General features: G+C 42.8%; 6 protein-coding genes and 1 pseudogene across 18 annotated transcripts; 3 read left to right on the top strand and 4 right to left on the bottom strand.

The window, feature by feature from the left end:
• Window positions 1-19,571: 19,571 nt before the first annotated feature.
• LOC106583149 (methyltransferase-like protein 7A) lies at window positions 19,572-21,918 on the top strand. The gene is made up of 2 exons (XM_014167004.2): window positions 19,572-20,094; window positions 20,663-21,918. Exons 1-2 carry the CDS (start codon window positions 19,585-19,587, stop codon window positions 20,897-20,899), a joined length of 747 nt encoding a protein of 248 aa, XP_014022479.1. The 5' UTR covers window positions 19,572-19,584; the 3' UTR covers window positions 20,900-21,918.
• Window positions 21,919-25,063: 3,145 nt separating this feature from the next.
• On the bottom strand, window positions 25,064-51,323 carry LOC106583172 (cyclic AMP-dependent transcription factor ATF-1). Of its 3 annotated transcripts, none has more exons than XM_045705566.1 (7): window positions 51,169-51,323; window positions 36,380-36,493; window positions 33,249-33,346; window positions 32,716-32,855; window positions 28,195-28,374; window positions 27,845-27,989; window positions 25,064-27,410 (listed from the first exon to the last, which is right to left on the bottom strand). In XM_045705566.1, exons 2-7 carry the CDS (start codon window positions 36,491-36,493, stop codon window positions 27,266-27,268), a joined length of 822 nt encoding a protein of 273 aa, XP_045561522.1. In that variant the 5' UTR covers window positions 51,169-51,323; the 3' UTR covers window positions 25,064-27,265. The 3 variants fall into 3 exon arrangements, with proteins under 3 accessions (XP_045561522.1, XP_045561523.1, XP_014022528.1); XM_045705567.1 differs by having other exon boundaries at window positions 36,395-36,493; XM_014167053.2 differs by lacking the exon at window positions 36,380-36,493 and having other exon boundaries at window positions 51,169-51,231.
• Window positions 51,324-53,946: 2,623 nt separating this feature from the next.
• On the bottom strand, window positions 53,947-127,191 carry LOC106583173 (disco-interacting protein 2 homolog B-A). Of its 3 annotated transcripts, none has more exons than XM_045705286.1 (39): window positions 126,935-127,191; window positions 95,583-95,654; window positions 90,576-90,755; window positions 87,583-87,708; window positions 87,065-87,424; window positions 86,814-86,966; window positions 85,962-86,081; window positions 85,556-85,753; window positions 84,678-84,769; window positions 82,645-82,755; window positions 80,351-80,474; window positions 77,281-77,390; window positions 77,103-77,205; window positions 76,903-76,967; window positions 76,726-76,819; window positions 76,515-76,634; window positions 76,162-76,276; window positions 75,790-75,929; window positions 75,326-75,462; window positions 75,118-75,198; window positions 74,744-74,871; window positions 72,643-72,757; window positions 72,189-72,390; window positions 71,925-72,037; window positions 71,520-71,543; window positions 69,444-69,524; window positions 69,205-69,328; window positions 68,945-69,066; window positions 68,663-68,774; window positions 65,692-65,801; window positions 65,215-65,345; window positions 64,961-65,129; window positions 64,712-64,882; window positions 64,407-64,468; window positions 64,230-64,287; window positions 64,052-64,126; window positions 63,690-63,864; window positions 59,019-59,142; window positions 53,947-58,858 (listed from the first exon to the last, which is right to left on the bottom strand). In XM_045705286.1, the coding sequence occupies exons 1-39, from the start codon at window positions 127,017-127,019 to the stop codon at window positions 58,606-58,608; spliced, it is 4,935 nt and encodes a 1,644-aa protein (XP_045561242.1). In that variant the 5' UTR covers window positions 127,020-127,191; the 3' UTR covers window positions 53,947-58,605. The 3 variants fall into 3 exon arrangements, with proteins under 3 accessions (XP_045561242.1, XP_045561243.1, XP_045561244.1); XM_045705287.1 differs by having other exon boundaries at window positions 90,576-90,752; XM_045705288.1 differs by lacking the exon at window positions 71,520-71,543.
• A 4,054-nt stretch (window positions 127,192-131,245) lies between these two features.
• Window positions 131,246-137,225, bottom strand: LOC106583174 (cyclic AMP-dependent transcription factor ATF-7). 5 transcript variants are annotated; one of them, XM_014167063.2, is made up of 13 exons: window positions 136,953-137,147; window positions 136,148-136,209; window positions 135,916-136,012; window positions 135,374-135,501; window positions 135,116-135,274; window positions 134,522-134,682; window positions 134,345-134,438; window positions 134,075-134,194; window positions 133,662-133,832; window positions 132,955-133,014; window positions 132,596-132,784; window positions 132,235-132,340; window positions 131,246-131,998 (listed from the first exon to the last, which is right to left on the bottom strand). In XM_014167063.2, the coding sequence occupies exons 2-13, from the start codon at window positions 136,193-136,195 to the stop codon at window positions 131,766-131,768; spliced, it is 1,566 nt and encodes a 521-aa protein (XP_014022538.1). In that variant the 5' UTR covers window positions 136,196-136,209; window positions 136,953-137,147; the 3' UTR covers window positions 131,246-131,765. The 5 variants fall into 5 exon arrangements, with proteins under 5 accessions (XP_014022538.1, XP_014022540.1, XP_014022537.1 ...); XM_014167062.2 differs by having other exon boundaries at window positions 131,247-131,998; window positions 137,140-137,225; XM_014167064.2 differs by having other exon boundaries at window positions 131,249-131,998; window positions 135,128-135,274; window positions 137,140-137,225.
• Window positions 137,226-140,993: 3,768 nt separating this feature from the next.
• Window positions 140,994-182,995, bottom strand: LOC106583176 (la-related protein 4). Of its 4 annotated transcripts, none has more exons than XM_014167067.2 (17): window positions 182,414-182,995; window positions 162,478-162,619; window positions 161,952-162,107; window positions 158,440-158,515; window positions 156,696-156,832; window positions 153,037-153,140; window positions 152,620-152,730; window positions 151,359-151,412; window positions 149,150-149,362; window positions 148,378-148,484; window positions 147,829-147,870; window positions 146,968-147,207; window positions 146,539-146,590; window positions 146,268-146,432; window positions 145,935-146,062; window positions 145,628-145,814; window positions 140,994-145,439 (listed from the first exon to the last, which is right to left on the bottom strand). In XM_014167067.2, the coding sequence occupies exons 1-17, from the start codon at window positions 182,528-182,530 to the stop codon at window positions 145,056-145,058; spliced, it is 2,415 nt and encodes an 804-aa protein (XP_014022542.1). In that variant the 5' UTR covers window positions 182,531-182,995; the 3' UTR covers window positions 140,994-145,055. The 4 variants fall into 4 exon arrangements, with proteins under 4 accessions (XP_014022542.1, XP_045561304.1, XP_014022545.1 ...); XM_045705348.1 differs by lacking the exon at window positions 182,414-182,995 and adding an exon at window positions 180,401-180,817; XM_014167070.2 differs by lacking the exon at window positions 182,414-182,995 and adding an exon at window positions 163,855-164,045.
• Window positions 182,996-183,543: 548 nt separating this feature from the next.
• LOC106583143 (protein polybromo-1-like) lies at window positions 183,544-207,503 on the top strand (annotated as a pseudogene).
• A 494-nt stretch (window positions 207,504-207,997) lies between these two features.
• LOC106583177 (exportin-2) lies at window positions 207,998-222,963 on the top strand. Of its 2 annotated transcripts, none has more exons than XM_014167071.2 (25): window positions 207,998-208,189; window positions 209,301-209,391; window positions 209,535-209,677; window positions 209,792-209,893; window positions 210,103-210,248; window positions 210,359-210,449; window positions 210,613-210,720; window positions 210,851-210,943; window positions 211,029-211,196; window positions 211,284-211,413; window positions 211,545-211,610; window positions 211,712-211,914; window positions 212,022-212,106; window positions 212,216-212,277; window positions 212,411-212,547; window positions 212,624-212,727; window positions 212,967-213,064; window positions 213,172-213,322; window positions 219,780-219,988; window positions 220,130-220,227; window positions 220,327-220,412; window positions 220,521-220,602; window positions 220,858-221,004; window positions 221,086-221,317; window positions 222,125-222,963. In XM_014167071.2, exons 2-25 carry the CDS (start codon window positions 209,307-209,309, stop codon window positions 222,212-222,214), a joined length of 2,916 nt encoding a protein of 971 aa, XP_014022546.1. In that variant the 5' UTR covers window positions 207,998-208,189; window positions 209,301-209,306; the 3' UTR covers window positions 222,215-222,963. The 2 variants fall into 2 exon arrangements, with proteins under 2 accessions (XP_014022546.1, XP_045561219.1); XM_045705263.1 differs by lacking the exon at window positions 207,998-208,189 and adding an exon at window positions 209,144-209,162.
• The last annotated feature ends 651 nt before the right edge of the window (window positions 222,964-223,614 follow it).

The following is a 223,614-nucleotide window of genomic DNA, read 5'->3' as shown; positions in this document are numbered from 1 at the left end:
ATCAGCCTGCATACATCGATATTCTATAGGCCTACACATATTCAAAATACAATTGATAAATTCAAACATGATTACATTACATTACCTCATAAGCTTTTGACCTTTTCGACTGCTCCATTGAATGTATCTAATGTTGTTTCCTTTGTGTTCACACCAGCTATGGAGAGCTCTAGTGAAAGAACTTCAAGGAAGTTTTGTTGCCATCGAGTTATACTGAGCTTATGTGGAGGCTTCCATCTGGTCACTAACATTATTATTGCCGCAGTCAGTCCAGACAACCATACTCGTTCCTGGGGTACTGGGAGACTCAGTGAAAAGTCATCGTTCAACAATAATATATTGGGGAGATAGGGAATGGCAGCAACAACTATGTCCTTTAACTCAAGGTAGTGAAGTTACCATGGTTTTATCCTGAGAAACATAAAATGATATAATTTGTTAGCCTACCTTTGGTGAACAGTGTCCAGTTTCATAACCAGATGCCTATACTGTCATATGGCTGAAATGGTGGCAACTGCCCAACTTTCCTTAGTCTATAATAACTAGCCATTCTGTTATCAACAGAGCAAATGTTATTAAATGAAACAATGAGAGTGAGGTGCTGTTGTATGTTAACTAATTGGAAGGACAGGTAAAGCAGATGTCATATCTAAACCCAAGTTGTGCCAGTAAACAGTCGCACAGGAAACAACAATTCAGCACCATGGGCAGCTACCCGCACCTCAACACTCAACAAATATCTACTCGATGATGTCAAAATGACAGAAGCCATCCTTTTCAATGGAAGGAAAGCGGCTCGCAGTGAAATAAGCAAGGCAGATGAGCTCTGTGGTTGAGCTCAGTGAACAGAGTGGCGAACAGAGCATAGCAAACAATTCGAGAGAGCTGAAATTTTTGGCAATATGGCAGTACATTGACCAATTAAGGCTTGCTATAGCTTCCAGACTGTGCTGGATTGGCTGTTGATAAATTCCCTACTTAGCATGCTGTGGGCTTCCTGCTCAAATAAAAACACGCCCATGGCAATGGCTGGCAAGTCACCGGTTGAGTTCCTGCCTGACTACATTGCAGACACATGCCAGATCTTACAACGTCTGGATAGGTATTTAACACATCTGTAACCACATCATATGCTATAGCAATCTGATGCTCTACTGCACAGTCGATGACATGGCACGCAACCATTGATTGATGCAATGCATCACCTGCAGAGTAGTCGGGAAGGAACTCGACCAAGCTTTCATCCCTTCAATGGCTTTTGGTGAATTCCTGCCTGACTACATTGCAGAGTAGATGCATGCCAGATCTAACAACGCCTGGATAGATATTTAACATATTCTGTAAGCTAAACACATGGTATGACATAACAATCTGATGCCCGACTGCACAGATATGACATAGCAATCTGATGCCCGACTGCACAGTCAATGATGTGGCATGCAATCATTGGTTCATGCAATACAACTGGCAATAGCGACAGTCAATGTTCGAGTTCCAGCCTGGGAGAGAGAGAGATGATGTGATCAAAATACACCATATGACTGTCGAGTTCCAGCCTGGGAGAGAGAGAGATGGTGTGATCAAAATACACCATATAAGTAGCCTGCTAATGTACCTTTCTGGACCTTGTGAACTGTCAAGAATAAACCCATAACTGATCCAAATGGGTGCATAATCAGGCCAAGGCTGTATGGTTATCCTTGTATATAGCTCCATTCTTGTGCATTTCATTTTAATCCTCTTGTGTTAGTCATTTATTCTTATTTTTAAACTCTGCATTGTTGGGAAGGGTTCATAAGCAAGCATTTCACGGTAAAGTCTACATGTGATAACCACAATTTGATTCGACTTTATGTAGTTATTTCTGCATGAAGCATTCAAAACAGGACGTTTAATCGGTTATTGTCTTGTTATTTACTGTAATCAGATGGCTAATATCAATAGCCTACTATGCATGCCAGTCTCTCTTGGCGGAAAGTAAAGAAGAGACTGACTGCATCACTTTTTGTTTTTAGAAGAAACATTAATGTGATGTAAATTCAATTGTTTGCATAGTCAAACCCCACCAGCTGTGTGCAGTTTTAAATGCATGTAGTTCTGTCCTTAAGCTGTTCTTGTCTATTAATGTTCTGTATTATGTAATGTTTCATGTTTTCTGTGGACTCCAGGAAGAGTAGCTGCTGCAATTGCCACAGCTAATGGGGATCCTAATAAAATACAAGAACAGACATATGTTTTTTGCCTACAGCCCGACTTTTGCAGAGTGCAGCATGCAGGAACCCACAGTTCTGCCATTTCATAATCTGTAAACTTTTTTCTTGCACTTTGACAGGTAAATATTTATAGCCCTAATATTTAGCTAATGAGTGGCCTAATATCTAGCTAATATTTAGCTTCGTAAGCTACACAACTAGCCCCTCTCTTCCAGCTATTCTTGTGATACGGACACAAGCTTCTCTGTTCCTCTTCTTGTGAAATCCCAGGAAAGGCTATAAGCTACAAAAGCTATAGGATATTTATTTTTATTATTTATACTTGGCCTAGTAGGCTTTTCATGGAGAGAAGCAGGCTTGCTATTGCTAATGAAAAATAGGCCTAGGCCAAATTAACTGTTGGGGAAAGTTGCGGAGAGAGTGCATCACTGGCAAGTGATGATAACATTGTTGCACTGATGTAGCCTATTAAATGGTTACACATGACAGAGGGTGATGAGCACAGTGAAAAAGAAGATTGCTTTACAGTTAGCACTATGCATTCGGGCAGGTAGCGTTCTCCTGGCATCCGCCAAACCCAGATTCGTCCTTTGGACTACCAGATGGGGAAGTTTGATTCATCACTCCAGAGAAGGCGTTTCCACTGCTCCAGAATCCAATGGTGGAAAACGTTACACCACTCCAGCCGATGCTTGGCATTGCACATGGTGATCTTAGGCTTGTGTGCGGTTGCTCGGCCATGGAAACCAATTTTATGAAGCTCCTGACAGATGCTGAAGTTGCTTCCAGAGACAGTTTGGAACTCTGTAGTGAGAATTGCAACCGAGGACAGATGATTTTTACCTGCTATGTGCTTCAGTACTCGACAGTCCCGTTCTGTGAGCTTATTGGGCCTACCACTTTGCGGCTGAGCCGTTGTTTCTCCTAGACGTTTCCACTTCACAATAGCAGCACTTACAGTTGACCGGCGCAGCTCTAGCAGGGCAGAAATTTGACAAATTGACTTGTTGTAAAGGTGGTATCCTATGACCATGCCACGTTGAAAGTCACTGAACTTCAGTAAGGCCATTCTTCTGCCAATGTTTGTCTATGGAGATTGCATGGCTCTATTTGATACACCTGTCTGCAAAGGGTGTTGCTGAAATAGCCAAATCCACTAATTTGAAGGGGTGTCCACATACTTGTGTATAGTGTAAATGGGCTGCATGATGTGACTATTGATGATTGAGAAAGTTGAAAAAAAAAGCTTGCGCTCTGTTCCTTACCTCAGGCTGTACACGCTGTTCTCTCTTCTATTGATCATACTGTATTTTCACCCTCAGACTATTCTCAATTGAATCTTGTCTTTACTAATATGTCAAATTAGGGGCAAGACAAAAAATACATCGTCCATATACATTGGAATAGGGAATGGAGGCCACTTTCCTGCTGGTAGGGTATCATGGGGAAAGACGCCCCTCCTAAGATCAATGTCTCATTGCATACACAAAAAATATCATTTTGGAGAGAAAATATTGTATGTGGATGATGGCCATGCTTAGAGAAACAAACTATAAAGGAAAATAAATGGCCAAGGTTGACAGATTTTTAGGAAAGTGACACAATTTGCCAAGCTATCGGGGTCTCGTCATCATAATAAAAAAATAAAAAAAATAATGTTATTTTTGGTCACCTGTGAGAGTGAATATTATCCCAGGTAATGTCTTCTGTTATTTAATTTTTTATAAATGAGAGCCAGAACTGAATCTTAATAAGTTCTGTGGTACTATAGAGCCTGGATTCCATTGATGGTCACCATTTAGTTTTTTAATTTAACTAGGTAAGTCAGTTAAGAACAAATTCTTATTTTTAAATGACATCCTAGAAACAGTGGGTTAACTGCCTTGATCAGCAGCAGAACAACATATTTTTACATTGTCAGCTCGGGGATTTGCTCTTGCAACCTCTTGGTTACAAGTCCAACACTCTAACCACTAGGCTATCTGCCACCCCATTACACACACCTGGTCCCAATCCCCACTCTATCACTGTATATATACTCCCTCTGTCATTTGTCTTTGTTGGTCATTGTAAATGTTGCTTGTTTTCCTGAGAGGAATCTGTCCGACTATTTCTTGAGTACTTTATTATTTTGCACATATGGTGCTTTAATAAATGCAGTAGTTCTAAACCTGCAACTGCCTCCTGTCTACTCCTCTCTACACTTGTGACAGAATGACCGACCCAAGAGAACAGGAAGCAGTAGAATATCCACAACTCGTGCCTGGAGCACCTCGGGAATGCCATGGACGAGGTGCTCCGAAACGTACGCCAGCTGCAGGCTACACCACCACCTTCCCAGCTTCCCGCAGTCATTCCAGCCACCCCACCACCATCTACATCACCCGGTCCAATCAGCAACGTCCACCTGCCCCTTTAGGAGAAGTTTGATTGCACCCCAGCTCACTGTAGGTTTTTTTTCCTGCAGTGTGACCTCCACCTTGCCCGTCATGCCGGGACGGCCTCCGAGAGGGACAAGGTGGCCTTGGTGATCTCGAAGCTGACAGGCCGGGCTCTGGAGGGGGTGCACGCTGTCTGGGAAAGGGACGGTCCAGAAGTGCAATCCTATGAGCGCTTCACCCAACTCTTCCGTGCCATTTTCGACCACCCTACAGAGGGCCGAGAGGGATGTGAGCGTCTCCTCCGTCTACGTCAGGGGTCCAGGACAGTGTCTGAGTACACTCTGGATTTCTGGACGGTGGCTGTGTCCACTGGCTGGAACGACCAGGCCCTGTTGACGGTTTTTGGCAGCTGGCTACAGGTGGCCGTCCAGACCGAGCTGGCCTGTCGCGATGAGGACCTCACGCTGCACCAGCTCATTGCCACGGCCATCCGCCTGGATAATCTCCTGCGTGCCCCTCATCGCCCATCCCGGGGGTTCGGGTCTCTCCCAGGAACCTGCAGCGAGACTGAGCCCATGGAGGTGGGCACGACGCACCTTCCTCCAGAGGAACGTCAACGTCGCCGTCAACAGGGTCTCTGCTTCTACTGCGGGGAGTCGGACAACCCCTGGAACACCTGTCACAGAAGGAGAACCAGGCGAGGAAGGGACAGGCAGAGGAGCGCTCCTGCACCTTCCCAGATAGGCATGGATGTGCCTTGCTCCTCCCTGCCACCTCCGTGGAAAATCCGGACCAGGCTACCCACGTCCCTATCCCGGAGGAATACAGGGACCAACAGGTGTTTTTTTCTAAGACTTGTGCCATGTGCCTGCCCCCTCATTGCCCATGGGACTGCACTATCGACCTACTGCCTGGTTCTACCCTCTAGCGGGGGCACATCTACCCTCTTTCGCATGCAGAGACCGAAGCCATGGAGGTCTATGTCCAAGAGGCGCTGGCCCAAGGATTTCTCTGTCCGTCCACCTCTCCGGCCTCATCCAGGTTATTTTTCATGAAGAAGAAAGACAGAGGTCTGCGTCCATGTATCGATTACCGGACACTGAAAAAGGCAATTGATAAATTAAGATATCCACTGCCTATCATACCCACTGTGATCGAACAGATGCACAGTGCTCAGTACTTTACCAAATTGGATTTACGCAGTGCCTACAACCTGGTGCGCATCAGAGAAGGGGATGAATGGACGACCACCTTCAGCACCGGGCACTACGATTAATGCACTAAGGCCTGACAACTGCACCCTATGTGTTTCAATCCTTCATTAACGAAGTGTTTAGAGATATGTTGGGTCGCTGTGTAGTGGTGTACATAGACGACATCTTGGTGTACTCCACTACAAGCGAGCAACGTGTCTCATGTCAGATCCGTTTTGGAGAGGCTATGTGGGACCACTCCTTGTCTGGGCACACATAGCACCCGTGTCAGGGCACTCGGGTATAGCCCATACTATCGATTGTCTCTCCGCCAAGTACTGGTGGCCCACCTTGGCCCAGAACGTCCAGGTTTACGTCTCTTCCTGCTCCACCTGCGCACAGAGCAAGACTTCGGGACACCTCCCCTATGGCAAACTCCACCCACTGCCGGTTCCACAATTACCCTGGTCCCATCTCTCTGTGGACTTTGTCACAGACCTTCCCCCCTCAGAGGGGCACACCACCATCCTGGCTGTTGTGGACCGGTTTTCCAAAGCCTGTCATTTGATTCCTCTGCCTGGTCTCCCTACGGCCATGCAGACTCTCTTCTCTCACATCTTCCGGCACTACAGGATCCGGAGGACGTCGTATCTGACCGTGGTCCTCAGTTCACCTCCCATGTCTGGAAGGCCTTCATGGAACGACTGGGGGTCCCGGTCAGCCTCACCTCCGGGTACCATCTCCAATCAAATGGGCAGGTGGAATGGGTAAAACAGGAACTGGGTAGGTACCTTCGTACTTACTGTCAGGACCGGCCGGGGGAGTGGGCTGCGTTTCCGTCACTCCTCCACTAACCTCACACCCTTTCAGTGTGTTCTAGGCTATCAGCCGGCCCTGGCACGCTGGCACCAGAGTCGGATCAAGGCTCCTGCGGTGGACGATTGGTTCCGGCGTGCTGAGGAGGTATGGAGCACAGCACACATACATCTCCAGCGCGTCGTCCTCCGGCAGAAGGCGCAGGCCGATCGTCACCGCAGTGTGGCCCCGGTCTTTCACCCCGGTGACAGGGTCTGGCTTTCTATGAAGGACCTGCCCCTCCGCCTGCCCTGCCCGGAAGTTGAGCCCACGGTTTGTTGGGCCGTTCAAAGCCCCGAGGAGAGCGAATGAGGTGAAGTACAGATTATAGCTCCCTGTCAATTAATGTATCTCACCCTCATTTCATGCATCTCTCCTCAGACTGGGGGCAGCTGGTCCCTTGGCTAGTGCTGGACCACACGACGCACCTCCCACTCCCTTGGATGATGAGGGGGCTCTGGCGTACTCCATCCACAGTCTGTTGGACTCACAGCGTTGTTGGGGGTCTCTCCAGTCAACTGGGAGGGGTACGGTCCCGAAGAGCGATGGTGGGTTCTGGTGCGGGACGTCCTGGACCGTTCTCTCATTCGGGACTTCCACAGGCGTCGTCCCATTGACCCACACCGCGTCTCTGGGGTCGTCCCCAAGGTCGGCGGTCTCCTCGGGGGGGTGGGGGTGGGTGGGGGGGTTACTGTCACACCAGCCTTCGCTTTGGCTACCCCTCCTGTCCAGCTCAGTCGTTCGGCGTCGCCGGCCTTCTAGCTGCTGCTGAACCTGCTGCTGGCAAGTGCCCTTCACTCATTAACCCCGGACTTGTCTTGTCATCATTACACACATCGGTTCCAATTCCCACTCTATCACTGTATATATATATACTCCCTCTGTCATTTGTCTTTGTCGGTCATTGTAAATGTTCCTTGTTTTCCTGAGAGGAATCTCTCCTACTATTTCCTGAGAATGTTATTATTTTGCACTTTGGGTTTCGTCCCGCTTTTATATATGGTGCTTTAATAAATTCAGTAGTTCTAAACCTGTAACTGCCTAACCCTATGTTTTACCTCACCTGCACTTATTCTCTTCTTTTAACTTCTCCTTACACTCCATGATGTGTAGTTAAACTAAACTCATTATCATTTGAATAAGGCAAGACTTTAAATCCCAGCAGTCTTTAAAATGAAATTCAAGAGCAAACAGTTTTCAATAGTGTGTAATATTTATGATTTTTTTTAACAAATTCATTGGAATGTAACTGATTAAATATTGATTAAACACACACACACACACACACACACACACACACACACACACACACACACACACACACACACACACACACACACACACACACACACACACACACACACACACACACACACACACACACACACACGCCAGACTGTTTGCTTGTGGGATACGGATGGATAATTCTGGGTGCCGCTTTGTAAAACTAGTCTACGCCTGCCAACCGCCTTTCTTTTTTTAATGTGTTTTGGATTCCCATCCTCTCCGTCAAGTCAAAGGCAAGTTTTTGGACATCCCATGATGTACAGTAAGTCCAAAAAGGTCTCTTTCCCTTTTTGGGAGATATGACTCACCAGTCACATTCGAAAGAGCCAGTGAAGATTGGCCAAATGGCTGTCGCCTGGGGTTTTGACCTGCTTGTCTTGGTGGCGCCTCAGGGTTTTGAGTGTGGCACATTAAAGGCACGGGCAACTTCCTTAAAACCTGTTGGGGCTACAGGTTAGCAATGAACCCCGAGCCGGGATTGCTAACAAGGCTGGAAATTCAAAACATCAAAAATCTAATAATTTCAATTTCTCAAACAATCAACTATTTTACACAATTTAAATGATAAACATCTCCTTAATCTAACCACATTGTTCGATTTTCAAAGAGGCTTTACGGCAAAAGCATAAAGTTAGATTATGTTAGGACAGTACATAGCCACAAAAGTACAAACATCCATTTTCAATTCAAGGTCAGGCGTCACCAAAAGCAGAAACCAGCTTGAATTATGCACTAACTTTTGTCAATCTCCATCAGATGACACTCCTAGGACATTATGTTATACAATACATGCATTTTTTGTTCCATCAAGTTCATATTTATATCCAAAAACAGCATTTTACAGTAGCGTGAAATTCAGATTTTTTTCTTCTCTGAAATGCTTCCGGTGAACATAACAAAATTACTATTCGAAAACATTGGTAAATTATAATATTGTCATTCAAAGAATAATATATTATCATCTCGTAATTGCTACCGAATGGCCAGATCTCAAAATAACTTTACTGGGAAATCACATTTTGCAATAAACGGGGTGCTATGCTAAGAACAACAGGCTATGCTATACAGTTAGCATCATCTAAAATCGATAATAACATTGTAAATATCCCCTTACCTTTGATTATCTCCATCAGAAGGGAGGCATCCCAGGTCCGGAAGGCATCCCAGGTCCGGAACAAATGTGGTTTCTTTTGACAAAGTTCATAATTTATGTCCAAATAACACCAAGTACTTAGCGTTCATTATGCTCCCACAAAACGTGGTGGGGGGCTGGTAAAATCACGCCGAAAGCTAAAAAAAACCTAGTAAATAATCTATTTATGTTCGTTCAAACATGTCAAATGTTGTTTAGCATTAATCTTTTGGTCCATTTTTAACGTTAAACATCAGTAATATTTTCACACAACCTATCCTATGTCTAGATAAAAAATGATGACAAACTCACGTTTCTCAGATTTATGCGCAGGCGCAAAAAAATGAAGTGATGACATGTCAACTTCCTTGGATTCTAATTTGCTCTCTGTTTATCATAGACGCTTCAAACAACTTTATAAAGATCGTTGACATCTAGTGGAAGCCGTAGGTGTTGCGAAATGAATCCTTTCTCACTATGGTATCTATAAAACAATGACACTAAATAGTACAGTCACAAAATTCACATTTTTTTAAATCTATTTTTCACAGGTTTTTGCCTGCAATATGAGTTTTGTTATACTTACAGACACCATTCAAACTGTTTTAGAAAATTCAGAGTGTTTTCTATCCGAATGTGTTAATAATATGCATATCCTAGCTTCTGAGTTGGTGTAGGAGGCAGTTAAAAATGGGCACATCTTTTTTTCAAAATGTCTCAATACTGCCCCCGAGCCCCAACAGGTTAACTTGTGATAACTAGCTGGCTAGCATTTATTTCACCTCACACTTTCTGCTAGTGAGGTTGCTAGCTAGCTAACTGGGGGCTAGCTAGCTATGCTAGCAGACGTAATCTTATGCTAACGAGCTGGCTTGATTTTATTTCACCTCGGACTTTCTGCTAGTGAAGTTGCTAGTTAGCTAACTGGGCTAGCCACTACCTAAATTGCATCAGGTCGCTAATGGCCTGGTACTCAGGGCTGTATTGTCCCTCTAACCACTCTGACATCAATGCAAATACAATCACATCAAACACTTCTCATCAAAACAGTGTGCTTTTAAAACTCACCTCACTGTGATTGATCAATTTGAAGAAATACATTCAACAACAGGTTGAAACTGAGTGGAAAACATGGTGGTTATGGATGTTGTTTCAAAGCCTAACACAACGAAATGGACAGCGCTTTCTAAGGTGATGATGAATTCAAAACAACCATATGCATATTAGAGCTTATGAATAAGCCTATATAGGAGCCCAAACCCCCAAAATAAGCCTGAATTAAAATAATTCAGACCACCTGACCACCTGGTCGTGCTGCTGCTCCAGTTTCAACTGTTCTGCCTGAGGCTATGGAACCCTGACCTGTTCACCGGACGTGCTACCTTGTCCCGGACCTGCTGTTTTGGACTCTCTCTACCGCACTTGCTGTCTCTAACTCTGAATGATCGACTATGAAAAGCCAACTGACATTTACTCCTGAGGTGCTGACCTGTGGCACCCTCTACAACCACTATGATTAGTATTATCTGACCCTGCTGGTCATCTTTGAACGTTTGAACATCTTGGCCATGTACTGTTATAATCTCCACCCGGCACAGCCAGAAGAGGACTGGCCACCCCTCAGAGCCTGGTTCCTCTCTAGGTTTCTTCCTAGGTTCCAACCTTTCTAGGGAGTTTTTGTTAGCCACCGTGCTTCTACATCTGCATTGCTTGCTGTTTGGGGTTTTAGGCTGGGTTTCTGTACAGCACTTTGTGACATCGGCTGATGTAAAAAGGGCTTTATAAATACATTTTATTGAATTTGATTGATTGACCTACTTTTTCTTTATTTTTACTATTTCCTACATTGGAGAATAATACTGAAGACATCAAAACTATGAAATAACACATATGGAATCATGTAGTAACCAAAAAAACGTTAAACAAATCAAGATATATTTGAGATTCTTCAAAGTAGCCACCCTTTGCCTTGATGACAGCTTTGCACACTCTTGGCATTCTCTCAACCGCTGGAATGCTTTTCCAACAGTCTTGAAAGAGTTCCCACATATGCTGAGCACTTGTTGGCTGCTTTTCCTTCACTCTGTGGTCCAACTCATCCCAAAACATCTCAATTGGGTTGAGGTCGGGTGATTGTGGAGGCCAGGTCATCTGATGCAGCACTCCATCACTCTCCTTCTTGGTCAAATAGCCCTTACACAGCCTGGAGGTCTGTTGGGTCATTGTCCTGTTGAAAAACAAATAATAGTCCCACTAAGCGCAAGCCAGACAGGATGGCGTATCGCTGCAGAAGGCTGTGGTAGCCATGCTGGTTAAGTGTGCCTTGAATTCTAAATAAATCTCAGACAGTTTTACCAGCAAAGCACCCCCACACCATCACACCTCCTCCTACATGCTTCACGGTGGGAACCACACATGCAGAGATTATACGTTTTCCTACTCTGTGTTTCACAAAGTCACGGCGGTTGGAACCAAAAATCTCAAATTTGGACTCATCAGACCAAAGGACAGATTTCCACCGGTCAAATGTCCATTGCTCATATTTCTTGGTCCAAGCAAGTCTCTTCTTCTTTTTGGTGTCCTTTCGTAGTGGTTTCTTTGCAGCAATTCGACCATGAAGCCCTGATTCACGCTGTCTCCTCTGAACAGTTGATGTTGAGATGTGTCTGATACTTGAACTCTGAAGAATTTATTCGGGCTGCAATTTCTGAGGCTGGTAACTCTAATGAACATATCCTCTGCAGCAGAAGTAACTCTGGGTTTTCCTTTCCTGTGGCGGTCCTCATGAGAGCCAGTTTCATCACACCGCTTGATGGTTTTTGCGACTGCACTTGAAGAAACTTCCAAAGTGCTTGAAATGTTCCGCATTGACTGACCTTCATGTCTTAAATTAATTATGGACTGTTGTTTCTCTTTGCTTATTTGAGCTGTTCTTGGCATAATATGGACTTGGTCTTTTACCAAATAGGGCTATCTTCTGTATACCACCCCTACATTGTCACAACACAACTGATTGGCTGCAACGCATTAAGAAGAAAATAAATTACATACATTTGTTTTTAACAAGGCACACCTGTTAATTGAAATGTATTACAGGTGACTACCTCATGAAGCTGGTTGAGAGAATGCCAAGAGTGTGCAAAGCTGTCATCAAGGCAAAGGGTGGCTACTTTGAAGAATCTCAAATATAAAATACATTTTGATTTAGTACACTTTTTGGTTACTACATGATTCCATATGTGTTATTTCATAGTTTGATGTCTTCACTATTTTTCTATAATGTTGAAAATAGTAAAAATAAAGAAAAACCCTTTAATGAGTAGGTGTGTCCAAACTTTAGACTTACTGTACTTCTTCCAGCCCGTGCTTCAGCCGACTTGATACTACTTTGGGGTAGGATGAGAGGTTAACAGGGCAATATGGAAAGATCTGGAGGCTGCTGGGTTCTCTGAGATCAAACTGAGGCACATCGAGGCACCGATGATCAAACCACACATTGTGCGTGCTTATGATGCCATGTAAAATCTGCAACTACATTCTCTGGGTTTGGCCTATCTCAGCACACTGACTGAGAAGTATTGTAAACACCTATTCGTTGTAACATAATGTTATTTTCTTAATGGCATTGCTTTTGTTGCTTACTTGTGCATAAAATGTACTTTCACATCTTGACCTCTACATTGTCAATGTTTCCCACCTTATTAAAGTTTTATGTACTGCATAAAAGAGGGTGTGTATACATCTGAAGCTATCACCTCGTAACCAAACTCTTAGCGCAACAAGCTGGATGTTCTTTAGGGAGAGAGGAAGCTCAAAACGCCAGTAGACCACTGCCATCTAGTGGATATAAACTCAATAATGAAAAACTTGCGAATATAATACACTCACTAATATAAACTCACTAATGCCCTATGCACACTGTTTACAAGATATTTCACCTACAACAAAAAATTCCACAACAAAAAGAAGGACCTTTTCAGCAATCTCTCAGAGTTCACCTTAGGCAATGGCCCACTTTGCATTTTGGAGATTGGCTGCGGAAGCGGGGCTAACTTTGAGTTCTACCCGTCTGGTTGCAAGGTGGTTTGCACCGACCCCAGTCCTTACTTCGACAAGTATCTGCTTGCATTGAAACCTATGCAATGTTGTGGTTTTAATAAATTATTAATAGTAGCCTATAGGTTTTGCTAATAGCTGCTTTATTGAGGAAACATTTTATATGCATCTATGGTTGTTTGCTACATTTAATGCTTTTGACTTAAATTTCATTCTTGAAGAAAATAAATTCCTAATCAGTTTAGTGCAACTGTAGTACCCCATCAGAACCCAAAATATAAGCTTGTTTTACTCCATTGTTTAACCAATGTAATTGTAAACAAACACTGTATCACCTCAATATAGTTTAAAACAAAAACATTTATATCATGGATGGTCAGTCCTTGCATCCATAGTTCTGTCTATAAATTTGAGAGGGGTTACATTTTGCCATCTCTTTACCAAAACAGTGGCGGGGTGTGTGCTTTGTTATTGTTTGAACTGAATGCACTGTTTAAAATTAATGCACTGTAAGTCGCTCTGGATAAAAGCGTCTGCTAAATGACTAAAATATACATGTAATATGGGAAGCTGCAATGAGCTATAGCAGTCTGCAATTGTAACGGTCGTCGTACGTAATGGACCAAGGCGCAGCGGGTTGAGTGCTCATTTTAACTTTATTTGAACACATACGAAACAAAACAAGAAAACGATTGAACGAACAGTATTGCAGGCTACACAAACAGCTATGCAACAACAACTTCCCACAAAGGGACAGGTGAAACAGGGCTACCTAAGTATGACTCTCAATCAGCAACAATGATGTACAGCTGTTCCTGATTGAGAGCCATACCAGGCCAACACAAAGAAATACACAACATAGACAGATCCTAGAAATACAAAACATAGAACATAACCAAAAACCCCGGAATACTCTAAACCAACACCCCTCTACATAAACACATATACTAACAAATCCCGAACCACATAAAACAAACACCCCCCTGCCACGTCCTGACCAAACTACAATAACAAATAACCCCTTAACTGGTCAGGACGTGACAGTACCGCCCCCCCCAAAGGTGCAGACCCCGGATGCACCTCACACAAGAAAATAAACACAAAAATAAACCCCCCAAACTAAAGGGAGGGAAGGGAGAGTGGCTGCCGTCTCACTCGGTTCCGGACTGTGGGTCATCTCTAGACGGGGCACTGTCGCCGGACACTCTGGACGGGGCACTGTCTCCGGGCACTCTGGATGGGGCACTGTTGCCGGACACTCTGGATGGGGCACTGTTGCCGGACACTCTGGACTGGGCACTGTTGCCGGACACTCTGGACTGGGCACTGTCTCCGGGCACTCTGGACTGGGCACTGTTGCCGGACGCTCTGGACGGGGCACTGTTGCCGGACGCTCTGGACTGGGCACTGTTGCCGGACGCTCTGGACGGGGCACTGTCGTCGGAAGCTCTGGACGGGGTACTGTCGTCGGAAGCTCTGGACGGGGTACTGTCGTCGGAAGCTCTGGACGGGGTACTGTCGTCGGAAGCTCTGGACGGGGACTGCGCACTGAAAGCCTGATGCGTGGGGCTGGTAGTGGAGGTACCAGACTGGAGACACGCACCCCAAGGCTAGTGCGAAGAGCAGGAACAGGACGAGTTGGACTGGGCTGACGCACTGGAGGCCTGGTGCGTGGGGCTGGTACTGGAGATGCCAGACTGGATACACGCACCTCAGGGCTAGTGTGAGGAGCAGGAGTAGGACAAGCTGGACTGGGCTGACGCACTGGAGGCCTGGTGCGTGGGGCTGGTAGTGGAGGTACCAGACAGGATACACGCACCTCAGGGCTAGTGCGAGGAGCGGGAACAGGTTACACTGGGCCATGAAGGCGCACTGGCGGTCTTGAGCACAGTACCTGCACCACCCTTACTGGCTGGATGCCCGCTTCCCCCTGGCAAATGCAGGGCGCTGGCACCGTGCACACCGGCCTGTGAATGCTCGGCCTCGACGCCGTGCGCATCACCCCATAGCACGGGGCCTGACCAGTAAAAAGCTGCCTCCGATAAGCACGGGGAGTTGGCTTGGCTCTTAACCCTGGCCCAGCCAAACTACCCGTGTGCCCCCCAATTTTTTTTTTATTTGGCTGCCTCTCAGGCTTAAATGCCAATTGTGTACCAATATAACAGTCCCGGTCTTCGCTCCACTTTCGCCGTTCCTCCCTCGCTGTCTCCACCTGTCTCCATGGCAGGTTCTTGTCCCCTGCCATTACCTCCTCCCATGTCCAAGATGTCCTTCACTCCCTTCTCTCCCTGGCCCAGGATCCTTCCTCCTCCTGGGCCTGCTGCTTGGTCCGTTGGTGGTGGGAAGTTCTGTAACGGTCGTCGTATGTAATGGACCAAGGTGCAGCGGGTTGAGTGCTCATCTTAACTTTATTTGAACACATACGAAACAAGAAAATTATCGAACAAACAATATTGCAGGCTACACAAACAGCTATGCAACAACAACTTCCCACAAAGGGACAGGTGAAACAGGGCTACCTAAGTATGACTCTCAATCAGCAACAATGATGTACAGCTGTTCCTGATTGAGAGCCATACCAGGCCAACACAAAGAAATACACAACATAGACAGATCCTAGAAATACAAAACATAGAACATAACCAAAAACCCCAGAATACTCTAAACCAACACCCCTCTACATAAACACATATACTAACAAACCCCGAACCACATAAAACAAACACCCCCCTGCCACGTCCTGACCAAACTACAATAACAAATAACCCCTTAACTGGTCAGGACGTGACAGCAATGTTATGTTTCACTACAATCTACAATCAGCTTTTACCAAACGTTTGTCCTCGGGACCGCAAAGGATGCATGTTTTGGTTTTTGCACTAACACTACACCGCGGATTCAAATGATCAAAGCTTGATGATTAGTTGATTATTTGAATCAGCTGTGTCGTGCTAGGGCAAAAGCCAAAATGTGCACCCCTTGGGTCCCGAGGACCGAGTTTGGAAAACCCTGCTGACTACATGCACTGTAACTACTGTAAGTCAATTTAGCTGATTGAATTATCAGAAACTTCACGAGATACTGGGCAACAAACACACCACTGTGCAGGGTACTTGTACCACTGAACATAAATGCCCAAGTGGCTGTGGCAGGTTTTAGAAGACTTTATGTTTATAAGTTGACTAAATAGTCCTTTTTCTACTTAACAGTGCCATTTTTCTGTGTTCTGCTGGCTGGAGGTTTGGAAAAAGTGACTTACTACTAGTAACGTTTACGGTTGTCAATGTCCATCAGGGTGGTGCTGTAACGCCCTGGCCATAGAGAGGGGTTTTTGTTCTTTATTTTGGTTAGGCCAGGGTGTTACATTGGGTGGGCGATCTATGTTCTGTTTCTATGTTTTTGTATTTCTATGTTTTGGGCCGTGTGTGGCTCCCAATCAGGCACAGCTGAAGTTCGTTGTTGTTGATTGGGAGTCACACATAAGTGCATGTTTTTCCGTTGGGGTTTTGGTGGGTAATTGTTTCTGTCATTGTGTTTCACCTGACAGGACTGTTTGGCTGTCAGTTTCTTATTTTGTAGTTGTATAGTGTTCCGTTTAATAATTAAATATGATGAACACTAACTCCGCTGCGTCTTGGTCCACTCTCTCTCACGACAGCCGTTACAGGTGCTTGGTACTTCTTGGAGCATGTAGTGGCAGACCCCTCCTCTTGGATATACAGTTTAAGTCAGAAGTTTACATACACTTAGGTTGGAGTCATTAAAACTCATTTTTCATAAACACCATGGGACCACGCAGCCGTCATACCGCTCAGGAAGGAGAGGCGTTCTGTCTCCTAGAGATGAACGTACTTTGGTGTGAAAAGTGCAAATCAATCCCAGAACAACAGCAAAGGACCTTGTGAAGATGCTGGAAGAAACAGGTACAAAGGTATCTATATCCACAGTAAAACGAGTCTTATATCGACATAACCTGGAAGGCCGGTCAGCAAGGAAGAAGCCACTGCTCCAAAACCGCCATAAAAAGTCAGACTACGTTTTGCAACTGCACATGGGGACAAAGATTGTACTTTTTGGAGAAATGTCCTCTGGTCTGATGAAACAAAAATAGAACTGTTTGGCCATAATGACCATTGTTATGTTTGGAGGAAAAAGGGGGAGGCATGCAAGCCGAAGAACACCCTCCCAACCGTGAAGCATGGGGGTGGCAGCATCATGTTGTGGGGGTGCTTTGCTGCAGGAGTGACTGGTGCACTTCACAAAATATATGGTATTATGAGGAAGGGAAAATGATGTGGATATATTGAAGCAACATCTCAAGACATCAGTCAGGAAGTTAAAGCTTGGTTGCAAATGGGTCTTCCAAATGGACAATGACCCCAAGCATACTTCCAAAGTTGTGGCAAAATGGCTTAAGGACAACAAAGTCAAAGTATTGGAGTGGCCATCACAAAGCCCTGACCTCAATCCTATAGAAAATGTGTGGGCAGAACTGAAAAAGTGTGTGCGAGCAAGGAGGCCTACAAACCTGACTCAGTTACACCAGCTCTGTCAGGAGGAATGGGCCAAAATTCACCCAACTTATTGTGGGAAGCTTGTGGAAGGCTAGCCGAAATGTTTGACCCAAGTTGAACAATTTAAAAGCAATGCTACCAAATACTAATTGAGTATATGTAAACTTCTGACCCACTGGGAATGTGATGAAAGAAATAAAAGCTGAAATAAATAATTCTCTCTACTATTATTCTGACATTTCACATTCTTAAAATAAAGTGGTTATCTTAACTGACCTAAGACAGGGGATTGTTACTAGGATTAAATGTCAGGAATTGTGAAAAACTGAGTTTAAATGTATTTGGCTACAGTGTATGTAAACTTCCGACTTCAACTGTATTTCTTGCATGTCCTCCAGCCGATTTGGTACTACTTTCGGGATGGATGTGAGGTAGTCAGGGTGACATGGAAAGATCTGGAGGCTACTGGGTTCTCTGAGCTCAAACTGAGGCACCACTCAACTTCATGATCAAACCACATATTATGGGCCATGCTGTCAAGTAATGGCCTGTCCCAGCAATTGTTTGAAAAATGTTGCTTTAGTTACTTACTCGTGCATAAAATGTAATTAAACTGGCTTAGAAAATAGCAATGACATACATATACTGAACAAAAATATAAACGCAACATGTAAAGTGTTGGTTCCATGTTTCATGAGCTGGAATAAAGTGAACATTCCTCATTTGCCGAGATAATCCATCCACCTGACAGGTGTGGCATGTCAAGAAACGGATTAAGCAGCATGATCATTACACAGGTGCACCTTGTGCTGGGGACAATAAAAGGCCAATCTAAAATGTGCAGTTTTGTCTCAAACCGCAATGACAAAGATGTCTCAAGTTTTGGGGGAGTGTGCAATATGCATGCTGACTGCAGGAATGTCCACCAGGGCTGTTGCCAGATAATTTGTTAATTTCTCTACCATAAGTCACCTCCAACATTGTTTTAGAGAATTTGGCAGTATGGCCAACTGGCCTCAAACCCGCAGACCGTGTGTAACCACACCAGTGTAGGACCTCCACATCTGGCTTTTTCACATGCAGGATCATCTGAAACCAGCCACCCGGACAGCTGATGAAACTGTGGGTTTACACAACCAACATTTTCCTGCGAAAACTGTCAGAAACCATCTCGGTGGAGCTCGTCACCCTCACCAGGGGTCTTGACCTGACTGCAGTTTGGCGACGTAACTGACTGCAGTGGGTAAAAGCTCACCTTCAATGGCCACAGGCACGCTGGAGAAGTGTGCTCTTCACGGATGAATCCTGGTTTCAGCTACCAGGCAGACTATGTATGGCATCGTGTGGGTGAGCGGTTTGCTGATGTCAACGTGACCCATGGTGGAATAGTGGTTATGGTATTGGCAGGCATAAGCTATGGACAGCGAACACAACTGCATTTTATATTTCTGTTAAGTGTATTTTCATTTCCTTATGAACTGTAACTCAGTAAAATCTTTGAAACTGTTGCATGTTGTGTTTTATATTATTGTTCAGTGTATATGAAATGTACTTAGCAAATGTAATTTTTTCACATCTTTGCATCTATTTTCAATATTTTTCACCAACTAAAAGTTGTTTGGCTTATGGTTCATTGACATAACCTGTAAAACAACACCCTGTGAAACAGGTTCATAATATTTACATTATACACCCACACCTACACAGATTGCTATAGAATGAGTGTCTAAATAAAAGCAGTTTTCAAACCTCTACAAAGCTATGATAAGACCAAAGTGCGAGAGGTTGTGATGCAATAGCTCCATCATGAGGCAAGATGAAAATCTACCAGATTAGCACCTTCCTCCTGACCCTCCCTGATCCCTGTATCACCTTGCTATGGGCTAAATCCTACCTCACCTAGCCTGCCTGCAGTGTGCTGCTTAAATTCACATGGGAGGTTTCACCGGGAAAATGACATATCTTATGAGGAACTTCTTGATGAACTTCTGCAAGCTAATTTGTTTGGCGATAACCTTACCTCTCCAACTAATGGAGTTTTTGGGCTTATATGGCATGTACAAGCGTTTGTTTCCGCTTCTTGCTTACAATATCACTTTTTCATATAACGACAAAATGCACGAAAACAAGAGGAACCTTTTCCGAGACTTGTGTAAATTCTGCAACACGGACGGTACACTTCGACTTCTGGAGATTGGCTGCGGTAGTGGGGCCAACTTCAAATACTACCCATACGGTTGCACGGTCATTTGCACAGACCCCAACCCTCACTTTGAGAAGTACCTGCAGATGAGTATGACAGCAAGCAACCACCTGACCTATGAAAGCTTTGTGGTTGCCTCAGGAGAGGACCTGATGGCAGTGCAAGATGAGTCAGTGGATGTTGTTGTCTGCACGCTTGTGCTGTGTTCTGTCAACAACGTGCCACAGGTACTGGATGAGGCAAGACGCATACTCCGAAAAGTGAGTTCATTATTTCAGCTAGTAGGTTATGTGTGTCAAGCTAGGGAGACGTAGCCTGCCCTATAGGCCTAATAAGAGTTATTGTTTAGCAAAATGATAACTGAGATCTACTGTACATTCCAGACTCCAATAGTGAATTGAGAGAGTTCTCTAACTTGCACCGTGTTGTCCTCGTGTTAAAAGTTAAGCCTGTAGCGATGTTAAGTCTTAGGTATTTTTAGACACATAAAGCTTGTGACAAATCCCTTGTCTGTAAACAAGAGGTGTGTGAAACCCCCCGACACAGTATAAACACCTTGCCTAACCAAGCAATGTAATTATATCGATGTAATCTACATTTTTACACATGTAGCCTTTCCACTATGTCTTACATTTGGGTTAAGCCAAGCACATTTGACCAAACATTCTATTTGATATCTGGTGCTTGGGTGAGACAGGGATAGATAGTGATATGTACATTTTTGTCAAGTTTGCCTTTTCAGTCACTAGATCAGACACCCAGCTACTTTTGATTGATTTGACGGTTTTGGGGAATGAGAATAGAATCTACACATTTGTTGTCCAACAGGGTGGTGCTCTGTACTTTCTGGAGCATGTAGAGTCAGACCCCTCCTCTTGGATATACTTCTTCCAGCACATGCTCCAGCCGATGTGGTACTACCTGGGGGATGGCTGCGTGGTTACCAGGGCAACGTGGAGAGATCTGGAGGCTGCTGGGTTCTCAGAGATCCAGCTCCGACACATTGAGGCTCCACAGGTCACTTTCATGATCAAACCGCACATCCTTGGATATGCCATCAAGTGAACGTTTCATTCAACTGTTAAAGTCGAACTGTATTTTTTTTTAATCTACATATTTTATACTTTGACCAATAGATAACTTTTCTAAAAAGATTTGGGCAATATTAAGCAACTATGAATTTAAGTCACTTCCTGCTATTCACAACTTATTTGCCATTCAGTTTAGGAATGAATGAAATTGATTATGTTGCAGTAACAACAGAGTAGATATAACTGTATACTACTACTTTACTCAGCCCATGCAAGCAGTCAGTGCCTGTTTCTTTGCGTGCAGTTGTATGGACATGGCCGTCACAACACTGAAGAGTGAATCATAATTCCTTCCACCTTGGTGGCTTGAGGTCCCCAGTGGAGATTAGCTGTTGATTGTGTTTTTTTATTGTGTTTTTAGCAGTCTCCTCTGTTGGAAGGTCTTGTCTTCTATAGCCAGTAGAAGATAATGCTCCATTCTACTCTTTGTTTATGTACAGCTCTTCACTCCCATGTGAGGCCTCTGTCGATAATAGCATTTCCACCAATACAGCCATTCACTTGGCAGGTTTCCATTGACCCATGTTTATTCGACAAAATCAGTGTCGCAAAAAAAATCATTGCGACGTGTAATGGAAACAGCAGATAGACAAAAAATGTTATCTGTTTATCTGTAACTTTATTGCGACAAATGATGATGGAAACTCTATTTTTCTAATAAATTATGATTGCCGATTAATTGGAGCTCCACTCCATATTTGATTCTAAAAGCCTACTGCTTGCAAAATAAAACAATTCTACTTTAAAAATAAGATTTCTTTGCAGGACAAGGATTGTCCTGACTTTCAAGAATGCCTGAATTGCTTTGCCTTCCTTTTCTGGTTGGCTGGTAAGTTTCACCATGCAATTATTTCAGATCTACAGGAGTGTAAGTTACGATGGTGCGGACCGTGGTGATATGTTGAATATGAAAAATGTGTCAATTATTGCATTCTATCCATGCTGTCTTTCACGGGCTACTTGAGACATGAAACTTTGCCTTCAGAAAGTATTCACACCCCTTGACTTTTCCACATTGTGTTGCGTTACAGAATTAATTTAAAATGGATTAAATTGCGATTTTTTTTCTCTCACTAGCCTACACACAATACCCCATAACGTCAAAGTAGAATTATGTTTTTCAAAATGTTTACAAATTCATTAAAAATGAAATGCTGAAATGTCTCGAGTCAATAAGTTTTCAACCCCTTTATGGCAAAGGGGCCTAAATAAGTTCAGGAGTAAAAATGTGGTTAACAAGTCACATAAGTTGCATGGACTCACTGTGTGCAATAATAGTGTTTAACATTAATTTTGAATGACTATCTCATCTCTGTACCCCACACATATAATAATTTGTAAGGCCCCTCAGTCGAGCAGTGAATATCAAACACAGATTCAACCACAAAGACCAGAGATTTTCCAATGCCTTGCAAAGAAGAGCACCTATTGGTAGATGGGTAACAATTTTAAAGCAGACATTGAATATCCCTTTGAGCATGGGTAAGTTATTAATTACACTTTGGGTGGTGTATCAATACACCCAGTCACTACAAAAATACAGGCGTCCTTCCTAACTCAGTTGCTGGAGAGGAAGGAAATGGCTCAGGGATTTCACCATGAGGCCAAGAGTTACAAGAGAACACTGAGGATGGGTCAACTACATTGTAGTTACTACACAATACTAACCTAATTTACAGGGACAAGAAGGAAGCCTGTACAGAATAAAAATATTCCAAAACATGCATCCTGTTTGCAACAACGCACTAAAGTAATACTGCAAAAATGTGGCAAAGCAATTAACTTTTTGCCCTCAATACAAAGTGTTATGTTAGGGCCAAATCCATTACAACACATTACTGAGTACCACTCTCCATTTTTTCAAGCATAGTGGTGGCTGCATCATGTCATGGGTATGCTTGTAATCGTTAACGACTGGGTAATTTTTCAGGATAAAAAATGTACTGAATGGAGCTAAATGGAGCTGAATGTACTGGTTCAGTCTGCTTTCCACCAGACACTGGGAGATGAATTCACCTGTCAGCAGGACAATAACCTAAAACAAAAGGCCACATCTACATTGGAGTTGCTTACCAAGAAGACAGTGAATGTTCTTGAGTTGCCAAGTTGGTTTCGACTTAAATCGACTTAATTCTATGGCAAGACCCAGTGGTGACCCGTCACTCAGCCATTCAGTTTATCTAAAAAAAATATATATTATTTTTTTCTTGTTGCCTGTTTTGGGTGTTATTTTGGCATTAATATATGACACATATCAGTTTGCAAACAATGTCAAAAAAAAAATCATTTTGTTAATAAAGCCGCATACAAACATGGTTTATTTTTCAAAATCTTAGCTCAACAAGCAGTCATCATCATGAATCAAGTCCACTATCTACTGGCAAATCCTTTTCAATGATAGATAAAACATATCAGTGCTCATCAGCCATTGGACATAAACATTACACAACAAGCTGGAAATCGCAAATTCAACGAGTGGTTTGTAAGGAATCCGTGGCTAACTGCAAGCATTGCAAAGCAATCACAAGCCTGCTATTCGTGGAGAGGGTGTGTGGTTTAAGTGTCTTAAAAGGATAAACATTCACATGCAACACCATTGGCCAGAAAAGGTTGACTATATTGGCCATGCTGTCAATCCAGCATGACTTCTGCCACGTTCAAAACAACTGGGAACTAGGAAATCTTAGACTTCAGTGAGTTCAAGATAACTGGGAACTATGAAAAAAAAATTCTCAGACTGGGAAAATAAGTTTTGAACGGTCATTCAACTCGGAATTCCAAGTCGGGAACTCTGGCCTCTTTCTAAAGCTCCGACCTGAAGATCCCTGACGTCATGATTCAACCTTGTTTTTTTCCTGAGTTCTCAGTTGTCTTGATAGCACCATAAATCCAGAGAACGACAGACTTTTATGACAAAGTTTGATGACAAAATTTGCTCACAAGGACCGCTGTGCCACCTTCCTGTTCAAGTGAGCACAGCACAACAAGGTGAGTCCAAAAATGTCTTGTATGCTACTACATAAATGATGTAATATGCCAGGGAGATATGTATACTGTAGCTAAGAAAGTTATATTAAGTGTATGTTGTGTAGTATGCTGTTAGTAGCCCATGTGCCTCACCCTAATAATTTGGTCCCTTTCCCCCTCATAACTTAGCCTACTATTCTGACTTGGTGGTGCACATGTTGCCTATAGCCTGTTTTAGAGATGTCATCGGCAAATATTGTAAGAGCTTTCATTGTCTGCATATATGCCCCTTTTATTTATCCTACGGTTCTGACTTAGTGTACAGGGAGAATACTGTAAGAGTGGACCATGTTCTGAATTCTGTCGCTGTATATTTCAAAAGTGCTGAACAAACCGTTTTTCCTTAATCAAAATTACAGATTACCTCTTATCCGCTCATCGTTCCCTAATGCCATAATTTGTACATCTCAATTGTCAGTAGAAACCACATTTAAGCAAGTAAGCCTCATCAGCTATGTTTTTTTTTAAAAGGTAGTAAATGAGGCTGAATTCACTGTTTCGCTGCCAGACAAGTCTCTACTGATAGCCAGGTGCGAACGGCGGTAAGGATTCACTCCATGGTGTTGAAAAGAAAGCTCTGCTGTTGCTACAGCTTTCGGCCCTAACAGTTTGTGGGCACCGTTTGTCACCATTATAGTGCAATTCATGTATTATTTAATGATGTGTAGTGGCTTTGCTTCCACGCATCTAAATATTATTTATTTTTATTTTGGGGGGAGGGGGGTGGCAAGACCTGAAAATTGTTGTCTAACAATGATCAATAACCAATTTGACAAGACAATAATCTAATAATGGGCAAATGTTGCACAATCCAGGTGTGGAAAGCTCTTGGAGACATACGCCGAAAGACTTCTACAAAGAGGTGCTTCTACAAAGTATTGACTCAGGGGTGTGAATGCTTATGTAAATTAGATATTTCTGTATTCCATTTTCAATAAATTAGCACAATTTCTTTTTTCACTTTGTCATTATGGAGTTTTGTGTGTAGATGGGTGAGGGGGAAAAAATATATATTTAATCCATTTTTGAATTCAGGCTGTAACACAACAAAATGTGTGACAAGTCAAGGGGTATGAATATTTTCTGAAGGCAATGTAGGTGGGAGGGCATACAAGCTGTCACCAATTTATTAATGCACAATTTGCCTAAATGGGTAATGGAAACACTTCAAGCAGTAAATTTTTATTCAACACTGTAGGTTTCTTACATAATACATTTTACTGACACAAAAAGATCCCACCATGTCGAACAAACAAATGATCTGTCAGCACTAATAAAATTGTACCGAAACTTCCTGTTTCAGCTGTCATATTTTATTTTATAGGTATGACTAGTCACAGAACTGTGCCACGTTTCCATCTGCAGTTTTTATGCGAGTAAAGGCAAAACATATATTTTTTTTAAATCATGACAGCTGTGATGGAAGCAGGAAGCTTCGGTACAATTTTATAAATGCAAACAGAGAACTTGTTTTGTTACACATGGTAGGATCTTTTTGTCAGTAAAATGAATTGTGGTGGAAATGCCTTTATGCCCAAATATTGATACAACCATCAAATCAAAATAAACTTGGAGTCACACAATGATATGGCGTATGGTCCTCCCACTATGACTCGGGAAACCATGCAGGGTGGTGAAAGTGCAGTGATCTTGATGTGCCTTTCTAATATCGAGGGTCTTATTTTGGTGACATGATGCTCGACTGCTTTTTGACGAATACAAATATTCTTACTCTTATCCATAATCTCATGTAGACTAACCTACCTGCACTCTATGTGGGGCGGCAGGTAGCCTACTGGTTAGAGCGTTGAGCTGACAAGGTAAAAATCTGTCATTCTGCCCCTGAACAAGGTAGGCCGTCATTGTCAATAAGAATTTGTTCTTAACTGACCTGACTAGTTAAATTAAGGTTACATTTCTGCCCACTTTTATTCGGTCACCAATTGGATGGAAACCTAGCTAGAGACCACTAGAGGTCGTAGTATACCCATAACCTCAAACACTAGTCACTAAATGGGGCGACTGGACTCATTTCTCAGACACTAAGTTTTTGGCTAAAATATCCCTTTAAGACTGGTTTTGCAATAAAATGCACTTTCAATTGAACATACCTTTTTAGTCCAGGGGTGTATTCACTTGGAACCAAACGTGGAAGAACCTACCTGAATTTGTCCAATAGAAACACTCGTTATCATTGCAAAACAGAACATTTTGCAACTGTTGAGTAATGTATTAATTATACTGATTGTAATGTATTAATTATACTGATTCTTTTGCAACAGTCTGTTGCAAAAGAAACCGTTTACTCCAAACGGAAAACACTTGCAACAAAAACAAGTGTTTCTATTGAACAAATTCAGGTAGGTCCCTCCCAGTTTCGTTCGCTTCTGTTTGGTTCTTAAATGGTAAACGGTTTCCATTGCAAGACGTAATGAATACACCCCACCCAGGACTAGGCTCAGTGTCCAGGAAACAAGCCCAAAAGAGTGAGCCAAAAGAACATTTGGAAAACATTTGGAAAAATATTTATTTCCATTTACAGAATGAGTGATATTGCTTTCCCTCTTTTTATTTTATTTGCTCATCCCCGCACCGTCTCCAGAAATATAAAATAAATACTACCCTGACATTGTGTGTTCTCCCTGATAGATTGTCTTAGTAACAGCCAATTCAGCCTTACACCATCTTATCGAATACCCCTTACAAGGGTAAGGAATGAGACTTGTAACATTTCCTCATGGGGGAAAGAAAGGGGGGTGGGGTGAAAATAGCTGGTTCACATAAGACACATGAATCACACCATGAAGTCATGGAGGTCATCATACAATAACAATTCAGCTGATAAATGTTTGATGTTAAAAACAGCAGATTGAGCCCACTGCTACACTTTTTTTTAAACAAAAATTAGGAAAATAAAGGAGCGGATTCTGGCAAAGGGGGACACAATTGGAAATTGATTGTCAATGATTATGCTCACAATTCACACCTTCCATGTGCTCACAAAATATACACAAATAAACATTTAAGCACTAGTTATCCAATCTGTTAGCTCAATAAAAAGAGTTCTGATTAAAAACAGACAACCTCTCTTTCACACCCTTTCATTGTCTTTTATATGGACACATGCCATGGCCACCGCTCATGACGTGTTTGTTAAAACAAAGAGTATAAAACACAAACTGAGGACGATGATTTCAGGTGTGAAATTAAAGGTGTTCCCGGTTAACCCCGCGTTGTCCATGTGGCAGAACAGAGCCGCTTGCTGACGGTAAAAGTCCTGCTCGCTGGCCAGCTTCTCTTCTTGTCCTCCTGGTTATCCTGTTTTGACACGGTACAGGTCCTTTAACGTCTTGAGTTCCTCAATGAGAGTCTTGTTCTGGTTCTCCAGCACGGCCACACGGTTCTCCAGACACTTGACGTATTCCTTCTTCTTCCTGCGACACTCACGGGCCGCTTCCCTGCCCGGGAGAAACACAGAAAACTGCTTTAGAGGATTACATTTAAAGGGATACTGTTTTAGGTTTAGGTCGTTGTTCTAGTTACCCAGAGTCACATGAGCTCATGGATACCCTTTTTATGTCTCTGCGTGCCGTTTGTACATAATTTAAGTCTGCAAGTTGTTAGCTTAACGCAATTGCTGGAGGTCTCCAGGTACAGCAGCCAGCTCCTCTCAAAAGCAGGGAAATAGACCTAACGACTCCAAAGCTGGGTGGTTGGCCATTTATAGTCTTACAAAGCTATAGTACATAATAAGTAGAAAAACAACCTAAATCCCTTTACATTTTAACGTTCACACACACACACAAATGGACCAACTGTGCACTGCCACAATACATCCTCGTACACACACAGACCCTTCATACCACATCCTTATGCCCACACACACACACACCTGTTCTTAGCGAGTCGGATCTCTCTCTTCATGGTGGGGTCGCCAGTCTTCTGCTCAGACATTTCTACAGGGGAAGTCATGACGACAGTCTGTTGCACTGTGGGTGCCGTGCGGATCTGGTACGTCTGCATCTCTCCTCCTGCACCTGAGGGGGATGAGGCCAATCAAAACAATAGATGAGGGCATCTCCTCTTTATAAATCTCAACACATTACAATGGGGTCTGCAAGCTGGGATCAGTGCATATTTACACACCTTCAGGGAGGCTTCAGTGACAACGAGAAAACTACTGGGTACTTCTCCTTATGGTATTATCTCAAAGCTTACCGTGAGTCATGAAGCCATACTCACTCTGTACGACCACCTGATTGCTGGGCACGAGTAGCTGCTGTCCATCGGGCGTCTGGGCATAATGTAGGATGGTGGTGCCCTGCTGTTGGCCTGAGTTGGTCATGGTGAGAGTCTGTAAGCCCTGAAGGCTCTCTGACCCAGGGTTGGCCAGTTGAATGGTGCCGTTAGGGGCGATGGTAACTACAGACAAACAAACAGGAAATTAGGGGCGATGGTAACTACTAGTGATGGGTACCGATATGGAAAATCGATACCAGTTGCATTGTAAAGTGTTTTAGCCTGTATGGACATTGTTTGCGAACAGTAATTAACAGTTTCAACATTTCTACATGCCGTGTTGCATTATTCAAGTGTGTTAGCTCCCTACTCCCTACTCATGCTGCACAGAAGTTACATGGAAACCGCAGATCGAAATGGCTTGCATTGAGCGGTAACCCTGGACCTCACGGACACAGGTGTTTCTCTTCAGCCTGTGTGACTAGTTCGTGAAGTCTGACACCAATTTAAGCTGTGGTGACTATCCAAGTCCTGGCTGAACCCTACATCACAGCCACAAACAAAGCACATGTCTGCAATCCTTACATTGTTGTGCAGCAGGGGAGAGTGGTTTTGTCACATTCAGAGATCTATTTATTGCAAACTTTATCAAAGTAATCTAAAATAATTAATAGATTTTAAACCAAAAAAAACACTGTCATAGACGGACAAAATTAATAAATGGGGGCTCCCGAGTGGCACAGCGGCCTAAGGCGCTGCATCTCAGTGCAAGAGGCGTCACTACAGTCCCTGGTTCGATTCCAGGCTGTATCACATCCGGCCGTGATTGATTTATTTTGTAATTTTTTTAAAGCTGTTGCGCAGCAACTACCTGCCTTCCTGAAGACAAACAATGTATACGAAACGCTTCAGTCTGGTTTTAGACCCCATCATAGCACTGAGACTGCACTTGTGAAGGTGGTAAATGACCTTTTAATGGCGTCAGACCGAGGTTCTGCATCTGTCCTCGTGCTCATAGACCTTAGTGCTGCTTTTGATACCATCGATAACCACATTATTTGGGAGAAATTGGAAACCCAAATTGGTCTACACGGACAAGTTCTAGCCTGGTGTAGGTCTTATCTGTCGGAAAGATATCAGTTTGTCTCTGTGGATGGTTTGTCCTCTGACAAATCAACTGCAAATTTCGGTGTTCCTCGAGGTTCCGTTTTAGGACCACTATTGATTTCACTATATATTTTACCTCTTGATGATGTCATTTGGAAACATAATGTTAACTTTCACTGCTATGTGGATGACACACAGCTGTACATTTCGATGAAACATGGTGAAGCCCCAAAATTGCCCTCGCTGGAAGCCTGTGTTTCAGACATAAGGAAATGGATGGCTGCAAATGTTGTACTTTTAAACTCAGAGAAAACAGAGATGCTTGTTCTAGGTCCCAAGAAACAAGGAGATCTTCTGTTGAATCTGACAATTAATCTTGATGGTTGTACCGTCGTCTCAAATAAAACTGTCAAGGACCTCGGCGTTACTCTGGACCCTGATCTCTCTTTCGACGAACATATGAAGACTGTTTCAAAGTCAGCTTTTTTCCATCTACGTCACATTGCAAAAATCAGAAACCTTCTGTCCAAAAATGATGCAGAAAAAGTAATCCATGCTTTCGTCACTTCTTGGTTAGACTACTGCAATGCTCTACTTTCCGGCTACCCGGATAAAGCACTAAATAAACTTCAGTTAGTGCTAAACACAGCTGCTAGAATCTTGACTAGAACCAAAACATTTGATCATATTACTCCAGTGCTAGCTTCTCAACACTGGCTTCTTGTTAAGGCAAGGGCTGCTTTCAAGGTTTTACTGCTAACCTACAAAGCATTACATGGGCTTGCTCCTACCTATCTTTCTGATTTGGTCCCGCCGTACATACGTCGAATGGGGCCACGGTGTCTCCCGACCCCTCCTGTCTCAGCCTCCAGTATTTATGCTGCAGTAGTTTGTGTCAGGGGGCTAGGGTCAGTCTGTTATATCTGGAGTATTTCTCCTGTCTTATCCGGTGCCTTGTGTGAATTTAAGTATGCTCTCTCTTCCTCTCTTTCTCTCAGATGACCAGGACTACCTGGCCTGATGACTCCTTGCTGTCCCCAGGCCTGATGACTCCTTGCTGTCCCCAGTCCACCTGGCCATGCTGCTGCTCCAGTTTCAACTGTTCTGCTGCGGCTATGGAACCCTGACCTGTTCACCGGACGTGCTACCTGTCCCAGCCCTGCTGTTTTCAACTCTCTAGAGACAGCAGGAGCGGTAGAGATACTCTGAATGATCAGCTATGAAAAGCCAACTGACATTTACTCCTGAGGTGCTGACCTGTTGCACCCTCGACAACCACTGTGATTATTATTTTGACCCTGCTGGTCATTATTGAACATTTGAACATCTTGGCCATGTACTGTTATAATCTCCACCCGGCACAGCCAGAAGAGGACTGGCCACCCCTCATAGTCTGGTTCCTCTCTAGGTTTCTTCCTAGGTTCTGGCCTTTCTAGGGAGTTTTTCCTAGCCCCCGTGCTTCTACACCTGCATTGCTTGCTGTTTGGGGTTTTAGGCTGTGTTTCTGTACAGCACTTTGAGATATCAGCTGATGTAAGAAGGGCTTTATAAATTTGATTTGATTGAGAGTCCCATAGGGCGGCACACAATTGGCCCAGCGTCGTCCGGGTTTGACCGGGGTAGGCCGTCATTGTAAATAAGAATTTGTTCTTAACTGACTTGCCTAGTTAAATAAAGGTTAAATAAAAAATATACACTACCGTTCAAAAGTCTGGGGTCACTTAGAAATTGCCTAAAAACTTTTGCCCATTAAAATAACATCAAATTGATCAGAAATACAGTGTAGACATTTTACAGCGTAGACATCAAGTGACGAGGCGACTCCGGGATGCTGGCCTTCTAGGCAGAGTTGCAAAGAAAAAGCCATATCTAAGACTGGCCAATAAAAAGAAAAGATTAAGATGGGCAAAAGAACACAGACACTGGACAGAGGAACACTGCCTTGAAGGCCAGCATCCTGGAGTCGCCTCGTCACTGTTGACGTTGAGACTGGTGTTTTGCGGGTACTATTTAATGAAGCTGCCAGTTGAGGACTGGTGAGGCATTTGTTTCTCAAACTAGACATACTAATGTACTTGTCCTCTTGCTCAGTTGTGCACCAGTGCCTCCTACTCTTTCTATTCTGGTTAGAGCCAGTTTACGCTGTTCTGGGAAGGGAGTAGTACACAGCGCTGTACGAGATCTTCAGTTTCTTGGCAATTTCTCACATGGAATAGCCTTCATTTCTCAGAACAAGAATAGACTGACGAGTTTCGGAAGAAAGTTCTTTGTTTCTGGTCATTTTGAGCCTGTAAATCGAACCCACAAATGCTGATGCTCCAGATACTCAGCTAGTCTAAAGGCCAGTTTTATTGCTTCTTTAAAATCAGAACAACAGTTTTCAGCTGTGCTAACATAATTGCAAAAGGGTTTTCTAATGATCAATTAGCCTTTTAAAATTATAAACTTGGATTAGCTAACACAACGTGCCATTGGAACACAGGAGTGATGGTTGCTGATAATGGGCCCCTGTACGCCTATATAGATCCTCCATAAAAAAACGGTCATTTCCAGCTACAATAGTCATTTACAACATTAACAATGTCTACAATGTAATTTTAATGGACAAAATCTGCTTTTCTTTCAAAAACAAGGACATTTCTAAGTGACCCCAAACTTTTGAACGGTAGATGAAAGGTGAGTTTAGGAACCCAAGCTAAAATATGCAAATGCTCTCTAACCCTAAACATACAAATATGTATTTTACAGTAATACAGAGGGTGACATCTTAGTTGTTTTATAATTTGATTATTCTATATTTAGAGAGCATATAAGTAATCAAGCCTTACAGTTTTGTTGAATAGGAAATCAAAATATTTCAAAGGTTTATCATATTTGTACTGTGTACTTGAGCTTGTGACCAAAAGTGACTACGCCTCAGCAATTTATAACTATTTGTTATCAGAATGGTGAGATTTTAACCTTTCTTGGAGTATGCAGAATTACTAGTTATTTTTTATGGTCCTCTCATGATAATTACTTTAGGCCGTCATTGTAAATAAGAAATTGTTCTTAATTTATTTGCCTAGTTAAATAAAATACATGTAGATTACATTTTACATGACATTTAGTTATATTTGTCATTAAACAGAGGATTTCATCCATCGACATAATGCATACTCAATGTGTGTCGACTGTATGTGGTCTTGCTGTTGCCTTGGGAACACACACCATGAACACACCTCTGGAGCCATTTGGCACAACCTGCCCCCTGCGGTGGGGTATATTTTCACAAAACTGCAGAAGCCCATCATTGATGATCCATTACTTAACAAGTGCCTCCAATTCTAACAATATCCAAATATATCATCTATTTATGATGACAGTGGTGCATTGGTAGGACGGTGTTGTAGCACTATGTAGTACGGCAACCCTTACTGTACTGGCCGCTGCTGGTCTGGTAGATTGCCTGGGTGTTGGGCACTGTCACTGTGGTCATGCCAGAGGAAGCAGGGTTGTCATCCTCTCCCTCGTTCCGTGACGCCACCTCCTGAGCAGACAGCTCATTGAGGATCTTTCTACAGACCACCAGGAAGAAGCAGGAGATTACTCATCCATTAAAATATTACCATAAAGATTGATCATTCTATTATATGTTTGTTGTTTTGGCACGAGGTGGTAATTAACAAAAAACACTCTATGCTACAGAATCAAACGAATGAGATTGGAACATTTTATAGAGAATAGGTGGCTAACTAGTAAACATCCAAAAGGTAACATCAATGTAGTATCACTGTTGGATTTCAGTTCACTAATTCTAAATTGAGATTGACTGTTTTTGCACATCATCATGGATACTATTTAACATCCCAGTCCAGCAGTGACCTTGCAGTCTGCACACACTTCTTTTCACTATTACAAATGGGCAACTTAAGATAGTGTTTTGGACACAACAGTGAGGTGGCAGCTACCTGTAGGAGGGCCGTCTGGCCAGTATATCTCTGGTCTTCTGGGCGGAGGCTCCACTGTCTGAGGAGTCGTGGGAGTCGTCACTGTCTGAGCCCTGGCTCTGTAGAGGAGAGAAGAGGTGCCAGGACATGATGGGTTACTCATCTACTATGTTTACTTAATACCTAAGATCAGAATGTGGGGGTTCTAGGGTGTACAAGATAGAGATACCCTCACATCAATCACACATTACCATAGTAATACAGTAGGATAAAGGTTAACAGATTTAAGTTATGCTAGAAGAACAGGGGACACCTCACTGTAGTCCAGGGCCAGTATTCATTTGGCATCTCAGAGATGGTGCTGATCTAGGATCAGGTTCCCCCTATCCATGTCATCTTATTCATTATGATCTCAAAGCCAAAACTGATCCTTGATTAGCATTCCTACTCTGAGATGTTTGTGAACATGGGCCCAGGCCTAGTTCCTGGTTGTTGAGGAGCTCCTCTTATCTTTCTTTCCAGTTCTCTGCTGCCAATGACTGGAACGAATTGCAAAACTCACTGAGTCTTATATCTCCCTCTCTAACTTTCAGCATCAGCTGTCAGAGCAACTTACCGATCACTGTACCTGTACACAGCCAAAATGTAAATAGCACACCCAACTACCTCATCCCCATATTGTTACTTATCCTCTTGCTCCTTTGCACCCCAGTATCTCTACTTGCACATCATCATCTGCACATCTATCACTCCAGTGTTAATGATAAATTGTAATTATTCCGCCTCTATGGCCTATTTATTGCCTTACCTCCCTACTCTTCTACATTTGCACACACTGTACATAGATTTTTCTATTGTGTTATTGACTGTACATTTGTTTATGTGTAACTCGGTGTTGTTGTTTTTAAATCGCACTGCTTTGCTTTATCTTGGCCAGGTCGCAGTTGTAAATGAGAACTTGTTCTCAACTGGCCTACCTGGTTATATATATATATATATATATATATATATATATAAAATAACCTCAGGCCTGGGCAATTATTTTCCATGGAGGGCCACATTAGAATATAATTTTGCCATCAAGTGCCAGAATCATATTACAGGATTTACATCATGTGTATGACTGTGTTGACAGATATCTACTATAAATCCCATTCAGATATGCTTCTTACTTTTCTTTTTTAACATGCACAGAAAAACCACATCCATGTTCTCCTTTTGGTATATATTTTCATTATTAAACATGCAATGAACTACACAGAGGGAAAAGTACACTGTGCATTCAGCACCACGGACAGAACACCACGGACACAAGAGAGAGAGCTCAACATTCCATTTAAACTACTCAATCAGTGTGAGGAATGAAGTCTCTGATGGGCATTGACTAGAGCAGTGAAGTCAGGTATAGTTTCTGACGTCGCTATGCTCAGGATTGCTGAGAGGTGAGTCAGTAAGAGATGATCTGTGCCTTGACTTGTTATATTTCATCACTGAAAATGTCTGTTCACATACATAGGTTGACCCAAACAGTACAAACATCTTCTGAGCATGACTCCTAATCTTTGGAAAGTTTTGTTCATCGAGAGATGCATAGAACCTTGTCAGTGACATTGTTTTGAATAGGTCTCCAATCACTGCATCAGACCGAAGATCGATAAGCTCAAGTTGCAGGTCAGTGGGAGCGTTATCCACATTGAAGGTGAAGGGAGAGGAAACCAACAGTATGTCATTTTCCAACACTTTGAAATCCTCAAAATGACGAGAACTCACCGTTCAAAGCACGCAGCAGCGATGTATACTTCTCCCGCTGGTCATCTGATAGGGAACAGACTAGTAGTGTTGGAAGGTGGGTGAGATTGTTGGTTTTTACTTGGTGGGTCAGGAGGAGTAATTTTCCCTTGAAGGCTTTGACAAGGCTGTACACCTGATGTGCAAAAGGCCCTTCCCTTGTAGTTTGGAATTCAGTTCATTCATGAAGGCCATGATGTCCACAGTGAAGGCAAAATCAGCCAACCATTCTTTATCTTGCAGTTGAGGGAAATCCACATATTTCCTTTCATTTGCAAAAACTCCGCAATCTCCGACTTCAGGTCCCAGACCCTTTTAGTCACCTTCCCCAAACTCAGCCATCTCACGTTTATGTGATAGGGGAGATCTGCATGACCCAACTCTGTCTCTTCCAACAGTGAGATAAACTGCCTGTGGTTTAAAGATTTTGCTCTTATGAAGTTTACCACTTTAGTGACTGTATCCACAACATGGCTCATTTTCAGAACACATTTACGGAGCACTTCCTGATGAATAATGCAATGCAGGAAAATAATTGTCTGATTTGGGTTCAGCTCAGCTACTTGATCTTGTATCCTTTTCAAAAGGCCAATGTTTTTTCCTGTCAAGTTTGGGCACCCATCTGTGGTCACACTGGATAACTTTTGAAAATTCAGTCCCAGCTTTGCCACACACTTATTAACCTCCTCCAATAAATATTGTGGTTATGCTCTTCATTGACTGCACTGAAGCAAGCTCCTCTGTAATTTCAAAGTCTGGGGTTATGCCTCGTAAAAATATCAACAACTGCGCCGTGTCACGTGCATCACTGCTCTCATCCAGGGCCAATGAGAAATCCTTTACCTTGTCTTTCAACTGTTGTTCCATATTCTCTGCGATGTCCTCAACACGCCGTGCCACTGTTCGTCTTGACAGGGAAACATTTTCAAACAGCTCTTTCTTGTCGGGGCAAAGTATTGCTGCAGAGTCAATTAAAAACATTCTTTAAATGAATTTGTCCTCAGCGAATGGCTTGCTATGTTTAGCAATTTTGTGGGAGAGTACACAGCTAGCTCTCGCAATTCTGTCATTTGCTGAATGCAGTTTTGTGAAAAGTCCTTGCTGGTTTTGCAACTGAGAAAGCAATGCTTTCGATGCACTTGCCCTCTGCTCAGAAGACATATTCCTACATTTCACTGCATGCTTCGTGTCGGGACAAGTTGTAGTCTTCAAGACAGAGATGCTCTCTTTGCACACTAAGCACACAGCTTTCCCCGATACCTCAATAAAGACATATTTCGATGTCCACTCTTGCTGGAACACCCTACATTCATTGTCTACTTTCCTTTTCTTTTAAATCTTTGAAAAACTCAGGCCTGGCTAACCTGAACAGTCTGCACCTGTGGGGACTGGATGACCGATGACTGGATCACCCCCTGCACCTGGAACTGACCCCCAGGGAGCTGGACCACCGTCACAGGAGAGCCCCCCAGAGACATCTGCAAACACACAGTCAGATTAGAGGGCGACAGGAGTGAATATTCCATCCTGTACTGTCCTGTGAATTTTGTTTCATGTCCTCTTAACTTCTTATGGCTGGATGGCAGTATTGAGTAGCTTGGATGAATAAGGTGCCCTGAGTAAACTGCCTGCTACTCAGGCCCAGAAGCTAAGATATGCATTTTATTTGTAGATTTGGATAGAAAACACTCTGAAGTTTCTAAAACTGTTTGAATGATGTCTGTGAGTATAACAGAACTCATATGGCAGGCAAAAACCTGAGAAAAAATTCCACCAGGAAGTGGGAAATCTGAGGTTTGTAGTTTTTCAAGTCTTGGCCTATCCAATATACAGTGTCTGTGGGGTCATATTGCACTTCTTAAGGCTTCCACTAGATGTCAACCGTCTTTAGAACCTTGTTTGAGGCTTCTACTGTGAAGTGGGGGAGAATAAGAGCTGATTGAGTGAGGGGTCTGCCAGCAGGGCATGCTCTTCAGCCATGCGCGCACCCGTGAGAGGTTGCTGAGTTCCATTGCATTTCTAAAGACAAAGGAATTCTCCGGTTGAAATCTTATTGAAGATTTATGATAAAAACATCCTAAAGATTGATTCTATACATCATTTGACATGTTTTTACAAACTGTAATGGAATTTTGAGTTTTCGTCTGGCCTGCGCGCCGTGGATTTGGATTTGTGAACTGAAGGCGCGAACAAAAAGGAGGTATTTGGACATGAAGGATGGACTTTATCGAACAAAACAAACATTTATTGTGGAACTGGGATTCCTGGGAGTGCATTCTGATGAAGATCAAAGGTAAGTGAATATTTATAATGCTATTTCTGACTTCTGTTGACTCCAACATGGCGGATATATGTATGGCTTGTTTTTGTGTCTGAGCGCCGTACTCAGATTATTGCATGGTGTGCTTTTTCGGTAAAGCTTTTTTGAAATCTGACACAGCGGTTGCATTAAGGAGAAGTTTATCTAAAGTTCCATGCATAACACTTGTATTTTCATCAACATTTATGATGAGTATTTCTGTAAATTGATGTGGCTCTCTGCAAAATCACTGGATGTTTTGGAAGCAAAACATTACTGAACATAACGCACCAATGTAAACTGAGATTTTTTGATATAAATATGAACTTTATTGAACAAAACATACATGTATTGTGTAACATGAAGTCCTATGAGTGTCATCTGATGAAGATCATCAAAGGTTAGTGATTAATTTGAATCTCTATTTCTCCTTTTTGTGACTCCTCTCTTTGGCTAGAAAAATGGCTGTGTTTTTCTGTGACTAGTTGCTGACCTAACATAATCGTTTGGTGTGCTTTCGCTGTAAAGCCTTTTTGAAATCGGACACTGTGGTGGGATTAACAACAAGTTTATCTTTAAAATGGTGTAAAATACTTGTATGTTTGAGGAATTTTAATTATGAGATTTCTGTTGTTTGAATTTGGCGCCCTGCACTTTCACTGGCTGTTGTCATATCGATCCCATTACCGGGATTCCAGCCATAAGAAGTTTTAAAAGGTAGACTCAGTGAGATAACGTAGATGCAAAGTTAACAACAGTAGTGGGTACACTTCCTAAACAAATGTAGTTACAGTTCATTCATTATGCTGGTCTGACTGGATCGTCACTTTCTATTTTCAAGGACCATCAATTTGTAATATACTGAAGAAAACAATTCCAAATATTTTACTGAGTAACAGTTCATATAAGGAAATCAGTCAAATGAAAAATTAATTAGGCCCTAATCTATGGATTTCACATGACTGGGATTATAGATATGCATTTGTTGGTCACAGATACCATACAAAAAAGATAGGGGCGTGGATCAGAAAACCAGTCAATATCTGGTGACCACCATTTGCCTTATGCAGCGTGACACATAACCGTCGGGCTGCATAGAGTGATCAGGCTGTTGATTGTGGCCTGTGGAATGTTGTCCCACTCCTCTTCAATGGCTGTGAGAAGTTGCTGAATATTAGCGGGAACTGGAACACGCGGTCGTACATGTCGCAGCAACAGCCTTCCACCTCCACCAGGGGCTGCATAGGGCAACCTGTCATCAGCATCTGAGGAGCATTCCTCGGACACGAGGCCTACTCCAAACTATTCAATCATATTCCATCTCTGTCATTCAGTTAAGCCTGTACTCAATTGAACTAAGAGCATTGAAGTGCAAGGCTCAAATTCTCTGCTGTGTTGGTTCCGTTGCTTTCACGTTGTAACAGCGTGAAGCACACTCGTGCACCTGTGCAGATACTCTAACTGTGTCTGAGTGAAGTCTTGCTGCTCTCTCTGAGTCTACCTAGAGTCCCTGATCCATCAATACACACTGAAACCAGTGGAGGCTGCTGAGGGGAGGACGGCTCATAATAATGGCTGGAATGGAGCGAATGGAATGGCATCAAACCATGTTTGATACCATTCCACTAAATCTATTACCACGAGTCCCTCCTCCCCAGTTAAGGTGCCACCAACCTCCTGTGACTGAAACCGAAACAGATAGGGCTGGGAATTGCCAGGGACCTCACGATACAATATTATCATGATACTTAGCTGCCAATATGGTATGTATTGTGATTCTATATATACAATGAGATTCGATACTGTGAATTGATTGTGATTCCAAGATGGCCAAGTGATATTGTGATTTAAAGTGACCAAGATGGCACTTCAGTAGATAATGGACATTTTACATGCTCCTGACCAATTCTGCCATTTATTTTTATTCTGAACTTTTTTTGTATATAAATGTCTCCGCCATATCCTATGATGGCAGAGATATTATGTATTGCCCTCTGTTCTATTGGCCTCTGTTCTGGCAGCGAATGAGCAGTCACTGGAGAACAAACTGGATGAGCTCCGTTTGAGACTGTCCTATCAACGGAACCTGTAATATTCTGTGTTTTTCGCAGTCTTGGCTGAACAATGACATGGATAATATACAGTATATCTTGCAGATTTCTCCATTATTCATCTAGACCGGATGGCAGCCTGGGGTAAAACTAAAGGGGGAGGGGTGTGTCGCTTTGTTAACAGCAACTGGTGCGTGATCTCCAATGTGAGAGATTCACTCATCATGCAGAGGGACAAGAGAGCCATGAGAAAACAAGTTTTGATCAGTCATGAAAATAAAGGTGCAGGGTTTTGGTGCAGGTACAGTATACCCCCCATCCTGCTTACAAGCAAAAACTCAAACAGGAAGTACAAGTGACGCGCTCAATACGGAAGTGGTCCGATGAAGCGGATGTTAACCTCTCTGGGCTAGGCGGGACGAATTCGTCCCACCTACGTAACAGCCAGTTGAATCCTGTGGCGCGATTTTCAAAACCTTTGAAATGCTATTACTTCAATTTCTCAAACATATGACTATTTTACAGCTATTTAAAGACAAGACTCTCGTTAATCTAACCACACTGTCCGATTTCAAAAAGGCTTTACAACGAAAGCAAAACATTAGATTATGTCAGCAGAGTACCAAGCCAGAAATAATCAGACACCCATTTTTCAAGCTAGCATATAATGTCACAAAAACCCAGAAGACAGCTAAATGCAGCACTAACCTTTGATGATCTTCATCAGATGACAACCCTAGGACATTATGTTATACAATACATGCATGTTTTGTTCAATCAAGTTCATATTTATATCAAAAACCAGCTTTTTACATTAGCATGTGACGTTCAGAACTAGCAAATTCCCCGCAAACTTCCGGGGAATTCGCTAACAATTTACTAAATTACTCACGATAAACGTTCACAAAAAGCATAACAATTATTTTAAGAATTATAGATACAGAACTCCTCTATGCACATCTACCTCAATTACCACGTACCCCTGCAAATCAATTCGGTACCCCGTGTATATATATATATACACTAATATACGGGGACAAATATAATAATAGAAATTGAATTTATATAAAAATAAAATTTATATTTCTATGATTATATTTGTCCCCGTATGTATGTATGTATGTATGTATGTATGTATGTATGTATGTATGTATGTATGTATGTATGTATGTATGTATGTATGTATGTATGTATGTATGTATGTATGTATGTATGCATGCATGTATGTACACACACATACACACACACGGGGTACCAAATTGATTTGCAGGGGTACGTGGTAATTGAGGTAGATGTGCACATATAGGTGACTAGGCAACAGGATATAAAATAAGCACTAGCAGCAGTGTATGTGATGATAAAAATACAATTTTAATTTCTATTATTATATTTGTCCTACATTGTTGGAGAAATTCACTGCACCCTGTAATTGAATCTGCAACCCTGTGCATGTGCCTATTAAACTCCCTAATCATTGTCTATTTATTCCTTGTGTTATTTTCTTTAGATTATTTCTCTCTGCATTAATGGGAAGGGCCCGTAAGTAAGCATTTCACTGTTAGTATATGCCTGTTGTTTGTGAAGCATGTGACATTTAATTTTTTTGATAAGATGTTCCAAACATATTGCCCACATGTCAGCTGCAGAGGGACAAGAGAGACATGATACAAATAAATGAGAACAAGCTGTAGGATGAAAAATAGCCTACCAGAGTTTTGGCTGAGGTATAACTGACTAGCACTAGCTAAATAAATATAATTAAAAAAATATATATATTCACATGGAGTCACAGTATCTACAGTGGTTTCGCCACTAAAAGTTGTGTGATTATGCTGCGGGATTTAGAGGTAATTTGTGATTTAGTACAGTACCCTGCGTCACCACTTCATTGCTCCAGACTAGCGCTAGGGGGAGTTAGAGCCCTGATTATGCTTTTGGGTCCTACTGTGTCTCTAACTGACAATGAATGGGTGACATAAACCTAAAGAGAAACTGATAATTGTGCACGATTTCAGTATTACTTACTAAAACTGTTGTTACACTAAGGTTATTTTATTTTGGTCTTACTGTAGGCCACTCCCGACCGGTCACGTTGTACAGCGCCTGAGTGGTGCAACAGTCTAAGACACTGTATAGCAGTGCAAGTGCTGTGTGTTGCTACAGAGGTTGGTTCAATACCTGTGCCGGCCTTGACTGGGAGATGACCCATGAGATGACTGTAGTTTTATGGTTTCTCTCCCTCTAAAAATAGAAATAATTCTAAATAACTGGCTTTATTTACAAATTAGTGACAATGTCTCACCCCATGTTCAAGAATGGCCTTTTTCCCCTCGCTTATTTTATGTTATTTGAAAACGAAATCTCCAAAATATTGTTATTTTTTAAACAAAACAGTTATTATTAATTTAGAACTATACAAAAGCCCGTTAGATTTTCTCACAGATGTATTATTCACCCTGTTATTAGCAGGACAATATATATTGGTCATGGCTCCCGAGTGGCGCACAATGGGATTGCCTTGCAGTTCTCCAGCTGTATCCACTGAAAGCACGCGAGGTTCAAGGCACGAGGGCTGGGGACACGGGATGGGTCGCAGGCTAGTGCATACAGAAGAACGACCTAGCCCATGGGGAAGGGAGGATGAAAGGGGGTGGACCCCCACGCCGCCACACTGGCAACACTTTAAGGGGAAATGCACTAATAATGGAGCTGACTAGGGAAACGTTCCCGCTGTTCTGTTCTTAGTGCCAGTCTGCATGTTCAAACTAAAACAATGTAACTAATAATGGCATCTTTATGTTTCCGTTAATAAAATAATGATAAAAATACTTTCAAAATGCCGATGTTTATTTAGTTATGGATCCATCACGAATTACTATGGGAATAAATATCACTCAATTATAGAAATATCCTCCAATCCTCCATATGTAATTATTGGCGAAGAGACACATATTATTCGATATACCGTAGGCGACTTGAGTCTCACTAGTGTTGAGTAATGTGCTTTTAAAATTGGGTGTAGGTCTTATTTATTTAAAGAGCATATTGAAGTTAGAAGCAATAGGATTTGAAGCAATAGCCTACAACTACACTGCTCAAAAAAATAAAGGGAACACTTAAACAACACAATGTAACTCCAAGTCAATCACACTTCTGTGAAATCAAACTGTCCACTTAGGAAGCAACACTGATTGACAATAAATGTCACATGCTGTTGTGCAAATGGAATAGACAACAGGTGGAAATTATAGGCAATTAGCAAGACACCCCCAATAAAGGAGTGGTTCTGCAGGTGGTAAGCACTTCTCACTTCCTATGCTTCCTGGCTGATGTTTGGTCACTTTTGAATGCTGGCGGTGCTTTCACTCTAGTGGTAGCATGAGACGGAGTCTACAACCCACACAAGTGGCTCAGGTAGTGCAGCTCATCCAGGATGGCACATCAATGCGAACTGTGGCAAGAAGGTTTGCTGTGTCTGTCAGCGTAGTGTCCAGAGCATGGAGGCGCTACCAGGAGACAGGCCAGTACATCAGGAGACATGGAGGAGGCCGTAGGAGGGTAACAACCCAGCAACATGAGGGTGGTATGAGGGCCCGACGTCCACAGGTGGGGGTTTTGCTTACAGCCCAACACCGTGCAGGACATTTGGAATTTGCCAGAGAACACCAAGATTGGCAAATTCGCCACTGGTGCCCTGTGCTCTTCACAGATGAAAGCAGGTTCACACTGAGCACGTGACAGACGTGACAGAGTCTGGAGACGCTGTGGAGAACGTTCTGCTGCCTGCAACATCCTCCAGCATGACCGGTTTGGTGGTGGGTCAGTCATGGTGTGGGGTGGCATTTCTTTGGGGGGCCGCACAGCCCTCCATGTGCTCGCCAGAGGTAGCCTGACTGCCATTAGGTACCGAGATGAGATCCTCAGACCCCTTGTGAGACCATATGCTGGTGCGGTTGGCCCTGGGTTCCTCCTAATGCAAGACAATGCTAGACCTCATGTGCCTGGAGTGTCAGCAGTTCCTGCAAGAGGAAGGCATTGATGCTATGGACTGGCCCGCCCGTTCCCCAGACCTGAATCCAATTGAGCACATCTGGGACATCATGTCTCGCTCCATCCACCAACGCCACGTTGCACCACAGACTGTCCAGGAGTTGGCGGATGCTTTAGTCCAGGTCTGGGAGGAGATCCCTCAGGAGACCATCCGCCACCTCATCAGGAGCATGCCCAGGCGTTGTAGGGAGGTCATACAGGCACGTGGAGGCCACACACACTACTGAGCCTCATTTTGACTTGTTTTAAGGACATTACATCAAAGTTGGATCAGCCTGTAGTGTGGTTTTCCACTTTAATTTTGAGTGTGACTCCAAATCCAGACCTCCATGGGTTGATAAATTGGATTTCCATTGATTATTTGTGTGTGATTTTTGTTGTCAGCACATTCAACTATGTAAAGAAAAAAAGTATTTAATAAGATTATTTCTTTCATTCAGATCTAGGATGTGTTTAAGTGTTCCCTTTATTTTTTTGAGCAGTATATTTTAGCACCGTTTTGCGCTGCTCTGAGACAAGCATGAGGACTGGTCTTGATAAATGAATGAGATTTTTTTTATTTGTCACTGAATCTCCGTTTGGGTATTGGTTAGACTAGAGCAGCAGCAAAATTAAGGCAGTTTATACAATTTTAAAACATTACAATACATTCACAGATTTCACAACACACTAATTTTACTGCTTGCATAGTTACTTGATGTGGAATAGAGTTCCATGTAGTCAAGGCTCTATGTAGTACTGTGTGCCTCCCACCGTCTATTCTGGACTTGGGGATTGTGAAGAGACCTCTTGTGGCATGTCTTGTGGGGTATGCATGGGTGTCCGAGCTGTGTGCCAGTAGTTTAGACAGACAGCTTGGTGCATTCAACATGTCAATACCTCTCATAAATAAAAGTAGTGATGAAGTCAATCTCTCCTCCACTTTCAGCCAGGAGAGATTGACATGCATATTATTAATATTAGCTCTCTGTGTACATCCAAGGGCCAGCCGTGCTGCCCTGTTCTGAGCCAATTGCAATTTCCCTAAGTCCTTTTTTGTGGCACCTACCACACGACTGAACAGTAGTCAAGGTGCGACAAAACTATGGCCTGTACGACTTGCCTTGTTGATAGTGTTGTTAAGGCAGAGCATCGCTTTATTAGAGACAGACTTCTTCCCATCTTAGCTACTACTGCATCAATATCTTTTGACCATGACAGTTTACAATAGAGGTCGACCGATTAAGATTTTTCAACGCCGATACCGATTATTGGAGGGCCCAAAAAAGCCGATACCGATTAATCGGCCGATTGTTTAACATTTATTTGTAATAATGACAATTACAACAATACTGAATGAACACTTATTTTAACTTAATATAATACATCAATAAAATCAATTTAGCCTCAAATAAATAATGAAACATGTTCAAATTTGGTTTAAATAATGCAAAAACTAAGTGTTGGAGAAGAAAGTAAAAGTGCAGTATGTGCCATGTAAGAAAGCTAACATTTAAGTACCTTGCTCAGAACATGGGAACATATGAAAGCTGGTGGTTCCTTTTAACATGAGTCTTCAATATTCCCAGGTAAGATGTTTTAGGTTGTAGTTATTATAGGATTATAGGACTATTTCTCTCTATACGATTTGTATTTCATATACCTTTGACTATTGGATGTTTTTATAGGCACTTTAGTATTGCCAGTGTAACAGTATAGCTTCCGTCCCTCTCCCCGCTCCTACCTGGGCTCGAACCAGGAACACATCGACAACAGCCACCAAAGAAGCAGCGTTACCCATGCAGAGCAAGGGGAAGAACAACTACTCCAAGTCTCAGAGCGAGTCACGTTTGAAACGCTATTAGCGCGCACCCGCTAACTAGCTAGCCATTTCACATTGGTTACACCAGCCTAATCTTGGGAGTTGACAGGCATGAAGTCATAAACAGCGCAATGAAGAGCTGCTGGCAAAACGCACGAAAGTGCTGTTTGAATGAATGCTTACGAGCCTGCTGGTGCCTATGGTTGAATCCGGAAACTATCACCTCGAAAACAAAACGTTTTTTCCTTTCAGTGAAATACGGAACCGTCCCGTATTTTATCTAACGGGTGGCATCCCTAAGTCTAAATATTCCTGTTACATTGCACAACCTTCAATGTTATGTCATAATTACGTAAAATTCTGGCAAATTAGTTCGCAACGAGCCAGGCGGCCAAAACTGTTGCATATACCCTGACTCTGCGTGCAATGAACGCTAGAGATGTGACGCAATTTCATGTTAGCAGGCAATATTAACTAAATATGCAGGTTTAAAAATATATACAGTGGGGGAAAAAACTATTTGATCCCCTGCTGATTTTGTACGTTTGCCCACTGACAAAGAAAGGATCAGTCTTTAATTTTAATGGTAGGTTTATTTGAACAGTGAGAGACAGAATAACAACAAAATAATCCTGAAAAACACATGTCAAAAATGTTATAAATTGATTTGCATTTTAATGAGGGAAATAAGTATTTGACCCCCGCTCAATCAGAAAGATTTCTGGCTCCCAGGTGTCTTTTATACAGGTATCGAGCTGAGATTAGAGCACACTCTTAAAGGGAGTGCTCCTAACCGCAGCTTGTTACCTGTAAAAAAGACACCTGTCCACAGAAGCAATCAATCAATCAGATTCCAAACTCTCCACCATGGCCAAGACCAAAGAGCTCTCCAAGGATGTCAGGGACAAGATTGTAGACCTACACAAAGCTAGAATGGGCTACAAGACCATCGCCAAGCAGCTTGGTGAGAAGGTGACAACATTTGGTGCGATTATTCGCAAATGGAAGAAACACAAAAGAACTGTCAATATCCCTCGGCCTGGGGCTCCATGCAAGATCTCACCTCGTGGAGTTGCAATGATCATGAGAACAGTGAGGAATCAGCCCAGAACTACACGGGAGGATCTTGTCAATGATCTCAAGGCAGCTGGGACCATAGTCACCAACAAAACAATTGGTAACACACTACGCCGTGAAGGACTTAAATCATGCAGCGCCCGCAAGGTCCCCCTGCTCAAGAACACATATACATGCCCGTCTGAAGTTTGCCAATGAACATCTGAATGACTCAGAGGACAACTGGTGAAAGTGTTGTGGTCAGATGAGACCAAAATGGAGCTCTTTGACATCAACTCAACTCACGGTGTTTGGAGGAGGAGGAATGCTGCCTATGACCCCAAGAACACCATCTCCACCATCAAACATGGAGGTGGAAACATTATGCTTTGGGGGTGTTTTTCTACTAAGGGGACAGGACAACTTCACCACATCAAAGGGACGATGGACGGGGCCATGTACCGTCAAATCTTGGGTGAGAACCTCCTTCCCTCAGCCAGGGCATTGAAAATGGGTCGTGGATGGTTATTCCAGCATGACAATGACCCAAAACACACGGCCAAGGCAACAAAGGAGTGGCTCAAGAAGAAGCACATTAAGGTCCTGGAGTGGCCTAGCCAGTCTCCAGACCTTAATCCCATAGAAAATCTGTGGAGGGAGCTGAAGGTTCGAGTTGTCAAATGTCAGCCTCGAAACCTTAATGACTTGGAGAAGTTCTGCAAAGAGGAGTGGGACAAAATCCCTCCTGAGATGTGTGCAAACCTGGTGGCCAACTACAAGAAACGTCTGACCTCTGATTGCCAACACGGGTTTTGCCACCAAGTACTAAGTCATGTTTTGCAGAGGGGTCAAATACTTATTTCCCTCATTAAAATGCAAATCATTTTATAACATTTTTGACATGCGTTTTTCTGGATTTTTTGTTGTTGTTATTCTGTCTCTCACTTTTCAAATAAACCTACTACTAAAATTATAGACTGATCATTTCTTTGTAAGTGGGCAAACGTACAAAATCAGCAGGGGATCAAATACTTTTTTCCCCCACTGTACTTGTGTATTGACTTTAAATAAAGGCATTGATGTTTATGGTTAGGTACATTGGTGCAACGACAGTGCTTTTTTCGCAAATGCGCTTGTTAAACCATCACCCGTTTGACGAAGTAGGCTGTGATTTGATGAGAAATTAACAGGCACCGCATCGATTATATGCAACGCAGGACACGTTAGATAAACTAGTAATATCATCAACCATGTGTAGTTAACTAGTGATTATGTTAAGATTGATAGTTTTTTATAAGATAAGTTTAATGCTAGCTAGCAACTTACCTTGGCTTCTTGCTGCCCTCGCGTAACAGGTAGTCAGCCTGCCATGCAGGCTCCTCGTGGAGTGCAATGTAAGGCAGGTGGTTAGAGCGTTGGACTAGTAACCGGAAGGTTGCAAAAACGAATCCCCCCCTGAACAAGGCAGTTAACCCCCGTTCCTAGGTCGTCATTGAAAATAAGAATGTGTTCTTAATCTGACTTGCCTAGTTAAATAAAAGGTGTAAAAAAATAATAATACATTTAAAAAATATATATATAAAAAAATAACATTTAAAAATTTCTAAAATTGTAAAAAAATAAAATAAAAATACTAAAAAAAAATATAAAAAATAAATAAATAAATAAAAATCGGCAAATCGGTGGCAAAAAATACTGATTACCGATTGTTATGAAATCTTGAAATCGGCCCTAATTAATCAGCCATTCCGATTAATTGGTCGACCTCTACTACAGAGGGTAGTGCGTACGGCCCAGTACATCACCAGGGCCAAGCTTCCTGCCATCCAGGACCTCTATACCAGGCGGTGTCAGAGGAAGGCCCTAAAAATTGTCAAAGGCTACTGCCACTCTAGTCATAGACTGTTCTCTCTGCTACCGCACGGCAAGCGGTACCGGAGCGCCAAGTCTAGGTCCAAGAGGCTTCTAAACAGCTTCTACCCTGAAGCCATAAGACTCCTAAACATCTAATCAAATGGCTACCCAGATGATTTGCATTGCCCCTCCCCCTCTTTTACACCGCTGCTACTCTCTGTTTTTATCATCTATGATAGTCACTTTAATAACTCTACCTACATGTACCTCAACTAACCAGTGCCTCCACACATTGCCTCTGTACCGGTACTAGGGATGCACGATATATCGGTGAACATATTGGAATCGGCCGATATTAGCTAAAAATGCTAACATCGGTATTGTCCGATGTCTAGTTTAACGCCGACGTGCATACCTATATAACGTAGGCACATGACGTAATGACCCCACGTAAAATGTTAAGCTACACGTGCATCAAAGCATTCCTAACCTAGCCCACAATGTCTACTGTGTGAATCAGTCATCTGAAAGAGTAAGAAAATTTCAGCGAGACAACTCAATGGCAAAATCCATTAAAGCCAAGATAATGGAATTCATTGCCCTTGACAATCAACCGTTCTCGGTCGTGGGTGATGTTGGCTTTGGCCGACTGGTTGAGCACCGGTACACACTATCAAGTGTGCTATTTTTCAGATGTTGACCTACCGGAGTTACACAGTAATAGCGTCACTGCTATTAGCTTCAAGACATATATACTATGGAACGCCGTTTGGGTCTTTGCGTGTCAAAGAAGATACAGTAGCACTGTCAAAGCTGTACAAAAAAAGTCTGCAAACAAGCAAACCCCAGCCACGAACAATGTGTTTACAATACCGCGTTGGTAATAATGCATCATTTGTTCGAATGCAACTTCTGGGGTTGCTAGCTTTAGCTTGGTACCTAGCTAGCACCAATACAACCAGGCTGAAAACTGGTTGTATTGGTGTACCAGTAGAAACTGCAGTCATTTTCATTATTCTTAGCAATTATTTAGGAATCCTTGTGAGTAAGTATTAGCTAGGTTGCCACTTGTTGTTCACCTATTGAAATTAAACTTCAGTTCATGAAAATAAATAACTAGCCAGCTACTTAACCCTGTTGCCCAAAGCTAATGTTATAAGCAGCCAGCTAGCTTCATCTAGCTAGTGATGCTCGACCTGACAGGGTTATGTGTTGTGAAGCTAGCCTCAATAAGGATTAGGCACAAGTGGAATTTGCGATTTGCCTTCAAAATAAAAGTATGTCATTGACAGTGATGCAAATAAATACAAATAGTAGAATTATGCCATACTTTAATTGAAGGCTAACCGCAAAGTCCACTATTGTGGCTAATCCTTATTGTGCCTAGTATCACATAGACGGGTCCGACCACCATTAATCAAATATGAACGGTCTTATAAATTAGGGTTATTTTAGATGATGACACCTAGCTATATAGTTAGCTAGCTAACTATATAGCTACTGAAACAGATGTCGTTTTGCTGTTTTTGGGGAAGAACATTGTTTGCATCCATGAACTAGCTAGCTTTTTAAAATATTTTTTTATGGCGAGACAACTTTACCAGCATCATAGCATACGTATCTATGAATCGTGGAGACATGAAATACAAGTGATAGTGTAATCAATGTGTAATAACTACGTAAAAAAATCAGTAACGCTTTAAATTATTATGTGACGTGCAGTCATATTCTGGTCCTGATTGGTCAACAAGCTTAAATGACACATCAAATAGTGTTATTTGACATGTATATTTTTTGACACGCAAAGACCCAAACGGCGTTCCATTGAAATCCAGGTTGAAAATGAAACGACTGAAAAAATTAACGAAACAGTACAGCATGTAAGTGAAATAAATGAGGTTGGATTATGTTTTACTGGTAATGGGGACATACGTAAATGCCAACAAAATACATTTTAGGTCAGTGTGTGTAACCTTTATTTAACGAGGCAAGTCGGTTAAGAACAAATTCTTATTTACAATGACGGCCAAACCCGGATGACTCAGGCCCAATTGTGCGCCACCCTATGGGGCTCCCAATCACGGACAAATGTGATACAGCCTGGATTCGAATCATGAACTGTGGTGACGCATCTTGCCTTAGACCGCTGCGTCTGTGTGTGTTATTAACTATTTAACTGCACTAGAACGCTTAAAAGTCAAATTTTTTAAAATATAGTTTCTCTATCGGTCAAAAACGTCATATCGGTGCATCACTAACCGGTACCCCCCTGTATATAGTCTCGCTATCATTATTTTACTGCTGCTCTTTAATTACTTGCTACTTTCCCCCCCCCCCTATTCGTATATATTTTTAAACTGCATTGTTGGTTAGGGGCTCGTAAGTAAGCGTTCCATTGTAAAGTCTACACCGGTTGTATTCGGCGCATGCGACTATTACACTTTGATTTGAAATTCAGTAACGTAACTAACTAGCTAGCTAAGTTGCTGACAGCACTAAACCTAAAGACTAACTGTGGCAATGTTAGCTAAGTAGCTAAACATTGCTAACTCGGTAACGTTACCGGAGCTAGCTAGCTGGTTAACTGCAGCGTTGGCTAAGAACAAGTTAGATAGTATCCTCTAATTTGAATACGTTTGCTAGCAAACATTAACGATTGCTAGTTAGCCAATTTGTCATATTAGGCCGGGTAACGTGTCAGTCAGCAAACTATGTAACGTTAGTTGGCTTGCTAAACATTGCCGTTGTTGAATAAACCAGATTATATTCTTAATTTCTCCAGGTCTCATATGCCTTGTAGTTCGCTAACTCCCACTGTATGTGCTTTTGGACAATGAGCGAATTTGTGTAACGCCGAGTCACTGGCACGCAAGTACCCGCGTCAGACGTCAGCAATACCGCCACCTTCCCCTTTGACGACGAGGAGACGGAAAGGGAGCCGCCATTAAATGATAAGCAACAAAGCAAACCATTGCGCAATTTAAAGCTGAGTACATAGCTAATATATATGCAGGCGGTCAAGTCATTGAGAAGCTGCATTACCTTTTAAATCCTTCCTGGGCCTCAGCAATGGCGTTGATTATCTCAAAAGCTATTATAAATCACCGGGGGGGGGGGGTAGTTGCTGGCTAATTGCTAAATAAAAGGGCGGTGCGACACCATTATTTTTTTTATCGTTTTATTTTTTTGAAAGGAAGGAGGCCCCAGGAAACACATATGACGTTATTGTTTCCTGTGATTGGTGGAAACAGTAGTGCCAGAGCATGGAAAGTGTAAAATATAAACGTGATGTAATGTATTGACGTTAATCCTCTGTTTAAAATATAGCCCATTGAATATGAAATAAAGATTATTTTAACGCAAAAAACTAAAAGAAACAAAGCAATACGAGATGATGCAAACAACTGTATCTCATGACAGAAATGAATCAGAAAGCTATGGTTTTAAAGCTGATCTTGTTAAAAAATGTATTTTTAAAAAGTGTAGTGAAAGGTCAAATCCATAAATATTACCCTACGAATCATGACCTGAAGAAACTCAAAAAAATACATTAACAGTACTTTTTGTGATGAGCATCCAGAAACAGTTTTGCATTTATTTTGGCATTGTCTCCTTGTAAAGAAATGATAGCAAGATATTTGTAGATTTAAAATTGATAATATTTTTGATGACTTGTTTATTATGGGAGAAAGTGCTGCTCAGTGTCCTTAACTATAATAAGGTTAACGAAAAACTATTTTAATGGAAACATTGTATATTCATGAATGTAAATTCACTAATAAAAAAACACTTGTTTTCTATAAGGAGTTTGAGCAGTAAATTAAGATCATTCTACATTTTTTGAATAAGAAAGCTGTAAAAACAGTCAATAGGTCTGTCTTTTAAGGCCTTTCCATAACCTGTAATTATTTGTACCCTCTAGCATATGTTTGTTTGTTTGTATACATCCTGTATGACTAGTGACTAGACTAGTATACCTCCTGTATGACTAGTGTTTTGTATATGAAATTAAAAATGATTAAAGTGTAGTGAAACAAGGGGAGAATCTCAACTGCATACTCCTCGTGTCCACTCAAAACCCATTGGAAGAGAAGGTCAAAGGGGAGGGACCTCTGGCTTTCTCATCCAATGGATTTTGAGAAGGAGGCGAGGAGAGAGGACACGAGGAGTATGCCATTTAGATTCTCCCAAGGGCTACCTAGCCAGGGGTGTATTCATTAGTCGGATTCTGTTGCAAATAGTTTTGCAACAGAAACAGTTTACCGTTTACTCTAGGAGCCAAACGGAAGCAAGCATAGCCGCGGGAAGTAGGGGTGCTCCAGCACACCCTGAAAAATCTTTAAAGAAAATTGGGGGCACTGGGCCTTTAGTAGTCCTGTATTAGTGGACTAAATAACTATGAAAAACAGCCCCAGACCATTATTCCTCCTCCACCAAACTTTACAGTTGGCACTATGCATGGTAGCAGGTAGCGTTCTCCTGTCATCCGCCAAACCCAGATTTGTCAGTCGGACGGACAGATGGTGAAGTGTGATTCATTACTCCAGAGAATGCGTTTCCACTGCTCCAGAGTCCAATGGCGGTGAGCTTTACACCACTCCAGCTGACGCTTGGCATTACGCATGGTGATCTTAGGCTTGTGTGCGGCTGCTCGACCATGGAAACCCATTTCATGAAGTTCCTGACGAACAGTTCTTGTGCTGACATTGCTTCCAGAGGCAGTTTGGAACTCGGTACTGAGTGTTGCAACCGAGGACAGAACATTTTTACACGCTACAACACTCGGCTGTCCCATTCTGTGAGCTTGTTTGGCATTTCGCAGTTGAGCCGTTGTTGCTCCTAGACGTTTCCACTTTACAATAACAGCACTTACAGTTGACCGGGACAGCTCTAGAAGGGCAGGAATTTGATGAACTGACTTGTTGGAAAGGTGGCCTTCTATTCCTATGACGGTGCCATGTTGAAAGTCACTGAGCTCTTCAGTGAAGGCCACTCCACTGGCAATGTTTGGCTATGGAGATTGCATGGCTTTGTGCTCAATTTTATACAGTAGCCGAATCCACTAATTTGAAGGGGCGTCCACATACTTCTGTGTGTATATATATATATATGTTTTTGTGTGTGTGTGTGTGTGTGTGTGTGTGTATATATATATATATGTATGTATATATATATATATATATATATATATATATATATATATATATATATATATATATATATATATATATATATATATATGTGTGTGTATGTGTACCTGCAAATAGTGTTTTTTAGGTTATGATCAGTGCTTGACTTGGGCCAGAGTTCACAGGAACTGAGTACTGGCACCTTACATTTTGACTGCTTGAGTTCCGGAACTTCTAATAGAAAATTTGCTGGAAAATATTGCAGTTCCAGCACCCAACTACAAAAATGAGTGCAGGCACCTATTTCAGTCAAAGTCAAGCACTGGTTATGATAAGAGTAGTACTAAGCTATTTGAGGTATTTCTTAGTTGTATTCTTCAAAAACCAATGGGTATAATATTATTTCAATAGTTGAAATTATCAACAAAATGTTAGACAGAATTTTAACAAATCTGGTCACCCACCCATAACCATGAGTAATGTCCTTGAACAATGCACAAAACATTCACTTGAAATCATTATTTGCTGCCAAATCTAAATGAGTGAAAATAATGGGGAAAGGGTAATATAATACAATATCAGCAAGTCTTTATTTCTAAAATATATCATATGAGCTAAATTACCCCAGACCACAACAAAATCATGATTGGATCATCCCCATCACATACCTGTTTTTAATTTACATTTTTTCTATTATTATTATTATTATTAACCAAATAATGTATATACACACAGCATACCAGGAGTGCATACACAAAATATTGATTTAACTCAGATAAAGAGATGTGTGCAGTGGTATATGTACAATACCACTAGTCAAACTTAAGACCTCGTTCTTTGTATATTTATTACAAAATACATTTCACCCAGCCTGTGTAAGAATTGGGGTTAAACTGCACGGCCATTGATTGCATAGTGTTAAAAACTATTTTGGAGAGAGCAGAGAGAAGAGGAAGCCCTTATTGACCTCCCGGTCATAGATGGATTGCAGCACTGAGTAACCCCCTTTTACTCTTCTTAATGTTTGCAGTCTTAGCATTAATGACAAGCAAGTCCTGGGACAAACATCCAAAACATGGGGAGTATTATTCACAGACTGCACCGGGGGACCACCTGGTCCTTCCCTGTTGTCAGAGTAGCCAACTATTGTTCTTTGAAATGTCTCCCAAAAATCTGATGCCTAACGTTGCTTGGTCTCTGAGTCATGCAGACATTCAACGGTGAACTTTTAACGTACATTTAAAGGCAGGATATGGCACTATAACTTGTCACTGCTTTTGTTTTTCTGCATGGATACGTTCAAATCATATGGCAACCATCTCATCTCTCTAAACATTGTAATTGAACAGCACAAGGGGGACAATTGTTTAACTCACACATCTCTGGTACAGTGCAGTACTGCAATTAGTTCAATCTTCACACAGTGTTCTTATTCATACATTATGACAAAATAAAATGCATCTTCTTTTCATGCTTTTAAGCTGTGTTGTTTAACATGACTGAATGTTAAATATAGACCAACCCCATTCACACTTCTCACATATTTAAGATATATACACTACCGTTGAAAAGTTTGGGGTCACTTAGAAATGTCCTTGTTTTCCATGAAAACATACATGAAATGAGTTGCAAAATGAATAGGCAATATAGTCAAGACGATAAATATTGATTTTTAATTTAAATAATAATTGTGTCCTTCAAACTTTGCTTTCGTCAAAGAATCCTCCATTTGCAGCAATTACAGCTTTTCAGACCTTTGGCATTCGAGTTGTCAATATTTTTGAGGTAATCTGAAGAGTTTTCACCCCATGCTTCCTGAAGCACCTCCAACAAGTTGGATTGGCTTGATGGGCACTTTTTACGTACCATACGGTCAAGCTGCTCCCACAACAACTCAATAGGGTTGAGATCCGATGACTGTGCTGGCCACTCCATTATTGACAGAATACCAGCTGACTGCTTCTTCCCTAAATAGTTCTTGCATAGTTTGGAGCTGTGCTTTGGGTCATTGTCCTGTTGTAGGAGGAAATTGGCTCCAATTAAGTGCTGTCCACAGGGTATGGCATGGCGTTGCAAAATGGAGTGATAGCCTTCCTTCTTCAAGATCCCTTTTACCCTGTACAAATCTCCCACTTTACCACCACCAAAGCACCCCCAGACTATCACATTGTCTCCACCATGCTTGACAGATGGAGTCAAGTAATCCTCCAGCATCTTTTCATTTTTTCTGCACAAATTTGTTCTCACAAATGTTTTTCTTTGTGATCCGAACACCTCAAACTCAGATTAGTCTGTCCATAATACTTTTTTCCCAATCTTCCTCTTTCCAGTGTCTGTGTTCTTTTGCCCATCTTAATCTTTTATTTTTATTGGCCAGTCTGAGATATGGCTTTTTCTTTGCAACTCTGCCTAGAAGGCCAGCATCCCGGAGTCGCCTCTTCACTGTTGACGTTGAGACTGGTGTTTTGCGGGTACTATTTAATGACGCTGCCAGTTGAGGACTAGACACTCTAATGTACTTGTCCTTTTGCTCAGTTGTGCACCAGAGCCTTCCACTCCTCTTTCTATTCTGGTTAGAGCTAGTTTGCAAAGTTCTGTGAAGGGAGTAGTACACAGCATTGTACGAGATATTCAGTTTCTTGCATTTCTCAGAACAAGAATAGACTGACGAGTTAGAGGAAGAAAGTTCTTTGTTTCTGGCCATTTTGAGCCTGTAATCGAACCCACAAATGCTGATGCTCCAGATACTCAACTATTCTAAAGAAGGACAGTTTTATTGCTTCTTTAATCAGAACAACAGTTTTCAGCTGTGCTAACATAATTGCAAAAGGGTTTTCTAATGATCAATTAGCCTTTTAAATGAAAACCTTGGATTAGCTAAAACAACGTGCCATAGTAACACAGGAGTGGTAGTTGCTGATAATGGGCCTCTGTACGCCTATGTAGATATTCCATTAAAAACCTGCCGTTTCCAGCTACAATAGTCATTTACAACATTAACAATGTCTACACTGTATTTCTGATCAATTTGATGTTATTTTAAATGGACACAAAATTTGCTTTTCTTTCAAAAACAAGGACATTGCTAAGAGACCAAAAACTTTTAAACGGTAGTGTATATATTTATAAAAATATTATTTACATGTTAGACAACGAAAATGAATAGTTCACCATGGACTCCTATACCACTGCAAGACAAAACTTTTTTTTGAGGAGCACATAACGGAAAGGAGCATACAATATATTAATAAATGTGAAAACTTCTAAAGATTAGAGTAAATGAGAAACCTTTTCCTAGAGTGCTACAAATTGTGTGTGGGGAGGAGAAGAACATAACAAAAGCTAAACTCGTGGCTGTTGTCCTCCTATTTCATCCACAGGACTGTGCCTATCTGTACTTGCTAATAAAATATTGACGTTTACAAAAGAAATGTAAGTTTACAGGGGGAAAAACAGGTTCTAGTGATTTAAAGTTGAATAGGAGTTCATTTTCAAACCTGTCCACTTTGACAGTGGCCAATGTTTGATTACATTAAATACTACAGTCCTATTTTGCTAATTGGTGACCTTTTCGTATGCAAAATGTTGCATTGCCATATTCTCTCGCTCACATTCTTAAATCACTCAGCCTAGGACAGTCAGTGAAAAGTGCCCTGCATCTAATCCCATTTATCAGTGGTTCATAGAAAAAAAATAAGAGCTTATTTTACTTTTCCACAAAATAACAGTAATTTATATTGGTTTAATCATTCTCCCCAAGCTCATAACATCAAAGCAATCTCTGGTTGGGGGCAGTAGTTATCCCTGACCGTACAAATCCCTGACAACCTTATTCATGGTGGCGTTGTTTTCATGGTCCTTCGAGCCGGATGGGACTTGACCTGGGGAAACTCCTGACCCTATTAGCTAGTTCCTTTCTGCTAATCCCTAGTGAACTCTGATTCCTCAAAAAGTATTCCTCACAATTAATACGCTCCTTGAACACGAGGAATGTGCATAATTGGATCATGAAAAAATATAAAATATTTGGAGAAAGTGCAAGATTAGTGTTAAATTCTTATGTACAATATTCTTTCGCTACCATCTGCTCACAACTATGTTAGCTATCCAGACAACCATCACGTGAGAGGGATGAGTTGAGTTTTTTTTCTCACATTTATGCACACATTTAAAAAAATAATATCTATACAGTATATCGAAACTACAGAGGTCTTGATGGGTACAGTACAGTAAATGGCTTCTAGCTTCTACTCAAAACATCCCTTTGGATATAAATCAGGATCCTCACCCCAATAACACAAACAGTTATGAACTGGAAGAACAGCAATGGAGAAAAACAAAACTTGTATGGGCAAAGTTTTATAAGGCAGGAAGTAAACCTAATTCAAGAAAGGTAAGAATGTGTTCCATTTCATATTTTGCCTTTGTACAACTTCAAGCAATAAACCTGTGATGTAAGTAGAGTACATGATGACTGACAGAATAAGTTAAATCAACAGCTGATGATTGGTCTAGCTAATATGTTCATTAGTGTTCTAATATGCCTTCACACATCCTTCATAACCCCCTGCCTTAAAGTGCACGGACAAGAGGTCACTACAGGGTGAAGCAAGCACCGGTGTGAGTTTCTGTGAATGTGTGCGTGAATACAATACAAATATGGCAATTTAGAATAAGTCAAAGATAAGAAAAAGAAAACAAGGACTGGGTAAGACCTGGAAAGCTTTGGGAGGAGAAACAGTTATAATGGATGCATTTTGTACACATCACTCAACCCCAGGAAATGATGTCACCAGAGACATGAAGTCCTCAACCCGTGGCCCCTCACAATACCCCACAGATGATTGGATTGTGGAGGAGTGGGAAGAGTTAAGATTGACTTCAGCACCTTAATACTCCCTGACACTCTGTGCAAGTAGAGGGCCAGTCAGGCTGTTGAGGTGTTTGATTTGGCAGGAGGGTTGTAGGGGGTGTGGCGAGATTAGAGGGTTATCTTCCTGTCCAGTTCCAGTTGAACAGCTGTGTTTGGTATAGACACACTCACTCTGTCCGAGTGTAAATATTGTTATTTTTTTTTTACTATATATTTTTTTCAAACACAGTGTACGTCTCAAAACACAACAGAGTGCCCCCTTCAAATCCAACAGACCTGGAATGCAAAAGACCTAAGATCTGAACATCGTGCACCCCAAAAAGAGCTGTGGTTTCCCAAGGGTCAGTATAGTCAAGTTCAGCCAACCTCCTACTGCACCTTGTGGCACAATATGCATTGTCTGTCTGTGGAGTAGGTTGGTCCAAACCACTTTCTTCCACCAGCCGGAATCTCTTCCATCATACAATAACCAGCCCTTCACATATTATAGGCCACATAGATGGGGTCCAGTTGGTCAGCCAGGAAGGAGTCCCGGAGGTGCATGCGTTGTTTCTCCCCCCTGGAGTTGATGGGTATGACCCCCGGGTCCACGATGACCACCACGCCCACGATGAGGTGGTGCTCCTCCAGCACCACATTGGTGACCAGGGGCACCAGGTCCAGGGCATCCTGCTCTGAGCCACTCAGTTCAGCCACCACCACCAGTAGGTTGGTCCATGTGAATACCGCACTGCATTGGGGACACAGAGCGAGAGGAGAGAAAGGGTTTATAATCAAATGTCAGACTAAGATACATGCGCACGTACATGTACACCCACACACACAATTATGAAAACAGACAAACCAAATGGACAATAGTAAAGTCTCCTGGGACCCCCCAGTGTTCTGACCTCTCTGCAATACTGCGGTGAGCCCGGGACACAGATGTCTCGATGTCGATAGGGTGGTAGCGCAGCCCCCTCAGCTCCAGAGTCTCATCCAGGGAACCCACCACAAACAGGGCGTCATGACGATCTGACCACAGATAGGGAGACAGACAGAGGGGCAAACAATATTGAATACTGGGAATGGTGGGATAGCTCATTTAGACCTCATCGGATCCCTATATCTCCCTTTTCATGTTATCTATTAGCATTAGCATCCATAGCAACACATGTTACTCAATTCAGTGCTTCCGAGTTCCATGTATCAAACAGTTATTTCAGTTATATTAAAACCCGAAAAATCTGGAGACCCCTGCTGATTACAGACCCATAAGTTTAATAAATTGTGACAATAAAATAACCAAGCTCATAAGCAACAGAATGGCAAAAGTCTTCCCAGACTTGATACATATCAAAAAAGGTTAATAAAAAAGACACTTACAAATACATGTTTCAGTTTTATACTATACGCAAAAAATAAGATATAGATTTATCAGTAATGTCTGTTGATGCCGAAAAGGCTTTCTACCGTCTTGAAAGACCTTTTCTATTAAAAACGTAGGAAGATTTAAACTTACCAGCTGAAATAATAAATGTAATAAAAATATTATATAAATGTCCTAAAACCAAAATATTCACAAATAATACATTATCTGATGAAATTGCATTATAAATGGGCACAAGACAGGGATGTCCTCTCTCCCACCTGTTTGCACTGGCAATGTAACCGCTTGCAGAAAGAATTAGACAGGACGCAAACGTAACAGGTATCAGTATTGGTAAACATTAATATAAACTAAACTTAAATATCCTGACATTCCTGACCCCCAAAAAAACGAAATAAATGGCAATAGGAAAAATAAAAAGAATACTCATTATCTACAGCAATCCTTTGAGTGGACCATGAAAAATAAACACGTAGGATGCTTAAAAGTGACAACAAAAAACAAATATATAAATATAACTTAATTTGAAAGCATAGCTATTAAATGGAACAAACTTCCCATAAATCTTACAGGTAGAATTAACCTCAGAATGGCATGTGTCACACCCTGATCTGTTTCACCTGACTTTGTGCTTGTTTCCACCCCCCTCCAGGTGTCGCCCATCTTCCTCATTATCCCAATGTATTTATACCCGTGTTCTCTGTCTGTTGCCAGTTCATTTTGTTTCGTCAAGCCTAACAGCGGTTTTCCCGTGCTCCTGTCTTTCTCTAGTTTTCCCGGTTTTAACCATTCTGCCTGCCCTGAGCCTGCCTGCTGTTCTGTACCTTGTCACACCACCCTGGATTACTGACCTCTGCCTGCCCTTGATCTGTAGTTTGCCTGCCCCCCTGTTTTTGTAATACACTTCTGTTACTTTGAAACTGTCTGCATCTGGATCTTCTCCTGAGTCTTGACAGGCATGTCTCCTAAAGTTTTTATATTTATTCTCAGTAATACCAATTACCACACCAAAGACATTCTTTAAAAAGTATACTCAGTCATAACAGACTTCATATTGGCAAATAAAACTTGAAGATGTAAAACTTTCCTTTTCATTCTCTAAGTCTGATAGTAGTTTTAACCTTCCAGACTTGGAATTGTATCATCTCACTACCCAAGGCATTTACTTGTGACATATAGTTAAATGCACAAAGGAGGAACAATGGGTACATAACGAAGATGCACATGCTCATCCCCAGAATCCTTTCGTCTATTTTCAAAGGATAAAGCTTTGGACATTAACAACAATATGAAAGAAAATGAAACTGATTCTACAAGAACCAATATCACTCCGTTAAAAACACAACCCTATGGAACAATCCTTGGATAGTGTTTCAGAATTCACCGATAACTTGGTCACCATGGAAAACTTGGTAATAGGAAATATTAATTTATTTCCACGACAGAATTAAAAAGCAATTTTGGACTGACCAATGTAAATATTTTTAAATACATGCAACTTAAAAGTTTCGTATCACAAAATTTCTATTTGAAATCTTTTGAAAATCAGAGCAATCTTGAGGGAATCCTATTTGAGTCAGAAAAGGATATTCATAAACTCAGCAAGAAAAGAAACGTACTCTCACTGTCAACTGCGTTTATTTTCAGCAAACTTAACATGTGTAAATATTTGTATGAACATAACAAGATTCAACAACCGAGACATAAACTGAACAAGTTACACAGAAAGGCCTCTTTAGTGTCCTAAGTTTCCATAACTGTGACCTTAATTGCCTACCGTCTGTAAACTGTTAGTGTCTAAATTTGCTTTAGGAGTAGTGCGTGACCCTAGGGTGGCAACACAAACACTTTTTCAGGACCCTGTCTTTCAAAGATAATTCGTAAAAATCCAAATAACTTCAGCTTTTCATTGTAAAGGGTTTAAACACTGTTTCCCATGCTTGTTCAATGAACCATAAACAATTAATGAACATGCACCTGTGGAACGGTCGTTAAGACACTAACAGCTTACAGATGGTAGGCAATTAAGGTCACAGTTATGAAAACTTAGGATACCAAAGAGGCCTTGCTACTGACTCTGAAAAACACCAAAAGAAAGATGCCCAGGGTCCCTGCTCATCTGCGTGAACGTGCCTTAGGCATGCTGCAAGGAGGCATGAGGACTGCAGATGTGGCCAGGGCAATGAATTGCAATGTCCGTACTGTGAGACACCTAAGACAATGCTACAGGGAGACAGGACGGACAGCTGATCGTCCTCGCAGTGGCAGGCCACGTGTAACAACACCTGCACAGGATCAGTACATCCGAACAGCACACCTGCGGGACAGGTACAGGATGGCCACAACAACTGCCTGAGTTACACCAGGAACGCACAATCCCTCCATCAGTGCTCAGACTGTGCACAATTGGCTGAGAGAGGCTGGACTGAGGGCTTGTAGGCCTGTTGTAAGGCAGGTCCTCACCAGACATCACCGGCAACAACGTCGCCTATGGGCACAAACCCACCGCCGCTGGACCAGACAGGACTGGCAAAAAGTGCTCTTCACTGATGAGCCGCGGTTTCGTCTCACCAGGGGTGATGGTCGAATTCGCGTTTATCGTCGAAGGAATGAGCGTTACACCGAGGCCTGTACTCTGGAGCGGGATCGATTTGGAGGTGGAAGGTCCGTCATGGTCTGGGGCGGTGTGTCACAGCATCATCGGACTGAGCTTGTTGTCATTGCAGGCAATCTCAACGCTGCGCGTTACAGAGAAGACATCCTCCTCCCTCATGTGGTACCCTTCCTGCAGGCTCATCCTGACATGACCCTCCAGCATGACAATGCCACCAGCAATACTGCTCATTCTGTGCGTGATTTCCTGCAAGACAGGAATGTCAGTGTTCTGCCATGGCCAGCGAAGAGCCCAGATCTCAATCCCATTGAGCACGTCTGGGACCTGTTGGATCGGAGGATGAGGGCTAGGGTCATTCCCCCCAGAAATGTCCGGGAACTTGCAGGTGCCTTGGTGGAAGAGTGGGGTAACATCTCACAGCAAGAACTGGCAAATCTGGTGCAGTCCATGAGGAGGAGATGCACTGCAGTACTTAATGCAGCTGGTGGCCACACCAGATACTGACTGTTCCTTTTGATTTTGACCCCCCCCTTTCTTCAGGGACACATTCCTGTGGAACTTGTTCAGTTTATGTCTCAGTTGTTGAATCTTGTTATGTTCATACACTTATTTACACATGTTAAGTTTGCTGAAAAGTTTGTTTGGGACAAATCATTCACTAAACCCTAAACCTCAACTACGTCTTATAATGAAATATGTGGAAATTGAGCAAGTTGAGGTGACTAAACTGCTTAGAGTTACCCTGGATTGTAAATTGTCATGGTCAAAACATATTGATACAACAGTAGCTAAGATGGAGAGAAGTCTGTACATAATAAAGCTCTGCTCTGCATTCTTAACAACACTATCAACAAGGCAGGTCCTACAGGCCCTAGTTTTGTCACACCTAGACTACTGTTCACTAGTGTGGTCAGGTGCCACAAAGAGGGACTTTAGAAAATTGCAGTTGGCTCAGAACAGGGCAGCACGGCTGGCTCTTAAAAGTACACGGAGAGCTAACATTAATGGCATGTATGTCAATCTCTAATGGCTCAAAGTGTTTTTTGTTTTTGTAAGAGGTGTTGACAAGCTGAATGTACCAAGCTGTCTGTTTAAAATACTAGCACACAGCTCAGACACTCATGCATACCCCACAAGACATGCCACCAGAGGTCTCTTCACAGTCCTCAAGTCCAGAACAGACTATAGGAGGCGCAATACTTTTCTCGTCAATCAACTTGAAAAACGTATACTTGAAAACTGGAAAATCAACCAATCCTCCATCCTTAACACAATGGAAAGGTCAAACACTTTATTATCTAAATGTTAAATGTGTGTGGGCGATGGAGAGAAATAAAAATGGTGCCACTTGAGGCCATGTAGCAGAGAGTGATGCGTGCACTGGAGATGGATGGGGGTGTGAGCAGGTGGGTCTGGGCAGGGTGATGTTTGTATGCTGGCGTTTGTATGTGAGTGTTTTAGTATTGCAACAACAAAAAAAACGGACAAAAATAAAAAACACTAAAAAAGAACATTAGCATCCATAGCCATCCCTTTTCATGTTAGCCTACATAGCCCTGACCAGGCCCAGCCACTGACCCCCAGCGGCGTCCAGTAGCTCAGTCCTCTTGACGAAGCCCAGGTAGCCAGTCCTGGCCCACAGGGTCGTGGGATCTCCGAAGCTCAGCTTGGTGTTGAAGTGGTCGGCCAGCAGGCTCTCCTCTCCATAGATGGCATAGTAGCCACTGGCACTGTGAGGGCTGTTGATCCAGATCTGACAGAGAGCAGAGGAGGGGACATGGTAGAATTAGGGATGGAATAGGAGAGTTATGTATGAGGAGAACTTGGTTATTGATAGGGCTAGGAGTTTTTCCTAATTATACCCTGCATATTTCCCATCCTTTTCTCTACCCCACATGTTGCCATTTTCACTCTAATATTAGCGTTCTATCTCCTCTCACCTCTCCTAGATGGGAATCTCCTAGAGGTCCCCTGGTCTCTGGGTTGACGATGATCACCCTGACTCCTGGTAAGATCTAAAGAGAGTGATACATGGTGAACAACAAACTCCCACAACAACACATCTTGTATCTGAGCACAAAGGGCATTTAATGTGTGGATTCATCAGGGGAGACTTACTTTACCAGACTCCATCAGAGGGAGACTCTGAGGGGCTCCTCTCTCCACCAGCCTCACTCTGAGATAGAAAATGAAAGCACATTGTGATGGTGAACTCAATACTGTACACAATGTCTTCCTCAGCATCAAAGCTGCTCATACATAAAACCATACCACTAGGGGTCTACAGGTTCTCACCTGTCATGGCGGAGGGACTTCATGTCCACATACACAGTGGAGGGGTCCGGTCCAGTGGTGCCCTGAAAAACATTGGCCATGGCCGTCAAAACATCTGTTTTCCTTTAGCCATTAATAAAAGTATATTTCCAAACAAATTAGTTATGCTTCCATCTTGTAGGCCGTCATTGTAAATAAGAATTGGTTCTTAAATGACTTTCCTACTTAAATAAAGGTTCAGTAAAAAATGGAATTCCCTGTTGCCTAGTACCTCCTCACAGAACTTGTTCTAGCTGGTGGAGTAATGGTTCTAACTGGTTGAGTACCTGCATGCAAATGGCAAGGTTGACCCTGGATCCGAAGGCTGTGCTGACAGCGCGGGGTGAGAGGCCCAGGTCTTTAAACAGCTTGGAGAAGGACATGGTGAGGGCCAGACGAGGACGCTCCTCTGCTATCACCACACAGCTCCTCACACACGACAGGTTCACACCCCGCGCCTGGAGGGAAAAAGAGGGAGACGGGGAGTTAGCGTGTACATGTGTGTGTGTGAGAGCACGTGTGCGTGTTATACTCACTTTGAGTATCTCTGTCTGCGTGCCTATCCCCTTGGTGCAGAGCTCCATGACAGAGTAGGAGCAGAAGGTGTCTCTGATGCGGTACTGGCTCAGGGTGCTGAGCCACAGGGGAAGACAGCTCTCCAACTCCAGAGGAGGGATTAGAATGGACTGGTGCCCTGAGTACACACTACACACATGAAACAATAGAAGGTATGAGTTCACAATGTTTGTATGAGAGAGAGATAAAGATACTCTGTGTGTGTGCGTGTGACCTTGCGAGGCACCACAGTACAAAGCCCAGGCCACAGTAAGGGTCTAGGCAGATGGCTATTTGGCGTGAGGAGTAGAGTTCACACTGCAGCTTGATGGAGCGACACAGAGCACTGACTGCCGCATGGGAGATCTGATGGACAGAAGCACACAGCCAATCTCACACACACACACACACACACACACACACACACACACACACACACACACACACACACACACACACACACACACACACACACACACACACACACACACACACACCACAAAGAAACAACCAATAAGAGAAGCAGAATCAACTGGTAAAGTCATGGTTATGGCTACCGCCATTGGCCCACTGTAAATCAGAGGAGCAAAATTAGCTGTTGGCTACTGACTTTGCCAATGGCAGGCCGCTCATGGGCCACCAAGTTTGCAAACTATCTGGGGCTGTTTTAGAGTATTGAGACCAAGCCGTAGCCTCCTGTGGGTGACCTTACCTTGACCCCGGTGAGCATGCCCGTGGTGGACACACTGAAGTCTAGATAGGCGATCATCTCTGCCGTGGGGGGCTTATAGATCATTGGGGGTCTACGGCGAGGGAGGTCATCTGGAAGAAGGGAACATGCACAACAAGGTTGAGTTTCTCTGGCTCAAATTCTATGGTCAGGTATGTACTGTATGTAAGACCTATGGCAGGGGTTCTCGAAGTGGGGTGCTGCGGAACTGCAGGGGGTCCGCAGCCAGATCTCAAAATAAATAAATATATACAGTACCAGCCAAAAGTTTGAACACACCAACTGAGTCAAGGTTTTTTCTGCATTTTTACTATTTTCTACATTGTAGAATAATAGTGAATACAACAAAACTATGAAATAACACATTTGGAATCATGTAGTAACCAAAAAAGTGTTAAACAAATCAAAATATATTTTATATGAGATTCTAAGTTGCCACCCTTTGCTTTGATGACAGCTTAACTAGGCAAGTGAGTTAAGAACAAATTCTTATTTACAATGACGGCCTACCCTGGCCAAACCCTAACGACGCTGGGCCAATTGTGCGCCACCCTATGGGACTCCCAATCACGCCCAGTTGTGATACAGCCTGGAATCTAAACAGGGTCTGTAGTGACGCCTCTAGCACTGAGATGCAGTGCCTTAGACCACTGTGCCACTCATGTGCCTGTCACTGAGGAGTGGCTTCCATCTGGTCACTCTACCATGAAGGCCTGATTGGTGGAGTGCTGCAGAGATAGATGGTTGTCCTTCTGGAAGGTTCTCCCATCCCCACAGAGGAAATGTGGAGCTCTGTCAGAATGACCATCGGGTTCTTGGTCACCTCCCTGACCAAGGCCCTTCTCACCCGATTGCTCAGATTGTCTGGGCGGCCAGCTGTAGGAAGACTGTGGGACCTTATATAGACAGGTGTGTGCCTTTCCAAATCATTTCCAATCAATTGAATTTACCACAGGTGTACTCCAATCAAGTTGTAGAAACATCTCAAGGATGATCAATGGAAACAGGATGCACCTGAGCTCAATTTCGAGTCTCATAGCAAAGGGTATGAATACTTGTGTAAATAAGTTATTTCAGATTTTTTTTGCTTTGTTATTATGGGGTACTATGTGTAGATTGATGAGGAAACAAATTCATGTAATCAATTTTAGAATAAGGCTGTAACGTAGCAACATATGGAAAAAGGGAAGGGGTCTTCTGCACTGTATATATATTTTTTTAACAAAAATAAATACAAATGAATATTACTAGCAGCAACAGATTAAACAAATGTTGGAAAAGGGATCCATGGAATAAGTTTAGAGGGTGTAATACAATATTATGATATTGATATGATATTATTTATCTACAACTTCTGTTTTTAACCCTGGGCAACATGGGCATAGGAGGCTCACAGGGATATTGGTATCCACAGCATTCCAATTCTATATTTTTCAACTCAATACTTATTGTAATACCCAAAATGATAGATTTTTTTTTTTACAAACGCACTGTTATCTAAGCAAAGTTCACTTAGCGTCATAGCAAAATGTGTGGAATTGCAGGATATTAGCTTTCAAGGTATCTCTCAACCCCAAATTCAGCCTTTGCCCAACCCCTTCAAATAAAAAATATTAATTAATTCAGGTGAGAATTTGTGGGTTGGGATATTGCTCATAAATATTCATTTTGGGGGAGAGTAAACATAGTTGTACCTGATCCCAACACTTTCTTACTAAAAGTCCACTGGCACGCTCTGATAAAACTATATGCATTGCGAGCAAATACAACTCTGGACAGTTAGCTCACAGTGGTAAGGTGCGGAGTTCCTGACATCTATTGCAAATTAACTCAGATTGGTCTTGTGTACTGTATAAAAACCTACAACTACTACCAAGGCGACCCCTCTCACAGGTATGCTTTCACTTTTCAGAATTAGACGTGTGTGGGCACAGGAAGAATATTGTAAATTAAGCATACATTTTTTTGAAAAAGACATCTGCCCCGTGTGGGATTAAAACTCACAACCATTGAACTATGAGCCAGCCAACTGTCTTAGCAGAACACGCCACCAGTCATAGTAGTTGGGAGGAACTACAACCAATTGACATGACTACCACTGTCTTCTATTTCTTGTTATGATAGAGATAGCTATGAATCTAAACGTATGATCCTCATAGCCTACATGTTTTTTTTTCTTCGTAAAAGCACATAGATGTGTATGAAACGGTAAGCAAAAACGTTGAATTTGGTCATACGTTAAAATGTGCCTAACTGCCTTTAGAATTTTGTGTAATGTCAGTAGTCGAGTCAAGGAAGCATCATGCTAAATATATTGTCACACCACTTATCAAGACCATTGCCAAATAAGTTACGCTGTCACCTGCTTTTATAGTTAGCCTTGAGGTGGTACCACCCAGCTGATCTAGAAGGGAGTGTCTTTCATACTGGATGCCTCCCTTGATGACGTAGAGGCACCTTCTCAAAGTGCCTCTACATCACCATTTCAATGGTAGAGTTGAATCGCTAGGGACAAAAAGAGCTAGATTTACTACTAAAAGACCATAATATATAACTTTTCCTACAGACTGTCAAAATGAAGACTTGACATTTTTCACTATAACTAAGCCTAAATCTGATTTAAACTTTTTTTTTTTTATTCCCATGAAAGTTACTCTTTAAAGCGGAAAAAAAAAAATCTCTGTGCCCCATGGCAAAATGTGTAGAATTGCAGGAAAGTAGCTTGAAAACTGCAAAAATTCTCTGATGTCTATAGGCTGCCCTTTAAAATGTTCCTTCTTAGGGCCTGAGAATTGTTCGTCTGGCCATGCACTGCTGAAGTCATAGTAAAACTCCTTGTATGCTATTTTTATCTCATTCGAGTTGTGTTCTGATAAGGGTGTCCCTGATGAATTTGCTATCACAAAAGGGGTCCCCTGCGACACATTTTTTTAGAACACCTGTTCTATGGTACCTGTGTCTATGATTGTCGGCCATGTTTTAATGTTCACAGTGGCAGCAGCCTCTTTTGAGCGCAGGGTCCTCATGAGGTTCTGAGTGGTGAGGATACAGGCAGCTTTACTGACCTGGGGACAGACAGAGGCATCACAAAGAACATGTTAGTTAGTAGAAAAATATGGTTCCAACTTCCTACCTTAGGAAGACCAAAATAATGACATCCAAACACCATGCTCATAAAATAGCACCCAACCTCATACACTCAGGTGATCAAAAGATAGCACACATACACACTTACGTCGATGATCATGCGGACAGTGGGCAGTGTGGCTGCCAGGTTCTGTGGGTGAGGAGGTCTGACAGTGACAGGAACACAGCCAGCATACAGGCAGCCATAGAAAGAGGCTATCAGATCAATACCTAGAGTGAGAGACAGAACGAGAGAGTGACTATAACTGTAAGTCATCCTGAATGGGTATGTATGACTATGCCAGTATCAGTGCCAGTATGACAGATGGACAAACAGAGACAGGCGGACGGACAGACGGAAGGACCCACCAGGAGGGTAGAGCAGCACCACATTGTTCCCGGTGTTGATGCTGCCTTTCTCTATGAGAGCTGCTGCAATCTTCTCCGCCCGCTTGTGCAGCTGCACACACGTTGCTGTGGATACAACTAGCCCCTGAAGCACATGAGTTAGAGAGAGAAGGGCAAGGGGTTTATTTACAACTGTATATGAGGGGGGGGTTATGTTTATTGTATGTGTGAGAGTGAGTCTATAAGTGTGAGAGTACTACCTTTGCATTGAGCAGCACATAGAGACAGTGGTCTGGATCAGTCTGTGCCCTCCACTGTAGAGCCTCGGACAGGAACTGGTGCTGAGGAGAGAAAAGAGGGTCAAAGGTCATTCCATAGCAATCATGTCAATATGGATATCAATTTTATATCAACAAGATTATAATACATTTATATAAAGTTATGCCAAAATAACCACAAAGAAATATAATAGGAGTTTTATTTTGCTGATGGGAGGAACTCGATAGAACTTTAATTTCCTCAAGTTCATTCTCTTAAGTTAAGTCTAAGGTTTGATTTAATTTGATTTGATTTGATTTAAGGTCATGAAGATGGTCAATACAGTCACTCTGCAGTAAATAACCCTGGAGCCAAAATGTCCTCCGTAGGCAGCTTTTCTACCAGGAGGAAGGAAACTGTCACTCCCATTGGCAAATCAACAAGCAAATGGACAATTTAGAACATGCAGCAATAGCCAAACTACTTCTTAAAATAATGAACTTGATTTCAGTTGTAGTTAACAATGATGTGGAGAGATCCATTGGGGAGAGAAAGCAAAGCACATAAAGAGGAGATGTGAATGTCTGGATCTCTGGAAGATGGCTTGCCAGGGACTTCCTCTGAGTCCACACAACTCTGCAGATCAGCATGGCCTGTGTGTGTAGCAACGGTCATCAAAAAAAAAATGTATTCTAATAAATGCAACAGTTGGACAATGGATAAAGATACTCCACATTTTTAAAATGTTTTAAATACATCAGATATTGACTAAATTATAGCACAAACATTTTAGTTCAGGGAGTTTGGTGGGAATTCAGGTATTCAACTTATTGTCAAATGTCACTTTTATTTTTTAGAATGCACTCATATATACATTTTCTAGAATCTACTCATATATACGCATTTTCTAATGCTATTTTATTTTATTTTATATTTTGTGTTAAAAGAAAGAAAATTTGATGAGCCCAATTTGCATGAATACACTTGGTGGTTTGCAAATCTGAAAACATTAACATAAAGGGGTGGAACAGGGCTGCAACCTCCACAGACTTGCTCTATTTAGGCCTACACTCAACTGCACTGTCTCGACTGCATGTCGTCACGTTCTGTTGCATAATTCAACAAGTGTGTCAATAGCAGGATACCCTCGGATTAAAAACCAAAACGACTCTAGATGACACCTATCTACACATACTTTACATTGTTTGCGAGATCAGACATAACATCAGTACAATCTGTGATCTTTTTCGGAAGTTGCTTAAATTTAAGTACACCTCATTTGTAAACATTTGAACTGTATTAAATTATTACTTTTTTCAATTCCCTAAAAATTAACACCCATCAAATCAAAAGTTTACTTTCTTCTCTTTCTTGTGATGTAAGCGTTGAGACGAGGCATTAAATCCCAGACAAAGCTTTAGTGTTCTTATAGATGCAACGGAAAGACAATGTATTCCATTGAGCCCATTTCAGCCATTACCGGGGTGTGTTTGACAGGTCATTACAAACATTTACGCAGTCGTAATGTTAAAGGGAAAAAACCTCAGGCACAAGCAAGAGTATCAAAGAGTCGCAGGAGTAAAATGAAGGCAACAATCTAATGATATTTAAGTGACAAGTGGATTTTGCACCCTTCAAACACAGGAAACAGATGGCTGAAAAAGACAGCTCCTCAAGTAGGAGGGGCATGCGAGTTGCGAGTGTGTGTGTATATATATATATTTATATATGAATGTGTGTACTACTTTGAACATTCAGAGGTGATGGAGGGCAATGGAAAGCATGGGGCATCAGGTGGCATTAAGAGGTACGACGACAGACTGTCACCATAACTGTGCTGTGATCCAGAAAAATAACAGAAAACTGCATAATACATTGGTATATGCAGATTCCGAGCATTACTTCTGACACCATGCAAGAGCTCACATCTTGCCAGAACTTGCATCCATAGAAAGATCTGTGTGTGCAACTGAAGAATGGCTCCATTCACATTTGGAGCTTCACTGTACAGCACATTGCAGACAAAAGCAAAGGTAGGACCGGGGTGTTACAGAGTTAGAGGGGGCAGTAGCTCTTACCATGATAGTAGGCCACATACGGAGCTATATAGATCCAGAGAGACGGGTGCATTAGGACAGAGGAGAGGAGAGAATGCATCATGTTGCCAACATGGTTTACCAGCTATCTTGTCCTGTCCAACTAAATAGCTAGTAAACACTTATTGGACCACTGGTGGCAAAGAGGCCGCACACCACTGCAGGCAAGCCCATATTGGACCGCTGTTTGCAACCAATATGGTAGTATTATGCCGCTGGCAGCCTAACAGCATACTAACTGTGAGTTGGCATGCCATTGTTAGTAGTGTTGGCTACCATCAGGTTATTAGTGCCAGCTACCGCTATCGTCCCTACCCTGCTATGGGCCAGCGTGCATGTGGGTCCTTTCTAACTGGTGTGATGAGAGAGGTCCTGAGGTGGTCCTACCTTCCTGACCAGGTCCTGGTCCTCGATCATTCCCAGATCCCTGCCTGCTGCCTGGGCTATCCTCTTCCCTGCTACCAGGTTCCCCACCATGATGGAGGCTGGACCCACACCCACTAAAGAGAAAGAGAGAGAGAATATGTGAGAGAGAGAAAGATGCATATTTACAATCAGATAAACAGTCCCTAGCTCAAAAGACATGGTAACTGTAAGCCAAATCAATTGCCAAGTTTTGCTGTATGATCCCCTGAACTGAGCCTACTGTACCTGGCTGTTTCTGCCGTGGTTTGGGGAGGTTGGTGACACAGGTATGGGGGCACATGAGGATGTTACAGGGGTGCAGGTTGCCATCCAGGAAGTTCTGCTTGGTCTCAAAGATGTGGATCCCTCCCAGGTGGGTCTTGGGTAACGTGTTGGCAGGCACCAGGGCTAGGCAGTACAGACCCACCTGGTGGATACTGTCAATGGCCTGGACAATGCACACACACGCACACACGCACACACACACACACACACACACACACACACACACACACACACACACACACACACACACACACACACACACACACACACACACACACACACACACACACACACACACACACACACACACACACACACACAACTCCTCAGTTAGACAACTTCCCTGTACATTGAAATCAGTGGTGTTTGTTTTGGAATGTACCAGGAAAGAGGTGTTTGTAGAGGGGTTAGCTACCTGCAGCACTCTGCTCATCCACTGGAAACTGTCCTCCTCACTGGCATCTGGTCTCTGCTCTGCCACAATAACTATCCTCTCATCATAAAACACCGTCACAGAGAACACCGCAATCCTGACACACACACGCGGATTAGAATGTCTACTGTGCAATGATCCATAGTCACACACACACACATAGTTGAAGTCGGAAGTTTACATACACTTAGGTTGGAGTCATTAAAACTCGTTTTTCAACCACTCCACAAATTTCTTGTTAACAAACTATAGTTTTGGCAAGTCGGTTAGGACATCTACTTTGTGCATGACATAAGTCACTTTTCCAAAAATTGTTTACAGACAGATTATTTCACTTATTATTCACTTTATCATAATTCCAGTGGGTCAGAAGTTTACATACACTAAGTTGACTGTGCCTTTAAACAGCTTGGAAAATCCCAGAAAATGATGTCATGGCTTTAGAAGCTTCTGATAGGCTAATTGACATCATTTGAGTCTATTGGAGGTGTACCTGTGGATGTATTTCAAGGCCTACCTTCAAACTCAGTGCGTCTTTGCTTGACATAATGGGAAAATCAAAAGAAATCAGCCAAGACCTCAGAAAAAAACATTGTAGACCTGCACAAGTCTGGTTCATCCTTGGGAGCAATTTCCAAACACCTGAAGTTACCACGTTCATCTGTACAAACAATAGTACGCAAGTATAAACACCATGGGACCATGCAGCCGTCATACCGCTCAGGAAGGAGACGTGTTCCGTCTCCTAGAGATGAACGTACTTTGGTGTGAAAAGTGCAAATCAATCCCAGAACAACAGCAAAGGAGCTTGTGAAGATGCTGCAGGAAACAGGTACAAAAGTATCTATATCCACAGTAAAACGAGTCCTATATCGACATAACCTAAAATGCCGCTCAGCAAGGAAGAAGCCACTGCTCCAAAACCGCCATAAAAAAAGCCAGACTACGGTTTGCAACTGCACATGGGGACAAAGATCGTAGTTTTTGGAGAAATGTCCTCTGGTCTGATGAAACAAAAATAAAACTGTTTGGCCATAATGACCATCGTTATGTCTGGAGGAAAAAGGGGGAGGCTTGCAAGCCCAAGAACACCATCTCAACCGTGAAGCACGGGGGTGGCTTGCTGCAGGAGAGACTGGTGCATTTCACAAAATAGATGGCATCATGAGGATGGAAAATTATGTGGATATATTGAAGCAACATCTCAAGACATCAGTCAGGAGTTAAAGGTTGGTCGCAAATGGGTTTTCCAAATGGACAATGACCCCAAGCATACTTCCAAAGTTGTGGCAAAATGGCTTAAGGACAACAAAGTCAAGGTATTGGAGTGGCCATCACAAAGCCCTGACCTCAAGCCTATATAAAATTTGTGGGCAGAACTGAAAAAAACGTGTGCGAGCAAGGAGGCCTACAAACCTGACTCAGTTACACCAGCTCTGTCAGGAGGAATGGGCCAAAATTCACCCAACTTATTGTGGGAAGCTTGTGGAAGGCTACCCGAAACATTTGACCCAAGCTAAACAATTTAAAGGCAATGCTACCAAATACTAATTGAGTGTGTGTAAACTTCTGACCCACTGGGAATGTGATGAAAGAAATAAAAGCTGAAATAAATCATTCTCTCCTATTATTCTGACATTTCACATTCTTAAAATAAAGTGGTTATCTTAACTGACCTAAGACAGGGAAGTTTTACTAGGATTAAATGTCAGGAATTGTGAAAACCTTTGGCTAAGGTGTATGTAAACTTCCGACTTCAACTGTATGTATTCATTACACATAAATACACATCCACACATAAAGCAGAGAACACCACAATTCCTACACACACAAAACCACTCTGAAGAAGACAATGCTCTGATCATTAGCTGATCGTTTCCAAGCCATAGGAATCCCCACCCACTTTAAAATGGTGGAAGCCCTCAATGACAACGTCCACGCAAAAACAAGTTATTTCCCAGTAATGATCGCTACACATCTCTATGCTCAATCCCCACTACAATTGACTCACACTGCACAGATCTCATCCAATGTTGATTCAAATACATGCTGACCCATGCGCACACACACACACAGTAATCACCTTCCGCGATACACAGTCTTGACAGGCTCCACGGCCAGTGCTGTGGCCACCAAGTCATCAGCGTTGTGTCTCCTCCCACTCACCATCAGCAGGCCTTCGTTCTTCCCCACCACAAATATCAGACTGCCCTGTAGAAGGGTTAGACACAGCCGTCAATACAGACTGACACACAAACGCTCGCAGATATGGACGCGCGCGCGCACACACACACACACACACACACACACACACACACACACACACACACACACACACACACACACACACACACACACACACACACACACACACACACACACACACACACACACACACACACACACACACACACACACACACACACACACACACACACACACAACATTCCTACTTACGGGTCCTACAAAGCCTAGGAGTCCAGATCTCACAAAAGGGATCTCTCCAATAGGAGCACCAAGAGTATTGACAGGAATCACCTATAGACAGACATGTTTCATTAAAATGTCTAATAGAAGAAGTGTTGAACAGCATATTGGTGTGTCTGACCAGGTGTAAGATGTGCTGTAACACATAAGGGGGAATTGAATGGTTGTGGGTCCGTACCTCAAAGGTGTTCTTGGTGACTCCTGGTAGGCCATAGTACATGTTGCCTCCGGCACGAGAGTTCACCACGATCTCCCCTATCTCATCTGTCTTACACAGCTGAGGAGGCCCTTCAGGCTTCACTATACACATCAGAGCTGCAGACACACACGAGACAGGCTTCACTATACACATCAGAGACACAGAGACAGGCTTCACTATACACATCAGAGACAGGCTTCACTATACACAGAGATACAGAGACAGTCAGCTGCACACAATAATGCAGAAACCTATTTACACATAAAGAAACAAAATGGACATGCCGTGGAGGTGATTTGGAATCCCACTCTTGTGATGAATGACTGTAGCCATGCCTGAGACTTCTAAGCCAGTTACACACATACACATGGATTTCACTCCTGATGTCTTTCCCCATTTCTCTCGCTCTTCTACACTGTGCACCACCTATCCCCTCTCCTCACCTCCAGGCATCACGTGACCCACGTCCTGCACGGTGAGGGCAGAGTTCTTGTCCTCCGCGTTGACCCTGATGACCCCGTGACTTAGACCCCCCATGGAGAGGATGGCCCTGGCTGGGATGGGCGTCCCTGGCACCCCCGGCCTGCACACAGAGGGGCACAGGACAGGGATTTTACAGAAAAATATACACATACTGCCGAAAGAGGATCCTTTAATCCATACATGCTTTCAATCATTGAAGGTGCAGTATGTAACTTTAATTTACTCCCATTTTTCCAGAGGCAAATCAGGGTACTACAAACACATTTTGCCAAGTAGCAAAACAAAACACAAACTGTTACATTCACCAAGAAGACCCATCAGGCCTATCCTACCTGCGGATGGCCACCGTCATGGCCTCAGGGGAGGTGGCACAGGGACAGATGACCTCTGGCTTCAACCCGTGGATCTGGAACACGTTGAGGAAGGCATCACAGGATGACACCGACCCTAAGGGAGAGACACAGATAGAGACATCTCACAACACTGACCGTTTTTAGAGGGCATCTATTCTAACCATACAGGTTAGAATACTGTCCTACTGCATGTGGGACGTTTGCTCTATGTCAGCCCCACTGACTGCCTGGAAGTTGCCATGCAGACCAGTTCCAAGCATGTCTGCCACCTGTAGTTCCAGTGTGGCTTCCAGAGACTACATTTCCCTGCATAGACTACATTTCACACTCACAGGGGTTGGCTCCATCAGCAACAATGAGCATGTGCAGTGATGCCAGGCTGGTGTCCCTCTGTTCCCTGTGTGCCATCATGGCCCAGTGCAGGTCACGACACTTCACCAAGGCAACGCGTGCTACGGGGGAAGAGGAGGGACAAATGAGTACATTAACCTCAGTGTTCTCATGGTCACACGGAGCGAGAGAGTGTGGAGGTGGTGTAACTACCTTTGTGTATGTGGACCCTCTGAACCCAGGAGAGAGGGCAAGCCTTCATCACAGCGTAGGGCACACTGATGGTGTGGATCCTGTTCATTACACTCTGAAAGAAGAACAAAATACAACTTATTAAACGGAAATACATATGATATGAAATCAGTTTACCAGTAACTATTATCCTCCCACCGTGAGAACTCCATGCCACAGGCCCATGTCCTTTTTAAAGTCCAGAACGTTCACTAGTGTCTCACCTAAGAACAGAAACAGATAAGTCCCCATGAGCAGCATCCTTTAAACACTTGTTCCCTGTGTATCATCCTCATAAAGATGCCATAAACTTACTCTCACGATAGAGTATGCCTCTCTGATATAGTGTAGTTCCTCACCCTCACAGTAGTTGCAGGCCTGGGTCAGTGCTTGACAATGGGTCAACATGGCCACCTTAGACACAGCCACACCCATCACTGTGCCCTCCTTACTAGCCTTGTACTAGAGGGAGAGAAAACACAATTATTTAGGATTAGATTAGGAGTACAAACATATGCACGTGCACACACATCTCACCTCTATGTATGCAGGGTCAGTGTTAGCTGTAGGGATGTGGGGCTGCCAGTCCTTGCCAGGTTTGGTGAGGTACTTGGAATCTGTCACCACCCACTTTAGCCGAGGCCAGCCTATAAGAGACAGTCAATATCATACACCAGCCAATCAACTTCATTAAAAAGAGACTCGTAGCGAAAGAGGAAAGGTATCACATTTGGATCTCTAGAGACAATGGTTGTGTTTGAGATCGACCAGATTGCAGTCACCGACTCGATGACTAGAACCACCTGGCTTCCTAAATAACTACTCATTATTATTTGTAGATCAGTCAGTCTACTTAGTCAGTCAGCTGTGACGGAGTAACAGCTGACTGATCTACAAATAATAGGTCACCTAACCTAGAATTCCTTACAAACAAATGCCAACCGCAATATCTACCAAGAGAATTCTCTTCGATTATAATCACAGTCGTGTATATCCCCCCCAAGCAGACACCTCGACGGCCCTGAAAGAACTTCATTGGGCTCTATGTAAACTGGAAACCACATATCCTGAGGCTGCATTTATTGTAGCTGGGGATTTTAACAAGGCTAATCTGAAAACAAGGTTCCCTAAATTTTATCAGTATATTGAATGCACGACCCGGGCTGGCAAAATTCTGGATCATTGTTATTCTAACTTCCGCGACGCATACAAAGCCATCCCTCGCCCTCCTTTTGGCAAATCTGACCACGACTCCATTTTGTTGCTCCCAGCCTATAGACAGAAACTAAAACAGGAAACGCCCGTGCTCAGGTCTGTTCAACGCTGGTCCGACCAATCTGATTCCACGCTTCAAGATTGCTTTGATCACGTGGACTGGGATATGTTCCGGTTAGCGTCGAACAACAACATTGATGTATACGCTGATTCGGTGAGCGAGTTAATTAGCAAGTGCATCGGTGATGTTGTACCCACGGCGACTTTTAAAACCTTCCCCAACCAGAAACCGTGGATTGATGGCAGCATTCGGGCAAAACTGAAAGCATGAACCTCTGCTTTTAAATCAGGGCAAGGCGACCGGAAACATGACCGAATACAAACAGTGTAGCTATTCCCTCCGCAAGGCAATCAAACAAGCTAAGCGTCAGTATAGAGATAAAGTAGAGTCGCAATTCAACGGCTAAGACACGAGAGGTATGTGGCAGGGTCTACAGTCAATCAAGTACTACAAAGAGAAAACCAGCCCAGTCGCGGACCCCAATGTCTTGCTCCCAGACAAACTAAACAACTTCTTTGCTCACCTTTGAGGACAATACAGTGCCACGGACACGGCCCGCTACCAAAACCTGTGGGCTCTCCTTCACCGCAGCCAACGTGAGTAAAACATTTAAATGTGTTAACCCTCGCAAGGCTGCCGGCCCAGATGGCATCCCTAGCCGTGTCCTCAGAGCATGCGCAGACCAGCTGGGTGGTGTGTTTACAGACATATTCAATAATCCCTATCCCAGTCTGCTGTTACCACATGCTTCAAGAGGGCCACCATTGTTCCTGTTCCCAAGAAAGCTAAGGTAACAGAGCTAAACGACTATCGCCCCGTAGCACTCACCTCGTCATCATGAAGTGCTTTGAGAGACTAGTCAAGGATCATATCACTTCCACCGTATCTGACACCCTAGACCCACTCCAATTTGCTTACCGCCCCAATAGGTCCACAGACGACGCATCGCAATCACACTGCACACTGCCCTAACCCATCTGGACAAGAGGAATACCTATGTAAGAATGCTGTTCATCGACTACAGCTCAGCATTTAACATCATAGTACCCTCCAAACTCGTCATTAAACTCGAGACCCTTGGTCTTGACCCCGCCCTGTGCAACTGGGTCCTGGACTTTCTGACGGGACGCCCCCATGTGGTGAGGGTAGGAAACAACATCTCCACCCCACTGATCCTCAACACTGCGGCCCCACAAAGGTGCATTCTCAGCCCTCTCCTGTACTCCCTGTTCACCCATGACTGCGGGGCCATGCACACCTCCAACTCAATCATCAAATTTGCAGACGACACTACAGTTGTAGGCTTGATTACCAACAACGACAAGACGGCCTACAGGGAGGAGGTGAGGGCTATCGGAGTGTGGTGTCAGGAAAATAACCTCACACTCAACGTCAACAAAACAAAGGAGATGATCGTGGACTTCAGAAAACTGCAGAGGGAGCACCCCCCTATCCACATCGACGGGACAGTAGTGGAGAAGGTGGAAAGTTTTAAGTTCCTTGGCGTACACATCACAGACAAACTGAAATGATCCACCAACACAGACAGCGTGGTGAAGAAGATGCAACAGCACCTCTTCAACCTCAGGAGGCTGAAGAAATTTGGCTTGTCACCAAAAACACTCACAAACTTTTACAGATGCACAATCGAGAGCTGTACCAGGCTGTATCACCGCCTGGTACGGCAACTGCTCCGCCCACAACCGTAAGGCTCTCCAGAGGGTCGTGAGGTCTGCACAACGCATCACCGGGGGCAAACTACCTGCCCTCCAGGACACCTACATCATTCAGAAGGCGAGGTCAGTACAGGTGCATCAAAGCTGGGACCGAGAGACTGAAAAACAGCTTCTATCTCAAGGCCATCAGACTGTTAAACAGCCATCACTAACATTGAGTGGCTGCTGCCAACATACTGACTCAAATCTCTAGCCACTTTAATAATACAAAATTGGATGTAATAAATGTATCACTAGTCACTTTAAACAATGACACTTTATATAATGTTTACATACCCTACATTACTCATCTCATATGTATATACTGTACTCTATACCATCTACTGCATCTTGCCTATGCCGTCCGGCCATCGCTCATCCATATATTTATATGTACATATTCTTATTAATTCCTTTACACTTGTGTGTAAAAGGTAGTTGTTGTGAAATTGTTGGATTACTTGTTAGATATTACTGCATGGTCAGAACTAGAAGCACAAGCATTTTGCTACACTCGCATTAACATCTGCTAACCATATGTATGTGACCAATAAAATTTGATTTTATTTGACATTGATGCTCTGGAACACGGCCAGTAATAGAGGCAGCTCCTGACCTTTAAACTGTAGAATCTCTCCAGTGGGCATCTTGGGAAGTCCCTTCAGACAGATCTCACTGGTCAGAGCCAAACTCACACTACAGCTGCCCAGCAGGAAGCCCACCTGACTACTTCCTGCATCCTGGTGGCAGAACAACAATGACAAATGGAGTCAATCACAGAGCAGATTGACAGTGGCTTGCGAAAATATTCACCCCCCTGACATTTTTCCTATTTTGTTGCCTTACAACCTGGAATTAAAATTGATTTTGGGGGGTTTGTATCATTTGATTTACACAACATGCCTACCACTTTGAAGATGCAAAATTTTTTTTTTATTATTGTGAAACAAACAAGAAATAAGACTTGAGTGTGCATAACTATTCATCCCCCCCAAAGTCAATATTTTATAGAGCCACCTTTTGCAGTAATTACAGACGCATCTCTTGGGGTATGTCTCTATAAGCTTGGCACATCTAGCTACTGGGATGTTTGCTCATTCGTCAAGGCAAAACTGCTCTAGCTCCTTCAAATTGGATGGGTTCCTCTGGTGTAAAGCAATCTTTAAGTCATACCACAGATTCTCAATTGGATTGAGGTCTGCGCTTTGACTAGGCCGTTCCAAGACATTTAAATGTTTCCCCTTAAACCATTTGAGTGTTGCTTTAGCAGTATGCTTAGGGTCAGTGTCCTGCTGGAAGGAGAACCTCTGTCCCAGTCTCAACTCTCTGGAAGATTGAAACAGGTTTCCTGCAAGAATTTCCCTGTATTTAGCGCCATCCATCCTTCCTTCAATTCTGACCAGTTTCCCAGTCCCTGCCGATGAAAAACATCCCCAAAGCATGATGCTGCCACCACCATGCCTCACTGTGGGGATGCTGTTCTCGGGGTGATGAGAGGTGTTGGGTTTGCGCCAGACATAGCGTTTTCCTTGATGGCCAAAAAGCATGTATCTATAAGCTTGGCACATCTAGCTACTGGGATGTTTGCTCATTCGTCAAGGCAAAACTGCTCTAGCTCCTTCAAATTGGATGGGTTCCTCTGGTGTAAAGCAATCTTTAAGTCATACCACAGATTCTCAATTGGATTGAGGTCTGCGATTTGACTAGGCCGTTCCAAGACATTTAAATGTTTCCCCTTAAACCATTTGAGTGTTGCTTTAGCAGTATGCTTAGGGTCAGTGTCCTGCTGGAAGGAGAACCTCTGTCCCAGTCTCAACTCTCTGGAAGATTGAAACAGGTTTCCTGCAAGAATTTCCCTGTATTTAGCGCCATCCATCCTTCCTTCAATTCTGACCAGTTTCCCAGTCCCTGCCGATGAAAAACATCCCCAAAGCATGATGCTGCCACCACCATGCCTCACTGTGGGGATGCTGTTCTCGGGGTGATGAGAGGTGTTGGGTTTGCGCCAGACATAGCGTTTTCCTTGATGGCCAAAAAGCAACATTTTTGTCTCATCTGACCAGAGTACCTTCTTCCAAATGTTTGGGGAGTCTCCCACATGCGTTTTGGCAAACACCAAACGTGTTTGCTTATTTCTTTCTTTAAGCAACGGCTTTTTTCTGTCCACTCTTCCGTAAACCCCAGCTATGTGGAGTGTACGGCTTAAAGTAGTTCTATGGACAGATACTCCGATCTCCGCTGTGGAGCTTTGCAGCTCCTTCAGGGCTATCTTTGGTCTCTTTGTTGCCTCTCTGATTAATGCCCTCATTGCCTGGCCCGTGAGTTTTGGTAGGTTTGTTGTGGTGCCTAATTCTTTCCAATTTTAATAATGGATTTAATGGTGCTCCGTGGGATGTTAAACATTTCTGATATTTTTGTATAACCCAACCCTGATCTGTACTTCTCCACAACTTTGTCCCTGACCTGTTTGCTGAGCTCCTTGGTCTTCATGGTGCCCCTTGCTTAGTGGTGTTGTAGACTCTGGGGCCTTTCAGAACAGGTGTATATATACTGAGATCATGTGACAGATCATGTGACAATTAGATTGCACACAGGTGGACTTTATTTAACTAATTATGTGACTTCTGAACGTAATTGGTTGCACCCGATCTTATTTAGGGACTTCATTGCAAATACATATGCAGGCATCACTTTTCTGTTTTTTGAAACAAGTATTTATTTTTATTTCACTTCAACAATTTGGACTTTTTTGTGTATGTCCATTACATGAAATCCAAATAAAAATCCATTTAAATTACTGGTTGTAATGCAACAAAATAGGAAAAAGCCAAGGGGGATGAATACTTTTGCAAGGCACTATAACAGCATGTCAATGTGAGTTTGAATAAGTTCCAATGGCATGTCCATTACCTTGCGAGACAGAGGTACCTCTATAGGGACAGGGATGACCTCAGCCAACAGGCAGCCATAGAAGGCCACCAAAAACATCCCAGGGTCACTGTTAGGGAACACTAGAGCCACCTACAGGAAATAAAAGAAAAAAACTAAGTTGATGCATGGACCTTAAAACCTGTTGAGTATAGGGGGCAGTATTTTCACGGTCGGATGAAAAACGTACCCAAATTAAACTGCCTACTACTCTGGCCCAGAAACTAGAATATGCATATTATTAGTAGATTTGGATAGAAAACACTCTGACGTTTCTAAAACTGTTTGAATGATGTCTGTGAGTATAACAGAACTCATATGGCAGGCAAAAACCTGAGAAAAATCCAACCAGGAAGTGGGAAATCTGAGAATTGTAGTTATTCTTTTGAATCCCTATCGAAACTACAGTGTCTGTGGGGTCACGTTGCACTTCCTAAGGCTTCCATTGGCTGTCAACAGCCTTTAGAAAGTGGTTTCATCATTCTCCTGTTACTGGGCAGAGAATAGTAGCTCAGTCAATGAGTGGACTGCCTGAGGACAAAGGGCTTGGTTATGTGCGAGCCCGCAAGCGCACCATTCCTTCTTTTTCTCCTGGAATGAATACGCTATTGTCCGGTTGGAATATTATCGCATTTTGACGTTAAAAATACACTAAAGATTGATTGTAAACAATGTTTGACATGTTTCTACAAACGGTAATGGAACATTTTGACTTTTCGTGTCTCGATTTGCACTCGCGCATTATGCCTTTGGATAGTGATCTGAACGCATGAACAAAACTGATGTATTTGGACATAAATATGGAGTATTTCGAACAAAACAAACATTTATTTTGGAAGTAGGAGTCCTGGGAGTGCATTCCGCTGAAGATCAGCAAAGGTAAGGAATGATTTCTAACACTAATTCATAGTTTTGTTGATGCCAAAATGTATAGCTTGCATTGATGGTTGAGCTATGTACTCAGAATATTGAACAATGTGCTTTCTCCGTAAAGTTATTTTGAAATCTGACATAGCGGTTGCATCAAGGAGTAGTGTATCTAAAATTCTTTAAATAATTGTTATATATTTTGTCAACATTTATGATTAGTATTTCTGTAAATTAATGTGCTCATTCACCGGAAGGTTTGGTGGGAATACATTTTCTGAACATCACGCGCCAATGTAAAATGCTGTTTTTGGATATAAATATGAACTTGATCGAACAAAACATACATGTATTGTGTAACATGATGTCCTATGAGTGTCATCTGATGAAGATCGTCAAAGGTTAGTGCTTCATTTTAGCTGTATTTTGGGTTTTTGTGACACATCTCCTTGCTTGGAAAATGGCTGTGTGGTTATTGTTTGTATTTGTACTGTCCTAACATAATCTAATGTTTTGCTTTCGCTGTAAAGCCTTTTTGAAATCGGACAATGTGGTTACATTAAGGAGAAGTGTATCTTTAAAATGGTGTAAAATAGTCGTATGTTTGAGAAATTGAAATTATTAGATTTTTGATGTTTTGTATTTCGCACCCTGCTGTTCCATTGGGTGTTGGCTAGGCGTTCCGCTAGCGGAACGTCTGTCCTCAACAGGTTCATTATGCAGAAATCGCTCCGCCATTTCTTGGTTGCTAAAATTCAAATAGTTCGCCTCATTTCAGTTTATGTGAAAAAACAAGCAAGTATTCTGTAGCGTAGAGAATCATTGTACCATCTAAACCATTATCAAATATATTTTCTATAAGCAAAAATATTGTATTTTCAGCTGTTTGAAGCTGGTGTACAAAACCGAAATTAAAAGATGAAAAACTTAAGCACGGGAAGCATAGAAATAGTGCACATAGAATATATCTACCACTTCTTAGACATGTGCTCAATGAGAATGAAAGATCTATAGCAAAAATTTCTATGTGAATTTGGTCAGATTGCCCAAAAAGTTACATATTGCAACTTTAATTTATGGGATTGTTCTGACGCTATATCATTACGACACAGAGGGAAGTAGAATTAGTGTGAGTCGGTGTGTCTCACCCTGTCCCCAGGCTTGAGGACCTGCTCGTTCTTGGGCCCCAGTTTATTGAGGAGGGTGTAGGCCAGCTTCACACTGCGGCTCCACAGCTTCCCTGATGGAGGAAGAAGGGGAGGAGGGAGGGTGGGCATTGTAAATAACAGTGGCACACTCTGACAATCAATCTCATACTCCTCCTCTCATAACCCTCCATTACTTTGATTACTCTATCCACACCATGTCTACAGTATAGTACCAACAATAACCTGAAATAATATAAGAAATAAATGATCCAGGGCCAGACCTTGACCCTCCCTATATAGTAAGTAGAGTTATTTAAATGTAAGCAATCGTATTACCATGAGGGGTTTAAGACTGTGACGTACCGTACGTCAGTGTGTACAGGGGTTTGTGTGTGGGCCAAGTTTCTTACTGTACGTCAGTGTGTACAGGGGTTTGTGTGGGCCAAGTTTCTTACTGTACGTCAGTGTGTACAGGGGTTTATGTGTGGGCCAAGTTTCTTACTGTACGTCAGTGTGTACAGGGGTTTGTGTGTGGGCCAAGTTTCTTACTGTACGTCAGTGTGTACAGGGGTTTGTGTGTGGGCCAAGTTTCTTACTGTACGTCAGTGTGTACAGGGGTTTGTGTGTGGGCCAAGTTTCTTACTGTACGTCAGTGTGTACAGGGGTTTGTGTGTGGGCCAAGTTTCTTACTATACGTCAGTGTGTACAGGGGTTTGTGTGTGGGCCAAATTTCTTACTGTACGTCAGTGTGTACAGGGGTTTGTGTGTGGGCCAAGTTTCTTACTGTACGTCAGTGTGTACAGGGGTTTGTGTGTGGGCCAAGTTTCTTACTGTACGTCAGTGTGTACAGGGGTTTGTGTGTGGGCCAAGTTTCTTACCGTACGTCAGTGTGTACAGGGGTTTGCCAGTGATGTCCAAGGCGGTGAGGGCGGGGCTCTTGCCCTGTGTGGCCCCCCAGCGAACCAGGGCAGCCTGGAGGGCAGGGGGCCAGTTACTGACCACCCCCAGGGGCTCCCCCTTCACTGGGATGATCTGACGTCCCTCTGGCCGCGGGGTGTTGGGGTCTGGCTGAGGCACTGGAGGAGACGGGGGAGCAGTATTAACCAGAGAGCACCTTTGAGGTTGGTACAGAGGGGTGGAAATGAAAATATTGTAGGTGACATTGACAGAGATATAGTCTGATCTCAGATCTGTTTGTGCTGACTGGAGTTGGCAAGACTGCACTAACAGGTCTGGTACCGGGCTAAGAGAGATCTACTAATTGAAGAATAAATGGTGACTCACCCTCTACAATTTCCTCCTGGTCGTCCATGAAGAACTCACTGAGCGGGGGCCTCTTGGGCCTCTTCAAGGTGTTGAGCAGCTGCTGAATCTTAGTGGACACCCTGCTGTTAATCGGGACACCTGGAGGGTGGGGGGTGGGTAGTCCGACAAACACTGTCACACACACATAAACACACACACTCTCCCTGCCCCGATACACAAAGTCTTGATTTCACACACAACTCTGGCTTGCCTTATTTCGCCAGAACATTTCTCCACTCTCAGTCTGCTAGTTTTTTAATCCACATCATAATTTCCCACTGCAAGCAGGTTTTTTTCTTAAATTCTTTTTAGAATGAAAGCCAGTAGACAAAGGGCTCCCTCTACACCAGGACTGGGAGGGTCGGAGTGAGGTAGGAGGGAATAGGAATCATTGGATTCATAATAGGAAAACACATGAGGATTCATCAGTTTCAGAGGATGGTTCTGGTTTCAGAGATCTACTATTCTCCCTAAAATCATACGGTACAAACAGAGGGTAAGAACAAGTCACAAGGCACAAACAGTACACAGACGTATACATTCTCATAGGGAAATGTGTTACCTCTTCTGTTACCTATTGCCAGTCAATATAACATGTGACAGGGTGGAAAAAGACCAGAAGAAAAGAAAGCAACATGGTTTGGTTAATGATATGGTCCAGTCGGAAAGCAAAATGTTATTCAAGAAAAAATACTTATTTCTTCAAAAAAGTTATTTTCAATGGAAATGCAAAATTGTATGAATCGACGAGGACACACACTCACAATCTCACACACACTTCCGTACTCCTACGTGACCCATCACACACACACACAGAGATGCTATTCTTACCGTCGGCTGTCTCCATCATGCCGGAGCGACTCTGTCCACGGCTCATCCCCTGGACCACGGGAGGGTTGTTGGGCCGGTCCACCTGAGAGAAGTCCCTGGCCTGGGGGGCCGCTGTTGTCACATCTGGGGGAGGGGTACTGTTCTCTGAAGGGCCTGGGAGGAAGACAGGGTGATTTTATCTGCTCAGTTTACCTAATATAGAGTTACAGGTCATGGCGTTCTAGTGTTGTGGTCATGAGGACATATCTTACCGATGCGTGCGTGAGCCAGCATGTCAGCTATGACTGGATGCTGTGGCTGTAGTTGTGGCTGGTACTGGGGCTGATATTGGGGCTGATACTGGGGCTGATACTGGGGCTGATACTGGGGCTTGTACTGGGGCTGGGCTTGGGGCTGGGATGGTTGAGGCTGGGGCTTGCCCTCTCCATGGGACAGGGTGGAGGAGGCAGAGGAGGAGGTGGACGAGCCTTGGACAGAGTGGTTGATCCAGGAGTCAGGGCTCTGCAGACTGGGGGGCTGCAGCAGAGAGGGAGTGTCCAGAGCCTCCAAATCGACTCCCACTGACGACTGCCTCAGCAGAGCACCCTCATCCTCTGAACCTGACGACGAGTCTGAGATAGGAGAAAGCGTAAGAGAGATGGAGAGAATTAGAAAGAGAGCGTGTGACATTAGGATTAAACTCTACAGTACTAACAATAAAGCTTACGTAGGCTGTTCCTGAGGAAATAGAAGCAGTCAGGCTGATTTGAGGGGGTCAGTCCTACGCTACCTGGTGGGGTGCAGTTGATGACGGGCGACTGGACGTAGGTGGAGCGGCGTTTGGTGGGCATGGGCAGTGCCATCTTCTCCTCCTTGTGTTTGGCCAACGCAGCCTGCACCGTCTCTGTGTGGATATCTGAGGCAACGAGAGAGAGAGAGAGAGGGAGAAAGGGAGAGAGAGAAGGGAAGAAGGCAAGAGGAAGAAATTCCCCTTTACAATTTGGATGATCGGATAGGGATGGAGAGGATGAACTTGAACATGAGAACACCCACAGATAAACTTGAGTTTTACAGAATTTTTTCTTCTGAAATCTAAGTGAAACTGCCAGTGACGGAGACCTTTCAATAATCTTTATTCCATAGATATTGATGCATAAAGACAATCAGTGTTCTGTCAACACAGTAAAAGCTGAAGTGACGTTTGACTTTTAACCATCAGAGGAGAAGAGACGCCAGTTAGGTCCTGCTGTAACAGGAAATCACTGTTTGTGTGCTGGAGAGAGAGGGTCTATTACCATCCTCACCCATCCCTTACCTTTAGAAAGTATTCACAGCATACCCCTCGACGTTTTGGAATACTTATCTAATCAAGATATATTAATGTTTTATTTTCCATCGATTATTTTATAAATGCTCAAATTTTTCTTTCACTTTGACATTACAGAGTATTTTGCGTACATCATTGACAAAAAAATGACAATTACGCACCCACCCAACCAACACCCACCGCCTGCCCCCCCCACACACACACACACACACACACACACACACACACACACACACACACACACACACACACACACACACACACACACACACACACACACACACACACACACACACACACACACACACACACACACACACACAGAACTCATGTGCAGAAGACACACAGGCAACCACAGATACATTTCTTCATGAGAGATACAATCAGAATGGAATGGAAGAGAATCTACATAAACCATCATCAAAAACAAGACATTGCTTAACCAACACTATAGAATGTCACAAGATAACATTTGATTCTTCTAAAAATAGACTGCTATTCTGTTTCCATTCTTCCCATACGCTGCATGCCCAATCATTCGTCGCCATAGAAACATGAGAGAATGACCATCACATATGTCTGAGAGGCCGAGAGGCGTCTCCGTGGATATAGGTGAGGTTGCCAGGTGTTAAGATGTTAACATTGTAAGGCGTCTCTCCTCCATCTCTCTGGCCCCACACGGCAACCAACAAATGCATAGCAGAGACTACACACTAGAAGCACCTCAGCCTAGCAACACACACACACTGGCTGCTACCTTCCACACACCCATGTAAATGCATATAGGCTACATACACGTGCACACAAGACAATCCCTTCTGGATCTAAACATCAATAATATTACTGACAGCTAATTGTACATCTCTACATCCTCTTGCCCGCTGTCTTCCTTTCTCTGTACCCCCCCCCCCCCATGAGACTGAGGTGTCAGCAGGTTCATCATAAGGAGGACTAAACCACCCAGACCTGCATCTCCCTGGCCCCTCACTCTATCCCTACTCTGTATCCCTCCTCTGTATCCCTCCTCTGTATCCCTCATCTGTATCCCTCATCTGTATCCCTCCTCTGTATCCCTCCTCTGTATCCCTCCTCTGTATCCCTCCTCTGTATCCCTCCTCTGTATCCCTCCTCTGTATCCCTCCTCTGTATCCCTCCTCTGTATCCCTCCTCTGTATCCCTCCTCTGTATCCCTCCTCTGTATCCCTCTCTTATTCCCTCTCTTATTCCCTCTCTTATTCCCTCTCAGTCCCGCTCCATTTCTTTGTGATATTCCTCTGTTATCCAGTAATAAAACAGTGTTTTCCCTCAATACTCTTCAAAGTCCTCCATTATCCCTGCATCCTATTTGTTTCCACCTGACTACCAGCTACCACTCCCTTTCCCTCTTTCCCAATCCTTCTTCGCTTTGCCCCAAATCCAGTCGGACTTCCAGCAAGATCCCCAGAGATCCCTTCAGATATCAAATGGAACTTGAAGAAAACGTTCATGCAGTTGTCTCTATCTGGTCAGCCGTCCTATAGGATCCAATAGATCACACACAATGGTAGTCCTTCAGCCCCTCCGGCACATCAGACTGGCATCGATTTAGTGTGTGTGTGTGTGTGTGTGTGTGTGTGTGTGTGTGTGTGTGTGTGTGTGTGTGTCTCACGTGAGAGGCGAGACCAGTCTGATGCAGAGGCTGTCCAGACAGGGAAGGGAGGAGAGGGAAGTGGAAGGAGAGAGAAACAGTAGAGCATGAAGCTGCCTAGAGGGAGGATACATTTACACTGTGTGCACCTAGTAACAGAAGGAGAGAGAGAGTAAAACAGTGAGAGAGAGACAGAGAGCGAGAGAGGGGGAGAGCAAGAGAGAGAGAGAGCAAGAGAGAGAGAGAGCAAGAGAGAGAGAGAGAGAGAGAGAAATCAGTTATTTAGTGTCTTTTCAACCATCTAAAGATCCATTCTAACAATCCTTCCCTGCAATCTTTAGAATCTACAACAGAATTCTATAGTTCTGAGTTCATCCATCCTGTTTAGTATTCCCCCTGCTCTCTCCACAGCCCAGCACATTGCCAAGCCGTGACATCCCTCCACACTCACAATGTGAGGGATCTGGACTCCTGGGCTCCCCTGTAGAGGGGCTGCTGAACACTGTAAGAAGTATAGGGACTTTTCTTTCTCCACAACCCAACAGGACACACACACACATGACCTCAGACAGTGTTCACACTCCAACACACACGTGCAAAGCAGTGCTGCCCTTTTATTGGTATTTGAGACAATTATGGGATTACGAGATTCTGCTTCAAAACTGTATTACTGGTTATATTGATCGAAATTAAAGAAAATACTGAGAGAATAGATCAAACCAAACATGAATGAGAAACTCAACATTATTGACTATGACTGGATTTCCTTAGGTGACTAAGTGTCGATTTAAAAACGTAAACTTATGTAAGGAGAGAAGTTGTTGCTCACCTGATCGGTAACGGTCATCCCTGGTCCCTCCGCTGCGGTGCGGTCGTCGGGAGCGGCGATCACGGTAGCGAGAAGAGGAGCTGGGGGGAGGAGCCTGTGTGTGAGCGTTGACATGGGTGGAGCCAGAAGCGTTGCTAGGACCAGGAGCATGCGCGTCATAGGCAGGAGGGGGAGGTTCTACTGGGGAGCACAACAAAAATTAAGTAGATGATTAGGAGATCACAAGACAGTAAACAAAGTACATAGTATATAGAAGGTCATGTACCACAGAGTACATATATAGAGATGTGGCTATGTCCTTTCCATAGATGCAGACAGAAAGGGCTCAGAACTCTCCACGCCTTCAGTTCTTCCCTTGACCCTTGACCTGACTAGGGCTGTGGCGGTCATGAAAATTTGTCAGCTGGTGATTGTCAAGCAAATAACTGTCGGTCTCACGGTAATTGACCGTTAATTAACATAATCACATTTAGCATCTCTGGGCTTCGACACACAGCCTACAAGCCACTGATGCAGACCTTTGAAACATTTCCATTTTGAAAAGTCTAATAAATCCATGTTATATAGCCTACACCATCACAATACATCCATTATTTATTTTAGACTGGTCTAAAGAAACATGATATGAAGAAAATGTAGTCTATTTCAAAAGAACAGAATAGCATACTTGACTTAGGTTAGGCCCTGATCTGGCTATTGTCACGTCCTGACCAGTAAAAAGGGTCATTTGCCATTGTAGTATGGTCAGGGCGTGGCAGGGGGGTTGTTTTTGTGTGTTTTGGGGTTGGTTTGTTTAGAGGGGATTTGTTCTAGTTTTCATTTTCTATGTTCTTTTTCTATGTGTGGCCGAGTATGGTTTCCAATCAGAGGCAGGTGTCTTTCGTTGTCTCTGATTGGAAGCCATACTTAGGCTGCCTGTTTTTTCCTTTGGGTTTGTGGGTGGTTGTTTTCTGTATAGCCTGTGTGCCTTATGGAACTGTTTCGTCGTCTGTTTATTTTGTTTTGAGTGTTCTCTCTAATAAAGTAAGAAGATGAGCACTATACCCGCTGCATTTTGGTCACCTTTCATCAACGCCTCTGACAGCTATGCCATATGGCTGTGGGCTACACTAGTTAATTTAGCAGACAAGAATTCCGTGGCATTATTTTATATTATTTTGTAGTATGAAGAATACAATTGAACATATCTGAATGAAACAGAAAGGATATTTTCTCCAAAACTATTTGAGGGAGTGCGTACATGCAGCTATTCTGTGTTGAGCGGTTAACAAACAAGGTCCTCCTATATGTTTAATTTAGAGTTATTTATGCAACTTTAGTTGTGATTAGGGTTGCAAAGGGTCGGAAACTTTCCGGTAAATTTCCAGGAATTTCCGGAAATTTTCCATGGGAAGTTAAGCCAGGGAATTTTGCTTAAATTCATAAAAAAGTTAGCTTATGACAGTGAAACTTTTTTTGTGGGATACACATAAGGCAATTCTAGGTCTTGTGGCATATTTTGGTTAAACTATCCACTATTCAATGCATGCACAGTGCATTCTTCCATCACATGTGCAGTGCACTCTTCCATCACATGTTCAGCTGATTCTCAAGATATTGCATACTAATGAGATTCTATTGAGCCCACACTACTACACTGTCTGAGCCAAGGACTACATGCTTTCTGGTAAGTTTAGATTACAATATTGGATGGGGTGAATATATTTTATATGACATACATGATTTTCTGTTAACTAGAAAATAGTAGCCTACAGCAAAATGTGTTTAAATCCTTTCTAACTTGTTAACAATTTCTGCTAGTTAGATTTTGCTACCATGTGGGATTTAGCTTGCTTGAGCCTGCTAACTGAGGAGTGTTAATTCACCTGTGTCCATACATATTTCATTTTAAAACATTTATCTTACAAAGGAGTTGTTTAATACAACTGCTTAACTATTTATCTGTACATGGAATGGTATTATTATTTTTTTACTCATTCTTTTCCCAATCTTTACAGGAAAATGCCACGGGCACTATCTGATGTGTGGAGACATTTCACTGCAGCTAATGTAGAAGGAAAAGCTGTGTACATTTGCAAATACTGTGCCAAATCATATGTGAAGAATGCAACAAAGATGCAGAATCATCTGGCCAAATGCATAAAGTTCCCTCAGCGTTCACAACAAGCAACCTCTGAGAAAAGTCCCTCTACTTCTATTCGAGGTGAAAATGATAAAATCAGACACCTTATCGATAGCAAGAGCTCATGGTCCTTCTGGAATCAGAAGTTTTTTTGACTCAATGGAAGAAAGTAGTCAGAGAAATGCTGATGAATGTCTTGCTCCAGCTGTGTATGCAATTGGTTCACCTCTGATGCTCACAGGCAATGTGTATTGAAAGAGAATTCTGAATGTTCTCTGCCCAGCATACACCCCTCCAACCAGACATGCTTTATCTACTCATTTGCTGGATGCAGAGTTCAACAGAGTTCAAGTGAAGGTCAAGCAAATCATAGAGAAAGCAGACTGTATTGAAATCATCTCTGATGGGTGGTCGAATGTTCATGGGCAAGGAATAATTAACTACATCATCTCCACCACTCAACCAGTATTCTAGAAGAGCCCAGACACAAGGGACAACAGACATACCAGTCTCTACATTGCAGATGAGCTGAAGGCAGTCATCAATGACCTTGGACCACAGAAGATATTTGCACTGGTGACAGACAATGCTGCGAACATGAAGGCTGCTTGGTCTAAAGTGGAGGAATCCTACCCTCACATCACACCCATTGGCTGTGCTGCTCATGCATTGAATCTGCTCCTCAAGGACATCATGGCACTGAAAACAATGGATACACTCTACAAGAGAGCCAAGGAAAAGGTTAGGTATGTGAAGGGTCATCAAGTTATAGCAGCAATCTACCTCACCAAGCAAAGTAAGAAGAATAAGAGCACCACATTGAAGCTGCCCAGCAACCACCGATGGGGTGGTGTTGTCATCATGTTTGATAGTCACCTGGAGGGAAAGGAGTCTCTCCAAGAAATGGCCATATCACAGTCTGCCGATATGGACAGCCCCATCAAGGGGATCCTCCTGGATGATGTATTTTGGGAGAGAGTGGTAAGCAGCCTGAAACTCCTGAAACCTATAGCAGTAGCCATTGCACGGATTGAGGGAGACAATGCCATCCTGTCTGATGTTCAGACTCTGCTTGCAGATGCAAGAGAAGGAATCCGTACTGCCCTGCCCACTTCACCGTTACTCCAAGCAGAGGAAACTGCAGTTCTGAAATACATCAAAAAGCGTGAAGACTTCTGCCTGCAGCGAACATGTTGGTCCCCAAGTATGCTGGCAAGAGCATCCTGTCTGGTGCAGAGATCAGCAAGGCCTATGGTCTCATCACTACCATGTCTCGCCACTTTGGCCTGGATGAGGGAAAGGTTCTTGGCAGTCTGGCGAAGTACACTTCCAAGCAAGGGCTTTGGGATGGAGATGCAATATGGCAGTCGTGCCAACATATCTCATCAGCCACTTGGTGGAAAGGACTTTGTGGATTTGAGGCGCTTTCCCCTGTTGCCTCCATCATCCTCCAAATCCCAACAACATCAGCCGCCTCAGAGCGCAACTGGTCCTTGTTTGGGAACACACACACCAAAGCACGCAACAGGCTGACCAATACAAGGGTTGAAGAATTGGTGGCCATCCAGGATAATTTGAGGCTTTTTGAGCCTGACAACGAGCCATCCTAAACAAGGTTGGAAAGTGACAGTGAAGATGAGGCCTCAGAGTCTGATGTTCAAGAGGTGGACATTGAGGAGGTCCAGGGAGAAGACATGGAAGCCTGAGAGGAAGACCACCAAAGGTTTAGTTTCTAGACTATCATTTTACAGATGTATGTCAAACGTTTTTGGGAGATGTGTTGGATCATTGGGGATCATTCAATATTCCCTTTCTTTTGTTGTTCAGTGAAATCATCCCATGTAACGAGTCAACTCATTTAATTAAAGTTCAATTCGTAACTAAATCGTTTTTTTTTTTTTTCTATTGGAAGGATTTAATCATTTGCAATTATGTCTACTTATGATAACTTAAAAGGTTTATGTTTCTGTCTTCATATGAGATGGTAAATATATCCAATGCAAAAAACATCTACATTTATAATGGTATTAATATTAATTCCCATATATTCCTGTTAATTCCCGTATATTCCAGTTAATACCCACGGAAAGTTTCCACCTCTGACTTATCCCCAAAATGTGCAACCCTAGTTGTGCTACATACATTGGGCTATATGTTTTGATTTTGAATACATTCTAAGGCTGCATGATGCGACTCTAAAGATGATTTGAAAAAAGTTGCATGAAAGAGCATGAGCTCTGCTTTGTTTTTTGCACAGGCTGCACACACTTCATCAGTCTCTCATTCACAATTTGAACGGGGACTTCAAACCAAATCAAATGTTATTGGTCACATACACATATTTAGCAGATGTTATTGCGGGTCAGATGTTATGTGACTAAGTCAGTTAGTGATGCTATGTTACATCACAAGATAAAGAGAGTATCGCACCTTCTCAAAGAGAAATCATCCTATAATCTGATACAATCTTACAAAATGTCATTAGGTTCTACATGTGCTTTTACAACATATAGTATTTTCATAAAATGTATAAAGATCTTTACAAAAGGGTTCCATCTAACGATAACAGATTATTATTAGATATGTTTTTTCCTTTATTTAACTAGGCAAGTCATTTAAGAACAAATTATTATTTACAATGACGGCCTACCCTGGCCAAACCCGGACAAAGCTGGGCCAATTGTGTGCCGCCCTATGGGTCTCCCAATCACAGTCCCTGGATTCAAACCAGATTTTTGTAAATAAACTAAAACCAGACAAAAAGAGTAGTTGGATATGGAAGGTATGTTCTCATAGTGTCACATGGATCAAATTCTATAAGTAGGAAAAGGGAAAAGAGGGGAGATGTTGTATCCAGGATAAGAGGATAGGTCAATGTTTCTTACCTGGTGTTTGCATGAAGAAGGGAAGCAGAAGTTTAGTCTTTTTCTTCTCATATCCCTTCTGAGTGATATCACCTGAGAAAGAAGAGATGTTTACTATTGTGTTCAAACAATCACAACATGCAACACACACACACACACACATTACTAGTTCCACAGACAGTACATATACATACAGTTCCTTCAGAAAGAATTCACACCCCTTGACTTATTCCACATTTTGTGGTGTTACCAAGTGTAATTAAAATTAATGGCATTGGAAAACCTCCCTGGTATTTGTCGTTGAATTTGTGCTTGAAATTCACTACTCGACTGAGGGACCTTACAGATAATTGTATGTGTGGGGTACAGAGATGAGGTAGTCATTAAAACATGATGTTAGACACCATTATTGAACAGTTAGTCCATACAACGTATTATCTGACTTGTTAAGCACATTTTTACTCCTGAACTTATTTAAGCTTGCCATAACAAAGGGGTTGAAGACATTTCAGATGTTCATTTTTAAAACATAATTCCACTTTGACATTATGGGGTATTCTGTGTAGATCAGTGACATAAAATACAAATTTAATCAATTTTAAATTCAGGCTGTAACACAAGAAAATGTGGAAAATTCCAAGGGGTGTGAATACTTTCTGAAGACACTGTAGGTTACTATGTGCACCAAACCTACAGTGGACAAATAGACTCATTTGAACAAAAATGAGCGTTTCATGACAAAATTGTAACCACTTCTTTCCAAACAACAGTGTGTTCTTTATTAAAAATGCAATTTCTACACTGGAGAAACTGTGTGTCGACTATGTGTTCATTTTGTTCATACTGTAGCACACACACACACACACACACACACACACACACACACACACACACACACACACACACACACACACACACACACACACACACACACACACACACACACACACTAGAATGTCCAACTTTGATGAAGAAATACTAGAATATTCCAACCAATCGCTTTTAGGATTAGTGGTTTTCTTTTCCTGTCTGAATTCTTCACATCTCAAAATCTGTTTGGGAAAAATATCTACAATATTAATACTTTAAGGCACTTTGATGGCAGTTCTTTTCCCACTTTTTTCCCCCGACTCTTATTCTCTGTGGATTACATAAAAATAATTCCAATTCAGGTTTTATTATGTCAGAACATTTGTCAACCGTATTTTCAAATAGCACCTGACAAATCGGGCAAACCCATAAACCCTGGAAGTAATGGTAAAGGCAAACCCATAAACCCTGGAAGTAATGGTAAAGGCATACCCATAAACACTGGAAGTAATGGTAAAGGCAAACCCATAAACACTGGAAGTAATGGTAAAGGCATACCCATAAACACTGGAAGTAATGGTAAAGGCAAACCCATAAACACTGGAAGTAATGGTAAAGGCAAACCCATAAACACTGGAAGTAATGGTAAAGGCAAACCCATAAACACTGGAAGTATTGGTAAAGGCAAACCCATAAACACTGGAAGTAATGGTAAAGGCAAACCCATAAACACTGGAAGTAATGGTAAAGGCAAACCCATAAACCCTGGAAGTAATGGTAAAGGCAAACCCATAAACACTGGAAGTAATGGTAAAGGCAAACCCATAAACACTGGAAGTAATGGTAAAGGCAAACGGGGTAAAAAACAGAATTGAACTGCCTGTAGTTGGATTCCCAATTCCCACATCAGACTTTAGCAACCCTGGTAATGACCCTCTATGCTCAACAAGGTGTGGTGTATTACCCATCTGTTCAAACACGGGCCTTTTATAAGTCACTTCCATTTGAGAGAGAGAGGGGGGACAGAGATTAAGCAAATGAAAGGAGGAATGAAAAGGGGGAAAAGGAAGAACAACAGAGATGACCAGAAAACAGTGATAGATTAAAGTAGCTAGCTACTAGTGCTTAGCGGCAGTGGTCTGACGGAGAGAAGGACAGATGGAAAGACATGAGCTGGATGATGAGTGTTGGTGTCACTCCAGTGGCAGGATGAGAGGAGGAAGTGGAGGGAGAGAGAGGACTAAATATGGAGACACATGGATGCCAGTGTAGGATGGTATGAATCAGAGATATACACAGAGAGTGAGGGGGAGGACAGAAGAGGAGAAGAGGGGAGAGATAAGGGAGAGGAAGAAAATGGAGGAGAAAGTGTGAAGGGGACTTAGGGGAGGAAAGGATGGGTACACAGAGGTGGATGAATGTAGAGTTGGGGTGATGGCAGGTTATAGTGAACATGTCTATTGTGTCTCAGACAGCTCTCTACTTTCTCGTTCTCTCTTTTTCTCACTCTCTCGCTCTCTCTTCCCTCTTGCCTGACTGAGTTCTCTGCCTGAGAATCTGGCCTTGAAGCAGAGCAGCCTCTCTGCCAACCGCCTCCGTAGGCACTGCTGCCACACACACACACACACACACGCACACACACACGCACGCACGCACACACACGCACGCACGCACGCACGCACACACCCACTCTCCCACGCATACACAATCCATCTGGAGTGCATTCACCTCGTTATCCCCCCTGTTGAACACAGATGATAAATATGCCCTCCCTCAAACCCTCTGTTCTACCTCCTCCCCACCTCCCTCCCTCCCCCTGTGAACAGCTGTTGAACGAACCCCTGACCGCCCTGCAGAGTCTGAGATAACATTTCAATAATGTTTCGATAAAGGCTGAGGGTTTCCGTTGTTTTACGGTTAGCTGAGATTACATTTCAATAACACTTCGATAAGGGCTGAGGGTTTAGAGTGTCTGACGGTTCACCTAATCTGAACGGGTGATCTCTTCATCTGAGGCCAGAAATGAGATTCCTGCTGGGTAGTATCATCTCGAAGAGCTCTCAACGGGCAGTGGACCTAAACCCAGATTACAGATTAGAAACCTGGCTGAGGAAAAGGCAGGAAATGCCAAGGTGAGTTTTAGATGTTCCAGTGGTCTCCTTCTATAGGAATTCTAAAGGGATTACAGGGCTTCTCCCTGAACAGACACAGTCCATAATATACACATAGGGATTCAGTATACAAATACGGACTCTAGTCTACACAGAGACACAGTTCAATAGGTCTATTTTATTTAGATGCACATTGAAACAGAGTAAATTACCCAAATGTAGGGATGCACCAACATGGACATTCTGGGACAGACAGTGGTACATGGTAACATGTTTCTACTTGATCACACAGCCAGTTCCTAAAGAAGAGCCAGCATCACGGTTTCCTAAAGCCACGTTGGTCTCTCTCCAGTCTCAAGTCCAGACAACACGACTGTTGAAGATTTAAGCTGGAATTCAACCGAAACTTCTAAATCAATAATGACGCAGTGTCTAAGTTCAAACTACTTCTGTGAACACACATTTCTTATTCTGGAAGCATCTACCTGGTAGTAGGTTTTACAGTGGCCAAAACCATTCTGTGATTTTATTTGACCATAAGGAAAATAGTTTCTATATAAATACAGCAATGCAGGTTTGATTGACGTCTAAAGCTTGGATTGAATTGGTACAGATATCCATCCAGGACATGCTACATTGCTTTTCAAACACACCTTAGACAGCACAGTAAGATAAAACATTATCTGCAACGATTGACTTCCAGCCCAAGTCTGTTGGTTTGCCTGGTGTATGATATCCCAACAGCTGCTGGTACCATTCTGGTCTCTCTCTATAGACAACATGGGTGTTGATGAAGACTTATGCTTCTTCTGCCTGGAGGGGGGATTAGATGTTTTATTCTATGGGGGAGAGATCAAAGCATCTCCCCCTCCTCACCCATACACCCCCTCTTCACTCCCCCCTTCCACACACGACACACACATTTGAATTGCATTGAGACTGTTCACTTTGTCTGCATAGCAATTAGCTAGGTCCCTCCTCTGTCTCTCTGTCTCTTCCTTTTCCCATTGTACTGTATCTCACTGTTTCACGGCAACACTGAGACATATCTAAACATATGCTGGTTGATAATATTCACTTATGACACAGGGTACGCACACACACACACACACACACACACACACACACACACACACACACACACACACACACACACACACACACACACACACACACACACACACACACACACACACACACACACACACACACACATATGGAAAAAACAGGGAGAGAGGATGAGGACGGGGATTCCCAGTCTATATCACTCACCATAATATACTGAACAAAAATATAAACGCAACATGTAAAGTGTTCTACTTTCTCGTTCTCTCTTTTTCTCACTCTAACTCTCTCTCTTTCATGAGCTGAAATAAAAGATCCCAGAAATGTTCCATACACACAAAAAAGCATATTCCTCTCAAATTTGTTTACATCCCTGAAGGTGAGCATTTCTCCTTTGCCAAGATAATCCAGCCAATTGACAGGTGTGGTATATCAAGGAGCTGTGCTGGGGACAATAAAAGGCCACTCTAAAATGTGCAGTTTTGTCACCCAACACAATGCCACAGATGGCTCAAGTTTTGAGGGATTTCTGTCTGTAATAAAGCCCTTTTGTAGGGAAAAACTAATTCCGATTGGCTGGGCCTGACCCATGGCTGCGCCCCTGCCCGGCAATATGAAATCCATAGATTAGGGCCTAATGAATTTATTTAAATTGACTGATTTCCTTCCATGAACTGTAACACAGTTTTAAATTATTGCATGTTGAATTTATATTTTTGTTCAGTAAACTACATCCATTTGTTTTGAGTTTTGTTGGAAGAGAAGGATTGAGGACTTGTAAACATTTAAATATAAACAGCATACCCATGTGGACACTAGACAACACGTTCACTGTATATTGACAACACACCCACATCTACAGAACTTCCATACAATTTCCTGTACAACTTAACTAGATCTAATAACATCAATGTATTATAAAGAGAGAGGAAGAATGTGCGATACAAAAGCAAGTACAGTGCCTTGCGAAAGTATTCGGCCCCCTTGAACTTTTCGACCTTTTGCCACATTTCAGGCTTCAAACATAAAGATATAAAACTGTATTTTTTTGTGAAGAATCAACAACAAGTGGGACACAATCATGAAATGGAATGAAATTTATTGGATATTTCAAACTTTTTTAACAAATAAAAAACTGAAAAATTGGGCGTGCAAAATTATTCAGCCCCTTTACTTTCAGTGCAGCAAACTCTCTCCAGAAGTTCAGTGAGGATCTCTGAATGATCCAATGTTGACCTAAATGACTAATGATCATAAATAGAATCCACCTGTGTGTAATCAAGTCTCCGTATAAATGCACCTGCTCTGTGATAGTCTCAGAGGTCCGTTTAAAGCGCAGAGAGCATCATGAAGAACAAGGAACACACCAGGCAGGTCCGAGATACTGTTGTGGAGAAGTTTAAAGCCGGATTTGGATACAAAAAGATTTCCCAAGCTTTAAACATCCCAAGGAGCACTGTGCAAGCGATAATATTGAAATGGAAGGAGTATCAGACCACTGCAAATCTACGAAGACCCGGCCGTCCCTCTAAATTTTCAGCTCATACAAGGAGAAGACGGATCAGAGATGCAGCCAAGAGGCCCATGATCACTCTGGATGAACTGCAGAGATCTACAGCTGAGGTGGGAGACTCTGTCCATAGGTCAACAATCAGTCGTATACTGCACAAATCTGGCCTTTATGGAAGAGTGGCAAGAAGAAAGCCATTTCTTAAAGATATCCATAAAAAGTGTCATTTAAAGTTTGCCACTAGCCACCTGGGAGACACACCAAACATGTGGAAGAAGGTGCTCTGGTCAGATGAAACCAAAATCAAACTTTTTGGCAACAATGCAAAACGTTATGTTTGGCGTAAAAGCAACACAGCTCATCACCCTGAACACACCATCCCCACTGTCAAACATGGTGGTGGCAGCATCATGGTTTGGGCCTGCTTTTCTTCAGCAGGGGCAGGGAAGATGGTTAAAATTGATGGGAAGATGGATGGAGCAAAATACAGGACCATTCTGGAAGAAAACCTGATGGAGTCTGCAAAAGACCTGAGACTGGGACGGAGATTTGTCTTCCAACAAGACAATGATCCAAAACATAAAGCAAAATCTACAATGGAATGGTTCACAAATAAACATATCCAGGTGTTAGAATGGCCAAGTCAAAGTCCGGACCTGAATCCAATCGAGAATCTGTGGAAAGAACTGAAAACTGCTGTTCACAAACGCTCTCCATCAAACCTCACTGAGCTCGAGCTGTTTTGCAAGGAGGAATGGGCGAAAATTTCAGTCTCTCGATGTGCAAAACTGATAGAGACATACCCCAAGCGACTTACAGCTGTAATTGCAGCAAAAGGTGGCGCTACAAAGTATTAACTTAAGGGGGCTGAATAATTTTGCACTGACAATTTTTCCGTTTTTTATTTGTTAAAAAGGTTTGAAATATCCAATAAATTTCATTCCACTTCATAATTGTGTCCCACTTGTTGTTGATTCTTCACAAAAAAATGCAGTTTTATATCTTTATGTTTGAAGCCTGAAATGTGGCAAAAGGTCGAAAAGTTCAAGGGGGCCGAATACTTTCGCAAGGCACTGTACAGCGGAAATCATGTCACAGCAGACAGAGGCTTGATCTCACTGATATGACCGCAGACAAGTGATGATGAGTAGGAACCTGGACACAAGATGACATACAGCGCCTTTGGAAAGTATTCGGACCCCTTGACTTTTTCCACATTTTGATACTTGACAGCCTCATACTAACATTTATTAAATTGTTTTTTTCCCCCTCTTCAACCTACACAAAATACCCCATAATGACAAAGCAAAAACAGGTTTATAAATTTTTGCAAATTTATAATAAAAAAATGAAGTAAATATCACATTTACATAAGTATTCAGACCCTTTACTCAGTACTTTGTATAAGCACCTTTGGAAGAGATTACAGCCGAGTCTTCTTGGGTGTGATGCTACAAGATTGGCACACCTGTATTTGGGGAGTTTCTGCCATTCTTCTCTGCAGATCCTCTCAAGTTCTGTCAGGTTGGATGGGGAGTGTTGCTGCACAGCTATTTTCAGGTCTCTCCAGAACTGTTCGATCGGGTTCATGTCCGGGCTCTGGCTGGGCCACTCAAGGACATTCAGACACTTGTCCCGAAGCCACTCCTGCGTTGTCTTGGCTGTGTGCTTAGGGTCGTTGCCCTGTTGGAAGGTAAACCTTCGTCCCAGTCTGAGGTCCGGAGAGCTCTGGAGCAGGTTTTCATCAAGGATCGCTCTGTACTTTGCTCCATTCATTTTTGCCTCAATCCTGACTAGTCTCCCAGTAACTGCCGCTGAAAAACATCCCCACAGCATGATGCTACCACCACCATGCTTCACCGTACGGATGGTGCCAGGTTTCCTTGAGATGTAACGCTTGGTTTTCAGTCCAATCTTCGATTCATCAGAGCACAGATTCTTGTTTTCATGATCTGAGAGTCTTTAGGTGCCTTTTGGCAAACTCCAAGCGGGCTGTCATGGGCTGTCATGCGCCCAGGAGTGGCTTTACTGAGGAGTGGTTCTGTCTGGCCACTCTACCATAAATTGGTGGAGTGCTGCAGAGATGGTTGTCCTTCTGGAAGGTTCTCCCATCTCCACAGAGCAGCAGAGGGCGTATTGCTTAGTCTTGGTCAGGATGTGGCAGGTGGTTTGTGTTTATTTAATGTTGTGTTGGTGATTGGGACTTCCAATTGAAGGCAGGTGTGTATAGTTGCCTTTGATTGGAAGTCCTATATAGGTGTGTGTGTTTGTCTTTGGGGTTGTGGGGAATTGTTCTTGCACTGGGGGGGGGGTGTGTAGCACAAGAACCGTCGGTGATGGTGGCCACCCTCCCTTCCTTCCCTTTAGTTTGGGATTATTTTTGTTTTGGGGTTTATTTTTGGAGGGGGGGGGTACTGTCACGTCCTGACCAGTAAAAGGGGTTGTTTGTTATTATAGTTCGGTCAGGGCGTGGCAGGGGGTGTTTGTTTAGTGTGTTTCGGGGGTTTTTGGGCAATGTTCTATGTTAGAAATGTTCTATGTCTGTGTCTATTTATTCTATTTCTATGCTTAGTTTATTGGGTTGACCTTCAATTGGAGGCAGCTGTTCCTCGTTGCCTCTAATTGAAGGTCTTATTTATAGGGGTGTTTGTTCATTGGGATTTGTGGGTAGTTGTTTCTCCATATAGTCATTTGTCCTTACGGGACTGTTTTTCGTTGTTGTTTTGTTCAAGTGTTTTGTTTCGTTTATTTAATAAATAAGAAGATGCGCATACACATTCCCGCTGCGTTTTGGTCTAATCCATACGACGATCGTGACAATAACAAGTATCCTGTTTCAGGCTCAATGTATAGACAAATTCCTCCCATGTCTCTGAGCCATTGATCATTAATTCCCTATTACAGAAAAAACATTATTTCCATTGATTGTTAATTCATTCTTGACCTTTAGTCCTCTGCGTTGTGTATTTATCTTCTAAATATTCTTACAGAACCAACCAACCGCATCCCTACTGATCCTTCCTACCCTGTTCTATTCGCCTCTACTCTGCCAAAAGATACCCCACACACATCACCCTCCACTGAGCCAACCACACCTATGTCTGACCTCCTGCTCCTCAACCCTCTCTCCCAACAGGCCTGTCTGTATGACTGTCTGTCCTGACCCCCTACCCTGCCATGACTCACTCTCAACTGTGTTTTAAAGATGTATTTTCCTTTTCCTCTCTCTCCCCATACACACACTGGTTTCCTGTCTCTGAGGATGATGTCATGTTCTCCAGTGCTCAATCTTCTGTCCTTTGACATCGTTTCCTGTAGAGCTGTGAGAGCAGCCCTAACACAAGCACACACACACACACACACACACACACACACACACACACACACACACACACACACACACACACACACACACACACACACACACACACACACACACACACACACACACACACACGATATCCAGAATTGCACAAAAAGTACTCATTGACAAAACACTATCTTCAGCAACAAAGAATCCTGAGCAAACACACGAAGACACACAAACAGCAATGCTTGACTCTGTTTTGATTCACCACTCCTTTTCCATTGAGGTTTCTGTCTCTAGAGGAAGTGCTTCCCTCTCAGTAACAGCAGCAGGGTGTGTCCACACAGGTAAAGACAGGTGACTCATGTTACACACTACACACTAATGACACACTGCTCCTGGGTGGGGAAAAACATTCACACACGCACACACACACTGTCGGGGAGTTCATGAACAAAGAAATGGTTTCATGCTGCCATTGACTTAACAGCAAGACAGTGTATACAGGGAACTGGGAGCAGACTGACACTGCAGTAAAAAAGGTGAATTACCCCCTGTCCCCCTCCCCCTCTCCCTCCACTCCTCCTTCCTCCTCCTCCTCTCTCTCCCTCCCTCTCCTCTCTCCCTCAGTCAGTGGAAGACAACAGTGGTCGGCGAGGCCCAACAGACTCATAGCACCTGTGTTACAGAGGCTCCTGTCCTGCTCCTCTTACTTCAATACCTTATCACAATGACAGGCTGACACACTGCACTCCACCCACCCTGGTGCTCTGCTCTGTCATCACAAACACACACACACACACTCCAAGCCCAACGAACCTCCTTCACAGACGATATTACACACACACACACACACTCCAAGCCCAATGAACCTCCTTCACAGACGATATTACACACACACACACACTCCAAGCCCAACGAACCTCCTTCACAGACGATATTACACACACACACACTCCAAGCCCAACGAACCTCCTTCACAGACGATATTACACACACACACACTCCAAGCCCAACGAACCTCCTTCACAGACGATATTACACACACACACACTCCAAGCCCAACGAACCTCCTTTACAGACGATATTACACACACACACACTCCAAGCCCAACGAACCTCCTTTACAGACGATATTACACACACACACACTCCAAGCCCAACGAACCTCCTTCACAGACGATATCACACACACACACACACACACTCCAAGCCCAACGAATTTCCTTCACAGACGATATTACACACACACACACACACACACACACTCCAAGCCCAACGAATCTCCTTCACAGACGATATTACACACACACACACATGCGCACGCACACATATACACAGACACTACATACTGTTATTACTCATGCTTTTAAAACACAACCCACTAATGACTGGTTTTGGACAGGATGTCCAAAATAACTACCCTGTTACATCCTTAGGGAACCTGGGAGTGTGTCTTTTCCTCCTCCCTCCCTCCCTCCTTCCCTCCCTCGCCTACTTCCATGGCTCAAATGCATAGCAATGGGTGTGTGGAGTAGATAGAGAGTGTCCTTACTTTAGGCCTTTCCTGATCCAGATGCAGTTTTAGTTCTGTATTTCATAATAGTTTAGGTTGAGTTTGAGGGTGAGAAGAGCTCTTAAGGGAACCCTTTCTCTCCCCTCTGTGATCATCATATGCTTCTTCTATAATAATAGATGTAAAAGCTTAGCAGCACATTGGATTGTGTTACTGTGGTTTTGGCTGATAATGTGGCATATGGGCGTTGTAATCTTCTGAGGGTATAAGCTTTCTAATAAAAAACATACACATCCAAGATTGGGGGGGGGTCCACCGTGTCCATGGCAACACTGCAACCGTGGTGTCCAAGCCTCCCACCAACCCTTTTTCACCCCGGAGTGTTAGTGTGTGTGTGGTATGGGGTGATCATCAGTGTCCACACCTCAGGCAAGACTGTCTGACTATAATCGCCAATATGCCAAGCCAGTGGTTGATCTGTGTGTAGCAGCATTCTTCATGCCATGCACTGTATGAGACTGCTAATGCTAAGTCATGCTATAGGCCTACAACACTAAACTAATGCCATGTAGGCCTACAATTCACACTGTCAAGTACTGAAAAGACTGTATACTGTAAAGACTAATGGTGCGATACAAACATTAGCTAATGCTAACAGGCACAGTAGGCTTATTGATATGTGAGTCTAATGGATCTGCAGACTCACTCAGTGTACTGCGGCAGAATCCACTCAGCTCTGTTCAATAATTCAGAGTGCACCACAGTGACCTGGGCTCATGGCTAACGCTAACACTAACACTACTCTCTTATCTCTCTCGCTCTCTCTTTAATGGAAATATATCAGACAGCCACAGGAGGAGGACAAGATAATAAATTGTGATACTGTAGTAATAAGTTAGTAGTAGGGCTAGTTAGTAACTATGTAATAACGTATTCACAACATAACATCTACCACATGAAGTATAGCTATTGGCATGGGAAGGGTCTGTCTGTGGGGCAAACAATGGTTGAGGTTGACCCTAAACTTGAATGTAGGCCTAGATTAGGATCAGGACTCTGAACTTGACAGTGGATCTCCCTCTTGTCTTGAAAGTGGATTATAAGTGTGAGTCTAGCGTGAAAGTGGAGACTGGAGTGGAGGAGCCAGTCTGTGTCAAATCAAATTGTATTTGTCACATGCGCCGAATACAACAGGTTTAGACTTTACAGTGAAATGCTTATTTACGAGCCCTTTCCCATCAATGCAGAGTTAAAAAACAAAATAAAAAAAGGAAATAGTAACACAATAAAATAACAAGGCTATATACAAAGAGTACCGGTACTGAGTCAATGTGCAGGGGTACGAGGTAGTTGAGGTAATACAGTATGTACATGTAGGTAGGGGTAAAAGTGACTAGGCAATCAGGATATATAATAAACAGAGTAGCAGCAGCATATGTGAAGAGTGTGAAAGAGTGTGGAAGTGTGTCTGTGTGTGAGTGTCGTCAACATCCACGCGTGTGTGTTTTGTGTGTGTGAGTGTATGCAGTGTGTGAATGTGTCCAGTGAATGTGCATACAGTCAGTGCAAGAGAGTCATTGCAAAAAAAGAGGGACAAGCGGTGATGCAGCCAGTCAAGATGCTCTCAATGGTGCATTGTAGAACTTTTTGAGGATCTGAGGGCCCATGCCTAATCTTTTCAGCCTCCTGTGGGGGAAGAGGCATTGTTGTGCCCTCCTACGACTGTGTTGGTGTATTTGGACCATGATAGGTCCTAAGTGACGTGGACACCGAGGAACTTGAAGCTCTCAACCCGCTCCACTACAGCCCTGTCGATATGAATGGGGGCGTGCTCGGCCCTCTGTTTCCTGTAGTCAGCTCTTTTGTCTTGTGTGTGTGTGTGTGTGTGTGTGTGTGTGTGTGTGTGCATAGCAATGGAGAAAACGGAGCAGCAGCATCCCCACTTTCAAAATAGGGGTGCGAACGTATGTTTTCGCACTCCCACTTTTTTACCAGAAAAGTATCATCATCCATTAGGTATATAGTCATTTTCGAGGATTAGTAATGTTTTGAAGTAGTCTGTATTAAAATAGATATGTTAATTTTATATAATAATTAACAGATTGCATTGTGCAATGAATGGTTTATCCCACTGGAAAGTTTGCTTCCCAAACCAAGCCAAGCATCATACAGTTCTTCTGCCGACTGAAGTCAGCTTTCAGGAGCCTGGCCCGCCACAAGGAGTCGCTAGAGCATGATGGAACAAGGAAATCCCGGCTGGCCAAACACTCCCCTAACCCGGACAATGCTGGGCCAATTGTGCGCAGCCTCATGGGTCTCCTGGTCGACTGTGACACAGCCTGGGATCGAACGCGGGTCTGTAGTGACGCCTCAAGTACTGCGATGCAGTGCCTTAGACCACTGCGCCATTCGGGAGGCCTAGCTGCAGTTTTTGGAATAATTGCATCCTTTATATTTACCACTTGTTTTACTTGCAAACCATTAGTGCCATTTAGAATTGGTTAGCCTAGGGCTAGTCTATCACCCCCTAAACATAGACAGGTTCCACACTGAAAACATGCATCAACATTACATTTTAGTCATTTAGCAGACGCTCTTATCCAGAGCGACTTACAGTAGTAAATGTATACATTTCATACATTTATTTATTTATTTTTTCCCGTACTGGTCCCCCGTGGGAATCGAACCCACAACCCTGGCGTTGCAAACACCATGCTCTACCAACTGAGCCACACGGGACCCTAATAGCAGCAGTCACTGACCCCATCATGACCCTGCAACATTTTTGTTACATTCACACGGGACCACACGGGACCTAACATTAGTTTGATAAAGACAAAGAGCATATTTTCATTAGAATCATTAAGCATAGGCCTACTCACCAAACAGATGGTGTGGCCATAATTCATCCCCATGCAGTGTTCAATGTGGAATTGTTAATCCATATAGAAAATTCCAAAAACAGGCAGAATAAATCCCATAATGACAAAGTGAAACATGTTTTTAGAAATCTTTGCTAATTTATTGAAAATGAAATAAATAAATATCTCATTAACATAAGTATTCAAACCCCAGAGTCAATACTTTGTAGAAGCTCATTTGGCAGCTATTACAGGTGTGAATCTTTCTGGGTAAGTCTCTAAAAGCTTTCCACACCTGGATTGTGCAACATTTGACCATTATTCTTTTCAAAATTCTTCAAGCTCTGTCAAGTTGGTTGTTGATTATTGCTAGACAACTCTTTTCAAGTCTTGCCATAGAGTTTCAAGTAGATTTAAGTCAAAACTGTAACTTGAACATTCAGGAACATTCAGTGTCGTCTTGGTAAGCAACTCCACTGTAGATTTGGCCTGCCTTGTGTTTTAAATTATTGTCCTGCTGAAAGGTGAATTAGTCTCCCAGTGTCTGGTGGAAAGCAGACTGAACCAGGTTTTCCTCTTGGATTTTGCCTGTGCTTAGCATTTCTCTTTTATCCTGAAAAACTCCCCAGTCCTTAACTATTACAAGCTTACCCATAACATGATGCAGCCACCAGTATGCTTGAAAATATGGAGAGAGGTAAACAGTAATGTGTTGGATTGGATTTGCCCCAAAGATAACACTTTGTATTCAGGACAAAAAGTTCATTGCTTTGCCTTGTTGCAAACAGGATGCAAGTTTTGGAATATTTTTATTCTGTACAGTCTTCCTTCTTTTCACTCTGTCAATTACGTTAGTATTGTGTCGTAACTACAATGTTGATGATCCACCCTCAGTTTTTTCCTTTCACAGCCATTAAACTCATGGTGAAATCCCTGAGCGATTTCCTTCCTCTCCGGCAACTGAGTTAGGAAGGATGCCTGTATCTTTGTAGTGACTGGGTGTATTGATACACCATTCAAGGTGTAATTAATAACTTCACCATGCTCAAAGGGATATTCAATGTCAGTTCTTTATTTATTTATACCCATCTACCAATAGGTGCCCTTCTTTGTGAGGTATTGGAAAACCTCAGTGGTCTTTATGGGCTGAATCTGTGTTGGAAATTCACTGCTTGACTGACCTTCCAGATAATTGTATGTGTGGGGTACAGAGATGAGGTAGTCATTCAAAAATCATGTTAAACACTATTACTGCACACAGAGTGAGTCCATGCAACTTATGTGACTTGTTCAGCAAATTTTTCCTCCTGAACTTATTTAGGGTTGCATTAATTAACAAGGGATTGAATACTTATTGAATCAAGACATTTCAGCTTTTCATTAAAAAAAAAAGCTCTGATGAAGGCCGTGAGGCCGATACCTAAAGCTTATTAAAGAGCAGTGATACTATTAAGAACAGCATGTGGGTTTCTTCTTTTTTCTCAGCTTTTCATTTTTAATAAAATTTGAAAACATTTCTAAAAACATGATTCCTCTCTCTTTAACATTATGGGTTATTGTGTGTAGGCAGTGATACAAAAAAATCTATTTAATCCATTTTAAATTCAGGCTATAACACAACACAATTTGGAAAAAGTCAAGGGGTGTGAATACTTTCTGAAGGCGCTGTAGGTGCGTCTTGACTGTAATAAGGGCTCGGGAAATAAGAGGGTCTTGTCTGCTAAATGAACAAAACAAGGCTGTGCCACTGCACAGCCATAGGCTTCTGCAAGCAAGCGCCACTGCTGAGGTTACTGCTTTTCTGAAGATTGTTTTTACCGATATAATATAACCAGTATTACGGTTTCAATAAATCTATCTGAAATGGCACTTGCTTTTTTATTGACTTAATATACAAGACATTAAGAACACCTTCTCTTTCTATGACATAGACTGACCATGTGAATCCATGGGAAACTATGATCCATTACTGCTGTCACTTGTTAAATCCACCTCTATCAGTGTAGATGAAGGGGAGGAGACAAATTAATCAAGGCTTTTTAAGCCTTGAGACATTTGAGACATGGATTGTGTATGTGTGCCATTCAGAGGGTGAATGGGCAAGACAAAAAATGTAAGTGCCTTTGAACAGGGTATGGTAGTAGGTGCCAGGCACACCGGTTTTTGTCATGAACTAAAACTCTGCTGGGTTTCACACACCAGTTTCCTGTGTGTATCAAGAATGGTCCACCACCCAAAGAACATCCAGCCAACTTAACACAACTGTGGGAAGCATTGGATTCAACATAGACCAGCATCCCTGTGGAACGCTTTTGACACCTTGTAGAGTCCATGCCCGACAAATTGAGGCTGTTCTGAGGGCAAAGGGGGTGGTGCAACTCAATATTAGGAAGGTGTTCCTAATGTTTGGTATACTCAGTGTATATGGGGAGTTAGGATTTTTTTTGCAGTTAGGATTTGTTCTGTGTAATGGTTATGATAAATTAGGCATTGTTATGCTCTATTAGCATATAGATAAACGCAAACATATTTTTTTCTGGACTTGCGTTCTGAAAATAGATGTTTGTTTTCATCCGAATACTCGAGTTCAATGTAAACCTACAACATTTTTTTGTGTTTTGTTGATATGGATTCCCCCTGTAAAGAAAGTGTAGAATTGCAGGAAATGGTTTCAAAAATGTTTCATTAAATTTGTTTGCACCCCACTTTCAGACAGAGTCAGGCGCCCATGTGCGTGTGTGTGCATGCGAGCGTGTGTATGCAATTCAACTAGAGAGCCTGCCTCACCCCTGTGGGCTTCCATAGACACATCTGAATTATTCACTCTCCTTACAGCCACAGAGCAAAAGCCTAGCACCCCGGGGAGGCCTGGGAACCATAGGAAACTACTCAGACACCCCACAAAGAGTGTGTGTGTGTGCAGAACAAGGAGATAAATAGTGTGTGTCTCTGTGTGTGTGTGTGTGTGTTTTATAGTGTTTCTGGGAGCGTGAGATGCATGCTATTATGTAACACAAATGCTTAATTTCCAAAACAGAGAACTCCTCTGGACATTTCAAACCGTTTTTCCACAATAGGTACAACACACTGATTGTAGAGCTGTCCTTCCTTCTCCATTTGGCGTTTGGCTGGAGATCAGTGCACAGCTCCTGTCACAGTTAATGAGCTTTTCAATGGATAGGCTAAAGAAGCTTCCTGCAGTGTGTGTCTGTGGCCAACACAGTGAGGGCACTGACGCAGAAGCTACATTTACGTTACATTCCACCGATATATGAGAGAGAGAGAGAGAGAGAGAGAGAGATGGAGAGAAAAGTTTAGAGAAAAAGAAAGAGAAAAAGAGAGAGAGAGATCCCCAGCAGCAGTGCTGGCTCACTGTGACTCAGAGGGCTAAATGAGCCAGGCGTTTTGCCTCTTGATGCTCTGTGACCTAGATTGGGAGACTCAGGCACGGAGTGAGTAATCTCTCTCTCTTTTCCCCTCTTCTCTCCTCTTTTCCCCTCTCTCTCCTCTCCTCTCCTCTCCTCTCCTCTCCTCTCCTCTCCTCTCCTCTCCTCTCCTCTCCTCTCCTCTCCTCTCCTCTCCTCTCCTCTCCTCTCCTCTCCTCTCCTCTCCTCTCAATTCAATTCAATGGGCTTTATTGGCATGGGAAACATATGTTAACATTGCCAAAGCAAGTGAGGTAGATATATACAAAAGTGAAATAAACAATAAATATTAACAGTAAACATTACACTCACAGAAGTTTCAAAAGAATAAAGACATTACAAATGTCATATTATGTCTATATACAGTGTTGTAACGATATACAAATGGTTAAACTACAAAAGGGAAAATAAATAAGCATAAATATGGGTTGTATTTACAATGGTGTTTGTTCTTCACTGGTTGACCTTTTCTTGTGGCAACAGGTCACAAATCTTGCTGCAGTGATGGTACACTGTGGTATTTCACCCAGTAGATATGGGAGTTTATCAAAACCGGGTTTGTTTTCTAATTCTTTGTGGATCTGTGTAATCTGAGGGAAATATGTGTCTCTAATATGGTCATACATTGGGCAGGAGGTTAGGAAGTGCAGCTCAGTTTCCACCTAATTTTGAGGGCAGTGTGCACATAGCCTGTCTTCTCTTGAGAGCAAGGTCTGCCTACGTCGGCCTTTCTCAATTGCAAGGCTAAGCTCACTGAGTCTGTACATAGTCAAAGATTTACTTAAGTTTGGGTCTCTCCCTCTCTCTCCCTCGCTCCCTCTCCCGCTCTCCCCCTCTCTCGCTCTCTCCCGCTCTCTGTCTCTCTCCCGCTCTCTGTCTCTCTCCCGCTCTCTGTCTCTCTCCCGCTCTCTGTCTCTCTCCCACTCTCCACTCAGCATGGAACAGGCTGCTGTGCTGAAAACCCTGCCTCTCCTCCCACAGCAACACAGACAGAACACACACAAACACATATACAGATGACTGGACAAACACACACTAGACACTAGAGTCCACACTGGGACAGAGACAGGGCCCAGAGCAAAGCCAAAGGGGAGTCATATCCACTCAGCTCTTATCAGAGCATTATACCACTTACACCATACTATAATACTATTATACACACAGGCCTTGGAGACCAGACAGGGGGACACCAAAACCAGGCAAAGGGGCACACATTGTCTGTGTGTGTGTGCGCACACGCACGCACGCACACACACAGTTAATTTGAGAAGCTTAAAAACACACAAAGGATTGTGGTTGAGTGTTCTAAATTCCAGCCGAGCTCCCAGCCACCATGGCTTTGATCCTCTCAATGGCTCCCATTGTGTCCACAGTCACCGGGGTTAGAGCTAGGTGGAGGAAAACTTAACACACACACACAATGCTCCACCACTACTGACACACACACACACAATGCACCACAACTACTGATGCTAAAATATGCTGATGGTGCATATTTCCTGTATTTGTTGCCATGGCAGTCCTGTCTTTGGCACAGAGTGACAACAATGGGCTGATTATTAGAAATGTAAAGGATATGCATGAGAAACTTTAAGAAGACTGCTACTACTCCATACAATGTACTATTACTGACAATCCAATAAAATGGATTATGATGTGTTTTGGTGCATAATACTGATGAAGTACTCCCCAAAACATAGATCATAGAGAATAGGCTATGTGCTTACAGTACCAGCTTTGACATGAGTGGGGCAGACTGTTGGATGTTCAGTACAGTGTCGTCCTCCCTTCACCGCTGTGACAGAGATGAGTGATGGCCACACTGGGGGTTTCGAGTTTCTATTGAGTCACTGTGCTGCTGAAGTCTTAACTGACTCTTGTTAACCACTAAAGTTACAGTTATACTACAACCACTAGCAGCCTGATGGAACTACAAACATGGCCACTCTGGTCCGGCCATCTGATCATGGCTCAGTGTGGTTGGAGTTGAGAGAGCATTCTCCTTGTGGTAAATCAATCAATGGATGTTGTGCTGCTGGAGCTCAAAATGGAGCCTGTGTGAGTGTCAGTGGACTAGCTGAGGGCTACAAGGCTGAAGGGAAGGAGTAAACACCTCATACTGGAGCCAGAACACAACAGTTCCAGGTTATTTCAACACTCATTATTCAAAGTACTACGTATGCTAATAAATATGTATCTAGGATACATTTTAATAAGGTAAAAACCTGTAAACAAAAATCCCATATTGTGTGGCTCACTCAATCAACCAGTCTATGTCACACAACAACACACTCTCAAACATTTCCAATTGATTTGCACACACTGCAGAAAAATAGTGACAGTCTGTGTATGCAGTACATCATAAAATGTGCCATGCCATTATTATTAATAGATAGCTAATCTCTCTCCTAAACAGAGTATCACCCTCCTTAACCTCATTAACCAAACTGTTAATTGAAGTCTATTATTAACAAGGCCACACTGTCCCGTAAAAGTGAGGTCACCCACTGTATGTTACAGTGAACTAGGGCTCCTCCATTGCTCCGGCCTTTTCAGAAGTGCCCTGTGACATTCAAACAATCCAATCTAATTGATTTGATCGAGATAAAACAGATTTCACACATCTTATTGAGGGAGTTGTTTTTATTTGCTTGTGGTTTGTTACCCCGGAGAGTATCCTGGAGTCGCCTCTTCACTGTTGATGTTGAGACTGGTGTTTTGCGGGTACTATTTAATAAAGCTGCCAGTTGAGGACTTGTGAGGCATCTGTTTCTCAAACTAGACACTCTAATGTACTTGTCCTCTTGCTCAGTTGTGCACCTGGGCCTCCCACTCCTCTTTCTATTCTGGTTAGAGCAAGTTTCCGCTGTTCTGTGAAGGGAGTAGTACGCAGCGTTGTACAAGATCTTACATTTCTTGGCAATTTCTCGCATGGAATAGCCTTCATTTCTCAGAACAAGAATAGACTGACAAGTTTTAGAAAAAAGGTGTTTGTTTCTGGCCATTTTGAGCCTGTAATCAAACTCACAAATGCTGATGCTCCAGATACTCAACTAGTCTAAAGAAGGCCAGTTTTATTGCTTCTTTAATCAGAACAACAGTTTTCAGCTGTGCTAACATAATTGCAAAAGGGTTTTCTAATGATCAATTAGCCTTTTAAAATGATAAACTTGGATTAGCTAACACAACGTGCCATTGGAACACATGAGTGATGGTTGCTGATAATGGGCCTCTGTACTTCTATATAGATATTCCATTCAAAATCAGCCGTTTCCAGCTACAATAGTCATTTACAACATTAACAATGTCTACACTGTATTTATGATCAATTTGATGTTGTTTTAATGGATAAAAAATGTGCTTTTCTTTAAAAAAACAAGGACATTTCTAAGTGACCCCAAACTTTTGAACGGTAGTGTACATAACCTCCCAGTAATTTATTGGGTAAAAAAACACCAACGTTTTGGCATCACTGTGCCTTCTTCAGGGTCCCCAAACAATGATTCCCAAACAAAATTTACTGAGCCTTAGCAAATTGGACCAAAAAACGATGGATACAGTATACAGTGCATTCGGAAAGTATTCAGACCCCTAGACTTTGCCACATTTTGTTACATTACAGCCTTATTCTAAAATGGATTAAATCGTTTTTTTCCTCATTAATCTAAACACAATACCCCATAATGACATAGCAAAAATTGGTTTTCAGACATTTTTGCAAATGTATTAAAAATAAAAAACTGAAAAATCACATTTCCATAAGTATTCAGACACTTTACTCAGTACTTCGTTGAAGTACCTTTGGCTGCAATTACAGCCTCGAGTCTTCTTGGGTATGATGCTACAAGCTTGGCATACCTGTATTTGGGGAGTTTCTACCATTCTTCTCTGTAGATCCTCTCAAGCTCTGTCAGGTTGGACGGAGAGCGTCGCTGCACAGCTATTTTCAGGTGTTCGATCGTGTTGAAGAGGGAGTGTGTGTTTAGGGTCATTGTCCTGTTGGAAGGTGATCCTTCGCCCCAGTCTGAGGTCCTGAGCGCTCTGAGGCAGGTTTTCATCAAGGATCTCTCTATACTTTTCTCCATTCATCTTTCTCTAGATCCTGACTAGTCTCCGAGTCCCTGCCGCTGAAAAATATCACCACAGCATGATGCTGCCACCACCATGTTTCACCGTAGGGATGGTGCCAGGTTTCCTCCAGACGGGACCCTTGGCATTCAGGCCAAAGAGTTCAATCTTGGTTTCATCAGACCAGAGAATGTTGTTTCTCATGGTCTGAGAGTCCTTTAGTTGCCTATTGGCAAACTTCAAGCGGGTTGTCATGTGCCCGCTTCCATCTGGAAGGTTCTCCCATCTCCATGGATGGGAGTTCTTGGTCACCTCCCTGACCAAGACCCTTCTCCACCGATTGTTCAGTTTGGCTGGGCGGCCAGCACTAGGAAGTCTTGGTGGTTCCAAACTTCTTCCATTTAAGAATGATGGAGACCACTGTGTTCTTGGGGTCCTTCAATGCTGCAGAAATGTTTTGGTACCCTTCCTTAGATCTGTGCCGTGACACAATAGTGTCTCGAAGCTCTATGGACAATTCCTTTGACCTCATGGCTTGGTTTTTTCTCTGACATGCACTGTCAACTGTGGGACCTTATATATACAGGTGTGTGCCTTTCCAAATCATGTCCAATCAATTGATTTTACCACAGGTGGACTCCAATCAAGTTGTAGAACCATTTGAAGGATGTACAATGGAAACAGGATGCACCTGAGAACAATTGAGTCTCATAGCAAAGGTTCTGAATACTTATGTAAATAAGGTATTTCGCTTCTTGTTTTTTTTATACATTTGCTAAAATTCCTAAAAATCTGTTTTCGCTTTGTCTTTATGGGGTATTGTGTGTATATTTATGAGGCAAAAAAAATATTTAATGCATTTGAGAATAAGGCTGTAACATAACAAAATGTGGAAAAAGTCAAGGGGTCTGAATAATTTCCGAATGCACTGTATGTTGCCCTAAGAGTTGTGCAAAGTTGGTAGAATCTCAATAAAAAATATTCTCAGCTGAAAATGATTCACAACTGTGTACCTTCAGACAAAGGTGATTCCTCCAAGTATGAACTCAGGGGGTGGAGACTTATCCAGTTCTGATATTTCAGTTTTAGTATTTTTTTCTTTTCACTTTGAAAATGTGGAGTAGGTTGTGTAGATCTGCAGGAAAAAAATAATTTTCTCCATTTTCCTGTGATGAAGACATGGATGTGTCACAGGGGTCGTTGAAAGGAGACCAAGACGCAGCGTGGATAGTGCTCACTCTTAATTCTTTAATGAAAACTCTTCAACAGCAAAACAAGAAAAACGACCAACAACAGTCCCGTCAGGTACTTACGACTAAAACGGAAAACAACTACCCACAAACCCCAAAGGAAAAACAGGCTGCCTAAGTATGGTTCCTAATCAGAGACAACGATAGACAGCTGCCTCTGGTTAGGAACCATACTCGGCCCAACACAAAGAAATACAAAACATAGAATGCCCACCCCACACCCTGACTTAACCACATAGAGAAACAAACCCTCTCTCTCAGATCAGGGCGTGACAATACCCCCCCCCAAAGGTGCGGACTCCCGGCCGCAAACCTGAACCTATAGGGGAGGGTCCGGGTGGGCATCCATACTTAGCGGCGGCTCTGTTTCGGGGCGTAGCCCCTACACCGCCCGCTGATCCCCCGCTTCTGTGTCGCCGGAGGAACCAGACCGTGGATCATCGCCGCTGAAGACTCCGGGCTGCGGACCGCCGCTGAAGACTCCGGGCTGCGGACCGTCGCTGGAGGCTCCGGGCTGCGGACCGTCGCTGGAGGCTCCGGGCTGCGGACCGTCGCTGGAGGCTCCGGACCGTCGCTGGAGACTCCGGACCGTCGCTGGAGACTCCGGGCTGCGGACCGTCGCTGGAGGCTCCGGGCTGCGGACCGTCGCTGGAGGCTCCGGGCTGCGGACCGTCGCTGGAGGCTCCGGGCTGAGGAGCGTCGCTGGAGGCTCCCGGCTGAGGAGCGTCGCTGGAGGCTCCCGGCTGAGGAGCGTCGCTGGAGGCTCCCGGCTGAGGAGCGTCGCTGGAGGCTGCCGGCTGAGGAGCGTCGCTGGAGGCTCCGGGCTGAGGAGCGGAGGGCACACTGGGGGACGAGTGCGCGGAGCCGGCACCGGACGTACTGGGCCATGGAGGCTTACTGGAGGTCTGGTGTTTGCGGCTAGCACAACCCGTCCTGGCTTGATGCTGATGCTAGCCCAGCAAGGGCAGAGTGCCGGCACAGGACGAATTGGGCTATGCTGGGGAATGCGGGGTACCGTGCGCGGAGCAGGCGTAGGATATACTGGACCATGGATTCTCACTGGAGGTCTGACGCTTACCGCTAGCACAACCCGTCCTGGCTCGAAGCTGACTCCAGCCCAGCAAGGGCGAAGCGCTGGCACAGGACGAACTAGGCTGTGCTGGGGAATGCAGGGTATCGTGCGTGGAGCAGGCGTAGGATATCCTGGGCCGAGGAGCCGCACTGGAGGCCGATACGTTGAGCCGGCGCACTTTTACCTGGCTGCCGGCTTACTGTCGCACGACAACGTTGAGGAGCCTGTATCGACCGCACCGGACTGTGAGTGCGTATGGGCAACCTAGTGCGCATTACTCCATACTGCATTGCTCGCCACTCTGCGCGCCTGCTCCGTCGTGCCCTTTCCGCCAGTCCATCTCTCCGGAATCTAGCATCGTACTCCGCTCTTGATTCCCCGACTGGTTCTGGTTTCCTCCATGGCTCTCTCAGAAATTCCCGGGAAGTTAGGTCAGGGCTCCCCCCTGACCTAGCCAAACTCCCCTTATGCCCCCCCCCCAAAAAAGAATTGGGGGGCTGCCTCTTCACCTCCTCAATTGGAGGATACAACGCCTCATAATACCGTCGTTCCCTCTTCGCTTCTTCCAGTTCCTCCTTCGGGCGCTGGTACTCCCCAGCCTGGCTCCAGGGTCCCTTTCCATCTAGGACTTCTTCCCACGTCCATGACTCAAGATACCTCCTCTCACGCTGCTTGGTCCTTTTATGGTGGGTAGTTCTATCACAGGCGTCAAAATGAGTAGACCAAGACGCAGCGTGGATAGTGCTCATTCTTAATTCTTTAATGAAAACACTTCAACAGCAAAACAAGAAAAATGACCAACAACAGTCCCGTCAGGTACTTATGACTAAAACGGAAAACAACTACCCACAAACCCCAAAGGAAAAACAGGCTGCCTAAGTATGGTTCCTAATCAGAGACAACGATAGACAGCTGCTCTGGTTAGGAACCATACTTGGCCCAACACAAAGAAATACAAAACCTAGAATGCCCACCCCACACCCTGACCTAACCACAAAGAGAAAGAAACCCTCTCTCTCAGGTCAGGGCATGACAGGATGTCTCATGGTATGGTGGGGTATGCAAAATAGGTACATTTTGAGCACCTTTATCTCTTGAATGTGTTTGCATTCAGGTCCAAAAGGTCACTTTGTGAGCACTTCTACAATAGGCCAGGGGCACAATTTTCACTGGGGACATGACCTCCCCACATTCTGAAAATGCATTTTTGTCTCCCTCAGTTTTATTGCACTGTGATACAAACAGCGGTATCAATGTGCTTTAGGAGCATGCTGACACCCCAGAGCGGTCGGGTAGGCTGTTTTAGGACCAGATGGACACCACAGAGCGTCGGACATGCTGTGTGAAGGGAAAGCTATTAGTATAGACCAGCACAGTGCTGCTATCTCTGTGTGTTGCATTTTTTCTCTTATTTGTAATAGCAAGCAGAGCAGAAACTAGTTACTCTTTATTTGACTGATGTAGCTGGCAAGGTAACAGCTGTTTGACTTAACAGAAAAAAAGTGTTTATCCCCATTGCTGACCTAGTAGTGTAAATGGCATGTAAAGTTAGCTAATGTTTCATCCCCTCTTGACTGAAGTTCTGTCTGAAGAGAATGAAGCTAGCTAGCTAGTAGCTACCACAGCCAGTTCAGCACTAGCCTCTAGCTATCTGTCAGGTAGCAGCATCGAACAACTGTTGTGTGTATGGAAATGTTTTGTAGCCTTTTTGCCACGTTTCAACAGAAGTAAATTAACTTGGCTAGTTTTCACCAGTTAGAGCCAGCCAAAAGTTGGCTAACGTTAGCTAGCTAGCTTACTAACTTTAGCCATTATTTTTGCCTCATTCACACTAGACCTAAATCAAATGATGGAACCAGTGGCCAAACTATTGAAGACCGATATTCTGACATTTTTTGACAGCACCATGTGAGTTTTTATTCGAGTCAGTATAGCGATGTGAAGATATTGATCTGTCAGTTTCCCTAGCTAATTCCGTACTTTTCACACTGACACAGTATAAACAGCTCTGCAGGCTACACTGTCATGGTGCAGTCAGTACACAACACTATGGTCATCATGTGTAATCAGGATCAAATGGTGACAGGTGTCCCAGCAGGGTCAGAAAGCCAGGGAAGACCAGTCTGATAACAATCAGTGAATGGATACAAAGTTCCATCTTGAGTTGATTGCTAGGCTACAGTCTGTGATCTGGGAATAATGGTCATTTCAATTATTGAACCATTAATTCTATTCTTGGATAATATAATGTATAAATGTACACCAAGGTAATTCTTTGTCATGCCTCACCTGCGCAGTATTAGATGGTGACAGGGGCCTCAGCACAGTCATGTAACCAGTGAAGACGAGCCTGTGATGACGCTGAGGTGAACTTTTTCAGATACAAAGATTTCAACTATTTTAAAGCAGTCTGACAAACCTCTAAAGTTGATTTCCAAACTGTATCAAGGGTTGATAGAGGCTTTTTCTGGTGACAGACACTATTGATGATGATGAATGGATACAGATATGTCTGAATGCCCAGTCATGTTCATATAATCGCAGACATAAATTACAGCAGTTTAAGACCATCCATAGAAAATAGAACAGTGACATTTAATATCATAATATCATGTTCATCTGTACAAACAATAGTATGCAAGTATAAACACCATGGGACCACGCAGCCGTCATACCGCTCAGGAAGGAGACGCGTTCTGTCAGGAAGTTAAAGCTTTGTCGCAAATGGGTTTTCCAAATGGACAATGACCCCAAGCATACTTCCGAAGTTGTGGCAAAATGGCTTAAGGACAACAATGTCAAGGTATTGGAGTGGCCATCACAAAGCACTGACCTCAATTCTATAGAAAATGTGTGGGCAGAAGTGAAAAAGTGTGTGCGAGCAAGGAGGCCTACAAACCTGACTCCGTTACACCAGCTCTGTCAGGAGGAATGGGCCAAAATTCACCCAACTTATTGTGGGAAGATTATGGAAGGTTACCCGAAACGTTTGACCGAAGTTAAACAATTTAAAGGCAATGCTACCAAATACTAATTGAGTGTATGTAAACTTCTGACCCACTGGGAATATGATGAAAGAAATTAAAGCTGAAATAAATAATTCTCTCTACTATTATTCTGACCTTTCACATTCTTAAAATAAAGTGGTGATCCTAACTGACCTAAGACAGGGAATTTTTACGAGGACTAAATGTCAGGAATTGTGAAAAACTGAGTTTAAATGTATTTGGCTAAGGTGTATGTAAACTTCCGACTTCAACTGTATTAGGGCTGCAAATTCTGAGGCTGGTAATTCCGGGTCTTCCTTTCCTTTGGCGGTCTCATGCGAGCCAGTTTCATCATAGCACTTGATGGTTTTTGCAACTGCACTTTTAGGGATTTACTGATCTTCACGTCTTAAAGTAATAATGGACTGTCGTTTCTCTTTGCTTATTTGAGCTGTTCTTGCCATAACATGGACTTGGTATTTTACCAAATAGGGCTATCTTCTGTATACCACCCCTACCTTGTAGAGGTCAACCGATTATGATTTTTCAATGCCGATACCGATTATTGGAGGACCCCCAAAAAAAACGCTACCGATTAATCGGCTGATTATTTTTATTTATTTATTTATTTGTAATCATGACAATTACAACAATACTGAATGAACACTTATTTTAACTTAATATAATACATCAATAAAATCAATTTAGCCTCAAATAAATAATGAAACATGTTCAATTTGGTTTAAATAATGCAAAAACAAAGTGTTGGAGAAGAAAGTAAAAGTGCAATATGTGCCATGTAAGAAACATAACATTTAAGTGCCTTGCTCAGAACATGGGTACATATGAAAGCTGGTGGTTCCTTTTAACATGAGTCTTCAATATTCCCAGGTAAGAAGTTTTAGGTTGTAGTTATTATAGGAATTATAGGACTATTTCTCTCTTATACGCTTTGTATTTCATATACAGTGGGGGGAAAAAGTATTTGATCCCCTGCTGATTTTGTACGTTTGCCCACTGACAAAGAAATGATCAGTCTATAATTTTAATGGTAGGTTTATTAGAACAGTGAGAGACAGAATAACAACAAAAAAATCCAGAAAAACGCATGTCAAAAATGTTATGAATTGATTTGCATTTTAATGAGGGAAATAAGTATTTGATCCCCTCTCAATCAGAAAGATTTCTGGCTCCCAGGTGTCTTTTATACAGGTAACAAGATGAGATTAGGAGCACACTTAAAGGGAGTGCTCCTAACCGCAGCTTGTTACCTGTATAAAAGACACCTGTCCACAGAAGCAATCAATCAATCAGATTCCAAACTCTCCACCATGGCCAAGACCAAAGAGCTCTCCAAGGATGTCAGGGACAAGATTGTAGACCTACCCAAGGCTGGAATGGGCTACAAGACCATCGCCAAGCAGCTTGGTGAGAAGGTGACAACATTTGGTGCGATTATTCCTAAATGGAAGAAACACAAAAGAACTGTCAATATCCCTCGGCCTGGGGCTCCATGCAAGATCTCACCTTGTGGAGTTGCAATGATCATGAGAACGGTGAGGAATCAGCCCAGAACTACACAGGAGGATCTTGTCAATGATCTCAAGGCAGCTGGGACCATAGTCACCAAGAAAACAATTGGTAACACTACGCTGTGAAGGACTGAAATCCTGCAGCGCCCGCAAGGGCCCCCTGCTCAACAATACATACACATGCCCATGTGAAGTTTGCCAACGAACATCTAAATGATTCAGAGGACAACTGGTGAAAGTGTTGTGGTCAGATGAGACCAAAATGGAGCTCTTTGGCATCAACTCAACTCGCCGTGTTTGGAGGAATGCTGCCTATGACCCCAAGAACACCATCCCCACCATCAAACATGGAGGTGGAAACATTATGCTTGGGGGTGTTTTTCTGCTAAGGGGACAGGACAACTTCATCGCATCATTTGACGGGGCCATGTACCATCAAATCTTGGGTGAGAACCTCCTTCCCTCAGCCAGAGCACTGAAAATGGGTTGTGGATGGGTATTTCAGCATGACAATGACCCAAAACACACGGCCAAGGCAACAAAGGAGTGGCTCAAGAAGTAGCACATTAAGGTCCTGGAGTGGCCTAGCCAGTCTCCAGACCTTAATCCCATAGAACATCTGTGGAGGGAGCTAAACGTTCGAGTTGCAAAACGTCAGCCTCGAAACCTTAATGACTTGGAGAAGATCTGCAAAGAGGAGTGGGACAAAATCCCTCCTGAGACGTGTGCAAACCTAGTGGTCAACTACAAGAAATGTCTGACCTCTGTGATTGCCAACAAGGGTTTTGCAACCAAGTACTAAGTCATGTTTTGCAACGGGGTCAAATACTTATTTCCCTCATTAAAATGCAAATCATTTTATAACATTTTTGACATGCGTTTTTCTGGATTTTTTTGTTGTTATTCTGTCTCTCACTGTTCATATAAACCTACCATTAAAATTATAGACTGATCATTTCTTTGTAAGTGGGCAAACGTACAAAATCAGCAGGGGATCAAATACTTTTCCCCCCCACTGTACCTTTGACTATTGGATGTTCTTATAGGCACTTTAGTACTGCCAGTGTAACAGTATAGCTTCCGTCCCTCTCCTCGCTCCTACCTGGGTTCGAACCAGGAACACATCGACAACAGCCACCCTCGAAGCAGTGTTACCCATGTAGAGCAAGGGCAACAACTACTCCAAGTCTCAGAGCAAGTGACGTTTGAAACGCTATTAGCGCGCACCCGGCTAACTAGCTAGCCATTTCACATCGGTTACACCAGCCTAATCTTGGGCGTTGACAGGCTTGAAGTCATAAACAGCACAATGCATTGCGAAGGGCTGCTGGCAGACGCACGAAAGTGCTGTTTCAATCAATGCTTATGAGCCTGCTGGTGCCTACCATCGCTCAGTCAGACTGCTCTATCAAATCATAGACTTAATTATAACATAATAACACACAGAAATACGAGCCTTAGGTCATTAATATGGTCGAATCCAGAAACTATCATCTCGAAAACAAAAAATTTTTCCTGTCAGTGAAATACGGAACCATCCCGTATTTTATCTAACGGGTGGCATCCCTAAGTCTAAATATTCCTGTTACATTGCACAACCTTCAATGTTATGTCATAATTACGTAAAATTCAGGCAAATTAGTTCGCAACGAGCCAGGCGGCCCAAACTGTTGCATATACCCTGACTCTGCGTGCAATGAACGCAAGAGAAGTGACACAATTTCACCTGGTTAATATTGCCTGCTAATCTGGATTTCTTTTAGCTAAATATGCAGGTTTAAAAATATATACTTCTGTGTATTGATTTTAAGAAAGGCATTGATGTTTATGGTTAGGTACAGTCGTGCAACGATTGTGCTTTTTTCGCAAATGCGCTTTTGTTAAATCATTCCCCGTTTGGCGAAGTCGGCTGTCTTTGTTATGAAGAAATAGTCTTCACAGTTCGCAACGAGCCAGGCGGCCCAAACTGCTGCATATACCCTGACTCTGTTTGCAAGGGAAGTGACACATTTTCCCTAGTTAAAATAAATTAATGTTAGCAGGCAATATGAACTAAATATGCAGGTTTAAAAATATATACTTGTGTATTGATTTTAAGAAAGGCATTGATGTTTATGGTTGGAGCAACGTGTACCTAAGCGATTATATGCAACGCAGGACAGGCTAGATAAACTAGTAATATCATCAACCATGTGTAGTTAACTAGTGATTAGGATTGATTGATTGTTTTTTATAAGATAAGTTTAATGCTAGCTAGCAACTTACCTTGGCTTCTTACTGCATTCGCATAACAGGCAGGCTCCTCGTGGAGTGCAATGTAAAGCAGGTGGTTAGAGCATTGGACTAGTTAACCGTAAGGTTGCAAGATTGAATCCCCGAGCTGACAAGGTAAAAATCTGTCATTCTGCCCCTGAACAAGGCAGTTAACCCACCGTCCCTAGGCCGTCATTGAAAATAAGAATGTGTTCTTAACTGACTTGCCTAGTTAAATAAAGGTCTAAAATAAAATACAAATTTAAAAATGTAAAACATCAGCCAAATCGGCGTCCAAAAATACCGATTTCCGATTGTTATGAAAACTTGAAATCGGCCCTAATTAAATCGGCCATTCCGATTAATCGGTCGACCTCTACTACCTTGTTACAGCACAACTGATTGGCTCAAACGCATTAAGAAGGAAAGAAATTCCACAAATAAATTTTTAACAAGGCACACCTGTTAATTGAAATGCATTTCAGATGACTACCTCATGAAGCTGGTTGAGAGAACGCCAAGAGTGTGCAAAGCTATCATCAAGGCAAAGGGTGGCTACTTTAAAGAATCTCAAATTAAAATATATTTTGATTTGTTTAACACTGTTTTGGTTACTACATGATTCCATGTCTGTTATTTCATAGTTTTTATGTATTCACTATCATTCTACAATATAGAAAATAGTACACATAAAGAAAAACCCTGGAATTAGTAGTTGTGTCCAAACTTTTGACTGGTACTCTACATCCTCTCCAAAGCAGAAACATAACATTACTAATCTAACCCCGGGCGGGTTGGAACCGCACAGCACAGAACCAGCAATACTGTGATTCACCAACGAAGTAGGAGACTTGCATAATACCATATTATTTACTTTTCAGTGTTGCCATTTGTCAAAACAAGGTGAAAGCTGCATTCCCACATAAACAAGAGAGTTTTGCAGTCTACCTTATTGTAGTTCTATGGAACGTGTAGCATCACTGCAGGAGGACTATGATTTCAGAAACAGACATGTGAAGAGGGAGAGAGTTTTGACCTAATTTCTATGACAGGAAGAAAACCTGTATGGTCTCCTTGATATTGCAATTATCATGAAGGCAGTTTATTGCCTAGCGACTAGAGAAAAATGCACTGACTGCAAAGCAAATTGGAAGATTGTTTTAACGTTGAGAGGTATACTTCTGGTGGTAAGTATTATGTAAAATATAAATAAACAAATAGCCCTATTAAAAAAACATCCAGTCACGGGATATACTGTAGCATACAATTAATACTGTAGCCACATCAAAAGCCTCATCCATCAGTAATCTCTCTATATATTGTCATTACTCAACAACACTATGACATTGCAGGCGAAAATAATAAAGACCAACAACTATCTTTTTAGGGCACTAACCAGCTAATTAAATGAAAAATCTTTACAAGGAAGTCGGTGTTTTCATCCTCCAGGGCAACAGAGCAGCGCGAGCGAGTCGTGCCTGCAGTTCTCGCCACTGACACGGGACGGGTGTTTGTTGATGTTTTTATCTGGGACACACTCATAGGAGCATTTACCAGACACAACAACTCTTCAACTCTTTCTCTTTTCCCTGTCCCAAGCCCTTACCTTCAGACAGCTCCAAATCCAACTCCGCCAATTGGTCCCTGACCTCTTTTGGCAGTGCTGACATATCCACGCCTCGGCCCGCCATCGTTGCAGGAATAATACGGAGTAGTATGTAACAATCAAGGAAAAGTGGTAACACGTTCCTGAGTCAACGAGAAAAGCAGATATCAAGATGTGGATTGTACTCCATCCTTGCGACTCCCTGACACCGCCATAACTGTGAGCGATGAACAACTCGCCAAAGGAATCTGTCACATGACCATGTATGATGTTAATTGTTGTGACTGGAGCATGAGATCAGTAGACGGTCTGCTCCCCCTGGCGTTACTGTTTGTCAACTGAATGTAGAAGAGCATTTTGTACACCACTGACTGAACACATACAGGTAACTGCCAAAATAATGGAAACAGCTGGGGGATGGGGGAAATGGGGGATACAAAATATTTTGAAAGCAGGTGCTTCCACACAGGTATGGTTCCTCCGCTAATTAATAATTAACATACCATCATGCTTAGAGTTATGTATAGAAATGCTGGGTAGGTCATGATTTTGGCTGCCATGGCTATGCCCTGGTAGGATGATAATGCCACCTCCATAAGAAATTACATAATTTGATGTTTTGTTGATGGTGAGGGAAGTGTTCACTTGGGTTGAAATCTGGTGACTGAGATAGCCATGGTTTACATAATTTATGCTCATCAAACTATAAGGTGACCTGGCATCGCATCCCTCCAATAGAGTTCCAGACACTTGTAGAATCTATGACAAGGTGCATTGAAGCCGTTCTGGCTCGTGGTGGGCCAGTGCCCTATTAAGACACTTTATATGGGTGTTTCCTTTATTTTGGCAGTTACCTTTAGATATGGCTACTGATTATGAAACTATGGTCCATGATATCCGTCAGTCAGCTATTTCAATTTCATGACAAGATGAACATCCCAAGCTCACACAAATCATGGTGAAGTACACCATTTTAGGAGCTAATCCTAATTTCCACAGAAATTGAATTTTCAGTTAGTCATTCATCAATGTCAATGGGAGACTCAATGAAAAATCTACTTCGTGGAAGTTAGGATTCACCCCTCACGGTCTTTACAGTCACACATAGGGTCTCTTTCTCTGATTTTCAAACATATACAAAACATTAAGAACACCTGCTCTTTCCATGACGGACTAACCAGTAGAAAGCTATGATCCCTTATTTATGTCACTTGTTAAATCCACTTCAATCAGTGTAGATGAAGAGTGAGGCTAAAGAAGGATTTTTAAGCCTTGAGACAATGTGCCATTGAGGGTGAATGGGCAAGACAAAAGGTGTAAGTGCCTTTGAACAGGGTATGGTAGTAAGTGCCAGGACGGGCACGTGGTAATGGCTAGAGCGGTATAAATGGAAAGGTATCAACAATCACATGATTTCCATGTGTTTGATGCCATTCCATTCACTCTGTTCCAGAAATTATTATGAGTCGTTCTCCCCTCGCCAGCCTCCACTGGTACACACACACCTTCTCGTTTTCGTGTGTGTACTTACGTACTCGGGCAACCAGTCCACTCGGGCCACCAGTTTTTGGCACCTGTGGCTGAGCACCCTGAGCCAGTACCGCATCAGAGACACCTTCTGCTCCTACTCTGTCATGGAGCTCTGCACCAAGGGGATAGGCACGCAGAGAGAGATATTCAGCATAAACATTATTAACCTGAAACCATTACATCATTTATTTTGCTGGAGATAGTTTATTAGTTGAGACTATACACAAGTTCATTTCACCCGCTTTAAGGTGGAATAATTTTTGGGGAAAACTCCCTCGACACATTCTTAGAGACAATCAATTTCCACAATAGTTTGTAGAGGTTACACTGTTGAAGACAGACATTTCCCTCCTCTTGACAGAACATGAGGGGACTGGTAACATGACAGGGTGGAGAAGCTACAGCAATAAAATGACTTTAATAGAACATTTTAAAATATTGATATGTTAAAAAAAAAAATACAAAAACATGAGGAAATAAACAATATGGTATTCCTCAAAGCTAAATGACTGTGGTAAAAACATAAAAGGACATCCCTCACTGACATTTCATGCCATATTCAAATTAAGAGTCTTAGAAAAGTGATATTCCAATAGACTGTTTTTCAAATGGCATAAAGCATCCGAGCCTAACACATGATCTGTAACACTATATAGATGTTCCCTAATCCAGATTTGCATTCAAGAGTGTCGTAGATTTATATTTCCTTTGATCACCTAGAATTTCAACCATTTTCATTGAATTAGAACAACCCATTCTACCACTGACTTCACTAGACACGCTTCGGCTAAACGCAGGAACATTAATATTGAATATAAAAATATATTGTACTACTTTTTCTTCAACTAACTTCAGCCTGGGTAAATGATTTATCTAATGAAGAGTTTGCTGATTATTACATAAAGTATCATCTAAAACCTAACCATTTCAAGTGTTACATTAGGACATTATTGTTTGCATCAGTCATTTGAAAAGCAGTATGTTAAAACCAGCGATAATATTAACAGACACCAGCACACAGACAGTGGTCTTCATCAGTGTCCTCTAATATCCATGCAGTCAATAAGGGGTTTCATACACATTGTCAGAAAGCAGAATTCCTGCGAGGTCAAAAAAAGGCCAGACACTGACTGTATCCTTACTTTGGCTCACTCCATGACAAGGGGAAAACAATATGCACACAATATTTCACGCTTATTTAGCCCTAAAGATGAAAAAGAGTTTCCCAAGGAACAACAGCTGCATAAAGAAGATAAATATGTAAGGAGCGATTTACACTGTAGACAGGGGAGAGAATTGGAAATAGACAACAAAAATAACATTCTTTGATTGAGTGTGTGTATGTCACGGATGTATGAGTATGTACATACACTTCTATTACAGTTGAAGTCGGAAGTTTACATACACCTTTGCCAAATACATTTAAACTCAGTTTTTCACAATTCCTGACATTTAATCCTAGCAAAAATTCCCTGTTTCAGGTCAGTTAGGATCACCACTTTATTTTAGGAATGTGAAATGTCAGAATAATAGCAGAGAGAATGATTTATTTCAGCTTTTATTTCTTTCATGACGTTCCCAGTGGGTCAGAAGTTTACATGCACTCAATTAGTATTTGGTAGCATTGCCTTTAAATTGTTTAACTTGGGTCAAACGTTTTGGGTAGCCTTCCACAAGCTTCCCACAATAAGTAGGGTGAATTTTGGCCCATTCCTCCTGACAGAGCTGGTGTAACTGAGTCAGGTTTGTAGGCATCCTTGCTCGCACACACTTCTTCAGTTCTGCCCACACATTTTCTATGGGATTGAGGTCAGGGCTTTGTGATGGCCACTCCAATACCTTGACTTTGTTGTCCTTAAGCCATTTTTCCACAACTTCGGAAGTATGCTTGGGATCACTGTCCATTTGGAAGACCCATTTGCGACCAAGCTTTAACTTCCTGACTGATGTCTTGAGATGTTGCTTCAATATATCCACATCATTTTCTTTCCTCATGATGCCATCCATGTTGTGCAGTGCACCAGTCCCTTCTGCAGCAAAGTACCCCCAAAGCATGATGCTGCCACCCCCATGCTTCACAGTTGGGATGGTGTTCTTCGGCTTGCAAGCCTCCCCCTTTTTCCACCAAACATAACGATGGTCATTATGGCCAAACAGTTCTATTTTTGTTTCATCAGACCAGAGGACATTTCTCCAAAAAGTACGATCTTTGTCCCCATGTGCAGTTGCAAAACGTAGTCTGGCTTTTTTATGCCGGTTTTGGAGCAGTGGCTTCTTACTTGCTGAGCGGCCTTTCAGGTTATGTCGTTTTACTGTGGATATAGATACTTTTGTACCCGTTTCCTCCAGCATCTTCCCAAGGTCCTTTGCTGTGGTTCTGGGATTGATTTGCCCTTTTCACACCAATGTACGTTCATCTCTAGGAGGCAGAACGCATCTCCTTCCTAAGCGGTATGACAGCTGCGTGGTCCCATGGTGTTTATACTTGCGTACTATTGTTTGTACAGATGAACGTGGTACCTTCATGCGTTTGGAAATTACTTCCAAGGATGAACCAGACTTGTGGAGGTCTACAAATTTTTTTTTCTAAGGTCTTGGCTGATTTCTTTTGATTTTCCCATGATGTCAAGCAAAGAGGCACTGAGTTTGAAGGTTTGCCTTGAAATACATCCACGGGTGCACCTCCAATTGACTCAAATTATGTCAATTAGCCTGTCAGAAGCTTCTAAAGCCATGACATAATTTTATGGAATTTTCCAAGCTGTTTGAAGGCACAGTCAACTTAGTGTATTTAAACTTCTGCCCTACTGGAATTGTGATACAGTGAATTATAAGTGAAATAATCTGTCTGTAAAAAATTTTTTGGAAAAAGTACTTGTGTCATGCACAAAGTAGATGTCCTAACCGACTTCCCAAAACTATAGTTTGTTAACAAGACATTTTGGGAGTGGTTGAGAAACAAGTTAATGACTCCAACCTAAGTGTGTGTAAACTTCCGACTTCAACTGTACACAGTGACAGTGCATCCAAGCTAGGATCAATCAGAAAATGGGCCCAAGAGGCAGGACTACTCAGTCTGTTCAGTGATTATCATTGGCTGTGAGGCTATCAGTGTGTCCAAGGTCATAGAGCGTAGGATGGAGATAGATGGGGAGGGGAGTGAGAAGTACTATCAACAGGTGGAATTTCAGATTTCAAATCAGGTCCCTTTCTCTCTTTCAATCTCTTGCACACATCATTGTGCCAGTCCAGCCTCGTAAAGCCCAATGTAGAGTTCTTACTGGCTCCCTGCGCCTGCTCATCATCTGGGGGCGGACTGCGGCTGTGTGGCCATGAGGGCCCCTCCCTGCTGGGCCGCCCCCATGCCGGCCAGGACCGACATGGCTACTGCCTCAGCCGCACGGACGCTCAGCCCGTTGACGGTGATGGCCCCAGGGCTGGGGGCAAGGGGCGAAGGCCTGTGCTGGATAACCGGGGCTGGGGAGCCCATAGGCTCAGAGGGGGGGTCCCTGGAGCTCTCCTCTACTCCTGCAGCTACAGACAGAGAGAGAAACATTCACCCTTAAAGAGAGGTGAGAGGCAAGCAATAGATTAGATGGATGAGTTGGAGGTTGATCCTGGATTGATGGATCGGTAGGTAGGTAGGTAGATGTACAGGTTGATGGAAAGGGGACAGATATATTAGAGCCTAAATTAACAATTAAACAGACAGAGTGAATGAAAGACTTGTGTGATTGATAGAGCTTTCATGCATGGTTTGTCTTTATTACCTATGTAGGCAGACTTCTTCTGCATGGCAGTGACAGGGCAGTCTTTGTGGGCCAGCAGCAGCTGTTTCAGTTGGGTCACCTCGTTCCTCAGCAGACCTACTTCATTCTGATAGAAACAGAACACATCACACAAGACAATGTACACACAAAGTTGTTTTCTCAACCACTTGACAAGCATACAATAAAACCGCATGGGCAGGAGAATAATATTAGGGATCCTACCAGTATAATACAATCCCAGACGGGTTCATTGTTTTAAGTTTGCCTTTCTCTGCTGTTGTAATAGCCCAGTTACCGTCTATTGTAACTGACTGTAATAGACAGTCTAGGTCCAGTTACGGTTGTAGGGCGGTAGACTCACGGTCAAAGAAACATTCATGGTAGCCAGGTCCTCTGCCTTCCTCTCCAGAGAGCCGACCCACACCTTGCGTTTCTGTCGGCAGCGAGAAGCCGCCGCCCTGTTCCTCTCCAGAAAGCGCTGCCTCCTCTCGTCTGGGTCGATCTCCGCACCCCGCCGCCTCCTACCACCCGTGGGCTGGGCTGGGGACACCTGGGGAAGACGGGAGGGGAAGGTGTTATACACTCTGGACTGGGTGTGTATGTATGAGAGAGAATGAGAAAGAATGCCAGAGTGCACAAGAGTGTGAGCTTGTGTGTGTGTGTGTAAAAGTGCATTTGTATGTGTATTTTAAAAAGTGTTTCCATGTATACGCCTCTCACCATCATGTCCTCTGAATGTAGACTATACCCAAATGGAGAGGAGGAGCCACTGCTGGTTTGCTGTGTGAGTATATGTAAATCATATAGGCATGAGAGTGTGCCTGTGCATATTTTAACTTACTGTTTGTGCACAAAAGTTTGGCAAATACATGCAAGCGACATGAGATCTAAGAACTAGACCCGCAATTTTATATTCCATTTTGTTGGACTCGAGTGATACCTTTCCATGTGCGGGCTACACAGAAGTATCGCTGAAGCCCAAACAAATGGAATATAACGTTGTGGATAAAGTTTGGAATGACAATATCATGGGTACAACATCTAAAGACCTGCATCACTATACTGAGAGCATTGCAGTTCTAAAAAGGAAGTATTTGGGTGTTTTTGGAACCTTTATTGTTGTCCATATCTCTTATCAATACCTTTAGTTGCCAGCATATTTAATCTACAAAACATGTTTTGTAACAGCTTTTGGTTTGTTCAGTGTCCTTTCTAGTATTTTGATCATTTCTGGAGGTTCAGTCTGTCATTGCCACTAGCCCCCTTTAGGCTTTTCAGAGGTGACTCCTCACATCAGTTCTAGTATAAACTCCCCTCTAGTGACTGGGCTGCAGCCCTAACAGAGTGTAACAACCAGGGAGAACAGAAGCATTTAGCAGATTCCACTTGACCCTTAGGTATTGTGTGTGTCAGTATGTGCGTGTTACCTGTGGTTGTGCGGGAGAGGGGGTGTCAGAGTGCTGCGAGGGCTGCTGGCTCTGCTCATGTCTCTGGGGGACAGTGGGGCTGGAACCTGCCCCCCCTGGGCCCTCTCCAGACCCGTTCTGAGCCCCCGGGCCATGCTGCTGCTGTTGTTGGGTCAGCGCTGCCTTCAGCCTCTACAGAGAATGGTAGGGATGGGGACACACATAAATGTCATACAGACATCAACAACCTGTCTTCCTAGGGTTGTAAATCTACTGGTAATATACCAAAATGACCACAAGTTTCAGTAACTTTGGTAATAAACAGTTACCGTTAACATTGCCTCACTTTGCCTTCCACTGGAATGGGTTGGCCCACTGATATTTGTTTCTTAACTGTGTGTGTGTGTGTCCCAGCCGGTGCATGCGTCTCTCACCATCTTGGCCTCTGAGTGTAGACTATACCCAGATGGGGAGGAGGAGCCACTGCTGGTCCCACCAATCGGAGGGCCTGGAATCCCAGGGATGTTTGGCACCATATTAAACGGCCTCGCCAGCTACAAATTACACAGGAAGGGAGAAAATAAGAGAAGACAAAATAACACCTACCAATGACCTGGCATTATCAAGATGTTCATTAGACATTACTACTTTCACTCACAATGCTGATGTAAAAAGGGCATTATAAATAAATGTGATTCACTCACAGATATGACTGAGGTCATATTTGGGCTGGGGAGGAGAGGGACCGTCTGCCCGTTGGGGAGATGCATTACCAGCGGGAAGGAACCTGTCGGAGAGCTGAGAACAGATAGATTGATTAGTATAAATTAAATAGACAGAGAGAACACAAACAAAGAGAGATGTTGGCAGATTAGACTCACCTCAGTTGTCTGTTGGAGGGCGGGGTTTGTGTGATGACAGAGGTTGGCGAGGGCAGAGTCGGGTGCAGGGGGTCGTAAACAAGGTGAATGGGAAGGGACCCTGGGCGTACAATAGTTGGCGTGGGGGCAGAGCTCACTACCGGCTGTGGAGGAGGAGTCTCCTGTCAACACAAATCACATCCAGTCAGACAGAAGCTGTGTTTGCACAGACAGCCCAATTCTGATCTTTTTTCCACTAATTGGTCTTTTGACCAATCACATCAGATATTTTTCAGAGCTGAACTGATTGGTCAAAAGACCACTTAGTTAAAAAAAAGATCAGAATTGTAAACACAGCCTGAGAGAAACTCAGGTGGGAGTTGGACACTATAGTCCGCGGAGGTGAACCCACTAAGAGGCCCACTAAGTTTCAACTTTTTTCTGACATCTTTACTTGCCTCACAGCTAAGTGATTAATTTGCAGCCTCTTTTTGACCACCACTGTTCCCTTCGCTCTCTCACCCAAATTACCATGCAAACTTGACAAGAGGAAAGCACACACAACGATTAATCTGTTCAACCATACACCCCGTTCACCTGGCCTCCAGGTTGTACCTTTCCTCTCACCATTGGCTCTTTGCTGCTGTCCGACATGCTGGAGGTGGAGTCAGGACTGCCTGGGGGGGAGGAGTCAACCTCCAGAGGCCCCTCATCCTCCTCTTTCACCCCAGAGGGGGTCTGTAGGGGTGGGGCCGGAAGCTGGGGGGCTGTGAGCTGTGTGGGGACCAACAACCAGACACACAACATTTATTAGTCGGTCAAACTACCAGTGTTTAAAAACCGAACCCATCATAGCCCCTCCACAATCCTCACCGGGTTTTTGTTCCTTTGGTCATCCTCATGGGCCTTCCGGAACTCCTGCTCGAAGGAGCTGGCCAGCTCGTTGAACAGACCCACCTCCTCACAGTTCTTCAGGAAGCGGGTGGGTGTGGGGGTCTGGTCTGGTGAGAGAGAGAGAGAGAGAGAGAGGGGGGAGAAATTGGCAACTTCCGGATGTTTCACACCGCGTTCAGCCAATCAGGTGGCAGCAGTCTTGTTTACTCCTGTCTGCAACATCAGGAAGTAGCATTAGCCAGTCTAGCATGGTGGTAGAACCATTAAAGCGAGTTAAGGAGGAAGCCGATGCCTTTGCAGCCTGAATGGAGGATGTTTTTTTTGGGGGGAAACGAGTGTATAGCTGACTGGGCTGACACCAAGATGTAGTACGACATCAGGAAGAACTACGCCCTCTAGGGGTCTTGGTGCTAGTCCACACAGGGTGGTGTTTGTTTAATAGCTTGTCAAAAATATGTTCTATCATATAATTTCTTTATACAGTATAATTGAGAAATGCTGGGAACGCTAAAGGCAAGCACCTGCAATGATGACGGAGTCAGTTCTGGCAGGACCAAATTTCAGGGTCATCTCATGCTTGTGTTTGTGGACTGATAGATGGTCTTCATTAGTAAATCTCTGTGCACAAAGATAACACAAGACACAGGTGAAAGATATCAGATGGCTCCTGAAATCCAAGATATGTAAAGAGGTGAAAGAGTGGGGGGAAAAGAGAATGAGGGATGAACAGAAAACGAGGGAAAGAGACCTTACCTGGCCACAGCCTGGGGCGGTGCACACAAAAGGTCGATCGTCCCCCATCTCACACAAAGAGCCTGCAATAAAGAGGTATGGGAAAGGAAGAGAATGGAAATGTGTTACTCTGTCTGCTTCTTACACCTAGGTAATAAAGAAAAACGGGCTGCATTGGACAAATTAGGGTTAAAAGATATATTCACATAAATAATGTTCATTACTTCCAATTAAAGTACTGTGTTTACATTACATAACACAAAGCCATTTATTGTTCTAGTATCAAACAAAGGTAGCTAATAATGGTGACACGTTAATTTTCTTGGTGCAAAAAGTGAAATACATAACGTTAACTAGCTATCTAATAGTAAAATACGCCTACTGGTTAGCTGTCCTAGGTAAATGGCCTCCTTTCGGCTAACTGTCAACAAACAGCGCAGTCTCAGCACAGAAACTAGCTAACAGACTCTGCTAGCAAGGTAACGAACTAGCTAGCTAGCCATCTTGCCCCTTCCTTGTTAGCTAGCTAGCCATGGGCCAATGATTACAACAGCACTTTAAATTAACGTTAGGTATAGCTAGCTAGTTAGCAAGATAATGTCAGACAGGATGAAGAACGGACCTCGCTATTCAATATCTGACAGGCCATTAGCATTATCACCAGATGGTTTGGTACAGACAGTACAGCAGACCATCAGCCACCATTGGCAATCACGGCCGAGCGAATTTAAAGGGCTTCTTGCGGTCGCTGTTATTGCGAAGCTAGTTTATTGATTTTTTTCAGCTAACTTGCTAACGCCTTGCCATAAAGGATAACGTTACTTACTGTACACAACACCCAGTCACACAGGCTAGCTAGCTGGCTAGGGCACTGACACAATTTGAGGCGCGTCAAATAAGTATTTCAGAATGGGGAAGGTAAATGTGACAGACGGTCAACTGTTCCACGACAAAGTATTTTCGGTAACATCTTGATATCTGAACACGAGCAAGTCTAATGTTTACAAACTCACCCAACGTCCCTGGCTAGCTACCGCTCCGCTGCTGAATATCCGCTGCAGTGAAATAGCGCGAGAAGTGAAAATATTCATATTATTTCTTACGTAACAGGATGGCTGAAAACAATCGAATATTACAAACATGAGGCTCCTCTAATCCCCCCCCCCCCCAAAAAAAAGAGACCTGCAATTGTTTTTTCATGACACTTACAAAATGTTATATTTCGATGAATGTTTGATGTACTTGTAAAGTACACATCATGGTATATATGATGGCAGAATATGTTCTACTTGTGGAAAATTGCAATCCCTATGGTATCCATGCAACAGATGGCATCAAATCTGTCAGAAATCCTAACTACTTTATTTCTACACTCAAGTCACATACCATATTTTAGATCCTAAGCAACCAGTCAAGACCATGTGAGAACAAGCCTCTAATGAGGATTTAAGATCCAAAGAATGACATGACAGAGTCAACTCACTGCCTTGTCATTTGTTGGTGATTGAACCAGTTTGACCTTTAGCCAGAGCAAGGTCAAACGAAACACAATACCTTGCTGTTGTTAAAGCTTTTAGAAACAATTTAAAATCAACAAAAATAGGGGATCATAATGTATGACCAATGCTTGTTAAAAAAAACTTTGACCCAAAACAGTAAATAAAACATCCCCAAAGGCAACCATGTAATAAAGGTTTCCTCCTAAGCCAATGTCACAGATCGTAGAGTCCAAGGTATGCATCCCAAGTGGCACCCTATAGAATAGAATTACTTTATTTTTCCCCAGAGGGAAATTCAGTTGTGGCAAGTCAGATAAGAGAAAGATACTCTGTAGCAACAATATTCACATGACAGATAAATCAAATGTCACATGCTTCGTAAACAGGTGCAGACTAACAGTAAAATGCTTACTTACGGGCCTTTCCCAAAAATCCGGAGAAAAAGAGAAATAGAAAAATATCACAAGGAATAAATACACAATGGGTAAGAACTTGGCTATATACAGTCGTGGCCAAAAGTTGAGAATGACACAAATATTAATTTCCACAAAGTTTGCTGCTTCAGCGTCTTTAGATATTTTTGTCAGATCTTACTACGGAATACTGAAGTATAATTACAAGCATTTCATATATGTCAAAGGCTTTTATTGACAATTACATGAAGTTGATGCAGAGTCAATATTTGCAGTGTTGACCCTTTTTCAAGACCTCTGCAATCCGCCCTGGCATGCTATCAATTAACTTCTGGGCCACATCCTGACTGATGGCAGACCATTCTTGCATAATCAATGCTTGGAGTTTGTCAGAATTTGTGGGGTTTTGTTTGTCCACCCGCCTCTTGAGGATTAACCACAAGTTCTCAATGGGATTAAGGTCTGGGGAGTTTCCTGGCCATGGACCCAAAATATAGATTTTTTGTTCCCCGAGCAACTTAGTTATCACTTTTGCCATATGGCAAGGTGCTCCATCATGCTGGAAAAGGCATTGTTCGTCACCAAACTGTTCATGGATGGTTGGGAGAAGTTGCTTTCGGAGGATGTGTTGGTACCATTCTTTATTCATGGCTGTGTTCTTAGGCAAAATTGTGAGTGAGCCCACTCCCTTGGCTGAGAAACAACCCCACGCATGAATGGTCTCAGGATGCTTTACTGTTGGCATGACACAGGACTGATGGTAGCGATGACCTTGTCTTCTCCGGACAAGCTTTTTTCCAGATGCCCCAAACAATCGGAAAGGGGATTCATCAGAGAAAATGACTTTACCCCAGTTCTCAACAGTCCAATCCTTGTACCTTTTGCAGAATATCAGTCTGTCCCTGATGTTTTTCCTGGAGAGAAGTGGCTTCTTTTCTGCCCTTCTTGACACCAGACCATCCTCCAAAAGTCTTCGCCTCAATGTGCGTGCAGATGCACTTACACCTGCCTGCTGCCATTCCTGAGCAAGGTCTGTACTGGTGGTGCCCCGATCCCGCAGCTGAATCAACTTTAGGAGACGGTCCTGGCGCTTGCTGGACTTTCTTGGGCGCCCTGAAGCCTTCTTCACAACAATTGAACCGCTCGCCTTGAAGTTCTTGATGATCCAATAAATGGTTGATTTAGGTGCAATCTTACTAGCAGCAATATCCTTGCCTGTGAAGCCCTTTTTGTGCAAAGCAATGATGACGGCACATGTTTCCTTGCAGGTAACCATGGTAGACAGAGAAAGAACAATGATTCCAAGCACCACCCTCCTTTTGAAGCTTCCAGTCTGTTATTCGAACTCAATCAGCATGACAAAATGATCTCCAGCCTTGTCCACGTCAACACTCACACCTGTGTTAACGAGAGAATCACTGACATGATGTCAACTGGTCCTTTTGTGGCAGGGCTGAAATGCAGTGGAAATGTTTTTTGGGGGATTCAGTTCATTTGCATGGCAAAGAGGAACTTTGCAATTAATTGAAATTCATCTGATCACTCTTCATAACATTCTGGAGTATATGCAAATTGCCACCATACAAACTGAGGCAGCAGACTTTGTGAAAATTAATATTTGGGTCATTCTCAAAACTTTTGGCCACAACTGTACACGGGGTACCAGTACTGCGTCAATGTGCAGGGGTACTAGGTAATTGAGGTAGATATGTACATATAGGTAGGCTTAAAGTGACTAGGCAACAGGATAAACAGTAGCAGCAGTATATGAGAGTCAAAAGAGTTCGTGCAAAAGGGGCAATGCAGTTAAATAGTCCAGATAGCTATTGGTTAACTAACTATTTAGCAGTCTTATGGCTTGGGGGTAGAAGCTGTTCAGGGTCCTGTTGGTTTGGTGCATAAGTGCCACTTGCTGTGTGATAGCAGAGAGAACAGTATGACTTGGGTAGCTGGAGTCATTTAAAATTTTTAGGGCCTTCCTCTGACACCGCCTGGTATAGGGGTCCTGGATGGCAGGGAGCTCAGCCCCAGTGATGTACAAGATACAAATACATGGTATATAGAAGATAAACATAACTCACAATGTAATATTTTGAAAGCCACCCTGATGCCAGTACAAAACTGTTAGCGGCACTTGATTTTGATAGGTTAAGACCTGAGTCTGCAACATCATGGCACAGTGTGCAGTTGGAAATTTGGGATGCATATCAAGCAAGATGGATATTTATGGACTGCACTCATGCAATGACAAAACAATTATATTGCCCCACTATATAGTTTGATTCAATAAATACAATGCAAAGTATTTATTCACATACATGTTCATGTTTGAAATGATACAACATTCCTGCTTCCACCACCATTGGGCTTGCTTCACACCTTTTTACAGGAGCTGTCATGTTATTGGAGCAGCGTATTCAATTATCAGCATTGTCATGTGAGACTCAAAACATGCGTACACACAAGGTCTACAAATAGCCTCAATATGACAGACCAAATAATACTTATTTCTTAGAGGTTAGAGGACCTTGAATGCTTTCTGGTTGTTATAAGCTTTTGGAAACTCATGACTGATACAACACACAAAACACCATCACGGCCCATAATTCTATTTCATGTGAACAACAAGTTCAATGGGATTACGAGCGCCACGCATTTCTGCCTTCCCACTAAACCTGCCCTGCTCAAAATTAAAGTGTATTTATGTTACTTTTACATTGCAGAGAAGGAAAAGCTCAACACTGAGAAGGCACTAGAATTTTGGTTTGGCCTGAAACATTTATTTGGACATGAAGAAAGGAGACTGTCAAAGTATAACTGGTGGAGAGACACATACACTTTTAACACAGATGTCCGGGACAAGACCACAGAGCACCGCACACAAAACATTTAGAAATACACAGACGGCAAAATCATTGCAAGCACAGGACACAGAATCAGCATCTAAGGCAAAAACAAGAAATATTTGTACTTTATTATTCTTTTAAGTTTTTGTTCAGACATCTATTAAATCAGTAATTCAGTGTCTCACACCCCCCCACTCATACGTTACCATTTCCCAGCTGCACCCCCTCCAACGCCATTGTCCCAGCAGGGAAGTGCTACAAAAACTAATAAAAAAAACAGTTAAAGAAAAATAAAACCCTATTCCTGTAATAATTTCAGCAAACCTGAACACCTTTTCTTCAACGTAGACATCTAAAATGATTTTACACCTTACAGGATTATGAGAGTATTTTCAAACAAAAGTTAGTGCATTTCATTCCACAACACCACTAGCTGCTCTTAGCTTAGCCATTAATGGATGTAAAAATATAAAAGAAGAACATAGGCCCAGTGGTTAGATAGGTAACATGTTACTGCACTGCTAGCACCCAGGCAGTGCACTGAATTCTCACTTAAACCAAGTCGCAAATCAGATAATAGTTTTGGATATATACTACACACATTTTGAAAAAAACTAACAAAAAAAGACACCAAATGCACTGAAAGAAAAAGTACATCAGAGACCATAAAAAAAAAAAAAGTCAAACTGCAGAACTCTTTCAAAACATTTACTCAAATCTAAATGTGCTTACTAATAAAGAAGAAGAAAAAAAAAACGACCAAAGATTAGCCTTCTAGGCGCAAAATCTGTACAAGAACATTCAGACCACCTACACATGTGGCCTTCCCTCAAATAGGACTACATTAATCAAGCATAACTGGCCAATCAAGAGAGACAGGGAGCATTAATCAATTAACTGACAGCTTTTCCATCCCACAGTAGGAGTGTTCCCAAGTTCCCAAGGTTGTCTTTTTGCCTGCTTGACTTTGGTCTGGATCATAGAGATCACAATGTTGTATCTGTGCCAATGAGGCCATCTCCATTTAAAGTAGTCAATTTCCTTCTTCTGATATTGGAAAAACATGTAAAGCTAAAATTGGCAACTTACCACCAGCTACAGTGTTGAAGTCTAGAAACACATCTTAATTCATTTCTTGTGGCCACTAGTTGGCGGTCAATGCTCTGATCATTGGCTGATCGCTCCCAATCCATAGGAATCCCCACCCAGTTGACTACTTTAAAATGGCAATGTCCATGCAAAAAAAGTTATTTCCACATAATGATCTCTATACATTTATGGTTCAATCCATTAATACACAAAGGCTGAATTATGAGTTTGTAAGCGCATACAAAAGGAACAGATATTAAGGTTGATGCTCCCCATGTCAAGTCAACTCTCCTAACATTACACAAACTTCCATTTCGCAAACAATGGACATGTACGGAATTTAAAACAATCGTGAGATATGCATTAAAATCTTCAATCAAAAAAAATCTAAGACAGTAAAAAGAAAAAGTGAAATGTACAAGGAAAGAAAATGTGGCTAAATCACAATCCTATGATTTAGCCAGACACCAAAACCCTAATATCAGACAGCCGCTCTGCCCTCAATCCCATCCCAAAATAACATGACTCATCATTATCACCCTTCAGAATCTCTGCTCAATGAATCAACGGCAACATTGAAAAAGGATAACCCCAAAACGGACATGATCAGACTTCGACAGCATTTCACTGACAAGAAAACAGCCCTCTGTACACGAAAAGCACTAAACACCACACCTGGAAGTCTCCACTGACCACCCCTAATCTCATACTGGGACAGGTTCGGTACTCTGCATGTTATGAACTCAAATTGAGAAGTCAGAACACTAACCGGATTCTTGCTGGAGCAGAACTTTACTGACAAATGTAACAAAAAAAAAAAAATTGCATTAAAAACGTTAAATTCCAGTGATCGCTGCCCTAAACCAGTAAGCTCCTTTATAGATTAATTCCTGATGCCAACAAATAAGAGAATGATAACATTTACTTGCCTTCAGAATTCAGGCCATTTTAAATGAGCAAGCTCGAATACATAGTACCAGAGACTAGTTTCATGCTTGGGATCCCATTACTACTCTATAAAATACCATCTAACCTATTCTACATGATACAAGAGCTACCAAAATGCATGGCAGACTACTCTGGAACATGTTGCACAGATATTGTGGCATGTTAAAATGACCAGATATCTGGGGTGGAAGGGTTTCTATTTGATGATAAAGACTACCTGTTCCATCAAGACATAAATAGGAAGGTATATGTTAACGCCGGTATCCTGCATGATCACATAGGTACAATTAATTGTACATATTAATACATCAGGTTAAACTTTTATGCAAGACACATCATTAAAACTGCTCTTCTTAAAATGACAATCAGCAGTTGAAACAAAGCATTCTCCCTACCCTGTTACAGTAAAAAGCTGAGGGATGGGGGTTGGAGAAATGTAACAGCTCTAATTCATAGACTGAGCTATGGATGCAAGGACTGACCATCTATCATAAAAATGACAGTTTTAACCATGTTTTGAGGCTATATAGATTTAGTCTGCATTTACTTTGTTTACAAACATCGGAGTAAAACAGGCTTATATTTTGGGTTCTGATGGGGTATGACAGTGGAACCAAGCTTTGATACTTGACGAATCAAATTGGTACATAAATTAATAATAGGTCCAATAATGAATGTAGCAAATACAGATTGCCCCTTTAAAAAGGCTACGTATAAACGGGTAAAATTCATGGCAACGGTGCACGTGTCAGGTGTCTACGATGCAAGTGCTGACTGCCTCAACTACCAAACACCTTCACAAAGGGAAGACTCCTCCCTTTCACATGAGCTGTTACCCATGACAACACTTCCTGATCCACTCAAATCCCAACCCCTAACCAATGGATTGGTGGGTCATGTTCATAACACACTGTAGCAAACCATTTAAAAAAAAAAACATTTTGCAATGGAAAACAAAAGCAAGCAGTTCTTATAGGAAAACTTCTGAGTACCTTGCCGTGTCACTCAGTTTTGCACCTACTGAACTTGACCCTGGATGGAGAGATTATGCACTAATGGTTGGCGCAATCATCATTAACCAACCAAAGCATATTTTAACTAAACAGGATTGGCAGACAGTTGGGACCAACACTCATTCAAACATTTAACCATACGTTTCAAAGTAATAGGAAATGGAGAGTGGAAAATATAACAATTCAGTGACCGACAGCCTGACTATCCAAACTTTTCCCCATATTCGCACGGTATCCAAGCACCATTATCGTAAAGGTTTTAATGTCCTACTCAAGCAAGGGTATACCAAAAGTTTCCAACAACCGTGAAAAGAAATTCATTGATTCTAATAAATGTCTTTTTTCCCCCCATTGATTTTGAACACAAAATAATTCCAGACTCATAGCTGACAGGCATCCAAGACCGTTTCTTCACCTAAAAGAAAGTGCAGCTTGACAGGCTTCCCAACTCCCTCCATCTCTCAGAACAGTTCAAAACAGGCACTTCTCTAAAACCATGTGGCCCTCTCACATCCAACCTTCATAAAACACATTTCATGAACTATCCTTCGCCCTTCGCCAAAAAATTCACTTGCCAACGCCTCCAACAACAAAATGCATCATACGTATCAACTCATAACGATGTCATATTGGTGGATGTCCACATCTTTTGCTGTGTCGCATATTAACTAGATTTGCTAACAGCTCTTTTCTTTTCCTTTTTTTCCCTTTGCAACTACCAGTATTCTGGTGATACAAGGCATTACTGTACATTTGTCCCCCACTTTGACACAGAAATCAAATTAACATGGATTTAGCAGTGGGGGGCCCAGCCTTCAAGCTAACCAAGGTGAGGCAGCATGTAAGCATCTCTCACTATTCTTTCAAACAAGTCCTTCAGTTTGTGATTTCTAACACTCATGTCTGCCCCCTCTTAAAATGATTACAGCTTGCAGTCTTTCCCAAACATTGGTCAGCAGATGTCCGACCGATCTTCAGGGGGGTCTTTAAGATTAAGAACGTGACTGTGTTCTTTCATCCAATAATATATATATATTTATCTCTTTACATATATATACACACACACACACGTATATAGATTTGTGTTTGTTTTCCTGTTAGTCTGTTGGGTGTTGTTTAAACTACTTTGGTGACCGGGGGGGAATGTTCTGTTCCTTCCCGCTCCGTCTGGCCCAGCCCTGGGGGGAGATGCGTCGGCTCATGGACGCACCCCTCTGCTGATCCCGGTACTTTAGGCCCATCCCTCCGGATCGGGCAGGGCCATTGACCCCACAGTATGAGCCAAGGGGATCAAGGTGGGGCTGGCCTTCTCCAGGCCGCTCGGATTTCTCAGGCCTATCCCCATCGCTGCTGGAGGAGGCGGCGGGCTCGTCGGCCTTGTTGACCCGCAGTTCCCGCAGGGGTTGGCTGGCCGAGGAGGTGGGAGGGTTGGGGGAGGTGCTTGGCGCTGGGGGCTGGGTGGCTGGCCGCTTGCACATCTCAGCATAGCTCAGCTTCCTTGACTCCTGGTTGGATGGATGAATAGATGGATAGACAAAAAAGAGAATAGGGGAGGAGAGAAAATAGACATAGGATGACTAGGGCCTGACATCTCTTCATTGATCTCTTTTTAACCAGATATGTTAACTGACAACATTCTATCCAATGCATTATGTATCCAGTGAAATCCACCAGGCAATGAGTGAAGTCTTACCGGTGCAGGTGTGGTAGTGGCGGGGACTGGTGTTGCCGTGGAGATGGACTGACTCTGGGTGGGCGTAGGGGTGGGTTTGGTAGCAGCGGCGGGCTGTGAGGGGGTTGGCAGAGAAGAGGGTGGTGTGGGGGGTGGAGCCATCTCCTTTTGGACATGAGGCTCAGGCTTCTCCACCGGATGAGCAACACTGCACAGACAGGAGAGGAAAAGGTTACCAATAAGGTTCATTTCCAACAGTGAAATCATGTTGTATCATCAAAATCCCTACAGCACATCTTTGCAGCCATAAGCCAGAGGTAAACCATACCTTGGAACAGGGTGCTCCACGACCAGAGGGGTGGGGGGTTTGTGGGCCGGCGCGACCTGACTGGGCGCACTCACAGTCTCCTTTTGGGCAGTAGCAGGAGGGGCGACAGACTCCTTATTCACATCAGGCTGGAAATAAGAGAAATGGACATAGTTGACTTAAGAGGGGTGAAAGACAAAACATTTGGTTGAGAGACTAACTACAGTGTCAGAGGAATGTAAGAGTTGGGATTACGTGACGGACCAGACAAAACAAGACCTAGTTATTATAGATCACTTCTTCCTGTCACATCAAGTGGTCAGGAGGGAAACAACTAATGGGGGTTTTCCTCACCTTGTCGCTGGTCACCTTGAGGCCTCGAACCACATCAGACATGCGAGTCTCTAGCACAGGCTCTCCCTGCGTGCTGACCACACACCCCGGCAATGGAGGGAAGTTGGAGGTCGCCAGGTCAAACTTGGGCTGTAGAACCTTTATCTCGCTCAGAGGGATGGGCCTCTGAACACCAAAACACAGAAGACACACATTTGACCATGTGGGTGAGATAGGGGGTATAAACCACACTAAACATGGGATAGAGGAAATTAAATGGCAGAAAACTGACCGTGATCCTATCGTCATCCCTCTTCCTCCGCATCCCTCTGTAGCTGCCTCTCCTACAACAGATAAACATGTTACACACAGCATAGAGATGATCATAAGCAAACATGTAATTGTTTCTGTTGGGAAGGCTTTGGATGGCCAAGACAGACCCGTTTGAACCCTCAGATCTCATAATCTTACCGCTCATCGGGTCAAGTGTAGAGACTAGTGACTTTGGGGGGGGGTAGATGGATGGAGAGAAAGAGAGCGAGAGGAGTGAAAGGAAAACCCCAAAGTCTTCATCATTTAGCTTGAAGCACCTCTATGCGCATCGATTTGTCATCACTGGGTCAAAGCCATTTGCTAAAGCCCAACAGGGACATAATCACATTTCATGTATGAGCAGGTTGCGGGGTGTGTGGATGTATGAAGGGGCTCTGTGCAGACTGACCTGCCCCTGCCAGCAATGCCCAGGTCGCCATTAGGCATCCCCTCTGCAGCCAGTGGCAGGGTGTCCCTGAGGGTGGGGGGGACAGGGCCAGTCTCGGGGGTGCTGCCCAGGGGAGCCCCTGCCGTCCGGGGAGGAAGAGCGCTGGAGGGGCCCGACAGGCCATCCACCAGGGGGGATACGGGGGTAACAGAGGGAGGAGGGGTCTCGTCACATGGCCTGGGCTGGCTCTTCGTGTGGTTCCTGAGGAAAGTCATATCAACTTAAACACAATCGCTCAAGCATAAATGCCATCTATCGTTCAGTCTAAAGATATGATCACAAAACAACTAGAGGGGTTCCAGTATGATTCATGCAGAGGATGAGGAGGAAAGGACATTAAACATTAAGATGGTAAATGGAGGGGATTGTAAATATGCTCCTGTATAGAATACTAAAGGAATGGTTTTGGTTTGCTCAGCACAACCTGATGGTAATGAACTTGCTGGATCCCATATTCAAACAACAAATGTAAATAGAATATATTTTTTTTACTTTTAGATGTGTGTATTGTTAGATACTACTGCACTGTTGGAGCTAGGAACACAACCATTTCGCTACACCCGCAATAACATCTGCATGTGACCAATAAAATTTGATTTGATCATAGCGTCATGTCAGTTACGCTAGCCATCTAAAATATCAGTTGAGGGTTGCCATTCACCACAGTTCCCAAGGACACCCCACTGTAGCATTACATGGATGGTTTAAAATCAGCATGAACATCGTAGCTTGCTAACGTGTATGTTTTAGAATGAGACTGGATGAAATGAAGGTGTGAGGGAGCATTAACTGATGACATGATTGATATCTGATCATTTATACCTGAAGGCATTGATTACATTCTTTCTAGAATAGAGGGGGACACTGTGGGACAGGGGGGGGGAGTAAGAGACAACCAGTTATTTATGACAGCAGACCCCAAAAAACAAAACAAAAATGGTCTTGCTTTGTTGATGAACATACATTCCATATGTGCACTAAATTACAGTGTCTGATCAATTACAACAACCATCCTGGTGCTAGTCAAAGTGGCTTTTTGAAACAGAATCTAATGTTGTAAGGCTGTGGATGAATTCACTGGTCCACTTTGGACGGCCAAATAAGACGTTTGAACCCTCAGATCTCATAATCTTAACGCTCATCGGGTCAAGTGTAGAGACTAGTGACTTTGGGGGGGATAGAGAGATAGAGGAGAATGAGAGGAGAAAGAGGAGAAAGAGATAAAGGAGTGAAAGGAAAACCCAAAAGTCTTCATCGCTTAGCTTGAAGCACCTCTATGCGCATCGATATGTCATCATTGGGTCAAAGCCATCTAATAAAGCCTTCCGATGGAGCCGGATGGGTTTTCTTGCCCTGAGAGAAAACACCTACCGGTTTCTGTTGAAGGGCGGTCGTTCGAGGCCCAGGGGATTGGTGCCACTCTTGTAGTTCCCAGGGGTGTTGAAGCCGTTCACAAAGCCACTGTTGGGGAATGGGGCCTGGAGGAAAAGCAGAAAACATAATGGCCGCCAGTCAAATCACCTCAGTTTTCTATGACACAGATCTTACAATATTAGCTGATCCTGACAGTGCTACATTACTAAATGTCATGCCCAGTCTGACCACAGAGCGCAATGTGAAGGATGTGTGTTACAGCTAATGCAGGGTAAATTCATATGGGTCTGAACAGGACATGTTGAGGATGACATCCACCACCATTCCTAAATCACCTACCCAGATCATCAGATCACTGCTCACTGGTGTCGACTGTGGAAACATACCACTTTGGGGAGAGGGGTAAAATAAGGGGAAGGAGGGCAAAAGGAGGATTTGGGGGCATATATGAACCCAGAGTGGTTTGTCTCCCAGCCTGAACCCCCGCTAAGCGCATGGTTATGTCATCATTAGGTTCAGAAGTTTGTATTTAAAGGAGCAATTTGCAGAAAAAAATCATTTGAATCATGTTCTAATTTTTTGGTTCAGAATGATCATACAATTACATCTGAAATTTGAGTACCTACAGGTACACCCAACACTTCTGTACCCATGACAACCAACACACACTCTGGAGGGGCTGGTCATCCTAGGAATGAACAACAGTACTTCTAACCAAATCTAATTCAATACGAGTTACAACAGGAAACAACAATCATGCGGGCCTCACCAGCGGAGTCTGGAAGTAAGGGGCAGGCGATGGGTTCCAGGTGGGGGGCACCAGGGGGTAGAGTGGGTACTGCTGCTGGGGGCTGAACACCTGCTGCATGTAGAGGTGTGTTGAGTTGTACTGGGACTGGCCCTGCTGGCTGTACACACTGGAGTTCGGTACGCTACGGTAGCCATTCTTCGCAAAGAATGTGTTGATGGCCTTGATACGAGCCTGGACAGAGCAAGAGGGCAACAGGAAGATGTGTAAAGGACTGGAAATGGAGCGTATGAACACATTTTTACGTTTTTTTTTATACATTTTAGTCATTTAGCAGACTTTCTTATCCAGAGCGACTTACAGTAGTGAATGCATACATTTCATAAATGTTTTTTTTTTTTTTTTCTCTTTTCGCCGTACTGGTGCCTCGTGGGAATCGAACCCACAACCCTGGCGTTGCAAACACCATGCTCTACCAACTGAGCCACACAACATGTTAACACAATGCACAGTAGACATAGCCTACTCATCGTCTCCCCACACTGCCATTCACAGAAAGAAGGAAAGAGGCCATGCTCCTTGTTCCCCTCAGATCTCATAATCTCACGGTCATTAGGTCAGTCACACTGTGCTGACGGAGGGAGGGAGAGGATGATGAAGAGAGAGGATGAAAAAGGGAGGAAAAGTTAGAGGAGGAGAGGGTAGCGATTTAGAGATGAAGAGAGCCCTCCACAGCCACAGTGCTCCTGGGTCCTTCCAAGCGCGATACTGATCATCACCGGGGGTACCACTTTTTCCAGCCTTAAACATAATGCAAGTCAAATCATAGTTCTGGAGTTTGAGGCATTAAGCTACTCGATTTAGCACACCAATCAAATTCACATTGTTAGCAACCTTAATGATAACCACTTGAAATTGAGCCTGAATGTGTTATGCCAGATACATTTAACGACAATACTGGCAATCAACTACTGCTAAAGAAGAGTGGTTGAATGAAATGCGGACAATGTCATAACATCTTGAATGGGGGAGATTAGAACAGAACGAGACAGAGAGAATGCTGGCTGGACTTACTCCTTCCTTATCAGACGCTTATGTAGGCACAAACTCAAGGTGACCTTGCTGTAGTGCAGCCACAGCTCAGCCAAGTGCTCCCAACAAGACAGCAACCCCCTTTACAAGTCACTGACCTGACCGCATAACAGCTGACTCCAAAACAGTCTGACTGAGGTAGTCCACACAGCGCTGCTTCCCCCCACTCCTATCATCTGATCTCAGAGTTATACAGTTGACTAATGTTACGCATTGCCTCCCCCTTGACCAAACAAAACCTTAAACTATGGAGCAATTTCAGTCCCAACAGAAGAAAACATTTTTTTTAAATTGTAATGCACACATTGAATCATAGAATTCATAAACGTAACTTTTATTTCATGATTTGAAACTGAATTGAGTGAACCCCGTCAGCTGTATTGGTGCCGTGATGTCTGAGTATGAGGTCAAAGGGGGGTGAAATGTAACCAATGTTCTCTCTCTTTTGATGAGTAACCTTGCTGGAGACTTGTTAGCTTCCTGTACTCATCCCTATGGGCTTTAGTTAAGTTGGCTAACAGAGTCTTGTACTGTGTAGGAGACCTGGTTCACACCCAGTCAGTCACAAGAGCAAGATTAATTAGGGAGTGGAAATTCTATACTTAAGGTCTATGACAGAGCTACTCAACTAAATTGTAATGGGGGCCAAATTGCTGTTTTTGTCACACTCCCTTCTAATGTGTCCATAGAGGGGAACAGAACAACCATGTTCCAGAGTGTCGTAGCTTTCAGGAATGGGGTCATAACGGCTTATAACCCAAACGCTAGTTGCAAATTCATAGGAAGAAAATGAATGAATCATGCCAAATAGCAAAATTGAATATGAAACTTTGGTCAACTTGATATTATAATTTGTAAACTTTATACACAGACAACGAATGCAATATTAACCATATTGAAACGAAATACATAAATATTGAATGAAAATATTCAATGACATTTACATAGAATTTTAAAACTGAATGCAATATTCATTCAATTCCAAATCATGAAATACACGTTGAACTTATGAACTCAATGCAAAAATATTCAACAACTTCAGAAATATTGAATTCAAATACATTTTCTGTTGGCACTGAAATCACTTAATAGAAAAGCAGCATGTCTCACATGAGAAAGGAACAGTACATGCACTCACCATGATGGGTTTTCCCTGAAACGTTTTCACTTCTTCCCTTAGATATCTGTGGGCCTGAGGAAGAAGAGAGAAAAAACAAAGTACTGTGAGAGCGGGACAATCCCCTTTCACATGTAGTAGGAGATATGATTACATGTCTAAATAGCTTTTCTTTTATATACAACTTGCAGACATAGCAGCAGCATCAACCCCACAAACAGAAAGGAGCCTCCAAGTAACAACGAACCAGGGGCCTGCCAGTTCAGTTGTCTTTTGATCAATCAAATCAGCTCTTTTCCCAGAGCTGATCTAGTTGGTCAAAAGACCAGTTGGTGAAAAAATATCAGAATTGGGCTACCTGTGTAAACGCAGATTTTGACTATGCTGGTAAACTATACTGAACAAAAATGAACATGGAACAATTTCAAAGATTTTACTGAGTTACTCAGTCAATTAAAATAAATTCATTCGGCCCTAAACTACAGATTTCCCATGACTGGGCAGGGGCGCAGCCATGCATGGAACTAGGAGGGCATAGGCCAACCCACTGGGGAGCTAGGCCCAGCCAATCAAAATTAGTTTTATTACAGACAGAAATACTACACAGTTTCATCAGCTGTCCGGGTGACCTGTCTCAGATGATCCTGCAGGTGAAGAAGCCGGATGTGGAAGTCCTGGGCTGGCGTGGCTACACGTGGTCTGCAGTTGCAAGGCGAGTTGGACGTACTGGCAAATTCTCTAAAACGACGTTGGAGGCAGCTTATGGTAGAGAAATGAACATTCAATTCTCTGGCAAGAGCACTGGGGGACATTCCTGCAGTCAGCATGTCAATTCCACACTCCCTCAAAACATGAGACATCTGTGTCATTGTGTTGTGTGACAAAACTGCACATTTTAGAGTGGCCTTTTACTGTCCCCAGCACAAGGTACACCTGTGTAATGACCATGCTGTTTAATCAGTTTCTTGATGAGCCACACGCGTCTGTTGGATGGATTATCTTGGCAAAGGAGGAATACTTACTAACAGGGATGTAAACAAATTTGAGACGAATAAGCTTTTTGTACGTAAGGAAAATGTCTGGGACCAACACTTTACACGTGGCATTTATATTTTAGTTCAGTATAGATCAATCAACAGAACTGTGTTGGTTTGACTGGCCTAACAAATAGGAAATTACACTTATACAATATCAGTAGACACAAATAGCAAAAACATATGCAGTGAACTTTGAATAAGGACATTTTCACTGACTGACTACAGTGTGGAATGTGCAACGCTACCTGCTGTGCATCGGTGTCCGACTGGAATGTGATGTACCAGTTGTTGTTGGCTGCAAATTCAACACTCATCACCTTGGGACAATTTTCATTCTTAAAGAGGGCCTCCACTTCCTGAGGAAACAGAGAGAAGAAAAGGGTGTTAGAAATCTATAAGAAAGATACTACAACAAAATAAATCATATTCTTCACGTAATGAGCAAATGGCTACACCAGCATTTCCCAAACTCGGTCCTAGTGACCCCAAGGGGTACATTTTTAGATTTTTGCCCAAGTACTACACAGCTTATTCAAATAATCAAAGCTTGATGATTACTTGGTTATTTGAATCAGCTGTGTAGTGCTGGGGCAGTGGGCTACATAGAAGGTAAACCAGAAAAACTGTTCAAACACAAAAAAGCTAATTCTACATTTTGTTACCTCTACAGGTGTGGTCTCTGGCACCTCCCTCAGAATGATGATGCAGCGCTTGTGATTGGGCCGAACCTTTTCCCCCATCTCATCAACTTGCACCATGGGCGAGGCTGAAACCACACACACAAAAATATCAACATTACATCAAATTTACTAACGCCATTTCAAATAATGACTCAGTGAGGATTATTTGCTCTCATTTGAGTGCTCCCAAAGCCAGGTTCATGGCATACCTACCCCCAAAGTGCTTGAAAACCCTCACTCAACTTTAACATGGATCATGTTTCTCACCTACTTAATGCTGCTCCCATTACTACTATGACAGTGCCTTCAGAAAGTACAACAAAAAAACAAGCAGACATTGAATATCCCTTTGAGCATGGTGAAGTTATTAATTATGCTTTGGATGGTGTATCTATACACCCAGTCACTACAAAGATATAGGCTTAATTGGAATGGCCGATTAATTAGGGCCGATTTCAAGTTTTCATAACATTCGGAAATCGGTATTTTTGGAAGCCGATTTGGCTGTTTAAAAAAAAAACTAGGCAAGTCAGTTAAGAACACATTCTTATTTTCAATGACGGCCTAGGAACTGTGGGTTAACTGCCTTGTTCAGGGGTAGAACGACAGATTTTTACCTTGTCAGCTCGGGGATTCAATCTTGCAACCTTACGGTTAACTAGTCCAATGCTCTAACCACCTGCTTTACATTGCACTCCACGAGGAGCCTGCCTGTTACACGAATGCAGTAAGAAGCCAAGGTAAGTTGCTAGCTAGCATTAAACTTATCTTATAAAAAACAATCAATCCTAATCACTAGTTAACTACACATGGTTGATGATATTACTAGTTTATCTAGCCTGTGCATTGCATATAATCGCTTAGGTACACGTTGCTCCAACGTGTACCTAACCATAAACATCAATGCCTTAAAATCAATACACAAGTATATATTTTTAAACCTGCATATTTAGTTAATATTGCCTGCTAACATGAATTTCTTTTAACTAGGGAACATGTGTCACTTCCCTTGCAAACAGAGTCAGGGTATATGCAGCAGTTTGGGCCACCTGGCTCGTTGCGAACTGTGAAGACTATTTCTTCATAACAAAGACAGCCGACTTCGCCAAACGGGGGATGATTTAACAAAAGCGCATTTGCGAAAAAAGCACAATCGTTGCACCACTGTACCTAACCATAAACATCAATGCCTTTCTTAAAATCAATACACAGAAGTATATATTTTTAAACCTGCATATTTAGCTAAAAGAAATCCAGGTTAGCAGGCAATATTAACTAGGTTAAATTGTGTCACTTCTCTTGCGTTCATTGCACGCAGAGTCAGGGTATATGCAACAGTTTGGGCCGCCTGGCTCGTTGCGAACTAATTTGCCAGAATTTTACGTAATTATGACATAACATTGAAGGTTGTGCAATGTAACAGGAATATTTAGACTTAGGGATGCCACCCGTTAGATAAAATACGGGACGGTTCCGTATTTCACTGACAGGAAAAATGTTTTGTTTTCGAGATGATAGTTTCTGGATTTGACCATATTAATGACCTAAGGCTCGTATTTCTGTGTTATTATGTTATAATTAAGTCTATGATTTGATAGAGCAGTCTGAGCGGTGGTAGGCACCAGCAGGCTCGTAAGCATTCATTCAAACAGCACTTTAGTTCGTTTTGCCAGCAGCTCTTCGCTGTGCTTCAAGCATTGTGCTGTTTATGACTTCAAGCCTATCAACTCCCAAGATTAGGCTGCTGTAACCGATGTGAAATGGCTAGCTAGTTAGCGGGTGCGCTCTAATAGCGTTTCAAACGTCACTCGCTCTGAGACTTGGAGTAGTTGCTCCCCTTGCTCTGCATGGGTAACGCTGCTTCGAGGGTGGCTATTGTCGATGTGTTCCTGGTTCGAGCCCAGGTAGGAGCGAGGAGAGGAATGGAAGCTATACTGTTACACTGGCAGTACTAAAGTGCCTATAAGAACATCCAATAGTCAAAGGTATATGAAATACAAATCGTAAAGAGAGAAATAGTCCTATAATAACTACAACCTAAAACTTCTTACCTGGGAATATTGAAGACTCATGTTAAAAGGAACCACCAGCTTTCATATGTTCTCATGTTCTGAGCAAGGAATTTAAACGTTAGCTTTTTTACATGGCACATATTGCACTTTTACTTTCAACACTTTGTTTTTGCATTATTTAAACCAAATTGAACAGGTTTCATTATTTATTTGAGGCTAAATTGATTTTATTGATGTATTATATTAAGTTAAAATAAGTGTTCATTCAGTATCGTTGTAATTGTCATTATTACAAATAACCCCAAAAAATAATAAATCGGACAATTAAATCGGTATCACCGGTTTTTTGGTCCTCCAATAAATCGGTATTGGTATCGGCGTTGAAAAATCATAATCCGTTGACCTCTAGTCCTTCCTAACTCAGTTACCGGAGAGGAGGGAAACCGTTCAAGGATTTCACCAAGAGGGCAATGATGAATAGATGGATCAACAACATTCTAGTTACTACACAATACTAACCTAAATGACAGAGTGAAAAGGAGGAAGCCTGTACAGAATAAAAATATTACAAAACATGTATCCTGTTTGCAATAAGGAACTAAAGTAAAACTGAAAAAAAAAAATCCATAGAAATGAACTTTGTCCTGAATACAAAGCGTTATGTTTGGGGCAAATCCAACACGTCACTGAGTACCATATTTTCAAGCATGGAGGTGGCTTTACCGTGTAATGGGTATGCTTTTCACCGACAAGAACTAGGGAGTTGTTTTTTGGGGGGATAAAAAAAAAAACAGAATAGAGACAGGCATAGGTGAAATTCTAGATAAAAACCTGGTTCAGTCTGTTTTCCAACATACACTAGGAGACAAATTAACCTTTCAGCAGGACAATAACCTAAAACACAAGGCCAAATATACACTGTAGTTGCTTACCAAGACAACAATGAATGTTCCTGAGTGGCCTACTTACAGGTTTGACTTAAATTGCCATAAATCTATGGCAAGATTTGAAAATGGCTGTCTAGCAATGATCGACAACCAACTTGACAGAGCTTTAAGAATTTTTGAAGAATAATGTGCAAATATTGTACAATCCAGTTGTGCAAAGCTCTTAGAGACTTACCCAGAAAGACACAGCTGTAATCACTGCCAAAGGTGATTCTAACATGTGTTGACTGAGGGGTGTGAATACCTATGTAAATTACGTATTTAATTTTTTATAGATTTGAAAAACATTGTCATTATAGGGTATTGGGCAAAAGGGTGAGAAATCTATTTAATACATTTGGAATTCAGGCTGTAACAAAAATGTGGAATAAGTCATTTTGAAGGGACTAAGTATATTGTTTTAAGTTTGACTACCACAATCCTTCTCGATACTATTACTAATAAATCTAATGGTGCAGTTCTAGCCACCACTAATCTCGTTCCAAGCCATGTGTCAACACAACATCTGGTATGAGGCTACGACTTGTGCTAAGTGTTTTTAGCTTGGGTAGAAATCCTGCAACCTGAGCTTGTTTCTGACCAGTCATGTAGCAGGCTACAGTATAAGCCTGTCCAGGGAGGCTATTTCCACAGTTCTCCCCACTCCTACAGGGTCAAAAGTGAGGCGGGTTTTTGTTCATACCTCGTAGTACCTCCAGGATGAGGTCCATGTCGGTGGTGAGGACCTTGATGCCCTCCATGCTGGCGATGGTCCAGATGGGGACAAAGTGATCACTATCCATCTGGGACATCAGGTACAGATCCTTGGACAGATTCTCTCTGAAGACAGAGAACAGGGCATGAGAAACCAACAAGCCATGTTTGTTACATGCTATGGGGAGCTAAATGCATTATATTTTTTTGAACATGTGAACTTAAGTGCCTGAATAAAAACCCCTCAAACTGTAAATATAAAAACGTGAATCACGAAGCTGTTTAGTCATGGAGAAAATCCAGAATCTTGCATAGCCATGATTGGTTGAGATAATGAGGGGACTGGGACATTCATGAGAGTCTGTTCTGTCACTCAAGGCTTCAGTCAAATGGCAGGCCCTGCTACCACGGATATTTGAACGAACCATAGATCATTAGATTTACCTATATTTTCATCAAGGACGACATGCAAAGTGTAGCTACAGCTTTCAATAACAGTGTTGTCCTGACTACAGCTGCTGGTATCGACACAGTGCTGTCTTCTGTGGCAAAAGCAGTCTGGTTGAAGCAGAGTGGGAAGGATTATTTTGAAAATGTTTTAGTCTGCTGTGAATCATCATAATCCATACACAAGCGTCTACAGTTAAAAGGTCAAGCTAGCTACATGTGCATACGATATTGGCTCAACTGTATCAAAAGGTTGTATTCATTGCAAGCTATTGTTAGCTAGCTAGCTAGCTAGCCTCTCAGTTGCATACAGGTAACAGTATTGCCAGCTTGCTAGCTGTGCTGGCCAGTTGATTTCTGATGTGCTAAGCCATGCATGATGCTAATCTTCGTCATACAGTGCATTCAGAAAGTATTCAGACCCCTTCACTTTTTCCACTTTATGTTACAGCCTTACTTTAAAATGGATTAAATTGTTTTTCCCCCTCAATCTACACACAATACCCCATAATAACAAAGCAAAAAGCCCTTTTCTCCTAAATGGGATTATACATTTAGCAACTTCTTAAGCAGGATTACTTACCCATGTTTTCTCCAACTATAGTGTACGACATACAATTTTTAAGGTCCGATTCTACTTTTATCCAACGTAAAAGAAAATAACATTTACAATTTGAGAACATAAGACCAAAAAGAGGTGGTATACATTCATGTTCCCATGTTTTTTTTCCTTGTTCCCCTCAGATCTCAATCATTAGGTCAGTCACACTGTACTGATGGAGAGGAAAGAGGGAGAGTTGGAAGCAGTGTAGAGGGAGTAGGAAAGTTAAAGGGTGAAGCGATTTATAGAGAGATGAAGAGGAGAATCCTCCAGTCACAGTGCTCCTGGGTCCTTCCAAGCACAATACTGATCATCCCCGGGAGTACAGCTTTTGTTCAAATCCAAGGTCTGCTTGATTCATTACATAAACTATCACACAACATCTAGAATTGCTTAGGTCAGTGAGAGACACTGCAATTCCGACTGCAGGTGGTTCGAACATTGGGCCAGTAACCGAAAGGTTTCTTGATCGAATCACCGAGCTGACAAGGTAAAATTCTGTCTTTCTCCCCCCGAACAAAGGCAGTGTTGATAGGCAGTTATTGTAAATAAGAATTTGTTCTTAACCGACTTGCCTAAAGTCAGTTAAGGTTAAAAAAAAACGGCAAAAATTGTTAATAATAAAACATTTTAAGTTATAACAACCATCTAAAAACAGGCTCTTCAATAGCAGTTCACTACTTACCTTGAGAAGCAGAACTCCAGCTGTTTCTTCAGAGACTCTCTCAGGCTCTCTTCAGAGAGGGGCTGCTGTTCCTCCACTGCACAAACACACAATTCCATATCAAAATTAATGTTTGGCTATAGGCTACAAGTTTAATTCCTTGTGCATAACAACTGTTACCAAAGCCATACATCTCTGATCATTACCTTTGGTAATCATTATTTAATTAATTCAGGCAACACTAAATCACGATACTTCATGAAAGGCAAAACTGAGAAAATGTAGTTTAACTTAGTTTTATTTGTCACATGCACAGTGAAATGCTTCACTTACCAACACTGCACTATTCAACATTAAAATAATATATCTAATAATACAATTAAAGAGAGGAAGCTAGATACAGGGTCTTTGCCAGTAGCAAATTCACAATGTGCAGGGATACTGGAGTATTTCAGGCAGATATGTACATGTAGGCAGGAATTAGGAAAAAGTGACTGGTAGCAGGATAAATAATAATAATGGTAAACAGTTTGGCAGCAGCTAAGTGGTGGGTGTGTCGGTGCAAGAATGTCAGCGTAGGTGTGATAGCAAATACACATGTAAACAGTGCTGAAAAGTGACTGGTAGCAGGACACGCACACATTCAAAAGTTTGGGGTCACTTAGAAATGTCTTTGTTTTTGAAAGAAAAGCAAATTGTTTGTCCATTAAAATAACATCAAATTGATAAGAAATACAGTGTAGACATTGTTAATGTTGTAAATGACCATTGTAGCTGGAAACGGCAGATGTTTAATCCAATATCTACATTGGCCCATTATCAGCAACCATCACTCCTCTGTTCCAATGGCACACTGTGTTAGCGAATCCAAGTTCATCCTTTTAATAGGCTAATTGATCATTAGAAAACCCTTTTGCAATTATGCTAGCACCGCTGAAACTGTTGTTCTGATTAAAGAAGCAATAAAATAAAATAAAAGAAATGGCCTTCTAGGCAGAGTTGCAAAGAAAAAGCCAAATCTCAGACTGGCCAATAAAAATAAATGATTAAGATGGGCAAAAGAACACAGACACTGGACAGAGGAACACTGCCTTGAAGGCCAGAATCCCGGAGTCACCTCCTCACTGTTGACGTTGAGACTGGTGTTCCGCGGGTAGTATTTAATGAAGCTGCCAGTTGAGGACTTGTGAGGCGTCTGTTTCTTAAACTACACACACTAATGTACTTGTCCTCTTGCTCTGTTGTGCACTGGGGCCTCCCAATCCTCTTTCTATTCTGGTTAGAGCCAGTTTGCGCTGTTCTGGGAAGGGAATAGTACACAGCGTTGTACGAGATCTCCAGTTTCTTGGCAATTTCTCACATGGAATAGCCTTCATGTCTCAGAACAAGAATAGACTGACGAGTTTCAGAAGAAAGTTCTTTGTTTCTGGCCATTTTGAGCCTGTAATCGAACCCACAAATGCTGATGCTCCAGATACTCAGCTAGTCTAAAGAAGGCCAGTTTTATTGTTTCTTTAAAATCAGCACAAGTTTTCAGCTGTGCTAACATAACTGCAAAAGGATTTTCTAATGATCATTTAGCATTTTAAAATGATAAACTTGGATGAGCTAACACTTGGATGAGCTAACACAACCTGCCATTGGAACAGGAGTGGTGGTTGCGGATAATGGGCCTCTGTACGCCTATGTAAATATACCATAAAAATTTTTTTTTTTTAAATCGGCCGTTATCAAGCTACAATAGTCATTTACAACATTAACAATGGTCTACACTATGTTATTTTAAATGGACAAAAAAATATTTGCTTTTCTTTCAAAAACAAGGAAATTTCTAAGTGACCCCAATCTTTTGTGTGTGTACGGTAATAAATGGTACAATATCCATTCAGGGTTTTTTCCCCACATAGAAAAGTCCTAGGTGGGCCGCCTACGTACAAAATAAAATCTCGCTGTCACACACTACATGACCAACAGTGTGTGGACACCTGTTCGTCAAACATCTCATTTCAAAATCATGGGCATGAATATGGAGTTGGTTTGCCCTTTGCTGCTATAACAGCCTCCACTCTTCTGGGAAGGCTTTCCACTAGACGTTGGAACATTTCAGCGGGGACTGGCTTCCATTCAGCCACAAGAGCATTAGTGAGGTCGGGCAATGATGTTGGACAATTAGGCCTGGCTCGCAGTCGGCATTCCAATTCGTCCAAAAGGTGTTCGGTGAGGTTGAGGTCAGGGCTCTGTACATGCCAGTCAAGGTCTTCCACACAGATCTCGACAAACCATTTCTGTATGGACCTAATTTTGTCTACAGGGGCATTGTCATGCTGAAACAGGAAAGGGCCTTCCTAAAGTTTTGCCACAAAGTTGGAAACACAGAATCTTCTAGAATGTCATTGTATGTTGTAGCGTTAAGATTTCCCTTCACTGGAACTAAGGGCCCTAGCCCGAACCATGAAAACAGCCCCAGAACATTATTCCTCCTCCACCAAACTTTACAGTTGGCACTACGCATTGTGGCTCCAGAGAACATGTTTCCACTGCTCCAGAGTCCAATGGCAGCAAGCTTTACACCACTCCAGCCGACGATTGGAACTGCGCATGGTGATCTTCGGCTTGTATGCGGCTACTCGGCCATGTAAACACATTTCCCGACAGTTATTGTACTGATGTATCTTACAAACGCAGTTTGGAACTCGGTAGTGAGTGTTGCATCCGAAGACATACGATTTTTACGCGGTCCAGTTCTGTGAGCTTGTGTTGCCTACCACTTCGCGACTGAGCCGTTGTTGCTCCTAGATGCTTCCACTCCACAATAGCAGCACTTACAGTTGACCGGGGCAGGTCTAGCAGGGCAGAAATTTGACAAACTGACTATGACGGTGGCACGTTGAAAGTCGCAGTGCTTCAGTAAGGCCATTCTACTGCCAATGTCTGTCTATGTAGATTGCATGGCTGTGTGCTTGATTTTACACACCTGTCAGCAACGGGTGTGGCTGAAATAGCCGAATCCACTAATTGGAAGGGGTGTCCACATACTTGTGTGTGTGTATTTTTTTGTGTGTTTGAATTTTCAGTATGGAAAAACGGTGTGTAAAGTTTAAAACCAGATAAACTATGAAAAGATAAATGGACCTATATATTTTTTTACATGAGATAATCTTTGACAACTAACAATCACCTAAATAAAAGCTATACAGTCAGGGAGAATCTAACATTTAAGAAATTATGTATTCAGGAGTATTTTTGTCATGGCATGGGGCTCCCATTGACTCTGTTATTATGTTTGAGTCACTCATAACAAACCATGGCAAAATGTGTAGAACTGCAGGAAATTTGCTTTAAAACTACAAAACTGTGCCACTGTGGCTAACAGGAAGGCCATGCCCACCACCTAAGCCCCAGTTTGATCCCCCCCAAAATAAAAAATACATTTAAAACAGTACATGTAGCCAATTCCCTCCAACACCAGATCAGAGCATGCCATGTCAAAAGCTACTGACCCAGAGGGAGCTGACCTGAGGACTGCTACTGACCTGCTGACTCAGTCACAGAGTCATAGAGGGGGTAGCCCAGCTCAGGGGGATCCATGCCGTTCAGTACACACTCTGTGGGTAAACGGGCACTGTCCGAGGGGTCTGAGTACTCCGTGCCGTACCCCTTATCCTCAGTAGGGGGAGCCTCTGAATAACCTGGGAGGAAGATGGTAGAGTCACGTGGTAGATAAGAGTCTGACAGGGAAAAGAGACACTGTCAAGGTTGAACCAGGGAGGCTATGTAGTCAAGACTAATAACAGTGATTTATTTATTTATTTTCGGTCCCTCCACAGATCAGGGTTAGGATGATCTCAGGCCTGGATTAACACTGTGCACTCAACTCAGCTAATCAAGGGCCCTAAACCACATGCTTAACACATGTAGAATTTCTAAGAAAATGTGCATCAATGCCATTTAAAAGACAAAGCGAAGATCTTATCTTGGTCTGTGATGAAGATCTAGTTAGGCCTGTGTGCGCATGTAGGGATATAAAAACTCCAGCGGTGCATTGGGATTGGCATTTACCCTCAGTGACATCAGCAGAAGTGGGGGTAGTCTCTAGCCAGTGGGTGCCCTCCGTGCCGTCCTCTGGGACTTGGCTCTGGGGCACAGGGATCTCCTGCCAGACTTTGGCATTGGGGTTTAGCCCTGCTCCCTTTGTGGTGACCTGTGTGACAAAATACAGAAACACCTTTAGGCTACTGTAGGTTTCTGTCAAACGCTTATTTAGAGATCATGGATTCAGATTCCAATGTTGCTGCATTTTCAAACATTCAATGCTGTCAAATACATTATCATATACCATTAACATCAATCAACCCTAGACTGATCAAGTCTATTTGGAGAGCGTTATGTTATGAATGCTGCGTAACAGGCTAAATGTTCAATGCCCTCCATCAGATTTTCATTATCATTAACAGCCATGTTTGAAATGGAAACACCTCAATGAATCAGCCATGAACGCAAGGAGACATGCTGAAGTTTCATTCTAGACTAGTGCAAATTTGCTGAGATTCAAATTACACCTTTCACCTTGATTTGAAAGTCACAGACACCAATGCAAAGCACAAGAAAGCCCATATCAAATATTTGCACGTTACAGCATTCACCTCTAATTGAAATGTCGCCATGGTGGAATAAAATAAAGTGCGTGGCAAAGATGTGGCAATTACACACATTTGTGAAAAACATAACAGGCTAAATATTACATTACCACGATAACATCGTTTTTGTGGAGTTAAACGGCTGGGATGCATTTCTTTTCCAGCTAATGAATGGACTTGAGGGAGTACACTGTGATAAATTGTACATACTGTAGCTTCAACCCGCCATATGCACCTACTTGATGTTTAAAATAGTCAAGCCTTTCTAACGACTAATCAGATTAGGTAGCATCAACTACTGTGGTCACTACACTGACTGGAGACCTGGGCATCTAAACATGTCTGGCTAAACTCCCCACCTAGTTAGATACAATAGGAAAAGTTAAACTGACAACTATGTTTGTTAATTTACATGGTAAACACGTGTTGTAACTAGGCTAGGAAAAAACATTGTAATTCATTAACATATCGGTGACTGATATGTGCATTTAAGGAGGCGTTATATCACGTCCCACCAGCCAGAACGACACGTTCTTGCCCTTTAGCTCTAGATTGTAAAAACAGGACATGGAGCCAACTAGCTAGCTACAGCTTAATTTATTAACGTTTTTTTTTGCTTTGCATGCTCACCAATGAAGGAAAGCATATTCCCCGATTGCAACTATTGATTAACGTCATTATTACAGCACTATTGACACGCATGCAACGGTCCCGGTGGCTTTCTAAAGCGCCATCAAATTTCGTCCATAAACCGGACTTTAGACTAGAATGTATAGCTAATAGTACAGACCAAACATACCTCTACAAATAACAACATTGTCTTCCTCCCAATGTTGTACTGACTCGCTAGCTACCCGATTCAATGGATGTAGCCAGCTAATTCACGATTTTGGTCACTTTTAAGAAGAGAAATGTACAATGGATGGAACTCGATAACACCGTACAATTCACAAGAGGACAGCATGCTACAGGGAAGGAGCTTCATGAGGCCCCAACGGGTGCTCATTGGTTATCGTACTCCATTAGACTCCGCCTCTCTCAAGTCGTCACATGTACAGACACACTTTTGTGTATCGCCTCTCATTCACACATTTTCCCCCACCGACACGACGTCAAAGAAATTCTCGCAATTGGTCGAAGCGTCGCGTCAATCAAAACCCTCGTTCAACTCTTCCGGTACTGAAGCCTTCCCTCTGCGGATAGTACGACAAAAGAGAGCACATGGCGACAGGCATACAGGCCGCTCCAGCATCATGCATACGCTGCACACTTGTAAACCGAAGAACATAAAATAGAAGTCATTGCAGATCATACGGAAATAACATCAGAACATATGACAGCTTTGGTGGAGGACAGGAAAACAAAGGTCCCACTTAACCGATACTATTTATGTCCGAGGTAATCAAAACACGAGGGGAAGGGTTGAACGGAATCTGGGGTGTATTTATTAGTCGGATTCTGTTGCAAAACGTTTTGCAATGGAAACAGTTTACTCTAGGAATCAAACTGAACCAAACGGGGACCTAACTGAATTTGTCCAATAAAAATGTTATGAGTTGTTGCGGTATCTGACTAATGAACACACCCCTGATCTGAGTGGGGGCCACCATCTGCGAGCCACAGTTCTTAGCCCGCTGAACTGAAGCCTAAGCATTCGCTCAGAGAGCCAACAAGTCTGAAGGTCTCAAGCAAGGTTACTCATCACAGGAATGTGGTTCACTGAACCACCTGTCACACTACACCCCCATTTGATCTCCTTGCAGTCACTGTACCACTGTGACCAACTGGGTTTTTGAACCTGGATCTCCTGCAAGATTGTTAGCTCAGGGAGACAAAACAAGTCTTTAGAACGCAGGCAAGGTTACTCATCACATGAGTGCAGTTCACCGAATCACCTCCATTACACACATGCAACAGTCATCAACATTGTTACGTTTGAAAACAATTGTAATAAATGCAACAGTTGGGAAATGGATGAAGATATTGCAAACTTACATTTAAAATCCATCAGGTATTGACAATTATTGCACAGAAAATATTTGACTAGTTCAGGGATTTGGGTGGGAATTCAGGTATTCCAACATCAGATTGCACTTTATTTTAAATAAAAATCCACTCATATATACATTTTCTAATGGTATCATGTCATTTAATTTGTGTTATAATAAAATGTGCCTAAATACAATTGATTCATTTGCATACATGATAACATTTACATGAAGGGGTGGGACAGGACTACAACCACCAAAAATGTGCTCGTCTAGGCCTAGCTGCACTCACCTGCTCTGTCAAGACTGCCTAATTTTACTGTTATCACGGTCTGTTGCATAATTCAACAACTGTGTCAATAGCAGGATACACTCGGATTAAATAGATTACACCCATCTCTACATTATTTGCGAGATCAGACATAATATCTGGGTGTACATTTTCGGAAGTTGCTCCATTTCAACACATCTCATTTGTAAGCATTTCAACTGCATTAAATAACTTTTTTTTTTTTTACAATTACAAAAAAAATGAACACCCATCAAAATAAAGTTATTTTCCCTTTCTTGTGATGTGTCGAGACGATGCGTAGCTACTGCTAGTTAACATGAAGAGTTAAACAGCTGGTCACTTAACTAGCAGTCGTTAAATAATGTCGGTGCAACAGTTGGGATAATTTGTAGAACGCACATCCCTGGATCAGGTACGTTTTCTTCCGAGCCAGTCTCCTTAGTTTTCGTTCCGTTTAAGAAACGTTTTGCAACAGAATCAGGCAGAATGAATACACCCCAGTTGGAGGGACGTTGAAGTCAATTTTTCCCAGTCGTATGCGGTAAATTCCCACTAAGTTACGAAACGGAGCATCAGTTTGAGATACTAATGTTTGCTAGCCATTTTAGCAAGAATCTAATTAAATTAGCTTCTTGGGTTTAACCAAAGACCTTTGCTTTGGTTACACCAGCATTTTATTGGATGAAATGTGAACGACATGGAACGACTATGGCTGATAAATAATATCAGCCAGGTCAAGTATTTGCTAGGAGAGATTTTGATTGTTGAGAGTCTTAATAGCGAATAAAGCGAGACAGTGACAGCAACAGTCCGGTCTGAAACTCTGTGGTGACAGTTTGGGTGGCGCCGACAGATGGTCACTTCGCGTGCTTAGGAAACTATGCAGTATTTAGTTTTTTTATGTATTATTTCTTACATTGTTACCCCAGGAAATCTTAAGTCTTATTACATATAGCCGGGAAGAACTATTGGATATAAGAGCAACATCAACTTACCAACATTACGACCAGAAATACGACTTTCCCGAAGCGGATCCTCTGTTTGGTCCACCACCCAGGATAATGGATTTAATCCCAGTAGCCGACCCAAAACAACAGCGCCGCAGAAGGGGCAGACTGAGTGGCCGCCTGGTCAGGCTCCGTAGACGTGCACATCGCTCCCGAGTATACTACTCGTCAATGTCCAGTCTTTTGACAACAAGGTAGACAATTTGAGCAAGAGCTGCCTTCCAGAGAGACAGATTGTAATATTCTCTGTTTCACGTAAACATGGCTCACTCGGGATACGTTATCAGAGTCGGAAGAGCCACCCGGTTCCTTCACGCATCGCGCCGACAGAAACAAACATCTCTCTGGTAAGAAGAAGGGTGGGGTGTGTGCTTTATGATTAACGATTTGTGGTGTAATCATTAACATACAGAAACTCAAGTCCTTTTGTTCACCTGACCTGGAAGTCCTTACAATCAAATGCCGACCACATTATCTCCCAAGAGAATCCTCTTCGATTATAGTCACAGCCGTGTATATCCCCCCATGCAGATACCTTGACGGCCCTCAAGGAACTTCACTGTACTCTACGTAAACTGGAAACCACATATCCTGAGGCTGCATTTATTGTAGCTGGGGATTTTAACAAAGCTAAATCTGAAAACAAGGCTTCCTAAATTTTATCAGCATATCAAATGCGTGACTCAAACTGTCAGCATTCTGGATCATTGCTACTCTAACTTCCACGACGCATACAAAGCCCTCCCTGGCCTTCATTCGGGAAAATATGACCACGACACCATTTTGTTGCTCCCAGCCTATAGACAGAAACTAAAACAGGAAACGCCCATGCTTAGGTCTGTTCAACGCTGGTCCAACCAATCTGATTCCACACTTCAAGATTGCTTCGATCAGGTGGACTGGGATATGTTCCGAATAGCGTCGAACAACAACATTAACGTATACACTGACTCGGTGAGCGAGTTAATTAGCAAGTGCATCGGTGATGTTGAACCCACGGTGACTATTAAAACCTTACCCAACCAGACACCGTGGATTGATGGCAGCATTCGGGCAAAACTGAAAGCGCGAACCATTGCTTATAATCATGGCAAGGCGACCGGAAACATGACAGAATACAAACAGTGTAGCTATTCCCTCCGCAAGGCAATCAAACAAGCTAAGCATCAGTATAGAGACAAAGTAGAGTCGCAATTCAACGGCTTAAACACAAGACGTATGTGGCAGGGTCTACAGGAAATCACAGACTACAAAAAGAAAACAAGGCCCGTCGCGGACACCGACACCTTGCTCCCAGACAAATTAAACAACTTCTTTGCTCGCTTTGAGGACAATACAGTGCCACTAACACGGCCCGCTACCAAAACCTGTGGGCTCTCCTTCACCGTGGCCAACGTGAGTAAAACTTTTAAATGTGTTAAACCTCAAGGCTAACGGCCCAGGGGGCATCCCTAGCCACATCCTAAGAGCATGTGCAGACCAGCTGGCTGGCGTTTACGGACATATTCAATAATCCCTATCCCAGTCTGCTGTTCCCACATGCTTCAAGAGGGCCACCATTGAAGAAAACTAAAGTAACATTGCTAAACGACTACCGCCCTGTAGCACTCACTTCTGTCATCATGAAGTGCTTTGAGAGACTAGTCAACGATTATCACCTCCACCCTACCTGACACCCTAGACCCACTTCAATTTGCTTACCGCCCAAATAGGTCCACAGACGACGCAATCACACTGCCCTAACCCATCTGGACAAGAGGAATACCTACGTAAGAATGCTGGTCATTGACTACAGCTCAGCATTTAACACCACAGTACCCTCCAAATTCGTCATTATGCTCAAGAGCCTGGGTCTCGACCCCGCCCTGTGCAACTGGGTCCTGGACTTTCTGACGGGCCGCCCCCAGGTGGTAAGGGTAGGAAACATGCTCTCCACCCCGCTGATCCTCAACACTGGGGCTCCACAAGGGTGCGTTCTCAGCCCTCTCCTCTACTCCCTATTCACCCATGACTGTGTGGCCATGCACGCTTCCAATTCAATCATCAAGCTGGCAGACGACACAACAGTGGTAGGCTTGATTACCAACAACAACGAGACGGCCTACAGGGAGGAGGTGAGGGCCCTCGGAGTGTGTCAGGAAAATAACCTCACACTCAACGTCAACAAAACAAAAGAGATGATCGTGGACTTCAGGAAACAGCAGAGGGAGCACGCCCCTATCCACATTGACGGGACAGTAGTGGAGAGGGTGGAGAGTTTTAAGTTCCTCGGCGTACACATCACGGACAAACTGAAATGGTCCACCCACACAGACAGGGTTGAGAAGAAGGTGCAACGGCGCGGCGCCTCTTCAATCTCAGGAGGCTAAAGAAATTTGGCTTGTCACCAAAAACACACAAACTCTTACAGATGCACAATCGAGAGCATCCTGTCGGGCTGCATCACAGCTTGATACGGCAACTGCTCCGCCGGTCTGCACAAAGCATCACCGGGGGCAAACTACCAGCCCTCCAGGACACCTACAGCACCCGATGTCACAGGAAGGCCAAAAAGATCATCAAGGACAACAACCACCCGAGCCAGTGCCTGTTTACCCAGCTATCATCCAGAAGGCGAGGTCAGTACAGGTGCATCAAAGCTGGGACCGAGAGACAGAAACTATTTTTCTCTCTCAAGTCCATCAGACTGTTAAACAGCCATCACTAACATTGAGTGGCTGCTGACAATATACAGACTCAAATCTCTAGCCACCTTAATTCACTAGTCACTTTAAACAATGCCACTTTATATAATGTTTACATACCCTACATTCCTCATCTCATATGTACAGTTGAAGTCGGAATTTTACATACACCTTAGCCAAACGCAGTTTCTCACAATTCCTGACATTTAATCCTAGTAAAAATTCCCCGTCTTAGGTCAGTTAGGATCACTACTTTATTTTAAGATTGTGAAATGTCAGAAAAATTGCTAAGAAAATGATTAATTTCAGCTTTTATTTCTTTCATCACATTCCCAGTGGGTCAGAAGTTTACATGCAATGCACTCAATTAGTATTTGGCAACATTGCCTTTAAATTGTTTAACTTGGGTCAAACGTTTCAGGTAGCCTTCCACAAGCTTCCCACAATAAGTTGGGTGAATTTTGGCCCATTCCTCCTGACAGAGCTAGTGTAACTGAGTCAGGTTTGTAGGCCTCCTTGCTCGCACATGATTTTTCAGTTCTGCCCACACATTTTCTATGGGATTGAGGTCAAGGCTTTGTGATGGCCTCTCCAATACCTTGACTTTGTTGTCCTTAAGCCATTTTGCCACAACTTTGGAAGTATGCTTGGGGTCATTGTCCATTTGGAAGACCATTTGCACCAAGCTTTAACTTCCTGACTGATGTCTTGAGATGTTGCCTCAATATATCCACATAATTTTACATCCTCATGATGCCATCTACTTTGAAGTGCACCAGTCCCTCCTGCAGCAAAGCAACCCCACAACATGATGATGTACCTGTTTCCTCCAGCATCTTCACAAGGTCTTTTGCTGTGGTTCTGGGATTGATTTGCACTTTTCGCACCAAAGTACATTCATCTCTAGGAGAGAGAACTCCTTCCTGAGCGGTATGACAGCTGCATGGTCCTATGGTGTTTATACTTGCGTACTATTGCGTACTATTGTTTGTACAGATGAACGTGGTACCTTCAGGCATTTGGAAATTGCTCCCAAGGATGAACCAGACTGTGGAGTATTACAATTTGAGGTCTTGGCTGATTTCTTTTGATTTTCCCATGTCAAGCAAAGAGGCTCTGAGTTTGAAGGTAGGCCTTGAAATACATCCACAGGTACACCTCCAATTGACTCAACTGATGTCAATTAACCTATCAGAAGCGTCTATAGCCATGACATCATTTTCTGGAATTTTCCAAGCTGTTTAAAGGCACAGTCAACTTAGTGTATGTAAACTTCTGCCCTACTGGAATTTTGATGCAGTGAATTAATCGGTCTGTAAACAATTGTTGGAATAATGGCTTGTGTCATGCAAAGTAGATGTCCTAACCGACTTGCCAAAACTATAGTTTGTTAACAAGAAATTTGTGGAGTGGTTGAAAAACGAGTTAATGACTCAACCTAAGTGTATGTAAACTTCTGACTTCAACTGTATACACTGTACTCTATACCATCTACTGCATCTTGCCTATGCCACACATTTATATGTACATATTCTTATTCATCCCTTTACACTTGTGTGTATTTGGTACTTCTTGGGGAATTGTTAAGATTACTTGTTAGATATTACTGCACTGTCGGAACTAGAAGCACAAGCATTTCGCTACACTCGCATTAACATCTGCTACCCAAGTGTATGTGACCAATAAAATGTGATTTCCCTTTAGGGAATGGAGAGGCTAGTTAGCTACAACGAGAAGGATAAAAGGTTTCCAGAGTGGAGGACTATGGAAGGACAAATTTGAATCTGGTCCAGTGGTGGCAGGTCAGTTAATGGCGATAGCAGACGCGAGGCTTGATTTTGTTGGCACGAGTTGAGTTATGAGAATGATAAGTGGACAACGTTGAGAAAGAAGAATGGAAGTAAAAGGCCTAAAATTGGAAACTAATATACATTTTTGGAGTACGTTTCACCAGCATGGATGTTTTTTTTTGGGATGACCCGTTTGTGGTCTCTAACATGTTAAAGGACACACTGGGATAAATGGAGTTGGTCAGAGTTAGAGGCGGTATGTTTTTTTATTTCTTGTGTCAAGGTAACAAAAAGAAAGCGCTGTGGCTCTACAAACTATCAAAGTATGTGGAAAGCTATTTTCGGAGTAGGACACCAATTAAAAGACGTTATCTCTAGCGGATTTCGAGGCTTCGTGGTTTGGGGAGAACATGCGAGAAGTGGTAGACTCATGTTGACTCTCCCGAATGATAGATAAGAAAAGCTTATCATTTTTATTGTCGTTTGATCAGGTGTTTCTTCTGACTCATGTAAATCTTGGGTTTGTGAGATACTGTATGTGACACCGTATGTACAGAAGCCACTGCAATGTTACAATTGTAAAAAGTTGACACATGGCAAGTGTTTGTCAAAGGAATAAATGTCGTAGTTGAGTCAGACGAAGCACGTTGCTGTAATTGATGGCAATCATGTTCTTGAGTTCCTGGAGCGCCCTGTAAGGATGGATACACACACAAAACCAGTCAAAAAGTTTAGTACGCCTACACAATTAAGAGTTTTTCTTTATTTTTACTATTTTCTACATTGTAGAATAGTGAAGACATCAAAACTAGGAAATAACAAATATGGAATCATGTAGTAACCAAAAGTGATTCTTCAAAGTAGCCACCCGTTGCCTTGACAGCTTTGCACACTCTTGGCATTCTCTCAACCAGCTTCATGAGGTAGTCACCTGGAATGCATTTCAATTAACAGGTGTGCCTTGTTAAGTTCATTTGTGGAATTTCTGTCCTCAATGCATTTGAGACAATCAGTTGTGTTGTGACAAGGTAGGGGTGGTATACAGAAGATTAGAGGTCGACCGATTATGATTTTTAAACGCCAATACCAATACCGATTACTGGCGGACCAAAAAACCCGCTACGGATTAAATCGGCGGATTTAAAAAATAACAAATTTATTTGTAATAATGACAATTACAACAATACTGAATGAACACTTATTTTAACTTACTAATACATCAATAAAATCAATTTAGCCTCAAATACATAATGAAACATGTTCAATTTGGTTTAAATAATGCAAAACAAAGTGTTGGAGAAGAAAGTAAAAGTGCAATATGTGCCATGTAAGAAAGCTAACGTTTAAGTGCCTTGCTCAGAACATATGAAAGCTGGTGGTTCCTTTTAACACGAGTCTATAATATTCCCATGTAAGACATTTTAGGTTGTAGTTATTATAGGAATCATAGGACTATTTATCTCTATATGATTTGTATTTCATATACCTTTGACTATTGGATGTTCTTATAGGCACTTTAGTATTGCCAGTGTAACAGTATAGCTTCCGTCCCTCTCCTCGCTCCTACCTGGCCTTGAACCAGGAACACATCGACAACAGCCACCCTCGAAGCAGCGTTACCCATGCAGAGCAAGGGGAACAACCACTCCAAGTCTCAGAGCGAGTGACGTTTGAAACGCTATTAGCGCGCACCCGGCTAACTAGCTAGCCATTTCACATCGGTTACACCAGCCAAATTTTGGGAGTTGACAGGCTTGAAGTCATAAACAGCGCAATGCATTGCGAAGGGCTGCTGGCAAAACGCACGATAGTGCTATTTTGAATGAATGCTTACGAGCGCCTACCATCGCTCAGTCAGACTGCTCTATCAAATCATAGACTTAATTATAACATAAACACACAAATACGAGCCTTAGGTCATTAATATGGTCGAATCCGGAAACTATCATCTCAAAAACAAAACGTTTTTCCTGTCAGTAAAATACGGAACTGTTCCGTATTTTATCTAACGGGTGGCATCCCTAACTCTAAATATTTCTGTTACATTGCACAACCTTCAATGTTATGTCATAATTACGTAAAATTCTGGCAAATTAGTTAGCAACGAGCCAGGCGGCCCAAACTGTTGCATATACCCTGACTCTGCGTGCAATGAACGCTAGAGATGTGACACAATTTCATGTTAGCAGGCAATATTAACAAATATGCAGGTTTAAAAATATATACTTGTTTATTGATTTTAAAGAAAGGCAATGATGTTTATGGTTAGGTACATTGGTACATTTTTTTCGCAAATGCGTTTGTCGAAGTAGGCTGTGATTTCATGAGAAATCAACAGGCACCGCATCGATTATATGTAACACAGGACACGTTAGATAAACTAGTAATATCATCAACCATGTGTAGTTAACTAGTGATTATGTTAAGATTGATAGTTTTTTTGTAAGATAAGTTTAATACTAGCTAGCAACTTACTTTGGCTTCTTGCTGCCCTCACGTAACAGGTAGTCAGCCTACCATGCAGGCTCCTCGTGGAGTGCAATGTAAGGCAGGTGATTAGAGCGTTGGACTAGTAACCGGAAGGTTGCAAAAACGAATCCCCCCTGAACAAGGCAGTTAACCCCCGTTCCTAGGCCGTCATTGAAAATAAGAATGTGTTTAATCTGACTTGCCTAGTTAAATAAAAGGTGTAAAAACATTTTTTTTAACTACATTTCAAAATAAAATAAAAAAATTTAAAAAGGCAAATCGGTGGCAAAAAATACCAATTATCGATTGTTATAACTTTAAATCGGCCCTAATTAATCGGCCATTCCGATTAATCGGTCGACCTCTACAGAAGATAGCCCTATTTTGTAAGAGACCAAGTCCATATTCTGGCAAGAACAGCTCAAATAAGCAAAGACAAACAGTCCATCATTACTAAGTTATGAAGGTCAGTCAATAGGTAAAATTTAAAGAACTTTAAACTTCAATTGCAGTTGCAAAAACCAAGCGCTACGAGGAAACTGGCTCTCATGAATGGAAGACCCAGAGTTACCTCTGCTGCAGAGGATACGTTTATTATAGTTACCAGCCTCAGAAATTGCAGCCCAAATAAATGCTTCAGAGTTCAAGTAACAGATACCTCTCAACATCAACTGTTCAGAGGAGACTGCGTGATTCAGGCCTTCATGGTCAAATTGCTGCAAAGAAACCACTACTGAAGGACACCAATAATAAGAAGAGACTTGCTTGGGCCAAGAAACACGAGTAATGGATATTAGACTGGTGGAAATGTGTCCTTTGGTCTGAAGTCCAAACTGGAGATTTTGGTTCCAACCATTGTGTCTTTGTGAGACGCAGTGTGGGTGAACGGATGATCTCCGGATGTGTATTTCCCACCGTAAAGCATGGGGGAAGTGTTATGGTGTGGGGGTGCTTTGCTGGTGATACTGTCTGTGATTTATTTAGAATTCAAGGCATACTTAACCAGCATGGTTACCACAGCATTCTGGAGCGATACATCATCCCATCTGGTTTGCGCTTAGTGGGACTATTTGTTTTTCAACAGGGCAATGACCCAACACACCTCCAGGCTGTGTATGGGCGAGTTTACCAAGAAGGAGAGTGATTGAGTGCTGCATCAGATGACCTGGCCTCCACAATCCCCTGACCTCAACCAAATTGAGATTGTTTGGGATGAGTCGGGCCACAGAGAAAAGGAAAATCAGCCAACAAGTGCTCAGCATATGTGGGAACTCCTTCAAGAATGTTGGAAAAGCATTCCAGGTGAAGCTTGTTGAGAGAATGCCAAGCATGTGCAAAGCTGTCAAAGGCAAACGGTGGCTACTTTGAAGAATCTCAAATATATTTTGTTTGGTTACTACATGATTAAAGCATCCTTCACTCATGCTGCCAAACATACCCTCGTAAAACTGACCATCCTACCGATCCTCGACTTCAGTGATGTCATCTATAAAATAGCCTCCAACACTCTACTCAACAAACTGGATGCAGTCTATCACAGTGCCATCCATTTTGTCACCAAAGCCCCATACACTACCCACCATTGCGACCTGTACGCTCTCGTTGGTTGGCCCTCGCTTCATACTCGTCGCCAAACCCACTGGCTACAGGTCATCTACAAGTCTCTGCTAGGTAAAGCCCCGCCTTATCTCAGCTCACTGGTCACCATAGCAGCACCCACTCGTAGCACGCGCTCCAGCAGGTATATCTCACTGGTCACCCACAAAGCCAATTCCTCCTTTGGTTGTCTTTCCTTCCAGTTCTCTGCTGCCAATGACTGGAACGAACTGCAAAAATCGCTGAAGCTGGAGACTCATATCTCCCTCACTAGCTTTAAGCACCAGCTGTCAGAGCAGCTCACAGGTCACTGCACCTGTACATAGCCCATCTATCTACCTACCTCATCCCCATACTGTGCTCCTTTGCACCCCAGTATCTCTACTTGCACATTCATCTTCTGCACATGTACCATTCCTGTGTTTAATTGCTATATTGTAATTACTTCGCCACCATGGCCTATTTATTGCCTTAACTTACCTCATTTGCACTCACTGTATAGACTTTTTTCTTTTGTTCTACTGTATTATTGACTGTATGTTTTGTTTATTCCATGTGTAACTCTGTTTTGTTGTATGTGTCGAATTGCTACGCTTTATCTTGGCCAGGTCGCAGTTGCTAATGAGAACTTGTTCTCAACTTGCCCAAAGCTAATGTTCAGTAGCTGGCTAGCTACTTATTTTCATGAACTGGAGTTTAATTTCAATAGGTGAACAACAAGTGGCAACCTAGCTAATACTTACAAGGATTCCTAAATCATTGCTAAGAATAATGAAACTGCAGTCATTTTCTACTGGTCATTGTTTTCAGCCTGGTTGTATTGGTGCTAGCTAGGTACCAAGCTAAAGCTAGCTACCCCAGAAGTTGCAGTTGAACAAATAATGCAATTACTGTGTAACTCCAGTTGGGCAACATCTGAAAAATAGAGCACTTGGTAGTGTGTACCGGTGCTCGCCCAGTCGGCGAAAGCCAAAACCACCCATGACAAAGAACGGTTTATTGTCAAGGGCGATGAAGTCCATTATCTTGGCTTTAATGGATTTCGCCATTGAGTTGTCTTGCTGAAATTGTCTTACTCTTTCAAATGACTGCTCGACTTGTTGACTGCTCGATCAACACAGCAGACATTGTGGGCTAGTTTAGTAATGTTGCGTTGCACGTATAGCGGCAAATTTTACGTGGCGTAATTACGTCATGTACCTACGTTATATAGGTATGCACGTCGGCGTTGGCATTTTCAGCTAATATCGTCCGATTCCGATATGTTCACTGATTTATCGTGCATTACTAGTATATTACATGATTGACACGACCATAATATTTATAATGAAATGGCCTTGGAAGTGCCATAAGTGTAAACCAACATAATTCATTACATGAACCTGTTTAACTGCATTGATAGGTCTTAATTGATCATAGTCCAAACTTGTTATAGTTGCAAATACCATGCATTTGTACCAGGGGAATTTAAACCAAACTGATATTTTATTGCAGGTCTTCTGTTTCCCCACATTTATTGATTAATTTCACATTAAAACATATTCAAATACCTTCAATACCACACACAAAAAAAGACTGAAAAAAGCTGTATTAATCTGGCACCCCTCATAAAATCTGACATAGCACCAATATCTTAAAGTATTAAGCAAAAATAAGCATTGGCTTATTGGCATCAAAAATAAATAAATGAAGACTACTATTAGAGTATAGGTATTTCCATGACAACCTGGTTGAGTAACAATACTGGGTTAACACTTTATATCAATAAATGTGGGACAGAAAAATAGGCAGTGTAGAACACCATTGCCCAAAATGCATTGCTCCAATAACTTTCAAAAGATTGTTCCGAAGTTTGCCCTCCAAAAATATATTTTACATTTTTAAATATAATTTAGCCGTGATGACGAGCGGGAATATAGACCCCGATGAGTCTTCTGCTAGATTTGTACATTTGTTACATTGGAGCAGCGCACAAAGCAAGCAATGTTGATACATTGTATCATTTCATCTCCTGTAACCAATTGCACAGACCAATCTGAGTACCCTTTGCAAGTTCACTGTCATGTAGCCTTAGTGTCAGCTGGAAAATGGAGCACCGCTTCGCGACAGGCATGCTTGCAGCTTTACAGCAAAGAAAACATTGTTTCTAGCCTAAACGTTTTTTTGTTTATCCTATATTACAAGAGATGCCTTTCTATCGAGATTCGCAAGCATTTTATATAATTTCACAAACCATGTTGCAGGCCGTTTTAAATTCAACGCGGGGTTCTAGCTAACAACCTGGTTATTTTGACAGTAGGTTTAGGCAAATTTGATTGACACAGGAAAGTGTCTGCTAGTCATGAGATTCAAAAAGGTAGGATTCATATAGGCCTAATTTAAGCCTAAACTATATTAAAAAAAATCTAATACCCACGTGGGTGATTGAAAGACTAACTTTTTCCGGTTGTCGAGGTAATACTATGAAAATGTAGATGCCAATCACCATATACGTTCAAAGATGAAAAAGCCTGGAAGGAGGAGAGATGACTAGAAACGATTTGGTTGACCGTTTTGTGTGTGGATTAATTGTCGGAGTAGAGGACCTACTGCATTTCAGGTAAAATAACAACTCAATGTTTATATCCTAGGACAAATTAGCTAGCAACAGCAAGCTAGCTAAATAGGACAAATTAGCTAGCAAGTACTAGCTAAATTGCCATACATGTTTAATGCTTTTCGACATGTCCCCAAATTAATGTCATTGATTCAGTTTGTTTTGATATTTTAACCTGCGTGTCGGTGATCGCGTTTGGTGTAGGGGGACAAAATACATGTATGCACGCGGGCAGCCGGTTTGGGTTCCGTGTTCCTGACACAATGACATGCAAATCAACATTCATGTATATCACAGGAGGTTGGTGGCACCTTAATTGGGGAGGACGGGCTCGCGGTAATGGCTGGAACGGAACGTTATCCAACAGTTTTTATGGGTTTGATGTAGGGAGGCAAATTGTTAGTCCGTTTTACTGCCAACCAATTGACGCTCATCAACGGTCAACAAAACGTAATTTTTTTTTAATAAAAATAATACTAACAGTAAAATGACGTGACCAACAGAAAATACTTTCAGAGATCTGTATATAATGACAAGATGCTTATGTTTCTGCCCTAACAAGCTTAGGACCAAAATAAGCCCATAGAAATGCATTGGACTTATTTTGGACAGATTTTGGCGAGAGGTTCGCCTCTTCCTCTCAAAAGGCTATAATTGAACATGTAACTCCTGTAATGAAGCAGCTAATAAAATGTGATTTTCAAAACACTTGCCCAAATGCAATTTGCAGAAAACACAGTTCGAAACTGAGCACCTAATGCGAGCAGTTCCATGAAACACTGTTCGAAACTTAGAGGGGCAAATGAGTCACACTTTACTAGTGTACTATGAAAAATAAAAATAGCTCCTTATTAATTCTGGCCACCAAAGTTAACATGCAATTGCATTTTGAATTATTTGTTGCGCAATGACTGGGCTTACAAAAGCAGGTTTCACTCCAGTAGCCTACAGGCTTTTTGAGGAGCTACTCTTGCGCTGTCTGACAGGTGGTAGACTACTCCGCGCCTCAAACTAGGCTCTGTATGCTGTGGGCGTTTGATAAATAAAATGCATGACAACTAAATAAAAACAGACACGTGCCATTTTCATTCCACAAAATTATACAAATTAACCTATGGACCGATAAGCATGACCGGTCAAATGTATTTTCGGTGGCTGACAGATTAACTGTTAACATCCCTAGTTTGATTATTATGAGCCTCTACTGATGTACATTACTTCCATTCCTCCAGCCAAATAACAGGTAGGCTAGGCCTTGGCAAATATGAGAAAATCAGTCAGTCATTCTATGCAGTATTCTATTACACACTGAACAATGGAGAGTTAAATGCGAACAAGCATCTAGGGGGACGGGGCGAACAGGATTCTAGGCCACTATATTTTCCACCATGGTATTGCAATACTAATCGGTATTGTGATACTTGGCCTGGTATCGTATCATTTGTAAAATGTTAGTATCGCGATAAGCCTAGCGTCTGGTGTGACCACCATTTGCCTCATGCAGTGCAACATCTCCTTCGCATAAAGTTGATCAGGCTATTGGTTGTGGAATGTTGTTCCACTCTTCAATGGCTGTGCAAAGTTTCTGGATATTGGCAGGAACTGGAACACGCTGCTGTACACGTCGATCCAGAGCATCCCAAACATGCTCAATGGGTGAGATGTCTGAGTATGCAGGCCATGGAATAACTAGAATATTTTCAGCTTCCAGGAATTGTGTACAGATCCTTGCGACATTAGCGTGATAAAACATGAGGTGATGGCAACGGATTAATGGCACAACAATAGGCTTCAGGATCTCGTCACAGTATCTCTGTGCATTGAAATTGCCATCAATAAAATGCAATTGTGTTTGTTGTCCGTAGCTTCTGCCTGTCAATACCATTACCCCATGGTGGGGTTGTCTGTTCAATGTTGACATCAGCAAACCACTCGCCCACACAACGCCATACATGCCGTCTGCCCAGTACAGTTGAAACCAGGATTAATCTGTGCAGACCACACTTATCCAGCATGCCAGTGGCCATCGAAGGTGAGCATTTGCCCACAGAAGTCGGTTACGGCGCCGAAATGCAGTCAGATCAAGTCCCTGGTGAGGACAACGAGCTGAGATGAGCTGAGCTTCCTGAGACGGTTTCTGACAGTTTGTGCAAAAATTCTACAGTTGTGATTAACCACATTTTCATCAGCTGTCCGGGTGGCTTGTCTCAGACGATCACGCAGGTGAAGAGGCTGATTGTGGAGGTCCTGGGCTGTTGCGGTTTCACATGGTCTGCGAATGTGAGGCCGTTTGGACGTAATGCAAAATTCTCTAAAACAACGTTGGAGGCGGCTTATGGTAAAGAAATTAACATTCAATCTGGCAACAGCTCTGGTGGACATTCCTGAAGTCAGCATGCCAATTGCACACTTCCTCAAAACATCTATGGCATTGTGTTGTGTGACAAAACTGCACATTTTATGAGTGGCCTTTTATAGTCCCCAGAACAAGGTGCACCTGTTTAACGATCATGCTGTTTAATCAGCTTCTTGATATGCCATACCTGTCAGGTGGATGGTTGATCTTGGCATGTAACTAACATTGTGCACAACATTTGAGATGAATAAGCTTTTAGTGCATATGGAACATTTCTGGGATATTTTATTTCAGCTCATGAAACCAACACTTAACATGTTGCTTTTATATATTTTTGTTCAGTGTAGTAAGATTGGATTTTAGGGATGCACCGATACCGATATCCCATATTTTCCTTGCCAAAAAAACTGATACAGACAACAGATATTCAACATTTTAGCAGCCTTTTAAGCATTCTAGTACAGTTAAATAGTTGAAACACACACTGACCAAAAAGTTACTTTGTTGGCATTTACGTATGTCCCCATTACCAGTAAAACATAATCAAAACTTATTTCTTTCACTTACATGCTGTGCAGTTATGTTGTTCAGTCGTTTCATTCTCAAACAGGATTTCATCATAGATGTCAAGCAGTGAAGTTTCAGTTGTCTGTCTGTGGCCTCTTCTGACGTGGGTCCTCTTCCTCAGTGTGCACTGTCACTGTGACCGTTTCCATCTTGTCCAGCTGTGTCTAACATTTCACGTAAACCCTGTTTCTTGTCTGTATCAAAGTAGCGGCCCTTGTACCTAGCATCGAGCATGGTGGCGACACAGTAAAGAGGCTCAAAGAGAATGCCTCAATCGCTTGTTCACAGCCTCTAATAGGGTACTTTTGCAAGTATTAACCCCACGGTCTGTGTCTGCAGTTTTATTGAGCAGGCTTTTCAATGCCATGACAGAGGGTATCACGTCTGCTGCAGACCCAGTTGATGAGCTTATTTCTCGAGTCAGTTGTTCGAACGGAGCTAGGATTGTGTTCATGTTTCAAACATGTTCTCAAACCCCATTGAAATGGCAGCAGCGGTATGCGAACCAGCACATTCTTGAGCATGCAATACAGCTTTCCTCAGTACGAAATCCTCTTAGACCCACTGTGCTGTCATACTCTGCATGCTCATGGGGCTGACATCGCTGGTCCAAATGTCAGTCATGAAGCCAATAGCAGTGATGCCCATAGCAAGTAGCTCATGGATGTGAGTTTCAACAATACTGTGTAATTCCGGTAGGGCAACATCTGAAAAATAGCACCTACTTGGTAGTGTGTACCGGGGCTCGAGGTGCTCGACCAGTCAGCGAGAGCCAACATCCTCCATGACAGAGAACGGTTGATTGTCAAGGGCAATGAATTCCATTATCTTGCCGTTAATAGATTTCGGCTTGGAGTTGAATCGCAGAATTTTTTTACTCTTTCAAATGACTGTTCGACTTGAACTTCTTTAGTTGTTGGAAGTATACGCTTAGTTTTTCTGCTTTTGTTCTAAGTAGTCGCTGAACTTCTGGAGGTGATGCACTTATAAATGAGTAATCAGGTTTGTGGTATTTAAAGATTTCACTTTCTCCTCGGGAAATAATAGCTGCACAAACGTTGCATATGGCCTTTTTGTTATGTTCCTTTGAAACCTCAAAATAGAACCACACAGCAGACATTGTGGGGCAGGTTTATACACTATCCCATTCCAATACTTGGCCCTAAAGGATCCTACACCAGTCCATCGGCCTGGGAGGATGGAACCCCTTCTCTCAACTTCCTGTAGGTCTTCTGTACTAAAAGCTCACTCATATTTCTCTATTGCTGCAACTAACACATCTTCTGTGAACGTCGCTCCATCCGTGCAGTGCATCACCATGGCTGTAAACGCAAGAAATACAATAAGGATGCACAATATATTGGCAAGGATATCAGAATCTGCCGATATTAGGTAAAAATATCGACATGACCCAATGTCTAGTTTAACACAGATGTGCAAAATCGATGTCAACGCTTACGTGCATACCTTTTAAATGTAGATTAATGACGCCACAAAAAATACAGCACTACACGTGCAACACAGCATTCTTATAGGCGCAGGGTAAGAGGTGCAATTTAAGTTTTCCCTTTATTTTTGTGTTTGTCACAATGTGGAATGCACATTCCGAACTGAGAAAGGCTGCAATACGCCAAAAAGCGTCTAGTCTGCCGGAAATTCACATGAAGAATTAATACGAATACTCGTTACAAAACGATCTAGCTAACGTTAACTTAGTTGGCTAACGTACGCGAGCTAACCTCGTTAGCTAGCTATTTTACGTGGGTTAACTATTAGTCGTCCTGGCTTGCTAACGTTAGCTTGTCGACAGATGTTCGTTAACTTAAGTCTTAATGCGTAGTTACAGGCCAGACTAACACCTCAGTAACACGCGGAAGAACCAGTCAACGGGTGAATTGCAGTTACTTTATTAAACTAGGTTGCAACATTACGATTACGTTAGTTTCATGGGGGCCTGCCCTTGGGAGATTCGAGGGGGAGGGAGTGCCAATTTAGCACAGGGCCCAAACTCACCATGCCGCCTTGATCCTTGTTGGTTTTCGATGTTATCTCCCCTTGTTCACGTTTGTCCAATGCTGGCTTGACCCTCTCCTTCTGCTGCGGCGACGATGGGCAATGCTCCGAACTCATCGGTCGCCCCCGACTAGCCACTCTCCCCCGTCCCCCCACTCCGACTAAACCTTTCCACGTAAAAACAAGCTCACGCTATTCAACTTGGTTTGATGTATAACTACGTGCAATCAATGGAGCAATTGTCACAATAAAAAGGAAATAGGATAGCCAATCGTGTAGTATCTTAATTTTCGATTACAAACTAAATCGTTGACATAGCCGCACGACGAAGCCTATGCTAGGCGCCACACTCCCGTCATACAACGCGACCAGGAGTGTATTCATTAGTCGGATTCTGTTACAAAACGTTTTGCATCGATAACAAGAGTTTCTATTTCAACAATTCCAAGTAGGTCCCTCCACGTTAAGTTCCGTTAGGTTTGTTACCGTTTACTAGAGGAACCAACCGTTTTTCAACGAAATCGGACGAATGAATACACTCCTGTTACTGCCTCCCTCCCTGGTAACAGTGCTACAGTCCCGGCGCCGCATAGCAACGAGAGCGGCACTCTTTCCGCATAGCGACAGCGCGAGCAGAAAAACAAATATATGGAATGTTTTTTTAATATATATGGATGTTTCAAAACAGTAGTCAATTTGGCTAGGGAAAAAAATAAAAAGAATTCTTCCATATAGTCTGTTTACACATTTCAATTATCATATGTGGCTGTGCTCTACAATATTTCATTTAGTCTTTTCCTTGAAATAATCACTGATCTGGCAAGTGGAAACACTGCTTTCGGTGATTTCTTTAAGGAAGGGAAATAACAATTATGTATACAAACACATATATAATTATACACATCATTGGGAAAGAATGATTCATGAATTAAACAGGGGCGATTTTTTTTTGGAACAACAACGTCAGGAAGAACAGCGCCCCTTAGCGGTGTCTCGAGGCTAGGCAAACGCTTGGTACAAACCTCAGGTACAAACAGCATGAGGGAGATAAACAAAATCAATCTGTGGTGTGCATATGGTTTTATCACAACAATACTACACTGATGTCTAGATGTTAAACAGGTATCATAATGTCTGTGATGTTCGTCAGACATCTGAAGACCAGAGGTCGGAGACAAAGGTGTTGGGAATCATCTATATACAAAAAGCAGAGCATATATATAGAAGCAGAGCATAACCTATGGCAGAATGGAATGTTTTGGCCATTCATTTATTGAACGTTTGGTGCCAACTTAGTTTCCTCTCATGCATTTTCCAGCAAGTGATCAATACATTTTAGACCATGCAAGTAAAAAAAAAAAGTATGCTTTCGCTCTCTAGTATCCATTGCCATTAGCCAACACTGATGATAGACAACCTTGTATTTTCTTTGAAGAAAAATTGTAATTTATGCAATTGTGGATGTTGTATACATAACTGGCAACAGCTAGCAACAATAAGAAAGTGACTTTTGGGGATACACTGTCAAAATTAAAGAACAAACCCCTCTCTTGAGTTTCTCTGTCCCTGTCTTGAGCCCAGGGGATGTGCGTCTCTGAGTAGGAGTGCTGATCTAGTGTCAGGTTCCCCTGTCCATGTCATTTTAATCATTGTGGTCTAAAATCATTAAAATAGTACAAATAAAAGCTTTTAGATTGTGTTCTAAAAGAATTCGAATAAATCAGATTTGAATCAATCAGATATTTTATTTTGAAGTTTATAACGGAAGTGATCGGATGCGTCCTCACTGCTGCTACGTTCACACACATTTAATTTTTCTAAATGATCAGCTTTCTCGAATGGTTTGCATTCTCTTCTACAGATTATAATTAGTAAGAGACTCAAGGTAAGATCTTACAGGTTTAAACGATGAGTATTCACCCAACCGTGTGGTTAAATATTTAGTTACTTATTCACATCTTTCTCTTTGTGTGTCAGGGAGATGATGGGTAGCGTTAGCTAGCTGACGTTAGCTTGCTGTAATTGATGCTGAGGCTAGCCAGGTAGCTAATATTCAACCAGCAAGATGTACGTGCCATTGTTGTCTGTAAAGAAACTGCTGCAACAACGTCTCTGTCATCTCGCAACAAAAGAGAAACAAGAATGTTATCATCTGCCAGTAGTATTAATGGGGACACAGGCAATTTTGAATAAAATGCCCAAATTAGGCTACAGCTGCTCTATCCCAGACAGCTGTCAAATCAGCACCCAACTGCTCTCCTCATCTCAGACAGTGAAGAGTCGTCGAGTGAGGAGTAATTACAATTGATCACTGAACAGGGCCTTCGTGCTATTCTAGGTAATGGCATCGAAGCATGATTAGAGCCCTTTTGATGAGAATGTTAATACAATATCTCACAATATTTGTAGCTAAATTGACTTCATATGCTGTTGTTATTTTGCCTTTTTCTTCTTACCAGGTATTGGACTCATCACGGGCTCAAAAAGGAGAAGGGCTACGTCCCCCTCTAGTAGTGTCAGTGGGAGGGACTTTGAGGATGGACAGCCGTCATCCTCAGCATCTTCAGTAGGTCGGAAAAGGAGAAGAACCACTAACATTCCCAATGTTGATCCAGTAAGTTAAGTTAAAAGCCTTTTTTTGTGTAGAAACTGTGGTAATGCCTTCGGATAATGTCTTAACCCAAATTGAATTATTGAATTTTGACTCTAAATCCGCAGGCACAAGTCAAACCAATGTGTCGTTTTTGAATAAGTGTTCATAAACATTGTTGATGCCTGTATTGTTTTGTGTTCATCTACTATGTTTTGCCTCCAGATTGCAGTATGCCATGAACTGTACAACACTATCAGAGATAATAAGGATGACCAGGGAAGGATGATATGTGAGCTGTTCATAAGAGCACCCAAGAGATGGTACAGAGGATGGGTAACATAGAATGGGTACCAAAGAAATCTCCATTACTAAGAACATAAGCCTCATTAAATTCACTTATCTATTGTGTTTTCCTTGAAGGAATCAACCGGATTACTGCCACATTGTGACACATCCCATTGACATGATGAAGATCCAGCTGAAGATGGAGGAGTACGATGATGTGGACCAGATAACGTCCGACTTTCAGCTCTTATTCAACAATGCAAAGTCATACTACAAGGTAATATATAATGTAATAACAAACACATTCACTTACTGGACTCTTTAGGGGAGAGAAGTAATGTTTACAAGACAATGTTTTGTATGAAGGAGTTTTCCTAATAAATGCCCTGTCTAGGGCTTAAAACCTGGAATTAACCAAATGAAAGGGAATGTGTTGCATGTCTGTAGCCAGACTCTCCAGAGTGCAGAGCAGCCTATAAGCTGTGGGACCTCTACCTGCGCACCAATAATTAGTTTTTCCAGTGGGGGGGATTATGATGACGATGATGAGGACGGGGACGATGCATAAGATAATCCTGGAGGGTCCAATGAGGATGAGGTAACACCAGCACTTCCGATGTAGCATAAAAAGTATTTATTACATGTTGACTGCCCTGTCACACATGCATTACATGTAAACCGCCTCAAAACATAGCACAACAGGGCTAATAAATGGAAGGTATCTGTTCACTGTTGAATTGTACTGTGTTTGTCTTTGAATGACAGAATGCACCCAGTTGCCTGAAGGAGGTCCTTGAGCAGCTGTTGGATGCGGTGGTGAAATTCTCAGAGCCCTCAGGGCATTTAGTCAGTGATCTGTTCCAGAAACTACCATCTAAAGTGGTAAGAGAACCATTCTCTCCAATCCTATGGTATGGCATTGGTTGAAGCACAATGTTAAATCTCCCTACCATCCTATCTAAGCCAATATTTATTATTCCTCTGAAGAGTATGATTTCGGCTGTTTGAGAAGATTTGAATCCTAAGCAACCTGCATACACATTGTTTGAAGTACAATAGACTAGTCACGATACCAACATTTTACTAACGATACGATACCAACATTTTACTAACGATACGATACCAGGCCAAGTTTCACGATACTGAGTAGCATTGCGATACTACGGGAGAAAAATTCAGTGGCCTAGCGTCCTGTTCGCCCCGTCCCACTGACGCTTGCTCCCGTTTTCTGAATGTTATGCTCATGTACTTCACAAAAAACTTGTCACTGATATTCATACTTCTACTCAATACAACACATTCAATTTAACTTTACACCGTTCACTGTATAATAGAATACTGAATGGAATGTCTACTTTGCTCATATTTGCACAGGCCTACCTGTGATTTGGCTAGAGCAATGGGGGAAAGGAATATGCATGCATAATGATCTGTATGTCATTGTGGCAGTCGGGGGAATCTGCGTGAAACATTGTTTACTCTTCAGTTAACACACAGACACACACTCCGCCTCCCTTCTTCCCTCACACACACTCTCTGTCTCCCTTTGTCTCATAAACACACACACCACTCTCTCTCTCACAAACACATACACACTGCTCCAAACTTTAAAAATGTTAGGCACCAAATGGAATGTAAGGAGCACCAGAAAGACATTGATTTTTAATAGTTTAGGCTTACATTAGGCCTATATGAATCCAACCTTTTAAAGCACTTCTCATGAGTAGCAGACCCTTTTCCTTTCTTCCTGTGCCAATCAAATTAGCCAATACTTACTGTCAAGTTACCAGGATGTTGGCTAGTTAGGTAACGTGACTGAACAATGTTGTTTGTTATCAAAATAGTTTAAAACGGCCCTCGACATGGTTTGTGAAATGATGTCATAGGTGTGCGAAATCGCGCAGGAAGAAAAAAAGGCAGCTTGGGTAATATAAGTCCTATTTTTTTAACCGTTTGAGCTAGAGACAAGACGTTTTCTTTGCTGTAAAGCTGCAAGCATACCTGTTGCGAAGCTGTTTCTCCTCTCTGGCATTGATGCGTGACAGCGAAATTGCAAAGCCTACTCAGACTGCCCTGTGCTCTTATACCAAGGAGGAAATGAAACAATGTATCAAATGTACAAAATGTAACCGAAGACTGCTCAGGTTTGGCATCCCTGCTCATCCCTTATGGAGGAATAGATGAGGAAGGAGAGAAGCAGGTGAGTGATGGCTGGAAGGGGATGCGATTGGCGGATTACAGCTGCCACCCGTGATGTGTGCATGAAAGTGAAGTGGACATTATTGGACCAGCACATACAAGAGATTAGTTGCTGTTGCTTACATTTTTTTACTGACTTCATAAACATTTTCATAAGAGGCGCCAGCTAGTTCTTGGAAATCAGTAGGGCCAAAACATTTGGTAGTAGCATATGAAATGGTACTACAGTATTCTCAAATTTGGGTATCATATGAAATGGTATTACAGTATTCTCAAATTTGGGTATCATAAGTATCATGGCGTTTTGGTACTGTGATATCACCGTGGTACCGGTATACCGTATAACACTACAATAGACCAGCAAAGCTACTGTTGTAGGTCAAAGCTATGTGTTGGAAAACCTTGGTTGAGCATGGGTGGACTAGGCATTGCGGAGCTCATGTGAATTTACTTAATTTTTAGACCAATGCCTACTTCTCACTTTAAACAGTTTCTTGTTTAAAAAATATAGCAGATTTTTTTTGGTGACCAACTTTTGATTTAGTTTTCTCTTTTCTTTCAGAGGGTTACAGTTACAAAAACAAAGAAATCCATACAAAAATAACCCAAACCCATTCCCCCTCTCAGTCCACATCCTACGTCCCCATTTGGAAACCATGTTTCCCACCCCGCCTCCCCGAAGAAAGTGTCCCTCACCCAGCAACCGAGGTTGCTTTTCAGTCCCCATCCCACATCCCCCTCGCCATCCCCCACAACAACCAGAGACACCATATTCTGTTCCAGTTAAACGGTTGTTCAGATTCAATTAGATCTGTGGACCATACTTTTTTAATGGCTAGCTCAGAATACAAGCTTTCCAAAAGTTGTTTATATATTAGAGCGATCAGTCCTTTCAGGAGCCCAGATCATTTATTTATAAATCCCATCATTGGATGGTTCGGTAGTTGGGTTTCCCAAGAGACTCCATGTTGTAAATCTAGAAAAAAGGAGTTGTCTGGTAACGTGTATGTATCTTTCAAATCTTGGAATGTTCTCGAACCATTACTGTCCGTGATATCGGTAAGGATACGAATTCCACATTTGGGGGCGGGGATTCAAAAGTCTGCCCTCCAGATTACAAGGCATTATTATGAAATATTAGAGTATGGGCATGCCATTTTGATTCCCAGTTACATTGTTTTTCGATTTTGTGCCAAATAGAAATTATGTGTAGAAACAGTTTTGATTGTTGATTTTCTTTTTTTTTCCTTTTTTCCCCCTCAGCAATACCCAGACTATTATGCCATAGTAAAGGGCCCAATCGATCTGAAAATCATTGCCCAGAAGATACAGGTATGCTACCCAACCATCTGACTGAATGTACTGTAAGTGGTGTGCATACAATAAATCGCTGGTCAATTTTTTTCTTAGATGAGCCTCTACAGAAGTGTCAGCGCCATGGCAAAAGACATAGATCTCCTGGCCAAGAATGCCAAAACGTACAATGAGCCTGGGTCACAGGTTTTTAAGGTATGCTGTACTGCAACTCAGAATTAAGTCCGAATTCTGATGGCAGTTTTGTTTGTTATAACGCTTTCTTTCTTATTTATTTAAGGATTCCAACACCATCAGAATTTTTTTTTCATAGAGAAAGACAGAAATTGAACATGCTGAGCCCATCAAATCCAGCATTCGCATCAAGTAAGCAATACCATAGACAGAACAGAAAGTAGAATTTATGAGCAAACAACATGCAATATTTACAAGGATTTTCCATGACGTGTGTGCGTGTGCGTGCGTGCGTCAGGAACAGAAAGTCAACCCAGGGAGACCAGCTCTCAGCTATTACCATGGCTCTTCAGTATGAGAGTGATGACGATGGCATTCTGGCTGGTACATCTCATTACCCCGCACGGCCTCGTTAGCTGTTTTGGCTCTGCATTATCAACCTGGTAAAAAAATAAGGAACATATAAGAACAGAAGGGACATTGCAGTGCTAAGTATACTAATATATGAGGGTTTGTCAGAAGACTTCAGACTTCATCTGTCTGATTCGATTGTCTCTCATTGCCCGGGGTCTGTCCACTATGACGAGGGGGAGTCAGAGGCAGAGAGCATCCACCACAGCATGGACATGAGTACCCCCATCTTCCAGCTGTACGAGGCCGTGCGGGGCGGAAGGAACAGCCAGGGACAGCTTATCTCCGAGCCTTTCCTCCAGCTGCCCTCCAGGAAGGACTACCCAGACTACTTCCAACAGATCAGCCAGCCCATCTCCCTCCAACAGATCAGGTAGGCCAAACAGTGGAAGGACAGTATCTCTGCTCAATAAATGGCAGATTTGAGAAGTTGTTCCACAAAAAAGGGTTATTTGAAACAAATTCATGCAAGTGTGGTTTATGTCATCTGGGCTCTCTTCGATGGTCCATTTAATAGTCTATGTCAAGTTTTATTCAGGCCTAATCATTTTCCTAAATCAGCTGCTGTATCTTTTGTTGTGGCGTAACATGGCATGAGCTGTACAGTGTATTTCTATCCCATCCCTTCCCAAATTCGAGAACCCTTAATTCCCCACACACAGGTACAAAATGAAGAACAACGAGTATGAGAGTGTTGAGCAGCTAGACGCAGACCTCACTCTGATGTTTGAGAATGCCAAGCGCTACAATGTGCCTCACTCCTCCATCTATAAGCGCGTGCTGAAACTCCAGCACATTCAGCAGGTCAGTGGGTGCATGAGCTTCCAATGCTGAAACTCAAGTTCAAACCCAAGCTCTGCTGTAGTTGTGTATCCATATCTGTATGACTGTAAAGTATCCTATGCTAATTATTTCATTTACAATGAGATGATACTGCTGCTTAGGTAATCTGGTCTCTGTGGTATTAAACATTGATTAGGTCTGCCTCACTGTCCTCTGTACCATTAGGGTCTTGGGCAGTCTTCTCTATGTTCTGTACTCAGTTGCAATCAATTGTTTTGTGGATAGTTGTGTGTTCTACTTAGAAATAGACAGAAGATGAAATGTTGGAGCTGCCAAACCATGATGGCTTGTAGTATGGGAGGGCACTACCTTTGTGCAAGTGGAGAAATGTTGAAGAGAGAGATAATGAGATTGGGAGAGTAAGAGGTGCTAGTTTGTATTCATGAACGTGTGGGTGGAAGAGAAGCTAGTTGATATTGATGTGTGTGTCTTCCTAGCTGAGGAGAGAGGACGACAGCATGGACAGGGACAGCATGCTCTCTTCTACAATGTCTGACACTGGCAGCACTAAGAGAAAGAGGTACGCAATTCTCATTTCACAGACTCCGCACACTAGTAATTTAGCAGAAATGTACTAATGTCTTTTGATCATGATTTATAAGATGGACACTACATTTCCATAATGTCAGCAGTATGTAGTGCAGCAATTACACTATATATGCAAAAGTATGTGGACACCCCTTCAAATGAGTGGATTCGGCTATTTCAGCCACACCAGTTGCTGACAGGTGAATAAAATTGAGCACACAGCCATGCAATCTCCATGGAAACATTGTCAGTAGAATGGCCTTACTGAAGAGCTCAGTAACTTTCAACGTGGCACCGTCATAGGAGGCCACCTTTCCAACAAGTCAGTTCGTCAAATTTCTGCCCTGCTAAAGCTGCCCTGGCAACTTTAAGTGATGTTATTGTGAAGTGGAAACGTCTAGGAGCAACAACTACTCAGCCGTGAAGTGGTAGGCCACACAAGCTCACAGAACACAAAGTTGGACGCACAGAATTGCGCTTTACCATCTAGCAGTCCCAAATGCATAGTGCCAAGTGTAATGTTTGGATGAGGAATAATGGTCTGGGGCTGTTTTTCATGGTTCGGGCTAGGTCCCTTAGTTCCAGTGAAGGGAAATCTTAACACTACAGCATACAATGAAATTCTAGATGATTCTGTGCGTCCAACTTTTGTTAACTGTTTCAGCTTGACAGTGGCTCCTTGCACAAAGCGAGGTCAATACAGAAATGGTTTGTCAAGATTGGTGTGGAAGAACTTGACTGGCCTGCACAGAGGCCTGACCTCAACCCCATTGAACACCTTTGGGATGAATTGGAACGCAGACTGCAAGCCAGGCCTAATCGCCCAACATCAGTGCCCGACCTCACTAATGCTCTTCTGGCTGAATGGAAGCAAGTCTCCGCAGCAATGTTCCAACATCTAGTGGAAACCCTACCCAGAAGAGTGGAGGCAGTTATAGCAGCAAAGGGGGGACCAACTCCGTATTAATGTCCATGATTTTAGAACGAGATATTCGACAAACGGGTGTCCACATACTTTTGGCCATGCTGTGTATGTATTTTGCTCTAAACGCCCCTCAGTTTCACCACTGACTACTTCATGTTGATCCAGGTCTATAACGATGCCAACATCCTGGAGAAAATCATGAAGGGCAAACGGAGGGATCTTGTCCCAACGCCTGACGACGATGACATGACGTCACCAAAGTTGAAAATTAGTATGTTGCTGACGATCCAATTTGTCTTAAATAATTCAGATCCAGTATATGGATGTCATTCTAGTCTAGTCGTTTCACATTATCACTTTATCCCCAAAATGCTGATATACACACACACACCCTCTGTAAATCCAGGGAAGAGTGGCATTACCCCTAAGTCCAAGTACCTAACCCCCCTGCAGCAGAAGCTGAACGAGCAGTACGAGGCGGTGAAGAACTTCACAGACAAGTGTGGCCGCCTCCTCACCACCATCCTCAGCACCATCTTCCTGTGGCTGCCATCGCGCGCCGAGCTGCCCAACTACTACATCGCCATCAAGAAGCCTGTGGACATGGAAAAGGTCAAGAGCCACATGCTGACCAACAAGTACCAGGATGTAGACGCGCTGGTGGAGGAACTGGTGCTGATGTTCAACAACGCCTGCACCTACAAAAAGCCAGAGTCTCTGATCTACCGTGACGCCCTGGTGCTGCACCGTGTGCTGCTGGAGACCCACCGGGACCTGGAGGGGGGTGAGGACGCCCATGTGCCCGACGTGGCCCGCCTCATCCAGGAGCTCGTCCACAGCCTCTTTGTCTCCGTGCTGGGCCATCAGGACGATGAGGGCCGTTGCTACAGCGACTCGCTGGCGGAGATACCTGCTACTGACCCCAGCAGCCCCTACAGACCGCCGCTCAACTTTGAGATCATCAGGACTAATGTAGACCGGGGACGCTACAAGAGACTGGACTTGTTCTAGGATCACATGTTTGAGTTGCTAGAGAAGGCCAGGTGCATGCACAGGTGGGGCACAATTAGGGAATAGTGTTTGCCATTTTCCCTTATTTTCTCTCTCTCTGCGATCTTTGGGTAATATCAACCATAGGTCTGATTTCTGTGCATTTAAGTTAGAAAGTCCTATGAAATTACCCTGGAATATGATCAACGTATATTTGAAGTATATGTGATGTCACTCCAGGACGGACTCTGAGATCTTTCAGGATGCGGTAGAGCTGCAGCAGTTTTTTTATCTGAATGCGAGATGAGCTGTGCAAGAATGGCGAAATCCTACTCACCCCCGCCCTCAGCTACATCTCCAAACACCTGTCCAACGACGTGGAGAAGCAGAAGAAGGAGAAACTGCCCAAGGAGATAAAGGAGGACAAGCTCAAGAGGGAGGAGGAGAAAAAAGGTTTGCACTCACTGACACGCTGAACCTAGCAACTTGTAGCAGGGCAGATAGATATACCTATTCCACCAATCAAAGCAGTGTCAACAATAGTTACCCAGTGGCACCAGTTATAGGGCTTTTAGTAATCATGTCACTTCATTGACTGATTAACCAAGTTGAGTTGTGAACCCACAGAAGCTGAGAAGAGTGAGGACCCAGCCGGAGGGGCATGGCAGTCTGGTCTCCAGGGTACCTACAGCCAGGACTGCAGCTTCAAGGACAGCATGTACCATGTGGGAGACTATGTGTACGTGGAGCCTGCTGAGCCCAACCTGCAGCCACACATCGTCTGCATTGAGCGCCTGTGGCAGGATGATGCAGGTTAGTGCCTTTGCACATCCACTAATGAAAAACCTTAGTTGCACGGTTCAAACAAGATGCTTGAGGTGCTTAAAGTTCACAGGAGGTTGGTGGAACCTTAATTGGGGAGGACGGGCTTGTAATAATGGCTGGAACGGAATCAGTGGAATGGTATCAAACACAAGTGTTTGATGCCATTCCATTATCTCCGTTCCAGACATTATCATCAGGCTCCCTCCCCTCAGCAGCCTCCACTGTTAGTTCTTGAATTTGGCACTCTGAAATTCAAGTACTGGAATACCTTGAGTATCTGACATTTTCTCAAGTTGAAAAGTACTTGAATTAAAATGAGAGGAGAACAGAAAATGATCAAATATGTTAATATGGAAAAATATTAGAGAAATGTATTGATTTTGCAACTTAATTTTCACGCAGATTGCCGAGTTTCATTTTCTCACGTGTTTCGCGCTCTGGTTGCCAGGCGAGCGCGTTCATTCCAGCCACACTGCCACTAAGCCAGGCAGGTTCATTACTGACTGATTAGGCGCCACCAAACGCCACATCAATAGTTAAAATGCCAGGCAAATGTAGATTCAATCTTGCCTGGCAGGAAATTGATGTTTATGAATGGGTTTTGCCAGACCCAACCAGGGATGTAGTGGAGGGTAAACGCTGTTTACGCACCTTTTTATTTGTGAAATAGCGTTTACTCACCTTTTTATTTTTTATATTATCATTCATCCACTTATTATTGCGTTCCCAGCATTGATCAACGCTTAGGAGGCATCTTGATCTGACTTCTAATCTTGCCTACCTCTGTGAACGTGGAATCATGAATGATTCTTGTATGCTCTTTATGTTCGACTGCTCCCCCGGTAGCTCAAGGGCTCTGGCTATTAGCCAGGTACACTTCCGGTCAAAAGTTTTAGAACACCTACTCATTCCAAGGGTTTTTCTTTATTTTTACTATTTTCTACATTGTAGAATAATAGTGAAGATATTAAAACTATGAAATAACACATATGGAATCATTTAGTAACCAAAAAAGTATTAAACAAATCAAAATATATGCAATGCTGTCATCAAGGCAAAGGGTGACTATTTGAAGAATCTCAAATATATTTTGATTTGTTTAACACGTTTTTGGTTACTTCATGATTCCATATGTGTTATTTCATCGTTTTGATGTCTTCACTTTCATTCTACAATGTAGAAAATAGTAAAAATAAAGAAACCCTTAAATGAGTAGGTGTTCTAAAACTTTTGACCGGTAGTGTAGCTAGCAAAAACTAGCTGGCGAGAAGGATGACGTTAGAAGCTAACATTGAACAGAGCCTGACCTCAGCAGGAGCAGTTGACTGAAATTAAGCTCCCGAGGGGTGCAGTGGTCTACGGGACTGCATCTCAGTGCTAGAGGCGTCACTACAGACCCTGGTTCGATTCCAGGCTGTATCACATCCGGACGTGATTGGGAGTCCCATAGGGCGGCGCACAATTGGCCCAGCGTCGTCCGGGTTTGGCCGGGGTAGGCCGTCATTCTAAATGAGAATTTGTTCTTAACTGACTTGCCTAGTTAAATTAATAAAAAACCTAGCTATAATCAAAAGATGGGCTACTATAAGTTCTCATAACAAAATACCTTTTCTTTACAGAGAGTAGTGAGACAGACAGTGGTGAGCCAGGCTGCAATGAAGGAAGCAAAGGAGAGATACGGAGAGAGGAAGCATTGAAGCAAGCAGGGAGAGAGGTTACTAGTACAGTGGTTCCCAAACTTGGGGTCCGGGACCCACGTTGGGTCTCCTAAAATGTAAATAGGGTCCCCTGAGAGAGTGTTTAATCTTATCAAACACATTAATAACCTGTTTCTCTTCAAATGGGTGTAGAATACAGCATTCTAGAGTCAACTAAGGGCCTTTTACACTGTCAGAATTCACTTTCATGTCATTATGTGTTGGGACAGCCTGTGGGATCAAACATTTTCCAAAATATAAGACAATTTAAATATAAAGACAATTTAATATTATTATGTACACTGAACAAAAGTATAAATGCAACAATTTCAAAGATTTTACTGCGTTACAGTTCATATAAGGAAATAAGTCAACATCATCAGTACTGACTTACCACTCTTATGTAGTAAATAAGTAGTGAAACACATATTATTGAGTAGAACTGTTAAGGTAGTGATGAATAGTACGTTTATTTTTATGAGGTTGTGGCGATAAACTGCCATCTGTTGGTGACTAGAAACAATTGCATAATAGGAAATAGTACAAATTGATGGTCCTTGAAAATATATATTAGTGCTTGAGAAAGTACTAGAAAGTCCTTAAATTTCACTTACCACTGTTTGTACAAACCCTGAAGTAGTGATGCTGCATTATTTTAGCATTTTGTTGTGGAAATGGTCTGACATTCAATCATTTATTTTGCTGTATATGTGTTCACTTTGACTGCTTCAAAATCACGCACACATGAAGAATCAATTGGTCTGTCCTTTTTTAATAGTATTGCTCTGTGTTCTTCCCTTCGCATTCCAGGTGAGAAGTGGCTTCTTCAATGCTGGTTCTACAGGCCAAATGAAACATTCCATCTTGCTACACGCAAGTTCCTGGAGAAGGAGGTCTTCAAGAGTGACTACTTCAACAAGATTCCTGTCAGCATGATACTGGGAAAAGGGGTTGTCATGTTTGTCAAGGTACTAAGCTATTTTCTATTTCCATGTTTCAGCTCTTTGTAATATGGTTGAAGCATGACACGTTTCGAGTGAATCATTGCATGATGTTATTGACCTTGGCTTTTGTTTTGTGACTGATTCCAGGACTACTTTAAGCTTCACCCAGAGGGCTTCAGGGCAGATGATGTGTATATCTGTGAGTCTCGCTACTCAGCTAAGACCAAGTCCTAAGACCTCGGGACATACTGTTGCCTGTAATCCGTGTTGCATCCATGTTCGCCCCTAAGCAAGATGAAGAGAAGCCTGCAGAGATACAAGAAGAGGGCAAAGCCGTGGGCACTATTGTGGATAAGGTGAGTGGTTGGAAATCATGGCCAATAGGAATTTGATTAAATGTGATCCAACAGAGTGCAAACAAAGACAACCTGACTGCGTGTGTATGTGTAGGAGAGGGAGGATGTAACCCTGGACATGACCAATGGGGAGCCAGGCTGCCAGTACTATGAGCAGCTCTACTACAACAACACCTGGCTAAAAGTGGGAGACTGCGTCTATATTCGCTCACATGGACAAGTCCGCCACCGAGTGGGCAGGTAGGGTAAATACAACTCTACAGACACATTTCCCAGAATGGGATATTTCTTGAAATATAATTATTATTTATTTAGTGTATTTAAAATAAAGTAGGTTTTATTTTTGTTTAACAGGATTGAGAAGATGTGGATGCGGGACAGAGCGGCCTACTTCTTTGGGCCCATCTTCATCCACGCAGAGGAGACGGAACATGAGCCCACCAGGATGTTCTACAAGAAGGAAGTGTTCCTTAGCAACCTGGAGGAGACTTGCCCCATGACCTGTATCATAGGTATTTTCTCTGCCCTTACATTGTGTCCCCTTTTGACAGACTCTATATAATGTTGATGCTATGCTATGTTATTTTCAAATGTTGATAAGAGAAACATCGAAGTTTAAGTGCATGGGTTGATTGTATTTCACCGAACATATGCCATGCTTATATCCCTCTCTCTGTTCACTTGTTCCATAGGGAAGTGTGCAGTGTCCTTCTTTAAGGAGTACCTTTTGTGCCGACCCACTGAGGTGCCTGAGGAGGACGTTCTGCTGTGTGAGAGTTGCTACATCGAGAGAGACAAATAGATGAAGAAGTTCAAGGTGGAGGCCGAAATCTATTACTTCAGGTGAGTGGTTTGACCTTCACATGCCTCAAGATACTGTGCATAATCAGCAAAAGTAAGAAAAACATTCCACAACGCAATAAAGCAGTATTGAGTGGCCCTGGATGGGTGAATTATGAGTCAATCACAAACACTCCTTTTAGTTAAGGTAGAACACAACACCCAGGTGTAACTGCACCCAGTCTATTCCACGTGTCTCGTACAGTAAGCTGATCGTGCCCCAGAAGGAGCCATCCCCTCTGCTGGATACCAAGTTTGCTGACATGACTGACGAAGAGTTGGAGGACCTGGGGGAGGATGATGGGGAGCTGGGAGACACCTCCATACCCCAGCTCCAGAGCCCTGTGGCAGGCAGCGACATGGACATGCCTTACACCCCTCCACAGGTCAGAGCACCAACATACACTGGGCAAATGTGTGGTTATGTAGTGAAGGTAAACGCTCTTTTACACTTCAAAAGTTCTTGGTAAGATCGTCGACCCCAATGGCCTCCCGAGTGGCGCAGTGGTCTAAGGCACCGCATCAGTGTTAGCTGTGCCACTAGAGATTCTGGGTTCGAGTCCAGGCTCTGTTGCAGCCGGCTGCGACCGGGAGACCCATGGGGTGGCGCACAATTGGCCCAGCTTCATCCGGGTTAGAGGAGGGTTTGGCCGGCAGGGATGTCCTTGTCCCATCGCGCACTAGCGACTCCTGTGGCCGTGGTCATTGACACGGTCACCAGGTGTACGGTGTTTCCTCCGACACAATGGTGTGGCTGGCTTCCGGGTTAAGTGGGCATTGTGTCAAGAAGCAGTGCAGCTTGGTTGGGTTGTGTTTCGGAGGACGCACAGCTCTCGACCTTCACCTCTCCCGAGTCCGTATGGGAGTTGCAGCGATGAGACAAGACTGTAACTACCAATTGGATACCACGAAATTGGGGAGAAAACGGGGAAAATAATTTTTTATATATATAAATAAAAAGATTGTCGACCCTGATTTAGACATGTCAACTGAATCGCATGCATCCTGATTGAAACAAAACGAGTCTCAAATGATTTGCATGTTCAGGGTGAGATTCAAGAAAAAGCCCTCTTAGCCATCCAGTTGGAGGTGTGTGTATAGCAATGACAGTTGTCTAGAGATGACATGACACAGTCTCCCTTACTTGACTGCAGTCCACTCCCAAGTCCATAAAGGGGATGTCCAAGAAGGAGGGCTCCAAGAGGAAGATCAACATGAGTGGCTACATCCTGTTCAGCAGTGAGATGCGAGCGGTCATCAAGGCCCAGCACCCAGACTTCTCCTTCGGGGAACTCAGCCATCTGGTGGGCACCAAGTGGAGGAACCTGGAGTCTCCCAAGAAGGCTGAGTATGAGGGTAAGAGATCTTACAAATGCACTTAGAAGGGATTAGAAGGAGCTGCAATGAGAAGCTGAACTGCTAGAATGATGAGCCCTTTTTAATTTCCTCATCACTCCACCCTTGGCTACTCTTTTATTGCAGTACTGTGCTATCCCCTCTTTTCAATTATACACTACTTCAACATTTATTAAGAAGCTTACAATTTCACTGGATCTTTCTGCAATCAGTCTGATTCAAGTAGTGCTTGTAATTTGTGAGTTAATTGCATGTGTATGAATGTCTGATTATGGAATATCAGCTATCCTAACTCTAGATTGATGTTTAGTCAGCTAGAGCATGACCTCTGCCAGATAGTTGTAGTTGCATGTACCACTGATTAGGGTTGAACATTTTGGGAAATATTCAGAGGTGGAAACTTTCTGTGGGAATTAACGGAAATATATGGGAATTAACAGAAATGTATGCAAATGAATATTAATACCATTTAAATGTAGATGTTTTTTGCATTGGATATATTTACCTTATCCTATGGAGACAGAAACATAAACCTTTTACCTTATCATAAGTAGACATAATTGCAAATTATTAAATCCTTCCAATAGAAATAAATAAACAATTTAATTATGAATTGAACTTTAATTAAATGAGTTGACTCTTCACATGGGATGATTTCACTGAACAACAAAAGAAAGGGAATATTGAATGATCCCCAATGATCCAACACATCTCCCAAAAACCTTTTCAACATACATCTGTAAAATGATGGTCTAGAAACTAAAGATTTGGTTGTCTTCTTCTCAGGCTTCCATGTCTTCTTCCTGGACCTCTTCAATGTCCACCTCTTGAACATCAGACTCTGAGGCCTCATCTTCACTGTCACTTTCCAACCTTGTTGAGGATGGCTTGTTGTCAGGCTCAAAAAGCCTCAAATTTGCCCGGATGGCAACCAATCTTTCAACCCTTGTATTGGTCAGCCTGTTGCGTGCTTTGGTGTGTGTGTGTTCCCAAACAAGGACCAGTTGCGCTGTGAGGCAGCTGATGTTGGTGGGATTTAGAGGATGATGGAGGCAACAGGGGAAAGAGCCTCAGATCCACAAAGTCCCTTCCACCAAGTGGCTGATGAGATGTGTTGGCACAACTGCCATATTGCATCTCCATCCCAAAACCCTTGCTTGGAAGTGTATTTCACCAGATTGCCAAGAACCTTGCCCTCATCCAGGCCAAGATGGCGAGACACGGTAGTGATGACACCATAGGCCTTGTTGATCTCTGCACCAGACAGGATGCTCTTGCCAGCATACTTGGGGTCCAACATGTACGCTTCAGCGTGTATGGGCTTCAGGCAGAAGTCTTCACGCTTTTTGATGTATTTCAGAACTGCAGTTTCCTCTGCTTGGAGTAACAGTGAAGTGGGCAGGGCAGTACGGATTCCTTCTCTTGCATCTGCAAGCAGAGTCTGAACATCAGACAGGATGGCATTGTCTCCCTCAATCCGTGCAATGGCTACTGCTATAGCTTTCAGGAGTTTCAGGCTGCTTACCACTCTCTCCCAAAATACTTCATCTAGGAGGATCCTCTTGATGGGGCTGTCCATATCGGCAGACTGTGATATGGCCATTTCTTGGAGAGACTCCTTTCCCTCCAGGAGACTGTGAAACATGATGACAACACAACTCCATCGGTGGTTGCTGGGCAGCTTCAATGTGGTGCCCTTATTCTTCTCACTTTGCTTTGTGAGGTAGATTGCTGCTATAACTTGATGACCCTTCACATACCTAACTATTTCCTTGGCTCGCTTGTAGAGTGTATCCATTGTTTTCAGTGCCATGATGTCCTTGAGGAGCAGATTCAATGCATGAGCAGCACAGCCAATGGGTGTGATGTGAGGGTAGGACTCCTCCACTTGAGACCAAGCAACCTTCATGTTCGCAGCATTGTCTGTCACCAGTGCAAGTACCTTCTGTGGTCCAAGGTCATTGATGACTGCCTTCAGCTCATCTGCAATGTAGAGACTGGTATGTCTGTTGTCCCTTGTGTCTGGGCTCTTGTAGAATACTGGTTGAGTGGTGGAGATGATGTAGTTAATTATTCCTTGCCCATGAACATTCGACCACCCTTCAGAGATGATTGCAATATAGTCTGCTTTCTCTATGATTTGCTTGACCTTCACTTGAACTCTGTTGAACTCTGCATCCAGCAAATGAGTAGATAAAGGATGTCTGGTTGGAGGGGTGTATGCTGGGCGAAGAACATTCAGAAATCTCTTCCAATACACATTGGCTGTGAGCATCAGAGGTGAACCAGTTGCATACACAGCTCAAGCAAGACATTCATCAGCATCTCTCTGACTACGTGCCTCCATTGAGTCAAACAAACTTCTGATTCCAAGAGGACCATAAGCTGTTGCTATCGTTAAGGTGTTTGATTCATAATTTTTTACCTCGAGTAGAAGTAGAGGGACTTTTCTCAGAGGTTGCTTGTTGTGAGCGCTGAGGGAACTTTATGCACTTGGCCAGATGATTCTGCATCTTTGTTGCATTCTTCACATGTGATTTGGCACGGTATTTGCAAATGTACACAGCTTTTCCTTCTACATTAGCTACAGTGAAATGTCTCCACACATCAGATAGTGCCCGTGGCATTTTCCTGTAAAGATTAGGAAAATAATTGTAAAAAAAAAACCCATGTACAAATAAGTAGTTAAGCAGTTTGATTAAACAACTCCTTTGAAAGATAATTGTTTTAAAATGAAATATGTATGGACACAGGTGAATTAACACTCAGTTAGCAGGCTCAAGCAAGCTAAAACCCACATGGTAGCAAAAACTAACTTGCAGAAATTATTTAAACACACTATGCTGTAGGTTACATGCTTTTTTGTTAACTAGTAAATAGTATGTCATATAAAATATATTCACCCGACCCAGTATTGTAATCAAAACTTACCAGAAAGCATGTAGTCCTTGGTTCAGACAGTGTAGTAGTGTGGGCTCAATAGAATCTCATTAGTGTGCAAGATCTTGAGAATCAGCTGTACATGTGATGGAAGAGTGCACTGTGCATGCAGAGGGTTCCAATTCCATTGACTTGGGGATAGTTTAACCAAAATATGCCACAAGACCGAGAATTGCCATATGTGTATCCCACAAAAAAGGTTCACTGTTATAAGCTAAAAAAAAGATGACTTTAAGCAAAATTCCCCAAATTCCAGGGCTTAACTTTACCGGAAAGTTTCTGACCCGTTGCAACCCTACCACTGATGCACGTATCTGTTGTGTTGCTCTACCCTCCTCCTCCTCCCCAAAGGCATGATGGGTACATGATGCTGCAAGGCCCAGTTTACGGCATGTTTAGAATGACTGGCATGCCACCACATTACATGAGGTTGCCTTTCTTGCCCCATCATCGCCTGATGCCAGGTATCTCCAGGTTCCTTGGCATGCCATACCCGGGTAAGAGCACTTTCACAGCCACCCTCCCTGCCATGCCCCTGCAGTTGCTTTCTGCCTGCCATTCTAACTCACTGGAGGGGCTACCTGTAACATAAGCTGAGGTCCTGTAGTGACTAACCAGTCAACAGTCGATACTCAGTCGCTGAGGGTTTCATCAACAGGGTCATACAATATAATTTAGCAATGCAACACTGGAAATACAATGTTTATGGAAACACAGTTCTCTGAAGTACCTGAACATTCAATGTAGATTGTTGCTGAGAGGCTGTAATGGCCCAAATTGGTAATTCTCTAAATTAAATGGGCAGTAGTAAAGTCAGTATTTGACAACACAATCCAAGATGGCCAGCTGGAGAAGCATCCAGCTGCAGATTGTGTGTGCTGACGCTGCGTGGTCTGTGAACCTCAAAGCTCATGCGTCTCAGATGGTATTTTTGCTTCTCAAATGGTATGTGCGCTCACAACATGTAGACGTTTTTTGGTCTTGTGTATAGCGTGAGCCAGTAGCTTTGTTCCAGGGTGTCATTGTGCTACACACATACTTTTGTATATACAGTTGTGGCCAAAGGTTTTGAGACTGACACAAATATTAATTTTCACAAAGTATGCTGCCTCAGTTTGTATGATGGCAATTTGCATAAACTTCAGAATGTTATGAAGAGTGATCAGATGAATTGCAAAGTCCCTCTTTGCCATGCAAATGAACTGAATCCCCCAAAAACATTTCCACTGCATTTCAGCCCTGCCACAAAAGGACCAGTTGACATCATGTCAGTGATTCTCTCGTTAACACAGCTGTGAGTGTTGACGAGGACAAGGCTGGAGATCATTTTGTCATGCTGATTGAGTTCGAATAACAGACTGGAAGCTTCAAAAGGAGGGTGGTGCTTGGAATCATTGTTCTTCCTCTGTCTACCATGGTTACCTGCAAGGAAACACGTGCCGTCATTGCTTTGCACAAAAAGGGCTTCACAGGCAAGGATATTGCTGCCAGTACGATTGCACCTAAATCAACCATTTATAGGATCATCAAGAACTTCAAGGAGAGCGGTTCAATTGTTGTGAAGAAGGCTTCAGGGCGCCCAAGAAAGTCCAGCAAGCGCCAGGACCGTCTCCTGAAGTTGATTCAGCTGCGGGATCGGGACACCACCAGTACAGAGCTTGCTCAGGAATGGCAGCAGGCAGGTGTGACTGCATCTGCATGCACAGTGAGGTGAAGACTTTTTGGAGGATGGTCTGGTGTCAAGAAGGGCAGCAAAGAAGCCACTTCTCTCCAGGAAAAACATCAGGGACAGACTGAAATTCTGCAAAAGGTACAAGGATTGGACTGCTGAGGACTGGGGTAAAGTCATTTTCTCTGATGAATCCCCTTTCCGATTGTTTGGGGCATCCAGAAAAAAGCTTGTCCTTGAGAATACAAGGTGAGCGCTACCATCAGTCCTGTGTCATGCCAACAGTAAAGCATCCTGAGACCATTCATGTGTGGGGTTGCTTCTCAGCCAAGGGAGTGGGCTCACTCACAATTTTGCCTAAGAACACAGCCATGAATAAAGAATGGTACCAACACATCTTCCGAGAGCAACTTCTCCCAACCATCCAGGAACAGTTTGGTGATGAACAATGCCTTTTCCAGCATGATGGAGCACCTTGCCATAAGGCAAAAGTGATAACTAAGTTGCTCGGGGAACAAAACATTGATATTTTGGGTCCATGGCCAGGAAACTCCCCAGACCTTAATCCCATTGAGAACTTGTGGTTAATCCTCAAGAGGCGGGTGGACAACAAAAACCCACCAATTCTGACAAACTCCAAGCATTGATTATGCAAGAATGGGCTGCCATCAGTCAGGATGTGGCCCAGAAGTTAATTGACAGCATGCCAGGGCGGATTGCAGAGGTCTTGATAAAGAATGGTCAACACTGCAAATATTGACTCTTTGCATCAACTTCATGTAATTGTCAATAAAAGCCTTTGACACTTATGAAATGCTTGTAATTATACTTCAGTATTCCATATATACTTATACTTCAGTATTCCATGACAAAAATATCTAAAGACACTGAGGCAGCAGACTTTGTGAAAATTAATATTTGTGTCATTCTCAAAACTTTTGGCCACGAGTGTATGTGGACACCCCTTCAAATTAGTGGATTCAGCTATTTCGGCCACACCTGTTGCTGACAGGTGTATAAATCGAGCACACAGTCATGCAAATGTCATAGACAAACATTGGCAGTAGATTGGCCTTACTGAAGAGCTCAGTGACTTTCAATGTGGCACCGTCATAGGATGCCACCTTTCCAAAAAGTCAGTTTGTCTCATTTCTGCCCTGCTAGAACTGCCCCGGTCAACTGTAAGTGCTGTGATTGTGAAGTGGAAACATGTAGGAGCAACATTGGCTCAGCCGCGAAGTGGTAGGCCACATAAGCTCACAGAACGGGACTGCAGCCTCAGATCACCATGCTCAATGCCAAGCGTTCGCAGGAGTGGTGTAAAGCTCGCCGCCTTTGGACTCTGGAGCAGCGGAAACGCATTCTCTGGAGTGATGAATCACGCCTCACCATCTGGCAAACGGATGCCAGGAGAACGCTAACTGCCTGAATGTATTGTGTCAACTGTAATGTTTGGTGGAGGTGGAATAATGTTTTTTTCATGGTTCTGGCTAGGCCCCTTAGTTCCAGTGAAGGGAAATCTTAACACGACAGCATACAATGACATTCTAGACGATACTGTGTTTCCAACTTTATGGGAACAGTTTGGGGAAGGCTCTTTCCTGTATCAGCATGACCGTGTACAAAGTGAGGTCCATACAGAAATGGTTTGTCGAGATCTGTGTGGAAGAACTTGACTGGCCTGCACAGTGCCCTGACCTCAACCCCATCCAACACCTTTGGAATGACTTGGAACGCCGACTGCGAGCCAGACCTAATCGTCCAACATCAGTGCCCGACCTCACTAATGCTCTTGTGGCTGAATGGAAGCAAGTCCCTGCAGCAATGTTTCAACATTTAGTGGATAGCCTTCCCAGAAGAGTGGGGGCTGTTATAGCAGCAAAGGGGAAACCAACTCCATATTAATGCCCATGATTTTGGAATGAGGTGTCCAATTACTTTTGGTCATGTAGTGTACCATTCGGCGCACTAGCTCTGGTCCACAGTGTTATGTTAACCACCTGCTCGTGCAGCTAGCTAGTACACACTAGCTAGGATAGCTAGCTAGTGCACACTAGCTAACTAGTATCTATTTTATAATTCTTAATGTAATTTCACCACCCGTGCTGTTGGTTGCAGTTACCCACAATCCTCTCTGGCACCATTCAACATCCTGTCTTAGCTCGTATGTCTCACAGCATCTGTGGCTTAAGGTGTCTGTTGCAGCCAGACCCTATTGGACAGCTGTGTCCTGGTACACTCTGACTGTTTATGTTAATACCTTCACTGCAGGTGTCAACACAGGTGCTCCTGGAGCCTACGGAATCCAGGTAATATACACTTCTATACAATTGTATATTAGAAAAGCACAGACTGTAAATGCTTGTTATTTTATTACTCACATCTGTATTTGAGAATGAGCAAAGAGGCCCTTGATGCTGTTTTTTATTTTTATGATTGGTCCCGGACAGCAGGCCCCACCACCCTACCCAAGACAGGGCCAGCCTGCCTTCCAGCAGCCCTCAACACCCTTATTTGTAGACCCTCCACCCAAGCCTAGGCACCTGCTCCACTCAGAGGCATACCTGAAGTACATTGAGGGACTTAATGCAGAGTCCTCCACCATCAGCAAGTGGGACCAAACTCTCTCAGGTGAACTCTCATCACTGAAAGAGTGATTTACACCCCAACAAATCTACAAATCACTTTAAAAATATTTCAGTGATTGATGTATCAGTAACTTACCTTCTTGAATAACAGAAAAAATATAGACAGACAGTAGTATAATTTGTCTTCACCTGCATAGTATATCATGAATGTACAGTATGTGCTTTCTCTACCATTAACCTTGTTCTGAACACCTCCAAAACAAAGGTCATGTGGTTTGGTAAGAAGAATGCCCCTCTTCCCACAGGTGTTATTACTACCTCTGATGGTTTAGAGCTTGAGGTAGTCACCGCATACAAGTACTTGGGAGTATGGCTAGACTGTGCACTGTCCTCTCAGCACATATCAAAGCTGCAGGCTAAAGTTAAATCTAGACTTGGTTTCCTCTATCGTAATCGCTCCTCTTTCACCCCAGCTGCCAAACTAACCCTGATTCAGATGACCATCCTACCCATGCTAGATTATGGAGACGTAATTTATAGGTCGGCAGGTAAGGGTGCAGTCGAGCGGCTAGATGTGCTTTACCATTCGGCCATCAGATTTGCCACCAATGCTCCTTATAGGACACATCACTGCACTCTATACTCCTCTGTAAACTGGTCATCTATGTATACCCGTCGCAAGGCCCACTGGTTGATGCTTATTTATAAAACCCTCTGCAACGAACGAGCTGCAACAAACCCTCAAACTGGACAATTTTATCTCAATCTCTTCATTCAAAGACTCAATCATGGACACTCTTACTAACAGTTGTGGCTGCTTTGTATGATGTACTGTTGTCTCTACCTTCTTGACCTTTGTGCTGTTGACTTTGCCCAATAATGTTTATAACATGTTGTGTTACTACCATGTTGTTGTCATGTTGTGTTGACACCATGCTGTTTTGTCATGTGATGCTGCCTTATGTTGTTGTCTTAGGTCTCTCTTTATGTAGTGTTGTGTCTCTCTTGTTGTGATTTGTGTTTTGTCCTATATTGTATTTATTTTTTTAACCCAGGCCCCCGTCCCCGCAGGAGGCCTTTTGCCTTTTGGTAGGCCGTCATTGTAAATAACAATTTGTTCTTAACTGACTTGCCTAGTTAAATTAAAATAAAATATACTATTTCCTAATAACCTTGTGTATGTATGTGTTGTGTATGTGGGCATGTTTCAGCAGCTCGAAAGAAAGATGTGCGACTGACCAAGGAGCAGGAGAGCCGGCTGCAGTCCCATTGGCTGAAGAGCAAGGGAGCCCATTCCACAATGGCAGACGCACTGTGGCGTCTGCGAGACCTGATGCTGCGTGACACACTGTACATCCGCCAGACGTACAACCTGTAGGATATCTGAGCCACTGATCCCTACACTGTCAGACAGGGAAGGGGTTTTAGGCTCATTAGAAAATGTGTAAATGTTGTTTTGTTACGTTAATGTGGGCATTTGTTTGTATAATGGTTAAATTAGCTTGCTTACTCTGTTCAAGCTGTTTTGTGCTTGCATTTTAATTGTTCTAACAAGTGCATTATTGTATTGAATGTTTCTCTGTGCTGGATAAATGTTTTCAGAAAAAAAGGCAGAGAAGGGACTTGTTCTTGACTGCTAATTTAGTGTCTGTGTGCTGCAATATAGAACATTCTAGTGGGCAGTGGGAACCCACTGAGTCTGGTGACTCGGCACCAGACAAGAAAAGAGAAGGGGAACCAACATACATTGTTTTTTCTTTAAGTTGTTCTATTAGGCTGGTTTAACCAATTCTGATATTTTTTCACTAATTGGTCTTTGAACCAATCAGATCAACGCTGAAAAGATCTGATGTGACTGGCCAAAATACCAATTAGTGAGAAGATCCGAATTCATCTGCCTGTCTAAATGCAGCCTTGGTCTTCCATGACCTGACTATGAGAATCAAAACCGTAATGTATATTGGGTAAATTGTCACTGACCGACTGATCTACAAATGAGTAGGCTAGTTATTTATGATGGAAGGTGATTTGTAGAACAGGCGATCGAACAATCCCAATGACTAGGTGAACATACTTGATAAATCAAAAATTGTGATCAATTCATTAGTCAATATTTTGTATACAATCTCTTCCGAACACTCGCCCATGCCAGGGGCTTGTCCAGCGTGGTTTTCCAAACTTGTTTGCGCACGCCCAGTGCACAGACCGCCCAGTGGCTTCAGATTTTTGAAAGCCATTTCGTTCGGCAGCAGCGAATAACAGCACAGACACCGGCTGAGACAACAAAAAGCAAGATAAGGTATGAGAGCTCTTTGTAATCTCATCGCTCTATCAAATGATGCATATATATTGTTGGCTAGTTTGTAGAAAAATATAAAACTGCCGTAGCCATTTCTAATTTGCCCATCGTGGATAATTTAGTTAGGTAAAAAGTTAAGTAACTAGCATTAGCAAGCTAGGTAAATGGCTAGCTAGTTACTTGCAGAATATGAATTCACAGATGGTACTATACCATGCATTAGGGCTTAGTGCTACTGCGTTGCGAGGACACAACAGAATAGGCTTTTTTATTTTTTACAGATAATTATTTCTGAACTAGCTAACGTTAGCTAATTCGCCCAAATGTAACACGCACATCAGATACTAACGCACAAGAAGACGTTCGAAGTTAGCCATGGCATGGCTGTCATTCAGGCTATTTTTGCTAGTACTGCTGGCCTACCAGACTGCCATGGCTAGTTTAGCCTACTACTAGTTAGCTAAGTAACTTAGCTAGCTACCAAACTAGCTAACATACTCAGTCATTCAGTAGCTTCGTTTATATCCTCGAAACTAGTGTTGGATATTTTTTATCCGCCAGTTCTAAACTAGTGAAACGTAAGTATTTTGAATGAGCACCATGCCAGAGTACATTGCTAACATTGCTAGCTAGTGGCTAACTGCAGCCTCCAAGTCCCGCCCCAAGTTTACTGTGATTGGATAAAGTTTCTGACCTCTGGAAAATAACGAATTCCATTGGAGCACAAAGATGATGCAAGGCTAGCTTGCTTGACTTAGTCACATTGATTGGCTGAATATAACTATCTTCAGGTGTCGTCATCATGCCGTGAAATATTAGTGGGTAGGCGTGAAGTTACTGCGCATGATTAGAAAGTGGGTAGCTGGAGACGCCACTAAATGACAAGCAACTCTATCGTTTTAAAAATGTAACGTTTCCTCATCGACTTGTAGCTAAGACAATCATTCACACCTGCACTGTTGGAACTCGGCAGTTAAGTATTTCCCTGTACACTGCAACTACATCTGCGACCCTGTGAATGTGACTAGATACAACTTTTTATTTAATCAGCTAATAGTCAGCTAGTTGAGACCATCACTATGTCTAATGTAATGATTGACTTTCTTTCTAGGGTACCATGGAGCTGAATGATGGAAACCTTCAGACACTCACAGAATTTATGCGTAAAACTCTGGACCCGGATCCATCCGTCAGACGTCCAGGTATGGGAGCTCAGAGTAGAATGCATGTTAATTTAAAACACCCATGCACTGATCAGTCATGGTATGAACATGCATACTTTGGGCATTATGTACAATTTCCCATTGCTTGACTGGAATGTTCTTATTTCCCTAATTTCTTCCAGCTGAAAAGTTTCTTGAGTCAGTTGAAGGGAACCAGAACTATCCAATATTGCTGCTTACATTATTGGAGAAATCTCAAGACAACGTGATCCGGGTGTGTGCAGCTGTCACCTTCAAAAACTACATCAAGAGAAACTGGCGCATAGTAAGTTAATGGTTACCTGAATATTGGAACAAATCAGTGTTATGAGTTGTGCAAGTATTGTTGGCCCAACGTTGGCATGACAAGTCTTACTTTGTATCCTAATATCGCTTTCAGATTGAAGATGAACCAAACAAAATCTCAGATCCCGACCGAACCACTATCAAGGCCAACATTGTAAATTTGATGTTGAGCAGCCCTGAACAGATTCAGAAACAGGTATGTCTGCACAAGAGGCAAGACCTGTTACCTGCCTATCTATTGTACATAAAGTCAGTGAGCTGGTGCTGGTTTGAATTACTTTAATCGGAGGTTCTTGGAATCCATCTGCATGAGTTCACAATCCTTCAGGATAATCCTTTTACACGATAAAAAGGGCAATTTCCATAGATGTTAGTTTTACTCCAGTGTTTACTGTTCTTCTACAGTTGAGTGATGCCATCAGCATCATCGGCAGAGAGGACTTCCCTATGAAGTGGCCGGACCTCTTGACAGAGATGGTGACTCGCTTCCAGAGCGGAGACTTCCACATCATTAACGGAGTGCTCCGGACCGCACACTCACTTTTCAAGAGGTTAATCACCATGGGCATGACACGTGGTCCTCTAATGATAGGTGTCATAGTGAATTATGTCTTTGTGGTTAGTTTTTAAAGATGTTCACACTGATCTTCTGTTTTCCCAGGTATCGACACGAGTTTAAGTCGAATGAGCTGTGGCTGGAGATTAAACTGGTGTTGGACACGTTTGCGAGTCCGCTGACTGAACTCTTCAAGGTTATTGTTTAGAGTTAATCAACCCTAACAATTGAAATATATTTCAAGTAAAAACAACAGTTCTTGAAATTGGTACTGCCCATCACTTGCTTTTAGTTTGTAGGACCTAAATTATTCAGACATGGAAAGTCATTGTCTACTATTCATGTATATTGTTTCTCAGGCCACCATTGAGCTGTGTCAGACCCATGCGACGGACATCAACGCTTTGAAGATCCTCTTCTCGTCCCTTACTCTGATTTCAAAGCTCTTCTACAGTCTCAACTTCCAGGTGCGTCCCCCACCTGCATCTTATCTGCTTTATGACCACAAGGGCATGCTGCATGTTGCTGAATTTTCATGTGCTGCTTATCACTGGAGTAAAAGTAATCTCATTCTCCCAACTTTCACTGCCTTCACAGGACCTTCCTGAGTTTTTTGAGGACAACATGGAGACCTGGATGTCTAATTTCCATAACTTGTTGACCTTGGATAATAAGCTACTACAAACAGATGTGAGTGGACTTTCACTTGTAAAATGTTCAAGTTACTGCATCAGTTGATTCAACCTTTGATAACCTTGTATTTTCCACCCAACAGGATGAAGAGGAGGCAGGTCTTCTGGAGCTGCTCAAATCTCAGATCTGTGACAACGCTGCTCTTTACGCCCAGAAGTACGATGAAGAGTTCCAGCCTTACCTGCCTCGCTTTGTCACTGCTATCTGGAACCTGCTGGTGTCCACTGGCCAGGAGGTCAAGTATGATCTGGTGAGGCTGCTGATGATGCATTCATGTACCTTATCAATATGTGGACCGCCTGCTAATACATTTGCTCCTTTTTGTTTTGTGACATAGCTTGTGAGCAATGCTATTCAGTTCCTAGCATCTGTGTGTGAAAGGCCCCACTACAAGCATCTGTTTGAGGACCAGAACACACTCACCAGCATCTGTGAGAAGGTCATTGTGCCCAACATGGAGTTCAGAAGTGAGTTCAGACTGAAATAGTGTCTTGGGCATGAATGGGTACATGGGTATTTAATACATGCCATTGTACTTTAATGGCAGATATCTGCATAATGCTCTCTGGTACTGATGCATAGATTTCTTTGGTTCCAGGTGCTGATGAGGAGGCCTTTGAGGATAACTCTGAAGAATACATCCGAAGAGATCTTGAAGGATCAGGTAATAACACAAACATGTAAACTTATCAATGAGACAAATTGAGCTGGATTATTGTTTAAGCATACAGTTGTTGACCCCTCTGTTCTGTCTCCTCCCTGCAGACATAGACACTCGGCGCAGGGCTGCCTGTGACTTAGTGAGAGGCCTGTGTAAATTCTTTGAGGGCCCGGTCACAGCCATCTTCTCTGGCTATGTGAACTCCATGCTGGGGGAGTATGCCAAGAACCCAGTGGTGAACTGGAAGCACAAAGATGCTGCCATCTACCTGGTCACATCTCTGGCCTCTAAAGCCCAGACAGCGAAGGTATGGTTATAATTCCTTTTGTATTTGGGTGTGTTTGTGGAACATTGCTCGGTTATGAACATGATTGCAGTAGACATTGAGTAATGTAAAATGTGTATCTTTTTAAGCATGGTATCACGCAGGCTAACGAGTTGGTGAACCTCACAGAATTCTTTGTGAACCACATTCTCACAGACCTCAATTCCCAAAACGGTACATATAAAGTTGACCGGATAAACAAATGATTTATGAATTCATTATCACAGCTATGGATTGCTTTATCTGCACTTTTATCAAACATGCTTACTCTGTTCTATTCTAGTCAATGAGTTTCCAGTGTTGAAGGCTGACGCCATCAAATACGTCATGATCTTCAGGAGTCAGGTTTGATTTTGTTTTTATGGTTTTTCTCCTCTGAAAATTCACTGTCATGAGTTCAGCCTACTTAAAGGTTGAAATCAACACTTTGAGGGGCCTGTGAATATCCAGTCCTCCTTTGTCCCCTCTTGTTTTCCAGTTGCCTAAAGAGCAGCTGCTGCAGGCTGTCCCTCTGCTGGTGGCCCACCTGCAGGCGGAGAGCACAGTGGAGCACACCTACGCTGCCCACGCCCTGGAGAGACTTTTTACCATGAGGGGCCCCAACAACTCCACACTGTGAGTAGTTACCCAGCTACTTTGTGTCTATAGTTGATTATCTTAATCTTATCCAACACTACACAATGTGTTTCAGTATCACTCCTACAGAGATGGCCCCCTTCACAGAACAGCTGCTCAACAACCTGTTCAAAGCCCTGGCTCTGCCTGGCTCATCAGAGAACGAATATATCATGAAAGGTACGGGGGTTTGAGGGTTAACTGCTCTGCTAATAACTTAAATAGATTTAATGATATGTCTAACTATCCTTTTGCGGCTAGGATAATTATCTATCCTAGGATAACTATCCTTTTGTGGTGACATGAGGTTGCGGACGACATGTTACTTAAGTTTTTGTGGGCAATGTTATTTTTTTATTTTTTGGGGGGTGTGTACGATCCTTGTTTTCTACGCTGACATCTCCTTCATTCTCTTCCAGCCATCATGCGCAGCTTTTCCCTCCTGCAGGAGACCATTGTTCCTTACATCCCCACACTGATTGGCCAGCTCACTCACAAGCTCCTCCTCGTTAGCAAGGTAGGTCACACCCTTGTCTGTGCTGTGGTAGATACATAGACACAATGTAAGTCAGCTCATGTGTGTAAGTAGCAGCTGTATATACCGGTATCATGTGTTTCTTTCAGAACCCCAGCAAGCCTCACTTTAACCACTACCTGTTTGAGTCCCTGTGCCTGTCTATCCGGATCACCTGCAAGGCCAACCCTACCACTGTGGGCAGCTTTGAGGAGGCCCTCTTCCCAGTCTTCACTGAGATTCTACAGAATGACGTACAGGGTATGTGGCTTTACCCTAGAAAGAAGCAGGTTCCAGCAGTCCATGTTAAGCATAAGATTGCTCATCTTAGTAGGACAGGCCTAGGAAAGCGAGTGGAAGGTGAATGATTTGTATTTATTGGGATCCCCATTAGCCGACAACAATGGGATAGCTAGTCTTATTGGGGTTCAACACAACGAAAAAAAATACTTTTTTTTTTTTTTGTAACATTTTAAGAACATTAACGTGTGTGCATCGATCAGTTACACATCTCAGTACATACACACAAGTAGGTCACATTTGGGGGAGGCGTTGTGCCTTGAGGTGTTGCTTTATTTGTTTTTCAATCCATGTTTGGTAGTTAGGTCTTTCTTTGCAGCACTTGACCATATGATTGGACAATAATCAAGATAAGCTAAAACTAGAGCCTGCAGGACTTGCTTTGTGGAGTGTTGTCAAAACAGCAGAGCATCTCTTTATTACAGACAGACCTCTCCCCAACTTTACAACCATTGAGTCTATATGTTTTGACCATGACAGTTTACAATCTAAGGTAACACCATGTCATTTTTTCTCAACATTTTGTTCAACAGCCACACCGTTCATTACCAGATACAGCTGAGGTCTAGAACTTAGGGAATGATTTGTACCAAATCCACTGCTCTTAGTTTTAGATGTTCAGGACCAGTTTATTACTGGCCACCCATTCGATAACACACTGCAACTCTTTAACCTCTCTAGGGTAGGTGGCACCAAATCGTCCCACCTACGTAACAGCCAGTGTAATCCCGTGGCACGTTATTCAAAAACCTCAAAAATGCAAAAACTTCAATTTTTCCAAACATATGACTATTTTACACCATTTTAAAGACAAGACTCTCGTTAATCTAACCACACTGTCCGATTTCAAAAAGGCTTTACAACGAAAGCAAAACATTAGATTATGTCAGCAGAGTACCCAGCCAGAAATAATCAGACACCCATTTTTCAAGCTAGCATATAATGTCACATAAACCCAAACCACAGCTAAATGCAGCACTAACCTTTGATGATCTTCATCAGATGACAACCCTAGGACATTATGTTATACAATACATGCATGTTTTGTTCAATCAAGTTCATATTTATATCAAAAACCAGCTTTTTACATTAGCATGTGACTAGCATGTGACTAGCATTCCCACCGAACACTGCCGGTGAATTTACTAAATTACTCACGATAAACGTTCACAAAAAGCATAACAATTATTTTAAGAATTATAGATACAGAACTCCTCTATGCACTCGATATGTCCGATTTTAAAATAGCTTTTCGGTGAAAGCACATTTTGCAATATTCTCAGTAGATAGCCCGGCATCACAGGGCTAGCTATTTAGACACCCAGCAAGTTTAGCACTCACCAAAGTCAGATTTACTATAAGAAAAATGATATTACCTTTGCTGTCTTCGTCAGAATGCACTCCCAGGACTTCTACTTCAATAACAAATGTTGGTTTGGTTCAAAATAATCCATAGTTATATCCAAACAGCGGCGTTTTGTTCGTGCGTTCAAGACACTATCCGAAGTGTAAATAAGGGTGACGAGCACGGCGCAATTCGTGACAAAAAATTCGAAATATTCCATTACCGTACTTCGAAGCATGTCAACCGCTGTTTAAAATCAATTTTTATGCCATTTTTCTCATAAAAAAGCGATAATATTCCGACCGGGAGTCTGCGTTTAGGTAAACAGACGAAAGAAAATAAAGCATGGGGTAGACTCGGGCACGCGCCTAAGCCCATAGTACTCTGATCGGCCACTTGCCAAAAGCGATAATGTGTTTCAGCCAGAGGCTGCCTCGATATCGTTCAGCTTTTTCCCGGGCTCTGAGAGCCGTAGGAAGTGTCACGTTAGAGCAAAGATCCTCAGTCTTCAATAAAAAGAGCCAAGATGAAACACAACTTGTCAGACAGGCCACTTCCTGCATGGAATCTTCTCAGGTTTTGGCCTGCCAAATGAGTTCTGTTATACTCACAGACACCATTCAAACAGTTTTAGAAACTTTAGGGTGGTTTCTATCCAAAGCCAATAATTATATGCATATTCTAGTTACTGGGCAGGAGTAGTAACCAGATTAAATCGGGTACGTTTTTTATCCGGCTGTGTCAATACTGCCCCCTAGCCATAACAGGTTAAGTGACTTCATTAGCTATGGTTGACTCATCAGAATACATGGACACACATGCCTTTTTAATGCCAGCGGCAGGTCATTGGTAAAAATGGGAAAGAGTAGAGGGCCTAGAGAACTGCCCTACGGTACACCACACTTTACATGTTTGACATGAGAAGCTTCAATTAAATAAAACCCTCAGTTCTTTCAATAGATTGCTCTGAATCCACAATATGGCAGAGGTTGAAAACCAAAACGCATACTTTTTCTCTACCGGTTATGGTCAGTAATTTCGAAGGCTGCACTGAAATCTAACAGTACAGCTATCAATTTCTTTCAACCAATCATCAGTCATTTGTGTCGGTGCAGTACCTGTTGAGTGCCCTTCTTTATAAGCATGCTCAGTCAGTTGTTTTGTTTGCAGAGAAATGGCATTGTATTTGGTCAAACTACATTTTTTCCTACAGTTTGCTAAGAGCTGGCAGGTCTGCTGTTAGAACCAGGTAAGGCTGCTTTGCCGCTCTTGGGTAGCAAAATTACTTTGGCTTCCCTCCAGGCCAGAGGACAAATACTTTCCTCTAGGCTCAGATTAAAGATATGACAGATAGGAGTGGCCATAGTCAGCTACCATCCTCGGGTAGCTTTCCATCTGTTGTTAATGCCTGGGGGGTTTGTCATTATTGATCGATAACAATAATTTACCCACCTCTCCCACACTACATTAACAAAATTCGTACTTACAATGCTTTTCTTTATTTTCTTTTTTTTTATGCATGAGTATGATGGCTCACTGTTCGTTGTTGGCATTTCCTGCCTAAGTTTGTCTACTTTGCCAATGAAATAATCCTTAAAATAATTGGCAACATCAAATGGTTTTGTGATGAATAAGCCATCTGATTCGATGAAAGATGGAGTTGAATTTGTCTTTCTGCTCATAATTTAGTGTTTTTTCCCCCCATTCTTTATCATTGATCTTGGCTATAAAAACGTTTATTTTTGTTGCTTTTAGTCACATAATTTGTAGTCAGATGTGTAGCCAGAATTATTAGCCACTTTTGCCACATCTCTTTCAACCATTCAGTTTTTCAATTCCTCATCAATCCATGGAGCAGTCAGTTTCTGAACAAGTGCATCTTTATCAATAATTGGAAGAAGCAATTTCATAAATTCATCAAGTGCAGCGTCCGGATAATCCTTATTAGACCAACGGAAATGTTTAACATTCAAGAGTCACAGCAAAATCTTTTTATATGTTCTCATATAGACTATTATAGGCCCACCTTTTGGAAATGTTGTTTTCCTTGATATAGCCACTATATTGTGATCACTGCATCCAAAGGGTATGGATACAGCTTTTCGAACAAATTTCTACATTATTAGTAATCACATGATCAATACATGTGGATGATCTTGTTCCTGCAGTGTTTGTAAACACCCCGGTAGGTTGATTTAATAACATGAACCAGATTACTGGCACTGGTTAGTGAGAAGCTTCCTCTTGAGTGGACAGCTTGATTAAATATTCAGGTCCCCAAGAAATGGAACTCTGTTTACATCTCATACACTATCAAGCATTTCACTTGGTGGCCTATAGCAACACCACAAAAGGAAAATACTTTAGATGTGCCAGGTGAACCTGCAACCACAACACTGCAATAACACTTGACATAAGATATTCTCTAAGTGTTACAGGGATATGGCTCTGTGTGTGTGTGTGTGCATATACAGTGCATTGGAAAGTATTTAGACCCCTTCCCATTTCCCACATTTTTTTACGTTGCAGCCTTAATCTAAAATTGAGGGGGGAAAATGCATTTAATCTATCTACACAATACTTTTTTAAATGCAAGTCCGTGAAGAACAATTTCTTATTTACTGTAACGGCCTACCCCAGCCAAACCCGGACGACGCTGGGCCAACTGTGCGCCGCCCTATGGGACTCCCAATCATGGCCGAATGTGATACAGCCTGGAATCGAACCAGAGACTTGTGCCACTCGGGAGCCCTACCCCATAATGACAAAGCGAAAACGGGTTATAAAATTAAACAGAATTACTTGATTTACATAGTCAAAAGTTTAGACGCATACCTACTCATTCCAGGGTTTTTCTTTATTTTTACAATTTTATACATTGTAGAATAATAGTTTAGACCTCAACTAGGAAATAACAGACATGAAATCATGTAGAATCCAGAAGTGTTAAACAAATCAATTTATTTGAGATTCTTCAAAGTAGCCACCCTTTGCCTCGACAGCTTTGCACACTCTTGGGATTCTCTCAACCAGCTTCATGAGGTAGTCACATGGAATGCATTTCAATTAACAGGTGTGCCTTAAGTTCATTTGTGGAATTTCTTTCCTTAATGCGTTTGAGCCAGTCAGTTGTGTCGTGACAAGGTAGGGGTGGTATATAGAAGATAGCTCTATTTGGTAAAAGACCAAGTCCATATTATGGCAAGAACAGCTCAAATGAGCAAAGAGAAGCGACGGTCCATTACTTTAAGACCTGAAGGTCAGTCAATCCAAAAATGTCAAACTTTGAATGTTTCTTCAAGTGCTGTTGCAGAAACCAAGCGCTATGATGAAACTGTCTCTCATGAGGACCTCTGATGCAGAGGATGAGTTCATTAGTTACCAGCCTCAGAAATTGCAGCCCAGATAAATGCTTCAGAGTTCAATTAACATACGCATCTCAACATCAACTGTTCAGAGAAGACTGTGTGAATCGGGCCTTCATGGTCGAATTGTTGCAAAGAAACCACTACTAAAGGACACCAATATTAAGAGACTTGCTTGGGCCAAGAAACACAGGCATCCGAATTTGTGATTTTTGGTTCCTACCGCTGTGTCTTTATGAGAAGCAAAGTAGGTGAACAGATCTCCACATGTGTTTCCCACCGTGAAGTGTGGGGGTGCTTTGCTGGTAAAACTGTCTGATTTATTTAGAATTCAAGGCACACTTAACCTGCATGGTTACCACAGCATTCTGCAGCGATATGCCATCCCATGTGGTTTGCGCTTAGTGGAACTATCATTTGGTTTCCAACAGAACAATGACCCAACAGACCTCCAGGTTGTATAAGGGCTATTTGACCAAGATGGAGTGGTGCATCAGATGACTTGGCCTCCACAATCACCCGACCTCAACCCAATTGAGGTGGTTTGGGATGAGCTGGACCGCAGAGTGAAGGAAAGCAGCCAACAAGTGCTCAGCATATATGTGAACTATCAAGACTGGAAAAGCATTCCAGGTGATGCTGGTTGAGAGAGTGCAAAGCTCTCAAGAGAAAGGGTGGTTACTTTTTGAAGAATCTTAAATATATTTTGACTAGTTTAACACTTTTTTATTTTTTTTTTCTTCTTCTTTTGATTCCATGATTCCATGTGGTGTTATTCACTATTCTACAATGTGGGAAAATGTTTAAAAAAAATAAAGAACCCTGGAATGAGTAGATGTCAACTTTTGACCGGTAATGTGTGTCTGTCTGTGTGCAATAGAAAATATACATTCAGTCCATTAATCAGTTGCTATGGTGAAGCTACGAACCCAAAGGCTTGGCGCTCTCGTCCCTTCTATTCTCCTGTTTAAATTCATCGAACTGCTAACTGTTCTTCAGGACATGGACCTCTCTGGTCAGGTTGGCCATTCTTTTATTAGTTGACTCCATCAGTATTTGGACAAAACACTTGAAGCTTTTTTCTTGTTGTAATAACTTCTTGTAGAACTATTTTTGTTTGTTTTAAGAGATTATCTGTGATAGACACCACTGTCCAACAATAGTCCCACCGGCTTTGGTCTTTGTCATAGTAGCGATGTAGGTTATGCTGTTACTCCTCACAGTTCCAGGGAGGGCAGTTTGCAGGGAAGCTTGAAAACAGCAACAAACAGCCATTCCGGGACAGTTCGCAGTCCCAGCCACAATGGCTAACCACGTCGCGGGCCGCGTTCAAGCCCTCAAGAAAACCCTTCTAGCTTGATAGGCAGCTAGGCTAGCTGCTACACCAAACCGCTCCTCTGACCCGTCCTTGGTCGGCAGGATCACTGGACACATAGTGGTCCCAGCTACTGATGCCAACTGTTTTGCAGGATCCAAACTAAAAAGGTAGCTAGCTTGTAACAACTTTTTCAATAGACTTTCCAAAACAACAAACCAAGCTCTCTCTTGTTCAACAGGAAGTGGGGTGCTTCCAGGTTAAAACGAGCGTTGACATTTATCACCCCTTCTGAAGGGGTTGTGGAGCCATCCTCTGAACTCCATGTATGCAAGCTTGACAAACTACACATTGCCCTTCTTACATCAACTTTCCCCCCTTCTGTTGTTGCAGAGTTTGTGCCCTACGTGTTCCAGGTGATGTCTCTGCTTCTGGAGATCCACACCAGCTCCATCCCCAACTCCTACATGGCCCTGTTCCCCCACCTGCTGCAGCCCGTGCTTTGGGAACGCGCTGGCAACATCCCTCCTCTGGTGCGCCTGCTTCAGGCCTACCTGGAGAAGGGGGCTGCCACCATAGCCAGCTCTGCTGCTGATAAAATAGTGAGTAACATCTGGGGGCATGTTGGTGGTAAAAGGACTCTTACTGTACATAATATTCTGTAACCTACCAGTCTTAGTTTAACTGAGGTGTGCAATTGGTTAGTTGTCGTCATCTGCCGTTAAACTGCTCTCCCTGTACAGCCTGGTCTGCTAGGAGTCTTCCAGAAGCTCATAGCCTCCAAGGCCAATGACCACCAAGGTTTCTACCTGATGAACAGCATCATAGAGCACATGCCCACGTGAGTCGACCACCTGTCTATCTGATAACTAAATAAAGGACTTTGTATGTAATTGACATGGAGGCTGTATCATGAGTTGTCTTGCTCGCTCTCTCTCAGGGAGTCCATTGTTCAGTACAGGAAACAGATCTTCATTCTACTCTTCCAGAGACTGCAGAGCTCCAAAACAACCAAGTTCATCAAGAGTGAGTACAGCTTAAAACTAATGTTGACATTGTCTAGTTTTAAAACGTACTTGGTGTGGCTCTGATCTCTCAATGCTGCACATTTTCAAAGTGTCCTCTTTTCCATAGGTTTCATGGTTTTTATCAATCTGTATGGTGTCAAGTATGGCGCCATTGCTCTGCAGGAGATTTTTGACAGCATACAGCCAAAGTAAGTGTCTCTTGTCAGATGAAATTAGACTGACATGTTTGTTTTCCATCATCATGGATATGTTCATTAGTGTAGCCTTAAAGCTGAGTGTGCAGATCTGCTCGCTGAACACAAGCCAGTCAGTTGTCCCTTTTGGTTTTAAAGGCCAACCATGTCATATGTGAAAGGATAAGCCTAGAAGTTTAATCATAGTCCTTAATTATTCTGATAGCCATGCGCAAAGATATTGTCAGTGCTGGGTCTTCTTTCTTATAGGATGTTTGGCATGGTGCTGGAGAAGATAGTCATTCCAGAGGTGCAGAAGGTGTCTGGCCCAGTGGAGAAGAAGATCTGTGCCGTGGGCATCACCAAGATCCTCACCGAGTGCCCGGCAATGATGGACACAGAGTACACCAAACTCTGGTGCGAAACGGTCCTGAAGTATTATCACACTTTTTAGTGGTTCTAGTAAATTAATGGTCTGCTAAATTATTTATTCTTTAGGACCCCCCTGCTCCAGGCCCTGATTGGTCTGTTTGAGCTGCCAGAGGATGACAGCATCCCTGACGACGAGCACTTCATTGACATTGAGGACACGGCCAGTTACCAGACGGCTTTCTCCCAGCTGGCCTTTGCTGGGAAGAAGGAGCACGACCCCATCGGTGACGCTGTCAGCAACCCCAAGATCCTGCTAGCTCAGTCCCTCCACAAGCTCTCCACTGCTTGTCCTGGACGGGTAAGTTCATATATTGAAATGCATGAATACTAGGCTATGTTTAGAGGCATTGGGGCTCTTGGCTAAATCACTCCTTATAGCAGGAACATTATACAGCAAGGCTACAAGAGATGGCACATCCACCTTGCGTTCCAATCTTCTACTCTCTTCATATGAGTCAGTCGGTCAGTTTTAAGCAGAGTTCAAAACAAAATGGTATAAAAGTTAAACACCAACTCCGTGGCCTTGTGGTTAGTGTCTGCTCTGGGATTGGAAGGTGTGAGGTTCGATACCCAGTCAAGTCATACCAAATACAAAAAAAAATTAAGGATATGTTTTGGGGTTGAGGACCTGTGACACATTAGTGTTCTGTCAAAGGTGTGTACTTATACAACAAGCTGCCTCACGCTATAGGTACAGGAGATGGGCTCCTGTCCTATGTTCCATTATGTCTCGGACAATGCTTACTTCTAAAAGTAAAGCCCCAGCCGACTGAGCCAGCCTCTCAGAGAGACTAAGGTGCTCTAGCGCAGCATAGACGGTGTGCGGCCCCAGGAAAAGCAGTGCATGTACAACATTTTGGCTCCTAGATTGCCAATGACTGAATGTTCTATTTTTATATTTTTGTAACTATTTAGTATGTTTAGAGGTGAAGGGTAGACGCGAGAGTGCTGAAAGAGCAGTGGGTCGGATTCGAATCCATGCTGGTAGCGGTACATTGTACATGCTTAGACTGCAAATAGTTGTTTATTTTGTATAGTGTATGTAGATGCTTACATTTTAGTAGTTGACAGATGCGTGACTCTCTCCTGTTCTCCCCAATGGCAGGTCCTCTCTATGTTGAGCACCAGCCTGAATGCTGAGGCCCTCCGGTACCTGCAGGGTTACCTCCAGGCTGCATCTGTACAGCTGGTGTGAAGACACTGCAGCTTCCGCACTGACGCGTAATGGAGACCATGACACTGCACTGTCTGTCGCCCATGGGCAACACCAGGACTGGGACAGACTCGCCAGGACTGAGTGGACAGAAGATTGACTGATTGACTTTACTCATGGTGGATACTTGGACAATGGGTCAACATTTTCATCTATGAATTGGGATTTTTATGTTTTTTTAAGTGTTAAAAGAAAATAAATGTAATATGTTACCTTTAAAGAGCGCACCAGAATATATATATTGTCTCAGTCCCTAATTGGCTTGCTGTGTGGTTGGCAAGTTGAGCAAGGCTGGCGTCACCAACACTCAGCTTTGTGAATATAATGCTTTGATATGTTTCTGCTTGATGTCGATTTGTCATTTATAACAACGACTGGTCATTGCGAATTGACAGTATTCTAGAACAAGTATTGGCCCCAAAACATTATGCTTAAAGGGATACTTAGATTTTGGCAATGATTTGATCTATTTCCCCAGAGTTTGATTTAACTAGTTGATACCATTTTTAGGTCTCTGGTCTGTATGAAGGAATTTAGAGGTAGTTTTGCGAACCAATGCTAACTAGCCTTAGATACCCGTAGACTTACTCTGGGGAAGTAGAGCAAGGGCCTCATTTACAAAATCCTGAGGTATCCCTTTAATATTTTTCTGCATGTAGCTAGTCACGGCATTGTCTTTTGATGTGAATAAAGAGGCACTTGTATAAAACCGGTGCTGATTAGCACTTTCAGTGACGACTCCTGTCGATGTGACTAAGTCAAAACTGAGTTATGAACTGTCTGCTTTAGAGGGATGACTGAAAAGCCTGAATGATTCCCAGTCAAACCGGTTAAATGATTTAAGCAAGCAATATGCTTAACTTAATCTTTATTAGATGCTGCTCACCTACTAGACCTGCGCTGGTTCTGAGGCACTGTCCGAATCTATCATACTCCCAGTACATGGTGTCACAGAAACATCCCCACTACTGTCACACTCCCAGTACCTGGTGTCACAGAAACATCCCCACTACTGTCACACTCCCAGTACCTGGTGTCACAGAAACATCCCCAGTTGTTCTTTCTTTTTTCCTGTGTCCAGTGGCAGTATGCCTGTCCTGAGCGTCCTCAAAAGGCTTTGTCTATTGCGCCAATACACAGCCCCATCTTCTGTCCTGACTGTATATGAATGAGGCGCAACCACCTCCAATACAATAGCCTTTCTATCCCATGAATCCGAATTCAAACCACATCCTGAGTTTCCAATGGTGACAACACTCTAGCACTTTTGTCGTAGAGTTTTTGTCTTAACTTCAATTGCAGGGCCCTATCCCACATAGCTAATGGGCAGTCATTCAGGCAGAGAATAGGCAACCTGGAAGGCAACTTGCATCCCATTAGGA

This window comes from Salmo salar, chromosome ssa22, assembly GCF_905237065.1.
Source record: "Salmo salar chromosome ssa22, Ssal_v3.1, whole genome shotgun sequence".
Lineage (NCBI taxonomy): Eukaryota > Metazoa > Chordata > Actinopteri > Salmoniformes > Salmonidae > Salmo > Salmo salar.
Note: the sequence above shows the minus strand (reverse complement) of the source record. Positions and strands in the feature narration are given on the sequence as shown.

Bases quoted from the DNA above. Each gene is read 5' to 3' on its own strand.
- LOC106583176 (XM_014167067.2), bottom strand. From the start codon at position 182,530: ATGAGTTCGGAGCATTGCCCATCGTCGCCGCAGCAGAAGGAGAGGGTC. The intron at 156,833-158,439 runs GTAAGTAGTGAA...CTCTGTCTTCAG, and splicing joins CTGGAGTTCTGCTTCTCAAG to AGAGAATCTGTCCAAGGATC. The intron at 151,413-152,619 runs GTAGCGTTGCAC...CTTCTTCCTCAG, and splicing joins CGGACACCGATGCACAGCAG to GCCCACAGATATCTAAGGGA.
- LOC106583173 (XM_045705286.1), bottom strand. From the start codon at position 127,019: ATGGCGGGCCGAGGCGTGGATATGTCAGCACTGCCAAAAGAGGTCAGG. The intron at 72,038-72,188 runs GTACAGTAGGCT...CTTTCTCTTTAG, and splicing joins ACCACGGCAGAAACAGCCAG to TGGGTGTGGGTCCAGCCTCC. The intron at 71,544-71,924 runs GTAGGACCACCT...GGATCTATATAG, and splicing joins ACCAGGACCTGGTCAGGAAG to CTCCGTATGTGGCCTACTAT.
- LOC106583177 (XM_014167071.2), top strand. From the start codon at position 209,307: ATGGAGCTGAATGATGGAAACCTTCAGACACTCACAGAATTTATGCGT. The intron at 210,721-210,850 runs GTGCGTCCCCCA...CTGCCTTCACAG, and splicing joins TCTACAGTCTCAACTTCCAG to GACCTTCCTGAGTTTTTTGA. The intron at 221,005-221,085 runs GTGCGAAACGGT...TTTATTCTTTAG, and splicing joins ACAGAGTACACCAAACTCTG to GACCCCCCTGCTCCAGGCCC.
- LOC106583149 (XM_014167004.2), top strand. From the start codon at position 19,585: ATGACATATCTTATGAGGAACTTCTTGATGAACTTCTGCAAGCTAATT. The intron at 20,095-20,662 runs GTGAGTTCATTA...GTTGTCCAACAG, and splicing joins CAAGACGCATACTCCGAAAA to GGTGGTGCTCTGTACTTTCT.
- LOC106583172 (XM_045705566.1), bottom strand. From the start codon at position 36,493: ATGTCTCTGGGGGGCTCTCCTGTGACGGTGGTCCAGCTCCCTGGGGGT. The intron at 33,347-36,379 runs GTTAGCCAGGCC...TCTCCTCTACAG, and splicing joins CACAGGTGCAGACTGTTCAG to AGCCAGGGCTCAGACAGTGA. The intron at 27,990-28,194 runs GTGAGTATGGCT...CATCCCCCTCAG, and splicing joins CAATCAGGTGGTCGTACAGA to GTGCAGGAGGAGAGATGCAG.
- LOC106583174 (XM_014167062.2), bottom strand. From the start codon at position 136,195: ATGGGGGACGATCGACCTTTTGTGTGCACCGCCCCAGGCTGTGGCCAG. The intron at 135,275-135,373 runs GTGAGGATTGTG...GTCCCCACACAG, and splicing joins ACCAAAGGAACAAAAACCCG to CTCACAGCCCCCCAGCTTCC. The intron at 134,195-134,344 runs GTGAGTGAATCA...TGTAATTTGTAG, and splicing joins ATATGACCTCAGTCATATCT to CTGGCGAGGCCGTTTAATAT.